Source organism: Patiria miniata, unplaced genomic scaffold, assembly GCF_015706575.1.
Source record: "Patiria miniata isolate m_02_andy unplaced genomic scaffold, ASM1570657v1 HiC_scaffold_12, whole genome shotgun sequence".
Classification (NCBI taxonomy): Eukaryota; Metazoa; Echinodermata; class Asteroidea; order Valvatida; family Asterinidae; genus Patiria; species Patiria miniata.
The window spans coordinates 1,850,822-2,066,991 of NW_024037050.1; the positions used below are offsets into that span (position 1 = coordinate 1,850,822).

At 40.6% G+C, this 216,170-nt stretch overlaps 5 protein-coding genes across 12 annotated transcripts; 2 read left to right on the forward strand and 3 right to left on the reverse strand.

The window, feature by feature from the left end:
* Window positions 1-5,851: 5,851 nt before the first annotated feature.
* On the forward strand, window positions 5,852-30,950 carry LOC119744942. Of its 2 annotated transcripts, XM_038221168.1 has the most exons (5): window positions 5,852-6,194; window positions 26,661-26,756; window positions 27,664-27,759; window positions 29,359-29,619; window positions 30,341-30,950. In XM_038221168.1, exons 1-5 carry the CDS (start codon window positions 6,086-6,088, stop codon window positions 30,634-30,636), a joined length of 858 nt encoding a protein of 285 aa, XP_038077096.1. In that variant the 5' UTR covers window positions 5,852-6,085; the 3' UTR covers window positions 30,637-30,950. The 2 variants fall into 2 exon arrangements, with proteins under 2 accessions (XP_038077096.1, XP_038077104.1); XM_038221176.1 differs by lacking the exon at window positions 27,664-27,759 and having other exon boundaries at window positions 5,853-6,194.
* A 5,329-nt stretch (window positions 30,951-36,279) lies between these two features.
* Window positions 36,280-82,821, forward strand: LOC119744977 (solute carrier family 12 member 4-like). 2 transcript variants are annotated; one of them, XM_038221204.1, is made up of 26 exons: window positions 36,280-36,541; window positions 37,769-37,822; window positions 50,390-50,463; window positions 51,960-52,076; window positions 53,071-53,220; window positions 53,327-53,512; window positions 54,556-54,791; window positions 55,648-55,850; window positions 57,169-57,300; window positions 58,327-58,425; window positions 58,730-58,787; window positions 59,699-59,992; window positions 61,276-61,362; window positions 61,925-62,056; window positions 63,156-63,260; window positions 63,940-64,028; window positions 66,114-66,193; window positions 66,570-66,658; window positions 67,736-67,842; window positions 69,348-69,467; window positions 71,242-71,331; window positions 71,812-71,903; window positions 73,117-73,224; window positions 73,966-74,225; window positions 76,014-76,147; window positions 77,947-82,821. In XM_038221204.1, the coding sequence occupies exons 1-26, from the start codon at window positions 36,418-36,420 to the stop codon at window positions 78,036-78,038; spliced, it is 3,312 nt and encodes a 1,103-aa protein (XP_038077132.1). In that variant the 5' UTR covers window positions 36,280-36,417; the 3' UTR covers window positions 78,039-82,821. The 2 variants fall into 2 exon arrangements, with proteins under 2 accessions (XP_038077132.1, XP_038077140.1); XM_038221212.1 differs by lacking the exon at window positions 37,769-37,822.
* On the reverse strand, window positions 81,481-99,686 carry LOC119744960. 2 transcript variants are annotated; one of them, XM_038221193.1, is made up of 19 exons: window positions 99,454-99,686; window positions 99,157-99,242; window positions 98,366-98,443; window positions 96,997-97,147; window positions 96,248-96,514; window positions 94,525-95,289; window positions 92,450-94,191; window positions 91,936-92,224; window positions 91,688-91,786; window positions 90,554-90,752; window positions 90,071-90,267; window positions 89,291-89,408; window positions 88,643-88,745; window positions 87,934-88,054; window positions 87,345-87,447; window positions 86,710-86,848; window positions 85,971-86,095; window positions 84,703-84,857; window positions 81,481-84,050 (listed from the first exon to the last, which is right to left on the reverse strand). In XM_038221193.1, exons 1-19 carry the CDS (start codon window positions 99,485-99,487, stop codon window positions 83,734-83,736), a joined length of 5,088 nt encoding a protein of 1,695 aa, XP_038077121.1. In that variant the 5' UTR covers window positions 99,488-99,686; the 3' UTR covers window positions 81,481-83,733. The 2 variants fall into 2 exon arrangements, with proteins under 2 accessions (XP_038077121.1, XP_038077115.1); XM_038221187.1 differs by having other exon boundaries at window positions 92,450-94,194.
* Window positions 99,687-111,080: 11,394 nt separating this feature from the next.
* Window positions 111,081-133,756, reverse strand: LOC119744995. 2 transcript variants are annotated; one of them, XM_038221223.1, is made up of 5 exons: window positions 133,411-133,756; window positions 116,548-116,643; window positions 113,950-114,045; window positions 112,148-112,408; window positions 111,081-111,488 (listed from the first exon to the last, which is right to left on the reverse strand). In XM_038221223.1, the coding sequence occupies exons 1-5, from the start codon at window positions 133,517-133,519 to the stop codon at window positions 111,193-111,195; spliced, it is 858 nt and encodes a 285-aa protein (XP_038077151.1). In that variant the 5' UTR covers window positions 133,520-133,756; the 3' UTR covers window positions 111,081-111,192. The 2 variants fall into 2 exon arrangements, with proteins under 2 accessions (XP_038077151.1, XP_038077159.1); XM_038221231.1 differs by lacking the exon at window positions 113,950-114,045.
* A 15,812-nt stretch (window positions 133,757-149,568) lies between these two features.
* LOC119745014 (neural-cadherin-like) lies at window positions 149,569-214,966 on the reverse strand. Of its 4 annotated transcripts, none has more exons than XM_038221241.1 (35): window positions 214,770-214,966; window positions 212,504-213,850; window positions 197,072-197,254; window positions 195,332-195,563; window positions 194,059-194,275; window positions 192,509-192,620; window positions 191,691-192,083; window positions 190,676-190,881; window positions 189,544-189,814; window positions 187,841-188,010; window positions 186,246-186,586; window positions 185,175-185,382; window positions 183,010-183,190; window positions 182,397-182,540; window positions 181,546-181,823; window positions 180,210-180,516; window positions 179,441-179,671; window positions 178,310-178,560; window positions 176,751-176,995; window positions 174,928-175,085; window positions 173,422-173,655; window positions 172,198-172,404; window positions 170,513-170,536; window positions 168,245-168,354; window positions 166,764-167,177; window positions 165,943-166,211; window positions 164,457-164,796; window positions 163,532-163,647; window positions 162,390-162,676; window positions 161,196-161,368; window positions 159,603-159,873; window positions 158,147-158,327; window positions 156,667-156,905; window positions 155,841-156,092; window positions 149,569-154,502 (listed from the first exon to the last, which is right to left on the reverse strand). In XM_038221241.1, exons 2-35 carry the CDS (start codon window positions 213,765-213,767, stop codon window positions 154,258-154,260), a joined length of 8,754 nt encoding a protein of 2,917 aa, XP_038077169.1. In that variant the 5' UTR covers window positions 213,768-213,850; window positions 214,770-214,966; the 3' UTR covers window positions 149,569-154,257. The 4 variants fall into 4 exon arrangements, with proteins under 4 accessions (XP_038077169.1, XP_038077176.1, XP_038077180.1 ...); XM_038221248.1 differs by having other exon boundaries at window positions 214,751-214,966; XM_038221252.1 differs by lacking the exon at window positions 170,513-170,536.
* Window positions 214,967-216,170: the final 1,204 nt, after the last annotated feature.

Consider the following 216,170-nt stretch of genomic DNA (forward strand, 5'->3'; position numbering starts at 1 on the left):
TTCAGTCATTATAAGATATTTAATTTCCTGTCGTAAAATACCAACTGTACCTTAGCTTAATCGGTAAGCACTGCGGCTGGTACTGTCCGTGAGTTCCAGGTTGGCGCCTTCGTACAGGTTCAGGGCATGTGGTCCACTCGGAGGATCAGGGCTTAGGGTGCCGCCCTGTTCCTCCCTTAGCTCTTTGCTTTTACATGGTGACTGGCCCTCCGGGGTTACATGGATGGACAGGGAAGGAAGTGTGTATTGGTCGGGGACGCCGAGACCCCGGAAGAGAACTAAGGGATTGGCTGGGGCATTGTTATGGCTCAGACCGATCCCTGAAAGCTTGACTAGCACATAACTTTTTTGATTTTTTTTAATCCTTTATTTTTTTAAACTTTGATTTAGTTTGATATTGACATCTCCTCGGCAGGTGTGGTAGTATTAAAAACGAAACAAAGGTGTATGTCATAAATCAATAAATATTTCATAACTGACTATAATCAAAACAAAGTTTCGTTCGATCACTCTGCCTATACCCTTATTAAAGGCGCAATTTCCAATTGACGTAAGAAACACCGTTTACAATATCTGCCCGATTTTGATGAAAATGCAAGGAAAACTCCTTACAATGTTGAATTTCCCAGAAAAATCGAATTTTGATGAAAATGCACGTGTAACCCCTTACTATTTTAAATTTTCCACGAAAAGTCAAATTTTGCCAAATTTTGATGAAAATGCAGGGTGAATTCCTTACAACTTTAAATTTCCCAGGAATGTCAAATATTGCCCAACTTTGATGAAAATGCAAGGTAAACCACTTACAATTCAAATTTCCCAGAAAAGTCAAATTTTTCCCAATTTTGATGAAAATGCAAGGTTAACCCCTTACAATTTTAAATTTCCAAGAAAAATCAAATTTTGCCCAATTTTGATGAAAATGCAAGGTTAACCCCATTCAATTGTAAATTTCCCAGAAAAGTCAAAATTTGCCCAATTTTGATGAAAATGCAAGGTTAACCCCTTACAATGTTAAATTTCCAAGAAAAATCAAATTTTGCCCAATTTTGATGAAAATGCAGGGTGAATTCCTTACAACTTTAAATTTCCTAGAAAAGTCAAATTTTTCCCAATTTTGATAAAAATGCAAGATAACCACTTACAATTCAAATTTCCCAGAAAAGTCGAATTGTGCCCAATTTTGATGAAAATGCAAGGTTAACCCCATACAATTTCGAAGTTGCCGGAAGAGTCAAATTTTGCCCAATTTTAAGGAAAATGCAAGATTTAGCCCTTAAAATTTTTAATTTCTCAGGAATGTCAAATATTGCCCAATTTTGATGAAAATGCAAGGTTAACCCCTTACAATTTCAAATTTCCCAGGAAAGCCAAATTTTGCCAATTTTGATGAAAATGCAAGCTTTAACCCATTCAATTTTAAATTTCCCAGAAAAGTCAAAATTTGCCCAATTTTGATGCAAATGCAAGGTTGACCCCTTGCAATGTTAAATTTCTAAAAACTCAAATTTGCCCCATTTTGATGAAATTGCAAGGATAGCCCCTTACAATTTTGAATATTCCAAGAAAAGTCAAATTTTGCCCAATTTTGATGAAAATGCAAGGTTAACCCCTTACAATTTTAAATTTCCAAGAAAAATCAAATTTTTCCCAATTTTGATGAAAATGCAAGGATAACCCCATTCAATTGTAAATTTCCCAGAAAAGTCAAAATTTGCCCAATTTTGATGAAAATGCAAGGTTAACCCCTTACAATTTTAAATTTCCAAGAAAAATAAAATTTTGCCCAATTTTGATGAAAATGCAAGGTTAACCCCATTCAATTGTAAATTTCCCAGAAAAGTCAAAATTTGCCCAATTTTGATGAAAATGCAAGGTTAACCACTAACAATTTCGAAGTTGCCGGAAAGTCAAATTTTGCCCAATATTGATGAAAATGCAAGGTTAACCCCTTACAATTTTAAATTTCCAAGAAAAATCAAATTTTTCCCAATTTTGATGAAAATGCAAGGATAACCCCATTCAATTGTAAATTTCCCAGAGAAGTCAAAATTTGCCCAATTTTGATGAAAATGCAAGGTTAACCCCTTACAATTTTAAATTTCCAAGAAAAATCAAATTTTGCCCAATTTTGATGAAAATGCAAGGTTAACCCCATTCAATTTTAAATTTCCCAGAAAAGTCAAAATTTGCCCAATTTTGATGAAAATGCAAGGTTAACCCCTTACAATATTAAATTTCCAAGAAAAATCAAATTTTTCCCAATTTTGATGAAAATGCAAGGTTAACCCCATTCAATTGTAAATTTCCCAGAAAAGTCAAAATTTGCCCAATTTTGATGAAAATGCAAGGTTAACCCCATTCAATTGTAAATTTCCCAGAAAAGTCAAAATTTGCCCAATTTTGATGAAAATGCAAGGTTAACCACTTACAATTTCGAAGTTGCCGGAAAGTCAAATTTTGCCCAATATTGATGAAAATGCAAGGCTAACCCGTTACAATTTTAAATTTCCTAGAAAAATCAAATTTTTCCCAATTTTGATGAAAATGCAAGGTTAACCCCATTCAATTGTAAATTTCCCAGAAAAGTCAAAATTTGCCCAATTTTGATGAAAATGCAAGGTTAACCCCTTACAATATTAAATTTCCTAGAAAAATCAAATTTTGCCCAATTTTGATGAAAATACAGGGTGAATTCCTTACAACTTTAAATTTCCCAGAAAAGTCAAATTTTTCCCAATTTTGATAAAAATGCCAGGATAACCACTTACAATTCAAATTTCTCAGAAAAGTCAAATTTTGCCCAATTTTGATGAAAATGCAAGGTTAACCCCATACAATTTCACAGTTGCCGGAAAAGTCAAATTTTGCCCAATTTTAAGGAAAATGCCAGATTTAGCCCTTACAATTTTAAATTTCCCAGGAATGTCAAATTCTGCCCAACTTTGATGCAAGGTGTTTCCCCATATAGTTGTGTAAAAGAAATCGCGCATTAGCAAACGGGGTTTCCAACGTTTAGGATTGTCTATCGTCTCTGGCCGAAAGCGAATCTTCAAGCAAATGAGCTTCCTATTATGCAGTCATAGGGTAATAAAACTGGCCGTTACTCCGTGGTGATCGATGAACTCATCACATCGTTAATTTTCTGACGGCCATCGATCGATCTGCAGCTTGACTATCATATGGGAAAAGAAACTGCCATCAGTTATCGCCAGTAATAAAACGCGTTCTGCATTGTGATAGCCTTGGTAACACACTACGCGTCAACCAATTTAAGAAGACCATGGGGAAATGTGCTCAACACCCAGCCCTCGCGACACTACACTGTTAATTTCGCCACGAAAACACACAGCACCACTTCCGAACTTTCGCCAGTTAAAAAAAAAATGATGAGACATTATCCAACTACAGTATATGGTTACGGACCAGTAAATAAACTTCCATAGACCCAAATGGTAAATGCTCCCACTTCAGAAATTTGGGAAAAATACTCACAACTCACAAGGTGTTCGAGACACACATCAAATTAAAGCTTATTTCATCATCTTTCATTTTCTTTTCAATTTTCGGGGGGTCAACTAATGACTTTTAGGAGAAATGTCCATCCGAAGACGATCACTCCTAAAAATAGTCCTGAAGCCCATCGCCATTTTGAAAAACGATGCCTACACTATATTGCAAAATAGAGCGCTTTAAGGGCCCAAATTTCATCCAAATTGAACGGAACTATAAGTTCACAGTCCTGTGCACGGCTTCCACCCATATTGTTTGCAAACCCTCAAGTTCATGGCCCACAGCATGCTCAAATACTGAAGATTTTGAGGGCATGCAAATCGTGATTTGGCCGGCGTGGGCAATTTCGGACCGATTTACTGGTCTGCAACCATATCGCTCACGTCACCATTTGAAAGTATAACCATACTCTTACTAAAGGCCCTACAAGGTGAGTAAAAAAAACCCCGAAACCCAAATGTCTGGACTATTGTTTTAGTGAAGTTCTGCATATAGCACTTTCAAAATCTAGGAAATGAAAACCCAAATAGGCCTAAGACGTAACGACGTCACGCTTTGTTTACATGTGTGCGCTTTGAGAGCCAGGCGATGCGCGTCCCACCTGGCGCTCATAGGAAAGCACACATGTAAACAAAGCGTGACGTCATTACGTCTTAGCACCATTCTTCATAAGCTGTCTTTTAGCAGAAGAATCAATCAAATCACGCATGTACTTTTCAAGGAAATTTAAACACAACCACCGTTTTACAGTTCTGTCCATGAATCACAAAAAGGTGTGCGTTCTTTCAGTGAAACCCAAACAATTCTTATGTGATTTGTGTTGGTTTTGCTGAAAGAACACTTATTATAGGTTTTCTCGGCCAAGTTAGCAGATTTGGAGGCCAAATTGGTGACCAATCATTCATTTTCGCACGAATTTGAATGCACGTGGAGATCAACATTTAATTACCTAAAAACACCAATCAATTTAACATTTGAAGCATGCGATTTCACATTTTAATCATGCAATTTTAACAACATGGGCATTCAAATTAAAATTGCACAAACGAGCATCCAAATTCGCCGGAGCTTCCAGCTGTGTAAGTTTGGTCATTCAAATTCACCATTAAGCAGCCATTTGTGAAAAGTAAGCAAATGAATTCGAAATAGGTTTATGTCATTCCGTTGTTTGTTAGAATTAGATGGAGCGCCTTTGTTCCAATTTGGAAGTATGGATATAAAAACCTGTCTCCAAAAAGATTCTGCCAATACTCTGATCACCGTGCACACTGTTAGCTTGAAGCACTAGAAATATCAACATGGCAGCTTATGGGCGTTATATGAGAATTTCAAATGTAGATGCTTGGCACGGCAAGAGATCGATGGCTACAGATCTGCAGGAGACAGTATCCTCATCATTCCAAAATAAAGAGAGACAAAAAGGGACTTTAAGATGATTAAGCATCTAAAAAGTTAAAGAGATATAAACAAATGTATATAACCAAGATCACAATTGAAAACAGAAGATCAAAAACCCAAAGATAAAGAATTAAGAACATATAGATTTATGTGAACACGATAAAAAGAAGGGAAAACATCACCTAAGTTTACTGTTGCCTATAGGTTTGTTGTTTCATGTATTTAGTTATGCCCCCTTTTTGTTTAATTTGTTTACATTTTTACTTTTTTAGAATAAAGAGACAGATAGTAGACACTTTGAAAAAATGAAACGGAAAAGCAGAAATGATAAAAAGGTGGAAGAAATAAAAAGACTCGCGTCGTATGCCTTCGTATTATTTTAATTTTTTTGAATGCAAAAATTGCTAAATAGAATGCACGGAAATGAAAAAAGAAATCACGAATCTCATGCAAATAACCCTCGACCAAACCGACTGCTAAATTGAATGATCACTTAAACCGAATGACATAACTTCAATTTAGGATGAGTTAAACATGAAAATGTCAGGTCTTTAAACGAATTTGAACGCCTGAAATCTAATACGAACCACGGGAATGTCAGCAGGGCGCTACTCCGCTTCAAATTGGCCACTATAAAGATGGATTCGAATGCTACTTTTGCGAAATTGGCCGGGAAAACCTATATATATTTATTGTTGTTCATAACGGGGGTAAACTTATTAAATGCACTTTTTAAGTTTCTGTACGTCTCTAACCAATGCATTAATTGTACTGGAAAAGCAGGAAGTGTCAAAATACTTTATAAATTGCAAACATTTGTAATTATAAACATGCGCCGTTAGGCGCCACAAGTTGTTGAAATCCCCCTGAGGTACAATGGACGCGTCCATTGACCCTTCGTACGTGTGGTACACAGTCATCGCCCCTCCCTCCACCTTGCGACGCCCATGAACACAAATAAATAATTTTGACGCCCTTAGTAGCTTGACTTTCTGGTCTGCTCTGGTCAATCGAGAAATGATATGTAGTTGTGTGCAGGCAATCACCGTATATAATGCGCGTATCAGTTCCAGAGCAACGATGAAGCTATCTCGTCATTTATTCTCCACGCGCTAGCGATGATGAGACGCTCATGCTCGTAGTATAATCATTATCTGATCCCAATTCGGCCACAATGTCTTGGAGGAAAATCTTTGGTTTGTGTTGGAGAACCAAAGACGCTTGGGTCCTGTCGTTAATGATTCAGGCTTGCTGCTTGCAAAATGTTCGTTGTGGTTTGCAAGGTAAGACAACATTTAAATTTCTATCAACCCCTACACTGTAAAGTGTTATAGAGTTTAAACACTTAATGTACCCCCTTTTTATTCATACGTTTATTCTAACACGCGTTTAGTATGAAGCCCGGGAAGGGACAGGGTGGAATTTTTTTTTGGCGTTTGCTAATTCGTTCGCACGAATTACTAATTCGTTCGCACGAAATCCTAATTCGTTCCCACGAAATCCTAATTCGTTCGCACGAATTATTAATTCGTTCCCACGAATTACTAATTCGTTCCCACGAATTGCTAATTCGTTCCCACGAAATCCTAATTCGTTCGCACGAATTGCTAATTCGTTCGCACGAATTACTAATTCGTTCGCACGAATTACTAATTCGTTCCCACGAATTACCAACTTGTTCCCACGAATTACTGGCACGGCACGTTCCCGGATCCATGAGATATAGATGTATGGGGGACCCCCGTGCACCCCAAGAACTTAACTTTCACCAATATTTGGGGTGCCTTTTAGGGTCCTAAAACACATTTTGGATGTTAACAGTAAAACAAATCCGATGAGAAGGAGATATCCAAGATGGCGGCCAATATGGCCGCCAAAGTTGGTAAAAACTGGGGAGAAAAAAAAGATATATATCAGCCAAATCAAGTGATAAAAGTATAAATAAAATGGTTAATTATATGTTTTAGACTCTCAAAAACTGATTTCTGGTAGTGTTTTCCTATAATGCTTCAAATTAAAGATGGCGGCCAATTTGGTAGCTAATAAGGCCGCCATATTGGTAAAAATGAAACAAAAATCAGCCTAATAATATGATAAAATCACAAGTGAAATTGTTAGTTATATGTTTTGTACCCTCCCAAATTCATTTCTGGTATCGTGTTTTTGATATCATGCTTCAAATGCATGATAGCGGCCAATATGGCCGCCAAAATGGAAAAAACAATTGAAAAAAAAAATCATATATAGGTTTTCCCTAGTTTCATTATCATTCAATTTCGCGTGAGTTTTGCACATTATGATCAAATTTCTTTTTAATTTGGGGGGCATTAGCAGCCAAGATTTGGGGGGTGCCTTTTAGACCATATTTGCGCCCATCCTGGCCGCCATCTCGAATTCGAAGCGTGAAAGCAAAAAAAAACAGGATACCCGAAATAAAATCTGTGAGAGTCAAAAACATAATAAATTAACAATTTTATTGATGCTTTTATCACACTATTTGGCTTATGTAGGTTTTCCCGGCCAACTTCACCAATTTTTCATTCAATTTAACGCCTGGCTCGTTCAGTTTGATTTGAAATTGAAAAATCACGCAGATCGTCATTCGACAATCAAAAAGAATCATTCGATTTCACTATCCAAGCAATCTATCGCCTTTCAGCTTCACTCATCCCTGTAAAAGCTGCATTAAAAGTATTGCGTTGTTCAATCAGTTTGGTCTGAACCAGTAGTAAGTGGTTGATCGGGCATTCCTTTTCATTAATGGGCAAACTTATTTCACTTTTTGTCAAGATGTTTTAAGACTTCCTGCATGTAAAATTCTGAATTATCTCGGCGTAAATCATATCTGATGTCGTCAATCCGTAAATGGACACCTCTCTTTCTTAATTAAAGGGTCCGTGAATGATTTTTTTCCTCATGAATACATTTTGTGCAACTTACTACTACTACTCTAAAATGTATGAAAGATATTTTGACATCCTTTTTTTTTGTTAGTCTTATTGCAAGTGCACGTCATTAACATTTAAAAGTTCCATGCTTTTCAGTTGCTGTGATGTGATTTCAGGAAGACACTGTTCAGTTTAGGGGGTTTCTTTCAAATTATTCACCCAAAATTTGCTAAGAAAACACTTTTGAGAAAGGATTGCTCATTGGCTTACTGCCAAGTACTGACACAACAAAGAATCACCAAAGAAAAGAAATCGTAGCAACTTTTTTTTGTGCTGAAATAGCCCAGTAACATTAATCTTCACAAAATGACATCAAAATCTTGTTGATGCGTGAATATGGAACTTTGCATCATCATAAAAAAGGAGAAAGCACCAAAAACACCCTTCAAAATGGAAAAAAAAACATTGAGAATAAGGTTAAAATGTGACACAAAGATGTGTTTTCCAGGTTTGCATTGAACAATTTCTTTGCATGGGCGCTTTAATTAAGTGTTCGGTCAGACATACGCAAGAAAACATTTAAGAAATTACCCAAGAGAAGGGTTCCTCATCGTACAACCATTGCCATATTGTAAATTTTACAGTCGCTAAGATGTTTTGGGGAAACTCAACCTCGGAGGAAAATGGAAAAATATATCACTTAAAAAAATCTTGTTAATTTGAATGACCTCATAATGAAAGTGATTGCCCATAAACGAATAAGAAACGAAAAACATGGTACATGTAATACGTTATAAGCGCACCGACGTTTGCTAATTTGAATGCGTCAACCGTCAAAAGGTTGACATTCAGTCAAAAATCTTGGCTGCTAATGCCCCCCAAATTAAAAAGAAATTTGATTATAATGTGCAAAACTCACGCGAAATTGAATGGCTGATAATGAAACTAGGGGAAACCTATATATGATTTTTTTTTCAATTTATTTTCCCATTTTGGCGGCCATATTGGCCGCTATCATGCATTGAAGCATGATATCAAAAACACGATACCAGAAATGAATTTGGGAAGGTAAAAAAAATATAACTAACAATTTCACTTGTGATTTTATCATGTTATTAGGCTGATTTTTTTTCATTTTTACCAATATGGCGGCCTTATTAGCTACCAAATTGGCCGCCATCTTTAATTTGAAGCATTGTAGGGGGAAAAATACCAGAAATGAGTCTTTGAGAGTCTAAAACATATAATTAACCATTTTATTTATGCTTTTATCACATTATTTGGCTGATATATGTCTTCCCCCCCCCCCAGTTTTTACCAACTTTGGCGGCCATATTGGCCGCCACCGTGAATATCCCCTTCTCATCGGATTTGTTTTACTATTAACATCCAAAATGTGTTTTAGGACGCTGAAAGGCACCCCAAAAATTGGTGAAAGTTAGTTCTGGGGGTGCATGGGGGTCCCCCATACATCTATATATCTCATGGATCCGGGAACGTGCCGTGCCAGTAATTCGTGGGAACAAGTTGGTAATTCGTGGGAACGAATTAGTAATTCGTGCGAACGAATTAGTAATTCGTGCGAACGAATTAGGATTTCGTGGGAACGAACTAGGATTTCGTGGGAACGAATTAGGATTTCGTGCGAACGAATAAGGATTTCGTGCGAACGAATTAGTAATTCGTGCGAACGAATTAGGATTTCGTGCGAACGAATTAGTAATTCGTGCGAACGAATTAGTAATTCGTGCGAACGAATTAGTAATTCGTGCGAACGAATTAGGATTTCGTGGGAACGAATTAGGATTTCGTGGGAACGAATTAGTAATTCGTGGGAACGAATTAGGATTTCGTGGGAACGAATTATTAATTCGTGGGAACGAATTAGGATTTCGTGGGAACGAATTAGGATTTCGTGGGAACGAATTAGTAATTCGTGGGAACGAATTAGTAATTCGTGCGAACGAATTAGGATTTCGTGGGAACGAATTAGTAATTCGTGCGAACGAATTAGCAATTCGTGCGAACGAATTAGCAATTCGTGCGAACGAAATAGTAATTCGTGCGAACGAAATAGTAATTCGTGCGAACGAATTAGCAAATGCCCAAAAAAATTTCCACCCTGTCCCTTCCCGGGCTTCATAGTTTAGAGCTTTTGCTCAGTGTGAAAACCTGTTACTGCCATCCGATTATAACAAGTTGGTAATTCGTGGGAACGAATTAGTAATTCGTGCGAACGAATTAGTAATTCGTGCGAACGAATTAGGATTTCGTGGGAACGAACTAGGATTTCGTGGGAACGAATTAGGATTTCGTGCGAACGAATAAGGATTTCGTGCGAACGAATTAGTAATTCGTGCGAACGAATTAGGATTTCGTGCGAACGAATTAGTAATTCGTGCGAACGAATTAGTAATTCGTGCGAACGAATTAGTAATTCGTGCGAACGAATTAGGATTTCGTGGGAACGAATTAGGATTTCGTGGGAACGAATTAGTAATTCGTGGGAACGAATTAGGATTTCGTGCGAACGAATTAGTAATTCGTGCGAACGAATTAGTAATTCGTGCGAACGAATTAGTAATTCGTGCGAACGAATTAGGATTTCGTGGGAACGAATTAGGATTTCGTGGGAACGAATTAGTAATTCGTGGGAACGAATTAGGATTTCGTGGGAACGAATTATTAATTCGTGGGAACGAATTAGGATTTCGTGCGAACGAATTAGGATTTCGTGGGAACGAATTAGTAATTCGTGCGAACGAATTAGCAATTCGTGCGAACGAATTAGCAATTCGTGCGAACGAAATAGTAATTCGTGCGAACGAAATAGTAATTCGTGCGAACGAATTAGCAAATGCCCAAAAAAATTTCCACCCTGTCCCTTCCCGGGCTTCATAGTTTAGAGCTTTTGCTCAGTGTGAAAACCTGTTACTGCCATCCGATTATAACTTATAAAAAAAGTCAAATTATTATTAAAGTTTGTTCTTTTGTGAGAGAGGTACGGAGACCTCTCTGATAAATCAAGAGTGATAACAGTGTGTTTTTAGCCTGTCGTTCGACTTCAAGTTATTTTTATTTACTTTTTCTTGCTGGTGCTAACAGGCTTTCGTCATGTACCTAATGCATGTTACAGTCATCCATAAATCTAAAGATGTCGAGTAGATTCAAACACGTGAAAAATGTGTGTAAATGAAGTGTTAAGTGTGTTTAAACTCTGAACACAGTGCTCTAACATTGCATGGCATACTCTTTGTGGACTTGCAACAAAAGAGGTCCACAGGGTGCAGGAAGGGTGAACGTTTTGTGGTCTTGCCCGCCGTCACGTCCATCCACACAAGGTGTCACCCTCCCTGGAAAACAGGTGAATTAGTGGCATTTTTGGATTAGGATTATCCATTGTAAAATGAATAAGACCACTTAGGGAAATCATGATATCAATTTGGGCTGAAAGAGTGTTTGAGTAAATTAGGTTTTTTTCCTCCGATTTTTCTTAACAACACGAAAACAAAGGAATGTCCACAGTAGTTGTGGAAGGTATAGGTGCACATGTGCAGGGTTCCTTAGGCCAAAAAAAAGTCTCTGGTTTCTGGTATGCGCGCGTGTCGCCGTAGCCATGCGCGTCGGCAAAATGAAAACGTTTTTTTTTCAATGAAAGATGATGTCTCAAAACCGCCAAACTCACTGGTTTGACTGGAAACCTGCTGCTGCACAATTTTAACGTGTTTTTAGATGGGGTTATGATCGAGAATAAGCTTTATGTGGTCTCTCTGGTCTCCCATAATATTTGCACTAAGTTTAGTCGGGCACCATTTGCAGTCATCAGCCGACATTTGAAGCAAAAAAAAAAAGGTAAAAAAAAAAAAGCTGCGTCGCCGCACCCCTTTTTGGACAAGCTCCATACCAGAAACCGGAGACTTTTTTTGGGCCTTATGGGCAAAAACACAATGGCACCCTATAAAGAAGGCTTTAGATATCAATGTACCCCATAAGGGAAACGCTAAGGAGTTTGATATTTCAATATAGGAACAAAGGAAAACAAAAGCAGGGAAACTAAGGTCTACTGCCCATAGGTAAAATACAAGACTAGTCATGTGTATGGGTTTGTTTTTGCATGGGATGTTGAACAATAGGGGACAAGGGCGGATCCGAAACAATTTTTTGTTGGGGGGGGGGGAGGGAGGGGCAAACCGTTTTGGTCCCCCAAAAAGTGGGTCCAAAATTATGGCGAGAGGTGCGGGGCCTGGGCCCGGAAAAAATTGGATTCTAGATGCTCTGTGGTGCGATCTGAGGTAATTTCTGACCACTTTAACCAATTTTCTTTTGAGGAAAAGATGGTGGTGTACGCAGTGCCTGCCTTTACTGCGACGTCATTTAAAACACACAAAAATGGGTTCGTTTTGGGAGGGAGAGGGGCATGGCCCCCCCTCCGGATCCGCCCTTGATAGAGGACTGTAGGGTCCACAATTCGTCACCGACACCACGAAGTAACACTACCTGTTAAACCATATTTTTTTCGATTTTCAGTTTTTTTTCACATTTTTAAACATTATTCATCAAGGCCTACCATTGCACAAAGTTTCAAAGCTTCAAGAGCTTTACTTTAATAATTACGCTAATTATCCTTGGCAACTTTTGCGCAAAAGTGACAATATTCGTTTTCACGAAGTAACACTCAAGTTCCATTTTCCATTGCAATGCATGGCGCGCACTCTGCTCAAAATAACGTGTTCACGAAGTAACACTCTCCTTGTATGAGCGCGCGCGCTGACCTGAAGTTGCACTTTCCTTTTGCACTTTCCTCGTGTTGTATACATTGAAGAGTGTTACTTCGTGAAAACGAAAATGTGCAGTTTCGCAGCTTTTTCGGTTTCACGAACTAACACTCACCATGTTTCTCTTATTTCTTGTTGATTTAATACACAAACGGGTGAAAAACAGCAGATTTCATAAATTCAATTCATCAAGTGTCCACAACGAGAAACCCAACTGAAAATACTCTGCCGTTTTGAAGCAAAGTGTTGTTTTAGAAGGCGTTTAACTTTAGATGCCGTTTTCTCCGATTGCTAGATTTTACTGGCATGTACATGGGTGTTACTTCGTGGTGTTGCTGACGAATTATTTCCGAAGGTCCACAATGACGATCGTGCATACAGGCATTGACCGGTACAAACAGTACAGTCCAATCACGCACCCTGATGCCGCGCGATACGGACCGTGTTGCCATTCGTGACTAACGTTATGACCCTCAACCTTGACTGTATACTTTTCTTGAATTGAAGCAATTTATTTATGGAGCAAGATTTGATAATTTCGGTGGAGTAAATGAAAATGTCCTCGAAATTTGCATGGGGTAATTACTGGAATCCATCATTCTGGGTTCGGCCAAGTCATCATACTAATCAGGCTAATTCATCATTCCTATGGGAAAATGCACAGTTCAATACGGCAAACGTCCGTCACTGGTTGTACACCAGCCCTGTACCTCGGAAATTCGCAGGTTTTTTAGCGGTGAAATTGCCAGGCGACGAAATTTCCATGTGCACACAATTCCGGGTGTATGGTCAAAAATCTAGATTTTAGAGCGCTACTGCGCTAGTCGTCATTCCAGTCACATTTCATAATATCTGGGACGAGGCCGACCCCAAAGAAAAAACGTTTGGGTGTTTGGGAAATTTCCACGACGAGAAAAACTTGATTCCTTGCCCTTTTTTCTTCTTCTTTTTTTTATATTTTTTTTATATTTTTTATTTATTTCCATTAATTACAATATTGCAAATAATTATTACAATGTTAGTTATTACAATGTTTAGAAAGTATACATATAACAATCATAAATGATATACACGACATTGGTTTTGATGTACTACATGTATATAATGTATGTTAGAACCATAGGTTATAATATATCTGGTGTTATCACTTTGAATATAAATATACAAGTGTGAACAGCAGTAGGCATATTAATTAAAGAAATATACAGTTAAGTCATAAAATGTTGCCAGAAGTCTTTGTTTTTCTTTTGAAACTTTGCTCTGAATAAAAGCTCTGTATTAAACACATTAAAAATATTTATCCTTTTATTTTCTATACTCATTTTGATTCTTGCTTTATGTATCGAAAACATTGCTATCGTAATTATTAAATTAACCTCAGGTCTTCTATCAAGACCTGTTAATAGGTTTGACAATGTTGGTGTAATAAAACTACTTTTTGTTTTTTCTTGGTAGTAAACCTTTAATTGATTCCAAAATTCAATTGTTTGTAAACAGGTTAAGAATGCATGTTTATAGTCGTCAATCATGTCACACATTGAGCACAACGGGCTATTCTCAATTTTCCATTTATACAATAAATCTTTCGTTGCTATTAAACGATGCACGAGTCTGTAATTGAAGTTTCTCAACTTAATTTCTTTAATGTCGACTATTTTCTTTTTCCATGTGGAAGTCCAATTAATCTTCTCACCAAGTACGTTTTCCCACCACGTTTCAATCTGAGGTGTTTTACTTCTTTCGTCTATCAATATATTATAAATATTTCTAGTTGTAATGTTTTCTATATTACCTAGACTAGGATTAACATGAAGTTTAAAATCAACACCGATCTTTTCTTTACTGTCTACTATAATTGATAACCAGTCTTTTGGTAAGGCCCTTTTCAACATAAATATTTCGACTAACCAATTCCGTTTTGTGGTCAGCTTTGTTTTAAGATAGTTTATAGAAAATTCCCCTTCTTCGTTAAACAGATCATTTACATAAATAATGTTAGATTTTATCCAATTACGGAAAAATAGTATTTTACCATTGGAAGTTATAAGTTGGTTACCCCAGAGCAGTTGTGTTTTTATTTCAGTGGGACTAAATCGTTTCTGCATATCAGGTTGTGGATGTAGTTCCTGCCAACACAGAATTAGTTCTTTGTAAAATTGTGGTAACGACTGTGTTATAGTTGACCCATATTTTCCCAAAGTTCATGTTCAAAACTGTAAGGTTGGGACTACAGGAATCTAGGAAATATTTACAAAGGTTTTTCCATTTACCGCTTGTGTTGTTTAGTAGTTTAACTATCCAGTTGCATTTTAATGCCATGTTATGGGTTTCCATGTCGATGAGGTTCAAACCGCCTTCATCAAGCCTCCGTATGATAGTTTTTCTTGCAATTCTGTCTGTGCGTCCATTCCAAATAAAAGGAAAGACAAGTTTGTTAATTTTTCTTTTCTTTTATCGCTAGGTGAATTGCTTTGTTTAAGATGTTTCTGTTCTTATAATCAATGGTGGTTGTTCACCAATACAAGGACACTGAGAGGTGACACAAATGTTTAATAATATCAGCACGATGCAATAGACATCAGCGACACCACGAAGTGCATGACCTTAACCCCGCGAAGTGGAAAACGTGTGCTTTGAGATACAAGCGATCTAAAGGGAATGTACAACATTGGCTTTTGCTGCAATTTTCAGAAATAAATGGATTTGGAGGATTAGTATGTTTTAGCAAATTAAACTGACTTGTTTCACGTTTTGGGCTTATAGTTGCTTGAAAAACCTAGAAAACCAATTATGTGCTTAAAGTCTGGTTCCCTGACCCACTTGAGATGAAATGGAGCAATTTACAGACTTTGGGGAAGTGTGCGGTCAGAGTATCAATTTGCTTGTACCCGTTCACAGTTGTGTAATCAATTGCAAAGAAAATGTGGAATAACCAAATATAAATGGACTAGTTTTTAAATATATCTAGTTTTCTCCAACGCTGGTCGGCCGACCAGTGTTGGAAAAATACAATTTTTCTTGAAAATGTCAGCACACCAGGAGTCACAATTTGACAGGATGCTTTAGACTGTAATTCTCTGACAATCCAGTAAGGTATTTCGTGATAATTGGATCATTTCCTTTTTTGATGTTTGCAAATGTTGTATCTTCCCTTTAAGTTGACGATGTTTTGAAACAGTGATCTGAACATCAATTTAGCCTCAAAATTCATATTTCTTTTTACATTGTCTGAAAGCTGGAATCTTGAATGTCACGTTAATGTATGATTTTTTATTGAAAACAAATAATATTAATGAGTTATCAAACTAAATAACCATAAGATCACTTCGTGAATCTCAAAATTCCGATCACGCTGTTTTCGAGTTTTCACGAAGTGACGCTACATGTGTATGGGTTATCGCTTCTTCGTGGAAACGCCAGAAGTGAGTCGCGCATATCACTTGACATTAACTTTGTGTCACTTCGTGAAAACGCACGTCATTTGACGCCGGTGATGTCTATTGCGTCGTGGGCCCGGCCACTGATATAATTAAACATTCGTGTCTGGACTGGAAAATCAATCGATCACCTCTCAGTGTCCTTGTACATGTATTGGTGAACAACCACCATTGATTATAACGTCGGTCGCACCCACTGATCTCTATATAAAGACTGGATAGCTAATTAATAAAGAGCCACATAATGTACGAATTTGACGCCATATTGGTGAGACCGGCTGGTGATCTACAAAGGACAATTTGCCGTCTTTATAGACAGCATGATTTCTTTTGTAATGTCGCGGTTCACCTGACTTATATTTTGACCACCACCACTGACCAACTGACCAAGGTTTACTACAATTTTTCTAACGTTGTGGTTACTTTTATAATGCCGCAAATCACGTTTTCGGCGTTTTTGAAATAACAATCACTACGGAAATGTGTCCCTTTTAGAACATCATAATAATGTGTACGTGACCAAAATGCGCGTCAACTGTTGTTACAACTCGCGCGTATTTACGCGTAGAACGTTCGTATTATGCGCGGCCATCTTCGTGAGACCGGAGGCGAATTGGTCAATATGCAAAGTCTACTGTGTGAATGTTGTATGCATATCCGCTATCCAGTCTTTATATAAAGAACAGAAACATCTTTAACAAAGCAATTCACCTAGCGATAAAAGAAAGAAGAAAAAAAGGGCAAGGGATCAAGTTATTCTCGTCGTGGAAATTTCCCAAACGCCCTTTTTTCTTTGGGGTCGGCCTCGTCCCAGATATTATGAATTGTGACTGGAATGACGACTAGCGCAGTAGCGCTCTAAAATCTAGATTTTTGACCATACACCCGAAAATGTGTGCACCCAGAAATTTCGTCGCCTGGCAATTTCACCGCTAAAAAACTGCGAATTTCTGAGGTACAGGGCTGGTGTACAGCAAAAAAAATAAAATAGAAATCGCGAAACATCGATTTTTCAATGTTAGAGTCACTTTGTGGTGACGGTGACGATAAGACATAATGACATCACACGTTTATGTGCTTTCATATGGGAGCCAGGTCTGGACGATAGACCTAATTCACGAGGAAGTCATTTTCGATCGTGATCCCTGAATCTATTTTACAAATTGTAAACTGTTTAATGGGATGGCACCAGACTATTTTAAAATTGGAGTACGCGCCAATCCTCACTTTCATTTCCTTTTATTTAAATGTAGTAGTAGGCATCCGTCCGTCAATACTGACGATGGACTGCGCCCGGGGGATTGTCGTCTTTGTTGCAGCGGCGGCTGTGGCTGAGCAGTCCAATTCTTGCATGACAGTCTCTGCCGCAATTAGCGCAGACGAGAGGAGAGGGGACTGACTCAGGGGTGGGGGCTGCTACTCGCAATTTCCTCCTCTGCCTCTTCTCCTGCAACAAGGAGGTGCGCCTCTCCTCGGCGCGGCGGATCCCTGCGGCGACTGTCCGTCTCCAAGCACTGCGATCCTGGGCGGCTTCCTCCCAGCTGTTGGGGTCTATGCCAGCCTGCCTCATGTCGCGTTTACAGACGTCCTTGAATCGTAGGTTCGGACGACCAATTGGCCTGGAGCCTGACGAAAGCTCGCCATACAGGATGGCCCTTGGAAGACGACCGGAGTCCATCCTGTGGACGTGACCGAGCCATCTGAGGCGGCGCTGGCTCAACATGGCGAACATGCTGGTGGAGTGGGCACGTTCCAAGACTTCCGTGTTGGGGACTTTGTCCTGCCATTTGATGCCAAGGATGCGGCGTAGGCAGCGCAGGTGGAAGCTGTTCAGCCGTTTTTCTTGTCTGGTGTAGGTGGTCCAGGCCTCACTGCTGTATAGCAGAGTGCTGATGACGCATGCTTGGTAGACCTGGAGTTTTGTGCACACAGTTAGGTTCTTGTTAGACCACACTCTCTTTGCCAGCCTGGCCATCACTGCGGCGGCCCTGGCAAGACGGGTGCTCAGTTCTGCGTCAAGTGACAGGTTGCTGGCGACTGTTGATCCGAGGTAAGTGAAGGTGCCCACACAGTCTAGGGTCTTGTTGTCAATAGAGATGGAGGGTGGGGTTTCGACTTCTTGGCCCATGACATGGGTCTTCTTAATGCTGATGGTAAGGGCGAACTCCTTGCATGCATAAGAGAGCCTGTCCACCAACTGCTGGAGCCCTGTCTCTGTGTGTGATGCTAGAGCTGCATCATCTGCAAATAGCATTTCCTTCAGGAGTACACTGGTCACTTTCGTCTTGGACCTAAGGCGGGCAAGGTTGAAGAGTTTGCCATCAGCTCTTGAGTGTAGGTAGACGCCTTCAGGGGATGAGCCAAATGCAAATGACAGCAGGAGAGAGAAGAAAATTCCGAAGAGGGTCGGTGCAAGAACACAGCCCTGCTTCACTCCGCTGCGGATTGGGAAGGCCTCTGAAGTTTCTCCATCACAACAGACTGAACCCTGCATGTTGTTGTGAAATGATGTCACGATGCTGAGAAGTTTTGGAGGGCTACCAATCTTTGCAAGCAGCTTGAAGAGACCATCTCTGCTAACAAGGTCGAAGGCCTTTGTGAGGTCGACGAAAGCGAGATACAAAGGTCTCCTCTGTTCACGGCATTTCTCCTGCAGAAGATCATGTCCACCGTGGATCTTGCTGCCCTGAAGCCACACTGTGTCTCAGGGTAGACGCGCTCCGCCAGAAGCTGGAGCCTGATAAGGACAACGCGTGCGAAGACCTTCCCCACAGTGCTGAGCAGAGAGATGCCGCGGTAGTTGTTACAGTCGCTGCGGTCGCCCTTGTTCTTGTACAGGGTGACGATTTTGGCGTCACGCATGTCCTGGGGGACGGCTCCTTCATTCCACCAAAGGCAGAGGAGGTCGTGAAGATGTGGCAAAAGGGTTGGTTTCCCAAGTTGGATGATGTCAGATGTTATCCCATCAGCACCTGGGGCCTTGCCGCAAGCGAGGCTGTCAATGGCTTTGCTGAGCTCCTCTTGCGTGGGGTCCTTGTCAAGTTCCTCCATCACAGGCATGTTTGCGATGCCATTCAGAGCCTCCTCTGACACTGTGTTTTCTGTGGCATATAACTCCATGTAGTGCTCAGCCCACCTTTCCATCTGTTTGCTGCTGTCGGTGATGACTTCACCGGACTTGGATTTCAGAGGCGTCGTTTTTTTGATGGAGGGACCTGTGGCTTGCTTGATCCCCTCGTACATACCCCTGATGTCACCTGTGTCGGAAGCGGCTTGCATGCGGGAGGAGAGTTTGAGCCAGTAGTTGTTTGCGCAGCGTCGTGCTGTTTGCTGGGCCTTGCCCCTAGCTTTTCTAAGAGCCTCAAGGTTCCTTGTCGATGGATTATCTTTGTACTTGAGGAAGGCGGTGCGCTTGGCCTCGATAACTGGCTCCATCTCCGCTCCATTGGCCTCAAACCAGTCTGCATTTTTCCTCACTTTCTTGCCATATGCTGCGAGGGCTTGGTCATAAATGGTGTAACGCAGGCAGTTCCACTTGTCCACAGCACTTTGCTGATTGGAGGAGGAGAGTGCTTGATCAAGTGAGGTGAGGAAGAGCTGGGTGACAGTTGGATTTATGGAGCGGCTGGCGTTGATGCGGGGACGTGCCTTCTTCTTGGCATGGTGGATCTGCCTGGGCTGTAGCTTGACCTTACTGAGGACGAGGGAGTGGTCCGTGTCACAGTCCGCGCTATGAAAAGTGCGGGTGAAGTGGACAAAGTTGAGTGTCTCTCGTCTCGTGATGATGAGGTCGAGCTGGTGCCAGCGTTTGGATCTTGGGTGTCTCCAGGAGACCCTGTGCAATGGCTTAGTCTGGAAAAAGGTGTTGGTGATGCAGAGCTGATGATAGCAGCACAACTCTAGCAGTCTCTGCCCATTCTCGTTCATACTCCCGACTCCGAAGTGTCCAAGGCAGTCTGGCCAGGATTCGTGGTCGGCGCCAACCCTAGCATTGAAGTCCCCCAGGAGGAACAGGTGCTCGTTCTTTGGGATGGTGCTGATGGCAGTGTCAAGCTCCTCGTAGAACTTGTCTTTTGACTCAGGGGGAGAGCAGAGGGTTGGGGCGTAAACGCTCAACAGATTGGCTGGTCCACTGCTGGTGGATATACGGATGGCAAGGATGCGTTCGGAGCCTCCTGTTGGTGGTACAGTTGTGGCAATTAGGGTGTTTTTCACTGCAAAGCCAACGCCATGTTCTCGGGTCTCTTCTGCGCTCTTGCCATGCCAGAAGAAAGTGTAATTTTTCTCCTTAAGGGAGCCACAGTCGACATTGAGTCGGTCGAGCTCATGGTCGATGATGGCGGTCTTGCGAGAGTCGTCAATGTGGTCAAGGCTGTCTGAGAGCCCTGTGCGCATGGTTCTAACATTCCAGCTTGATATGCGAAGAGCTGGCATCTTCGTTTTATTCTTTCCTTTTTTGTCTGGTGCGGTGTTAACGTCCGCTTGTCGTGCTTTACACTAAGCCCCAAGCACCCAATGAGGCAGACGGACGTTGGCGGGTCGACACCTTACTGGCCGGGGGCTGCCCGGCTTGAGGCGGGCGGTAGCCGACCAATGGAACGCGATGGTTCCTCCCACCGTCGCAGCTGACCCGTGGCGCCCCGTTTCCTACGCCAATTGGATGGGACTTATAACCCGTAACTGCCAGCTGCCGTGTTGTTTCCTCACTCTGGGGTGAGGCTGGAGTGGCCTCTCCAGGGCGCAAGCCTGGGCATGAAGTACGGAGATCCTGGGTTGCCCATGCGTCAGAATCCCCCTCTCGGCCTTGCTGATGGGTTCCAAAGGAATGCGAGCATGACGTTTGGCACCAGCTTGGCTGCAGGAGCTGCCGAAACGGTGTTTGCAAGGCACCATTCCGCCTTCGGGGCCCCACTCCTGATTCGGAAGGTTTACTCCTTTACACGTGGCCGTTGGGTCAGACGTTGACCTCCTCCGCCCTGGTCGTTGGCTGTCTGATGTAGCTCATCCACCCAGTGGTGCAGTGTAGACACCACCCTCTCACGTGGTTTCGCCCGCCAGCTGAAGCGGTATACCGGGGTGTGGCACTTGGAGCCAGCACGTGAGAGATTTAGGAGATGGATGAGAACCAGTGATGCCTGTCCACTCTACCAAGAGAGTGCAGCTGACAGACAGCAAAGGTACTATCTCTATCCAGAGCCCCCTACACCCCTTTATTTAAATGTGGCTTCAAACATTCAGGTATATGTTTAATCACAAATTTTTAATTATTCATCTAAGCAAACTGGTATTAGGGCCTTATTTGTAATGAACTTTTATTTGATTGCTTTCATTTCTACTCGAAAGTTCCAAAATATATTAAAGAGTTTACCTCGCTTCCGATTTAAAATGGCCGACTCGTGAATAAAGACTATTGGCTCTCGTCCCCTGGTTCTCATACAGGAAAGCGCACATGTAAACACAGCGTGACGTCATTATAGCAACAACTGTTAAGGGTTTGGAAAGGTTTCTTAATTCAGTAGAAAGAGGCAAAAAATGCCAACCACGTGTTGGCAAAGAAAGCTCTTTTTGTACATGTACAGGCCTAGACCCTAGATGGTAATAGCGAGAAGCATTTTTCATCATCGAGTTGATCATTTCGTTTTATTTATTCTCCCCATGAAGCGCAAATATGAAGCACAAAATATGGGAAGAGAACAATGGCAAACCGGGGGATTATAAGAAGCACAAAAAATGGGAAGGGAACAATGGCAAGCCGGGGGATATAAGAAGCACAAAAAATGGGAAGGGAACAATGGCAAGCCGGGGGATATAAGAAAGCCAGGGGGATATGAGCGGGGAGAAAGGGAACGGGGAAAGGGAAAGGTATTCAGTAATACCCCACTCAGTTTCTCTTTACCTGGTTATTCCCAGTTTCAAATGCTACGCGGTAAACGGTTTACGTCAGTCTCTCACAGATGGTGTCGGCCTACGCGTTACAGTTTGTATAATAATAACTTCCCTTTTTCTGCATAATAACTTATATACGCTTGAAGAATGATTATTTCTCAACACAATGCTGTTTCCCCATCTCATGTGGACACCTGCATCCCGAGATGTAGACGGTTTCTTGAAATAGATGACATGTCAATGTTGTCCAATTTGCAGCAAAGTAGATGACATGTGGGAGATTAACATGCCAGCAATATATCTGCATGTTGGCCAACATATACCTAGCCTACTGTTCTCTGCCAATCAATATTGAGTTGTAACAACCTAAACTTATGCTCCTTGTATACATAATCAATGAATCATAAGTTCCAACTAAATATTGATTGGCAAAGAACAATGAGTAAGTTGGCCAACAGAGAGATTGCTGGTATGTTAATCTCCTTTCATCCACTTTGCTGCAAATTGGACCACATTGACATAATTATCATCCCTTTCAATTAACTGTCTATATCCTAGTCCAGCGGATATGTGACAAAATATCGATGAATTGTGCACTTTTGCATAAAAGCGTAAAACTTGGCACAGATGTTTATATTCATGCGAGAAAATGTTTTAGCTGTGGAGCCATCGCAAATTTACCCTTTTAGGGGCGTGGCATCCATTTAAAAAAGGGGGGCGGGACTTGTCGTGCCCGCAGTAAAAATGGTTTTTCCCACTTGTTACAAAAGCAGGAAACTTCACAAAGACATAATTATATAGATTATTAGTGTTTTCCAGATTCGGAGCCACCACAAAAGTACCTTTTTAGGGGCGTGGCAGCCATTAAAAGAAAAGGGGGGGTTTAATTATTATGCCCACTTTGGAAAACATTGTGCACATATTTCATGAACGAATAAAAACGTCCCACAGACGTTTATATTCATGAGAAAAAAAATTCCAGATGTGGAGCCATCTCGAACACACCCTTTTAGGGGCGTGGCAACCATATAGGAAAAAAAAGGGGGGCGGGGTTTTCATTATGCCCACCCTGGAAATATTGTTCCCACACTCATAGAGAAATGGAACTTTCCACAAACATTGACATTCATGAGAAAACAAATTCCAGATGTGGAGCCATCTCGAACACACCCTTTTAGGGGCGTGGCAACCATATAAGGAAATAAAGGGGGGCTGGGTTTTCATTATGCCCACCCTGGAAATATTGTTCCCACACTCATAGAGAAATGGAACTTTCCACAAACATTGACATCCATGAGAAAACAAATTTCAGATGTGGAGCCATCTCAAACACACCCTTTTAGGGGCGTGGCAACCATATCAGAAAAAGGGGGGGGCGGGGTTTTCATTATGCCCACCCTGGAAATATTGTTCCCACATTCATAGAGAAATGGAACTTTTCACAGACATTGAGATTCATGATAAAAACAATTCCAGATGTAGAGCCATCGCGAACACACCCTTTTAGGGGCGTGGCAGCCATATTGAAAAAGGGGGGGCGGGGTTCTCATTATGCCCAACATGGGAAAAATGTGCCCACATCTCATAAACGAATGAAGCTAATTTCCACAGACATTAATACTCACGAGATAAAAATCACACGTGGAGCCATCGTAAGCACACCCTTTTAGGGGCGTGGCAGCCATAATAAAATGGGGGGGGGTAGTCATGATGCCCCTATAAAAGAAAGTTGTGCCTACCTTTCATAAATGGATTAAATTCCACTCGGACAATACATTCATAAAAATCTTCTTTTTTTTAATGTGAGGCCATCACAAACCTACCCTTTTAGAGGTGCGGCATCCATTTTTAAAGGGGGGGGGGGTACTCAATATGCACAACGTGGAAAATTTTGACCGCGTTTCATATAATAAAATCCACCCCATATAGCTGTTTAATGTGTTGGAGTAGGGCCGCCTTTATAGTTGGAATTTACTGTTGGCAAACCCTTTGTTTTCTTACACTATGCATTCTGGCCTCATCTATATTAACCCAGTTACTGGTTCTTTAGTCTGAAGAATTATTGATAACCTTTCAACTGCATCAATATCTGAATTAGGGGTATAAACTGGGGTACCTCAGTTAGTCCTGGAAAGACTAGTGTTACTTCTTCAAATACATTGTTTCCCCTGCCTTTTTTTCTGACAGACCAAAAGGCATATGCAGTGTCGCATCTATATAACGTATAATTTTTTTTAATGGATTTGGTCGGGGTAAAAAAAAAACACTCATAAGAGCTTGATATACCATTTTTAAGAGCACAGAGGGGTTGTGTGGTGGGGGTACACAGATTCATTGAATGTGAAGTCATAGTGGACGTGTCCACCACTTTGTGAGGCGAGTACATCGTGTTGTTACCCAATCTGCTGTCAATGCGGCGCAACGGGTAAGGGGTAGGGGGATTTTACACTCCCCCCGTAAAAAAAGGATTTCCATGGCCCTTTAATGTAAATGTTAGAGTTTAGGGCTGCCATTGTGTGCTGTGTATTTGTAATTATGAAATCACTCTGGAATTTAGATGTGCATGATAATATAGGTGCAAGTACACACATTGAACAATATAACACAGGTTAGCCTACCGGTACTTACCCATGCTCTTTGGGGTAAGTCATTGTATTACCAAATAATATAGGTTATGGGCCAATCCACATTATAAGAAATCAACAACAAAATATAAAAATTGCAATTGTGGGCACAGTGAGTAGGCCCCTCACACCTCTAAAAGGATGAGTTTGCTGTGGCTCTACATAAGAACTTTCTTTTATAGGGGGATCTTGACTAACCCCCCCCCCATTTTACTATGGCTGCCACGCCCCTAAAAGGGTGTGTTTACGATGGCTTCACGTGTGACTTTTTTTTTCTCTTGAATATTAATATCTGTGGGAATTAGCTTTATTCGTTTATGAGATGTGGGCACATTTTTTTCCCATGTTGGGCATAATGAGAACCCCGCCCCCTTTTTTTCAATATGGCTGCCACGCCCCTAAAAGGGTGTGGTCGCGATGGCTCCACATCTGGAATTGTTTTTATCATGAATGTCAATGTCTGTGGAAAGTTCCATTTCTCTATGAATGTGGGAACAATATTTCCAGGGTGGGCATAATGAAAACCCCGCCCCCCTTTATTTCCTTATATGGTTGTCACGCCCCTAAAAGGGTGTGTTCGAGATGGCTCCACATCTGGAATTTGTTTTCTCATGAATGTCAATGTTTGTGGAAAGTTCCATTTCTCTATGAGTGTGGGAACAATATTTCCAGGGTGGGCATAATGAAAACCCTGCCCCCCCCCTTTTTTTCCTATATGGTTGCCACGCCCCTAAAAGGGTGTGTTCGAGATGGCTCTACATCTGGAATTTTTGTTCTCATGAATATAAACGTCTGTGGGATGTTTTGTTCGTTCATGAAATGGCACAATGTTTTCCAAAGTGGGCATAATAATTATACCCCCCCTTTTCTTTTAATGGCTGCCACGCCCCTAAAAAGGTACTTTTGTGGTGGCTCCGAATCTGGAAAACACTAATAATCTATATAATTATGTCTTTGTGAAGTTTCCTGCTTTTGTAACAAGTGGGAAAAACCATTTTTACTGCGGGCACGACAAGTCCCGCCCCCCTTTTTGTAAATGGATGCCACGCCCCTAAAAGGGTAAATTTGCGATGGCTCCACATCTAAAATATTTTCTCGCACGAATATAAACATCTGTGCCAAGTTTCACGCTTTTATGCAAAAGTGCACAATTTTTTCACATATCCGCTGGACTTAATCCCTGGATGTAGGTGACAAAATGAGATAAGGAAAACAGCATTGTGTATTGAGAAATAATCATTTTTAAAGCGTATATACGTTATTATGAAACAAAATAGGAGCTAGTTATTTTAAATATTTTTTCTCTCTAAATGTATCATTTTTGTTTATACACACTGTACATGTATGTATACAACTCAGAATTAGGGCGAATTGGAAAAAAAAATCGGAAGGAGTATGCAAACTTTTCCCCCTTTTTTTCGTTTGGAAGGTCAGAGCACGAAGCTGTATTTAAGGATGGTGAAAACATTTCTCTCCCTTCAGCTAACTCAAACGTACGACATAACGTGCACGTACCACATAATATATCTCGTACGGTACGACTTATATATCGCACGTACGACTTATATCTTGCACGTACGACTTATATCTCGTACGGTACGACTTATTTCTCGCGCGTACGACTTACATCTCGCACGTACGACTTATATGTCGCACGTACGACTTATATCTGGTAGGTACGGCTTATTATCTCGTACCAACGACTTAAATCTCGTGCGTATGACTTATATGTCGTATACGTACGATATTCGTACATACGAGATATGAGTTCTACGTATGGGTTATATGTCGTAAGTACGAGTTAGCTGACGGAAGAGAGTTTTTTCACAATGTCCCTATTACAGCTTCGTACGTAGGGGAGAGTTGTAACGAAAAAAAGAAAATCCGAAACTTCCTGATGGCAGGCCACGGGGAATTCTAAGAGCAATGGGAAGCTGGACATAACTTGACGGTTGGCGATGCTATAATATGGCCCACACATTATGTTCAATAACTCTCTACATATAATAGAGACTTTTATGTCCCTAGCTTACATGTACTTTCTAAAGTTCAGTTTGCTTTATTCATAAATACCTGAGACAGTCGAAAACATAGAACTCTCGGCGATTTCAGGAATGTCCTTTTAACATTTCTTATTAGCCTTGTCAATCATCGCTAAGCCGGCATCGCAAAGCATGGGTTACTACCCAGCATCAAATGCTGTCGATGGCGTCATGTCTACATTCTCACACGGAGGTAAGACGTTCAGTACATGTTATGAAGTATAATGAATATCGAATGAAATTACCCGTAATTCAACAGTAAACGCACTGTCAAACGGGTTGCCAACACTCGGTTACGGGTTTCCTCTTTAATGATGGTGATCGTAATTTCATCACGAACGTCCCGTAAATTTAACGGTAATTTGCAGTAAAGTAGGAGCACAAAGTGGGGTGGCGTCGGGGCTGGGTGCAGGGGTGGGGAGGGGGATAGGTTCCAGTTACGACAGCTCAGAGTGGGGTATCCATACGCTCAGCCTACACGCCTCATTTTAGGTGAAATTATAAGTTGTTACATAACTTGCGTTGTAACTGACTTGTTATGTAATTTTCATTTACAACTGTTTACTGATCTCACAGAAAGCGGTCGGCCCATTGCCGGTTAACACCGCAGAATTAGTTGCTTGGCTCTCCAAATTCTGCAATATCAAAGCATTACGGCTTTGAAAGCACAATGATCAGCTATACGAAGCACAGCTTTCAAAAAGGCGGTTGTGAGAGTTTGAAAGGGGAGGGGTTTTGAAAAGTTACGAATACAAAAGCATTGTGAGTCCCAGCCTGCGTCAGGGCACGTTCTTTCTTGTGACGGTTCGAGCAAAAACGGTAATAAACCGTAAAAGTTACGGGAAATGGACAGTGTTTTTACGGGTTTTGTTAACAGTGTAGTCATCACCTTAACTCGCATAATTTGGTCCTCTTCTTTTCTTTTGTTCCCATTATCCCTTTCTTCATTGCGGGTCATACTTCCTCACCTTTCTTCTGTTCCTATGCCCGGTAATCATTAAATACATTATTGTCGTTGTTATCGTCGTTGTCACTTGTCACAATCAAGTCGAAAACACAACACTGACTTACTTAAGCGTGTCTCCTCTCCTCATACACAGCTGAGGGTGGCGACCCGCATCCTTGGTGGCGAGTTGACCTCGTGACTGAACACTGCCTGGGTGAAATCTCCGTCACTACCCGACAATCTTGTTGTGGTAATGCCCACATGTTGCTTGTGTCACAATAAACTCAAAATGTGTCATGCAGTGCGAATTCGAATCCCGGGGGGGGGGGGGGTTCAATGTCCCTACGCTGCAAAAAATGTGGTGTTAATTTAACACCATTCTGTATGTATATAGGATAACACCAGTAAAGTGTAACACCAGATGATCCTATATAGATACCAATGGTGTATATTTAACACCGCAGTTTTTGCAGTGCACTTTCCTGGGGGATCCATAGGACTTTTTCCGATTTCGCGTGTATAGTTTGGGGGCGTAGAGTGGCCTGTTAAATAGGGAAAATATGGGTTGTACAGGGTGTATATAAAAAAGGAAACCCACTGTAAATGTAAATTATAACAAATCTAATAAATATTTCCAGATAAATTAAAGATCATTTAAAACACCAATGTGCCCTCTTCCCAATGATACCTTGATTGTGTGTCTGTGGCCACGGATGACTGCGCATTCTTTGTTATTCTATCAATTGTCAAAACCTGCACGGGGCCAAGTTTGTGCAAAAGGGTAACTGGTATTCTGGGCGTGCGGAAACGGCTTAATTTAAAGAAAGAAGACACCCTTTTCTTTAAAACAAATTATGAAATGTTGACACAGTGATTTATTGTTGAAGTTAACCCCTCATTGCCAAAGCCTTCAACGTGGCCACCACCTCTTTCCACACAAAGCTCTGCACGAAGTCTAGTCCATTTTAACCTGCAATCTTAGCCAATTAAAACGTGGCCCAATACAGGTTTTGACCCTTGAGAGAAACGAATGCTCAGTCATCCGTGGTCACATACACACCCACAAGGCATCACTGGAAAGAGGACACTTTGACGTTTAACAAAAATATTTATCGGATTTTTTTATAAGTTACATTTACATGTGGGTTCCTTTTTTTCATACACCCTGTATTTCCAAGTTGGTCAGCATCAGAATGTCATATCACACGTCACACAACGGCACTATGTTGACATGCAATAACCCTTCCCTCAGCATTGCCTTACTATCCAAAGTCGTTATTCTTATCTGCTAATATACAACAACTAAGTTGAATTTCTTATCCCAAAAAATCCCAATGCTATAATTTGGTGTATGGCAGAGACCCAATCATCCCTACACTCTAAAAACAACATTGGTTAACGTCACCAATCATTGGTTGAAATAACCAAGAGTGTTGTGTCCAACCAATCGGTTGGTTGGACGCATAAAAACAATACTAACAAATTGTTGGTTATTTCAACCCATGATTGGTTATGTTAACTAATCTGCTTGTTGTATCGTTTCCAAATAAATCGACCTAAGACCAGAATACTTTATAATGCATATTGGGTTTTGCCCTTCACTGATGTATTTTTATTTATCAACACTGCATGGTTGTCCGTGGGCTTTGAGGTTCGGGTCTGATAAAGGAAAAAACCAAAACAAACTAGACATCTCACCGACGCAAATTCCATCTTATAAAAAAATATTTATCTAACAGAGAAATAGGCGTCGATGTAAACAATTTAAAAATTGTGTGCTTTCATTGTACATTTACGGTTGTGGCAAGCCTTCTCTCAGAGGTACACTGTGTTCATTCGTTCCTCAAAGGCGAGTATCGCTTCACGGGAGCGGTAGCTCGAGCGGGCCTGAGCCCAAACTACACCGAGAACCAACCGTGCGGCTCACCGGCCACAAGAGCCCAGTCCACCACCGGGGCGACGCATGTGTTCCTGTGTGATGCGCCAAGGATGGCTAGGTACGTCACCCTGGACATAGACCCGTCCAACCCCGATGTAACAGACGCGCGCCTGATGCTGGCTGAGGTGACTGTGAAAGAATACACAGCCGGAGAATGTCCAAGTCTTGATGGTAAGACGATGGTCGCTTTTGGTATCTCCCTGTGGATGCCCTCACGGTGGGGAGCTTTTATTCAAATTTCTGACGATCAAACATCAGTGTCAGTTGCGTACAAATGCGAACAAAAACCTATTCGCATTGAGGGCCTAGGGCGCCCTATGCCAGCTACCTGTCGAACAAACTCCATCTACGAAGTCTTAAGAGGGCCGTGCAATGAATTCACATTGAAACCCATTCTTTGCAATTTTGCTTTTAAAGCTTTTCTCGTTTTTGAAAGTGCATTTTCCCATATTCCTTTTGACAACTGACGCTTTGGGACATGGTGTCGACAACACTGGAGACAACAAAAATTCTGGCAACTTTTTATACTGAAGTACATGTAGTTGTAACACCCTAGCTTCTGCCAGTAAATGAATACTTTGTTTTACTTGTGAATATTGAACGTCGTGTGAATGAAAACCATAAAGGCCCGTGAACACCCTTAGAAAAAAAACCAAACCAATACATTATTATACCGCCGGATAGTGGATGAGGACTAATTCTGAAGTTAAATTGAACACCAAGGTTTGAGGAATCTATTTTTAAAAAATCCACTACATGGACATTTTAGAAATTGCCGGCTAGTCAGTGAGTCGCTACTCGACTAAATTCTTGGCCAGCGGGAGAGAGGAATAGTAGATTTAAACTGTCGTCATTTTTTTCGAAGTAGCAATTTTTGTCATTTCTTTCTCAGGTCCTACTACGACTGTGGCTCCAACAACTAGGCAAACTAGCACCGAGTTCCCCAAGACCAGAAAATCCGGTTTGCAAATGCTGTATAAAGGAGGGCTGATCGGAAACTCCGTACCCCTGTCGACCAAGAAGGCCAAATCTCTTCTGAGGTGTGCCGGCTACTGCAGCAAAGATGCCCACTGTTTCTCCTTCGACTTCGCGCCAGTCAGCGGCCAATGCCGCCTGCATAACCTAAACTCGACAGATATAGAGATGTCGCCCAACGAGGACTCCTCAGTCTATGTTAAGAATATTTAGAAGAGTTGTGAATCGAACACAGCCGACGTGTGTATCTTATTGAATAACTAAGTGTGCCTTTTATCGTTTTTAAGGTATTATATTAACCCGTTAATCTACACTCTTAATATCTTAAAATTAGCATCAAATGTAGATGATTTGGAATAATAAGGCCTTATAGCCAGTCGCTCATCAGCTATTTCTGTCTTTATTTCATTACAAAAAAATAATATATTTGAAGAAAACATTTTGTGTGTGTGAATATGTAACATTTGCATTGCCCGTCTATTGGTTGCATTATATTAAAATGCATTGTTAAAATTGTGTATACTATAGAGTTTAGAGTTTCTAAACACTTAATTTTATATCGCGTGTCTGTCAGCTGAATCACGAAGAATGTAGCGCCACCTCCAACAGCCATATGGTTGCGATGGGCGATTTCTAAAGGTTACGTAACACTTCATTTTAAATGAAACTACGTATACACAGACAAGGTCACGTTGGCGGGTGAAATCTTTGAAAATTAATTTTTCCAGTTTGGAAGACCGTATCTTTATGCAACTTTCAGGATTTATTTCCCCTATAATGATCAAAGTATGCTAAAAGTCGCTGTGATATGTTCATTACTTTTCGTTGAAATTGGAAAAATAGGCCTCGCTGCGTACAATTTTGAAAATTGTAACACTGGCGTGCACAATATCTATCAATCTTTTCAAGCCTCAGGAATATTACTGAGGTTCCTATCCATTACGGTGTGCAGTAAACAATTGGATAAAAGCCTCCTTCACGAGTTGTTAATTAACAAATATCACCCTTTTGCTGGCTTCCATTGGTCGATACCGAGACCCTCGCCATGTCACGCCGAGTGACGCTACTGCATATGCTATTATGCCCGCATCATCATCGTGTGCTGGGCCGAAATCGGTCAGCCGTAGCGCCTACGGCGCTTTGCTGAATAATGCACATGGGTTGGGTCGGCAAATCATTTTTTTTCATCCTCTTCGAAATATTCCATGGAGATGGTTCACGTTGTAACACAAGCGTTTGCAACAACAGATTAAGCTGAACTTCAGAATATTCTTAGATGATGTAAGTGTTCAACTACTCGTAAAATAACACCTGGGATAAATGCCTAGAAATTGGGATAAATACATACATTAATTGGGGAAGTTTTCGAACGATTTCTTCCAGACTTGAAGGTCAGCTTTGACAGTAACCAGTAATTAGGTTTCAGCATCGATGACGGCGATTTTTTTCACTGACATGAAGTTTAGAATTTCTTCTTCAGTTAGAATGTGACATTTCAATCATACAGAGCCTACTTTCTGAGAAACACAATGTTCAAAATGCCATTCGGGGAGTGCATGAATTTCGCTGCTCCATTATAGCGTCTATAAGTACGTAATCGGATTAGCTTTGCCTAACAACGGCGACGCTTTGCGTTTTGCACCCATATGGCTGATAAGGTCCGTTATCTAGCGTCCTTTTTTAGGGGTGGGGGTGGTGGTTGAAACTCGAAATTACACCGACGGTCCATCTTTAATGATAAACTAATAAGAACAATTCAACTGTTAATGAGAAACTATAGAATAACGGTACAGCTTACACGCATATTTGCTTCTTTTTTTTTTAATAAAACGGTGGTATATCATCCTTGCATAAAACAAAATAGCAAAATCATTTTATTTTCAACAGAACACACAAGGAACAGTTATTTCACTGTAACTACAATTATTATCTCCGCAAAGGAGGTTATGTTTTTATCGGCGTCGGTTAGTTAGTTTGTTTGTTTGTTGGTTGGTTGGTTTGTTAGCAAGATAATTCAAAAAGTTATTGACTGATCTTGATGAAATATTTTTAGGGGTGGTCCTTGGTACAAGTACAAATTCGATTAGATTTTGGAAGTGATCCGGATATGGGTCTGGATTCAGGATTTTTTAAAAAGGATTCTTCACCATTTATGCGAGTATTTCTTTTGGGTGTATTGACAATATGGCGGGGAATTCTTTAGCCTTGCCGGAGGTTTGCGCTCCTTGAGTGCTTTCTAGTTGATTATAAAAGCGTTTGGTTTTGTTCACTAAATGAAAACAAAATACTTATTTTTTAAAAATAGTTTTTAAGTTTATCGATACATTTTTTTTTAAATATAGGTTTTCCCTGCCAATTTCGCAAAAATAGCATTCGAATTCATCTTGATAGTGGCAAATTTGAAGCGACGTAGCGTTCTGCTGTCATTCCCGTGGTTCGTATTAGATTTCAGGCGTTCAAATTCGTTTTAAGACCTGACATTTTCATGTTTAACACATCCTAAATTGAAGGTATGTCATTCGGTTTAAGTGATCATTCAATTTAGCAGTCGGTTTGGTTTAGGGTTATTTGCATCAGATTCTTGTTTTCGTTTTCATTTCCGCGCATTCTATTTTTCACTTTTTGCATTCAAAATAAAAGTGAACGAAAGTAGACGATGCGAGTCTTTTCATTTCTTTTACCCTTTCAATTTTTTTTCTGTTTCAGGTCGTGGTCCATTTTTGTTTTTCTGGCCCCTCCTCTTCGCAGATTTTTCTGTCTGCGAGATCTGAGATACGTTGCTACAATTGACCTGTCAGTTAATCTGCTTATGACACGCTTGTCTGCAAGTTCAAGATAGTCTTGGGCATTGCCATCGAAAGCTTCGATCTAACGAACAGGGTCTACATTTGAATTCTCTTGTCACGCCCATTAGCCGGCATTTTGATGTTTCTAGTGCTTCAATCTAACAGTTTGCATGGTGATCAGAGTAGTCGCAGAGTCTTGTTGGAAATGTTTACATCTATATTTCCAAACATGGGCGTCCCCAGGATTTTTTTCTAGAGGGGCTAAAACATATTTCCCCCCAAAATGCCTGTATTTCCCATCATATTCTCGATTTATCAGTTTTAGAGGGGGCACGGACATTCCCCCAACCCATTAAATACAGCAATATGACTTCGCGCCTCTTTTTCTTTTCCTCCCCCCCTTTTTTAGGAGGGGGGGGGGGGGGGGCGGAGAAAGCGCCCCTGTCCCCCTCGTGACGCCCTCGAATTACTTTGCTTACTTTTCACATAATTATGCTTGCTTAATGGTGAATTCGAATGACCAAACTTACACAGCTTGAAGCTCCGGCGAATTTGGATGCTCGTTTGTGCAATTTTGATTTGAATGCCCTATTGTTGAAATGGCATGATTTAAATGTGAAATCGCATGCTTTTAATATGAAATTGATTGGTGTTTTTAGGTAATTGAATGTTGATCTCAACGTGCATTCAAAATCGTGCGAAAATGAGTGCTTGGTCACCAATTTGGCCGCCAAATCTGCTAACTTGGCCGGGAAAACCTATAATTGAATAGTGAATTTGCCGATAAAAACTATCGATTTGATTGTAACACTTAATCTGCAGAATATGTTCATAACAATAATTTTGCCATGATATTTTCAAAGTTACAAAAGTTATATTCCAATATTATCAATGTTTGTTTCAATTGAAAATCATGTTTAATCAAACCTAAAAGGCTCCGATTTTACCTTTAGAAGACATTCACCTATAGACTTGTACACAAAAAATCCTACAATGACCACTAACGCCCACTTGATATACCCTCACCAAACTTTGTTAATTTGTGTTCTTGCATCACGAGGACTAACTCGATTTATTCGCTATTTGTGACATAGGAATTGAGATGTTAGGTAGACATTCGAATGTCTCCTTATAATCTATCTTTTTTTCTGGATAAGTGCTCCTTTTTGGTGTTGCCCCCCCCCCCCCAGTTTGAAAAGACTTTCCGCCGCCCTGAACAAAAAGAAAGCATCAGAACAGTCGGCACCTGAATAATGGCTCGAAGAATTGCAAAGAATCTTTAAGTCAGCAAGTCTCGCTTTCGTGGTCTACGTTCAACCTCGATATATTATTGGATCTGTATCGTTGGTCGCGTTACTTCTGACGTGTATCCGCCCCCCCCCCCGCATTTACTGTACTAGTCGAATCGCCCTCATAAACATTGTTATCTCTTTCCATTTTGCTAATGTTCATATTAATAGTGCACTACTGCTCGTTTGACAGGTAAAAATATCACACTCAGCGAACCGAGTTGTGACGGATTCGGCTGTGTAAATTAAAAAATGTCCACTGTTTGTAACTGACACCGACATTATAGACAAATTAAGTAAAACTTAATGCATTTTATGGCTGACTGGTCTCGCTGTTAGCACAGCGTATCCCGTTAAGAAGGGCGAGCTGTGCAACGTGGCAGACAGTGCAAGATTATATAATAGCGAAGTAAATGGAAATTAAAATCACAAAAGCCGAAATTCTCAAGAAATGCAGGGTGTGGTGAAATACGGCAGTAACAATTTTGGCAGCACAGAGAGAACCGCCATTTGAAAGAAGAACAACTGCGTCACCTCCTCCACCCCTCCTTCCACACACGGCATCAAGCCTCTGGGGTTAGGAGTCCTTACAAAGAAACAAATGTAACAAGAAAAATCTCTCTCTCTCTATATATATATACAGATAGATAAAGTGAAAATAACAGGGTAAAACATTTAGTTAAAAGTTTTTGAAAAAAGAAAAGAAAAAACAAAAAACAAAACGACAACAACAACGAAGAAACAGTTGATAAATTAATACTTGAATTGAATTATTTGGTACATTGACCAAAACATAATGTTTATCAAGTTCAGGGCTAGTGGTGGCGAGATGGCCCTCCAAAACAGCCAAGAATAGGTTAAAACACAGAAGTAAATTCATAAGAGAATAGTTGACAAAAGATAAAGAAATATTACCTGTAAATAAATTACTAATTAAATTAGCTTAGTTAGTACATGGAACAAAACATAATGGCAACAAAGTTCAGAACTATAATTGAAAAGAAAAAGTGTTAGTATCCAAAGGTTGTAACAATGCAACAAAAATTAGTGATTAAAGAAAAGAGGAAATATTTTCAGAGACAACAAATATAAAAGAGATCAGATGCCAAAGATGGTAAACTTAGTAGATATGTACTATGTTAATTATCTCGTTAAGTAAGTAATATTTAACTTAATTGATTATTGTGTAAGAAAAAGAAAAAGAAAAGAAAGGACTCCTCAACCCCAAAAGGTCGAGCTATAGCTAATGATGCTTAATTGTGTGAGAGACAAGTAAAGCAATAAATAAGTTGTTATTAGACATGCATTTTCCAGGACAGTGGCAATTACATAATGCTTACAGTATTAACACAAAGGTTCCGTCTCCTTAGCTTCGCTGTGCAAGTCCCAAGACATTTTGCAGCTGCCCAATTTATACAAATTAACAATTCTCGATAGAATGATATGAAGTTTCAAAAGATGAAGTTTCAAAGTGAGTTGTCTTCTGACGATGAGGCTTGAAGCACTATAGCGATTACCTTGTCAACGTGATGCGGGACATTGATAGCTCAAAACAAAGTGTCGCACCATATAGTTCTTTTTTAGTTAGGTTAAGCCCCAATATTGAACAGAAAAATGAAAGATGATGAAATAAGCTTTAATTTGATGTGTGTCTCAAGAGTCTGTAAGTCAATATTTTTTTTATTGAATTTCGGAAGTGGGCGTATTTACACTGGGCCGGGTCTATGACAGTTTATTATTACTGCGCCATCCAGAAACTTCCGACATTAACCATCAGGAGAGGGCGCTAGTACGCGTACGGTGGCGCGCCATGGCATTTTTCGTGTGTGCGACGGTCGACAGTGCACCGTAACCACTACTTTATTTTACCATAGGATTGCTACTTTCTTTTCGAAAATTTAGTCACCTTTTCATCAACCATGTCCGCGAGATTTACGGTGTCAAAAGCACCGGATGACATAGAACTCGATGGCGCAGGGAAGACTCCGGAGGTGGAGATAATCGGCAATGAACCCGGCAAAGAACAGTCGTCAAAAAAGTACGGTAAGTTGTAAAGGCTAAAGCGAGTTACGGAAATGGCGTGTCAGGGCGACAGGAGCCGTGGGCTGTGGCTGCAGATGGCACCCCACTGACACTGCGTCAACCCACGCTGTATTGTACCTGTATGTACATGTTCTACTGAGTACTAGATAGCCCAAAAAATGTGGCCTATTTACTGGACTACCTCCATAAATAAAGGCCAGGCCACACCCACACCGGGAGGACTTGATCTAGCCGGCTACGGAGTCACGGTTGATTGCCCCATGGAGGTTTATTCCTCCATGATTGCCCTCAACATGAACAGCGCTACATACATGTACATGATGTATGTACTATGCGTTATGCTCCACTAGTCCCACTCCGTATCCTCGTAGCTGCCAACAGGGTAGTTGGTTTGGACTTAAAAATTTTCAGCAACTCCCATTCATTTTGTGTTGCTTCGTTCTCAAGGACCCCCACTCAGTATCCGCGTAGCTGGCAATGCAATGGACTTGAATTGTTTCTTTTCCAGTGATTCCAACCTCGTAGCCAGAGAATTTAGAGGTTGTATTTCCGAGTGGCGGGTATTCTGCAATTACTCCGGACTTGTGTTACCAAATTTATTTTCACATTCAGACTGCGTGCAAAGGCCTAGGCCTAGCTCAATTTATGTTTTCAAAATACACTCACCCTCCATAAATTAACAAATCAGAACTTGCTGCATTTGTCAGTTGTCCAGCTTTTGCGTAATTTCCAGCCGAATGTGGATTTTTCTTGGCATTTCTTTTACCACCTCACACCCAGCAGCAACCTAGGGGAAACACTGGTTTGTGAGTAACTCAATTGCAACCGTGTTCCAGCTGAACCAATGCCCACGCGCTAATCCTTTCTGTATAGTGCGCCCTCATGCGTATACCGTCAGCGAGCTAGCTGTACGATGTACGTACATACATGATATACTGCTGAGGCAGCGATCCCGTTCCTGTATACGGTTGGTCACAATTGATAAGTATGCCAAACACATGAAAGCGAAGAAACAGTCTTCTACTTGCAAATTGTTACAGCTGTGCCTTTGCTCTTGCAACGAGTTTAACCCAAGGTTTGTTGTAATTGCAGCATTTTGGCTGTGAAAATTGTCGGATTAGGCAACATTACTTGGTTTGAAGCCGATGTTAACTCTTCTTTGTTCCCCAATTTGTTGGTTTTGTTAACCATTGTGTAACTGCTTTCCCTCCGTGTTTACGACCACAGCTCGTTTAGTTGATGGCCGGAACGATTATTATGGCAGTGTGAACAGTAACTGGAGTAAGTGTGAATCACGTCCACAGTTCCTTTTGCAAATCTGTTGATTGTGCATGGGCGAAGCAAGGGGTCTCTTTGACAACACTTTTTTTTGGTCCTTTCCATTAAACAAACTTATCAACAGGATAACAGCCATAAAGGCACTGAGATAGTATTTCAAGTAGAAAAGTACTGAGAGAACTAACATAGTGTGATTTCCTTTGTTTTGTGTATGTCTGTGTTTTGCTTTATTGTACTTTTGCTGCATGTCTGAGTAGCCTATATACACAACTTTTGAGCTTCCAATCTTCGTGGTTTTTTGTTTGTTTGTTTTAAGGGACCACACCCGATGACTCTGTGGTCTGTAGTTCAGGCATGAGTATTAAAAACAGACTTTACATCATTATGAGAAAGGTTTGTTAACTGTAAGAACTCGTTTCGCTAAATAGTTTACGAAAAATTCTCAAAAGTGAGATAAATGGACAGTACAATTCCTTTTGAAACAAAGTGGTAAATTTAACAAACCGTATGTATAGTTCAGACGCAACATGCTTAAAGAGACCTCTTGCTTATAGTCCCGGGTGTGCTGGTAACCGTGCATTTTGTGAGTCCAGTCTCTGCTTGAGTAGATTTAGAAACCTGCAGGGAACCAGTGGTGGTCACACTGTTGATCCCATTTAACACAGCATGATGTGTCTGTTCCGTCTCTCGATGTTGAGCATTTTGAGATTCTAAAACCAACGCGAGAACTGGTGGACAGTTTCTGCTCTGTGCATGGTTTTGTTTGAAGGGTGGGGAGAACATTTCTGTGGAATGCATCTTGTTTTCAGATACAGAATCCATATTATTTATTTATTTTTTTGTGCTGCCGAGGATCCAGCCATCTATTGAGTTTTGGAAGACTGCTGCATTTAAAAACACTTTATTGAAATGTGCACTGAACCTCTGGTGACATTTTTACTTTATTTAAAACTACATCTTTTCGTTTCTCAACATCTTGGGCCTTCGATGAAGATGTAAGGTCTCAAAGATTATTATTTTTTTTTTAATTCATGTACATTGTACTTTTGCCTTTGTGCAAATGATACTTGACATTAATATAAGAAAAACAAATCCCAACGCAAAAAGACTTCTGTGAAGAAGTAAGGTACTGGTACATATATAGTATTTTTGTTTGAGGTGGGGGGGGGGGGGGGTTGGGCTGAAACAGCACTCTCAACTTATCATGTGCAGAGCAGAGCAAGTTACAGCACAGTTCGGTGAAGTACGGTATCTATGTGTATGACATACTGTAACTAACTTTTGGTTACTGTTCACAATGGCTGTATATAATGTGGTGGAATGAGTACTAACACTACTTTTAGCCTTTTCATACCGTCATAGCCGTCTTGCCTACGGTACCTTTGGTGAAATCAACATGGTTAGGTAAGATGTACCATTCATACTTGCGGTCTTTTCACACTGACGTCTCTCCTACCCATGTTAAAATCAACACGGGTACCAGTAGGTAAGGCATACCATTCATACTTGCGGTCTTTTCACACTGACGTCTCTCCTACCCATGTTAAAATCAACACGGGTACCAGTAGGTAAGGCATACCATTCACACTTGCGGTCTTTTCACACTGACGTCTCTCCTACCTGTGTTGAAATCAACACGAATCCACTGTAACTTAAGCGGAACGGGGTCCCTTTGATAACGGGTACTGGCAAGGCGTAGCGTTCACACTTACACAGGTCTGTGTTTACATGGGTCAGCCGTAGATTTTGGATTTTCTACCGTGGTAGAGCCCCTCTCAAACCCTGGTCCTAACCAGGCTTGGAGTTGACCCATGTAGAATGCCAGACCCGTGCAGAAGCAATGTTAGATTCTTGCTAGTGTGAAAGGGTGCCCTGAAATCTCAGGATGTATGACCCAGATCCAACACTTGGTGTGAATACTGAAAAGGCCTTGTGATACCATGGACTGTGTGTAGGCAGGAAGTGTTCATTGTGTACATGTAAGGTGAAGGCCTCTGAGTTTCAAATGAATGACTGGTTTTCAACCAAACAGGGAAAAATGTGGCAATGACACTTCAATAGTCCTTCCAACGAAACAAAACAAACCCTGTTTTTCAAAAGCAGTTGTTCTTTGCATTTTATCACTGAGCGTCTTTTTTTTCTCAAGTTATTAGGCCCCCTATCCTCTTTAAAAAAAAATGTAAAGTTTCTAGTTTGTTATATTTTATTTGCATATATCTGGATTGTAGGGTACCGTAGCTAGGGTGGGAAGTTAGAAAAGATAGACAGGCATGAGATTTTTTAGACTTTATTTCTGAAATCAGACCTTTTGAATCTGAGAGAAAGACATTATCAGTATCGAAAGAAATGCATCTTTCAGACCTTTCATCCAGTTTCTATACCTACAATGTATTTCACACAATCTCATCCCTGGATACGAAGAGAAAAAAAATACATTCACCCCAAAATACTGTATTGAGTACATGATGCATGTTGGATCTTGGGGCACTCTCTAGGTGGAAAAAGCAAAATAAAAGCTGTACATCACTCACTCTCTCTCACTCTTGACCAGTAACCCCCTTGCCTGCAGGCAGGCAAGCAGAAATCTCCAGCCTCTTCTGTTCTGCGTTATTCGTATATCCCTGAATCCCTGAATAATCTTGAAAGATGCTCCATAAATGCAGGAAAAGCATCTTGATTTCTCCATTCTGCTACATGTACATGTAGCTAAGCCCCTCCCCCACCCTTGAGCTTAACCTGTATCCATCCCATGTTTTTACTAGGGCTAGGAAACGATCAGTAGAAATAAGAATCAATAAGGCTGGAGACCTCTCCGGGTATATGTACAGCAAGACATCTGAGTAAACAGTGCTTCAATGTTGCACACTGTGTGTACAAGCAGCTTGCAGAATGCCTGCATTTTTAACTTTTCTATCACCCTTTCTATAGCGCCATGTTTCTGCTAACACCAGGCTCTACACAGATGAAATTGCTTGACAAGTTACAGGAAAAAAAACACCCTCTAGCACAAAACCAGTCTGAAATCGCATGGCCATATTTTGAGATATGCCCTTTACTTGTAAATTACAATGTACATCGTGCAGGCCAAAATTATCGAAATTCAGATTAAGGCATTGGAAGCTAGAATAATGAACATATTTCAATTCCAGTGAAGTTACCGGTAATTTGTATATTGCCTGAGAAGTTCGTTTGGGAAACTTTTACCACAAATTTCTCAATTTTTAAAAACCTTCCAAGGTCCAAACATTGGGAACTGAAAATAGCTAGACAACGTGTCAGATTTTGTCCGATTCCCATATGCTACAGCTTATTCATTGTCGTATTTCCAATGAGGCCAAAATTCCAGGTTTTTTTTTAGAATTGGTACACGTGACTCTCTGTGTGCTGAACGGTCATGTTACATGTACAAGTCATGTTGTGCATTTATACAGCGTGTCAAAAAAAAAAAAAAAAACCAAAAACCTCAAAAGCATCCTCTTTTTCACAGCTTTTAAAATAAATTCATCGCAAATATATATCTAAACATATAAAGAGAGTATAGTGCATTAGTTTTCAACAATGAAAAACCTTTATCAGATAAATATTTATTGAGTTACCGCCAATTCAAAATATGTGCCAATTTTTTAATCTGTCCATGGTGTCAATTGTCATTTGTTAGGAATGTAATGGGTTTGGGGTGAATGTAGTTTTGTTTTCTTTAAATGTTTTAATCTTTCTTCATGTATTTTGTTCATTGAGTGGTTGGGTACCGCTTCACGGTATGATCACAAAACCTTGTGTGAACTTGTACCATGTTACGAAGATGTTATAAATTTTGTTACGTCATCATGACGTCATCAGGTATCAAATTACAAGCGATTTAAAGGCAAATTTTGACAAAATAGTTTGCGTTATATCTTTTGAACTAAATAGAGTATTTTTTCGTGAGGTTGTAGACTATGCTGTGAGAAACATTTTGTGTTCCCAGACACAAAACCGCTTGACCTTTACTTCCGGTGTTACCAGAAGTGCAATAAAAACTGAATATAACTCAAAACCGGAATCATTTTACTACAGACACATATATTATGAAAGTGTTTAGTGAGGAATGCCAGACACAAAAACAGTGTGATGACGTCATCATCCCAAAGGGCGCCCCCTAGCGGCACATAAAATATTGTTTCTTTTCTTTACTGTTAAAACCATAGGTTCAAATTTTACCAAATCGACCCTTGATATTCTTTGATTAACCATAGATAACTTGGCAAGGTTTCAAATTCATGACGTCATCAGACCGGAAGTGTACCTTTATGAGAATTTGCCAACGATCATATTTTAAATTTAATTCTATCATTTGATCCATGTCGTATATCTTAGCCCAAATAACGATACCATTACAATGTTCACCTTTTGCTTCCAAATACTGTGACGTCATCAAACCGAAAGTTTGGTGTTATGAATGCATACACTTATATTTTCCATATTTTCATACGTTATTTAACTTCACAATGAACATCCACTCCGAACTAAATCAGTATTCACTTCCCGTTTTTGACTAATGATGTTATCAAGCCAGAAATAACTTGTATGGGTACATGGAATCCAGGAAAAGATTTAATTTCCTGATACTTTGTTCTTACATAAAAATATTCATAACTTAACTGGACAGTGTTTCATAAAATAGTTGTCTACCCGACCACTCTACATTTGTAACAACAAATGCGAACCTCTAGTTTTATTTTCAATATTCTTTTTTTGCAGCAATGGTCATTTATCCTTTTGGAAGTAATGGTAGTCCTGTAAAGAACTGTTTTGTTTAAAATCTCTCAGATCATCTTGCTGCTCTATCTCTGCCCTCTACTTGGTAGCCTTTTTAAAAAAAGAAGAAGAAGCAAGGTTCAGTCCCTGTTCTTAGTTATTGCGGCAGTCAAATATCAGTCGCCGTGGACAAAATGAAAATTCCGTACTTGTTTTCAATTGGCCATAACTCAATAAATATTTACCCGATCGGGACAATTTTGTTATTGTTGAAAAGCTAATGGACTATACTCTCTAAATATGCATAGATATTTGTGATGTATTTTATTTAAAGCTGTGAAAAAGAGGACATTCTTGAGGATTCAGGTTTTTTTTAAGACACCCTGTATGCACTGGGATCTTCAGTGTGGAGAAGGTGTTTGTGACACCTTTCTGTTAAAAGTTATCAGGGAGTATTGAGCTTTAAAAAAGTTAACGTATTGATGAAGGACAAAATCCCATATTATTATTTTTTTTTTTAAAGATCTACGTATATTAATGATATACATGTACATTGTACATGTACACCAGGTTATCATTTGTTTTTACCAATGTACTTCAAACCTTCGTTGATATGAGCCGTATATCGTGACCCAGTTCCATTCCAAACATTCTTGGCTCTGGCAGGATATTTTTACTTGGTCAAAGTTCGGTCCAGAGAATGCTGAATGGATGTTGCATTATGCACGGAGTAATGTTTGGCTTTCATTTACTAATGCAATCAGAGTTGTTTGGAAATGTATGGTTCATACATGTATGTATGTGCAATGTTACAAAGCTGCATGTTTGTTTACCTTGTGTTTGATTTACATTGTAAGTCTTTACTGTTTGTGTTGAAAAAAAAAAACCTTAGTTGAGTGCATGCGTACCGTACTGTGTGTAAGCAATGCATTATTGAAATGTGGCAGCAGTAATTTGTAGCAAATCTTATGCATGATATGGATGTGTTTGCCATGTACCTACATGTACATTGTAAAAGGTGTCCTAAATATATACGAAATGTGTCTTTTGGTTGATTGTGGTCATATGAAAGCTAAATATTTAACTTTCATCTCTCAACAGGATATTTTTGGCTTTGTTTTAAAAATATGTTCATTGGTTTCTTGAAAGTTTTCATGCCGCTCCATGCACGTGCTTGTGTACACATTAACTTAGATACATGTATAATTAACACTTTGATTTTTTCTCTTTCACAAGACAAAGTGCTACTGGACAAAGTGCATACTGGACCCTAATTTGAATGAGAACAAAACAACCACATTTAAAAAGTTAACCAAAAAAATCTTAAAAAAAAAAAAAAAAAATTGCACAGAAAATTAATGTGGTCGCCTCGCCTTAGGGCTGTCCATGCTTGACTAATTTAGTATTTGATTACTCAAAAATGGGTTGGACCGAATATTTGGATATTCGAAACTGCCAGTTGCAGCTGCGTGCTGCTCAAGTTTAAAGCTGCACGAAGAGTGTGTTGGTTAAAATTTGCGTGCAGTGATTGATATGGGGCGCTGGAGTGTTTTGCAGTAAAAGGGCTTTAATCTGCCATCTGACAATAAAGCGCCACAACTTTAAACGATAAAATAACATCACAGTCTTGTGTGTATGTGCATAGTTTTTTTGTGGGTTTTTTTGTTTTGTATTGAAACCGGCAAAAAGCAATTCGAATATTTGGTTGATGATCGAATATTTGACTACTCCGTATATTCAGGAATCAGGACAGCCCTACCCTGTTTTTAACCTCGTACATCTGTTTCTGACTGGTGTTCTAGAGTTACGCCAAACCAAAATTTCTGATGTTTTACATGTACTTTGTATGAGGAACAACTCAATTTGACCGAATAGATGTTAGTATCGGACTAGCAAATTTGTGTATTAACCCTAACTCCCTAGCATGATTTACTAGAAACCATGTACCCATCCTGGCAAATTCCAATGTGGGAAACTGCATACACATATTTCTGACTTTGATTCTGGAGTTGTGCCAACCCAATGTAAAAGACTGTCAGTACAGGGGCACTGTACCCATCCTGACAGATTCCTACAAAACATGCCGTTGGGCTTTGATGGGTTGAGTTCTGTTTAATAGGCGACCCTTGAATTCCCATTGACTGGATCCTGACTCTTTTGCTCGCAGATTTGCTGCTATTTTACCGGTACCAATCAAAGGTCAAACTTAGTGTAATTGTAGTCTTCAGAAATTTAATAATTTAGCTTGGCTTGACTCTGGGGCCCCAGTTTGAAATGGATGTTACTAACAGAACCCTTCTCACCTTTTTGATGCAGACTCGGTCTCTGAACGTGTAAAGCAGGCAGTCCACCTCCCATCCCTTCACCTGCCAAACCGTTTCAAACCCACGTTTGCGCTCGGACGTGAGATTCTCGCATGCGTTCCAAACCTTTCAAATTGCCTTTGGCATGTTGCTGTAGGCCTACTTATCATTTGTCGTGTACAGCCTCGCATTGCATGATGTGAAATGTGTTGTTGCTCCGATTTATTCTTCTTAAAGATTCAAAAAAATAATTTTCATAATTGCGTGCACATGTGCACGTGTGTTGCAGACAATTTCAATTCTGTCACATGAAAATTATTCAAAAGCAATGTCTTGAGAGTTTTCAGAAATACATGTAATATATTCACTGTCCCCTAAGTTCAGCTATGTCTGGTGGGTCTATTGCTAAAAATTGCTGCAGGGACAAGGTTACCATTCCTTTATAATGCACCTATCAATTTGGGCGATTCACAATGTACTGCGCCACCAAGAGTTTACCATGGAGAGTCCATTTTTAAAGTTTACGGTCAACAAAACATGGCCCATTTGAATGAGTGTCGGTAGACAACTTGAAACATAATGTTTAGTTTTCATAATGGCTGGTTGTAAAGAGCGCCCCTATTTTGGAAGATGGTACCAGACCACCCCCCCCCCCCCCCCGGTGAAAAAAACGTGTCAGCATTTGAGCACGGATGTGCCCCAAAAAATGGATATGCTGCTGCACCGACAGAAGATGCCTTTTACCCTTTTACTGAGCAAGTGCCCCCTTTTTGGTGATATCCCCCCCCCCCCAGTTTGAAAACCGTTCCGTTGCTGCTGAATTGACGCATCCCTGTGTCACAGCCATGATGAGAAGAACATGATACATTCTTGACACACCATGGGGGTAAAATCGACAGATGTATAGAAAGCACTTTTCTTTTCAGAGAATTTGAGATGCTTTTTGAGTAAATGATTATATGGGGTACCCGGTACATATATGTACTCAAAGACCACAGAGTTGACTATGGGGTAATTTGGGGGAACAAAGTCTGTCGATAACAAAGTCCTCTTATTTCTCATTAACTGTAAGTCGACAGGAATTTGTATAAATGTGTTCAAATTGTGTAGAAAAACAGTGTGACTCTATAAAAGTCACTTCATCTACAGTGTACAAAAGTCATTCCAAATGTACATGTAGGCCTACATGTACTTTCTGATAAAAATTGACAAATGCAATTTTTTACAAATTGATAAAAAAATTACAATATACATTTACAAATATTCAAATATTGAATTATCATGTATAGGACACGTTCAAGAAAGCCCCAGAGCCTTGACATTGATCATTTAAGCTAAGCCATTACAGACGAGACACACCTCCTTTATTTTAACTGACTTCAATAAGGAGTTCAGCGGAGTTCATATAAACAGACATGACGCAACCAAACTGAGAGAAAAGTGACTCAGTCACAGACAAGGCATTGCAGCATGTGTAGTTCTTTCCTTTATGTACATGTACAGTACCGGTACATGTACAGTACCGGTACATGTACAGTACTTCCAGAAACTTCCCTTTCTCAGTCTAGTCACAGTTAGCTTTGTAACTACGGTACCATAGGCCTGTGGCTGACATTCTAGTATGTAGAGACTCCTGTTTTAAATTATGCAGAGCGATCGTATCCAATTCCACTAGTCATAGTGGCCCACTAATCCACCGGCCGGGAGCCATGGATTGATACATGTACATGGAAAGAAATTAGTCTCGTGAACTGCAGGCTAGCATACATTATTCATACACTGTATGTGGAATTAGACTTGTTAGAGTCCTCTACTAATACAAAATTGTGACAGCATATGTCTGTCATTGAGTCATCCAAGGTGGATTATAAAGTTCCTGTCGGCACTCCCCCCCCCCATCGCCCCCCCCCCCATCGCTGCTGCCCTTCCCCCCAGTCATTTGTGGATCAACACATGCATAATTTTGCACAATATGCTTGCATTTGTACATGTATGCATGTCTAATGATGTCTTACATGCCTACATGTACAGTAAACTCCGGCTAAGACGGCACTCTCGGCACCAGAGAAGGCATTGCAGCATGCGTAGTTCTTTCCTTTATACACAGTACATGTACAGTACTTCCCAGAAACTTCCCTTTCTCAGTCTAGTCACTGTTAGCTTTGTAACTAGGCCTGTGGCTGACATTCTAGTTTACTATACCTCATACATATTCATGATCGAGAGCCGAACTCTCACTGGTCAACTCACCATCACGTGCCAGATGTTATTCTTGCTGTTTACCAAACGCGCGCGCGAGGATTCACGCACAGTGTAAATACGCATGCGTAGTAGACTGTCGCACGGGTTACCCGTGCGACAGTCTACTACGCATGCGCTTTACAGAGCAATCGAGGAACTGTCGCACGGGTGCAGTACGCACGCGCGAACATCGCCCAGGAGAGATGCATGGTTGCACGGTTCGCGTAAATGTTAATTTCCAAAGCTCAATGATGCCGTACTGGAGAAAACTTACAAAAGAAAGTTGTACACAAACAACTATATTTACAACTGTAGTAATTGTATTATATTGCAAACGAACCAAACTAGAACTAATATAAGTTGAGCAACAATATTCTTTTGGTGAGCTGTACAAGTTTCCCCGAATTTTGTTTTAGGTGCATATATAAAAAAAAAAATTCGGCAACTGAATATGTATGAAGTATAGTAAAACAAAACATAACATGGTTTATTTCGGGAGGACAGTCGATATTAGCTCCCCTTGGTATTGGAAGTTGACAAACTAGTTCCCTCGACTTCGCCTCGGGAACTAGTTTGTCAACTTCCAATACCTCGGGGAGCGAATATTGACTGTCCATCCTCAAACCATGTTATATTTGTATAATGTAGAGACTCCTGTTTTACATTATGCAGAGCGATCATATCCAATTCCACTAGTCATACTCATAGTGGCCCACTAATCCCCCGGCCGGGAGCCATGGATTGATACATGTGCATGGAAAGAAATTAGTCTTGTGAACTACGGGCTAGCATACATTATTCACACACTTTATGTGGAATTAGACTTGTGAGAGTCCTCTACTAATACAAAATTGTGACAGCATATGTCTGTCATTGAGTCATCCAAGGTGGATTTATAAATTTCCTGTCGGCACCTCCCCCCCCCCCCCGGCCCCTAATCGCCCCGTCTTCCCCTCCCCTACCCCAGTCATTTCGTGGATCAACACATGCATAATTTTGAACAATATGCTTGCATTAGATGTATGTCTAATGATGTCTTACTTATGTTTGCTTGTTGACACTGTGCAACATCAGTTGTTCTTCCTGTAACAAACATAAACTCACAGCAAGCTTCTGCTGGCATTGAAAACATAAATGTTAATGACTTGTCCACGAAATACGAGATATGGTGCAGCTCATACGCTAACAATGAGAGTCTGCAAAAAAAAAAGCTCTGTTATAAAGTACAGAAAGTATTTTGTAAATAAAACTAGAAGAACAAAGAATTAATTTCAATAAATTACAGAACAACACTCTTACCAAACTGTTTTACTAAGTAAAAAATAGACTTCATTTTGGTGGCTTCGTAGATGTACATTGTGGTGTTTTTTTTTAAAGAGGGATTAGCTTCATGTGCTAGGCATTTGTCATGTTTGTATGTTTCAACGTCCAACTTAAGTAAAAGAATATTTGATCCTGAAAAAAATTGTCACGTTTATCTTCAAATTTTAAATTATGAAGGGTTCTAGTCTACCAAATCACCTGTACTTACTTTGTGCACTGAAATGTATGCCAGATCTGACATTGTATGGATATTTTTTTGTTTGTTTTGTTGGTATGCTTTTTTATGTGAATTTGCTTTCTGACTCTGTACCACAGAACTGCTTTTATTATTTTCTATTTATCCTTAACTTCTTCTTCTTAACTCTCCTTTCTTTTCAGATGGCTAGTTTTAACAGTAGTGTGTATGTGTGTAATTACTAATTGATGCTCCTTTTTCTCATCTCAACAGTGGTAGAAATAAACTGGTGTTTTTCGTCTGTGAATTGTCCTAGTGACTGTGACTAAACCTAACACTTTGTCACTATGCAATGCACATAGTGTTGTTTTTGCCTACATCTATTGAATAATACTGTGACTACAGATAGATGGCTTGCACGGCAGCCATCTTGGAGGTGTGCGCTTTCGTTCAACAGGAAAACGCATGAGTAGACCTCTTGTGCGTTCATTGTTACTAAATTATAACAAAACACACCTCAAACATGGCCTCTGAATGTAAAGGGCCTGTCACATTATATGCGCTCTCATAGGAGACCTTACGGCGACCATTTTTTTTCTCCATAAATTTAACAATTGCAGCGAGGACGCAATAAAACTTACGCTCATACTTACGATGCGTTCAACTCGCTCTCTATGCGCCCCTGTCAAGCCCAATTACTCGATCTAGTCGCTGCCGCTGTGCTGTCACTGCGCCCACACTACGCTCTGCTCGCTGTTGATACGTCCTAGTAGCATGCGTCGCGCTCTCTATTCGACCAAAATACGCTTATGTGACGTCACTTGCACTTTATAAATACCACGACAAAACGGTCAATACAAAGTCCAGTTTCAAAAAATTATTCTACAAGTTCATCGCAGTCGAGTTACTTTGTCATGAAGACTACGTCGACTGCCTTGCGCCTAAGCTGCCTCAATGAAATTTCAATGTCGCACGATTCACGCTCGCACAGCGCCCGAGTTGCGTCATTACAGCGCCCTGGCCAGAGCGCAGAGGTGTTGCGATTGTTTTGAGCATGTTCAAAGACCTTTGCGCTCATCGGAGACCATTAAGACCCTCTGGCACCCATCTGGCGACCCATGTAGTTGTCCCTGCGATCTAGTAGTTGTTGTTGCGCCTCAGCTATTTTTCAAGGACGCAGTGAGAGCGCATATAAGATCGCAGACAGTGTGACAGGGCCTTAACTGGTCTATAAGAAGCCAACACTGAGGTCCTATACATGTACAGGCAATATCAGTGCTCCCTCAACCATTAGAGTGTTCACAACCTGCCAAAATGCACTGGTGCCTCAAATTTGAGATCATGCATTTGACATGTCGGCATGCTACCACCTCAGTTAATGCAACTACAGTACTGGTAATTGTGGTCACTGTAACTCCTTATTTTGAGACACTTCTAATGGTTTGGTAATTCAAAAAAATTCAAAATAGCAGTTCTAGGAAAGATGCGTTCCCTACTTGCTTTTCAAATAAACAACCTTCTAATGGCAAGTGGTGCTTTGCAGATTGGCCACAAAACAACTTGGTTCAGAAGACCAAATTTCTGACCTACATTATGACAGATGTAATGTTGACAATCGAAGCTATGCCCAAAACAGTTTATTCAAAGAGGTACATCTCATCTCTGTCAAAACTTAAGCAATGAACAACAAATTTTGGCGTGGCCTTAAATGACGTGGCCTTATAACTGTACTACCATAATAATTGTAGAAACGCTTACCCTTATTTTTTCCCCTAACTTTTTTTTTTCAAGGTGATGGCAGCAAAGCAGAAATGTCACCGTTCATGGACCAGGAGAAGGGGCTTCAAGACTTGGCTCTGTACGAGGTGAGATGGCGTTGATTGGTGTCACTACTACCCCTTGATCAGAAGACTATGAATAGGAGCAAACCACAATACTGTATTCACTGTCAATGTGTTACGGGAAAACAGTCAACAAAATCAGAGTTGTAACAAGTCACTGATTTCTGTGACTCGAGTCGAGTCGAGTCATTTTAAAGAAGTGACTCGAGTCGAGTCATTAGGTCCAAAGGTCGAGTCGAGTCGAGTCGAGTCAAATATTTAGCTCAAGTCAATTCGAGTCACGAATATTTGAATACTATATACCAACATTTATAAAAGGAGGCCATAAGTTTAGCCAGCGTTCGAATCCAGGAGCTTTATAAGAAATCGCCTAAAGCCAATGATGAAACAGCGAATTAGAAAATGTGTTTAAAAATCTGATTCCTGGATAGTATTTTGTGCGTTCTAGAACCATGAGGTGGGAGTCTGTGACACGTTGTATATTTATACATGACTGCTATTCGCAAAGCGAAGTGAGCATAAAGTTTGCACCGTAAGTCATTGCAAATACTTTTCGCAAAGTTGTGCTTTTATTTTTGGGACTCGAGCCTTATTAGCCTTCGCTCAAGTCACGTCGAGTCTTTTGATGAGGGACTCGAGTCGAGTCGAGTCATTTGCTCGCAGTGACTCGAGTCGAGTCGAGTCATTTACCCTTAGGGACTCGAGTTGAGTCAAGTCACCAAAAATTGTGACTCGAGTCGGACTCAAGTCGAGTCGTTGACTCGAGTCATTACAACTCTGCAACAAATGCACAACACAATATTTCTTTTGAACAAAGGGCAAGGCATTTTTTTTTTTTGTGGGGGGGGGGGGGGAACGTGTGACTTTGTGACTCTAGTTGACATTTTTGGTATGAATAAGAATGACTTTGATTATGGGGCTTCAAAATCTTTTTGGGGGGGGGTTGTGGTATCGCAGTTATCAATGATGCATGGATGATTGACTGCAGGGTAGTAGTAGAAGAAGGTTGACTGTCAATATAGAAAGTTGCCTTTCTGAAGCAAAAACTCTGTCTTGTATGTGAAACACTCCAATTACAGGATGAGATGAAGGTCGGACATCAAACGCTTCACCGACCATTTGCCGTGTTTGTCCGAACAAATGTTGCACTGTAGGGGTATTCTAAATGCTTTTTTGGTTCACCGGTGCACACATTATGCACATAGGTATTGATGGATTCGGAATGATGGGTTTGGGGGGGGGGGGGAAGTGGGCTCCTCAGATACAGTCACATTTATATATAGCTGATGCTAAGAAGAAAAGTTTGGATTCCCCCGGTAAGCTGAATTCTTTGGCTGTGGCTAGCAGTAAGACATGTGTCTATGGGAAACAGCTTAGCCCCTTCCGTGGTACATTACATGTCAAGCTGCATGCCGTAGCCAAGTAATTCAAGAGAGGCCTTACTATCTACATGTATTGCATGAGGAGCCTGCATGACAATGTACAACGGTACGTGCCTTACCTCTTGTTGTTGTTTGCAGGAGGAGATTGAGAACAGGCCCAAGATTGCATCTCTCCTTAACACCCTGGCCAACTACAAGTCCCTACCAGAGCACACGGAGATGCCAGGAGATAGGAAATCGGACCGACCCACCGTGGTAAGTTGGAACTGGTAAACTGACCCTGTGCAGTGGTTAAAATTGCAAATTGCTGCACTGTGAATGTAGGGCACTGGGCACCATTGCCACTGTAAAGCAACCCATTCAGCCTGCATGTACCGGTATACTGTGAAGGGACCGATCCAGTAAGCACCGCCCCATGGTGTTCTGACCAATCACAGCCGTGGTTTATGTCCGACGTGCGTGCACTAAAGTCCGACATGCGTGCACGCGGGTATGATGCGCGCGGAAGGAATATGCAGCGTGGCATTGGAGAGGAGCACGTGTTAATTTGCCCAGTGCGCAGTGGGCGGAGCTTACTGGATCAGTCCAGTGCGAATGCAAAGCACCTCAGAACACACCCACTCTCTTTGTTTTTGCAAGTGTAGATGAAATGTATTTGTTTCTTATGATTATTATCATGTAGGCCTATTTGACAGAAAGGAGCCCAGATGGGCACACTGATGGGCGTACATGCACCCGCTCCATCTCATGATAACTGTTATTTACATTAGAGAAAGAAACCCAGATGGGCGTATACATGCACCCGCTTCGTTTAATGATTATTATTTACAGTGCAGAAAGGAGCCTAGATGGGTATCCTGATGGGTATATACATGAACCCACTCTTGTTTAGATCGCAGAAAAAGGCCCAAATGGGTAAACTGATGGGGATGTACCTGTACCCACTGTCTGATGATTATAACAGAAAGGGGCCCAGGTGGGTACCCTGATGGGCGTATGCACCCACTATTATTGATATATTGCATTGAAGGGCCCAGGTGGCTACCCTGATGGGCGTATACATGCATCCAGTATCTGTCTATAATGATACTTGTTTACTTTTACAGAAAGGAGCCCAGATGGATACCCTGATGGGCGCAAGTACAGTACCCACTCCAATTTACAATGCATAGAAGGGCCCAGATGGGTACCCTAACGGGTGTATGCATGCATCCAGCATCTGTCTAATGATTCTTGTTTACTTTTACAGAAAGGAGCCCAGATGGGTACCCTGATGGGTGTATACCTACCCTGTCTGCAGAACATCTTGGGCGTCATTCTCTTCATTCGTCTGTCTTGGATCGTGGGCACTGCCGGGGCCCTAGAGAGTTTCTTCATTGTCCTCATATCCTGCTGCACAGTAAGTCTTCCTTACATTTTTTTCGTAAAACAACATTGTTTGAAAATTGTTTTCAAAATGTGGAACAATCTTGTACAACCTTCTTTTGCTATGCATTTTGTTCTAGACCTTACTGACTGCCATCTCCATGAGCGCTATCGCAACCAATGGGGTGGTTCCAGGAGGCGGGGCCTACTTCATGATCTCCAGAGCCCTTGGGCCGGAGTGGGGCGGGGCAGTAGGCATCCTGTTCTACCTAGGGACGACCTTTGCCTCGGCCATGTACATCCTTGGTGCTATTGAAATCCTTCTGGTAAGTGTACATCCATGGGCGTGGCCAGTCCAATTTGAAATGGGTTTTGGGTTAAAACAAACCTGGTGACTGACTATTCCAATGTTTCCCAGGTCATCCAGCTACTACAAAATTGAAAGGGGGGGGGGGAGCTGGATACCATCTGACCGTTGGGACACTGTTCAAAGGGGGACATGACTGAACACTATCGGACAATAGGTGGTGCTATTCTTGGTGGCACATATGCCAACAATCAAAATTTTGCTGACAAATAAAATGATTTTTCTGAAGAAATAAAAATCTGGTGGGGGGGGGGGGGGGTTGAAACACCCCTATACCCGCTTTTAGGTTCACCCCTGTGTATATCATGACTGTAAACCCGTTTTGATGTTTCGGGATTTCTTAAGAATTTGCAGATATTTGTTTGGAAAGATTTCCATATACGAAGTTCACTAATTTTCCTCTGTATTGACTAACAAGCCCCCAGATAGCAATTTCATGTCATCAAAGTCAATTTGAGCAGTGAGAAAATACAAGCATTTTCTTAGAAAACACTTAGAATTTTTCAGTCCAATCTCATAGGGTTTGTACTCAGGGTGTTGAGTGAACTTCGTATATGGAAATCTTTCCATTTGTTTTAAGCCTCTTTTACAATGTGTTCCCCATGCTATTTTAGAAGTTGACCTCAAAAAATAGATGCCTTTTTCAATGGCTATTTTCCTAGCAATATTAAAGTTTTTCTCTTTTGAATGAGACATTTGATGAAAAAATCCACCAACATTTAGTAATTGAATAATTTCTTCACAAAAATTGAATTATTAGCTGCTAGACTATATTTCGACTCTTGCTTGGCGGGTTCATTTGTGCACAAAATGAAAGCTCCTTTTCAGAGTAAAGTAGTTTTTAAAAAATTTGTTGATTATTAAATGAATTTGGTGTTGGAAAATCCCAGGATTGTTGTCTCAGAAGTTGTGCTTCAAGCAGGTTATTTAAACTTGCTGTGTACCACAATTCTCCTACCAGTTAATCCAACTAATCATGGTCATCATTTGCTTCACTTTCAGATCTACATCGCCCCGGTTATATCGCTCTTCGGCGACATCACAGAGCTGGGCGCCAGCCAAAGCTCGGCCATGCTGAACAACATGCGGGTGTACGGGACCGGTATCCTGCTAGTCCTATCCCTGCTTGTGTTCGTGGGTGTTAAGTACGTCAACAAGTGCGCCTTCCTCTTTCTCATGTGCGTGCTGTTGACCATTCTCAGCATGTACGTCGGCTACTTCACTCCCCACGAGCTCAAGTGAGTGCATTTCTCTTATTTTATCACAGTTGAAAAAATTCCAGTCCGGCAGTAGGCTCTTTGTTGATTTTGTTGTATTTTTGATTTAAAATGCTCTATATCTGAAGAAATAATCCACCAAGTTTTGAAAGTGCTGATTCTAACTTCACGTGAAAGTGAAATGCCAATTTCATGACTTAAACACTTGAAGTTTCATTGTGCCGTAACCCAAACAAATTCACTTTACACTGGAATTAGCTTGAAGAATAAACCAGGCCTAACCCCGATGCCCTTTTTGCTAGCAACCATCCACAATCCTCCAAAATCCTCCAGAATTTTGCACTTATGTTCAAATGAAGGATGCCCAGCACCTCAATCCTTCAAAAGCGTCAGACAGTCCTGCCTCTCAAAATGCATTCACCAAAAAAATCCTTCTCTTCAAACACCATTCATCATCAATCCTCCAAAATCAACAGGTACCGAATGTGCACTTTTCCTCAATCCTCCACAATCCTCCAAAATTGTATGTTGCATCCATCCTCGATCCTCTGAAATCCTCCAAAACTGCACCAAGTTTTCACATTTCACAAGTCATCCAGATTGAAGTCTGTCACAAGCTATTAAAACAAACCGTGACCGAGGAATTCCATTTCCGTTGTTACTTGTGACTTTACTTGTTCATTTGTGCACAAATTGGAAGCCCCTTTTCAGAGGGTAGCAGACAGCAAAACTTGGCGGGAAAGAGTTTTGTCCCCTTTAAAACAAAACATACAAATGGAAAATTTGTTAGGGGAAAAAAGTTCTAAATGAATTGAGGCTCGCCATACCCAAAGAGTTAAAAACTATTGTTCCTCTTTCACTCCGTCCACCTTCCCAGGTTCTGCGACATGAACGACGACATAGCCCTCCAGTTTGACAGCAGCAGTGACAGCAACTGCGCCTTCTTTGAGAACGGCACTCTGACGGAGCTCGGGGAGATGTACTGCCCGAACAACACCGAGATCTGTCAAGAGTTCTTCAAGGAGAACAGCGTCCAGTGGAAGAACGGGATTCCTGGGCTCGGAACGGGACAGATATCACGTGAGTCACTGGGTCCTGTGCGCAACCAACAGAGGGCGCCAAAACATCCAAGAGAATTAAAACGACCATGATATTTAGCCAAATTTTGATTTAAATCACAACGATTCAAGTGGAACAATTGATTTTGTGTGCAACGGAACAGCTATTAATTGAGTCAGTGGATTCTGTGTGCAACCAACAGAGGGCAAAAAGTAACATGGAATTTACATTAGCCCTATGCAAATTCCATCTTATGAATAGTTTCATTGCGGTACCCGCTGCTTCATCAGATTAGAACCAGCCAGCCGATCCAGGCAAGGTCGGTGGTCGACTGGTTAGACGTTTGCACTTAAAAAACAGGAGGTCATGGGTCAAGTGATTTTTTTCACTTTCACTTCGGGGGTAACACACTGAAGACGGTCAGAGCATAATGACCGGAACGTCGAGTTTACACCTCTGGTTCTTTTCAGAACCATTCTCTTAGTTCAGACATTATTCCCGCATGGTATTTCTGCAAATCTTTCACTCATTGGCAACACAGTGAGTATACAGTGTTATGTACGTTGATGAAGGGCAAAATAATATTGAAAACGACTATAATTACAATACAATAATTGGCCAAATTGTGATTAAATCACAGCAATACAGGTGAGACAATACATCTTGTGCGCAACAGATAGAGGGCGCCAAAACCAAGAAAATTAAAACAAAAAAAACCAATGTTATAGTACAATATTGGCGAAAGTGTGATTTAAACTAACATTGGAAGGTTTGCATGTTAAAAGTAGCAATAAGATCAAGGTTTAAGGTAGCACCATGTGACAAATCTCTTTTGTGAGTTTGTCAGGTTCTGGAAAGAACCGGGGGGGGGGGGGGAAACTCAACGTTTCCGATACAAAGGGCAGAGCATACTGTCTCACCTGTTGAGTTCTCCTCAGTTCTTTTCAGAATCTCACAAACTCACTAAAGAGATTTGTCACATGGTGCTACTGTAAATCTTTATCTTAGCGATTGAACAAAACGTTTACTTCCTCACTCTGTTTCAGAGATCAGAATTTTTTCAGAACTTGTAGATTTGGATGGGATTCTTATCCTGTTCCGTCTGGCTCTATAGTGCAGGCTAAGCTGCTTCCAAGTTAACGTGGCTGTGGCTTCTGCTGCTCCCATAAGAGCATGTGTAATTGCGAGCCGTAGCCAAGTAATTTGGATGGAGCCCGAAGCCAAAGCTGGAGGCAAACCCAGATTTCAGCGATGGCCAAGAACACCAACAAGTGCAGGATTTTTGATGGAAAACATTTGTTGCTATATTCTTCTCCTTATTTCTTGTTCTTCATCGTAGGCAACACGTTTAATCTGTACCGCGAGGCAGGGGACGTGTTACCCAGAGAGAAGGGAACCAACAATCAAGTGGTAGCCGATATCACCACAAGCTTCTACATTCTACTGGCTATCTTCTTCCCGTCTGTCACTGGTGAGACTTTTTAAAATTTGTTTTTCTCTTACGATTTAATTGTTTCAAAGTAACAGGAGCGTTGTTGTTGAGTCCTGTTAACGTCAGATCAGGGACTAATATCTCAGAGGTGCTAAGCAAAATATACTGCTTATTGGCAGAGTACCAGTCAACAGCAATAACATGACATGAGATTTGGGCCTGGTAACCTGTTTTTGCTATTAAGCAAATATTTTCTGTGCTGTTAAGCAGAATTCTGCGTTTAGCAGCTGTATTGTGATTTACATTGTTGACATTTACTATTTAATGTGGTCAAAGTAATATGAGACAGATGCTTAGGAGTTTTAATTATATATATATATAGTTATGGAAATTGAACAATGAAATTGACCTGAGCAAGTTTGAATATCCCCGCTTCAGCTAATTTCTTTGTTGTACAGTCCATCATTTGCAGCTATCCAAAAAGTAACTGACATAATTATTGTTGAAAAGCATAATTGGTTTAAAGATAGTAAGGGGACTAAACTCCCTGTGAAATCATTCTTTCTGGCAAGCTGTCATTTTGACAAAAATCAATGAAAGAAGGCCTTTTCAACAATGCGTCTAAAGACGCATCGTTGGAAATTTCAGTTAGTAGTTCGTTTTTTTTATTCAACGAAGCACGCGCAAGTGTTGACACGACGCACACACGCGCATGGTCGCTATATTTCGTCGGTTCAGTGCGCAACATTGCGTAGGGGCAATCAGCTCATTGAGAATGTGTGATTCAGCAACTTTTGATTTGAAGTCGAGATCCTAGAATATTGTTTTCTCGGAATATACAGCATTCACTGAGATGAAATTTCATCGGGTTAGTTGTTAGCACCCTTCTTTAGATTTTGAGCACTTTTGTTGCTTCAAACGAACATAATACACAAATTACAAATGATAGATGCTACCTTTGATTATTTTAATAAAAAAATTTGAAATATATAATTCCATATTACTGTCTTTTCATTTTTCAGTTTTTAAAAAGAGTATTTTTCATATGACCTTTGACCTTTTCAGGTATCATGGCCGGCAGCAATAGGTCTGGTGACCTGAAGGATGCCCAGTTTTCTATACCAAGGGGAACCATTGGCGCCATACTTACCACCAGCATCATCTGTATCCTTACATATTTTGTAATAATTTTTGTTTTGTTGTCAGTGCTGTTGCAGTGATTCCCCAAATTCAAAAATATTGATAGTACTTTTAAGATGTTTTATACACAAATTTACGTAGCTATTTGGGGAAATATACTTGTTGAAAATGTCTCTTAAGTATGTGTTTAAAGCCGGCAATTTTAGAAATAGTGCAAATGCAAGATACATGTATTGAAGATTACAGAAAAAAGTCATACCAATTCATGTGTTTTTCGCCATCAATTGTTTTTTAGCAGAATCTATGTTTTCTTGACCAATTTCTTCAGATCTGACCTCGGTTCTATTCTTTGCTGGAACTGTCAAGGGAGAGGTTCTCAGAGACAAGTACGTCATTTGTCTTAGTTTTAACATAAATTCCATTTTATTTATTTCTTTTTCTGTTGGTAGAATTGACATCAACAATAATAATGTATGGTGCTTATAAAGTGCTTTCTACCCACGGGACTCAAAGTGTTTCACAGTTATTACCCCTGATCATCAGGCCATGAGACTATTTTCGGTCTGGCCTGGATTCTCATGGGTATTCATTCATTCATTCATACTCATGGGTGGAGAGAGGTAATTGTAGCAAAGCATCCTGCCCAAGATGATCCCCATGATCCCCTTCAGGGTTGAAAACCGCCGAACCATGGCGCATGAGTTAAATACGGAAACCATTGAACCACGACACTCCTCGAAAGAATTCCAGCAATTTCTACTATTTCTACAGTGTGCACAGAGCATGCAGTGTCTTTAACCCTAACCGCCCTGAATCCTCCAAAATCCTTTTTGCAAATTGGAGGAATTTGCAGGATTGAGGTTACATGGCCAATGTGCGTTGCTGATTTCGGAGTACGCACTGTGTCAAGGTCTTAGGCCGGACCTTGTGTTGTTTATGCTCAGCCGTGCATAAATTTAGTCCTTGATTATACTTGACATCCTCCGCACTGCTCCAGGATGTCACTGCCTCTGCCTCAGCATATTGACAGTCATAGCCGGAGGATTTTGCAGGATTCAGGCAGTGGTCACCCCTCCATGGACCATATTCAAGAAACAACGGAGGAATTTGCAGGATTGAGGCTATATGCTATTTTTCCATGAGGCCAAGTGGAGCATTTTGCAGGATTGAGGCTACATCCTAGCAAAAAGGCCAAGGGAGTTAGGGTTAACGTCTCCTTATATGGATATCATATCATTTCCATTTATAAAATAATGGCAATAAATATAATATGATGTAATTTGTTCCCATTTTACAGATATGGTGAAAGCGTAGGTGGGGATTTGGTGGCGGCGGCCATCTGCTTCCCATCCAAATGGGTGGTGCTGATAGGTGCCTTCCTGTCCACCGTAGGGGCGGGGCTACAGAGCCTGACGGGGGCACCTCGGCTCTTGCAGGCCATAGCCAAGGACAACATCATCCCGTTCCTGGCCGTGTTCGGCCGAGGCTCGAAGACCGGGGAGCCGACCTGGGCTCTCTTGCTTACAGCCGGCATCTCGGAGATCGGAATCATCATTGCTAGTTTGGATAGCGTGGCCCCAATCATCACCATGTAAGATTTAAGTCTAAAAGGGCTTGGGGACCCATATATATATATGGCTCTCACCGACCCATGTGCAAGCATTATTAATTAAGGTAAAAGTACTACTGTTTTAATAACTGAATGAATTTGAAGTTTGTCAACAACGAAGTTTGGCAACACTGCACGGTTAGGTAGCATGAGAAAAGTCGGGGGAAACGTCGAAGTGCGCCACTTTAGGGAACACCACTTTACTCAATTCGGCCTGTAGCAAGTGCCCTTTGTTTTTCAACGGCTTGAGCTGCTGGTTGCTCAAAAAAACGCTCAAGACAGGGAAATGATAATGCCCTTTAATGGATCAACAAAAACATATTCTTCTGTCCTACTGCAATATTTGTTGACAGTAAATTTGTCGGTCACATCACAGACAGATGCATTGTGATCAGAAAAATTCCATAGACAATCCATTACTTCATGTTTCTGCAAACTCTCGAATGTGGGCAATTCCACACTAATGGGCCCAAAAGTGTGACATTTGAGAAGACCTTTAGGTTTTGATGATAAAACTAGGATCTTGGTCTCTCAATTTTTGCTGTAAACATTGCAAGCTTGAAACACATATCCTCACCAGCAAATTATATAACTGGTTTTGTATTTTAGAAAATATAGTGGATGTTGTATTAAAAAGTGTTACGAAGGACAGACATTTTAGATAAAGTCACAAAGTAAGCATAAAATTTAATGATCCCCTAATATTGACTTATTTAAGATGTACCCTAGAGGAATGCTTATCAGTCAAAACCTAGAAAACTCAGAGTCAGTGTGAAGAATTATTTGATATTTTATAATCAGGATATATATGTACGAACAGACTGGACATTTGTCACAAAATGTCTGTCCCTGTTTGTATGTAACCCTACATACATCATAAATTCGACGCCAGTGTGAAAGCTGTTATATTTTTGTTTGATAACAATGTAAAATGGCTTAATAATGTCACTGGAAGTGCCTATTAGAAACTGAATTTGTCCTAAGCACCCTTTTCCTTGCAGTGTGTCTGTCCACGTTACATACGTATCACGCAGAAAAGATGCCTGTTATTTTCTCAAATAAAAAAGATATCATCTCTTGTATTTTCCTAGTCACTTTCAACTTAGCAAGGTGTAGGAAAAAACTGAAGAAAATACTAGCTTATTTTTTACCCTTTATATGCAACATCCATAAACTTATCTAATTGGTTCATTAATGTGGAATTGCCCATTTGTCTCTTCATGGTGGACCTCACATTATTGAGATTTCTTTTTTTTACGTCACAGGTTTTTCTTGATGTGCTACATGTTTGTGAATCTGGCCTGCGCCCTTCAGACCCTCCTGAAGACGCCCAACTGGAGACCGAGATTCCAGTAAATTAATTTTTAAAAACCTTCAACTTTCAGACTTCCAAAACAAATTGTTTTTGTGTATAATGCCAAGGCCTGGTTGTATAAAACCTGATTGTACATGTGTTTGATAATTCCATTTCTTTGCTGACTTTCTTGGAGGGCCTTTATACTTTTATCCATCGTTTTTAAGTGGGGTTTCCCCCCTCTAATCTTGTTAAACTTCACCTTTACGTTTTTTGTAACACATGTTCTTTTGAAATGAGTATATAGTGATACCCACAATGAAAAGAGTTTTTGAAGTCGCACTGCCAACTCAAAAGTTTTGAATTTTTATCCTCAGCATTTTCCTCTGAATTGTGAATTAAATTACCTGTTGGTTTAATGGTAAGGCCTCAGCACTAACGGTGCGTCATATTCCCAAGCAACTACGCTTGTGGACATTTTCTAAATGCTCATTTCATGGATAGGTCACATGTTTAAAAATCAACTGCACAGTGATTGAGTAGATTCTCATTGAATTGATATTTTAAAGGAAAAAACAAATTTCATATCGATGGTTTCTCTTTTTTTTTTTATCATGAAGATATTACCATTGGAGCTTGTCCTTCCTAGGAGTGATCATGTGTCTGGCTCTCATGTTCATCTCCAGCTGGTACTATGCGCTGGGCGCCATAGCCCTAGCATTCTGCATCTACAAGTACATCGAGTACCAGGGGTAAGGAGGCCGGACAGTGCGTTTTGTAGGCGATGTTAGTTTTGCGTCATGTGACGTTATATTTAAACAACCGCGAGACTCATACAGTTAATGCAGTGGTGTGTATTTGAGTTTAGCTGGGGGGTAATGTAGTCCACTAATCCGGATTTCCTGGCGTTAATACACAAACTTTTATCATTGGGTCAGTGTAGCTGTGTATAAACATCAGGAGTCCGTTTCATCTGAAACAATGGAAATTAAGGATTTCATTTTGAGTCTCAATTTGGATGGTATTTATAAAGCGCCATTGCCAAAGGATACAAAGCCCTAATTATTACCCTTGTTCGTTAGGCCATTTTCTGCAGCAGCTTGAGGTCAGCATGTTACAACTGATAATGTAGTTACCGACGGATAATGTCACACAAATTGACCGATTTTGTATCACTAACCAATAGTGTCACACAAATTGACCGATAGTGAAGTAAAGGACATTTTTGTTACATTATTGGTCTTAACGTATAATGTAACAAAACTTGACCGATAGTGTAGTAACATTGACTGCACCATCAGTCAATTTCTGTTACATTACCGGTTTGTGATACAATATTGGTCAATTTGTGTGACATTATAGGTTGGTGATACATTATATGTTGGTTACTACATTATCAGTTGTAACACAGCGCAGTCTGGGCAAAGAATGTTGCATCATGACGCCACTTTTTTCATCACATTATTATCTCAACAATTGTCAGTCATTGTAAAAATGTTGAAAAGACATGAATCTGGAACTGAGAAACATTCCGAATTTTGTTAAAAAATACTTTGCAAATGCACTCGACTCTCTCGCCAAGAAGTAACGTCTGGATGCTGCATTCTTTCCCAATCTGGTCTCGGTACCCATATATACTCTTGGGTGGTGAGAGGCAAATGTAGTAAAGTGTCTTGCCCAAGAACACAAGTACCATGTTTTCCGTCCAGGTTCAGACCCACATATCATGGCACATGGGTCGAACACCATCACTATTGGAGTACATCATGTTTGTTAATGAGTACATCATGCTTTTTAGTCATTCTTGCCTTTCGTTTGTATCAATGCCTTTGTTTTTTCAATGCTGTGCAGAGCTGAGAAGGAATGGGGTGACGGTCTGAGTGGTTTGTCGCTGACGGCAGCCCGCTACAGCTTGATGAGACTTGAGGACCGGCCGCCGCACACCAAGAACTGGAGGTATGGCTAGAAATAATGGCAGTCTGAGTGGCCACACAGCTACCTGACTTTTCATTGGGTTTGATGGGGCCATGTATTAACTAAGTCTGCATTAGCCAAAAGTAGTTTTTTACTATTACATGTACATCAGATATGAACCAAATGTCATACTCTACTTAAATGTACGCAAAGAATCTCCCATTACTGAAATTATTATTTATATCAAGCTTCTAGTGGTAACTATAAATCAGTATATTGTATGCTTTCGTAAAAAATACCTGGATGAATGCAAAATTATGCCAGTAAACGTACCCGGATGATTTCAATACAACTTTTTTTTATATTGTCTCCATCCGGGCATTTAAACAAATTTTGCTGAAATTCACAGTTGTCAACCTGTCAAAAGAGCATAGCGCGCGGTACCGTCGCGCCCACACGTGGACGCAGCGCTCAACTGGGTATAAACGCATTCTTGTCAACAACCACTATGGCAGCTTTGAGCGAAACGAAATTTGCCTCGGTCAGCGAAGAATATTCGACAAAATTTGAGAAATAAAGACAGTGCCCTGAAATATATTTCTTGTGGATCAAGTCAGCCTGATATAAATAATAACAACAATATTGGATGGCTTTTTTTTTTTGAGGATGCAGGAATATATTGCACTCGCTATGCACTCGTCTTGATTTTTGTCTGATATAGACCGCAGATTCTGGTCCTGTGCAAGCTGAATGAGGATCTCGTACCCAAGTACAGACGAATTCTGACATTCGCTAGTCAACTCAAAGCAGGTAACTTTTCTATTTTAAAGGCACTTAGGATCATTTGCCATTACCCAGAACAGTACCTACCAATTTTAAAGGGGCCATGCGATGTAATTTTTTTAAAGGGAATATACAACATTTGCAAACATCAAAAACAAACCTACCAATTTTTTACAAAATACCTTACTAGGATGTTGGTAAATGAGAGTCTAAAGCATCCTGTAAAATTATGGCACCATGTGTGAAGTCATTTTCAAGAAAAGTGGTATTTTGTATAAATTTCCAACGGTGGAAAAACCTAACTATTTTTTAACTACTGCTCCAAATTTACCAATTTTTTTTCAGTCCAAATTTTGTTTGCTATTGGTTACATGTTCATGAACGGGTGCAGGCCAGCTAGACTGGTTCCATTACCTTACAATTTTCCGGCATCTATAAATTGGTGCATTTCATCTTTAGTGAAGTCAGGGAACCAGACTACTTGAACTTTTTTTTTTTTTGGGGGTTTTTCCAGGTTTTTTGAACACAAAACTTCAAACATGTCAGTGTAACAATATTTGATCTGTTATACTAACCCCTCAAAATAATTCATTTCTGGAAATTACAGCAAAAGCCAATGATGTACATTCCCTTTAATGCAGTCCTTGAAAATGCACCTTGGTATCCCATTTAACCTTATTTTCAATTTTCGTTTTGCTAGTTTCAAGGGTATGTTGGTGCCTTTTTAATTTATGCTAATGCCAATGTCCATATTCATGAGCACAACTGTGATGCCATTCCGGGCAGAAACCTCAATGTTACAACTATTCCAGCACAACAAGTACCAAGTAGTACAACCCACGGCGGCCAGGTAGCAGCGAGGTAACGTGTGAAGACGGCTATATGGCACCGTCCATGCACCCGGGCCGTACCGGTACATCAAGAGAGTTCAGAAAACGAAAAAGGAATGGGGCGTGATCTGATATGCAAAAAGTATGCAAATTAGACGCATGCGCAACAGAGTTTGCAAAACTGGTCTTCGAATGCAAAGCTGTAATGCTTGCAAAGCTGTAATACTTGAGTTATATGAATACAATATATGGCCGAGTAAAGTGTCCACCAACCAACCAACCAAACAACCCACCAACCAACCAACATAAGCAGCTCAAGCCCACAGTTGTGTTTTACACCGCCGTGGGAAAAAGTTGTTAGAATTGTGGATAATTTGCTGTCATCATTTTCTTTTCTGTGGCGATTCGTTGTTGTGTCCGTACATGGCAGTTAAACGATGAGCAAACCTTTCCCACAAGTGTTTTCAATAAACAAATTTTGGGTTCAAAATTCGAACAGGAAACACCTAAATGACATCACAGCAACAGTGCGATCAGTTGTCCAGAAAAGCATGAAAAATTGTAAATGTTTGAAGAAGTGCGCTTCTCAATAAAAATTAGCCGAAAAGAGATATCAAATAGTTTTCATACATGAGGAGTACAAAGTTGAACAAAATATGTTCCTTAGAAAAATTTATCGCATGGACCATTTTATATTGACAAAATCGTTGCTCAAAGTGAAAATAGGACTAATGTCAAGTACCCTGTGAAATTATTGCACCAGAAGTTTTTGGTAGAAATAACTTTCTTATTCAAGTAAGGCTGTGCCTGGATTACTGTACTTCGGCCGGTATAAGCACACATGTCTGTGGGAAGTGGCTTCAACTGCTTCTGCAGTATCCGCTCCGTTCACAAGTACCCCCTCGCCGGCAAAGAAGGAACAGTTGGGGGTGACCGACCGACACCATCTTGCCTGACTGCAGTTTTGCCGCGACGCGCGGCCGTACCACTGCGTGTACTTAATACAAATCCCCTGGTGTACATGCGTCACACACAAGGAACGGGGCGCGCAAACCAGCTAAATGTCCCGCCCATGGGATGTCGTTGCTAGGTAAAAGGGCGCCCTCTTTCGTTGGCGCACGGAGCCCATAGACGTGTGTGATTGTAGGCCGTAACCACATTATACAGATGCGGCTAATATTGACGTGTGCTGCTACGACTCTGCATCATGGATTCCAGACACATCACGTCATTTCTCGTTGAATTGTGTTTCCACATTTATAACAATTTCTTCTGACTGCAGGGCGTGGTTTGAGCTTGGTGTCATCTATCCTGGAGGGCGATTTCTTGACCAGATACAGTGAGAGTCAGGCTGCTGAACGGGTATGATAGGGGCCTGGTTTTCAAAAGCCTACGTACAAATAGCGACCCTACCAAAAATGCATTTCAAAAGTTTGTCCAGTAATTCCATGCAGTAGGAGAAAAAAATTCATTCCCTCTTTTTAATTCGATTTTTGTTTGCCAATTTCCCCAGAAGTTTATTTTGTGATAGTTAATGTAAAATATGTGAGGTGTTTTGACGAAACGAGTGTAATATCCACTGAGCTGAAAGTTCCACAGATTAGGTTTTGAACATTCTTCCTTAGATTTTGACTGGTGTTATTATTGGAAATGAACAAATGCATGGATAGCAAATGATCCGACAGTTGCCTGTGATTGTGTTTGTCAAGTTTTCCCCTGTTTTCATATGTTCCAATAGGAGCTGCGTAACATGATGAATGAGGAAAAGGTCAAAGGTTTCCCGTCGGTTCTCGTTGCCAAAGATGTCACGGAAGGACTCGCTGCATGGTATGATACAGATTTATACAACCTTGTTTCATTGTGACTGTTAATGTAACTTGATAGAGCTGTGACGAACAGTTAGTTGCTTTTGTCTGTTGATGGAATTTGACTAGTCACAGTGTCGACATGAAATATGATCTGACTGTTGGTGACTAGGCTATGTGTATGTTATTTGAGGGGAAGTGGATTGAATTTCTGACTCTCTGTGACTGATCAAATAGTAGGAGGGTTAGTATTTGTACAAAGCAATTTAAAGGGGCACTAGGTCCTGAAATCCCCGAAAATTTCATGTTTTGGATTGTTTACTTATCCTATTTCAAACATCTGGTTGAAAGGAAACCAAGCTAATGTCTTACCATTCCCGAGAAAAGACAAAAAAAACCCACCCAGTTGTTTACATTGGACAGGACAGAGCACGAATACGTTTTTCCTGTCATTCCCTGTTTGTACGATATACACATTGTGTGTCTCAGGAACAGCGGTGACCAATCACCAATGCACAAAATATATTTTCTTCGACGTCCGCAAAAACCGAACACTTTACGGATGAAATCACAACTAGCACCCAAACAGCTCGACTTTTTGGGGTCGCAGTGGACCCCAATATTCGTTTTCACACACATAATACAAGAATAACACAAAAAGCCCAGTTTTCAAAGGATAGTTGTGTGGATGTTTATATCCTACTTTTAAATGTTCTTTCCGATAAACATCATTTCGTTCAAAGCGCGTTTTGTAGCCCAATTGGGCTGTTCCAGGACCCAGTGTCCATTTAACATCAAAATACAAGGTTCAAATGCTGTCACTGTTTTAACATAAATGCAGCTGTCATTATAAAACACGCTTTGCAACTTGGGTCAGAACATTTTCCGATTTCATGAAGCCAACAAGTAGAAAACTTGCATACAGGTCCTGAGTCAAGTTCAGCTGAAAACTAGTCCCAACCTGTGTACGTCCCATGGCATACTGGCTAGTAGAGCAAAACATTTCAGCACTTGGCAAATGCTCATGCTCAACAGTTCCTTGAAAGTTCCTCCATTTCAGAAATACTTTATGATCCTAGAGCTGTGTTTGTTGTTCCAGCGTGCAGATGAGTGGTTTGGGAGGCCTGAAGCATAACACGGTGGTCCTAGGCTGGCCGTACGGATGGAGACAGTCAGTCGACGACAAAGCCTGGAAAGTCTTCCTTGGTAAGTACAACCAAACTTCCTGTGAAAGGGTGGGTACTTGTTAGTGCTGGCCGAGTATCTCAAGTACTCGTGAGTGGTGTTTGCTACTCGCTGCTGTTCTACTCTTGGTTCATTTACTCAAGTACTCGTCCTGGCACGAGTATAAGTAGGTACTCGTGAGTAGCAATTTTTTTTATCACAAATGCTGACTTAGAAAAACGTAACCACTTTGCGGTTTCTGCACCAAACTTGTCTTTTGTCTTTATACGTCCCCCGCCATGAACGAATCACTACTCCATCTGTTTCCGTGGGATTCCACTAGCTCTCTCAACAAATAAATTGTCAAGTTAAATGAGCCCACAATTAATATTAAGGATCTCTCAGTGCTGAAGAATGTGGCGCATCTTTCATGCTGTTTATTCGTAGTAACTTCCTTCTTAGGCCAAAAAAAAAAAAGTCTCCGGTTTCTGGTATGTGCGCGCGTCGCCGTAGCCATGCGCGTCGGCAAAATGAAAAAGTTTTTTTTTCAATAAAAGATGATGTCTCAAAACCGCCAAACTCACTGGTTTGACTGGAATCCTGCTGCAGCACAATTTTAACGTGTTTTTAGATGGGGGTATGATCGAGAATAAGCTTTATGTGGCCTCTCTGGACTCTCGTACATTTTGCACTAAGTTTAGTCGGGCACCATTTGCAGTCATCAGCCGACATTTGAAGCAAAAAAGTCAGGGGGAAAAAAAAAAAAGCCGCGTCGCCGCACCACTTTTTGGGCAAGCTCCATACCAGAAACCGGAGACTTTTTTTTTTTTTGCCTTAGTAATGTTTATGCCATCTTTTCTGTTTTTATGGGAATGGAGTAAACTACACGCGAGTACTCGACTACAGGGTGAGTAGAAAAAAACGAAACCCAAATGTCGGGACCATTGTTTTAGTGAAGTTCTGCATGTACCACTTTCAAAATCTAGCATATGAAAGCCCAATTTATAAGCTTTCTTTTAGTACAAGAATCATTTAAATCACTCATGTACTTTTCAAGTTACGGCGTTTTTAACACAACCACCGCTTTAAAGTTCTGTCCATGGATCACAAAAAAGGTGTGCGTTCTTTCAGCCAAACGAAAACAATTCACACACATCCCTATGTGATTTGTTTTTGTTTTGCTGAAAGAACACTGAATTTTTCTGTGATCCGTGGACAGAACCTTAAAACGGGGGTTGTGTTTAAAACTCTGTGACTTGAAAAGTACATGAGTGATTTGAATGATTCTTGTACTAAAAGAAAGTTTATGAATTGGGCTTTCATATCCTAGATTTTAAAAGTGCTACATGCAGAACTTTACTAAATCAATGGTCCCAACATTTGGGTGGTTTTTTTTTTACTCACCCTGTACTCCCGAGTAACTACTGTGGGAGTACTCGAGTAGGAAAATACACTTCTCGCCCAGGCCTGGTACTTGTGCACGGAGTCCATAGTTACTGAACCGGAATTGTAGAATAATCTGTTACTTCTGACTTGTGTCTGTGTAGATACGGTGCGGGCCATCTCTGCAAGCCACAATGCATTACTAGTACCCAAGAACATCAGCAACTACCCCAGCAACAAGGACAAGTTTGAGGGTGGCACCATTGACGTGTGGTGGATTGTCCGTATCCTTGCCTTATACAAATTTGATTTAAATGTAAAAAAAATAAAATACAAAAACTTCAATATTAAAATGGAAAACAAAACACCATCCTTTTAGGTGATTAAATAAGGGAATAAATGAAGCTCCGGAGGTTTTTATCACTCTGTTTAAGACCGCTCAGCACCCAGACTCTAAGCGGTCTTAAACAGAGTGATAAATACCGACTGAGCACATATTCATTCCCATTCATAAATACCTTTTCGGTAAAAAGAAATCAAATAATTCGTTCAAAAAATCCCGATTTTGTTCAACAAGTTCACTTCATGCTTTTTGAAACATCCCTCTAGCAAAATAATGGAGTGTTCAGCTGGCGAGTAAGATGTAAACATACCTTTTATGGAGATTGACGTGCGCGTAGCATGTTCTGCGAGATGTCGCGCAGAACGCACCTGGGGCGTTGCATTTTGAATTTAGAACTATAAAATTCTGACTCGCTGGTAGTGTTGCGCATGCCTACGTGAGGATTGTGAACGTTCAACCAATAAAACGGTAAGAGGCACTGGATTTTTAGGAGTCCACATTTTATTGTGACACTGGAAAAGTGTTTAAGACCAGCTAGCCATGTCTTTATCATCCGTTTAAGACCGGTCACGTGACGGGCTCTCGACCAATAGGAATAGCTAAACTGTCTAAGGTATTTATGAATATTGATTTAAAGTGAGCATAATAAAGTTATCAAAAAAAGCATGCTCCAGTCAATTTATTTGTTCAACTTTAAAATTACTACAATTTACAATCCACCTAGTAAGTTTCCCTTTGTCGTTTATTTGAAACATTGTAATAAAAAACCTATCCTATCTGAGAGATCCCTGTTTGCTATTTCCCAGGTTTGCAGCATTGCTTATGTTGCTAGCAATGGTACTTTGGGCGTGATCCCTGGCTACATGGCATGCAGGTTTATGACTTCTGACTAACGCCCCTTGAACAAAGACATTGACAAAATGGGGAACCGGCAACGAAGAGCTGGATAGCTCAGTTGGTAGAGCACCGGAACGGCAATCCGGAGGTTGCAGGCTCAAACCCCACTCCAGTCAATGCTTTGTGCGACTTTAACATAAGGAAAAAAAATTCAGTGTTTACATGTCAGTGTCAACCTAATGGAATTTCTACCCTTTTTGAATGACTGCTTTATTAGGATACAACTTTTGACCAATATACCAAGATCAAGTATCAATGTGGAGAAATAAGAAATACATGTAATATGTGACCTGTTCTGTCAAAATCAAACTTTTCTGGGCATAAGGTCGAAAATGATATTTTTGCATATTGTTAACATATGTCTTTTTTCCTTTTAATAGGTGGTTTAATTTTTGAAACCAGTCATTCCTGGGCAGAGTTATGCTATTTTGAAGTTTATTGTGTCGAAAAGTAGAAAACGGAGAAAATGGCCACGAACGTCACAAAACAGTTATTTCTTTAACTGATATACCTTATCAAAATCATCAAAAATAGTATATGTAGAGTTCAAATTAGGGTTTCAAATTTTTATAATATATTTTAGACATGTTCAGGATTACAAATATGCAAAAGTTTGAAATCGATAAAAATCACCCCACAGCATTTTTTGGCCCTATCTCAATTTCAACCTCTGCCCAGAAGCGTCTGCTTTTGACAGAACAGGTCACATATGACTGCAGCCAGCAAGCCCTTTTTCAGTCTATCAGATGATTTTTACATAAATATTTGTCTGTCGTCCTTGTGAGCTTCACATTTTCCTTAACAGCGGCCCTCTATAGATGACGGCGGGATGTTGGTCCTTCTACCTTTCTTGCTCCGACAGCACAAAGTCTGGAAAAACTGTCAACTTAGGATTTTCACTGTCGCACGTATCCTTTTTTGTGTTCTGACACATTATTTTTTCTCGTTTTTAAGGATTATTGCGAATCAATTTGGGATGAAGAGGGTAAACCTTGGGAAAATGGGAGGGAGGGGCCTGAGAGACCTCTTAGGGGGAGGGGTAAGTTTATGTGAGTATGTACACACCGGCAATCGTGGACCTAGGACAAAAGGGTTAGGGCACAAACAATACGTCCACGATTGACCGAAAGTCCACAATTGAAATTTGTGTACAAAACCAATGAGAGCTGATATCGGTGTTTACAAAGATGTGTGGGTGTGTGAGTGCATCCGAAAGGTTTTGATGTCTCATCCAGAACAAGTTCGCATGGTCCATTCATTATTAGGCACCAGACTATATTAGTCTGAATCCCCACTCGGACTTTTCATTGTGTGCGTGGGGAGCTATCAAGAAGATGGGGTGCCAAGAAGACTTTGGGTCTGTAACCTTGACTGCCCCTTTTGTTCAGAGTTGGAAGACAACAGCGAGAAGATGATCAAGGATCTGAAGACGTTCCTCTACCACCTCAGAATTGAGGCTGAAGTTGAAGTTGTAGAGATGGTAACCCCATGCATTCTCAACCATTTTTAATAATAACAGCATATATGTACCCTTCTTAAGCAAAATTTTGAAGCCAGTTTTTTTGGGAAAAAAAAATCTAGACTGGCAAGCAGGTCCAGAAGAGCATGTCTCATCTTATATTTTTCTCCTCCTGCTTGATACTGAGCAAATTATTCCGTTCAAACTAAAGCCAACAACTAGAAACAGTGCACAAAGTGGTTTGCCTTTCAAATGCAAGCAGTGCTTTCAACCATGAATGGGCCTCATGAATAACTATGTCCTCAGCAGCCAAATTGCAAAATTGTTAAGTGTTAAAGAAAGACAGTAAAGCATCACTTTTGTCCAATGTGGTGCTGGTTAGCATGTATTTGCCGTAAAGTCTGAAGTCCTCTGCGATACGGAAAACGGACGGAATTTCACGGAAACTAAGGACAACACGGAATTCATGGAATTCTATATTAACTGCCAAAAAGATACATGAAAAGTTGAAAAAGAACCTAATAAACAGTTTTCGTACTGTTGTTTTCAATTCGTTCTTACCAAATATGCACATCGTAACGGTACTGAAGTGATTGCATGGCCAAACACGCGCTGCGCCATCAGCATCACTGGTAACATGGCAGTACTGCGCGGATTTGTACATGTATTTGGGAACCAGCTGAGTTCGTGTCACATCGCCCGCATTATATCACAACTGCTAAATGACCTACTCAGCTCTCACCGCCTGCACAGTGGTCCCGGATTGGTGCACAGGCAAGCCGTCCGTCATGAATTATGCATCACAGAACGACATTGCATTGTATGCCATGGATAATATATGTAGGTGTATGTATTTATGCACGATTTTCTGTATGCCCCGCGGCCAACAGGCTACCTCGTGCGTTCATACTGCATGCGGTGACATCTAGAGCGAAACTTCAAGTGTTGTGTGTGATCGTGGTGTTTGATTTTTTAAGAAACCCGAAGAAAACGTAATTTCCAATTTTAAGAAAATGGAATTTTGATTTCAGAAAAAGGCAAAATTCAGACTTTAATTTACCGTTTCCCAATGCCAAATTCAGGTGATTCACCCCAGAAGAAGAAACAAATTTTGAAAATGCCTTAGAGAGTTTCGTTGCGTTTAGAATTCCTTAGGGTTGTTTGAGTGATTCCCAAATGCATTCCGGCCATCCATTGATCTAAATGTCTTGATTCTCCTGGTCTATTTCTCTAGCCATCGGGTACTATCGCAGCCTACACCTTTGAGAGAACCATGATGATGGAGCAACGATCCCAGCTGCTGCGTCAGATGAAACTCAGCAAGAAGGAAAGTCGCATGGTGGTAAGTCAGAACTCTATACAAAATGTCACAGAGTTGTCAAGCACAAATTTAAGGCTGGTTCATAATGCAAATGCAACTGAAATTTGACGTAAGGAAACATTCGCAAAATGTGTTCGACTTTTGAGAATTGGCAGCACAAATTCCTTCCAAATTCGTGTTCACTTTGTTTTCACACCGAGTATGAACTTTTACTAAAATTTGCCAAGCAAATCTTGGAATTTCAAATGACGTGTGCAAAAAGAGAGCATAAACAAATTGAAGAAGTTGGGATACAATTCTAAAATACATGACCAAATCTTTGAAATCATGATTCATGACATTTTGTTCATTAATTTGTTTTCAAACGAAGTAGAAAGGGCATAGTCTGGTTTCAATTTGATACATCACTCATTGGGACATCTTAATATTCGCAGACATTTTGGTGTAAAAGTTGACTATTTTTATTGACTTCCATTGTGCAAGGCTTGAAACCAAAAGGCTTATTATTTATTAGCCCGACTGTGGTCGACTGAGTAGTAGTAGTAGTATTAAAAAAAAGCTATGGGGATCTGTGACTCGTTTTGTTCGGTTGGTTCAAATTTTGTGATTTTATTGAAATTGGGGTTTTTGATATCTGAGCCGTAAAGGTTTAACCATGCAGAGAACTAATTAGTCTCTTCTCAAGGCCATTATCACACCCTAAGTGAAACCAACTGAACTCTCTCTCTGAAGTCTCTTCCTCTATCTTTGAACCTCCGGTAGGCCCAGACGTTAGTGGACGAGTCGCACGTCAGCATCGCGCCCAAAAAGAGCAACTCAGACAAGAAGGTGACGTTCTCATCCGAGGAGCCCTCCTCCTCCCCGTTTGACTCGCCGGGAATCCTCGACGACGATGGAGAGGAGGATTTGATCTACGAGGCGCCCAGCGAAGACTCCGTGGGTGACAACAAGGAGTCGGCCCAGGCTGAGCCGCAGCAGGCCAAGGATATGACGGACGTCAAGCTGAATTTCCAGAATCATCCGTGAGTTTTGGGACCACAACTTCTCAATTTTTCTGTTTCTGCCAGTGCATGCCTTGCTTTGAACACTTACAGCATGTTGTGAAATTTCAATCACACATTTTAGGTCATTCGATAAAATTTAGGGTCAACTTTTTCCTGTCCCTGTTGCATCTGACGTCTGATTTTTATGCCCCGCGGCGAAGCCGAAGGGGCATACTGTTTCCGCCTTTTTTAAGTCTGGATTCGCCCCTTAAACCCTAATCCCCTTGAGTGATCAACTAGGAACCTTTCTCATGCCTGCAAATTCCAACACCATGGTAAACTCTACACCCAAACTGTTGGACTCTGATTATGGTGGTATGCCTGACCCCATGTAAAGCATAGTCAGTTTACTAGAGCAGTACTTAGGCCAACAGATTCCAACAAACCCTGGTGTTGGAGTTTGACTGGCTGGGGATTGATAGGGTTAATGAATTCATCCATCAAAAGTGATTATGAATAGCAAACTACCTGCCCAACAAATCAAAAATGTTTTGAAGTCATTCTGAATGATACTTGAATGGCAAAGTTCTGAGGTAAAGGGGGCAGGGAAAATGTATCATTTTGTACCTAAATTTATTGACCCATTTATGCCTGGTCCATTTGGTCCCAGATTAAGACTGAAATGGGAAAATATACTATTAACCCTAACTCCATAGGCATTTTTGCTAGGATGCAACTTCAATCCTGCAAAATCCTCCAATTGCCTCCATGTAAAAATTGCATACAGTCTCAAATCTTCAGTTATTTCTTGAATGTGGTCCTTGGAGGGATGACCACTGCCTCAATTCTGCAAAATCCTCCTGCAATCACTTGTCAATATGTTGAGGCAGAGCCAGTGACATCCTGGAGCAGTGCGGAGGATTTAGAAGTATAATCTAGGCCTAAATTTATGCACGGCTGAGCATGAACAACACAAGGTCTGGCCCAAGACCTTGACACAGTGCATCCTCCAAAATCAGCCACACATTTTTCCCATATATCAATCCTGCAAAATCCCCCATTTTGCAAAGAGCATTCTGGAGGATTTGGGAAGGTTAGGGTATTACAAAGAGGACGGAACAACTGATTTTGAAGTTTTATTCACTGTTTGACAAGGCTTCTAGAAAGTTTGTACGACTGGTTAAAATTAGAAATTAGTTGAGAGGATCCACAAAAACTCTTCAAATCCTGGGTCTATGTTTCTTTTTATAACTTGAGGAAGTTTTTGACAAGTTTTAAGCCAGTTCATCATCAGGTTGTTGATTTTAATTTTAACATTTGCTTCGATCAAAATTTAAAACAAGCTTTTATATTTCTGCTTTGTTTTGCTGTGGGTTGTATCTTGCTTTGGGTGTATTTTCATGTTTTGGACATAATCGTTGCATGCCGGTCAAGCCAAACCATCTCAAAAAATACGCCACAAATCTAGACAATTTCTCCAGAATTTTAAAGTTTGTGTACTGCTTTAAAACTTGAAGTACCCCCACAGCTTGACCTTTAAGGCCTGAAAGTGTCCAGAGCCCATTTTCGAGGAGATAATAAACACAACATATTGCTTAGAATTTGCTCAGCAAAAAAATTCATCTGGGAACCAGCTACTGGCAATACAAAACACATGATATTTGGCTGGTAACCTTTTTTTTGCCAAGTAGTTTTATTAATTTTTTTTTCCAAAAATCTGTTTTCTTTCAAATTGGCTTAGGTGTGCAACCAACCTCTCCTAGGTTTAATGGCACAGCCATCGTTCAACTATTGTAACATATTTTTTCTCTGAACAATTATATTCAGTTCGGTGAGCAACGTGGAGCGAATGAACAACGCTGTGCGATTGAACGAAGTCATTGTGGACCGATCCCATCAGGCGAACCTCGTCATTCTCAATCTGCCGGGACCACCCAAGAAGAAGTACCGAGAACAATACTGTATCCTTTTTGTGGTCAAAAATACTGGAATGTTTTTCATGGGGATCGAATTGGGCTAGCAGTGCTTTCCTCGCCTTCCACCAGGCATGCAACTTTTCCTCGGATCTACTGATTTCCTCGTTTTTTACTTCTCATGAATGCCATTACATATTGAAGAACACTGTACAAAGTCTGGTGTGGCTTGGAATTTCCTCATTTTTTCCGAAATTTCCAGTTGCATGCCTGCTACCACTCATGACCCTAGAGTCTCGCTTGGATTGGGTTTTTTAGTCCCTACCTTATTCCAAACGTTCACCCTGAAATGGCATTTTTGCGGGTTTTCCTCCCAATTCTAAACTTTGTTCTTTCCTCTTCTTCTATTTCCTTCCTCTTGTTGTACCAAGGAACCCCACTGGAAATAGCAAAAGACTATTGAACGTGCTCTATCCCAGCTGTAGGGGAGTGTTGTCTAGTGGTTAGGGTTCGTGACTCATGATCAGAGGGCCAGGAGTTCGAATCCAGCTGCTGGCCACACATTGTGTCCTTGGGCAAACCACCTCATCCCCACTTGCCCTTCTCCACCCAGGAGTATAAATGGTTACCGGCACTAGCTGGGGAGTAACCTGTGATGGACTGGCATCCCATCCAGGGGGAGTAGAAATATTCTCAGTTGTTTCATGCTACTGAAACCGGAGATAAACGCTGGCTCGTGACAGACTTTACTTTTACATCCCGGCTGAAGTCCAATGATAAATATGCAGGTTAACTGAAGATTGTTTTTGAATATATGTTGTACTTTGGAGGCTCTTAACCCTATCCCTTCTATTTCCTACAAACTCCCATCGGTTAGCTTGGGGGGATTTGTAGGATTGAGGATGGTACAGTCCAGCCACTATCACTTTGTATCTATCTTGATTCCCCTTTTTGAAGTCCACTGGATTTCAACACAGTGCATGATCTGGGAAGGTTCCTGTATAAAATGCCTCCAAATTTAGGGTCAAAATCATTCCCTTAGACCCTTCATAAATTTACTTGGTTTTTTTTCTGAGGATTTTATGATATACCTTTGTAGTAAAGTACATTTTGAGACAACAGAGAAAACAGATGCAGAATTTTTGGGGTCTCGTAACTGGATTCCATTGCATTTTTAAAAAAGTGCTCGCAAGCCCCCTTTAAAAAAAAAAAAACTTCCTTCAATTTTAGTTTTCTTCCAAACGTTAGAGTTTCAGTTGGAATCATTTCACAGGATAATTGGTACCAGTGACTTTAGGCATTTAATCGTAAGGTACTCTGCTGGGTAATTGGGGCGATTCACAATGCAGTGCGCCACCAAGAGTTTGCCATGGAGAGTCCATTTTTCAAGTTTACGGTCAACAAAACATGGCCCATTTGGATGAGTGTCGATAGACAACTTGAGCCAATATGTCATAGATTGGGGCATAGTGTTCTGCCGCCTTACAAAAAAACACCATATTGATAACAAGAAAAGAAATGGGCAAACAGATCCTCGAATCATATGCTTATGAAACCACTGACCGGAAGAACTAACAATTTCAAATGTTCCGCGCTGCGAATTTGTCGACCATCTCCCACAATGCACTGGGAAAAATGAACTCTCCATGGCAAACTCTTGGTGGCGCACTGCATTGTGAATCGCCCTAATTAGAAAGGATTCTTTGTGGCTTTATAAGATAAAGTACAAAATTGGAGGATCGCTGAAGATTGAGTAAGGTTTCTGTCGCAGGAATGGAATGAGGGTTAATGACGCAAAGAGCGTGTCATGAATAGAGCATTTCTCCTTGACTCCGACTCTCTCTCAGACATGGAGTATCTGGAGGTGCTGACGGAGGGCCTAGAGAGGGTCCTGATGGTGCGAGGAGGCGGTAGAGAAGTCATCACCATCTACTCATAAAAGAAACCGGGGGTGAAGGTCGTCCCTGAACAGCACGTCATCTGTCACTCTTTGGTGATCCCATCTCGCTCCCTGCATCTTCTCATGGATTCAAATGCAGCCTAATTAATGCATGTTGTATTAAAATTGTTACGTCAGCAAGCATGAGCCCGTTGTTTTTAAAGGATATGTTTTCTCTTAAGTCACTTTAAGGTCGAATGAAGATAATGGTGAATTTCAAAGGTTGGCAGCTTCACAAATCTAACCAGTCACCAGGAAATGAGTATAAGGACGTACAGTGGGGCAAAGCCAATATTTGATGAGGTGGTTGATTTTTTTGTTTTCAGGTGAACCTCTGTCTGTCCTGTTCTATCTTTTCCCATTTTTTTTTGTTCCATCAATTGTTTTTAAATCCTATTTTCATCCTGTTGTATTAGTTGGCTGTTTGTTCACAGTAATTCAACAGTAGGATTTTTAAACGCCCTTTTCTCAACAATTAGTTTAACCACTTCAATTTATTGGTAGTGTATATTTCTGTAATTGAGCTCAGTACCCCCAAATGTTATATACCGTTAGAAAGCTCTTGTTCTGCAGGCTCCAGAAATAAAAACATCTCAATTATTAAAAAGCCTGCCTTTATGGGCATTTTGTGGTGAAGGGCCACATATGTCACGGTGGGTAAGTCTGTTAAAAGGAGAGTCAAAGAAGTGAAGTATTGATATTGTTATTCTCAGTTGGATGGAGAGTAAGCCTCTGGACTGATAACGTCACATTTTGTTTACTTGCGCGCTTTTCTATTGGGCTACGAAACCGTCGTTCCCACCTGGCTCCCATAAGGAAGCACACGTGGAAACAAAGTGTGACGTCATCATTTACAGAGGCTTATTGTGTTTCATTGGATGAATGAAGAAAACACTGCAGCTACCTCAAAATAGCAAACTCTCTATATTCAGTGCTGCTCTTGCAAAGTTAATTTCGAGTTTTAGTAACGTAGTTTGCAGTGTAGGTGATTGTATAGTAGTTTTTAGTATGGAAAACTGTTTGTGTTGGTATTTCATGAAGTTGGTTATTAGCTCGTTCCCGTAAAGCGAAACTCTTTCAGACAAAGATGTAGTTGACGGGTGCCAATTGTTTTTTATTGTGAGTGTTAAGATGTATAGATGGGAGTTTCTAGGGGCCAGTTTCGGCAAGATGCTATTTTTGAAATCAGTTTGTTTTGTACAAATCTGTAAATTGATATAAAGATTTGAAGAGATCACATGATATTTGAAAGATTTTTGAAGGGGACTAGATTGTAGATAGTTTTGATGATTGTATTTGCATATGTAGCATTTTTAACATGTCAGTAACCATCAGTGAGACAATCCTGGTTAAGATTACTACTCTTCATTTTTTTTTTTATTAAGTTGGCTGGTTAGCCAGCTTATAACCTTGGCCAAACCTTGGTTGTAACTTGCTAAACCCTTTTGAACTGAAGATTCAACCTGGTTTGGTCGATCAGCTTAGTTTAATTTCCGTCTTCAGCATCTTTCAGGTTCAACGTTGCTTTTAACAAGGCTGACATGGTATTTTGGACTAAGTTAGTGTTGTTAAACCATGGTTTAACCATGGTCAAACTTTTGTGAAATCTTCAACCAAAAAAATAACATAGAGTACGTTTTAATCCAGGTTTAAGCAAATTTAAACCAGTTTAAGGTCATTCCATTAGTGTGGAGTGTGTGTTTTTTTAGTCTACTTACAATAACAAGGTGCTATGATTTAGTTTTTGGCTTCACGAGACACTTTAAAACACAGCTGATATTTTTGTGAAGCACGTAAAAGTTTGATAATAAACGAAAGAATTCTTTATCAACTTGAAACTGATATTTTTGTCGAGATTTTGAAAGCACTACCCGTAGCTGTGCCTTGTTGTAATATCTGCAACAGTCTTCCAAGTTTTTGGTGGTTTTGTTTTGTTGTTTTTTTGTTGGGGGGGGGGGCAGGAGGCTGAGGGCAGAGATTAATTTTGCATTCGGAGTCAAGCTTGGTTTTGCAGGTAGATGTCAAATACACCTGCCTGTAAAACGGACACGGTGTAACCAAATCTATCTTACCTTGACTAATGTTTAATTCAACAAACCATATATAATCATAAAATGTTGATGAGTATTTTGTAGAATTGCTAAAACGACGTTTTCCAGTTAGATATCCATTGGATAACGATTCGCTCAAACACTGTTGATGTAGTTCCACAAAGGTGTTCTACAAAAAAAAATAAGCATGTGCGCCCAGCCAAATCTAATATTCTCGAGTCGACCACTAAGAATGCACATGCAGCATATTTTTAAGTGTATGTAGAAGTTTGTACGTGTATATATATCAATCTTTGTTGAGTTTATGAAGAATTAACTAAAGAATCAGAAAAATTAGCGATGATGAATGTACAGTCATTAACATACATTTAACAATGTTTACATGCGTTGTTTTATTGATGGTGCTTATAATGAGACAATTTCTGCTGCGATACCAGAGATATTTGAGACGGTGATTATTCAAAACCGTTTATTCAGATGTTTGTACTGTTACATTTCGCACAGCTGTTTCACGTGTTTCAGGTATTGCCACTCGCATGTTGGATAGCTGTCATGTTTTCTCCGTGTCAAATGAAAAGATTTGTGATTAGGAAACAAACAAAACATTGTTAGAAAGTTTTGTGAAACATCGAAAGACTTTTGCAACGAGGAATGTGAACAGCATAATTAACGAGTTGACATACTCTCAGTTTGCATGGATCGAAAACTGTCATATTTCAGGCATGTACAGAATTTAGGTAACACTTATGCAAAGTTTGTCATTCTTCAACCCAGAAGTTTCTTGTTTAAGTTAAATATAAAAAAAGCACAAATTAATGAAAAGGCAGCGATGCGCGGAGTTGTGAATTGTTCAGTGAACATGCATGTGCCCATACAATGATATGTAATCAAAAAAGTTCAATCTAAATTGTACCATTATATCTTTTTAGTAAAATGAGATACAAATTCCAACTGTGTATGTTTTGGAGAAAAAGTTGTCATTGTAGTTATGTATTTAATTTATTAATCATATTAATTTGCATGTAACAATTGAAAATGTGTAAAACTTTAATTTTATTAACATACCATCCAGGCTGCTGAGTTTGGGCGTTTTTTTTTTTGTCTTCATTTTTTTCCTTTTTTTTTGGTAGTGTTTTTTTCTTTCCTTTTCAGTTGAGTCTTGCATAATCTTTATAGGCGTCAATCAATGTACAATGCATTTTCAGTGTATAGAGCTATGCTACCATAAATAATAATTTATTGATGCAATTAGTTTTTTACGTCATCCTTTTAAAAAAATTGTATAATTGGTGCAGAGAGTGTGTGTAATACTAGTAGTAATCAATTTTATTTTCTGTGAAAGTTCATTTTTATAAAATTGTTATGCATTGCTTTGAGCAAATTTGTTTTTGTTTTTTGTAGAATATTTGGTTGCTTGTAATTAAAGACAAATGCAGGTTTTCGCAATTGTGTGTTAAAAGAGCATTCCCCATGCTAGTTCATTCCGAAAAGTAGAATCCTTTTCTAAATAGCTATTTTTTTCTAGCAAATCCAAACTTATTCAATTTTGAATGAGATATCGACTGAAAAAAATTTGGCCCGTCTGTAGTTATTGAATTTTTACTGCAATTTTTTTCAATTACTGCCTGCCAGACAATAATTCGATTCTCATTGGGAAGGCTGGTTCCCGCCCCATAATCAGTATCGATAATGTATGGACCGGGAGCCAGTCTGCTGTCCAAAATACAACACTTTTTTTTCCAAGGGGTTGTAGATGGCCAAATATGAAAAACAAGGGGTTGTTTTTATTGGTCGGAATAGAACATACAAATTGAAAATTTATTAAGAGAAAAAACCCGAAATTGTTGAAAAGCATGGGGAAAGGAACCTTAAACTTAATTTTCTGTGGTACTTAACTTTGGCTTTGAAACTTATTTCTGTTGCTTTTTACGTTTGTACATCTCATATTCATCTCATGCAACTCTTCTTGTGCTGTTCTGTACTGTTTAACTTCAATTCGTGAAAAAATATTTTTGGTTTCTCATTGGTTTTCATTGCCCCTTATTATTTTGTCTTATTTTCTTAATTCCTGCATTTCTTAGTTCTCCAGCAATTGGTTCGATAGTTTTTAATTACTAATACAGGTTAATTCTCCCAACGATAATTGAGCAGTTTTGACACTTAATTTGAATGCAATTGAAATGCGAGTGAAATGCAAGTCTTTATGATGATCTCAATTTAGTTTTCATATTGTGTAACACCAAATGCTATGCAGTTACTAAAAAAGTGTAGTTCCTTCTTTGAGTGTAGAGTGAGAATATAAAATGTTGTGCTGAGTTCTTGATTTCTGTTGTAATTGACAGTTTTGGGGCCATGTACATTGGTGATTTCCAGAATTGATCATCAGTTTTTTTCTATAATTGTTAACTTGCTGTCATTGGTTCCAAATCTATGTTGATAGAGTAGCTCAGGTTTTGGAGAAACTTATGAATACATGTATGTTGATAAACTCTGTCATAGAGAATCATATTTTGTATCAGAGTTATCAAGTATGAAATCCTGAAATAAAGTCTTGACAGTATAGCCAGTACAGTTTTCTTATTTTCTCACAAATAAGCACATATATTATGACATTCTAACCTGCTTGGTTCATATTCCAAGCTTTTTGTCACCCTTGTCTTGGCCTCAATTCTGTCAATTTTGAAATGGCATGTGTATTTACTGTTTCTCTGAAATAAATCATCTGTACCGTATCCAATTAATTTGTCCGATTTGTTTATATCTAATATATCTTCGTTCCTTTGGTTTTTTTTTTTTTTTGGGGGGGGGAGGATATTTATTTAAAAATATTGAAATAAATATGGATGCCCTTTCCTCCTCCACAGTAACACACTCAATGCATACCCTGTGCCTTATGAAAATGAATCTTTGCTACTACCACAAATCATATATTATTCTCTTCGAAAATGATATTTTATTTCAAATTGTTTTGTTATGTTTATTTATGTATATACCATGGATTATCTTAGAATAAAATTACAAACTTTAGCTTGTTTTTCAACTATCCTGTTTTCAAAGTCAAAACGTTTCAATGTTTCCCAACTTTTTAAGTTAATGTTTCAGTTATCAACATTGTTATAATGTGTATTTTGTTAGTAAAATCTTCTAGGAAAGTTAAAGCATTCTTAAACAGGTCATAAGACTCAATTTTGTCAAGTTTATTGAGCCCATGAACGCACATATATTTGAATACATCAGACAAAAATACCATTTGGAACTATAATTGTTGAATTTTCTAAAGGTGAATACTCAAAAGTTTCAGAATGACTTGCTCTCGATTCCGGTAGCTGTTTTGGAAAAGGAGTGGTGAATTATGCACAACCAAGCCATGATATTTATCACCAAGGGCCCAACTTCCTGGAGATGCTAAGCATGCGAAATTTTGGCTCAGCAAAAATGGGTTACCAGTCAAACTGATGTAATGTACATTGATTGTGGCTGGTCCCCACCTGATATCTGCTCAGCAAGAACAAATGCTAAGCTATGCCTGCTGCCGAGCAACTTCATGAAATTGATCCCTTGTGGCTGTTATTTGCTAGTCGAATTTCATGTCCTTATCGCCCCACCCCCCTTCCCAAATTTTCGGTTAGTTCTACAGACTTGTATCAATAGCTACCATGCCCGCCTGGCATGAGGTTTCTGGCAGCCATTTGCAGGTGCTGTCCGATAGATCGACTGAGTCGTCGCTGCGCGTAGCTCCCCTGCCCAGGCTGTTGCTGTTGCGCTTGCAGCTGCTGTGCCACCTGGTACAGCTGCAGTAGTTTGTTGTCGTCGCTGTGGGCAGAGTCGGCTTGGCCGCCCTCCGGGTATAACTGACGGATCATGGCGCGGAGCCGCTCATGATCGTAGCTCGGGGGCTTGGGAGGCAGGATCAGCTGGATGCCTGTCTGGAGGCTGAACTGCATCTTGGGATGGTCGTCAACTATCAGCAAAAAAAAAAAAAAATCAAATGTTTGAGTCGTAGCTGACGTCTTGGAACTTCAGTCCAGAGGTTCCAGGCTCGAACCCACCATCAGTCATACTTTCATCCCCTGTTACTTGTGAACTGATTAATGATTTGAGTGATGTGATTGTCTTGTGATTTATTTGATTACAACCCTGACAATTGTTTTGAAAAAGAAATTTTAAAACTGCAGTTCAGAGAATGTGGGATCCATCTTTTTCTTAGCTTCGGAGCCATTTAAAGTTTATAGGGCCTACTTGTTTCAATAAGACTGTAAAAAGTTCTTCCATGTGTAAAATGTATTGATGGCCATTCATGAGCATGTCTGAAATTCTTTGTTTGTGTGAATTTCATACAAAAAAGGGAATTTTTTTAAGGACTATAAGCTAGCTCCCACAAATATTAAAAAAGCATGTGAAAAACATAATGCATATTAATGCATATTCACTGGCACGTCTTAAATTCACGTCTTAAATTCCACAAACCACGTGTTAATTTCAGACAGTTTAACCTAAAAAGGGGGAAATTGTAGACTTGTGGGTGGAAGGGGGGGGGGGGGGTCTATAGCATTACTGCGATACCATGATAGATATCTTAACATGTATTTCAAGATGTGGCTCATTCGTCATACCTGATGTGCCCGTGATGGTCTTGATCTTGACACCAGCTACACGTGGCGTGGAAGGGTGACGTTTCCTCTTTCGTTTCCTCTTCTTGGGTGGTTCAGTGGACATGGCAGCCCGGCTGGACTTCTTGCTGGGAGGAGCAAACCTCTCACGACAAAACCTTGGAGTAAAAAAGATTTTAAAACAAATTTTTTTTTTAATGTGAATAATCATAAACATCAATGATTAAGTTTGAGTTTTTGAATTTTTTTTTAAGAATAACTCAAGAAAGAATGTATAACTCCTTATGAAAAGGATCCCAAAACGAAAAAAAAAGAAAACAAAAAACAATTTAAGAATCTTGGGGAAAAATTATCAATCAAACAAATTGTTCATGCCAAGTTAGTTGGTATGTACAGAGTGAGCCAAAAAAGTGCAACATTCAGAAAACATATAATTAAAACTGTTTAATGTTTTTTCTTCAATGAAATTATAATATTACATTACAGCCTGACTATTTTCTCAATCCACTCATCCACATAATCCACATAATTTCATTGAAGAAAAAAAAATATTGAACAGGTTTATTTATTTCTTTCCTGAAAGTTGCACCTTTTTTGCTGGCCATACAACATTGTATGCTGTGGATATAGTGTGATGACAACAGAATTAAAGGGAACTTGATACAACATTTGCAAACATCAAAAAACGAAATGATCAAATTATCACGAAATACCTTACTGGATTGTTAGGAAATGACAGTCTAAAACATCCTGTAAAATTGTGGCTCCTGGTGTGCTGACATTTTCAAGAAAAAAAATTATTTTTGCAACGCTTGTCCGCGGCCAACCAGCGTTGAAGAAAACTGGCTTATTTTAAAAAACTGCACCTAATTTTTCATAGTTATTCCGCATTTTCTTTGCAATTGATTACACATCTGTGAAGAGGTACAAGCCTGCCAGACTGATTCTCTGACCTTACAATTCCCCAAAGTCCACAAATTGCTCTGTTTCAACTTAAGTGGGGTCAGGGAACCAGACTACAAGAACATGATTGTTTTTCTTGGTTTTTTCAGCATCTATAAGTCCAAAACGTGAAACAAGTCATTTTAACAATATTGCCACAACGTTCTAATCCTTCAAATCCATTTATATCTGAAAATTGCAGCACTAAGCAAATGTTGTACATTCCCTTTAAAGCTGAAATGTCTCAGCATTATAGCTGAGCCAATCACAAGTCAAGTCACTTGCCAGATTAAAGAAAAAACACGGCGTGTCTTATATTAGGAACCTACTTTTTCCAGCAGTAGAGCAGGACACTGAAGATGGAGACAGCGGCGTCGTGGAAGAGGCCTCGCTCTATCAGACCGTTCTGGAAGGTACCTAAGATCTCATCCGCTATCTCCTGGGGAATGTTGATCTGATGATCCACATTAAAAAAAAATTCAAATCAGTAAAAGAAATAATTTCTCAGATGAATCAAATAACGACAGTTGCCAAGTAATTGGGATGCATCCTAGATTTTTGGAAAGACCTACTACACTTTATCCGAAAAATTCTATTCCAGATTTTCGATCCATGATCCATTTAAATTACTCGACTCACCAGTCATTTTCTACTATCTTGGGATATGTTTTGATGTTCTAGGTTTTTTTTTTCATTCCATAAAATTCCCATTTTGTTTTCATTACCGTATTTGAACTCCAAGTCATTAATTCCCAATGCCGACTGATTCCCTACTTTTTGGGTTGTGGAAACCCCCTCAGAGGCAAGACGTATATCAAGCCAGGGGTGTGGCTATGAAGTTTTATACATTATCTGCTCGAAAGTGACAAAGACTTTTGTTGGTAACCTTTGTTCTTCCAAAACCCCTTTTTGGTTTTCGCTTGACTTACTGATGACTGCACCATGTCAACATGTGCAGCCTGCTGACAGAAGTGCTGACAGAATCCAAAATACAGCGGCTATTGCACAGAAAGGTCTTTACGACTCTGATCAGCACAAACTCCAACAGCCTATTTCCCAGACTTGTACCTGTAGTTTTGGAGGCACCTGTGAGTCTATGTAGCAATCGATGAGCGCCTTGGCTTTCTTCTGGACATACTCTTCATCATCCAGTGTGTAGGTGCCCATGGCTGCAGCACGGGCTGCAGAATCAGCTAGCTCCTTGAATCTGCAATCCATCCAAATATCCATCAATCTCAAGTTATATATGAAACTCTCTGATCATTTTTTAACGAATAATTACTTTTAAAAAGTGCATCATCAATAACTGGGAAAAAATCAACAAACCGAACAACCCTCAAAATACGAAAATCCACGAACATCGCTATAGAACACCATCCGACCAACTTATCAATTTCTAACCGTTTTAACCAACCAACCAACCAACCAACCAACCAACCAACCAACCAACCAACCAACCAACCAACCAACCAACCAACCAACCAACCAACCAACCAACCAACCAACCAACCAACCAACCAACCAACCAACCAACCAACAAACAAACAAACAAACACCCCCACACCCCAACAAACTCACCAAAAAAACCCACAAACTAACAAAGCCACATAAAAAAACCCACAAACTTACTAACAAACCACGATGTCTTACCGCTGAAAACCACTCCGCGACAAACTTTAAAACTATTAAATTCTGAGTCTGACCTTTCAACTTCTGCCCAGAAGCTGAGGTCATTCTTGAGTCTTTCCACGATGATGACTTTGTTACTGATCATGCGCCTGATCTGCACTCCCGTCTGCTTCTGTTCTGTCTCAGTCAAACAATAATGACGAGGGAAACAAATAAACAACTGACAGTGAACTATTTTACCTTACACCACGAAAACAAATTGAATTGCTTTTGAATTAGACATCGAACGAAACAATGCACCCACGTTCATTTATGAAATAACTTTTTAATTAACACATTTCGAATTAATTGCCGCCCGAGAACAATTCAGGTGGATCTTTTTAGAGGAGCGAGAGCAACCACAAATCCCTTATTTTTGTTCATAGGTTTGCAGATGCCAAAACAGAAGGAGAAAAAAATGTTTATTAATTCAAATACATTATTACAATTTTAACCCCAAAATGAATTTTCTGACGAGCATGCGGAGACTATTTTAAGGCAGAATTCCCGGTCGATATGTACGGGTTTTGGGGGCTTCTGATTCAAATGCACAGAGATGAAAGGCTAAGATCAATTTGAATTTGGAAAATAATAGTTTGAGCTGAAACCGCCAGCACTTCTTACTTTCCATCTCTCGCTGGACCTCTTTCGCGAAGTAGGCTTTGAAGGCAGCCATCGTGGCCTGGTTCATCAATCCGCGACGGAATGATGTCACGTTGTTGATAAACATTGCCCATAATGCTTTCTGCAAATTATAGAAGTCAAATTGGCGAAAAAAAGATATGACATTATAAATGGATGCACCAAAGTCATGGAAACTGCCAATCATAAACGCTCACACTTTATACGGATGTGTTTCGTAGTAGACTACACCCAGGTAAGACGGCTGATAACTTCTCATCAGTAAGGCCTAAGAAGATTTTTTTTTGAAGGATTGAGTTGATGGTACTGGCATTACACAGTGACATAATTGCGGAAGGTTGTCTCAAAGATTGGAACTTACTTATTCTATCCGACATCTTCATGATTTTTTAAAGAATGGTTTTAATTAAGTGAAATGGAAGGAATTTTCAATTGAAATATATTTTGCGCAAGTGTACATTCTGATGAAATAGAGTCAATAGATTGAATGGAATGTTGATGTGTAATATGCACGCTTGTGTGAGATGTTTTTGGATCCCGAGCAATGCAAAAAAAACACACCCAAGTGCAGGGTTGATCTTGTTTTTGTTTATGTTTTAAGCAGAAAGTTTTTACTGTTTTTATTTGTTGATCTTTTTGTTTGCGAGTTTCTGGGTTTTTTTTCAATTCCTGCTATCTACAAGTCTCTCACGTTCTTATCACGTGGGCCCAGTCTTTCCTCCTCCGTGGTGCTGCCCTCTTCACTTTCTTCGTCTGATGCCTCATCCGGGAATGTGTCTTGATACAGCCCAAACCTACGCTCAACACCACAATTAAAGCAAGGTTATGATGTGAGCAAGATAAATGCCGTAGTCAAATAGAGAAGAAATGAGAAGCAGGAGCTTTAATAAAGAAAGCAGTGCAGGGATGAATTAGAACGTTCAAAATAACAGGCTTTGCATTCTTTCAAAGCTACGGTAATTTCTGACGAAAAGTAAAAGTAAAATTTGACGAGGCATTTAGGATCAAATGCGTGTAACTGAAAATTATGTCGTAGTCGGCATTTATCACTGAAAGATTACCGTGGTCATCAGGATTCTAGGCGAAAGTTTAAACAAAAGCAATTAGTTTCCGTAGCGACAACCGAGCTAGGTAAAAAAAAACCACGACTAGATAAAAGTCATTGTTTTGCAAGACAGAAAACTGCAGCACACGGGAGAGAAACGAGTCTTTACAGTAAAAAGTCAAAGTGAAGATAACATTTTGAGATTGTCTACTGCCCATGTATCAATTAAGATGTTTGTGAAAACGTTAATCGAGTTTGTTGTTGAGTTTTTATCGGATTTATCCGAAATCTGACCAGTTTTCCTCCATGCTCCTAGCCACGCAGGCTTGGGCAGACATCAGCATCTGAGGCGTCACCTTCTCTAGGTGGGGGATTTCTTGGATTATCTCAGCGTCGCACTGTAGGGCGTTGCCTGGTGAAAGAAAAGAAAGGAAACATACACATTTAATATATGAGACTACTTACGATATGAGGCTGAAATGGTTGAGAGACTGATTTACCCAGTCTTTTTCTGAAAATCAGCTGTTTGTGTAAAGGTTTCATATTAATGCGATTTTCAAGATTTGATTTGAGAGACTTCAGAGCAGCTTATGGAAACAGAGAACCAGTCGGCTGTCGTCTTTAAACTGAGAAAAATTGATGTTCGACATTTTTTTTTTTTTTGGGGGGGGGGGGGGCCTTTTTATTATTTTTTAATTCACAATTCACTCGCCAGCCTCGTAAATTTATCGGATTGAATATTTATGCGTGTGACTGTCTGTTTAAAACTACTTGCCTTCAGGCAGATTAAATCCTTAAGTGACCTGAACTATTGTAAAGAACTCGATCCTAATTTCAAAAAGAATTCTATTGCAGCCGATGCCCTAATCGACTTTTATCTGAAATATTTGACTTAAGTTCCCCGGGGTTATTTTGTTGCTTGATTCGGAGAGAATATTTTTTTTTTTACCTAGATTAAACCAGACAAAGAGTGAAGACCACTTTAGTTTTAATTCAAGCTGTATTTTATTTTCCTCAACGAATTCATGAAATATTGATGCAAACGTAGTGTCAACTGCCTATTTGCCGATTTACCGAAGTCATTAGCCTTGCTGAAGAACTTGCGTACAATCATGATGGTCTTGGACTGTCTACTTTTAGCGTCTCTACAGGACGTCTTCATCCCCTCCACGGCTTGCCAGAACTGCAGCGGCAGGTCGGACTTACGCTGGGCCAGGAATCTCTTCAGAAATTCCTGATGGCTGGCATCGCGGAGAACCTCTTGAAAGACTCTTTCAAATCAAAACAGGAGGAAAAGATTGAAGATGACGAATGGGGAGCAGGTCGGCGCAGTGGTACGTTTTCTTTTGTCCTTCCCCTTTATGAGGTCCATATTGGAAACCCGCCTGCTGTCATAAAAGTCCCGGGACTTTTTCCAAGGTTTCGGGGCAAAATGACTCGGAAAAGGTCTAGAGAAATGTATTTTCGACCCAGAAAAGTGTCATTTCTTTTTGGTTGGTCATTAGTAATTAGTCCGTGCACAAATGCATTAGTTTTTAACAGAAACTCTTCACATACTTTGGCCTTGGTGGTCTGTGTATGGTTTTGCCGTCTTTCCTGATAGCTCGGCACACCGCTTTGCCCATAGCCGTTGCCTCATCGTCCGGTGCGTGCTTACTAGCCCGGGCTTGGATGGTCCGCTGTATGCCCAAGGAACGCTGGCTTGAGGGACCGAACGAAGGTCTAGGACCTACCTCTTTCACCGGCTTTGGTTTGCCTTCAAATTGAAATTGTAAGTAAAGAAGGAAATGTCGCTTAAACTGGGGTAAATTTGGCATTTTTATTCTTTGTTTCACTGTAACATGAAGAATGCTTCTTTCTTTCTTATCTTTAAAATCTACATGTATATAATCTCTTATAGAAGTTGTGGCATTATGGAAATATATGTTGATTGATTGAATTGAATTGAATGCTTATGACAAAAATGTTGGTCAATGTTACTGTTCCCGACAATGGTATGAAAGGTATTTGTACTAACTTTGAGCAAAGTTTTTACTAAAGTGTAGGGAAGACTTTACCCAAAAGTGTTGGCTCTTGATATTTTGACCAATGTTGAACGAGAGCTTGAGCACCACTCTGCCCCGATTTGGGGTGTGGGCCAGCATGTGCAAGCCAGAAAGCTGCACGTATTTTTCACCTTTGTATTTCAAAACAATTTGGCCTCAGCTGTCACCTTATAAAACAAAGAGTTTTCTTGAATGGCATGGGATTTAGATGCCTCCTGCGCTGTCAATGCAAATCCATGTATTGAGGCAACTTTGGCAGGTTATCGTAATTAAGTGAATCCATAAAAACTGCTATAATTCAGAACGGTAGATATAAGTGTCAACCAACGTTTAATACCAAAAGCTGCATGTCTCTTTACGCCAGTTTAAAGTAAAGGTTTAAATATGGTCTAGAGAAACTGTCCTAAAATTTTGTTTCTTGTTCATTCTTTCTTATTGTCTTATGTTGACTTGATCCATTAGCTTAATTCTGTAACCAAAAAATAGCCCCCAAAATTGAGTTCTCCTTATTTTTTTATATCAGAAATCGTATGTATGTTAATTTGCCAAACTTCAATGAGGTTAACTTGTTGGGAAGGCTTCCATATGTTTTTGAAATTTTCTTTTGGATTTAGTTTTTGTTTTAATACGTTTCATTAAATCTTACGTTTACGGTAGACGGTGGTAAGTTTTCGCCTAAGGCTACCCTCGTCTTCGCTGTCGCTATCTGGGTCGCTTGGATCACTTACAACTACTGGTTCAGTAACTTCGTTGGAAAAAAAAGAGATTGGTGATAATTGTAAGGTTTTGTTGGATTTTGTAACAATTAGAAAGATAGGACACAGCCGTTTCTTGGTTTGAAGTCACTTGAAAGTTACAAGTACGAAGAATGCATGCAATCATCCCCAATCTCACCGGCCCTTGTTGCACTTTCCGCGAGTTGCAGCGCTCTCCACATTCGATACGGGGCCAGCGCGCTGACGGTCCCCGCTCCCAGGACCTTCACACTTCGCTTCTCGTCCTCCTCCGCTGCTGCGCTCTCGCGGGCCGTCTTCATCAACTGGTTGATGGCGTGGCTCGAGGTCTCAATGGACGGTAGCAGGTCCGCCCCTGCGCCCTTCTGTGATGGCAGTTGGTCCGGGAAGCCCGTTGGGCGAGTTTTTAGTCGGGAGTAGGCGTCCAACTGGAAATTCTTCCGAGATGTCTTATGAAAGAACCAAGAAAATAATGACCAAGAAAACGATGCAACCTTTATTGCTTTACATTGTTGTCTCTGTTGATTTAAAATGATCATAACAGTAAGAATCGGTCCCTTGTTCCATATTAAACCATCAACAAAAGGTTATTGGACCCGTGACCTCTGAAGAAGCAAATTGTGTTTTTGCCAACTGTTCTTGCCAACTACTTTCAATACTGATGTTATAGTTACCGTTTTTGAGAGGAACTCTTCCAGATCATGTCTTTGGAAGTTGGTCAGACATTCCTGAAGGGCTTCACAGGCCAAGTTCTGAGCGTGCACTACGAGCTCATCCGCTGTGTCTTGTGGCAGCTGTCCGCACAACTCACTCGCTAAGCGATCACCGACGGAGATGTGACACTCCCCGGTTTGTGTCAGGAAGGTAGCCTTTATCTGCCTGGCAAGACGATGTCTGGACAAGCTGCCCTCGATGTCGCTGCTGTACGTCCCGGTCATCAGATATTCCTGAGCAGCCTGCCAGAACTTGAGGTAACTCAGCTCGGTTTCGAGATGGCGCGTTTGGAGGAAATTGTACAGAGGATTTCCTGCCAGTTTGTCGGATGAGATCGCGCCGATCAAGAGACGGTGCTTCTGGCGATAGTTGACCTCACCGAGACCGTAGCCCCGGTAGGAAGGCTGGCAGATGCTCATGGCTGCCGGCTGTTTGAGATGGACCTCTGAATTAATGTTGGGGAGTTTTGAACCGATAGAGAAGGTGCTGTCCTTAGTGAATTCAGCAAGCGTGCCCACGGCTTCAATGTCAGCACCGCTGGGGCCAAGCATCTGAGAGGGCGACAGCCGAGGAATCCTGGCAAGCTTGCGCGAGTCCTGTTCCAGCTTCTCCTGAAACGTCAGCTTGTTGTAATCTTTGGTCGGCTCTTGGACTCTCTCGACCTCGTCCTTCTGAAGGCCGTACTTTCCGAGGTGCTGACCGAAACCCATTTTTCTGCCTTCGCGAGTTGAGATACTCCTCCGACTGCTCAGGCTTGGTGGTTTCCACTTCCCGCGGTGCGCGGCTTCCATCAGTGCCAGATTGGCTCGGGTAAGTTGCGCGAGTTGTTTCCCAGAAGGTCTGAAGGCGTTGGAACCTCTGCGACCGCGCTGGAGGTATGCCTTCCCTGTTTTGTGTCCCTTTTTACCAAGCTTACCCCCAAGACCTGCTTGATCATCCTCGATCACAGAACCTCTTCTGCGTTGCCTCCGGCTAGCTTTCTCTGCTTTCTTGCGCTCATCTATCTCTTTCTGAGTCTGCAGGGCTTCGATGTCAGCCTCAAGTTGCGGTAGTCCGATGGAAGCGATTTTGTCAATGTCGGACACGTCACCACTGGTAGCAGCAGCACCGCCGGTAGCATCAAGAGACTTGATCATCATCGAGAAATCCGCCAACCGGAACTCCATGGACTTGGCCCTTGCTCTTTGAGGCGGCTTGGGTTTCTTGAGTGCGGCCGGAGCACTTCCTCTGGAACTAGCTAAGCTGCTAGAGGAGGGATCCAAACCTGTGTTCGACTGGAGGGACATTCTGCGTAGGGAGGGCGTGTGGATGGAATCACCTGAAACAGAGCTTCTTCCTACTGATGAGGAGCTGGAATCTCGGCTGATCTGGTAAGGCACAGCCACGCTGCTGCGTCGCATCCTTCCGGGTGGGAATCGGGACATAAGCTTGTCTGTGTCTGCGCTCGACAGACCAGTGACGTCACTACTACGACGCTTCTTTGCCGAGGTGGGCGTGATTCTTCCCTCCCCGTCCTGTGCCAAGGGAGAACCTTGCCGACTCTCGGATGGTTCTGCGAAAGGAAGTTCCTTTTGGACTTCATCTTTTTTGCCATCTGGTGACTCGATAGATACTTCTGAAATCACATCTATTTTGCCATCTGGTGACTCGATAGATACTTCTGAAATCACATCTTTTTTGCCATCTGGTGACTCGATAGATACTTCTGAAATCAAATCACATCAAGTACAACTCGCCGTTTAAAATTAAATACATATTACTTAACATGTAAGGTTGAAAATGATATACTACACGAATATCAATCTCTTCTTTGGAAACAAATGGTTATATCTGAAAGAACTCGCGTTGTCTTAATGTTTCTGTTCATTCTTCTGAGGACGGACAGATCATACTTCGCAGTTCTTTCAGAACCACGTATCCTCACAAAGGGGTTGTCATTCACATGGTGTCTTCCTCAATTTTTGTTTTTATGTTGCCTATGTTAGTTGTAATCATACACATGAAGGGGATGAATCATTGAGTATAAGAAACTTACCCAACCCCGCCCCAGTTGTTTTCATATCATCTTTACTAGGAGTCTTTTCTGGGCTCAAGCTAAAAACTGATATAGATTTCTCGGGTGACGTAGGGCAGGGTGACGGCGTAGCAAAACCAGGAGAAGAACTTGATTTCGACCTGGCAGAAGACTTCCTGCTCTCATCGCTCATGCCGCTTTCCTCCGAGATGGTGGGCAGCGGGAAGTCCTCCGTCTTCCAACCCTCTGTGTTCTCCGCAGACTGTCCCGCGTCAGGTTTTACTCCCAGCGTTTCTCCGGTGTCCTCCAGTTTCAAAATAGCCGCCAACTCGGAGCGTCGCACGCCTGGCGAGCTGAACATCGACAAGAGATTAAAGGCACTCTGCTTCTTCAACCTCGATCCAACCCGGACCAACTGCTTGGACTTGACGATACCCTCCCCCGTCAGTGCCTCGCCCTCTTCATCCACGAGGTCCGACAGACTGCGGACTTTTACCACGTAGCAGTTGGGTCTGTACACGGACACATCACCGCGGACGAACCACTTGGTCTTGCAATGGATGATGTAACGAGACACCCAGTAGTTCTGCAGAGTCTTAAGGAAGAATCCCTGGATGACGACGAAAGCGTCCGGAGCGATAAGCCACTCATGACTGTCACCGTAGATAGAGCCTCCTGGCAGGCGGGATTCTACCTCCACTCCGCTGCCAAGGAAGTGACTCTGACGTCGTTCTCGAGCACGTGATCCAGGTTCAACAAGTGGCGAACTCGATCCATCTCGGCCACCTAAACGGGAAATATTGGAGAGCGAGATTACCTCAGTATTAATAATGGGCGTCGCCAGGATTTTTTCCGGGGGCGGGCAAGGCAAATTTCCCCCAATAATTCCTTAACTTTTTCATTATAGTCCCAATTTATCATTTTCCCGAGCGTGAGCAGGGAAGCATTAGCCCTACCACCTCCCATCAAATTAACAGCAATATGGCTTCGCACCACTTTTTCTTTTCTTTCTTTTTAATGGATGATGAGAAGTTCGTTTAAACCGGAACTTTATATGACCATTTGAGAGAAAGTAAAGCAACGTCTGCAAACAAGTGCCCAGCAGTCAAATACTAAATTACAATTAAATCGAACTAAAGATTCAAACTAAATGCACGGTGAATTATTTGGCCGATGCCTCATTTGTATTGTGTGCTCCCAGAGGCGGCGGAACGGGTTTCATCTCGAGGGGGCACATTTATACTCGAGGGGGCACATTTATGTCCGCAAAAGGTTCACTTGGGTAAGTAAGGGGGAAGTGCCCCCCCCCCTGCCCCGCCCCGGTTCCGCCACCCCTGTTTTGTGGAAATCTCCGCGCGACATCAACGCCTTCGTCTGTTTGCATCGTCATTGATACAAGCAATGGAGCGTTTATGATGTCGCTTACAATCCGGTTCAAAAAGTGCGATCCGTATTTGGCACAAGACACTCGCGATTTATCGCGGACGACATATTGAATTGATAGAGACCTATTAGGAATTTGCAAAATAAAACATGTCGTCTTCGTCTCCGGCGTCGGCATTATCTCTGGCACAAGATCATTAAGAAGCCCTTAATGTCCCAGGCAAATACAAGTAGACTTACTCTTTAACATTGGCGTGATATATAGCATTTGAACAGATCGTGTACCTTGGGCCAAAAACTTGAGCTAAAACTTGAGACGAAGCTGAGGTTCGGGAAACCTCCCTCATTAAACCAAACTGACCCGGCTTGACGGAAGCAAGCCACTTCGCGTGTTCCGGTAACTCCAGCATGCCTCCGTGTTTGAAGTACTTGGCCTCGATCTGCCGGAACAGGACCCGGTGTTCCTCCATGCAGTGCGTGGTCTTCCGGAACCGTTCGGCGTCCAGCCAGAAGTTGAGCGCCTTCTCGCCCGCTGTTTGGTCCAAAAAGGAGCGGAATTTGCGCATCCCGGAGACCCGGCTGAGCCAGCGAGACATCAGGCGTCGGTCCAGCATCCTGTCCTTGGCGTCTGTAGCCGTGTCACACAAAATGAAGCATAGCAGTTTTGGTAAGTTTCTTAATATTGTGTTTCGTGAGAGTTTTCATGGCTATCTCTCACAGACAATAATTATTAGCCTAAACAATGTACGCAATCTACCTACCAATTTTGAAAATATATTTCACCGTGTGTACCTGTGGATTAGGCCTATACACTTGTTTTCACATAGAAACAAAATTGCAGCTTCTGCCTTCATCGCCCGGGCAGCTGCCTGTTCAGAATTGCAGCGTATTATACGGCTTTGTAAAAACAGAGTCCGTGAGCCGTCATATGGAAATTTCGTGCACTTTGAAGAACTAGCAAGGCAAATTAGGTTACATTGTTTTTGACGGGTGTTCTCCTGTCTCATTTGGCATATATAGTGTATGTGAAGGAAAAACAGATATTAAATAAAAAGAGGGAAGAGAATGTTAAAGTTCAGTGGGACAAATGAAATCAAACGAGAATCTCACTGGATTGATCTGTTCCATAAAGGCAGGACAGATGTAGCTGAGTCTTCTGCAGTTGTTTGCACAGTAGAAACTCCAGGTACAGGTCGGTTTTGAAGAAGAGAGGCGCCCTCTGGGTTCGAACCCATCGCATCAACTTGAGACGATCAAGACGCTGGTTACAGAGGTTAGAGGTGAGATACAGGTCAGATGTTAAATTTCGATTGACCTTCTTTAGCATTTCATAATCATTTACACTCAGGTAAGTTAAGCCTGCTATATCTATGTTGAAACGTAGGAATGACGTCATCGAGTTTATCGTCTTCATCGTCACCATGGCGACCAATCATTTCTGTTATTAAATTAGGCCTAAGTTCTGAACATTTAACCTTGTTTCAGATAAAAAAAACCCATTGTCGCAGCCATAAAGACATGAACACTGGTATATCAGCAAATCGAAGGAATACTGTGTGACGGTTATAAAAAGGCACCCCGTTATTTTTTGGTTCAACCTTATTTACATGTAATTAACCTAGCGCCCCCAACGTCTGATATCGGGCGCTAGCTCATTCGTTATTTCCTGAAGACCTGAAGTAACATCACTTCATGTCAATCTTGTCTTCACATATACAGGTAATTATTACTATCTATTTATTTTTGTTCTTAATCTTTACATCAATAACCTTAGATGACAACACAATTCCTCGACTACCCATTTCTGTTTGTATTTCCTTATTCTTGTATTTAATGGTATTTCTAACTAAGTTTTATTCTTGAAACGTTGAAATTCAAGATGGCCGACCCCGAGAAAGTTTCGGCGGGAAAACGTTCTATTGTTTAATCATTTGAATGAATTATTATTATTTCATGAACTGAAAGTAATTCGAATTCATCTTGCTTTAATCTTACTGATCAATTGTAGCCATTTTGTAAATATATTTTGATTATTCGTTATTTCCTGAAGACCTGAAGTAACATCACTTCATGTAAATGTTGTCTTCACATACGGAATAAATTCGCTGCTGCATATACCACAACTCAAGAGCTTCCGATCCCTAATTTCAAGAGTGTCACGACTGAATGAGATTGAGAAAAAAGACGGTGAGAGACTGGTTGTAATAAGCCTAATCATTTAATGACTGAAACATAAATCATTTCAATGAAGCGGTAAATCAAAAAAGCAGTCAATGAAAGTTAATGCCGATATGCAAGTAACAACTGTAGGCCTATTAGATACTTATTATGTAAGATACTAAATTTAAGATCAAAGAATCAAACAGATACACTATTATATTACTTAGAAAAGACATAATAGCCCACATGATTATCATGATCATAACAATCAACAAAATCTTTTCAACATTGACTGTCTGCTTTATACATGTATACTTACATACTGAGTCCGTTTGATAGGTGGATCCAATTCAAAGTTCTGCTCAGTGAAACGATACAGCAAACGCTGGGAGAATACCTAAAACAACACACAAATATGCATTGATGTCGTAAGAGATGACACAATTTTTTTTTAATATTGTTGATGTACCCTAACGTGGCGCGTCCCTAATAGTGGCGCACTTACATTTTTCGCCTGTAGCGCCTTGCTAGAGCCAAAACTTTACCTGAAATTTCACAGGAAGTGAAATTTCATCAAGTTCTAAACATTCCTGTTCATAAATCGTGAGTTCATCTACCCGTTACAAAGTTAGCACAGAAATGTATTTTGGCGTGACTTACCGATTTGCACAGTAAACCCTTTGAAAATGCGTCTAAAAATAAGAAAATAATTTTCTGACAAACTTCTAGTTGGGTATGTAAAGTACAGAAAAGAGAAGGTTTATCAGAATTAATCAACTTCAAAGAAATTCTGAAATGTTAACTTGGGATTTTCCGAGATTGTTCAAGTGTGCCACGTTTAGGGAACACTCAGCCGATATGTGCCCAATTTCCGGACGCCACCGTTTTTTAAGTTTGGACTAAATTTCAAGACACCGTGTTCACAACGGTTTGACAGCAAGCATTATTAAGGTCAAATTTAGGTCAACAAAGATGTTTGGCAATATTGCATGAAAATCGGGGAAACGTCGAAGTGAGCTACGTCAGGGAACACCACGATATATTGATTTTAGGGCACTTAATTTTGTTGTTGTTATGTTTTGTGTGCGGCTTGATTTTACATCCACTTACCGGGAGTGAAAGGAACGTGTTGAAGTAATCGACAAACGTCTTGTCGCAGAGCAACCGTGCAAATTCTGCCTCGGTCGGAACTTCCCCTTTTTAAATTTCAAAATGACAAAAAAAAAATATTGACGATGACCTATACCGCCACATAAGAAAGATAAACCAGCCTATCAGATCAATCTTTCGACTTAATAACGTCAGTCTGGTGCTCGACTAAGAAAGTGGTGCAGCACTCGAATGTTTAGGCGATAAAATGAACCCGTAGCCAATAAAGTTTCAATATTATCGATATCGCCTCATTACCTTTGGGAACTGTTTCCGAGTTGTCGCTGTCCATATCAGTCGTTCTTTTTGAAACTTTTTGTTGGGGAATCCTTTACTAACATTCTTACTTCGTGAGTCTTGACTGTGTCAACACATGATTTCAAACAGATCATTTCAGCGCGGGATGTCGAGATACGGCAAATACTAAAAATCACCCGTGCGTGTTGCATGCAGTGGACGGACCCTGATACCAGCGAGACAAACCACGTGTTGCCAACAACATAAACATCTGCGTGTACAAAGCACTTAGAGAACCGCGCGTTAAGAACATCCATGTGACGTCATAATGCGGTCACAAGCGTCAGGTTCGTAAGTGACTGCGTCAGTCACGCGCACGCTACTCCTAAAATTCCGGTGTCATAGGAAAATCCGACTCCTATGAAAATCGGACTCCTTTTTCATATTATTGGTTAATCCCTCGCACGTGACAGGTCACTCTCCCGTATTATATCCTTTAAAAAAGCATATTATCGGACTTACGTATGCGCAATGCTGCCAATGAGTCCATATTTCATGCATTTTTATCAAAATTGGAAAAAAATGTGACTTTTCTGGGAAATTTAAAGTTGTAAAGAATTCAGCTAGCATTTTCATCAAAATTTGGCAAAATTCGATTTTTCGGGGAAATTCAACATTGTAAGGGGTTTTCCTTGCATTTTCATCAAAATCGGGCAGATATTGTAAACGGTGTTTCTTACGTCAATTGGAAATTGCGCCATTAATAATGGTATAGGCAGAGTGATCGAACGAAACTTTGTTTTGATTAAAGTCAGTTATGAAATATTTATTGATTTATGACATACACCTTTGTTTCGTTTTTAATACTACCACACCTGCCGAGGAGATGTCAATATCAAACTTAATCAAAGTTAAAAAAAAAATAAAGGATTAAAAAAAATCAAAAAGTTATGTGCTAGTCAAGCTTTCAGGGATCGGTCTGAGCCATAACAATGCCCCAGCCAATCCCTTAGTTCTCTTCCGGGGTCTCGGCGTCCCCGACCAATACACACTTCCTTCCCTGTCCATCCATGTAACCCCGGAGGGCCAGTCACCATGTAAAAGCAAAGAGCTAAGGGAGGAACAGGGCGGCACCCTAAGCCCTGATCCTCCGAGTGGACCACATGCCCTGAACCTGTACGAAGGCGCCAACCTGGAACTCACGGACAGTACCAGCCGCAGTGCTTACCGATTAAGCTAAGGTACAGTTGGTATTTTACGACAGGAAATTAAACATCTTATAATGACTGAATAGAATGCGTGCGTTGAAAAGCAAAAAGACACCTACGGGATTCGATCCCGGGCTCCGCGATTCGTGGACGACGAATCTTACCACTCGGCCATCAGGCTTCCTTAGAATTCTCCTCAAAAACAATTTGTCTTTATAATAGGCGGAGTCCGCGGAGAAACGTGGAACATTGCTGTGTGCATCTGTTTTGGCTCCATATAGATGAACAGAAGTCGATATTTCGGGCAGTTTTGTTTGGAAAACGGTAGCCTCGTTATTCGTAGGGCTATAAACGTGTGCTAAACATACTTGTCGTTACGCAACAATGAACACTATTATTATGTAGGCTTTTTTGAAACAGGCATCAGGTGTGTTTAGGGGCGGATGCAGGAATTTTGGCGGGGTGGGGGGATCAGGCTCGTTAGATGTTTATTTCCGATCTTATCACTATTATAACTGTTAGCCTATACGTTTTGTGTGTGTCAGAGCGGGGAGGGGGGGGGGGGGAGGAGAGAGGGGCTTTTGACCCGCTGCATCCGCGCCTGGCTTTTACTCTTTGTATTTGGACAGTTACAGATTCTCGACTCCGTCAATACCATTTCAACATTGTACGGACGTCTTTACAAAAAAAGGAAACGATGATTGTTTTTACGAAATTGTTTGGTAATACTGTAAATCAGGCCTATATTCCGTTCGCTGTTCCCAACAGTCCTTCATCTGCCTGTTATTAAACATTATTTTTTTGTGAAAAATGAGCCGAACAGCAAGTTTTCATCCTTAATTTAAAAAAAAAAACCAATATTAAAATGCAGATGAAAAATAGAATTACACCAGGACATCACATTACACTAGGGGCGCTGTCACGATACCGATGTGCATCCTTTACGATAGCGCTTCGCTCGTGATTGTAACCCGCCATGCAAACAGGGCCTGGGCTCTGGGCCGGGAAGGGCTGATAACTTTCACAGAATCTTGTGAAGGAAGTGGGGATGGCATTCTGGGTAACTTAATCATGGCCTATTGACATTGAGCCCCGGAGTGAATACGTCACGCGCACAAAGCGTTACATAGAACTAAAAAATTAACTTAACTTAAATGTAATTGTAAGAGGTTAACGTTGCATTTTTATTAAAATTTGGCAAATTTGACTTTTCTGGGAAAGTTACAGTTGTAAGGGGTTAACCTTGCATTTTCATCAAAATTGGGCAATATTTGACATTTCTAGGAAATGTTCAATTGTAAGGGCTTAACCTTGCGTTATCATCAAAATTGGTCACTGAAAATTTGACTCTTCGGGGAAATTTTAAGTTGCAAGCCGGTAATCTTGCGTTTTTTCAAAATTGAGAAAAATTGACTTTTTTGGCAACTTCGAAATTGTAAGGGGTTAACCTTGGATTTTCAGCAAAGTTGGGCAAAATTTGACTTTTCTTGAAATATTCAAAATTGTAAGTGGTTCACCTTGCATTTTCATCAAATTGGGCAAAATTTGACCTTTCTTGGAAAATTTAAACTGTAAGGGGTTAACCTTGCATTTTTTTTTCTCCAAAAGTGGGAAAAATTTGACTTTTCCGGCAACTTTGAAATGGTAAGGGGTTAACCTTGCATTTTCTGCAAAATTGGGCAAAATTGGACTTTTCTTGGAATATTCAAAATTGTAAGGTTTAACCTTGCATTTTCCTCAAAATTGAGCTCTGAAAATTTGACTTTTCTGGGAAACTAAAAGTTGCAAGGGGGTAAGTAGTCTTGTGTTTTCCTTAAAATTGGGAAAAAAATTGACTTTTCCGGCAACTTCGAAATTGTAAGGGGTTAACCTTGCATTTTCATAACAATTAAGCAAAATTTGACTTTGCTTGGAATTTTAAAAATATTATTGCAAAGTGGTTAACCTCGCATTTTCATCACAATTGGGCAAAATTTGACTCTTCTGGGAAATTTGAAATTGTAAGGGTTAACTTTGCATTTTCATCAAAATTGGGCAAGTTTTTACTTTTCTGGGAGATTTAAAATTGAATGGGGTTAAGCTTGCATTTTCATCAAAATTGGGCAAAATTTGGCTTTTCTTGGAAATTTGAAATTGTAAGGGGTTTACCTTGCATTTTCATCAAAGTTGGGCAATATTTGACATTCCTGGAAAATTTAAAATTTTAATTAAGGGCTTAACATTGCATTTTCCTTAAAACTGGGTAACATTTGACTTTTCCGTCAACTTCGAAATTGTAAGTGGTTAACCTTGCTTTTTCATCAAAATTGGGCAAAATTTGACTTTTCTGGGAAATTTAAATTGTAAGTGGCTATCCTTGCATTTTTATCAAAATTGGGAAACATTTGACTTCTCTGGGAAATTAAAAGTTGTAAGGGGTTAACCTTGCATTTTCATCAAAATTGGGCAAATTTTGACTTTTCTGGGAAATCTAAAATTGAATGGGGTTAACCTTGCATTTTCTTTAAAATTTGGCAAATTTTGACTTTTCTGGGATATTTGAAATTGTAAGGGGTTAACCTTGCATTTTCATCAAAATTGGGCAAAATTTGACTTTTCTGGGAAATTTGAATTGTAAGTGGCTATCCTTGCATTTTTATCAAAATTGGGCAAAATGTGACTTTTCTGGGAAATTTCAAGTTGTAAGGAATTCACCTTGCATTTTCATCAAAATTGGGCAAAATTTGACTTTTCTTGGAAAATTTAAAATAGTAAGGGGTTTAACGTGCATTTTCATCAAAATTGGGCAAAATTCGATTTTTCTGGGAAATTCAACATTGTAAGGGGTTAAGCTTGCATTTTCATCAAAATTGGGCAAAATTTGACTTTTCTGGGAAATTTAAAATTGAATGGGGTTAAGCTTGCATTTTCATCAAAATTGGGCAATATTTGACATTCCTGGGAAATTTAAAATTTTAAGGGTTTAACCTTGCATTTTCCTTAAAATTGGGCAAAATTTGACTTTTCCGGCAACTTCGAAATTGGGCAAAATGTGACTTTTCTGGGAAATTTAGATTGTAAGTGGCTATCCTTGCATTTTTATCAAAATTGGGAAACATTTGACTTTTCTGGGAAATTAAAAGTTGTAAGGGGTTAACCTTGCATTTTCATCAAAATTGGGCAAATTTTGACTTTTCTGGGAAATCTAAAATTGAATGGGGTTAACCTTGCATTTTCTTCAAAATTTGGCAAATTTTGACTTTTCTGGGATATTTGAAATTGTAAGGGGTTAACCTTGCATTTTCATCAAAATTGGGCAAAATTTGACTTTTCTGGGAAATTTGAATTGTAAGTGGCTATCCTTGCATTTTTATCAAAATTGGGCAAAATGTGACTTTTCTGGGAAATTTCAAGTTGTAAGGAATTCACCTTGCATTTTCATCGAAATTGGGCAAAATTTGACTTTTCTTGGAAAATTTAAAATAGTAAGGGGTTTAACGTGCATTTTCATCAAAATTGGGCAAAATTCGATTTTTCTGGGAAATTCAACATTGTAAGGGGTTTTCCTTGCATTTTCATCAAAATCGGGCATATATTGTAAACGGTATTTCTTACGTCAATTGGAAATTGCGCCATTAATAATGGTATAGGCAGAGTGATCGAACGAAACTTTGTTTTGATTTTAGTCAGTTATGAAATATTTATTGATTTATGACATACACCTTTGTTTCGTTTTTAATAATACCACACCTGCCGAGGAGATGTCAATATCAAACTTAATTAAAGTTTAAAAAAAAATTAAAGGATTAAAAAAAATCAAAAAGTTATGTGCTAGTCAAGCTTTCAGGGATCGGTCTGAGCCATAACAATGCCCCAGCCAATCCCTTAGTTCTCTTCCGGGGTCTCGGCGTCCCCGACCAATACACACTTCCTTCCCTGTCCATCCATGTAACCCCGGAGGGCCAGTCACCATGTAAAAGCAAAGAGCTAAGGGAGGAACAGGGCGGCACCCTAAGCCCTGATCCTCCGAGTGGACCACATGCCCTGAACCTGTACGAAGGCGCCAACCTGGAACTCACGGACAGTACCAGCCGCAGTGCTTACCGATTAAGCTAAGGTACAGTTGGTATTTTACGACAGGAAATTAAACATCTTATAATGACTGAATAGAATGCGTGCGTTGAAAAGCAAAAAAGACACCGACGGGATTTGATCCCGGACTCCGCGATTCGTGGACGACGAATCTAACCACTCGGCCATCAGGCTTCCTTAGAATTCTCCTCAAAAACAATTTGTCTTAATAATAGGCGGAGTCCGCGGAGAAACGTGGAACATTGCTGTGTGCATCTGTTTTGGCTCTATAGATGAACAGAAGTCGATATTTCGGGCAATTTTGTTTGGAAAACGGTAGCCTCGTTATTCATAGGCCTATATACGTGTGCTAAACATACTTGTCGTTACGCAACAATGAACACTATTATTATGTAGGCTTTTTTGAAACAGGCATCAGGTGTGTTTAGGGGCGGATCCAGGAATTTTGGCGGGGTGGGGTGATCAGGCTCGTTAGATGTTTATTTCCGATCTTATCACTATTATAACTGTTAGCCTATACGTTTTGTGTGTGTCAGAGCGGGGAGAGGGAGGGGGGGGGGAGAGGGGGTTTCGACTGGCTTTTACTCTTTGTATTTGGACAGTTACAGATTCTCGACTACGTCAATACTATTTCAACATTGTACGGACGTCTTTAAAAAAAGGAAACGATGATTGTTTTTACGAAATTGTTTGGTACAATGTAATACTGTAAATCAGGCGTATATTCCGTTCGCTGTTCCCAACAGTCCTTCATCAACCTGTTATTAAACATTATTTTTTGTGAAAAATGAGGTGAACAGCTATTTTTCATCCTTAATTTAAAAAAAACCCCGAACATTAAAATGCAGACGAAAAACAACATTACACCAGGACATCACATTACACTAGGGGCGCTGTCACGATACCGATGTGCATCCTTTACGATAGCGCTTCGCTCGTGATTGTAACCCGCCATGCAAACAGGGCCTGGGCTCTGGGCCGGGAAGGGCTGATAACTTTCACAGAATCTTGTGAAGGAAGTGGGGATGGCATTCTGGGTAACTTAATCATGGCCTATTGACATTGAGCCCCGGAGTGAATACGTCACGCGCACAATTTTTTTTTAACTTGACTTAAAATTTAATTGTAAGGGGTTAACCTTGCATTTTTATTAAAATTGGGCAAGTTTGACTTTTCTGGGAAATTTACAGTTGTAAGGGGTTAACCTTGCATTTTCATCAAAAATTGGGCAATATTAATTTTGACATTTCTGGGAAATGTTCAATTGTAAGGGCTTAACCTTGCGTTATCATCAAAATTGGTCACTGAAAATTTGACTATTCGGGTAAATTTTAAGTTGTAAGCGGGTAATCTTGCGTTTTCTCAAAATTGAGAAAATTTGAAATTTGAAAATTTGCAACTTCGAAATTGTAAGGGGTTAACCTTGCTTTTTCAGCCAAATTGGGAAAAATTTGACTTTTCTTGGAATATTTTAAATTGTAAGTGGTTAATCTTGCATTTTCATCAAATTGGGCAAAAGTTGACTTTTCTTGGAAAATTTGAACTGTAAGGGGTTAACCTTTCATTTTTTTTCCAAAATTGGGCAAAATTGGACTTTTCCGGCAACTTCGAAATGGTAAGGGGTTAACCTTGCATTTTCAGCAAAATTGGGCAAAATTTCATTTATTACCCCATGCGACAAGACAGCTGGTAAAGAAATCAGGCTTCGACAAGTACTTTGTTTACGTTCGGCCAGAGCAGTTTATTGCCAGATCGATTATCAGCAAAAGTTTTCCGGTCGCTGCGATCCGCGAAAACTTGTTCATTTGTTAAGCAAAATATCAAATTGTTTCCAATTATTTGCGATCATAAGAATTGATAAACATTAAAGCAAATATTAACAATGATTTTCCGGTCGTAGCGATCCCCGCGAAAATCTATAGCCCAATGTCATGTTCCCGGTCGTAGCGATCCCCGCGAAACCCAATAACAGAGCTAAACAATAACTGTACAAGTATTATTTCCGGTCGTTGCGATCCCCGCGAAATAATCACGTATATCCAATATTCCAATTTGTTTCCGGTCGTAGCGATCCCCGCGAAACAGAAAACAAAGCAATACATAACTGTACAAGTATATTTCCGGTCGTTGCGATTCCCGCGAAATAATAACGTATAAACCAATAATCCCATTTGTTTCCGGTCGTAGCGATCCCCGAGAAACACGTTAACGAAACAATCACATTAACTGTACTATAAGTTTTCCCGGCCAAGTTAGCAGATTTGGCGGCCAAATTGGCGACCAATCACCCATTTTCGCACGAATTTGTATGCACGTTGAGATCAACATTCAATTACCTAAAAACACCAATCAATTTCATATTAAAAGCATGCGATTTCACATTTAAATCATGCAATTTCAACAATAGGGCATTCAAATTAAAATTGCACAAACGAGCATCCAAATTCGCCGGAGCTTCAAGCTGTGTAAGTTTGGTCATTCGAATTCACCATTAAGCAAGCATGTGTGTAAAGTAAGCAAAGTAATTCGAGGGCGTCACGAGGGGGGCAGGGGCACTTTCTCCGCCCCCCCCCCCTAAAAAAGAGGGGGGAGGGAAAAAGGAAAAGAAAAAGAGGCGCAAAGTCATATTGCTGTATTTAATGGGTTGGGGGAATGTCCGTGCCCCCTCTAAAACTGATAAATCGAGAATATGATGGGAAATACAGGCATTTTTGGGGGAAATATGTTTTACCCCCTCAAAAAAAAAAATTCCTGGGGACGCCCATGTTTGGAAATATAGATGTAAAAACTTCCAACAAGACTCTGCGACTACTCTGATCACCATGCAAACTGTTAGATTGAAGCACTAGAAACATCAAAATGCCGGCTAATGGGCGTTACATGAGAATGTAGACCCTGGTCGTTTGATCAAAGCTTTCGATGGCAAAGCCCAAGACAAGCTTGCCATAAGCAGATCTACTTTAATACAGGTCAATTAGCAACGTATCTCAGATCTGGCAGACAGAAAAATCTGCCAAGAGGAGGGGCCAGAAAAACAAAAATGGACCACGACCTGAAACAGAAAAAACAATTGAAAGGGTAAAAGAAATGAAAAGACTCGCATCGTCTACTTTCGTTCACTTTTATTTTGAATTCAAAAAGTGCTAAATAGAATGTGCGGAAATGAAAACGACAACAAGAATCTGATGCAAATAACCCTAAACCAACCCTAAACCAAACCGAATGCTAAACTGAATGATCACTTAAACCGAATGACATACCTTCAATTTAGGATGTGTTAAACATGAAAATGTCAGGTCTTAAAACGAATTTGAACGCCTGAAATCTAATAAGAATCACGGGAATGACAGCAGAACGCTACGTCGCTTCAAATTTGCAACTATCAAGATGAATTCGAATGCTATTTTTGCGAAATTGGCCGGGAAAACCTATATTAAAAAAAAAATGTATCGATAAACTTAAAAACTATTTTAAAAAAATAAGTATTTTATTTTCATTTAGTGAACAAAACCAAACGCTTTTATAATCAACTAGAAAGCACTCAGGGAGCGCAAACCTCCGGCAAGGCTAAAGAATTCCCCGCAATATTGTCAATACACCCAAAAGAAATACTCGCATAAATGGTGAAGAATCCTTTTTAAAAATATCCTGAATCCAGACCCATATCCGGATCACTTCCAAAATCTAATCGAATTTGTACTTGTACCAAGGACCACCCCTAAAAAAAATTCATCAAGATCAGTCAATAACTTTTTGAATTATCTTGCTAACAAACCAACCAACCATCAAACAAACAAACTAACTAAGGCGAGCCCTCAAATAAGAATCCCTCCCCGGACCGTTCGGGGTTGAGCCCGCCCAGTATGTTGAAGGGATTGGGACCTTGCATGGAACCGATCGGCCTGGATTAACTCCACCAGGCTTCTGCACCATGGCTCTGGCTCATCACAAAGGAACCAATTTGTGACGCACTAATCCTCCAGTAGGCAACAATGACTGTGATGAGCTTCAAAGAAGTTACCGCTGGTAATCCCAGCTGGCCGAATAATCCTCCAACAATGGCTAGACTTCAATTTATGTTGCCTATTGTGAAACCCTTAATCACCAGTTTGGACCGCTTGGGCGTCACGCTTCAGTGACCGGGTGGCTTCTGGCTTCATACCGATTGGGGTGAAAGAAATTAGCATACCGGACCCGGTACCCGAACGGTCTGTTATCTGATGGCTCGCCTAACCGACGCCGATAAAAACATAACCTCCTTTGCGGAGATAATAATTTTAGTTACAGTGAAATAACTGTTCATTTTGTGTTCTGTTGAAAATAAAATGATTTTGCTATTTTGTTTTATGCAAGGATGATATACCACCGTTTTATTAAAAAACAAAAGAAGCAAATATGCATGTAAGCTGTACCGTTATTCTATAGTTTCTCATTAACAGTTGAATTGTTCTTATTAATTTATTATTAAAGATGGACCGTCGGTGTAATTTCGAGTTTCAACCACCACCCCCACCCCTAAAAAAGGACGCTGGTTAACGGACCTTATCAGCCATATGGTTGCAAAACGCAAGGCGTCGCCGTTGTTAGGCAAAGCTAATCCGATTACGTACTTAGACGCTATAACGGAACAGTGAAATTCATTCACTCCCCAAATGGCATTTTGAACGTTGTGTTTCTCAGAAAGTATGATCTGTATGATTGAAATGTCACATTCTAACTGAAGAAAAAACTCTAAACTTCATGTCAGTGAAAAAATCGCCGTCATCGATGCTGAAACCTAATTACTGGTTACTGTCAAAGCTGACCTTCAAGTCTGGAAGAAATCGTTCGAAAACTTCCCCAATTAATGTATGTATTTATCCCAATTCCTAGGCATTTATCCCAGTTGTTATTTCACGAGTAGTTGAACACTTATATCATCTAAGTATACTCCGAATTTCAGCTTAATCTGTGGTTGCAAACGCTTGTGTTACAACGTGAACCATCTCCGTGTACAATTTCGAAGAGGATCAAAAAACTGATTTGCCTACCCAACCCAAGTGTAGGCGCTATACGGCTGACCGATTTCGGCCCAGCACACAATGATGACGGGCATATTAGCATATTCAGTAGCGTCACTCGGCGTGACATGGCGTGGGTCTCGGTATCGACCAATGGAGCCGGCAAAAAGGGTGATATTTGTTAATTAACAACTCGTGAAGGAGGCTTTTAACCAATTGTTTACTGAACACAGTAATGGATAGAAACCTCATTAACATTCCTGAGGCTTGCAGAGATTGATAGATATTGTGCACGCCAGTGTTACAATTTTCAAAATTGTACGCAGCGAGGCCTATTTTTCCAATTTCAACGAAAAGTAATGAACATAATTATCACAGCGACTTTTAGCATACTTTGATCATTATAGGGGAAATAAATCCTGAAAGTTGCATAAAGATACGGTCTTCCAAACTGGAGAAATTAATTTTCAAAGATTTCACCCGCCAACGTGACCTTGTATGTGTATACGTAGTTTCATTTAAAATAAAGTGTTACGTAACCTTTAGAAATCGCCCATCGCAACCATATGGCTGTTGGAGGTGGCGCTACATTCTTCGTGATTCAGCTGACAGACACGCGATATAAAATTATAGCCCGAGTCCATCATTTGCAGCTAACCAAAAAAGTAACCGGCGTAATTATTGTTGAAAAACATACTGGTTGAAAGATAGTAAGGGGACTAAACTCCCTGTGAAATTATCCTTTCTGGCAAGCTCTCATTTTGAAGAAATCAACGAAAAAAGGCATTTCCAACGGTGCTTCTTAAGAAGCACCGTAGAAAAATTTAAATAAGTTGTTCGTTTTGTTATTCGGCGCAGCGCGCACAAGCATAGGAACGACGCACAGGCGCGCGCGGTTGCTATAATTCGTTGGATCAGTGCGCAACATCGCGTAAAGCTGCAATTCAAAACAATTAGAAACATGATTTAGCAACTTTTGATTTTAAATTGAGATCCTAGAATGCTGTTTTTCTCGGAATATGAAGCTGAAGCTGAGCTGAAACTTCATCAAGTAAGTTGTTCAGTATCCTTCATTAGATTTTGAACACTTTTGTTGCTTCAAACGAACAAAATGAACTAATTACAAATGATGGACTATAGCTTTAAGTGTTTAGAAACTCTAAACTCTATAGTATACACAATTTTAACAATGCATTTTAATATAATGCAGCCAATCGACGGGCAATGCAGATGTTACATATTCACACACAAAAAATGTTTTCTTCAAATACATTATTTTTTTGTAATGAAATAAAGACAGAAATAGCTGATGAGCGACTGGCCATAAGGCCTTATTATTCAAAATCATCTACATTTGATGCTAATTTTAAGATATTAAGAGTGTAGATAAACGGGTTAATATAATACCTTAAAAACGATAAAAGGCACACTTAGTTATTCAGTAAGATACACACGTCGGCTGGGTTCGATTCACAACTCTTCTAAATATTCCTAACATAGACTGAGAAGTCCTCGTTGGGCGACATCTCTATATCTGTCGAGTTGAGGTTATGCAGGCGACATTGGCCGCTGACTGGCGCGAAGTCGAAGGAGAAACAGTGGGCATCTTTGCTGCAGTAGCCGGCACACCTCAGAAGAGATTTGGCCTTCTTGGTCGACAGGGGTACGGAGTTTCCGATCAGCCCTCCTTTATACAGCATCTGCAAACCGGAGTTTCTGGTCTTGGGGAACTCGGCGCTAGTTTGCTTAGTCGTTGGAGCCACAGTCGTAGTAGGACCTGAGAAAGAAATGACAAAAATTGCTACTTCGAAAAAAATGACGACAATTTAAATCTACTATTGCTCTCTCCCGCTGGCCAAGAATCTAGTCGAGTAGCGACTCACTGACTAGCCGGCAATTTCTAAAATGTCCATGCAGTGGATTTTTAAAAAATAGATTCCTCAAACCTTGGTGTTCAATTTGACTTCAGAATTAGTCCTCATCCACTATCCGGCGGGATCATTATGTATTGGTTTTTTTTTCTAAGGGTGTTCATGGGCCTTTATGGTTTTCATTCACACGATTTAAAATATTCACAAGTAAAACAAAGTATTCATTGACGGCAGAAGCTAGAGTGTTACAACTACATGTACTTCAGTATCAAAAGTCTCCAGTGTTGTCGACACCATGTCCCAAAGCGTCAGTGCACTTCCAAAAACGAGAAAAGCTTTAAAAACAAAACTGCACAGAGTGGGCTTCAATGTGAGTTTATTGCCTCTTGAGACTTCGTAGATGGAATAGGAGCTGGCGTAGGGCGCCCTAGGCCCTCAATGCAAATAGGTTTTTGTTCGCATTTGTACGCAACTGACACTGCTGTTTGATCGTCAGAAATTTGAATAAAAGCTCCCCACCGTGAGGGCATTCACAGGGAGATATCAAAAGCGACCATCGTCTTACCATCAAGACTTGGACATTCTCCGGCTGTGTATTCTTTCACAGTCACCTCAGCCAGCATCAGGACCGCGTCTGTTACATCGGGGTTGGTCTTGTCTATGTCCAGGGTGACGTACCTAGCCATCCTTGGCGCATCACACAGGAACACATGCGTCGCTCCGTTGGTGGACTGGGTTCTTGTGGCCGGTGAGCCGCACGGTTGGTTCTCGGTGTAGTTTGGGCCCAGGCCCGCTCGAGCTACCGCTCCCGTGAAGCGATACTCGCCTTTGAATAACGAATGAACACAGTGTACCTCAGAGAGAAGGCTTGCCACAACCGTAAATTTTATTAAAACACATTTTTTTTTTTTTTTTTTTACATTGACACCTATTTTCTATTAGATACATATTTTTATAACTGGAATTTGCATCGGGGAGATGTCTATTTTGCATTTTTCCCTTTATCATACTCGAACCTTAAGGCCCACGATTTATTTAAAAAAAATACGTCGGTGAAGGGCGAAACCCAATATGCGTTAAAAAACAATATTAAATAACTACTTTATTCTGATTTAAGATCGACTTATTTGAAAAAAAAGTTTAAAACGATAGCGCAAGCCCACGGAGCATTGGTCTCCGCCATAAACTAAATATAGCATTTAATTGTAAATTGTTTTGGGGTTTTTTTTTGGTGAAACGAAACCCATCAGCAGAAATCCAACCTGGATATTATATTATCGCAGATGAGAATAACGACTTTTGAAAGTAAGGCAATGAAGGGTTATTGCATGTCAACATAGTACCGTTGTGTGACGTGTGCTATGGCATTCTGATGCTGACCAACTCGGAACTACAGGGTGTATGAAAAAAAGGAACCCACATGTGAATGTAACTTACATAAAAATCCGATAAATATTTTCAAATAAATTGAATTAAGATAATGTTAAACGTCAAAGTGTCCTCTTTCCAATGATGCCTTCTGGGTGTGTCTGTGACCACGGATGACTGAGTATTCGTTTCTGTCAAGGGTCAAAACCTGTATTGGGCCACGTTTTAATTGGCTAAGATTGCAGATTGAAATGGACTAGCCTTCGTGCAGAGCTTTGTGTGGAAAGAGGTGGTGGCCATGTTGAAGGCATTGGGCAATGAGGGGTTAACTTCAACAATAAATCACTGTGTCAGCATTTCATAATTTGTTTTAAAGAAAAGGATATCTTCTTTCTTTAAATTAAGACGTTCGGCACGCCCAGAATGCCAGTTACCCTTTTGCACAAACTTGGCCCAGTGCAGGTTTTAACACTTCAAGTTGACAGATTGACAACGAATGTTCAGTCATCCGTGGCCACAGATACACAATCAAGGTATCATTGGTGTTTTAAATGATCTTTAATTTATCTGAAAATATTTATTAGATTTGTTATAATTTACATTTACATGTGGGTTTCCTTTTTTTTAAACACCCTGTACAACCCATATTTCCCCCATTCTTAAGCAGGCCACTCTACGCCCCCAAACAAACTGTACATCAAGCGGAATCGGAAAAAAAAGGACTCTGCAAGGGATAATCCTACCTACGGATCTCCCAGGAAAGTACACTGCAAAAACTGCGGTGTTAAATATACACTATTGGTATCTATATAGGACCATCTGGTGTTACACTTTACTGGTGTTATCCTATATAGATACCGAATGGTGTTAAATTAACACCACAGTTTTTGCAGTGTAGGAACATTGAACCCCCCCCCCCCCGTTAAAAAAGGGGATTCGAATTCGCACTGTATGACAAATTTTGAGTTTATTGTGACACAAGCAACATGTGGGCATTACCACAACAATATTGTCGGGTAGTGACGGTGATTTCACCCAGGCAGTGTTCAGTCACAAGGTCAACTCGCCACCAAGGATGCGGGTCGCCAGCATCAGCTGTGTATGAGGAGAGGAGACACCCTTAGGTAAGTCAGTGTTGTGTTTTCGACTTGATTGTGACAAGTGACAACGACGATAACAACGACAATAATGTATTTAATGATTACCGGGCATAGGAACAGAAGAAATGTGAGGAAGTATGTCCCGCAATGAAGAAAGGGATAATGGGAACAAAAGAAAAGAAGAGGAGCAAATTATGTGAGTTAAGCTGACTACACACTGTAAACAAAACCCGTAAAACACTGTCCATTCCGCGTAACTTTTACGGTTTATTAAGTTGCTCGAACCGTCACAAGAAAGAACTCGCTACGTGAATTTTCCGTAAAAGTTAGTGCCCTGACGCAGTGGGACTCACAATGCTTTTGTGTACGAAACCTTTCAAAACCCCTCCCCTTTCAAACTCTCACAACCGCCTTTTGAAAGCTGTGATTCGTATAGGTGATCATTGTGCTTTCAAAGCCAATGCTTTGACATTGCAGAATTTGGAGAACCAATTCTGCGGTGTTAACCGGTGTGACAGATAATTCTGTCGTCCCCCCCCCCCGGTAAATGTGTCCCCCCGGACACATTTACCGGCTCGTGACCCGGTAAATGTGTCCCGGGGACATTTTTACCTAGGTAGATTTGTCCCCCTCCAGGTAAAAATTTCCCCTGCCTAACGGTGAAAGTGTACCCCTGGTTAATGTGTTCCCATGCAGTATGTACTGAGAGCAGCAGCGTGTCGCGCGCGCCAGTACATGCTGCAAGATAATTATGTGGCAGTGATTATCACATGTGTACATACATGTATGCGTCTCCCTCTACAATAGAAATTCATCCAATAGAAAATTTCGTTACGCGCTATGATGGGAACACAGACCAATCCAAGTAGGCGTTGTATCAATGAGACGAGGGCCATCGCTATGCATCGCCGCTGTATTGACCTATCGCGGTAGAATCGCGATAGATTTCACCGTACTCCAAATCGAAACATTGTGTTCACGTATCATCTAAAAGGCCAAATTAAATATTTTAATATTTAGGAAGGGCAGACTAAAAGTCCAAAATGTATACCTTGTAGAGTGAATTCATAAAAACAATAAAGAGAACTGGCCTTCTGTCGCAAGACAACACAAAAATTACTATTATGATGCTATGAATTCCAACCCCGTATATAAAACTGGTGTAAATAGTTAAGTTGATTTCAGTTATAAATTTCAGTTAATGTTAATTTCAATACGTAATTCCTTGGTTGAAATTTGTGTTAATTTTAGCGGTCCGATCAGGCGTTTGTCTCGACTGACCGTTTTCAACGAGCTTTCCTCCATGCCCGACTAGGTTTGATTACCGCAACCCCAATGGGGACTTAAAAGTTTAACCAAGTTACTTTTGTCGTGTTTGAATGTATTAGCATAAGTTAAAGGTGGGCTCTAGAATAAATTAAATCGAAGAATGTAAAACTGGCTTCCCCGGGTATAAAAGTGCGATGCAAATTTTAGAGGATCGAGTTTTGCGCTGCGGGTACCGGGAGTTGAGTTAGTCTCCGGGGGATGATGTCCAGCGGACTAGGCCATCAGCGCCGAGGCTGGTGATGTTTTACAGATCGTCAATTTGGCTTAGAAGCGCCAGGCGATTTTGGGTACCCTTTGCGGGGAGTGGTTCGCAGAAAACGGACGTAGAAGGCCCGCCGATCCACGGGCTCGCAGCATGATTCTCCGGGGAATGCCAGACCATAGGGAACATAGGAGGAAAACCTAAGGCTCTGTGAGTAACTTTAATTATAAAGATAAAACTGTACTTTTATCGTTTTTGTGTAAAACCTATCGATTGTGTTTTCCATGATCAAACCGAGTGAGACAAAATGATAATCAAGTGGAATTTTTAATATGTTTCTCTCAGGAAAACCAATGTGTAAGCTGAGGGTTTTGATGTTTGTGTCAGGAACTGAATTGACAAATATTAGGGTCGAGTTTTTGTTAAAACAATCGAATGTTAATTCATATTTTCAGGGGATTCCTGTATCCAGTTTTACGGGGTGTGGAGTTCAAGATTCAAACTCAGATTTGGGGCCGTCTTTCAATGGGGATTGCTCTTCAATTCAACCCAGGGTTCAACCAACTGAGGGGCCGGTTCATGCAGTCATCGACTCGGCATTCATTCTACAGCGCCAGCTTGTTAGTTAATTTATTGTATTAAATTCTTGATTTGTTGTATATTTTTATTTTGATTATTTGTTATTAAATTATGTTTGCTTTCTCTATGGTAAAATCTGAGTTGTGGTCGTTTGGTTTACGTGTTCGAGTTGTCCATTGTAGTCAGTCTAAGTAGGGCGGCGCTAGGGTCTGCCTTGCGACACCTTCCGGGTTTCAAAAGAGGGGGACAAAAAAACCTGGGGGGACAGAAGTACCTGGAGGGGACAGAATTAACGGGCCGGGGAGGACACTTTTACCTAGGTAATTGGTAATAGTGGAATTTCATTCGATATTCATTATACTTCATAACATGTACTGAACGTCTTACCTCCGTGTGAGAATGTAGACATGACGCCATCGACAGCTTTTGATGCTGGGTAGTAACCCATGCTTTGCGATGCCGGCTTAGCGATGATTGACAAGGCTGATAAAAAAAATGTTAAAAGGACATTCCTGAAATCGCCGAGAGTTCTATGTTTTCGACTGTCTCAGGTATTTATGAATAAAGCAAACTGAACTTTAGAAAGTACATGTAAGCTAGGGACATTAAAGTCTCTATTCTGTAGAGAGTTATTGAACATAATGTGCGGGCCATATTATAGCAGCGCCAACCGTCAAGTTATGTCCAGCTTCCCATTGCTCTTAGAATTCCCCGCGGCCTGCCATCAGGAAGTTTCGGATTTTCTTTTTTTCGTAACGACTCGCCCCTACGTACGAAGCTGTAATAGGGACATGGTGAAAAAAACTCTCTCCCGTCAGCTAGCTCGTACTTACGACATATAACCCGTACGTAGGACTCATATCTCGTGTGTACGAATATCGTACGTATACGACATATAAGTCATACGACATCTAAGTCGTACGTACGAGATATAAATCGTACGTGCGAGATATCAGTCGTGCGTGCGAGATAGAAGTTGTACGCGCGAGAAATAAGTCGTACCGTACGAAATATAATTCGTACGTGCGAGATGTAAGTCGAACGTGCGATATTTAAACGTACCGTACGAGATGGTACGTGCAGGTTATGTCGTACGTTTGAGTTAGCTGAAGGGAGAGAAATGTTTTCACCATCCTTAATACAGCTTCGTGCTCTGACCTTCCAAATGAAAAAAAAAGAAAACAAATTTGCATAATCCTTCCGATTTTTTTTCAATTCGCCCAAATTCTGAGTTGTATACATCCATGTACAGTGTGTTTAAACAAAAATGATACATTTAGAGAGAAAAAATATTTAAAATAACTAGCTCCTATTTTGTTTAATAATAACGTATATGCGCTTTAAAAATGATTATTTCTCAATACACAACACTCTAAAAATAACTTTTTGAAAATTGACTAGGAACTTAGTTAAACATGCAAAGTTTCATACTATGACTAGAAAAAGTTGTTGGGTTCGACTCCAAATTCAATTATTGGCATAACTATTTTTCCCAAGTCTATAATACTGACTGGAAAAATCTAGTCAGATTGACTGATTTTCAGTTGTACCCAGCTGACCCTGAATAGCTAGTCAAATTTAACTGGTTTCTAGTCAAATCTGACTAATGCTTTTTTAGAGTGAATGCTGTTTTCCTTTTTCCTTATCTCATTTTGTCACCTTCATCCAGGGATATAGACAGTTAATTGAAAGGGATGATAATTATGTCAATGTGGTCCAATTTGCAGCAAAGTGGATGAAAGGAGATTAACGTACCAGCAATCTCTCTGTTGGCCAACTTACTAATTGTTCTTTGCCAATCAATATTTAGTTGGAACTTATGATTCATTGATTATGTATACAAGGAGCATAAGTTTAGGTTGTTACAACTCAATATTGATTGGCAGAGAACGGTAGGCTAGCATGGGCGTCGCCAGGATTTTTTCTAGAGGGGGGCAAAAAAAAAATTTGCCAAAAAATGCTTGTATTTCTCAACACATTCTCGATTTATCAGTTTTAGAGGGGGGCAGGGACATCCCCCCCCCAACTCATTAAATTTACACCACTTTGTCTTCGCGCCTCTTTTTCTTTTCTTTTCTTTTCTTTTTTTTCTTCCTTTTTTTTTTTTTTTTTTTGGCTTTTCCAGGGGGGGGGGGGGCAAGTGCCCCCCCTTGCCCCCCCTCGCGACGCCCATGTAGGCTAGGTATATGTTGGCCAACATGCAGATTATTGCTGGCATGTTAATCTCCCACATGTCATCTACTTTGCTGCAAATTGGACAACATTGACATATCATCTCTTTAAAAAAAAACCGTCTATGTCTCGGGATGTAGGTGTCCACATGAGATGGGGAAACAGCATTGTGTTGAGAAATAATCATTCTTCAAGCGTATATAAGTTATTATGCAGAAAAAGGGAAGTTATTATTATACAAACTGTAACGCGTAGGCCGACACCATCTGTGAGAGACTGACGTAAACTGTTTACCGCGTTGGATTTGAAACTGGGAATAACCAGCAGTGCAAGGGCGGATCCAGGGGGGGGGGGGGAAAGGGGGCCATGGCCCCCCCCCCCCAAACGAAACCATTTTTTTTTTTTTATGTGACATCGCAATAAAGGCTGGCAATGAGTACACCAACATCTTTTCCTCAAAAAAAACATTGGTTAAAGTGGTCAGAAATTGCCTCAGATCGCACCACAGAGCATCTAGAATCCAAAAAAATTGGTCTCGAGTCGAGACCAGCCAAAAAGTGAGGTGGGTGGATTCCGCCCCCGGCCCTTTTAGGGTTAAGTAAAGAATCAGTTTAGGGCAAATGTGACTGCAGTGTGATGCTAATTAATGGACATGTCTCTCTTCACTTTCTAGTGAGTGAGGCATAGTCCAATAACCATTGCTCCTCTTCTTAAATTTCTCGTTTTTATTGTGGGATGATCTGTTGAAACAAGCACTTTATAGCCATCCTCATTGATTCCAAATACAACTGAGATTTAAATCTTATGAATCGAGACTGAAACATTATTTTTACCGTCAGATTTTGTATTTTGAATATGGGGAACAATTCAACTCTTTTTCCCTAGAAATATTGGTGATTTTTTTTCTATTTTCCTTTTCAATTTTTCCTTTATTCGTGGAGGCGGGAAAACGTTTTTTTTTTTCATTATATTTATTAATGGACATTCATCAATTCGTAGACCGTTAAATTGGTATTAGTGGTGGACAGCTGAATTTTGTGATATCTTTATTAAAATAGTCACGACTTGGGAATAGAGTATGCAAATTACGTGAAATGTTCACAGTTACTACTCAATAACATGTTCTTTATCCCATTTATATTTTTTACAAATGGAGCGTGCCAATTTGTTTTATCATACGTTCACTTTCTTTTTGACTCGCCATGTATTCATCTTTTCATCTGGATAAACACAAATTGAGCTACTGCCATGGTCACACAAAAATAGAGTCTAATTGCCTGCCTCGTCTCCTTCCTAAATGTCAATTGCATTTGCATGAGTCGAGAAGAATAATGTGTTCCAATGATCGCTATATGCTGTTCACGGCGATCACAATAAACTATTTATAAATTGGCAACATAGCGTACTTGTTAATCACTAAAATATTAAAGTAAATTGCCCAGCAAAGTAGCTGATGCGGGCGATACGATGGCACGGTATAAAACACAGAGAGGCGCGCGTGGGCACTGAGCCATGAATCCTAAAAGTACATCTCACCCACCACATTCAGTTTGTGACAGCGCCCTTCTATTGTGTCGGCCATATTCTCAAATAGGCTAATGACGATGATGACGGCGGGCAGAAGATAGATCAGGCAAATATGGTTCATCAATCTTCTATAGTATATGTAACGTTATTGACATTAAACAAAAATAAAGTGGCATTACATTTCAGCCTTAGCCAGGCCTTCTTCAGAGGTAAATGACAGAGGAACAAGAAACAAACATGTAGGGGACACACAAACATGCAGGGTTGGAAGGAGAATCACAAAGAGGGAGGGGGGGGCAGACCAATCCATATCTGGCTACCATCTCTCAATTTTTTGGTCTACATGTACAAATCTATATTCCATGACCGAAATTTAAAAAAATAAATCAATATTTTCTTGCTCCTAATTTTTTTCGAATCAGGTTTACAAGGAGGTCCATTAGTGGTCATTGCTGAAACCAAGGGGTGGCTGTGGAGTTTAGGGTCCGAGTTCCTATAACGGATGAAACATCCACCTTTAACTTTTTACTTTTGTCAAGTTTCAACATGTTCAAGTTTTGTAAAAACTAGTATAAATTGTCGTAATCCTAAGTTAGAGTTTCTTCATCAGATTTACACTTTATAGTAGTCAAACAATATTAAAAAAAAAAAAATATTTTTAAAAAATTTGCAAAAATATATGGAGTTCATCAAATAAGGTTTTCCCCTTCTTTAAATTAGGTTGTTTTCAATTTTTTTTAATTGATTGTGACAATAACAAATTTTGTTGCCATGTTGTAATTTATGGCATGAAGCAAACACGAAGAGCACTCGCATGACACAATTAAGCAGGTACTAGTGATTCCTAACTTTCAATCACTTCCTTCACATCCCCATGAACATCAACATCTCAAGGACAGACTGTTCAGCTGTAATTAGTGTCTTGTTGTTTATTTAGATTATTGTTATTTATTATCCGCGGTCTCGGTCTCGGACCATTTCGGTCCCGGTCCGCCTTGAAGGGGCTGGTCTCGGTCTCGCAACTTCAGGTCTCGGTCTTGGTCTCGGTCTCGGACTATCCGGTCTCGACTACAACACTGATAACCAGGAAAGGAGAAACTGAGTGGGGTATTACTGAATACCTTTCCCTTTCCCTGTTTCCTTTCTCCCCGCTCATATCCCCCTGGCTTTCTTACATCCCCCCGGCTTGCCATTGTTCCCTTCCCATTGTTTGCGCTTCTTATATCCCCCCGGCTTGCCATTGTTCCCTCCCATTTTTTTGTGCTTCTTATATCCCCCGGCTTGCCATTGTTCCCTTCCCATTTTTTGTGCTTCTTATATCCCCCGGCTTGCCATTGTTCCCTTCCCATTTTTTGTGCTTCTTATATCCCCCGGCTTGCCATTGTTCCCTGCCCATTTTTTGTGCTTCTTATATCCCCCGGCTTGCCATTGTTCCCTTCCCATTTTTTGTGCTTCTTATATCCCCCGGCTTGCCATTGTTCCCTTCCCATTTTTTGTGCTTCTTATATCTTCCGGCTTGCCATTGTTCCCTTCCCATTTTTTGTGCTTCTTATATCCCCCGGCTTGCCATTGTTCCCTTCCCATTTTTTGTGCTTCTTGTATCCCCCAGCTTGCCATTGGGCCGAATTCATAAAAACTAGTAATTGCTATTAAGCAGAGGCACCGAGCAAAAGTTCATCAAGCAGAAGCTGAAGCAAAAGCAATTGCTTAAAAACGTATAAATAACCTTTTGCTTTGACTAATTGCTTTTTCTCAAGCTAGCCCAGCAATTGCTTGCAGGTCCTTAATAAAGCGCTATTCATGTGCGATGAGGCATGCGTAAATGTGAAGCTTTTTTTTTTATAGAAGCAGGTTTGCTTTTCCCCACACAATTTCTAAAATTGGTGCACAGAGTGATGATCAAACTGCTGTCAAAATAATGTGATCAACAAGTGAGTGCAGTTTTGGTCAAAATCATCCAAAAACACCATGTGCTATAAGACAAATTGCAACTACCAAGTAGCAAGGAATAGAAATAGAGGGCACTTCAGGATGCCAAAGCAACAATTGCTACAAACACCGGGAAAAACATGGATGACAAACAAATATTGAAGAAGGTTGCCAACTATGGCATGAAAGCACAGGTCAAGAAGAAAACGGACCCAAATGAAACGGGTAAATCGTATGATCAATCTGTGTTCCTGTCTTCGACGCACTGAAAGGGCAAGAAAACCCTACCATAAACAAAATGGCTTCCGCATTTTCAGCGGGAGTTTGTTTCTCCAGTTGCGCTTCTGCCGCTACCCGCTTTAGGATTTGATTTTTTTTTCTAAAGTTCTTCTTCTTTTTTACTGTAATTTTACATTCGTTAGAAATGATTTGATCAAGTACTGTTGCTTTTACCATTCTATCTTACTGAATATTAAAGTCCTACCCAACATTTGTAGCTTAATTCCGCAGAAATAAAGAGCAGTTGCATCACTTTATTCATCAACTTTTTGTGTTCACTTAACACTACTTTAATCATGACAAATCTGTCCAAAATGAAACATACACGTACATATAAGACAAAGACATCTTTGAACATTTCTCTTATATGCGATTTTGAATTTTCAACACCGTACGCGATCTACATTATATATACAGTTCTAAAGTATGTTTAGGCAACAAAACTATTTAAATCATAAGGGGCTTAAACATGAAGAAATCTTCTCTGATGTCTGTATATCACTAACAAGCGAGAGGTCAAGCTACCATGTGGGGATCTTGTAACACTACAAGCAATTGCTGAATAACACAATCAAAAGGTAGTTGTTATGTATACGTTTTTAGGCAATTGCTAAATCCAGGTGGCATTTGCTTGCAAGAAACAAGCTTTTGCTTTTGCTTAAAACTAGAAACTTTTGCTTGCTAGCAACTGCTTATATTTATGTATGAAGATGTAAGCAAAAGCCTAGAAAAAGCAATTGCTAGTTTTTATGAATTCGGCCCAATGATTGTTCCCTTCCCATTCTTTGTGCAACAGGCTTTTTGTCATTATACATAAAGCTTTATCAATCCACATAATTTATTTATTTATTTAATTAGGCTAAATTTTTTGTTCTATTTCTGGTTACGTGTACTCGTGTTAGTTTTTTTCATGTTGTTTCGTCTATTTGTACATATATATGTTTTTATGGTTTTAATGTTAAGTTTTAATGTGTATACGACTATATGTGTGCAGATATATGGGCGCTGTTCAATGGCGACCGGTCGTGTTGATTGAGAGCTCCATTAATTTTGTTTGTTTTTACTGATTGTGGTATTCATAGTGCAATTTGTTCACGTCATCATGTTTGTGAAGCTGTCAAGTATCCTGTGGATTATGGTTGTGACTATTCTACTGGTATTAGTGCCAGTGCAACAGGGTTTTGAAACCCCGGGAACACCCCCCCCCCCCCGGCCATTGCAGATCTCGTATGATCGCCATTTTCTACACGCCCTATCCAATGCTGCAGCATCGAGGACAAAGCCGGTCGGCCTACCTGACTATACGCCATTGAATGATCATGAGAATCATAGTCCTCGTCCACGGAAAAGGGGTAAGCGGGGTGGTGTTAAACAACGAATTCGTAGGAGAGGTCATCGACTCCCTTTGCCGTCATTAACTTTGGGAAATGTCCGCTCAATCTCCAACAAAATTGACGAAATTAGAGCTCTAACCAAGTACAGCTTCGAGTACAAAAACACGAGTCTTTTGTGCTTAACTGAGACATGGCTTAACCAAGACATTCCAAGTGACACAATAGATATTGATGGCTTTCATTTAGTACGCCATGACCGGTCTGCAATTGAGACTGGGAAACAGAGAGGCGGAGGTGTCTGCATGTATATCAACCGTCTGTGGTGCAACAACTTTCAAGTTAAAACTACGATTTCTAGCCCAAATTTAGAACTTCTGTGCTTGGCATGTAGACCATTCTATCTGCCCAGAGAGTTCAACCAAGTGCATATTTTCCTCGTATATATTGCTCCTGGCTCAAACGGAGATGAGGCAGCTCGTCTACTTTACAACGCAGTACAAGCAGTTGAGACTTCAACTCCAGACTCCCCCAAGATCATTCTGGGTGATTTCAATCACTGCAACTTGGAACATGTACTACCTCATTATTCGCAATGTGTCGACAGTGCAACAAGGGGCAGAAATATTCTGGATCGCTGCTACTGCTCCGTTAAAAATGCTTACAAGGCACTCATCCGCCCGGGGGTCGGGGACTCTGATCACAACATGGTAACCCTGCTGCCCAAATACCGTCAGAAACTTAAAACTGAAAAACCTGTAAAGAGATCTGTCAAAGTATGGAACAGTGATGTCATTGATACCATGAAGACTTGTTTTGACATCACAGATTGGAACACATTGCTCACTTCAGCCGATAATATTGACGAAGCAACTGATGTTATCAACAGTTACATATCCTTCTGTGAAGATCTCCATGTGCCGACTAAAGAAGTGAAAGTTTACCCGAACAGTAAGCCGTGGTTAACAAAGTCCTTAAAATCACTGCTTGAACAGAAACGACAGGCATTCAAGGATCAAGACCATGACAAACTTAACAGGCTGAAATCCAAACTCTCTTCTGAAATCAAGAAGGCCAAGAAAGAATACAAGGAGAAGTTACACAGCCGTTTTCGCACTAATAACTCAAGAGATGCCTGGCGTTGTATTCAAAATATGACAGGGTTCTCCAAAAAGGGAAAGGATGTCAGTTGTCTCAGCTCGGATCACCATACAGCAGCCTCTGAACTGAACACTTTTTTTGGGCGCTTTGATACTCAGGATCAAAGGGAACAGATAACTGAGCAACTATCCCTACTGCCCTACACCCAAGCGCAGCCAATCAATCCTTGGGAGGTGGTTAAGCTTTTTAAAAAACTTAACCCACGTAAAGCCGCAGGACCGGATGGGATCTGCGGAAGAATCCTTAGAGAATGTGCACATCAATTAGCAGTTCCCTTCACAACTTTGTTCCAGAAATCGTTTGACTCTCATACAGTTCCATCCTGTTGGAAGTCGGCCATCATTGTCCCCGTATCGAAGAAACCACATCCCAAACAGTTAAATGATTTTCGACCTGTCGCACTAACTGCTGTTGCCATGAAATGTTTTGAGAAGATCATAATGAAACATATTCTTGAGCCAGCTTCAAAGTACATTGACAAATACCAGTTTGCATATCAACAAAACAAATCTGTTCATGACGCAGTCTTAACTCTGGTGAATGGTATTCAACAACACACTGACAGGATTGGCTGCTACGCACGAGCAACTTTCATTGACTTTTCATCGGCATTCAATACAATTCGTACGCATTGCCTCATTCCAAAGCTTCAGAACCTAGGGGTTGGGTCATCTTTGATTTCATGGATTGTTAACTTTCTGCAGGATCGTGTACAGCAAGTTAAAGTCAAGAACTGTATCTCTGAACGTTTGATCATTAACACTGGCACCCCACAAGGCTGTGTCCTTTCACCGTTACTGTTCATTCTATATACCAATGATTGTATATCTAACCAAGATAATGTCAACATTCTGAAATATGCAGATGATACAGTGATCGTTGGATTTCTCAGAGGTAATGATGAAGTTAATTACAGAGAATGTATTAGACACTTCGATTCATGGTGTGATAAAAACTACTTGCATCTCAATGCTACTAAAACAAAAGAACTTATTTTTGACTTCAGGAGGAAAAATGGTCAACAACCTGTTATTCCTGTAAATGTTGGAAATTCTGATGTTGAAATTGTTCAATCCTATAAATACCTGGGCACCATCATTGATAACAAATTAACTTGGACTGAACAGTGTAGAGCACTTGTTTCAAAAGGCCATCAACGCATGTACTTCTTAAGGAAGCTCAGAACTTTCAATGTGGACAAAACAATTATGAAGCTGTTTTACACTTCTGTGATTGAAAGTGTCATTCTCTACGGATGTTTTGCGTGGTTCCAAAGTCTAAAGAAAGCAGACATGAACAAACTACAAAGGATAGCAAACCAAGCTGGTAAAATTTCGGTGAGAAAATAGACCTATCTGAAAAACATCTCAGGTGTGTTTTAACTAAGGCCGGTGAAATAATGAAAAATAAGGACCATCCCTTGCACCATTATTATTATTTCATGAGGTCAGGGAAAAGACTCCGAAGCATCCAATGTAGGACCACACGCTATCTTAATTCATTTGTGCCTTTGTCAGTAAGAGTCTGTAATGATTCTTAATGTGTCTTTACTGATTATTTTTATCCTGCGGCTTGTGGGGGCGGGGTGGCTTGGGCAGTTTTGGCGAATGTGGTGTTTTTGATTGGTTCTGAATGTGTGTTTAACTTATCTTTCATCAGTCTCTATACAGTTTAAAATGCTGTAAGATAATTTTGTGTTCTATTCATTGGAAAGGGGGTCAATGCAGCGATAGGGGCGGGGGTGATCTGTTGGTTACTCGGTTTTAATTTCTTTGTTGGTTTGGTTACACTTGAATGGTTTTAAGGTTTTAAGGCCTTTTATCTATTTTTGACGGTTTATCTTAACATTTTTAATACTTTTTTTTTTTTTTTTTTTTTTTCGCTGTAAAATTGTATGTGTAAATCTAGTTTAATCATTATAACTGTATTTTTAAGTGTTCTGTTTTGGAGCTTTCATCAATGTTTAGACATGTAAATTTTCCATTTTTATCTTTTAAATGGACAATAAATGAATTGAATTGAAGAACGAGGACACAAGTTTCATGTTTTTACATGATGAGAATAAATGAATTGAATTGAATTGAATTAAATAGCGAAATGATCAACTCGATGATGAAAAATGCTTCTCGCTATTACCATCTAGGGTCAAGGCCTGTACATGTACAAAAGAGCTTTCTTTGCCAACACGTGGTTGTCATTTTTTGCCTCTTTCTACTGAATTAAAGAAACCTTCCTAACCCTTAACAGTTGTTGCTATAATGGCGTCACGCTTTGTTTACATGTGCGCTTTCCTGTATGAGAACCAGGGGACGAGAGCCAATAGTCTTTATTCACGAGTCGGCCATTTTAAATCGGAAGCGAGGTAAACTCTTTAATATATTTTGGAACTTTCGAGTAGAAATGAAAGCAATCAAATAAAAGTTCATTACAAATTAGGCCCTAATACCAGTCTGCTTAGATGAATAATTAAAAATTTGTTATTAAACAAATACCCTAATGTTTGAAGCCACATTAAAAAAAAAAAGAAACAAAAGGTGGGGATTGGCGCGTACTCCAATTTTAAAATAGTTTGGTGCCATCCCATTAAACAGTTTACAATTTGTAAAATAGATTCAGGGATCACGATCGAAAATGCCTTCCTCGTGAATTATGTCTATCGTTCAGACCTGGCTCCCATATGAAAGCGCACATGTAAATAAACGTGTGAAGTCATCATGATTATGTCTTATCGTCACCGTCACCACGAACTGACTCTAACATCGAAAAATCGATATTTTGCGATTTCTTTTTTTTTTTTTTTTTTTTACTGTACACCAGCCCTGCACCTTGGAAATTTGCAGGTTTTTTAGCGGTGAAATTGCCAGTCGACGAAATTTCCGGGTGCACACATTTCCTGGTGTATGGTCAAAAATCTAGATTTTAGAGCGCTACTGCGCTAGTCGTCATTCCAGTCACAATTCATAATATCTGGGACGAGGCCGACCCCAAAGAAAAAAGGCGTTTTGGAAATTTCCACGACGAGAAAAACTTGATTCCTTGCCCTTTTTTACTTCGTTTCTTTTATCGCTGGGTGAATTGCTTTGTTAAAGATGTTTCTGTTCTTATAATCAATGGTGGTTGTTCACCAATAGATGTACAAGGACACTGAGAGGTGATCGATTTATTTTCCAGTTCAGACACGAATGTTTAATTATATCAGTGGCCGGGCCCACGATGCAATAGACATCACTGGCGTCAAAAAAAACGTGCGTTTTCACGGAGTGACACAAATGTCACGTGATATGCGCGACTCACTTCTGGCGTTTCCACGAAGTAGCACTAACCCATACACATGGTTAGCATCACTTTGTGAAAACTCGAAAACAGCGTAATCGGAATTTTGAGTTTTCACGAAGTGATCTTATGGTTAATTAGTTTGATAACTCATTAATATTATTTGTTTTCAATACAAATCATACATTAACGTGACATTCAAGATTCCAGCTTTCAGACAATGTAAAAAGAAATATGAACCTTGAGGCTAAAACGATGTTCAGATCACCGTTTCAAAACATCGTAAACTTAAATCGCTTGTATCTCAAAACACACATTTTCCACTTCGCGGGGGTTAAGGCCACTTCGTGGTGTCGGTGACGACATAGTTAATTAGTTTTGTCAAAACATTTATTAACATTAATGAATGTTTGCAACTTAATGGGTCGAAACCGAAATATGCGTTTTCACAAAGTGTACTATACCATTCTTTCGCGTGTAAAGTGCCTGCACACTGGCGTCAAAAAACGTGTTTTGCGTTTTCACGAAGTGACACAAATGTCACGTGATATGCGTGACTCACTTCTGGCGTTTCCACGTAGTAGCGCTAAACCATACACATGGTTAGCGTCACTTTGTGAAAACTCGAAAACAGCGTAATCTGAATTTTGAGTTTTCACGAAGTGATCTTATGGTTAATTAGTTTAAAAAACTCATTAATATTTTTTTCAATAAAAATCATACATTAACGTGACATTCAAGATTCCAGCTTTCAGACAATGTAAAAAGAAATATGAATTTTGAGGCTAAAACGATGTTCAGATCACCGTTTCAAAACATCGTCAACTTAAATCGCTCGTGGTAGCAGACCAGTAAATAAACTTCCATAGACCCCAATGGTAAATGCTCACACTTCAGAAATTCGGGAAAAATACTCACATCTCTCCAAGGTGTTCGAGACACACATCAAATTAAAGCTTATTTCATCATCTTTCATTTTCTTTTCAATTTTTGGGGGGTTAACTGATGACTTTTAGGAGAAATTTCCATCCGAAGATGATCACCCCTGAAAATAGTCCTGAAGCCCATCGCCATGTTGAAAAACGATGCCTACACTACATTGCAAAATAGAGCGCTTTAAGGGCCCCAATTTCATCCAAATTGAACGGAACTACAAGCTCACAGTCCTGTGCACGGCTTCCACCCATATTTTTTTACAAACCCTCAAGTTCATGGCTCACAGCATGCTTAAATACTGAAGATTTTAAGGGCATGCAAATCGTGATTTGGCCGGCGTAGGCAATTTCGGACCAATTTACTGGTCTGCAACCTTGTATCTCAAAGCACACGTTTTCCACTTCGCGGGGTTAAGGTCATGCACTTCGTGGTGTCGCTGATGTCTATTGCATCGTGAGCCCGGCCACTGATATAATTAAACTTTCGTGTCTGAACTGGAAAATAAATCGATCACCTCTCAGTGTTCTTGTATTGGTGAACAACCACCATTGATTGTAAGAACAGAAACATCTTTAACAAAGTGACGCTAACCATGTGTATGGGTTAGCGCTACTTCTTGGAAACGCCAGAAGTGAGTACTAGCGCATATCACGTGACATTTGTGTCACTTCGTGAAAATGCAAAGCACGTTTTTGACGCCAGTGATGTCTATTGCATCGTGGGCCCGGCCACTGATATAATTAAACATTTTTCGTCTGAACTGGAAAATAAATCGATCACCTCTCAGAGTCCTTGTACATGTATTGGTGAACAACCACCATTGATTATAAGAACAGAAACATCTTTAACAAAGCAATTCACCTAGTCACAATTCTGGGACGACGCCGACCCTAAAGAAAAAAAAGGCGTTTGGGAAATGTCCACGACGAAAAAAACTTGATTCCTTGCCCTTTTTTTTCTTCTTTTCTTTTATCGCTAGGTGAATTGCTTTGTTAAAGATGTTTCTGTTCTTACAATCAATGGTGGTTGTTCACCAATTCAAGGACACTGAGAGGTGATCGATTTATTTTCCAGTTCAGACACGAATGTTTAATTATATCAGTGGCCGGGCCCACGATGTAATAGATTATGTCAGCGACACCACGAAGTGCATGACCTTAATCCCCGCGAAGTGGAAAACGTGTGCTTTGAGACACAAGCGATTTAAGTTGACGATGTTTTGAAACGGTGATCTGAACATCGTTTTAGCCTCAAAATTCATATTTCTTTTTACATTGTCTGAAAGCTGGAATCTTGAATGTCACGTTAATGTATGATTTTTATTGAAAACAAATAATATTTATGAGTTATCAAACTAAATAACCATAAGATCACTTCGTGAAAACTCAAAATTCCGATTACGCTGTTTTCGAGTTTTCACAAAGTGATGCTAACCATGTGTATGGGTTAGCGCTACTTCTTGGAAACGCCAGAAGTGAGTCGCGCATATCACGTGACATTTGTGTCACTTCGTGAAAATGCAAAACACATTTTTTTGACGCCAGTGATGTCTATTGCATCGTGGGCCCCGCGGCCACTGATATAATTAAACATTCGTGTCTGAACTGGAAAATAAATCGATCACCTCTCAGTGTCCTTGTACATGTATTGGTGAACAACCACCATTGATTATAAGAACAGAAACATCTTTAACAAAGCAATTCACCTAGCGATAAAAGAAAAGAAGAAAAAAAGGGCAAGGAATCAAGTTTTTCTCGTCGTGGAAATGTCCCAAACGCCTTTTTTTCTTTAGGGTCGGCCTCGTCCCATATATTACGAATTGTGACTAAAATTACGACTAGCGCAGTAGTGTCTTACATCTAGATTTTTGACCATACACCCGAAAATGTGTGCACCCGGAAATTTCGTCGCCTGGCAATTTCACCGCTAAAAAACCTGCGGATTTCCGAGGTACAGGGCTGGTGTACAGTCGGTGACGGACGTTTGCGGTATTGAACTGTGCAGTTTCCTATAGGAATGATGAATTAGCCTGATTAGTATGATGACTTGGCCGAACCCAGAATGATGGATTCCAGTAATTACCCCATGCAAATTTCGAGGACATTTTCATTTACTCCTCCGAAACTATCAAATCTTGCTCCATAAAATAAATTGCTTCAATTAAAGGTAATTATACAGTCAAGGGTGAGGGTCATAACGTTAGTCACGAATGGCAACACGGTCCGTATCGCGCGGCATCAGGGTGCGTGATTGGACTGTACTGTTTGTACCGGTCAATGCCTGTATGCACGATCGTCAATTGTGGCCTTCGGAAATAAATCGTCAGCAACACCACGAAGTAACACCCATGTACATACCAGTAAAAACTAGCAATCGGAGAAAACGGCATCTAAAGTTGAACGCCTTCTAAAACAACACTTTGCGTCAAAACGGCATAGTATTTTCAGTTGGGTTTCTCGTTGTGGACACCTGATGAATTGAATTTATTAAATCTGCTGTTTTTCACCCGCTTGTGTATTAAATCAACAAGAAATAAGAGAAAAATGGTGAGTGTTAGTTCGTGAAACCGAAAAAGCTGCGAAACTGTACATTTTCGTTTTCACGAAGTAACACTCCTCAATGTATACAACACGAAGGAAAGTGCAACTTCAGGTCAGTGCGCGCGCTTATACAAGGAGAGTGTTACTTCATGAAAACGTTTTTCCTCACATTATTTTGAGCAGAGTGCGCGCCATGCATTGCAATGGTAAATGGAACTTGAGTGTTACTTCGTGAAAACGAAAATTGTCACTTTTGCGCAAAAGTTGCCAAGGATAATTAGCGTAATTATTAAAGTAAAGCTCTTGAAGCTTTGAAAGTTTGTGCAATGGTAGGCCTTGATGAATAATGTTTAAAAATGTAAAAAACTGAAAATCGAAAAAATATGGTTTAACAGGAAGTGTTACTTCGTGGTGTCGGTGACGAATTGTGGACCCCACAGTCCTCTATCAAGGGCAGATCCGGGGGGACGGGGGCCATGCCCCTCTCCCTCCCAAAACGAACCCCGTTTTTTTTTTTAAAATGACGTCGCAGTAAAGGCAGGCCCTGTGGTACACCACCATCTTTTCCTCAAAAGAAAATTGGTTAAAGTGGTCAGAAATGACCTCAGATCGCACCACAGAGCATCTAGAATCCATTTTTTTCCAGGCCCGGGCCCCGCACCTCTCGCCGTAATTTTGGACCCACTTTTTTGGGGGACCAAAACGTTTTGCCCCTCCCTCCCCCCCCCAACAAAAAAATGTTTCGGATCCGCCCTTGTCGTCTATTGTTCAACATCCCATGCAAAAACAAACCCATAGCATATGGGCAGTAGACCTTAGTTTCACTGCTTTTGTTTTCCTTTGTTCCTATATTGAAATATCAAACTCCTTAGCGTTTGCCTTATGGGGAACATTGATATCTAAAGCCTCGGGTGCCATTGTGTTTCTGCCAATAAGGAACCCTGTACATGTGCACCCATACCTTCCACACCTACTGTGGACATTCCTTTGTTTTCGTGTTGTTAAGAAAAAAAGGAGGAAAAAAAAAACCCTATTTTACTCAACACTCTTTCAGCACAAATTGATATCTTGATTTCCTTAACCCTAAAGGGGCCGGGGGCGGAATCCACCCCCCTCAACATTTTCCGCGATAGCCTTTTAAAAAAAATTGATTCGCGACCCGAGCTGTTATGACTTTTTAGCCTCGAGCTTTGCGCATCTTTTGATACCAAAAACATAAAAATCGGACAACGGGTTGCCGCGTAGCGAAATATTTTCCAGCGCTATGCGCCGTGAAAATTGAAATTTCGCATATATGTCGTGTACACAGAGCAGAATTGCCATTCGTACATATGAATCATTACTTAGCCATAATTCCAAAACCCTTTGACCTATAGTCATGAAATAATTTCTTGGGTATGTTTAGGAAGAGTTGCTCTATGCATGTGCTGAGTTTCAAAATTTTCCGTCACTCGATGGCCGAGATCTGAGAGATGGTCAAAATAACCCGGCTCATTTAGGGTTAAGTGGTCTTATTCATTTTACAACGGATAATCCTAATCTAAAAATGCCTCTAATTCACCTGTTTCCCAGGGAGGGTGACACCTTGTGTGGATGGACGTGGCGGCGGGCAAGACCACAAAACGTTCACCCTTCCTGCACCCTGTAGACCTCTTTTGTTGCAAGTCCACAAAGAGTATGCAATGTTAGAGCAATGTGTTCAGAGTTAAAACACACTTAACGCTTCATTTACACACATTTTTCACGTGTTTGAATCTACTCGACATCTTTAGATTTATGGATGTCAGTGACATGTTTAGGTACATGACGAAAGCCTGTTAGCACCAGCAAGAAAAAGTAAATAAAAATAACTTGAAGTCGAATCACCCTTGATTTATCAGAGAGGTCTCCGTACCTCTCTCACAAAAGAACGAACTTTAAAAATAATTTGACTTTTTTTATAAGTTATAATCGGATGGCAGTAACAGGTTTTCACACTGAGCAAAAGCTTTAAACGCGTGTTAGAATAAACGTATGAATAAAAGGGGGTATATTAAGTGTTTAAACTCTATAACACCACTTTACAGTGTAGGGGTTGGTAGAAAATTTAAATGCTGTCTTACCTTGCAAACCACAACGAACATTTTGCAAGCAGCAAGCCTGAATCATTAACGACAGGACCCAGGCGTCTTTGGTTCTCCAACACAAACCAAAGATTTTCCTCCAAGACATTGTGGCCGAATTGTGATCAGATAATAATTATATTACAAGCATGAGCGTCTCATCATCGTTAGCGCGTGGAGAATAAATGACGAGATAGCTTCATCGTTGCACTGGCACTGATACGCGCATTATATACGGTGATTGCCGCGCCTGCACACAACTACATATCATTTCTCGATTGACGAGGGCAGACCAGAAAGTCAAGCTACTAACGGCGCCAAAATTATTTGTTTGTGCTCATGGGCGTCGCAAGGTGGAGGGAGGGGCGATGACTGTGTACCACACGTACGAAGGGTCAATGGACGCGTCCATTGTATCTCAGGGGGATTTCAACAACTTGTGGCGCCTAACGGCGCATGTTTATAATTACAAATGTTTGCATTTTATAAAGTATTTTGACACTTCCTGCTTTTCCAGTACAATTAATGCATTGGTTAGAGACGTACAGAAACTAAAAAAGTGCATTTAATAGGTTAACACCCGTTATGAACAACAATAAATAATAAGTGTTCTTTCAGCAAAACCAACACAAATCACATAAGAATTGTTTGGGTTTCACTGAAAGAACGCACACCTTTCTGTGATCCATGAACAGAACTTTAAAACGGTGGTTGTGTTTAAATTTCCTTGAAAAGTGCATGAGTGATTTGATTGATTCTTCTGCTAAAAGACAGCTTATGAAGAATAGTGCTAAGACGTATTGACGTCACGCTTTGTTTACGTGTGTGCTTTCCTATGAACGCCAGGTGGGACGCGCATCGCCTGGCTCTCATAGGAAAGCGCACACCATGGTAAACAAAGCGTGACGTCATTACGTCTTGGGCCTATCAAGGGCGGATCCAGGGGGGGGGGCAAAGGGGGCCATGGCCCCCCCTCCAAAAAAAAACGAAACCAATTTTTTTTTTATGTGACATCGCAATAAAGGCAGGCAATGAGTACACCACCATCTTTTCCTCCAAAACATTGGTTAAAGTGGTCAGAAATTGCCACAGATCGCACCACAGAGCATCTAGAATCCAAAAAAAAGTCGGGGACCTTAAGCGGGCCCCGAACCCCACGCCGTAATTTTATTGACCCACTTTTTGGGGGGACCAAATTTTTTTGGCCCCCCCCCAAAAAAATTGTGCTCTGGATCCGCCCTTGGGGCCTATTTGGGTTTTCATTTCCTAGATTTTGAAAGTGCTATATTAACTTCACTAAAACAATAGTCCCGACATTTGGGTTTCGGGTTTTTTTACTCACCTTGTAGGGCCTTTAGTAAGAGTATGGTTATACTTTCAAATGGTGACGTGAGCGATATGGTTGCAGACCAGTAAATCGGTCCGAAATTGCCTACGCCGGCCAAATCACGATTTGCATGCCCTTAAAATCTTCAGTATTTGAGCATGCTGTGGGCCATGATCTTGCGCTCTATTTTGCAACGGTAGTGTAGGCATCGTTTTTTCAACATGGCGATGAGCTTCAGGACTTTTTTCAGGGGTGATCATCTTCGGATGGACATTTCTCCTAAAACTCATCAGTTGACCCCCAAAAAATTGAAAAGAAAATGAAAGATGATGAAATAAGCTTTAACTTGATGTGTGTCTCGAACACCTTGGAGAGTTGTGAGTATTTTTCCCGAATTTCTGAAGTGGGAGCATTTACCATTTGGGTCTATGGAAGTTTATTTACTGGTGTGTAACCATATGGATAATGTCTCATCATTTTTTTTTTTAACTGGCGAAAGTTCGGAAATGGTGGTGCGTGTTTTCGTGGCGAATTAAACAGTGTAGTGTCGCGAGGGCTGGGTGTTGAGCACATTTCCCCATGGTCTTCTTAAATTGGTTGACGCGTAGTACGTTACCAAGGCTATCACAATGCAGAACGCGTTTTATTACTGGCGATAACTGATGGCAGTTTCTTTTTCCCAGATGAGAGTTAAGCTGCAGATCGATGGATGGCCGTCAGAAAACTAACGATGTGATGAGTTCAATTGATCACCACGGAGTAACGGCCAGTTTTATGACCCTACTGCATAATAGGAAGCTCACATTTGCTTGAAGATTCGCTTTCGGCCAGAGACGATAGACAATCCTAAACGTTTGCAACCCCGTTTGCTAATGCGCGATTTCTTTTACACAACAATATGGGGATACACCTTGCATTTTCATAAAAATTGGGCAAAATTTGACTTTTTTGGGAAATTTGAATTGTAAGTGGTTTATATCCTTGCATTTTTATCAAAATTGGGAAAAATTAGACTTTTCTGGGAAATTTAAAGTTGTAAGGAATTCACCCTGCTTTATCATCAAAATTGGGCAAATTTTGACTTTTCTGGGAAATTTAAAATTAAATGGGGTTAACCTTGCATTTTCATCAAAATTGGGCAAAATTTGGCTTTCCTGGGATATTTGAAATTGTAAGGGGTTTACCTTGCATTTTCATCAAAGTTGGGCAATATTTGACATTCCTGGGAAATTAAAAATTTTAAGGGCTAAATCTTGCATTTTCCTTAAAATTGGCCAAAATTTGACTTTTCCGGCAACTTCGAAATAGTATGGGGTTAACCTTGCATTTTTATCAAAATTGGGCAAAACTTGACTTTTCTGGGAAATTTAAAGTTGTAAGGAATTCACATTGCATTTTCATCAAAATTGGGCAAAATTTGACTTTTCGTGGAAAATTTAAAATAGTAAGGGGTTAAACGTGCATTTTCATCAAAATTGGGCAAAATTCGATTTTTCTGGGAAAGTCAACATTGTAAGGGGTTTTCCTTGCGTTTTCATCAAAATCGGGCAGATATTGTAAACGGTGTTTCTTACGTCGATTGGAAATTGCGCCATTAATAAGGGTATAGGTAGAGTGATCGAACGAAACTTTGTTTTGATTATAGTCAGTTATGAAATATTTATTGATTTATGACATACACCTTTGTTTCGTTTTTAATACTACCACACCTGCCGAGGAGATGTCAATATCAAACTAAATCAAAGTTTAAAAAAATATAGGATTAAAAAAAATCAAAAAGTTATGTGCTAGTCAAGCTTTCAGGGATCGGTCTGAGCCATAACAATGCCCCAGCCAATCCCTTAGTTCTCTTCCGGGGTCTCGGCGTCCCCGACCAATACACACTTCCTTCCCTGTCCATCCATGTGTAGAGTGTGCGTATGATATGCACGTAGTGTTTACATGTAGTTAAGCCACGCCCCTTATTATGTACGTGACCTGTGCCTTGCGTAACCCTTGACCGGCACCTCACTGCCGAATTCTCATACAGGTACGTTGTCAACTTTTGAAGCTCGTTTTTGAATTGAAATATCATTTGTTTGCAAACTGCAAACTACCCAATATTGCATTAGGATTTGTCCGCTAGTGTTCATAGATAATACTGGAGGCATTAAAGTAAAGTTTTGATAAGATATAAATGTAGGTTTTGGGCTCCAAAGTGTGAGCTCGTTGTGGAGAGTTTAGCGAACATTGTGCGTGTAGTATAGGCATACACGCGTTCACGTGCAAAATGTGACAGCATGGTGCGCGCACACGTGATATTCCCATGTAATTGTGTACATGTATAACGTTACGTGCGTATTTATGTTCATGTATAATTTAACATGGGTCTTATTGCGCATTGTCAGATTCCAGTACATGTACTATGATTATCTAAGGTTTACATTTAGGGAATAATAACCCACAAATAATGGCTCTTCCTGTTCATTGAGGACTGGTGTGTATGAAAGTGGTTGATAGTGTGTATGAGTGTGCCTGGCCAGCATGTGTAAATGTGAGCCTGCTCCTTTATGTTCAGCATTGCCTGAGGTAATTCTTATTTCATGCGAAGATTGTTTATTTAATTTGGGGAAATAGATCTACATGTACACGTTTATTGTAATTTTATACCTGTATAACACTGACATGTGCGTGCTTTTTGGTAATTTGTATTTTTTGTATTTTGACCTCACTGCCGAATTCTCATACAGTGAGAATTGGCAGCTGGGCTGGCAGGTTGGCAAGAATAAATGGCAGTCATTGAGCCTGAGGCAAGGAAACTAACTTCTCAAGCGTCACCTGTTCACTAGGACCTGCGTGCCCGTGTTGCCCTCCCAATCACCCATTTAGCCAGACCCAGAGCTCTTCACCAGTCAGTCATACAACCACACTACTACGCCTTATCACCCAACCCCACCCCGTCCCTAGGATACTCTACACATGTAACCCCGGAGGGCCAGTCACCATGTAAAAGCAAAGAGCTAAGGGAGGAACAGGGCGGCACCCTAAGCCCTGATCCTCCGAGTGGACCACATGCCCTGAACCTGTACGAAGGCGCCAACCTGGAACTCACGGACAGTACCAGCCGCAGTGCTTACCGATTAAGCTAAGGTACAGTTGGTATTTTACGACAGGAAATTAAACATCTTATAATGACTGAATAGAATGCGTGCGTTGAAAAGCAAAAAGACACCGACGGGATTCGATCCCGGGCTCCGCGATTCGTGTGGACGACGAATCTTACCACTCGGCCATCAGGCTTCCTTAGAATTCTCCTCACAAACAATTTGTCTTAATTATTGACGGAGCCCGCGGAGAAACGTGGAGCATTGCTGTGTGCATCTGTTTTGGCTCCATAGATGAACAGAAGTCGATATTTTGGGCAGTTTTGTTTGGAAAACGGTAGCCTCGTTATTCGTAGGCCTATATACGTGTACTAAACATACTTGTCGTTACGCAACAATGAACACTATTATTATGTAGGCTTTTTTGAAACAGGCATCAGGTGTGTTCAGGGGCGGATCCAGGAATGTTGGCGGGGTGGGGGGGATCAGGCTCGTTAGATGTTTATATCCGATCTTATCACTATTATAACTGTTAGCCTATACGTTTTTGTGTGTGATTGTTTTTACGAAATTGTTTGGTAATACTGTAAATCAGGCGTATATTCCGTTCGCTGTTCCCAATAGTCCTTCATCAACCTGTTATTAAACATTATTGTTTTTGAAAAATGAGGTGAACAGCAATTTTTCATCCTTAATTTTCATAAAAACCCGAACATTAAAATGCAGACGAAAAACAATATTACACCAGGACATCACATTACACTATAGGGGCGCTGTCACGATACCGATGTGCATCCTTTACGATAGCGCTTCGCTCGTGATTGTAACCCGCCATGCAACTGACAGGGCCTGGGCTCTGGGCCGGGAAGGGCTGATAACTTTCACAGAATCTTGTGAAGGAAGTGGGGATGGCATTCTGGGTAACTTAATCATTGCCTATTGACATTGAGCCCCGGAGTGAATACGTCACGCGCACAAAATGTTACATAGAACTAAAAAATTTGACTTTTCTGGGAAATTTACAGTTGTAAGGGCTTAACCTTGCGTTATCATCAAAATTGGTCACTGAAAATTGGACTATTCGGGGAAATTTTAAGTTGTAAGCGAGTAATCTTGCGTTTTCTCAAAATTGAGAAAAATTTGACTTTTTTGGCAACTTCGAAATTGTAAGGGGTTAACCTTGCTTTTTCAGCCGAATTGGGAAAAATTTGACTTTTCTTGGAATATTTTTAATTGTAAGTGGTTAACCTAACATTTTCAGCAAAATTGGGCAAAATTTGACTTTTCTTGGAGTATTCATAATTGTAAGGGGTTCACCTTGCATTTTCATCAAATTGGGCAAAATTTGACTTTTCTTGGAAAATTTAAACTGTAAGGGGTTAACCTTGCATTTTTTCTCCAAAATTGGGCAAAATTTGACTTTTCCGGCGACTTCGAAATGGTAAGGGGTTAATCTTGCATTTTTATCAAAATTGGGCAAAATTTGACTTTTCTTGGAATATTCAAAATTGCAAATGGTAAACCTTGCAATTTCATCAAAATTGGGCAAAATGTGAGGTTTGTTTGGAAATTTACCATTGTGAGGGGTTAACCTCGCATTTTTTTATCAAAATTGGGCGAAATTTCATTTTACTGGGAAAAATTAAATTGTAAGGGGTTAACCTTGCGTTTTCCTTAAAAATGGAAAAAATTAGTCTTTTCTTGGAAAATTAAAAATTGTAAGGGGTTAACCTTGCATTTTATCAAAATTGGGCAAAATTTGACTTTTCTAGGAACTATAAAGTTGTAAGAGGTGTAAACCTTGCATTCGCATCTAAATTGGGCAAACTTTGCCATTTTGGGAAAATTTAAAACTGTAAGGGTGTGAACCTTGCATTTGCATCAAAATTGGGCAATATTTGACATTCCTGGGAAAAGAAATAATTGTAAGGCTTAAACTTGCATTTTCCTTAAAAGTGGGCAAAATTGGCTTTTCCGGCAACTTCGAAATGGTAAGGGGTTAACCTTGCATTTTCATCAAAATTGGGCAAAATTTGATTTTTCTTGGAAATTTAAAATTGTAAGGGGATAACCTTGCATTTTCATCAATATTGGGCAAAAATTGACTTTTCTGGTGTGACAGGTAATTCTGTCCCCCTGGTAAATGTGTCCCCCCGGACACATTTACCGGCTCGTGACCCGGTAAATGTGTCTGGGGGACACTTTTACCTAGGTAGATTTGTCCCCCTCCAGGTAAAATTGTCCCCCTGCCCAACGGTGAAAGTGTCCCCCTGGTAAATGTGTCCCTCTAGTACAATGGAAATTCATCCAATAGGAAATGTCGTTACGCGCTATGATGGAAACACAGACCAATCCAAGTAGGCGTTGTATCAATGAGACGAGGGCCATCGCCATGCATCGCCGCTGTATTGACCTATCGCGGTAGAATCGTGATAGATTTCACCGTACTCCAAATCGAAACGTTGTGTTCACATATCATCTATTAGACCAAATTAAATATTTTTATATTCATGAAGGGCAGACTAAAAGTCCAAAATATATACCTTGTAGAGAGTATTCATAAAAACAATAAAGAGAACTGGCCTTCCGGGTTGAAAAGAGGGGGACAAAAAAACCCTGGGGGACAGAATTACCTGGAGGGGGACAGAATTAACGGACCGGGGAGGACACCTTTACCTAGGTAATTCTGTACCCCGGAAAGTTTTAACGGGGGACAGAATTACCTTCCACACCCCCCCCCCCCCTCACTAATTTTTTAGTGGGCCACTAAAAAATTCCTGGCTACGCCACTGAATACACGTTATATTAAAATGAATTTTCGTACACTCATTTGTCACGATGTTTGACATCAAAAGATTTCATTTCATAATAAAAACGTCAAATTATCAAACAATTATGAACGTAACAATACAGGATTTTATTTGCAACAAATACAATCCTAATGTAAGTCAACATGGATTTTTAACGTTTAAAACACTAGATTGTTACGATCATATTGTATTTATAGCTCCACGGTTTCTCACGCCAATCAAACTACTTATGCTACACATCGTGAAAACTAATTGCACGAATTTTCAATTTAATCCATTTTGTATTTCTTGAGTAGTTCATCGGAAACGAGGTTGTTCTTTTTCTTCACTTGTTCAGCATCCGTGTTGATGCGTTGTTGAGACCACTATTTATGTGGCGCGCCCTCTATTATAGTGGTCTCGATCTCGACCACCAAACCCGATTTCGGGCCAACAACTCAAGAAATACACATTACATTAAAATGAATTTTCGTACACTCATTTGTCATGATGTTTGGCATCAAAAGATTTAATATCATAAAAAACGTCAATTAATCAAGCTATCATGACCGTAACAAAACAGGATTTTATTTGCAACAAATACAATCCTAATGGAAGTTTACACGAATTTTTCACGTTTAAAACACTAGATTGTTACGATCATATTATATATGTAGCTCCACGGTTTCTCACGCCATTCAAACTACTCAGGCGTGGGGGGCGATAGCCCCCCCCCCCCACATGAAATCTTGTTCCTCCCCAGTCGCCCCCCCCCCCCACCTGAGATTTTGAGTTTCTAAAAAACAATATCATTGATCTACATGACACCCCCCCCCCCATGAAATGTGCCAGCCCCCCCCCCCCCCCCCACTGAAAAATTCCTCGCCACGCCACTGAATACACGTTATATTAGAATGAATTTTCGTACACTCATTTTTCACGATGTTTGACATCAAAATATTTCATTTCAAAATAAAAACGTCAAATTACCCAGCTATTATGACCGTAAAAATACAGGATTTTAATTGCCACAAATACAATCCTAATGTAAGTCAACATGGATTTTTAACGTTTAAAACACTAGATTGTTACAATCATATTGTATTTATAGCTCCACGGTTTCTCATGCCATTCAAACTACTTATGCTACACATCGTGAAAACTAATGGCACGAAATTTCAATTTAATCCATTATGTATTTCTTGAGTAGTTCATCGGAAACGAGCTTGTTCTTTTTGTTGACTTGTGCAGCATCCGTATTGATGCGTTGTTGAGACCACTATTTATATGGCGCGCCCTCTATTATAGTGGTCTCGATCTCCACCACCAAACCCGATTTCGGGCCAACAACTCAAGAAATACACGTTACATTAAAATGAATTTTTGTACACTCATTTGTCATGATGTTTGGCATCAAAAGATTTAATTTCAGAAAAAAACGTCAAATAAACAAGCTATTATTAAAGTAACAATACAGGATTTTATTTGCAACAAATACAATCCTAATGTAAGTCAACATGGATTTTTAACGTTTAAAACACTAGATTGTTACAATCATATTGTACTTATAGCTCCACGGTTTCTCATGCCATTCAAACTACTTATGCTACACATCGTGAAAACTAATTGCACGAAGTTTCAATTTAATTCATTATGTATTTCTTGAGTAGTTCATCGGAAACGAGGTTGTTCTTTTTCTTCACTTGTGCAGCATCCGTATTGATGCGTTGTTGAAACCACTATTTATGTAGCGCGCCCTCTATTATAGTGGTCTCGATCTCGACCACCTAACCCGATTTCGGGCCAACAACTCAAGAAATACACGTTACATTAAAATGAATTTTCGTACACTCATTTGTCATGATGTTTGGCATCAAAAGATTTAATTTCATAAAAAAGTCAATTAATCAAGCTATCATGACCGTAAAAATACAGGATTATAATTGCCACAAATACAATCCTAATGGAAGTCAACATGGATTTTTAACGTTTAAAACACTAGATTGTTACAATCATATTGTATTTATAGCTCCACGGTTTTTCATGCCATTCAAACTACTTATGCTACACATCGTGAAAACTAATTGCACGAAGTTTCAATTTAATTCATTATGTATTTCTTGAGTAGTTCATCGGAAACGAGGTTGTTCTTTTTCTTCACTTGTGCAGCATCCGTATTGATGCGTTGTTGAGACCACTATTTATGTAGCGCGCCCTCTATTATAGTGGTCTCGATCTCGACCACCTAACCCGATTTCGGGCCAACAACTCAAGAAATACACGTTACATTAAAATGAATTTTTGTACACTCATTTGTCATGATGTTTGGCATCAAAAGATTTAATTTCAGAAAAAAAACGTCAAATAATCAAGCTATTATTAAAGTAACAATACAGGATTTTATTTGCAACAAATACAATCCTAATGTAAGTCTACATGGATTTTTAACGTTTAAAACACTAGATTGTTACAATCATATTGTATTTATAGCTCCACGGTTTCTCATGCCATTCAAACTACTTATGCTACACATCGTGAAAACTAATTGCACGAAGTTTCAATTTAATTCATTATGTATTTCTTGAGTAGTTCATCGGAAACGAGGTTGTTCTTTTTCTTCACTTGTGCAGCATCCGTATTGATGCGTTGTTGAGACCACTATTTATGTAGCGCGCCCTCTATTATAGTGGTCTCGATCTCGACCACCTAACCCGATTTCGGGCCAACAACTCAAGAAATACACGTTACATTAAAATGAATTTTCGTACACTCATTTGTCATGATGTTTGGCATCAAAAGATTTAATTTCATAAAAAAGTCAATTAATCAAGCTATCATGACCGTAAAAATACAGGATTTTAATTGCCACAAATACAATCCTAATGTAAGTCAACATGGATTTTTAACGTTTAAAACACTAGATTGTTACAATCATATTGTATTTATAGCTCCACGGTTTTTCATGCCATTCAAACTACTTATGCTACACATCGTGAAAACTAATTGCACGAAGTTTCAATTTAATTCATTATGTATTTCTTGAGTAGTTCATCGGAAACGAGGTTGTTCTTTTTGTTCACTTGTGCAGCATCCGTATTGATGCGTTGTTGAGACCACTATTTATGTAGCGCGCCCTCTATTATAGTGGTCTCGATCTCGACCACCTAACCCGATTTCGGGCCAACAACTCAAGAAATACACGTTACATTAAAATGAATTTTTGTACACTCATTTGTCATGATGTTTGGCATCAAAAGATTTAATTTCAGAAAAAAAACGTCAAATAATCAAGCTATTATTAAAGTAACAATACAGGATTTTATTTGCAACAAAAACAATCCTAATGTAAGTCTACATGGATTTTTAACGTTTAAAACACTAGATTGTTACAATCATATTGTATTTATAGCTCCACGGTTTCTCATGCCATTCAAACTACTTATGCTACACATCGTGAAAACTAATTGCACGAAGTTTCAATTTAATTCATTATGTATTTCTTGAGTAGTTCATCGGAAACGAGGTTGTTCTTTTTCTTCACTTGTGCAGCATCCGTATTGATGCGTTGTTGAGACCACTATTTATTTGGCGCGCCCTCTATTATAGTGGTCTCGATCTCCACCACCTAACCCGATTTCGGGCCAACAACTCAAGAAATACACGTTACATCAAAATGAATTTTCGTACACTCATTTTTCATGATGTTTGGCATCAAAAGATTTAATTTCAGAAAAAAATGTCAAATAATCAAGCTATAATGAAATTAACAATACACGATTTTATTTGCAACAAATACAATCCTAATCTAATTCAACATGGATTTTTAACGTTTAAAACACGTAGATTATTACGATCATATTGTAATTATAGCTCCACGGTTTCTCACGCCATTCAAACTACTTATGCAACACATCGTGAAAACTAATTGCACGAAATTTCAATTAAATCCATTTTGTATTTCTTGAGTAGTTCATCGGAAACAAGCTTGTTCTTTTTGTTCACTTGTGCAGCATCCGTATTGATGCGTTGTTGAGACCACTGTTTATGTGGCGCGCCCTCTATTATAGTGGTCTCGATCTCCACCACCAAACCCGATTTCGGGCCAACAACTCAGGTAAATACATTTTCACGATGTTTGGCATCAAAAATTTTAATTTTGGCCAAAAAATGAATTTTCTCCAAATAACGCAGAAATGCTGAAGGATGCTATGGGACCATCATTTAATATTCAGACCAGCAAAATTTGCTAAATTTGGCGAAAATTGTGACATTATTGGGTAAAAATTCATCTATTTGACCTCAAATTTCGACGTAATATTTCCTTTTTAAAGGCCTATCTGTCCAATGTAGGAGTGGAAACGTGTTCTAGGGACCCTGAGGCATCTTCCTAGCAAGTTTCAAGAAATTTCATTTTTCAGCCAAATTTGAAAAAAATGTGAGGGGTTAGTAAGCCTTCCTTTTTTTTTGATTTTGGCCAAAAAATGAATTTTCTCCAAATTACTCAGAAATGCTTAAGGATGCTTTGGGAGCATGATTTAATATTCAGACCGGCAAAATTTGCTAAATTTTGGCCAAATTGTGACAATATTGGGAAAAATTCATATTTTGGACCTATTTCACCTCAAATTGACGACGTAATATTTCCTTTTTAAATGCCTATCTGTCCAATGTAGGAGTGGAAACGTGTTCTAGGGACCCTGGGGCATCTTCCTAGCAAGTTTCAAGAAATATCATTTTTTGGCCAAATTGAAAAAATTGTAAGGGGTTAGCCTTACTTTTTTTCGATTTGAGCCAAAAAATGAATTGTCTCCAAATTACTCAGAAATGCTGAAGGATGCTATGGGACCATGATATTCAGACCAGCAAAATTTGCTCAATTTTGGCCAAAATTGTGACATTACTGAGTAAGAATTCATATTTTTTAACCTATTTCACCTCAAATTGACGACGTAATATTTCCTTTTTAAAGGCCTATCTGTCCAATGTAGGAGTGGAAACGTGTTCTAGGGACCCTGAGGCATCTTCCATGAAGTTTCAAATTTTTTTCATTTTTTGGCCAAATAGAAAAATATGTAAGGGGTTAGCCTTACTTTTTTTCGATTTTACCAAAAAATGAATTTTCTCCAAATTACTCAAAAATGCTTAAGGATGCTTTGGGAGCATGATTTAATATTCAGACCAGAAAATTTGTTAAATTTTGGCCCAAATTGTGACATTATTGGGTAAAAATTCATATATTTGATCTATTTCACCTCAAATTGTCGACGCAATATTTCCTTTTTAAAGGCCTATCTGTCCAATGTAGGAGTGGAAACGTTTTCTAGGGGCCCTGAGGCATCTTCCGAGCAAGTTTCAAGAAATTTCATTTTTCAGCCAAATTTGAAAAAAATGTAAGGGGTTAGCCTTACTTTTTTTTCGATTTTGGCCAAAAAATGAATTTTCTCCAAATTACTCAGCAATGCTGAAGGATGCTATGGGACCATGATTTAATATTCAGACCAGCAAAATTTGCTAAATTTTTGCCCAAATTGTGACATTATTGGGCAAAATTCATATATTTGACCTATTTCACCTCAAATTGTCGACGCAATATTTCCTTTTTAAAGGCCTATCTGTCCAATGTAGGAGTGGAAACGTTTTCTAGGGACCCTGAGGCATCTTCCTAGCAAGTTTCAAGAAATTTCATTTTTCAGCCAAATTTGAAAAAAATGTAAGGGGTTAGCCTTACTTTTTTTTCGATTTTTGCCAAAAATGAATTTTCTCCAAATTACTCAGCAATGCTGAAGGATGCTATGGGACCATGATTTAATATTCAGACCAGCAAAATTTGTTAAATTTTGGCCAAAATTGTGACATTACTGGGTAAAAATTCATATTTTTTACCTATTGCACCTCAAATTGACGACGTAATATTTCCTCTTTAAAGGCCTATCTGTCCAATGTAGGAGTGGAAACGTTTTCTAGGGACCCTGTGGCATCTTCCTAGCAAGTTTAAAGAAATATCATTTTTCAGCCAAATTTGAAAAAAAAATGTAAGGGGTTAGCCTTACTTTTTTTTCGATTTTGGCAAAAAAATGAATTTTCTCCAAATTACTCAGAAATGCTTAAGGATGATTTGGGAGCATGATTTAATATTAAGACCGGCAAAATTTGCTAAATTTTTGCCCAAATTGTGACATTATTGGGAAAAATTCATAAATTTGACCTATTTCACCTCAAATTGTCGACGCAATATTTCCTTTTTAAAGGCCTATCTGTCCAATGTAGGAGTGGAAACGTTTTCTAGGGACCCTGAGGCATCTTCCTAGCAAGTTTCAAGAAATATCATTTTTCAGCCAAATTTGAAAAAAAATGTAAGGGGTTGGCCTTACTTTTTTTCGATTTTTGCCAAAAAATGAATTTTCTCCAAATTACTCAAAAATGCTGAAGGATGCTATGGGACCATGATTTAATATTCATACCAGCAAAATTTGCTCAATTTGGCCAAAATTGTGACATTACTGGGTAAAAATTCATATTTTTAACCTATTTCACCTCAAATTGACGACGTAATATTTCCTTTTTAAAGGCCTATCTGTCCAATGTAGGAGTGGAAACGTGTTCTAGGGACCCTGTGGCATCTTCCTAGCAAGTTTCAAGAAATTAAATTTTTTGGCCAAATTTGAAAAAAATGTAAGGGGTTTAAAGAGTAAAAAATGTATACCTTGTAGAATGAATTCATGAAAACAATATAGAGAACTGGCCTTCTGCGTTGCAAAACTAGGGGGACAAAAAAACCTGGAGGGGACAGAATTACCTGAAGGGGGACAGAATTAACGGGCCGGGAGGACACTTTTACCTAGGTAATTCTGTCCCCCCGGACACTTTAATTTAAAATTGAATGGGGTTAACCTTGCATTTGCATCAAAATTTGGCAAAATTTGACTTTTCTGGGAAATTTGAATTGTAAGTGGCTATCCTTGCATTTTTATCAAAATTGGGCAAAATTTGACTTTCCTGGGAAAATTTAAAATAGTAAGGGGTTAAACGTGCATTTTCATCAAAATTGGGCAAAATTCGATTTTTCTGGGAAATTCAACATTGTAAGGGGTTTTCCTTACATTTTCATCAAAATCGGGCAGATATTGTAAACGGTGTTTCTGACGTCAATTGGAAATTGCACCATTAATAATGGTATAGGCAGAGTGATCGAACGAAACTTTGTTTTGATTTTAGTCAGTTATGAAATATTTATTGATTTATGACATACACCTTTGTTTCGTTTTTAATACTACCACACCTGCCGAGGAGATGTCAATATCAAACTAAATCAAAGTTAAAAAAAATAAAGGATTAAAAAAAATCAAAAAGTTATGTGCTAGTCAAGCTTTCAGGGATCGGTCTGAGCCATAACAATGCCCCAGCCAACCCCTTAGTTCTCTTCCGGGGTCTCGGCGTCCCCGACCAATACACACTTCCTTCCCTGTCCATCCATGTAACCCCGGAGGGCCAGTCACCATGTAAAAGCAAAGAGCTAAGGGAGGAACAGGGCGGCACCCTAAGCCCTGATCCTCCGAGTGGACCACATGCCCTGAACCTGTACGAAGGCGCCAACCTGGAACTCACGGACAGTACCAGCCGCAGTGCTTACCGATTAAGCTAAGGTACAGTTGGTATTTTACGACAGGAAATTAAACATCTTATAATGACTGAATAGAATGCGTGCGTTGAAAAGCAAAAAGACACCGACGGGATTCGATCCCGGGCTCCGCGATTCGTGGACGACGAATCTTACCACTCGGCCATCAGGCTTCCTTAGAATTCTCCTCAAAAACAATTTGTCTTAATTGTTGACGGAGTCCGCGGAGAAACGTGGAGCATTGCTGTGTGCATCTGTTTTGGCTCCATGGACGGACGGACGAAAGTCGATAATTCGGGCAATAGTGAGTCGAGCTGTTTTCATTAGTTTGGATAATTGAATACGGCAGGCAGCCTAGTTAGTCGTTAATTTTGTATTTCCAGGTTTAAGGGTTAGGGGCTTTGTTTCTTTCGTTTTTCCTATTTTGCGAATTACTATATTTATTGGGGACGTTCACAATTAAAGAAACGTTGTTTGAAAGATGTAATAGATATATTACATCTTGATTTTTTTTCTGGTATAATATTATTTATGTCGTTTCTTACAATAGGTATTGCTCCCTTACTATGAAAGGCAATGGGGTTTTCACCCATTCCAATGGGATGGGATTTACACAGTTAACTTAATTAACATCAGAGTGAAAAGGCCCATGACAATCTGATGCACTGATATCACAACCTGTGTAAATCCCATTGGAATGGGTGAAAACCCCATAGCCTTTTACAATCTGTTAGATCTCAGGTTTGCATGAACGAATTTCCATTACATTTTCACTGATTATACACAAGATTATAATTACTATGCTCCATCAAGATGTTAAGTAATTTGTGAAAAATTTAAGGACATCTGCCTATACAAGTTTTTTTGGTCACCCTGTAATTTTAAGTCAGTAGTGAGTCAGCGTGAGAGATGGGCCTAATTCACGTGTTGGCCATTTTTGTCGAGTTCCCTAAATGTATTTCATTAATTGTCAACTGATGAATGGGATGGCGCCAGACCATTTATGCAGGCATAATGCAGCTATATTTTACTGTCATCTTTTTTGTTATATTAAATCTGGCTTTAAACATTAAGGAACGTTTAATTACAAATTTGGAATTATTCATTTGAAGCAGAGTGGAATCAAGTGGTACTTAACTTACTTTCATTTCTCTACACATATTCCAAAATTCAAGATTTTTTCTCACTCAGTCCAATATGGCCGACTCGTGAATATAAGGCCCATAGGTAACAGGTCCAATCCACAAGTGACAATCAGTCAGCAGTCGGGGAGTCAGTCGGTCGGAGAGTCAGTCGGGCAGTCATCAAGGCACAGAGACAAAACAAAGACACACCGTGGGCTAACTATTCCAGTGGAATCTTTTATTTTCATAATAATTCAAACCAGCGTGGCGATTTTTTAAAAAGGGACTACATCTTGCGTGTTACTGTACTGGAGTAATAAAACAACTTGATTTAATAGTAGCCCTAAAATGCTGCGTTTCGCTTTTTCTCTCTCTTTACTAATCAATTACAAAATAACGCTTTGGCATCAAGATATTTAATTTCTACCATAAACTGAGCAGCAAACAACGCAAATTTTAAAACTGAAAAGAGATTTTATTTTGAAAATTGTGTTTACTTTGAATTAATTGTGTACTTGCTCAAATGAGAATTTTATGTGAATATGATGAATGAACCGTATTTAAAATTACTTTGTCTGGTTAAATCAATTTTAATCCTCTAAACATTAAAAGCCTTATACACTTTACAGCTTAAAAAAGTACTTTTCATTCGGTAAACTATTTTTATGTAATTTCTTGATCTAACTAGAGACCTTATCTTTTGGAGAACGACACCTAACGACATTTTAAAAAAATCTTTATAGTGCAACGCTTGGATATAACACACAAACTTCTTTTAAAAAATCCAGACCTAACTGAAAACTGCTTTCAAACTATCTTTCGATGGATGCACCATACTTCTAATTTTTTATACAGCATTTTAAACTTCCATCACTCAATTTTAAACGGATGGAGCATACGAGGCCAAAATCATCTAACAAAATAATTATGAATACTACAATGTTCCATGAACACAGACAAATATTTCAAACATAAAACAACAAAAAATACACTAAGGCCAAGTAAAAAAACAAAACACCAGTTGATCGTCCGGGGTTCTTTTTCAAAAAGAGGAGGACGAGGCCCTTTTTAATTTTTTTATTGAAAAGTAGGCTAAAAAAGCCATATTTAGCTTACATGATATGTGCCTGAAAAAGGAGGAGGCCCTTTTTATTTGATAGTTCTGGGTAGTTGTCTGCTAGTTGATAGCCACAACACCTTCTTAAAGTGCTTATTGAACATTAGTAAAGCTATTAGTAGAATCTGAACTTCTGAAACATCTTTAAAAAAGGTAATGCCTGAAATTTTAAAAAAAATGATGGAGCCTCAAAAAAGAAAGCGGGCAGGGACGATCAACTGGCATTTTTTTAATTGGCCAAATACCACATCACACTTAATCTGTTCTACGTTCAGTTTTGCTTGCATAATAATCAATTATAATACAACTTAAAACTTCAAGTGACTAGCGACTAACTTTTCAATTGCAGGTGCTATGTAATTAAAGTAAGTTAAATATTGCAAATTAGGTCTACTATATAAACAACTGCTGACAATGGACAATGAATATCGCAGAATTTTTAAGAAAATTTTTTAAAAGCGTTTTTTTTTATAACAAACACAACATTTTGATCTTTTCCATGAATTTCCATCTTTGATTGATGAGCATAACAAGCGTTTTAAGACATCGCATTTGTACATGAAATTTCCTTGGAAGAACTGTTTCCTTACTATACATGACTTCTTGCAGAAAAACAAATTCCATAAAACCTTCTAGAGAAAGGTACAAATGTACCGAGGGGAAATCAAAGGCGAAAGTGGTGTGATGTGAAGTCAAGGTCCAAATGAAATTCTTAATAATTTTGCCTTGAAGAAAGTTTCTGCCAGAATCTTAGTGTCTGTACCTTTGAATGTTTGCACTGAGCATGTGCAATACACTCAAATTGGCCTTTTTTGACCAAGTCCAAAATTTCATGATACACCCACACTTCAGGCCAAATGTGGTTTTGGTCCATTGAAGAAAGCATTTTTTGTTTTGGCATTTATTTTTGAACGGCATCTAAAAGTACATGAATAACTGTTAAATAATTATTTACTGGATGGAACCTAAAGCAAGAATGATAAGCTCAACATAAGCAATATATTTACACCGAAAATAAATCTACAAAATAGCTTAAGTGTATGCTAAGAAAAGAGTTATATAACATTACAGGGCAAGCTTAAATTTACATGTGCAAAACATTTGTGACAATCTTTCTATTAAAAAAAGAATAATTTAAAAAGGCCCTTTTCTAATTTTGGTAAGACGTAAGCCACATGGGTTTATTGGTGTCTTCAGCCATGTCCGTATTACTTGGCTACGGCTTGAAATTACACACGAGTCTATGGGAAGCGGCTGCAGCCGCTACCGTAGACTACATGTAGTGTTTAATTTCAAGCCATAGTCAAGTACATGTAATTCGGGAATTATATGGCTACGGCTTGATTTTACACTTGTGTCTATGGTAGCGGCTGCAGCCACTTCCCATAGACTCGTGTGTAATTTTAAGCCATAGCCAAGTTATTCTGACATTCGGTCTTAGTAAACCACGAACATTTGTAATGATCTTTAGTCTGGCACCCAATCTCCCCATACAAGTATTTTCAACACGTTTCAGAACCTGTAACAACAGACTCTGGGCCCAGCCTTGTGACATCTTATGTACTAAGTCTCCTTGTAATCTTTGACCTACATTTTTCACAAATTAATCTTCTGTAGAAAGCATGCTTACGATAGCCTACAAATGTACTACGAACGAAAACCAAAAAAACGAACCTCGATTCTAATGAGTGAAGGCACAATTAAAAAAAGCACCACTATTCACATATTTTTCTGCAACTGTTAACAAATCAGTCCGATCCTCTGACACTGTGCAAGTAATCGTACAAAACAGTACTAACTAATTACAAGTACTTTCAAGTTTTTTTAAATGTAGATTGCGGAACTGACAAAACAAACCAAATGAATTTAAAAAACACATTACAATATCATTTCAAAGAATGTCTAAACCTACTTGTCGCACTTTTTCTGTTTGTTAAACTATTGAACATATTCACACAATTGTACAACCCTGCTGTATCATCCTTAACATTAGAAACGACCAACGTAAAGACACGATCACGCTTGGGTAAAAGTAAGCCGGCAGTATTATCACGGCTTTTTCATGGACTCTGCGCGGAAGTACCCCTAAATGATGAAAATGCTGACGAGCACCGATATCGATCAACGCTCGAGCAGAAATGTCCGCTGTGCGTCCACACTCAGTCGAGATCGTCTAATGGAGCAGGCTAGGGTTTATTCCTGTCAGATGGAAATTAGTAGTGACCACACTTTATATGTGTTCTTAACTCGCTCTCATGAGTGGGCTGCATAGCGCCCTCTATTGTTCCGCGAGGCGCCCATTGAACATACCTTAATATTTGTGCCTTCAAGTCGGCAAACTGTATCTAAGATGCATCACACTGCCATCTGGTCGCATTGCATTACCGGTCATTCTATAAATTTGGGGGTCCACTTTTTTTTTCTGTCCCTGTTACATCTGACATCTATGATTTTGTAATTTTGATGCCCTTCCTTAACCCTAACGATCCCCATCCAGTCAAACTCCAACAGAAGGGTTTGTTGGAATCTGTTAGGAGGAGTACTGCACTGGTAAATTGATTATGCTTTACATGGGGTTTGGCATACCAAAGTCCAACTGTTTATGTGTACAGTTTACCACATGGTGTTGGGATTTGCAAGGATGAGGAAGGTTTTTTAGTAAATCACCCTAGGGGGTTAGGGTTAATGCAGTCATCCTTCATAAGCGATTATAAATAGCAAACTACCTACCCAGCAAATAAAACAATCGCTTGAAGACATTCTTGATGATACTTGAAGGGCAAATTACAAAAATCAGAGGTAGCAGGGACAAGAAAAATGTCACACTTTGACTCTTAACTTGATAGAATGCCTCTTATGGACAACAGCAAGAGTAGTACTGATATCAAACAGGCCAGCGTATTTACACAGCAATGGGTGGGTCTAGTACTAATGAAAATATAAAAATTACCGGAGCAAGAAAGCTCTTTTTTGTTCTTTCATACTTCAAGAAAGCAAAAAATATGACTTAAAAGTGACTGTTTCTGTAGTCTACAGCTGGCACACAGGGCACACAGGTTTAGCCTAATCCTGATACAATTTTAGAAACTGGCTAAACTTATTTTCAAACATTTTTTAAAAATTGACCATAAACAATTAACTGCGATGAAAAATACTCCTACAAAATGATCAAATGTGCCAAATTTACATACGGAGCTTAAAAACCCACAAACTCCACCCAGTGGATGAGCAACAAATCTTATTTAAATCCTCAGGTGGATTTAGAGTCCAGTCTAAAAATCTACTACCAACCATTTTAAGCATTTAGTACAAAAATCAACAGCTTTTATACAACATCTTTCTGCAAATGAATCTTAAACTACATTAACTTTCATAATTAATGCAACAGTCTTTTCTTTAAACAATCACAACCACAACTGCAATACAAAAATGTTGTCACTTTTTTTTCTATTTTCCTCTTTCGTAAAGAATCACAACAAAGTGATTTCGTCAGCAAATATCTATTTTACATCACGAGAAGCCTGGACTTAACTTTCTGAGTACGGTGTTTTTTTTGAGTAATTTTTTTTTTGGCCTTAATAGACAGAAGTAAATCAATACACTACGATGTTCAAGCCGATTATATTCTCTGTCTCCAATGGCTCTATTTGAAGTTGATATAACTTGCTGTACGGAAGGAGTTAAACCCATATGTAATCATATCTTTCATTAACTGTTCAGTTTATTTTGACTACAAGGAAGCTCTGATTTGATCATCTCAGTAAGCCAGTGATTGTACCTGTCGTTTGTCTAATCGTCTTCACCGCCTCCGTACATATCGGCCAGCTTCTTGAAGGGTGGTCCCCAGTCGTTGAGGTAGTCGTAGTTCTGATCGCCGTCTGTACTGCTACTGTTGAGAGAGCTGAGGCTGCCGGCCGACGAGCCCTCGCCCTCGTAGTCAAACTCCTTGAGGGAATCGTTGGGGTAGGCATCCGGGTCGTCGTTGGCATCTTTGAGACGATCGTTGATGAAGTCACCAACGTTGGGGTCATCACCTACGGGAGATGAGAGCATTGGGAGATGAGTGAGTGGGATGTGTGAGCCAAAAACAAGGTAAAAGTCCTGTGCATACAGCATGAAAGCACTAACCCTAACCTTCCCAAATCCTCCAAAATCCTTTTTTGCAAAATGGAGGATTTTGCAGGATTTAAAACATATGGCAAAAACGTGCGGCTGATTTTGAAGGATGCACTGTGTCAAGGTCTTGGGCCGGACCTTGTGCTGTTAATGCTCAGCCGTGCATAAATTTAGGCCTAGATTATACTTGAAATCCTCCGCACTGCTCCAGGATGTCACTGGCTCTGCGTCAACATATTGACAGTGATTGCTGTAGGATTTTTCAGGATTGAGGCAGTGGTCACCCCTCCAACTCCAAGGACCACGTTCAACAAAAACCGATGATGTTGGAGGATTTATGCTGTATGCGATTTTTACATGGAGGCAGTTGGAGGATTTTGCAGGATTGAGATCCTAGCAAAAATGCCGAGCGACTTAGGGTTAAAGAAGACACAGTGCGTGCACACACTGGTTCATGTTTGTATGGCAGGGAGTTATATTGAGTTATATACATGGTTGGAAAGCCCACAATGTAAGCTTTCATTTGATATATAATAGAGCTCCATAGCCCCCTGGAGATATGACATATTTGCATATTAATTACTTCCTTGGAGTTCGAATTGTATAACTGAGAAAACAGGCTTTGAAATAGCTGACTGCGTCGTAGAACAACAGAACGATGCAAACAAAATGGTCGTTTTTTTTCTCCACTTTATTCATCAAAATCAACATTTCTGTGAATGAAAGCTGAAACTGTAGGTATTAAAGATGTCATTCATGACAAAAAAAAATGAAATCACATTTTGACAAGATTTTCACCCTCTCAACGTTGAGCAGGCCATTACACAATAATGAACAGCGCGACTTAATACCCTTTTTTGTGGAGCCGGTCACATATTTCAAGAGATAGACGTGTAGTGCAGAAACAAAAACACAGTTAGTGGCAGGTTGGCATCACATGACATCCAACTCTGTAAACAGGGCAAGCATAAGCACAGCAAGAGGCGCGCTTACTTCAGAGGGACAATTTGCTTAACTTAGTGACATAACAATAGAAATCTCCATGCACGCGCGACCGTTAGCACGTCCACACCGTGAAATAGTGTTTAAGGTTAGCAAATTGTTCTGCTATGCTAAGCACAACTTTTCTGCTAACTGTTAAGCAGCACCGTGAAATTGGGCCCAGGTTTGACACGGTCTATAGCTAGAGTAAATTCAAAGCTTCACCAAGAACTTGGTGCCTGGACTCCTGCAACACAAAGCCTGCCTATCCTTACCGGTAGGTCTAGGAGCATGGCTGAGCGGCACCACGGTAGTCGGCGGCTTGATGTAATCATCCATGGGCTGCACCGGCTGCACGGGTTTCCTCAAGGTGCTGACATCGTAGGCATCCTGGTCCTCCTCCCCGCCTCCTTCCTCGTCGTAGTTGATGAAGTTCTCTCGGATGTCGTCGTCGGGATCGATGGCGAAGGCCAAGGCCTGTTTGCGGTCTTGGTTGCGCTTGTAGAAGACGAAAGCCAGCAGCATCACTGAGGAGGGGAAACAAGAGGAGGGCACATCAATTTAGGAATTATCCACGGGCAAGGGGGTTGAGGGGGGTGTGTGACACCCCCCCCCCCTTAAAATAATTCTTATCAGCAAAATCATGTATCCTTCGGCAAATGCGCCAGGATGAAGAGCGCATCTATTGTCCAAACGTGCCTACGATCGTCCACATTGACCAGCACACCTAAAAGAAATATGGTCCCCAGTAAGAATTCAGTAAGAACACCCAGAGATGTGTTGGTGATGTTGAAGTAGCCCTATTTTGGCCTGTATCTCCAAATAAAAATTCCCAACAAACAACTCATGTAGCTAGCTTGATCGCATCACATGTTTGTACTCGGCTAACTCACTAAAGTGGCCCCCCCCCCCCAAGCTTTCTCTTTGAAGAATACAACCTTTGGATACTTCTGAAACACAAGAAATTTCATATTCCTATAACTGCTTCCGTATGTTGGTCTTTTCCCTCTGTAAATCTTCTGGCATTCACATGCCTTCAGAGCCTCGTGCGGCCTTTTTCCTACTATAAATGTTGAGTTGCGATGTTGACTGTCTACTTACATATGATGATCAGTATGCAGAGAATCATGGCCAGGATGGCTCCAATACTGAGGTTCAGCGGCTCGCCTACCCGCGGGACCACCTTCACATCGCATATGTCGCCTCTGTAGCCGTCCGGGCATTCGCAGTCAAAGCCACTCTCGCGGTCGGTGCATATACCACCGTTCAGGCAGGGGTTAGGATCACAGTCATCGATGGCTACACACGTGTTGCCCAATTCCTCAAAGCCTGGCTTGCAACTAATCGATACAAAAAAGAAAAGAGTCAGAAACCAAATTGCCAGGATTGAAAGAGCCTTTGAATATTTAAGGTTCGAGCTTTATATAGACCCGTGACTCAAAGACATTCCACATAGAGTTGAAACTTCAGCAGTTTTGAATCCTAAAACCATACTCATATTCTGCAGTTACTGAAGCTATACAGTACAATTCACAGTCTTGTAATTTCATAAATTCAACATTTTGAAATAATAATAAAAAAATTAAATTAAACATTGCTGCTACAGCCAGCTTTGGGTACAACTTTGCGACATCGCAGAAGGTATTTATGTTGTAAATGTGCAAACGAGTTACCGAATATTTACTTTATTAATTTTTGTTACGATCAAGTTCGCATATGCATTTGCATTCACAGGAAAAGTGAAGCAGCCATTTCAGTATTTCTTTTGAATGCATAAGCTCCTTGTCCATGACTTACAACAGAGTTGTGACTGACTTGTGAGTGACTTACAATGAACTGTGATTAAATTGTCATTAACTTGGTACTAAGTTGTGATTGACTTGTGACTGACTTGTGATGGCGTTTGATGAATCATGATGACCTGTGAAGACTTGTGAGTGACTTGTGAGTGATTTGTGAGTGACTTACTACGGCCATGTGACTGACTTATGATTGACTTGTGAATGACTTGTGAGTGACTTACAACTGGTAAATGGCTACCTTGTGATTGATTTGTGAGTGACTTACTACGGCCATGTGACTGACTTGTGATTCTCTTGTGAATGACTTGTGAGTGACTTACAACTGGTAAATGGCTACCTTGTGATTGATTTGTGAGTGACTTACTACGGCCATGTGACTGACTTGTGATTGACTTGTGAATGACTAGTGTGTGACTCACAACTGCCAACTGGCTGACTTGTGATTGACTTGTGAATGACCCACTACTGCCATGTGACTGATAATGATTGACTTGTGACTGACTTAAAGTTACGATGGGATTCACTTGTGAGTGGCTTACAACTGCCATGTGACTGACTTACGACTGACCTGTGACTGGGTTGTGATTAACTTGTGACTAAGTTGTGATGGACTTGTGACTGACTTGCGATGACTTGTGATGAACCATGATTGACTTGTGATTGACTTGTGACGACTTAATTACAATCTCACTGGTACAATTTGGGACAATGTCACATTGTATGAATAACACAATACAAAATGTTACTACTACAGAATCGATAGGAGGTTGACTACTTACATGCAGATGTACTTCCTCCACACGTCCTTGCATATGAACGGCACTGGGCAAGGGTTACTGGCACAAGGATCGTAGCTGGGGCAGCCCTCGGTCACCGAGGCGGTAGGCTGAGGGATCGCGTAGTCAGACTCTGTCTCAAAGCCCAGGTAGAAGTTGTTGATCCGGGGATCGTTCATGCAGCCTGGTGAAATCAATGACAATTGGTTTCAGTTCTTGTTACAGGGAGTTGCACGCAGACTCAGACACGGCGTGAATTGATTCATGGCGATTTAGATCATTATTTGCAAAGTTCAACATTCAGAATGCGAGGAAGTTCCGCTGGGAACCAGGGCTAGCTTGCATGTCAGAATATGCCTACTTGGAACGGCCTACAAACTTTATGTCCTTGAATTCTTACAGAGGGAGTAATAGACCTAAGACGTAATGACACCACGCTTTGTTAACATGTATGCTGGCTCCCGTAGGAAAGCGCAAATGTAAACAAAGCATGATGTCATTCAGGCATGTAACTGGGAACTTTGAAAAAACGAGGAAACTCCAAACCACACAAGACTTTGTACAGTGTGTTTCAATTTGTAAAGGCATTCATAAGAAGTAAAAAACAAGGAAAGCAGCGGATCCGAGGAAAAGTTGCAGGCCTGGTCATTACGTTCTAGGTCTATTGACAAAGGAACACTCCAGTTTTTCAAAAGACTGTGAAAAAAATCCCCAAGATTTTACCACTAAATTAACAAGAGCATAGGATAATTTCAGCTAAGCTGATGAGCACACAGACATGTACTAAGCACATAAACGATTTGACTGGTTAATGGAAGAAACACAATGTGATGCACACTGGTACTGACTGGTTCTCCACTAAGCATAAAAAAATTTGCTGATCGACAGTTTCTGACAAGCAGCACTGTGAACTTGGGACCATATATCACAATTTGAGTTCCCAAAGCAATGTGAATGATTCTGATTTGCATCGCCCCCAACAGACCCCTCTCATAAACAGCCATCTTCATAGGAAAACTACAAAGATCTATGTATTAACGCCACCAGGTATGTGTGCGCGCGCACATACATGCAGTGCGCAAAATGTTCCCAAAAAAACATGCATGTTGCTCGAAATTTCTTCGAATGCGGGACAGCTGATGCGCGTCACAAATTTCTTGACTACGGCTTACAATTACACAAGCACCTGTGAAGGTGCCTGAATCCTCTTCCCATAAACACCTGTGTTACTGCCAGCCGTAGCCATGTAAGCAGGCTGCGGCTATACTTTCTCTGAAGCAAAATTCACAGCTAAGCAAATTTTGTGTTCTAAGCGAAAATTGGACGAGTACCAGTCAACAGTAATATACATGACATGAAATTTTGGCTGGTAATCTGTTTTCGCTGAGCACATCTCTTATGCTCTGAGCAGAATTCTGCGCTGAACCGGCTCCATGACATGGGCCCCTGAAGGACTCACCTTGGAAGTCCTGGGAGATGTCCACCACATGCACCACAAAGGCCCCCAGCAGCAAGCTGTTGGGGTCAACCTCCAAGGTGCTGAAGGTGCTCTCCCTGCTCTCCATCTGACGCACCCCGCCGCCCCCGTCGATCCGGACCGTGATGTAGAAGTCAAAGCGCTCCAGGTGGACCATGTGCCAATCCCCGTCGTTCACCGCGTACTGGTCCAGGTACATGGAGTGTTCCCCGTCACCCAGATTCCAACGGCTCCGGATATACCCATTGATCAACTGTAGAGGGGGGGGGGGGGGGGGGGGGATTTAACAAGATTAGAGATGACTATATCACCTGATCCTCCCAATCTACCAGGTTTCGGAGGATTGTGTACGGGGTTTAGCTGCCCTGCCACTATTGACCTATCGCCGTTTGCATATTAGCCACGCCCCTTAGACAACCTTATGGAATTTGTGTACGCTAAGTTTAGTTTGTCTCAGATGTTGAGCATTGCGCTTCCATTTGTATATCTGGTAATTGGACAATATTTCACAAGCTGCGTTGACGCGATTCAAACGCGATTCTACCGTGATCGGACAATTACATTACATGGGACAGAACGCCCCTTGTTAATGTCTGCATGTGCCATAGGGGTTCCTGTACAATGCCAACGGAAGCTGTCTATAGACCAAAAACATAGACTTCATACATTGTTTCTCAATATTTATTGGCATAAGTCTGAAGTGAAAAACGAGGAAATCAGCTCATCTGAGGAAAAGTTGCATGCCTGTCATCTCAGATATTGGACTGTTAATGTGCAGTGGCCAGTGCACTATGGCTCTATGGACTATGTGCATGAATAATAAATGGTGCTCCATCAGCATTTGTGAGAGCTCTTTGGGTCGGGACATATTGTGTGTCCTGTGTTGCACACAAATTACTTGAGACAACTTTAAAGGTATAGTCCATCATTTGTAATTTGTGCATTTTGTTCGTTTGAAGCAACAAACGTGCTCAAAATCTAAAGAAGGGTGCTGAACAACTAACCTAATGAAGATTCAGCTCAGCTTCAGCTATATTTTTCAAGAATAACAAAATTCTAGGATCATGATTTCAAATCAAAACATGATTCACATGTTTTGAACTTCTCACTGAGAAGATTGCAACTACGCGATGTCGCGCACTGATCCGACAAATTATAGCAACTGCGCGCGCGTGTGCGTCGTGTCAACGCTTGCGCGCGCTTCGCTGAATAAAAAAAGCGCGAACTACTAGCGAAAATTTCCAACCATGCATCGTTGGAAAGGCCTTCTTTTGTTGATTTCTTCAAAATGACAGCATGCCAGAAAGAATAATTTCACAGGGAGTTTAGTCCCCTTACTATCTTTCAACCAAGTATGTTTTTCAACAATTATTACGTCAGTTACTTTTTGGATAGCTGCAAATGATGGACTATAGCTGTAAGTACGCACAAAACACAAAATCTTTGCCCGAGTGCCTGCCATGGGGCAGCAATGCAACCATGAATCTGCCTAACTCTTGGTCACCACTTAGAGGGTACTTTTGCACAAGAGTCTATATGAGTGGCTCAGATGTGTAGCTCCCTCTATAGTCTCACCTCAAGCGTTGTAAACTCCAGGCCGTTCAGGTTTGTGATGGTCCAAAGCAGTCCCTCGTCTTCGCGGGTGCGGAATGACACCTGATAGTTGCCCTCCCGGCTGTCGATCACGATTGTGGGCTTCAGCTGGTACCGGACATAGCTCTCAGTTGCAAAGTCGTAGGCTGGGGTTGCTGCAAACCACACAGAGATCGAATGTGAATGATTTAACATCCTGAACACGTTGTAGATTCGATGCATAATTGTTTTAGCTATCGATGTAAACTTCATTAATTCATTTCACTCAATGAAGTCGAATCTCTACGAAATTTCCCATTAGTTTTCTTTGGTTTGTTTGGTTTTTGTGCTCTGACATTGCATACTCTTTGTGGACCTGTGAACAAAAGAGGTCCACAGGATACAGGAAGCGGGAATGTTTTGTGGACTTGCCTACGTCAACAAGACTTTTCCCCCTCTCTGTAAAACAGTTTTAGAGGTATTTTAGGGTTAGGGTTATCTATTGCAAAATGAAGATGAACAGTCAAGGAAACCATGTTGAAAATTCGGGTTGAAAGAGTGTTAACAGTGCGGGGAAAATGAGCTTTTTCCTCCCATTTACGAAAACAAAGGAATGTCCACAGTACTTATGTAATGTTAGTCTGTGTGTACATGTATGGCTTTACGATAGAGGACTGACAAACAAAAGGAGAACAAAAGATCCTTTCAGTCCTCGAGCGTTGGGTCTTTTGTTGAAAACAGTCCTCGATCGTACGGTTATGTGCTTAGTCTATGGGAGAGTGTTATATTACAGGGACAAAGGGAAACAAAGCATTGTCCCCGGGCGTATAGAAATTCACGACTGGGTGAGTGCGCGTGTGTGTTTGAACAAACAGTAATAGAATCAGGTAATATGCACGCACTCCACGCTCCTTGGACCAACAGGGTTACCAAAATACACAAGCGGCATGAGCGCGGACGTGATTCCATTTGTAAAATGGCTTCTAATTTTGTTCACCGGAATTAGTCTATAAGCAAATAAATTTCCTTCCCCCCGAGTCATTCCAAATAAACACTGTTTTGCTCTGTACTATGAAACAGTCAGAAAAAAAACAACACATCCTTGTGGTAATGGTTTGGCTTTTGAGCAACCATTTTAATCGGGCCATGACCCCCCCCCCCCCCCCCCCCCCCCCCCCCCGAAGTAGCAATACTTACTCTGATCACACTTCTCGCCTGTATAGCCCGGGTCGCACAGGCACGTATAGGTGCTGAAGTCCCCTTCACAGGTCCCGTTGTTACACTCCCCGCAGACCAGTTTGGAGCAGCCCGCCTCGCTGCCTGCTGCTTTTCCTGGTGTCTCCAGGTCGTACAAGGTGCTGTCCTGCTCCAAGTTCTTCATGCAGCCATCGTAGCTAGCGGCAAACGTGATGTCAACGGGGTATGTGAAGCCCGGGCTCTCGTCGATACCGCCGAGCTGTAGAGGAGTGTTGACGTTCAGGAACCTGTGCAATGAAAAAATAAAATAAAAATTTTTAGAAGAGAACAGCTAAGCTTTTTACAAAAATTGGGAGTCCCAAATGAGATTTGATTCATTGTATCATGCTTGACCTTGATATATAAAGTTTACGGTTGCACCTTGTAAGAAATCTCTTTTTGTGAAGCTTGTGAAACTCAATGTTTCAGACAGTATGCTCTGCCTGTCATCAGGAGACTGTTTATCTCCACAAGGAGCTGAGACAGAGAGGGTCCTTGGAGTGTCCTCATTAGCCCATCTCAAAAGGGATAGTAATGTTGATGTAATGCGCTGTGAGGTGGATATTGCACTATAAAATTACAGTACTATCCTCTTTAACCAATCAAGCTGGGATTATTTTGACAGTGAAGGGACCCAGGCACGGGGTTATTTTTTCACGAACCTCAATGCCAGACGGGTTCAGGCCGTCATCTGCGGGTAGCACACCCTGAAATTTCCGGCCTCGGTCGCTGCGAGCGGGTCGCTGACAGATATTTCCAGCCTCGCTCAATGCGTGTTATCTGTCATCCGTTCCGAATACCGCAAAACTTTTGCGTGCATACACGTCATCCGACGCGAACTGCTTAAAGACCAGTTCTTCAGAACTTTTATTTTCTGGTTCTGGTTCATTTATAAAACTCTGGGAAAAAAGCTGCGCACCCTCTCAAGTTAGACATTGTTTGCATGCTCTTGTTTGGTAGAGTCTGTTGATATAACATTTTCCGTCTTGAACATTTTGCAAACTTAGAAATGGTGCTGCAAGCCGATTGCCGCCTTAGGAGTGGACCCCATATCGGAAAGCTTGGGTCCAACCCTAAGCCAGCTCTAAAGCAAACCAACTCACTTGTTGTCTCCAGGCGCCTGGCCGGTTATCTTGCATTGGTCTGTCTGCCGGCTGCTGGAAGTGGAGGCTTCAGCCACCGCCGCATCCTTGCAACGGTCCAGCATGAATTCTACATCCTGAGCACAAACAATAAATCAATTTTGTGAAATAAGAGAGGAAAAGAAAGAGACTACTAAGTTGGAAACAGAAGCAAATTGACATAATTACAAGGAAACTGAAAAAAAGACATCTTTTTCAATGCATGGATGTATCTGGACTCTTGATTTTTTGCATGAAATCTGAGGTATACACGACAAGTATACACACATGTATTGTGTTATTTAGAATTTGAAAAAGTCTAAACTTAGGCAACTGCAAAGACATCCATGTCAATGTGTTTATTCTTGTGAACCCACCCCTCATATTGAAAAACATGTTTATGGTTTGCATAAAACTAACCTGTATACATTTCAAAATGAACATCAGGAAAATATCACACAACACACTTTATTGCAAACCAAACGTCATCAAAACCATGAGGCTACGAAACCAGGTTGATTTAAGGTTGTGATAAAGATTCTGTGGCGATTAAAATGTCAGACTTTTCTGACTTTTCATCAAAGTATTATGTCAGTGGAGCAAAAGCTATTGCAAAAAAGCTAACTAGTCTAAAACAGAAGTATCTGCAAACTTCAACTTCCCCAACGTGTTATGACCTGCTGTGCGTAGCCTTTTACCACATTTAGGATGAAATAAATGGCAAAAACGAGCCAAAATTTCACAGATTCGCCAAAGTTGAAATGTGTTCAATTTGAGCAAATTTATGGGGCAAACAGTTGCTGTGACTTATCATATTCTCAATCACGTCCAATTTTGTGCCAAGAATACACTAGCCGTTGTTTCACTCTGGTTTTTAATCGAATCACACTCCTAAGATGATCAGTACCTTTCCATTCCGGTAAACGTCTAAGCGATGCCACTTGCCGTCGCCAAGGTTGGTAGTAGCTGGTAGGCTGAGGGACAACGTCCCGGAACCCAAGTTGATCTCGAGCTTTGGCTGCCCTCCAAGCAGCTGAATCAGCATGAAATCCTCGGGCATGTCGCCGGTCACCGGGATCATGGGGCCGTTGTAGAGCAGCACCCCCTCGGCAGCGGTGGTGATAAACTCCAAGGAGGTGTGGGTCTCCTCGCACTGCTGGAGGGTGCCGAAGTGAGCAAAGCCGTCTTTGAACTCACGGGTGGTCTGCTGGCAGTCCGGACCGTCGTAGCCAGTCGGGCATTGGCACCTGTGGTGACAAGGACCAGTTAGGGACAGCTAAAAACAAAATCAGCGGGTCTTAGATATATTTAGCTGTCCATCATGTCATCACAAGACCCACAGCAAGTCCAGTCTCAAGTAAAGAGCTATTTAAAGAAGTGTAACAGAGGCATTCCTCTGACACTGTTCACCCTCTAGTACTTGAGACCCGACTTATTTCACTTGCGAATCGACTCTCAATTTGATGACAAGCAATTAACCTGATACAACTCAGTCGTCTCTTTGATTACGTCTGCCTATCCTCCATGGGCTGACCCGGTAGTTACAACTTGAAATGTTTCCTGCAATCATCCGGACTTTACTAAGGCCCCGTCTCAATTCATATCGGGACGAGTTCCGGACAAGTTGCGGGTAGAATCATTCATTTTGTTCTCCAGGAGCTCTGCATTTGTCCCGGACACGTTCCAGGGAAATGTTCATCAACAAACTGCTTGACTCGCCTATACTACCAACTTCATTGTGGGAAGATTGCGGGGAATTTGTTTAGAATCCTGCAACTTATGCCTTTCGACAGGGCGGGGGACTACGTCACACCTACATGGCACAAATCATTGACGACCTAAATGCCATCGGCCTCAGTCATGGTCAGGCTGTTCGAGCTGCCCAGGATCGGGCTGGATGGCAAAGACGACTTTCGAGGATTGGAAAAGCCACCGGTCACAACGCCTCGACCCGACTTCGACTCCAGTAGCGTCAGCTCAAAAAAAACTTATACCAAATACAATGTCCTCAACTTGTCTGGAACTCGTCCCGTATATGAATTGAGGCGGGCCCTAAATAGAACATTTTGCATATATGAACTTCTTAGTTCTCGATCAAGCAAAGATTGGTACTAAACTGGGGCCAATTTCACGGCACTGCTAAGCACAAAAATTTGCTTAGCACAAAAAAAGTCTGGCTTCTAAAAGCAGGTTACCAGCCAAAACTCCATGTGAAGTATATTGCTCATGATAAGTATTCAGCTGTTGTTTGCTAAGCATGAAAATCACATGGAGTTTTGGCTGGTAACCTGCTTTTATAAGGCAGACTTTTTTGTGCTAATCAAATTTTTGTGCTTAGCAGTGCCATGAAATTGGGCCCTGCAATGCATGTCGGTTTATAGCCAAACACTTACGTGTGTCCACCGCCTTGTGTTTCAGTGCACGTTCCGCCGTTGAGGCACGCGTCAAAGTCGCACAGTCCCGGCTGCTGGGTGTTGGCCCCACACACGCACTTGGCCACGGTGCTCGTAGTGACCGCCGTGAAGGAGGCAGAGGGCGTGTTGATGAGGGTGGGCTGGGGATCTATCTCCAGTACGTTGGTACAAGCCGACTCGCAGGCCGACTCCAACAGGCACATGTCGATCTTGATCATGCCGATGGTCACTCCCAAGGCTTGCGCAATCTACACAGATCAAAGACCATCAAATAATAAAAAACTGAGGGTGATATAACAGTCAGACGCAGAACATTTTCTGACTTTTATTGTAGTTTTTTTTTAGTTAAAACATCCTTGTTTGATCAAGAGAAGAATTTGACGCCTTACGCAGGAATTCCCCGCTTAGCAGGAATCACTGGCACTAGCAAGTAAAGACTGGCAAACCTCCTGGTGGTAACTACCTGTTACTAGCTGTGTAGAGTTGTTGTAATCATGCCGACCCAGTGGTTTTTTCCCACAGTTTCTGCCATCCATCACAGATTTGAAGGCTTGCCTGCTACGTACCGCATGCGGCACCATACAATCTTTGCCTACTTTGCCTACATCCTTTCAGGTACAAGGATGTAGGCTGTTTCTATTGTTCAGTGAGAGAGCCCTAAATGCTGCAAATGCACAGCACACGCCCACATGTCATCCAAAAATGCACAATCCAACATGGGATCATACAAATTAAGCCATCACTAGTGCTCTTGTCGAGTGCAGACACCGTGATTGAGTCAACGACGCAGCTAAACTCACCCCGTCTCTGTTTGCAAGTGCGGCCCCGTCCATTTGCTCTGGCGGGTAGTAAGGTGAGCCGTGGGCCGAGTACCGGACGTCAACCGTGTTGGGTTGGTTGGGAACGTTGATCACGCTGAAGATGTCGACGTTTTCCGGTTTGGCGGGGATGATTTCGGCCAGGATGTTCTTCAGAATGTCCAGTTTGGTCTCCCCGCCGCCCGACGGTACGGTGATTAGTTCCTCAGCCGTCACCCCTTCGAAGCGGAAGGACCCCGAGCTGCGTACGGCTTCTTCCGGGATGTCCCTGACGTCCACGATGACGGTGGATGTCTGGTCATCATACTTGCCATCATCAGCGACACGCACGTCAAAGTTGTAGGTACCCGCTGGCGTGCCAGCTAAGATGGTAACCTGACCCGTGTCTTCGTCAACCTAAGGAAAGCGTCAAATAAAAACGTTGTTAACGCACATCCAGAGAGCTTAACAGATAAAAAGTCGCCTGGAGTTCCGCTGGGCTCAACCTCAGTCTTTTGACACACGACAACTAGATATTTATTTATTCAATGAAAGCTACAACAGTTATCCGCCACTTACAGGTATCATATATATTAAATATATATAATCGCACCTATATATATGTGATGCGATCGAGCTGTAAATGAGTCGTTTGTCGACCCTGGTCAATTTCTTTTTTTTTACAGACTTGAAAAGAGCACAATCTTAGCATTACTGCTGTAGAAACGGCATGCTGGTATCATCTTTAGTTAAAAAAGTCGGAACACCAAAAAATGTGATGAAGTGGTCTTATTTTGGCCTGAATCTTTAAATGAAAATTCCCAACAAACGACTCATGTAGCCTGATCGCATCACATATAATCCCACCTATTGTTAATTAACTTCTACTCAGTTACTTGATCTAACTGCCATTCAGTGCCTTCCTCTTTACCTTGTCACCTCACAGAAGCTCTCAGCCACACTGTGGACACTACACCTCTTCCACATTAAACCAAATGTATGTACAATTTTATTCCATTTTTGGATTATTAGTATTATTATGCTATAATTCATTTAATGCATTTAAACCTTGATTTCCCGTTAATATGTACAGATTTCACAATTGATCACTCTCTTAAATGTTTCCGTTTCATCGTTCCTCTCCTTTTTACAGTGCCTGATGAAGAACGGCTATGTCCGTTTGAAACGTTGACTTGTATTAAATCTCCTCAGAACAGCAATGACTTTGTTGGGTGTCTTTATCTTATTCTTAAATATATTTGTTATACATAGAATATAAAAATTTTAAAATCCTTACAGTTAATAATTCATAAAAAAACAAACAAAACAATAACACAAAAATGCAATTGTCGGAAATATAATACATGAAAATACATATTCATAAAAACAACAAAAACAAAAACAGACAATCAAACACCCCAACAGACAGATAGACTGATAGTACAGCAAACAGACAGACAGGCTAACACGATCTGCAAACCTACCCGGAAGTATTGCTTGTACACGTCACTTAGGTCAGGGAAGTAGGTCTTATCTTCTAAAGTGTCCTTGTCACTCACTCCAACAAAACCGATCGGGGAATCAGGAATGTTACCTACAAGTTGGTTTTGAACCAAACAAAGGGAAAGTATTAGTCAAATTAATACATTCCGCAGGTTTTTGTTAGAATTCTGAGAGTGTACAGTTGCACCTAGTGCCCGTACAGCTTTATCTATGAAATTCTATCAATTTATTATCAGGTTTTTTTTTTGCTGTACGCTTTAGTCCTTTCCAAGGGATTGCAAGAAAAACTTCACCAGTTTCCTCGATAAGGACTTACACCCATTCAAAACTAACGACCTCCTTCTTACTAGTGCAGACATCTTGCCATCTGACCATTGAGCTTGCCGATAGCAGATTGTGCCGCAACTGATCATGAGTTGGGATGATCAGTTTTTTTTTTTTTTTTGCATTGGCACCATTATGACGGAGGTCACAGGTTTAAATCCCAGTAAGCCAGTGAATTTTTTTTCTTGCAAGCCCTCTAAAAGCATTGAATATACTATGCTTATCACTAGTGATGGCAAAACCTAATATTGAAGTTACATTTCATTCAAAAGAGAAATTCTGTCAAGTTTTTACATAACGGTATAGCCCAATAAGATCCACAATAATGGTGTTGGTAAGGTGATGGTGATAGCTGAAAACCTGACAAAAGACTCAAGATTGTCAAATTGTTTTAATAAAAAGGAACATCTGCATGCCAATGAAGACTGTATGCCAGACTGAAACAAGAGAGGCCATCTTCTTCAAAGTGTCTTCAATATGTGGCCAGCAAACTTACACCCCCATAGCACGCTGCAATGCACCTTTTCTAGGTTTACGAACACTGTGAACTATGTAACGTGTCCGAGTCTTAAAACACATTTGTTATTTTCCAATGGCAGTCAAATGGACATGATGCGATTCTTTTTTCGTCCATACACCATGCTGAATACCAGAACGTGTTGTTGCATTACACAGGTGAAGAATAACGTAAAAAGAAAAGTTGATCCACATTGGATGATGCCGCAACATACTCTGAACTTTTCATGCTCTGTGGAAAATGAAGGAATTACTACAGCTAATCAAAACGACAGTAATGCAGTTAAACAACACTTACACACTTGCTAGCACTAACACAAGCTTTATTAATCAGAAACAAAACACTCTATGTAAAATGTGTTGTTAGTTGTCAAACTCAACAAAATGTATGGTTGGTTAATTATGGCGCATGCAAGATGAACATTCAGGATTTGCACAATAAAATGGGCATTTTTTTTTAACCAGTCCGCAAAAGTTTTGCGGTATTCGGAACGGATGACAGATAAGCACGCAGGGAGTAAGGCCGGAAATATCTGTCAGCGACCCGCTTGCAGCGAGCGAGGCCAGAAATATGAGTGTGCTGCCCGAGGGTGATGGCTTCAACCCGCCTGGCATGAGGTCGAGTGAAAAGTAATCCCGCGCCTCGTTTCGTTCTTGTCAAAATAGTCCCGGCATGAACTGGTTAATTGTATGTATACTGTGTATGTGTGAAGAGTGAAACGCAAAGAAGGATTTTCATGCAACCTCTCCATCAAAGATGACATATGTACAATTATAACACCTCACCTACAGATTCTGTGTCTTGATTGGCCGAGAGCGAGTCACATGGTACTTTCTATTTTTGCTATCTTTCAGTGCACGGCCGAAAGTATTATGCCCGTAGCAACCAAAGTACTATACCATTAGCAACCAAAGCACTATACCCATGGCGCGGTATTTGTGTGCAAATGCATGCTGGTGTGCGCATTGAGCATTGCGCGTATTGTTCCCAAGAGAGCGCGCCACAGAGTTAGGTTCAAACATTTCGTGAAGGGGTGGTTTGGAAGAGAGAAACACATTTCCCAACAATTTTGTTTTGAAATTGAAGTTTATTTTAACTGTGTCCAGATTTAAATCATTTAAAATATTGAAACCAAGCAGAATCTGTGGGTGAAGTGTTATAAAACATATATTGAATGCTTTATCGCGTGGTGAAGTAAAACTAGCCTCCCTTGGTGATCCACGGAGCATGGTCCACCTTGGGAGGCTAGTTTTACTACACCACTCGAAACATTCAATATTTGTATACTATGGTGCCTCATCGGGACATGCTTACATCGAATGTACTTGTCATGATATGGCAACACAAGAAACAATACAAAACAAAACAAGCAAGCAGGGAACGCTATCTGGGTAGAGCTAGAACATACCAATCCTGGTTTCAGGGATGTCACCTGTTGCGAGGAAATCATGCAAAATTTGCGAAGGGCAGGAGGAAGGGAGGATCAAAAAGAAGCAAGGTTAGGGTAAGGGGAGCAGCGGGTAAAGCTATGGACACAAAAAGCACTACATATGGATAAAGAAATCAGAGCCATATACAGAGAGCATATGAGGGGTATCAATTTCGAGGGGAATTTTTGGTCCAACAATGGGGAAAACTTTCTGTCATGAGATTCTGGGGCAATTTTACAGGTAATTGTCGACATTAGTGACAGAAAATTAGAGAAATTGGTGAGTGTGCACAAAAGTCTCATGGTGTTACGGACACCGCGCGAGATGAGTTGGACCTAAAATGGCGTCCAAATTGATAATTGTCCCAACTCTATATACGGCTCCGAAAAAAAAAGCAATTGCTACATTTTCTACGGCTGATGTACAACAGACTTTAGCTACCTAAACGTTAACTGTTGAATAAACCATTCTAGGGGGTTAGGGTTAATGTTTGTATTCTACAGCAAATGGATGAGTCTTCTGCACATTTGCTAGTTATCAGTCAACGGTCATCACAAACTAAAAGTACAGGCAAGCTGATTTCAGCATAAACATGACGCTGATGTCTGCAATGACTATAATGTTGCAAAGCTTTTCTTCTTACATTTTTTTATGCTAAGCAATGATACTAGATCCCAATGCAAAGCAAAGCATTTTTTTCATACATGCATAGATGTGAAGCCGAGCAACCGAGGATTCACCATTCTACCTAACACTAAAAGTTGTGTTAAATGGTCAATAGGCTCATAATATAAAAACAAAGGTACCAGCCATAGTGATCCTTAAGTGTTTTTTGCATTTTTTACCACTGAGAAAATTATAATCTCTACAGCCGATATTACGAAACAGTACGTAATTTACGTCATGCATACGACTTATGCAACAAATTTGTTACGATCGATTTCACAAAACTTTGAGTAGCTGCGAAACGTTTTAGATTATTTAAGCATCTTGGACGAGGATTATAGCAGCATTTACGACGGTTGTTTGTGTTTGATTTTGTTTGTTCATGAAACAGTGGTTGAATCAGCTCTGTCCGCCACTTTGAAAAAAAATGTTGTCCGACTTTCTTTGAAAAACTGACTTTCTTCGGAAAACCAACTTTCTTTGGAAAACTAAAAACAAACTTCACTTCAGTTTACTACAAACACAAAGCTGTGAGTGTCTTGTGTCAACCTTAAAACGCTGTGCTCCACGACGATCACGATTTGCTGGTAAAATAGGCCGCTTTCAGTCGAGGTCATTTTCAATGATTGCGCAAGTTATGCCATAATTACGCACAGTGAAACTTTCATGAAATTGTCATAAATGAAATGTTGTAAGGCACGAGATGCTGCGCAACTTATGCAACAAATTGTGGCGCAATTGGTCTTACGCAAATGCGTAGTATTTCGTGACATCGGCGGCTGGGCAGGCAACTCAGTTTTAAGGAATGCTTTAATGGCCTGACAAGCAGGGGTAATAATGTTGCCGCACCTAGATTATTACATACATGCCATGTTGATGAAAAGTTTCATTATCATCATGATCTCAAATTAATCATTTAATAGGCAAAAAAAAAAAAGAAGAAAACATTGTGTTTAAAAGCGTACAAAACTGAATTCCTAAAGCAAGGATAGCTCACCCTCAAAACTGTAGACCAGCATTTCCTTGGTGGTGCCGTAATGTTGATTGTCATTTTCGTCCTCAATCTCCACGATCAGGTTTTGGACGCCGCTGTTGCCGTTGGGTGCCTTGTCTGTGATTCGGATCGGGATGGAGTAAGTAGCCTGCGCTTCTCTGTCAAAGCTGATAGCCTTGGAGGAAATGCTGAGATTGTTCCCTGTGAGACCTGGACAATGACAACAAAAGTAAGAAGGTCAACAGATGACTGCTACACCAGACTGCTTAGGTCAGCACTCAACATCAGCTGGAAGAGTCACACCACCAATCAAGAGCTCTACGGACAACTACCGTAAGTAACAACTACTGTCGAGAGGAGACGGCTCCAGTTTGCAGGGCATTACAGAAGATCCAGTAACCAACCAGTGGCCAGCTTGATTCTCTGGCAGCCAACCCAAGGGAAGCGAAACGTGGGAAGACCAATGACCACTGTGCCAAGACACCCAGCTACAACCAAGGGAAATTCATAGTTGCATGATAGAAAGACAATGCTGGAGAGCCAACACTAATGTCCGACGAAAGTCCCCAGAGTAAGAGAGTAAGAGGAAGAGTTTTAACCCCCCCCCCCAAAAAAAGTGTGTGTTGACACTATTTATTACATTAATATAAACACCGCCAAAAAAATAAAGTCCACACTCATTGGCGGGGTCACAATTTTGCATCTGATCGTCTTGTGATGACACCATTACTGTCCGTTTGGGAATTTTGTTAGCTACATTTTGATAACCTGTCTGCCACCAAAGTCTGTAAAACGTCCAAGATTGACAACAGTTTCTAAAAAATGATGCAATTTGTAAAGTTCAAAAGTTAAAGATGACGTGAGGAGAAGTTGCTAGGCACACAACACACATGCCTGTAATTGGCTCCTTTTGACTTGAAAGTGCCCAAACAAAGACCAGGTAATTCATAAAAGCACTGTGCAGACAAGCACTGTGTGATCGATATTCCCTGCTGTTCGTAACATTGCAGTTGTAACAATGCCACGCAGTAATTTCCACTCCCTTACTCAAAAATGAAATTTTGATTTCGGATCTTAAATGCTGGCTTGGAAGTTAAACATGCCTTTGGCCTACAAACTGGAGTGCTTAGAAACTCCCCTACACCGGTTCTTGGACCCAAACTAAATTGTTCTCACTTTGAAACTGTTGACCTGAAATGAAACTGTGATTTTTAACTGGGCCCTTACCGTCAACATCAAACCATGTAAAACTGTTGGTGTCCGTGTTTGGCTCTACTACCAGAGTGAACGGTGGTCCGCCTGTGGGGTCTTCGTCCTTCGCACTGATGTACCCTACAAACTGAACTACGGCCAGGTTCTCTTTGATCGTGGGCCGGTAATCCGTGGCAAACGTCGGCGGAGTGTCGTTGACATCGTCCAGGGTCAGGTTGAGGGTCGCGTAGCCAGTCAATGGTGGCACACCTGGGATTAGGTGAAGCAAAAAAAATGCATTGAAAAATCTTCAAATTGTGTTTTTTCCCCTTCGACACTATTTTATAAGCAATGAATAATCAGTGATGTCAGAAAAGAGATTTCACATGCTTAGTGGGGATGGACTCCAACCCAAGACTTCCTGTTTACTATTTTAAACAAAAAAGTTAACTGTCCCTCAGGGTAGTTCAGAGGTCACAGCAGGTATGCTTCAACAAAACTCTAAACTCTGGATGTAAGGATCAGGCAATAAAACTATTTTCATTCAGATAGAGTCAGTGGAAATACAACATGGTGTTCTACTGACGTCTGATGCAAATTGAGCATTAAAAGGCAGTGTTTTCCACGTGCAGCCACACTTGAAAACAAAGCCGGTCAAACTACAATCAAACTAGAATCCTCACAATGTGTGGCAACCAATACAAATTCAGACGTGATGTCCACAACTACAATGAGGAGGTCATGTTACCAGTCCAAAATTTCCTCTACCTCTCCTGGGGCCGATTTCACGAAACGCTAAGAGGCGTCTTAGGAAGGGTTTACTCGTCTTAATTCGTGACTTGTCCTAGGATCAATTTCACCAAATTATTAGAACGCTTTCAACATGTCCTAACTTCCTTAGCAACGCAGCTGAACTCGTCTTAACTTAAGATCGGTCTGAGGGTCGTCTAATCTCATTAACACGTGCGTTAATTGTTACATCGTCAGGGAATCATTGCAATGTCTTCTCCTTTAAGACGAGTGTTGGTCTAGAGTTATAGTTTTGAGGAAGAAAACCGCTGTAGAAACAGATTTGAAAACATTTCTGATATGTGGGCAGTTTTAATAAACATAGCTTATTTACAAAATTTAATTAAAGATCAACAACTAGTTGACTTTTTAAAATAGAGTGATGAAACGGGAAGCAAGAACGACTCTATCGTATCTGGCATAGAACTACCTTGCGTGTGAAATTGATTGAGCAGAGTAATTTTTCAGGCGAAAGTTCGTGTTCTTTATATGCACGCTTGCAGGAACTTGCTTCTGCACATTTCTTTTCAACTACTGTTTCATCAAGCGGTAAAAACAAACAAAACAGCCATGAAATTGGTAGTTTTGATGCGTATTGCTTCAGATGGGTTTAGTGAAATCGGTCTTGGCACGCATCTTAGCTAAGATCGATCTTAGAGCGGGGACTCGTCTTAAGTCCTAAGACGCGTCTCAAGATAAGACGAGTTTCGTGAACTCGGCCCCTGATATGGTTAGGTCAAAGGTCAAGCTTACCCAGGTCAGTGGCCCTGAGGGTCAAGACGTGTGTCTCTACTTTCTCCCTGTCCAAAGGCTTTGCCGTTTGCACATCCGCTCTTTTTACGGCCCCTACGGGGAGTATTTCTTCGATGCTGAACAGACCATCGGGATCTGAGGCCGGATCAATTGAGAACCTGAAACAATCCACACAACAAGGAATTTTCAAGAGTGAAAAGTGAAAAATGATTGATACAAATCAAGAGGTGTCACAACTTTTGAAGGTTGTTGATGAGGTTGATGCAAAGGGACTGGTCTAAAAAAACACCCCAGACTTCGGGAAAGTTGAACACGCAAAGATCCTAAGGGTCTTTCTATAAATGCTGGGTCCAAATTGCGACATTTTCCCGTCCTTACCTATGGTACTTTGCAATTTGAATTCAAGTATCATTAAGAAAGACTTCAGATGATTTTTTATTTTGTTGGGTAGGTAGGTACATATGGTTTGCCGTTCATAATCACTCATGGAGTAATAGGCAGGGCGGTTTCGGCTGCTGTAGAGAATAAAAGTTTGATGAGGGCATCAAAATAATAAAATAACTCATGTTAATAGTTGTAACAGGGATAGAAAAGAAAGAGGACTTTATATTCATGGATTGACCTACAAGGGAGAGGAAAAAAGTTCAACCAGAATTAGGAGTGGCAGTGCCAGGGTACCTGTACATGTACATCAACCTCAAGCAGAAAAGGGAAAACCCTCCGAAAAATACTTCAAAATCTTCCCAGACATTTGGGAAGAGTGGGACCCAAACCACCATTACTTCACATGGGATGTGATGCCACTTATCAGGTTAAGTACAATGAATGTACACCGTGGTGGGAGGGGGGGGGGACAGAGGGAAGATTTGGGCGTTGTTTTTTTTTTTCGTTTGAAGTAACAAAAGTGCTCAAAGTCTAAAGAAGGGTGCTTAGCAACCAACCTGATGTGGTTTTAGCTCAGTGAATGCTGTACATTCTGAAAAGGCAATATTCTAGGATCTCAATTTTCAATTCAAAGATTGCCAAGTCTGTTTTGAATCTCAATTTTCAATTCAAAAGTTTCCGAGTCTGTTTTGAAGTGTGCCCGAAATCAGCGTCCGGGATGCGTTCTCATTCAGGCGATTGCAGCTATGCGACGTCACGCACTGAACTGACAAATTGTAGCAACCGAGCGCACGTGCGAGTGTGCATTGCGTCAACACTTCCACGCACCAGTCACTGAATTAAAAAACTCAAGGAGCTTTCCAAAAATTTGTCTTTAGACGCATCGTTGGAAATGCCCTTCTTTTACTGTTTTCTTCAAAATGATAGCATGCCAGAATGAGTAATTTCACCGGGAGTTTAGTGCCTTAACTAACTTTAAACCAAGTAAGCTTTTCAACAATGGTTTTGTTTGGATAGCTACAAATGATGTACTCTACCTTTAACTGGGCAATTCCAAGGTTACTCACGTTACACTTTTGATGTACTTTTGAGTTTCCTTGGGCTGTAATTGACTGACTGAAAAGGTTTAATAACTGTTATCCCCATGGTAGATACAGTAGACCTAGACCGACCTAAGCACCAACGATGACATCCAGAAAAATGTGTTATGTATGATAAACAAAACGCACAAAATCGGTTACTCACGTTACGAAAATGTAACGTCAGTAAACGTGGAATTGCCCAACTGCTACAACTGACAGAGATGATGGGAGAATGGGAAATTATACAGGAGATAACTTGAAGTTACCTCGAGGTTCTATGAAGTTTGACAGGGTTTTACCGGGTGCCTCGGGGTTCACCCTCCAGTAACCAGTTAAATTTTGCACGGTCTTACTTACGTGAACTGGCCAAACAAGCCTGCCTCAGGGTCCGAGGCGCTGACTGTGCCAATGTAGGTGCCTACAGCCACACTTTCTAGGACGTTAGCAGAGACGTATTCAGCGGGATTGAAGGTTGGCGCTATGTCGTTCACGTCAAGGACGTCAATCGTGATCGTAGTCTGGCTCTGGGAATCCGGGCCGGAGTTATCATCGACGGTGAGGGTCAGCGTGTACAGTTTATTTGGGGACTCGTAATCCAATTGCTGTTGGACGGGAAAATTTAAACACAAAAAAAAAAAAAAGGGGGCATTTAATTCAGTTTTTAATCATTCCATTTCTTTACCAAAGATATCACCCAAACATTTAAAAACAGGTTTCCATTGGGGCCCAGCATACATTACAAAATAGTAAATAATGTTAAATGAAGTTAAACTCATAAGGAAAAGTACATTGGTGAAACATACGGCAAACAAAAATATTTACAAATACAAGTATCTCAGAAATATAGCGATATATAAACATTCAACTATTAGGCATGAATTCCTGATTACGGGATAGGTGAAAACACCACAAAAACCCTTTGGGGAAAAAAAAACACGGGAAAATTCCCGATCCGGCTCCAAATTAATACCATGGTAACCAAGTGTAACTCCGTAGATCAGAGCATTTTGAATTAAATATCACCAACTGATGGCTTTGCGTAGTTCTGATTTGAATGTTCACTGTACCTAAGGAATCTAAAGTTCTGAGTTGTTCATGCAAATTATTCCATATAGTCGCACCACTCACAGCGAAACTTTTGGCATAATGCATTCCTTTTTGGCTAAAAGGACTTTCAATGCATGTTAATTGATCGTCTTGTTTCACGAATCTGTGTAAATAGTGTAAAAAGTTTTGTCATGTACAAAGGAGCCATTTTTTAATAGCCTTTTTGTACTGAACTCTTTTTATACTTCAAGCTACAGTCCATCATTTGCAGCTAAACAAAAAGAAACTGGCGTAATTCTTGTTGAAAAACATACTTGGTTGAATGATAATAAGGGGACTAAACTCCCTGTGAAATTATTCTCTCTGGAAAGCTGTCATTTAGAAGAAATCAATAAAAGAAGGCCTTTCCAACGGTGCTTCTTAAGACGCACCGTAGGAAATTTAAATTAGTAGTTCGTTTTGTTTTGCGACGAAGCGCGCGCAAGCATTGGCAGGACGCACGACGCACACATGATTTCATATGAGTCCAAATTTCACATGACAACGGGAAAGTGTTTAAAACCAGCCAGCAGGTGTTTTATCAACCATTTCAAACCACCCATAAGACAGGCTCTTGACCAATAGGAATGGGTAAACTGTCTTCGGTATTTATGAATTATCAATAATGAGAATATGGGCTAAGTGTGGGGCTGTACTGGAAACAAGTAATGGTTCAATAAATGGACAATTCTCATTCTGCATCATATTCACATTTGGAGGTCTGCACACCTTTCCCCTGGGCTAAAACCGATAGAACAGGCAAAGTTCTTTGGAACAAAAACAAAAACAGGGAGGAAGGATTTATGAATGGTTTGCTTGAAGTCACTCACTCTGGCAATCCTGATGATTCCGATGAGCGTCAACGGGTCGGCAACGATCTCAAAGCTGCCCCCGACGTTGCCACCAATGATGTTAAACTGGACCTCTTCGTTGAAATCGACGTCGGCATCGGTGACCGAGACTTCCCAGACCGTGGCTCCGACGGGCTGCGTCTCCTCCACGGACGTCGCGTAGGGGCCTCCCACAAACTCAGGTGCATTGTCGTTTACATCCAGAATTTGAATTATGGCATCGGTCAAAGCTAATAATGAAAATGATAATAATAATAATAATAATTACCTGGATTGGACATTTGGGAGACATCCCCATAGACTTGTGCAAAAAAAATTTCAAACTTAAATGTGCTCTAACCCAATATTCCCTTGTCCTTTTCCCACAAATTTCGGTATGTTTACTAATTAGACCATGAGCAACAAATATAACCTACGGTAATAGCGACATTAGGGAGACATGAAAATGTCTCCCTAAGGACCGATGTCTCCCATCGTGCGAAGAAATTACGATAACGTGTCTCCTTAATGATACCTTTACACGTATAAGTATAATAATAATAATGGGTATTTATAAAGCACACGTGGTCTGTAGAGTAACCCTGGAGGTCATGACCTGTTGCCTGAGTCTAATCACTTTACCAGATACCATGAGCAATAACCACAAAACAAGTTTGGTGGAGATTGATGACTTAATTCACACACACAGTGAACCTCACCGAAATGGAACACACACACATACACCCATCTTTGTAAACATCGGCAATGGTGGACCCCCATTGTCCCTAATCCTCATTCCTTTGTTTGTACTAACTTTTTTAGTAACAGCTCTCATTGGTTTTGTACTGAATTTCAATCGTGCACTATCGGTCAATCGTGGACCTTTTGTTTGTGCCCAAATCCTTTTGTCCCTTGTCCACAATTGTCGGTGTTTAAATACCCACAGACACACAGAAGGAATATGCAATGGCAATATCCCCCTCCAGCTTACAGCCAGGGGGATAAAAACACATGCAGTCTAGTGAAAAGGCCCACGAACTAGTTGAGAGTCGGTTTCACTAGTCCAGCTGACTAGTGAAAAAAAAAAGGTTAAGGGCGAACCCTGGTTTTGACTTTTTGCATCAAACCTACCCTCGCTATTGGGAACATCTGAAGCCCGGATCCTGAGCGTGTAGGTGTCGTTTTTCTCCCGGTCCAGTACGGCCCCACTCTTGACTGTGACCCAGCCCGTGGATCCGTCAATCTGGAAGAGACCCGATCCGTCGTTGGGAATCTCTGAACTGCTGATGGTGGAGTAGGTGATGCGGCCAAATCCGTTGGGATCGTCATAATCTATGGCCGTGACCTGCATGACACGGGTTCCTGTGAGGAGGGGTGGGGGGGGGGGGGGGGGTGGGGGTGGGGGTTGAAAAAAAGCCCAATTTTCAACATGCCGAAGAGCAGAATGTGACCTAAGAAACATGTTATCATAAGAAAGATTTACTTATAAAGTCTCTAATCTGACAAGCTATGTCTCATCATAAAGCTGTGCTTCAAATAGCATTTTGGACAATTAAATTTCTATGAAAATAAGAAGCAAAACAATTGCAAACATATGTGAATGTGCATGGACAAACGCAGTTTTATTCCCTCTGATAAAAGAAGAATCTGATGTTGAAATAGCTTTTTGAAAAAAAAAAAATGATTTCCCTTTTTCACACATTGACTCAATTGCTAATCACACAAAAAAAGCAAGGACAGTTTGAGCCTACACTTAGGTAAAACTTGTTAAGATTTTGATTCTCACACACCACTTTCAGAGGAGAAAGCACATCAAGCGTCCTTCAAAATCAGTACTATATCTCACTGGGGGCGCTGTGCACAGTTTCCACCAACAGATGTTCCACAAGGCAATACTTACCGCCGGGGGAGTTCTCAGGGACAGACCCCCTATACTCCAGCTCAGGAAAGAACGGACTGTTATCGTTTTCGTCCAACACCGTCACTTCCAAATCGGCGTATCCCGTCAGGGATGTGCCCGTGCTCCCCCCGTCCGTGGCCTTCACCAAGAGCTTCCAGATACTGACGGATTCTCGGTCCAGCATCTCAGTCAGCGTGATCTGGCCGGTGACGGCGTCGATGGTGAAGGTGGTACCGGCTCCTGTGCCTTCCAGGGAGTAGCGTATGTCCGCTTGGTTAGCATCTGCATCGCCATCTACAGCCTTGACCTGTACATTCAAGAATAAATGAGTCTTATAGAGAGAGTACCGAAGTGTACCTCCTACTCTTGTTCACACACCCAGCTTAACCCGTTCCTTACCATGGTTAACTTTTGTCGACAGGGAAGTACCCCCCTGCTGCTCACCATAGGCGACTTTAGACTTTAGGGAACCACACGCAGACCACCCTCAACACAGATTTATTCACTGCTTTTCAGCAAGCTGGCATGTTGGTATGTTTGGCCACCCATACATCAACCATATACCAGCTGAAAGAGTGTTTTCGGATCATTCTAGTGGTGTAGTTTATTAGTAGTGTTACCATTACAAAAAAATTATGAAAAGTGCGTCAGAAGTATCCAAACACAATTTGAGGTATGGAGTGCCATTTGGTCATGTGGTGAAATGGCTTGCAGTTTTATAACTGGGGCCATATCAACAAACAGGCCCAACTTTCTCAGTTGTGCACATATGGCCTTGATTTTTACAGCACATAAAAGAGTAAAGTTCAAGGAACAAACGTTACACACAACACCTTTGATTTTAATCACTCCTTGGCAGTGAAAATCTGGGTTGAAAAAAAGAAGAAGTTTTCAACTTGCGGTCCATTTTTCACGCTTTAGTGATTTCTGCATGACTGAGCAAACAATTTGGTGGTAAGGAAAGGAATAAGTGTGTGAAGACACAATCAGCACACGAATTAGTGCGTAAATCTTGTTGATTAATACTGGGTGTTATCACACCATCAGCAGTACAAATGATAGAAATTTCGAGTGTTATTGCTGCCATGTACCCGCACAGAGATGCACTTGTCTCACACAAAGATACGATTCTGTACACACGGGTAGTTATGGGGAACAACTCTTGTAGACTGCCCCCTCCCTACTTTTGTTCTCCTTTGTTTATATTGAAATATCAAACACCACAGCATTTAACTTAAAAGATACAGAGATTTCTAAAGACCAACTTGCAGGGTTTCATCGTCTCTATTGTTGCTCTTTATTTCCGGTAGCCCTCATGAACCAACACATGACCAACCTGTAGTAATTGGCGAGGGACGTTCGGGTCGTTTTCGCTCACTTCCGCCGTGTAGACCGGGGCTTCAAATTCAGGTTTTTCGTCGTTCACATTCTCGAGCTGAATGCGGATGACGGTGCTGGCCACGTTCAGACCGTCGTTGGCCGTGTACATCAGCCAGTATTCCCGCTGGGTTTCGTAATCCAGGGGAGAGGCGATGGAAATGGCTCCAGTAGCTGGGTCTACCTCAAAGGCACCGCCTGTGTTGTTTGCTGTAATCAGGTACCTCGGTATGCTGTCTGTTTAGGCAGGGGTAGGAAAAAGAAACAGTTTTGTCTTTCTGAACTTTTTTTGGGGGGGAGTATAAGTTCTTTGGGTGTAAGTCAGGCAGATTGGTGGACAATATGATGGAATTGTTCATTTGATAATAAAGTATGGAATTTGATACAGTCAGAATTTATACAGCGCAAGTGGCGTCGCGTGGGCGTATTTTGGTCAGATAGAGAACACGACGTGAGCTACTAGGACGTAGCAACAGCAAGCAGAGCGTAGTGTGAGTGCAGTGGCAGCGCAGCGGCAGCGACTAGGTCGAGTTATTGGGCTTGACAGGGACACACAGAGAGCGAGTTGAGCGCATCGTAAGCGCGGGATAAGCACAGAATGAGCGTAGCTTGAGCTACTTTCTGGCCACTTGAGACAGAAAATTGCTATTATCTTGCGTCCTTGCTGCAATAGTTCAATTTATTAAATAGTTTTGGTTGCCATAAGGTCCCCTATGAGGGCGCATATAATGTGACAGGCCCTTTGCTTAGACGGCACAAATTTCAAGATGTTTAGGGAGAGACGTGAAGTTCATGAGACCATCAAATTACCTGGATCCACATCAGTTGCAGTCACTTGGATGACTTCAGACCCGACTGGCTCATCCTCTCTGATTGTCCGGATGTACATGGGTGCGTCAAAGACGGGGGGGTTGTCATTTTTGTCCACCACGTTGATCACCACACGCAGATAACCTGGCGGTAGAAAAAAGAAAATTCAGTATTGGCTTTTGCCCTTCGCCGACAGGGTGAAGTACCGGTAGAGAAGGATAAATTGGATGGAGTGCAGTGGCGTCATGGATGAGCACTGAATTCGGGGTCTGCGGGTAATTCTGTAGGTTGTGGGTTTGAGTCCAGCCTGGGGTTGTGGTGCATCTACCCTTGGGCAAGGCACTTTGTCACTCATTGCTTCTCCCCGCACCATCTTCACAATCAGTAGCCGAAGCAGTTAACAAATCTTTTTCGGGGGAATGGCACATTTTGATGAATATGATCTCTTATGAATGGTCACACAACACTGTAAACAAACCCTGCACGGAGACCTAAAACAGACATGTTCAAAGCCAAAAAAACATAAATAGTGGGACATCTTGAAAACTGAATCCCAACGAGATTAAAAGGTGTGGGGTAGGGATGAGGTGGGGGGGGGGGGGAAACAACCTACCTTTATTAGGACCGCCAGCACTAGGTAGGCTAGAGGGAGCACCGTCTGTCGCAACGACCTGAACAGAGTAACTATCCTCAGACTCACGATCAAACTTGATAAGGCTGGTGAGAGCACCAGTTGTTGGGTTGATGCTGAAATATGGGGCATCCGAAAAACTTGGGTCCAGAGAGTATGTTATCTACAAAACGGAAAAGACATGTTTAAGCTGCGTAACAAATCCCCTTGTACATATTGTGTGAATGGAATTCTCCTTGTTATTTGTTGTTGTCAATATAATATGAAAATCCCCCCCCCCCCAACAACAAACATGGTGATGTTATCATGACATCACTTAAAGGTTTGTTTTAACTAAACATCGTCTTTGTATGCACCAAGTTTTAGTTCAATGGAAACTATAATTCTGGATGTCACAGGACACATCATAACCTCACAAATGTTTACAGGATTACCATTGGAAGATTACACACACAAAAAGCATGAATCCAATATTTTATTGCATATTAGGTAAGTAATAAAAAACACTGAAGAAACCAGCTGACATGACTGATCCGACCAAAAAAAGTCTTTTGAGCAAGTTTGATTAAAATGTGACACGATTTGGAAAAGACCACGCACAAAAAAACGTAAAATCTGATACAAAACAAGTCAGGTGTGTTTACAAACACAAATGCCCCGCAACCGTGACTGTTCCCATGACATAACACCACTCTAACATCAACTTACATGTACCTTGGTCACATGGAACGTTCATTGACAGCATTAGTGTCTTCTGTAGGTTTTATATGAATTAATCCCTAATCCCTATGATCTCAAAAGAGATTTCTATTGTTTTAGCCACTGTGAACTTGACCCTTGACCTTTTGGCCCCAAATGCAATAGGCTTCTTAGGATTGCCAAGAACAATCCACAAACCAAATTTGAAGTTCACATGTAAAGTATTTCTCAAGTTATCGCGCTGACAAGATTTCTATTGTTTTAGCTACTGTGAACTTGACCCTTGACCTTTTGGCCCCAAATGCAATAGGCTTGTTAGGATTGCCAAGAACAATCCACAAACCAAATTTGAAGTTCACATGTAAAGTATTTCTCAAGTTATCGCGCTGACAAGATTTCTATTGTTTTAGCCACTGTGAACTTGACCCTTGACCTTTTGGCCCGAAATGCAATAGGCTTCTTAGGATTAACAAGAACAATCCACAAACCAAATTTGAAGTTCATATGTTAAGCATTTCTCAAGTTATCGCGCTGACAAGATTTATCCGGACACACACACCCACCCACCCACCCACACAGACTTGTTTCACATACCTAGTGTGGACTTTCCTTTCTTTTCGTGTAGTTAAGGAACACCAGTGGAAAAACTCATTTTTCTCAAACTGTGAAAACTCTTACAACCCAATTTTTTTTCAATGATTCCCTTTAGTGTTTCTCTTCATTCTGCTACAGATAAACCTAACCCAAAAATGCCTCTAAACCTGTTTTCCAGAAATGGGGAAACACTGTGTGGACGTGGGCAAGTCCACACTTCGTCGCTGCTACCTACATTATGTGGACGTCTTTTGTTCGGAAGTCCACACTGCGTATGTAAGACAAGCACACCCACACCCACACACACACACACACAAATACTTGTTTCACATGACTAGTGTGGACTTTCCATTGCTTTCGTGTAGTTAAGAAAAACCAGTGAAAAAACTCATTTTTCTCAAACTGTGAAAACTCTTTCAACCCAATTTTTTTTCTATGATTCCCTTTAGTGTTTCTCTTCATTCTGCTACAGATAAACCTAACCCAAAAATGCCTCTAAACCTGTTTTCAAGAAATGGGGAAACACTGTGTGGACGTGGGGTAAGTCCACACAACGTCGGTGCTACCTACATTATGTGGACGTCTTTTGTTCGGAAGTCCACATTGCGTATGTAAGACAAACTCACACACACACACACACACACACACACACACACACACACACACACACACACACACACACACACACACACACTCACACCCACCCACCCACCCACCCACCCACCCACCCACCCACACACCCACGGAAGGACAAGGCGGAAACAGTATGCCCCTTCGGCTTCGCCGCGGGGCATAAAAAATAGAGTCTTTCATAGACTTTTTGCGAAAAAAGCCAAAAGCCAAAACCAAATTACTGTTTTGAAAGCTGGTTCTGTGTCAGCATCCTCAGCCTGCACTTGGGTGACCAAGAATGGTGGATCCACATCCTCTGGGTAGGCCACAAAGAAGTTTGTAACGGGGAATTGTGGAGTTTCGTCATTCACGTCCTGAACATTCACTGTCTGGGTTCCAAGGATGGACAACCTGTTGCCGTCATCATAAGCCTCCATCTGCAATTTGTAACTGTAGGCAAACAAAATCAGACAGAAGCAGGGGATGCAAAAATAAATTAGATTCCAACCTACAGGGTAAGTAAAAAAAAAAAACGAAACCCAAATGTCGGGACTATTATTTTAGTGAAGTTCTGTATGTAACACTTTCAAAATCTAGGACATGAAAGCCCAATTCATCAGCTTTCTTTTAGTACAAGAATCATTCAAATCACTCATGTACTTTTCAAGTTACAGAATTTTAAACACAACCACCGTTTTAAGGTTCTGTCAACGGCTCACAAAAAAGGTGTGCATTCTTTCAGCAGAACGAAAACAATTCACACAGGGATGTGTGTGAATTGTTTTGCTGAGAGAACGCACACCTTTTTGTGATCCGTGCACAGAACTTTAAAACAGTGGTTGAGTTTAAAAACTCCGTAACTTGACAAGTAGAGGAGTGATTTGAATAAATCTTGTACTAAAAGAAAGCTTATTGATTGGGCTTTCATATGCTACATTTTGAAAGTGCTACATGCAGAAATTTATTAAGAAATGGTCTTGCTATTTTTTTTTTTTAATATTTGACTCACCCTGTATATTAAAAACTTAACCACATTCAGTGGAAGAATTCAGAAATGGGGGGGGGGGGTTACGTAATGCTTAATTACTATTTCAAACTTCAAAATGATGGGCAGTTGTTGAATTACATTTTGGGGGGGTTATGTGGCAAGCAAAAATCTGGCCTGACATCTTTTTAGACATCATTTTCTGCGCCTTCACCTTCAGCTCTATCTTGGCTAGTAAGCACTGGCTGTGTTACAATAAAGACATTCATTTGTTATTTTTTAATCCGTGACCGCTGTTTACTTTGAATAGGACATTTTATATACGTACAACTTAGTCGTTTCATAATCCAGTGGAGCGCTGATGTACAAGTTGGCTATCATGCTGTCACCGACGTTTTGAACGGCAAACTGGCCCTCAGAGTTTGTTTGCGGAATCTGGCCTTGTACAACCCTGTAGCCCACTCCGTTGCCACTCTGGGACCGCGCCTCCAGAGTTCCTATAACATCATTGATGGAGATGTTTTCCATTACAGTGATATCTGGAAATGTGCTGACCCATACAGGGGGCTGATCAACACCAGTAGCCAGAACTTTGACCTGAACGTTGCTTTTGGCCTTATTGGGGCCATCTTCGGCTTCGACCTTGAAGTTAAAGGTATTGTCATCATACTGCGGAGAGGCAAAAAAATTGATTTAGCAGAAAATCATCAAGACAATTCATCAGAGAGTTTATAACACTGTATATCCTATACATGGTGCCCAGCTCCAGGTATTAATAAGGGAATAAATGTGTGTTCGCGAGGTATTATAACTCTGTTTAAGACCGGTCGGAGTCTCCCACCAGTCTTAAACAGAGTGTTTAAAGGGAAAATACAACATTTGCAAACATCAAAAAATAAAACTACCAAATCATTTTGAAATACCTTGCTGGACTGTTAGTGAATGACAGTGTAAAGCATCCTGTAAAATCATGGCACCATGTATACTGTCATTTTCAAGAAAAGTGGTATTTTTGTATCAATTTCCAACGCTGGTCGGCAGTATTTTTTTCAAATACTGGCCCCAATTGACCATCGCACTTGTTTGCAATCGATTACACACCTATGAACGGGTACAAGCCAGCTAGACTGGTTCCCTGACCTTACAATTCCCCAATGTATGTAAACTGCTCTGTTTCTTCTTATATGGAGTCAGGGAACCAGACTACAGGAAAATGATTGTTTTTCTTGGTTTTTATAGCATTTTCAAACCCAAAACCTCAAAAAAGTCAGTGTAACTATATTTGCTATATATTTCCAACCCTCCAAAAGCAAATGATGTATATTCCCTTTAACACCGGCCGAGCACATATTGATTCCCATTCATAAATACCTGTTCGGTCAAAAACACAAATCTTTTCGGTCCAAAAATCAAATTTAGTCAAAAACAAGACATTACCAACCATTTCGTTCAACAATTTTACTTCATGTTTTACGAAACACCCCTCCGACTATAGTATGGAATGCCCTTCCACAACTCGTTACCTTATAAGGAAATTGGCTTAATGGAAGGCGATAATCCAGGGGGACAATAGCCGCATGCATGCCGCAAAGCAGCTCTCAAGATCTCATTCATAGACAATGGCCATACACATTACACGCAAAGCGCAACACACATTCGTTGGCGGCACGCAGCTTCTGAGATCATATCGAGCTTGTTCCAAAAAGATTGAATTTTGGACCTTTAAAAATGACTATCGTTTCCGTCTGAAATGTACACGCGAGGTGTTCCAACCACATAATGCTTACTAAGGAAGCTGCACAAATTAATTTCGAATTCGACATTGAATACCACACACACAACAGGCAAGACGAAAATTTGTCTTGAGATAGAAAATGTACAGAAAAAGTAGATTCACAGATTGCTCACTAAAAAGGTACTTACACCGCTCAGATCTGCTACAGGAGAGATTTCTCCATCCTGATCAATTTCAAACAGCACTGGATTTTGCCCTGTTAGGCCATATGTAAAACCGGCTGGTGTGGGAAGGTCTGCATCCTCAACTTGAACCGTCAGAATCGTAGTGAATGGTTGTACTGTGTTGCTGATAATTACTGTGCCGGGTAAAACACAAATGGTACAAGGATTCATTCACTTAACACACAGGAAAACGCTTGATGTAAAAAATAAAGTCAAGTCTGTCACGAGCCAATGTGGCTCATCAAAATTTCCTACAGACCAGCCACGTGCATCAGCATTTTGAGTGTCAACTTGCATAACGTGCATCAGCTGCGTCGTGTTTCAAACAGAAACAGAAAAAGAAAGCGTGCGTGTTTGGAACATTTTCAACACTGCCCAATACGTGCTTAATTGCGTAAAATACGCAGTTGCAGTTCTCCTACAGAGCTTACGGCTGTCTTTGAGAGAGACCTATTTCTGGTTTCAGTACCATGAAACGACTGAGAATTTTTCTATTCCCCTCGATGGGATGCTAGTCCATCACAGTTTACTCCCCAGCTACAGCCTGTGCCCAGTTAAGCTCCTGGGTGGAGAGAGGCACATGAGGGTAAAGTGGCTTGCCCAAGGACACAACATATGACCCGCAGCTGGATTCAAGCCCCAGACACTCTGATCATGAGTCACGAACCCTAACCACTAGGCCACACTCCCCAATGTTTGAAGTGATTGGGCTCAATACATCAAATACAAAAGCGTTGACCAGTTGACGAAGTTCCAAATTTCAGAATCATTTACCGAAAGTGCTTAACAACAGCCCTACTGTGTGTATCATCTTCAGTACTCGCGTGCAGGGAATGCACCAAGAATGTTAAAACGTGGTGCATCAGTTAACTCTACACTTCACGCGGAGTAAATTTGATGTCATGAAACATGTACGGCAAAATATGCCAGGGTCGGGGGAATGTCGGGGTCCACTTTTGCGACCCCAAAAGTCAGCTTTTCATGCTAGTTGGGATTCCTGCCATAAAGTGTTCGCCTTTTGCGGACAAGTAAGAAACCGCATTTGTGCATTGGTGCTGTGTGTAATTTTATGTGACATACACAACGTGTATCGTAAATTAACTGAAACGACAGGAAAAACGTATGCGTACTCCTTCGTGTCTAGTGTAAACAACCAGGGTTTTTTTCGTCTTTTCTCTGGAACGGTAAACATTGGTTGGTTTCCTTTCAACCAGATGTTTGAAATAGGGTAAGTAAACACTTCAAAACATGAAAATTCTGTGGATTTCAGGACGTAGTGCCCCTTTAACCCTAACCTTCCAGGGATTTTTGGCTAGAAACTCTGCCAAACGCAGCTCCATGCAATGCTTGCCTAAGTGACGAGCCTGCCCAGTGTAGCAAGATCCATCAGGTCAAAAGTCTCAATTTAAAAAAGAAAGTCTGTGGTCAACGAATGCGGCAGGATACAACTGCAGCATTGTTCTATGAGACTAGCTCTCATTGTCTAAGAAGTGGCAGTTGATGCACTGGTGTTGGCAGCTGAATGCATCAAAGTGCACCAGACTTTTTCCACCTGATGCACTGTGTTGCGTCTCGCAGGGTAAGGGTTAATTGTTTCTTCAAACTTTGTTAACAATGCTTAATTGTTACCAAACAATGTTGCAAAAACTTCACCCAGTAGTACTAACCGACATAATCCTCCAGTGGGAAGGTTGGTCGGTTGTCATTGACGTCTGTGATGGTCACCGTGATAAAACAAAAGCCCTGGTTGCTGAAGATGCTTCCGGGATTGTCCTGTGCCGTGACGACAATGTCGATGGTGGGCGTGGTCTCACGATCCAGGGGATCCTGGGTAGAGATATCACCGGTGACTGCATCTATCGTGAAGGGGTTGTTGGATCCAGCAATGTCGTATGCGATTTCCGCATTGACGCCTTTGTCGGCATCAGTGGCTTGCACCTGTGGAGACAAGACACACAAAGTGTCAGAAATAGATGAGGCAAACTGCCTGCTTGGAATCGCCGAATGCGAGTCGCGTGTTGTCCTCTCCGCGGGAACTTTGTGGGCAATCAACTTGTGAACAAACACACACACACATACAGACACACAGTCGTGAATTTCTACATGCTCAACGACAATGCTGTTTCCCTTCGTTCCTGTAATATAACACTCTCCCTTAAACTATGTACATAACCATACGATCGAGGACCGTTTTTAACAAAAGACTCTTGAGGGCTGGCAGAATCTTTTCTTCTCCCTTTGTGTGTCAATCCTCTATCGTAAAGCCATGCAAGAGCATAGATTCTTGTTTCGTAGTTGTGGGGACATACACTCATCTCTACGAGGTACTTGTGGGGACCGAAAACGCTGTGGGGACAGCAAAAAGTCCCCACAACTTCATGCTAATTACCCTGACAATGAAAAACTTCCCCATAACGCAGTGCAGGCCAAGGCATCCAGCCTACCTACTGAGGACATTCCTTTGTATTTGTGTATTTGAGGGAAAAAAACGGGGAAAAAAAACCCACTTTCTTTGACCCCAATTGTCCCTCTTTTGTTTATACACTAACTTTTTAAGGAGACCTCCGATATGTTTCGCACACATCACCAAATTGGGGACCTTCAGGAATTGGGGACCCTATTGTCCTCTATTGTTCAACGTCCCCTATTGAATGCAGAAAAAAACTCACATGCACACATACACCTTTTGGGCATAATAGGAAAGTAATGACAGCGGTGATGTTTGCTGTCATTCTTGTTAGTTGATGAGCTGTTCCCCATGACAAATAATGGAAGACACTGTATTTACTACCAACACACCTTGATGAGGAATGTACCAATCCCTGCACTTTCGGATATGGATGGGGTATAGGTACTGCAATCAGGAAAGACCGGAGTGTTGTCGTTAATATCGTTGACTTGAATCTCAACTTCAGCATCGCTGGTATACTTTCCGTCGGTGGCAGTGACGTTGAAGCGGTAACTGGCTTCCGGTAAGTTGCCGGTGCCTATGCGGGAAATCACACCTGTGGGGAGGGGGGGGGGGGGGGGAGGAAGAACTTTTAAAAACTAAATGGACTGTCGTATGACATTGATAACCAAGTTCACTACAAATAATACAGGATTATGCACGTGAGACGGTCTGGACATTTTTGCAAGAAATTTAGGGTAGACAAAAAAATGAACATGGTCTTGTTTTGCAAAGAATGCTGATCTGAGTTTTTAGAAAAGCCTACAATTGCCAGATGACTTACAACCCGTATTGCTAGAATAACTAAAAGCAAACCAAATAACTCATATAAAACTGATATTTCAAAAGCATGCTATCAAATGACTAGATACATGTTTAAACATGTATCCACAGAATACCAATATTTGAAATGTGGTAACTCTCATCACACTGACACCAACATATTGGCATATTTTAGGTTGTGTAGAGTTGCTGTTACTAACATGGGGTCTGATGCTTCTTGAAGAATATCTATAGAATCCAGTGAAGTTTAAGTCTGTCACCAGCCAACACGGCCCATTAAATCAGCGTTTATCTCCGGTTTCGACTGAGAATATTTTCTACTCCCCCACTGGGCAGAAAAGCCAGTCCATCTCCTGGGTTGAGAGAGGCAAGTAGGGGTGGAGTGCATTTCCCAAGCACACAACATATGGCCAGCAGCTGAATTCGGACCCCTGACCTTCCGGTCATGAGTCGCAAACCCTAACCACTAGGCTTCACTCCCCCTAGAATACAGAATTTAGAACTAAGGCTAGAAGAATTTAGAATGAAGCCCAACAGAATACAAAAGGTTAATGCCTTTATGAAGCCAACTATTAAACTTACCAGTTTGGGGATCAATCTGGAAGGTACTGGAGCCTTGAATCCCAAATGTGATGGTGTCGGTCTTATCAGCATCGCTGGCATAGACAGTGCCAATGATGTAGCCAGCTGGCGCGTCCTCATCAATGTAATACACCGAGCCATCCGTGTTCAAGAAGACCGGAGGTTCGTCGTTCACATCCGTCAGGTAGACCCAGACTTTGGCAGTGTCTGCACCCCCGGCCTGGTCCTGGACTTGAGCCTCCAGCTCGTAGGAGCCGTCACCAACGTCGTAGTCCAGCCCAGTGGCTGCGTAGAGCACCCCCTGAGAGTCTAGCCTGAACTTGTCGGCCTGGGCCCCGATCAGGCTGTAGGTCAAGATGTTGTTGGGGTCGGCGTCGCAATCGGTGGCCGCAACTGGCGAAAAACCAAATATCAAAGAGAGAAGGAATGTAAGTCATCAATGCAAATCAGGTTAGTCTGTGGCTAACCCACTGACGCTTTACTGTGTACAGCCATGGCACACAGAACCATAGCTCATTTCAGACACAGCTCAAATCGACGAAATTGTATTTGTAGATTGCTTAAGATGAGATTAACCAAACTTGTTGTGAGAACAAAGCCACCAGTCCATCTGCCATTAGCTCAGGTAGGTGCAGCCCATCCACATTACCAGGGATGGGATTTACCATGAAAGTTAGCATTCAAAAGAACTTTCTATTGGCATCTCACACTGTGATGGATATTTGAGGCCACAGAACAAGTCCTTGGGAAACCTGGACTAATGTGAATCCCACACAAATATGCAATACAGAAAGGGGGCACTGGAGGAGTAGCGTTACCTGTTCCGATGGGTGTAGTTGTGTCAATTGTCTCAATGACGTTTCTGAACGAGTATGTTTCACGTTCAAACTTGGGAACACAGTCATTGATGTCAGTCACTTCAACATTCACCTGCAATATTCAAAATGAATTACGATTAAAACAAAAGGAAATGATAACAGATTTTTGGTTCAGTAGGGAGGAAAAACTTCATCAACTACAGATACCCATGTACTCATTGTACATACAAAAAGGTGGAGTCCAACCCAAACAAAAGTGTTTCCAATAAAGATGCATCTTTCTTCAACTAAAAACACATCCAAACAGAAAAACCTCGAGTCCTAATAGAAATGCCTGATTTGAACGTCAACTATCCAAATAGGTTAGCTGCCACTGGCAGCTTAAAAGAAAAATCAATAAGAGCCGTGGAGCACTGTGGTCCAATGGTTACAGAGTGCAACTCATGTTGGTACGTGAGCCTAACCCTGCGGAGGACATGGTGCTTGAGTTCTTGGGCAAGACAGTTTACCATCATTGCCCTTATCTACTCCGGACTATTCGTGGGTACTTGCAGGGGTAGAGACCCAATTGCTCTGATCTCCAGCTGCTGCAAAAAAACAGGACTCATAGCATGATAAACTTGGGTAATAAATGCGAAGCGCTTTGAAACTTTGGTATACAGTGCTGATAATAATAATAATTTATATTGCGCAAATTCCATATGAAAATGATCAAATGCGCATCACAATTATTATCCCTATTCATCAGGAATGAGGCAATTTTTTCTGCAGCAGCTCGAGATCACAGGTCTGTACCTTCACAGGTCTGTACCTTCACAGGTCTGTACCTTCACAGGCCTCTACCTTCACAGGCCTCTACCTTCACAGGTCTGTACCTTCACAGGCCTCTACCTTCACAGGCCTCTACCTTCACAGGCCTCTACCTTCACAGGTCTCTACCTTCACAGGTCTCTACCTCTACAGGTCTCTACCTTCACAGGCCTCTACCTTCACAGGCCTCTACCTTCACAGGTCTCTACCTCACAGGTCTCTACCTTCACAGGTCGCTACCTTCACAGCTACCTTCACAGGTCTCTACCTTCACAGGTCTCTACCTTCACAGGCCTCTACCTTCACATGTCTCTACCTTCACAGGCCTCTACCTTCACAGGCCTCTACCTTCACAGCTACCTTCACAGGTCTCTACCTTCACAGGTCTCTACCTTCACAGGTCTGTACCTTCACAGGCCTCTACCTTCACAGGCCTCTACGTTCACAGGCCTCTACGTTCACAGGTCTCTACCTTCACAGGTCTCTACCTTCACAGGTCTCTACCTTCACAGGTCTCTATCTTCACAGGTACCCATTTGTACTCCTGGGTGCAGAGAGGCAATCGTAGTTAAGTGCCTTGCCCAAATGCGCAAGCACCATGTTCCCTGTCAAGGTTCGAGCCTATGTACCACAGCACACAAGTCGAACACCGCAACCATTGGACCACAACCTTATAAGCACCGTACCAATATTACTGTTATATTATTACAATAATTCTGTTTGTTGGACTCGGAGCGTACCCGGACAGTAGTGGACAAGCCATCTTGGACGTCTTCAGTCGCTTGCACTTCCAAGAAGTACGAGTCTAGCACCTCCCGGTCCACATTTTCCAGCAGTTTGATCAGGCCAGAGGAAGGGTCAATGGAGTGACGTGGAATCGGCTGGTTGGTCTCGCTGTTCAGGAGCGCGAAGGTGACAGCTACGTTGCTGAAGGAGAATGCGTCGATGTCTATCACGCTGGAGTAGGGAAAAACAGAGAGAGCAAGGTCAATGACTGTTTGGGCTGTAGCTAGCATTTGAAAATTTGAAAAATAATGCATCCCTGTCAAAGGTCCATGCTTTGAAGTTAATGTATTATAAAGCCTACAAGGTGTCAAAGAGACGCTGGGACAACCCTGTGTATGGCTCAAATATTGCATTCATGTTCCAGTAAGGCTATCATTTCAACACAGGGTTCGACATTAACTTTTTTCTTTTCACTCGCCAGCCGGGCTACTGAAACAGATTCTTAACTAGCCCGTGGGCATTTCCACTAGCCCGCATGTTTTTGTTTTATAAGAGTGTCTCTTAAACAACAATGTGCTTACATGTAGAATGTGTATTCTGAGGCAACCTTGTCAGTGTTTTTAATCAAGAGATCTAATAATTTAACCCTAACCAGTTAATAAAATGAGACACAAATTGATACAGGTTTGCTTTCTGAATTTAATGATTTATTTCTTCCCGTCCTTTCATCTTTGCCGTGGCCCAATAATTTTTGACTCGCAAGCCGGGCTTCTTAAGGAATGTTCGACTAGCCCACCGCTGTTTTGACTAGCATTTGGCTAGCGGGCTACCGATAGAGTCAACGGTAAAACTAAAATTCTCATTTTATTAGACAACCTTGTGTATCCCACAAAGCATCCAATAGCCAATAATAATATAAAACCGGAGTCTTAAAGCACACGTATCTACCAATATTAGGTCCTCAAGGCAATGGTAATTATGTCTACTTTTTAAAGGCAGATAAATGAAGTTTATGAAAAATATGAGACCTATTATGCAGCACAAGGTGCTGCGGCGCATATTACAGCCACTGCCAGAAACAACGGGGGAAACCCTTCTCTTAGCGATGTGTACTGGGTTCTTCAATGTGCATTACAAAACACACGACACCTACGGCTTAATGTCCCATCCAAAGGATGAAGCAATAATGGTAAAATGCCTTGCTCAAGAGCACAAGGACCATGTTCCCTGTCAGTAACAATTGGACCACAGCTCCCCCCCCCCCCAGACCACAGCATATCTACTCACTTTTGCTCCCCAATCTTTTCTTCTTCCACTGCTACGTTGTACACCTCCTGGGTGAACTGCGGCGGATGGCTGCCACCAAAGATGTTGACCTCGGCGGGTATGCTGCTTCCGTTCTCGTCCTGGGCGTAGACACTCAGAATGTACTTCCGGCCTTGCTCGTAGGTCTGGCCCTCCAACAGGCTAGTCCTGATCGAGCCACTTTCCTCGTCGACGGTGAACAAGCCGCTCCCACCTTCAAAAAGAAAAAAAAAAGAAAAGCACAATGCCATCATAGAGCATTGCATGGGACTATTGAGCAAGAAAAACATTAAATGCATCAGTTTCCATTTCAGGAGTGAGATTAGTCTGAGTATCACCCGTTATCCACGGAGCAAGTCTCTTATATAACGTCTGATATGTCTAGATATACATGTACATAAACAAGCGGCACACCAGCCAATCGGAGTCGACTTTACTAAATCGTGACACCATTTCATTCCTAAATAAGGACTAAATGGTTTGATTGGTCAATTCAAATGCAGAGTTTTGTAATACAACAACAGCCGGGCGCGATATCGCATAACATGATACAGAGCGCATGACAGATTTGTTTAATCCATTGTCTATGATGCGCAATGGGTGAATGACCGAAAACCCGATATAGAAAGCGCCTGCTGATTGGTCAAAATCTAGGAGGTCAAGAGACGGGGTCTTGCCTAATTAATCAGGGAATCTGTTCATGCGTTATAGACCACGGCATTCGTCATGGTCTACTACAAAGACTAGAGTGAGATTGGGAGAAAATGAAAATCCCCAAATTATCGGCAGTGGATGATGGTGGGGTTGCCATGAACCTCAGAGCAATGTAGGGTCTGAGGTATATATATTTGATTCCTCAAGGCAGCCCTTAAGATATAAAGCATTATAGGTAGAAACATCTTTACAGCAAAACCTCTGAAATTCCTCTGATTTCATAAGTGATTATTTTAAAATCCTGATATCAGTTAAAAGCCAGGCAAAAAAAATTCTGAAATCAGGACAAAATCTGGACCAAATTTTTTTTGAAATCCTGACAAAAAATCCTGAAATCAGGACAATTTGTTTTAAAAGACGGGCCTTTAAAAGGACTTTGTTTAATATTTTGATTTTTTAAAGTGAGTGTTTAACGCTGGTGATGTTTGAAGACGATTGTGACGATTCTTGAAATCGCATTTCTGGAAATAGATTATAGGGTAATTGCGTTTAAATGGTGATATACTTTGAACGGATTGAGCAATTTCAGTAATTTTTTTCATCTTAAAAAGTAGTTTTTAAAATTGGCTTTCCAGTCGTTATTTTTGGTGCTACATATTTTTTAACTATGAAATATATTGTTTTGGGTTTTGTTTTTGCTTTTTTTTTAACTCACCCTGCACATACATGTAAAAAAAACCAACGGAACGGCATACTTATTAAAATTTGGTAGTTAAATTTCATGGGAACTTGCGGGAGCCCTTGTTTTTGGTCAATTTTCCAAGGACAGACATACCGGGATGCAAAATAGATGCGCATGCGCATCGATCGAGACAAAGCCAGTGTTCCAAGAAAAAAAAACGTTCATCAAGAGTGCATTTACTGACAACAGCATGGCAATTAGTCAATTATTTTTGGTCAAATATTGTTGGTCAATTTTTTGGGACAGACCGACCGACCGACCACCAAGTGGCATGTAGAAGCTCCTGCCAGAGCTTAATAATCATGCCAAGATTTTGTAAGACTTACCAGAGTTGAGATAGAAGCGCACATCGGAGCCCTCAGGGTCAGAGGCTCTGAGACGATAGATTGAGGCACCGGTGGAGGCATCCACAGGTACCACCGCGATGTAGGGGTACACCACGATCTCCCACTGTGGGGGCTCATTAACGTTCTGTACCTCAATGATGATGCGCTGGGTGTCACGCTTGTCTGGAGTAAAGGAAAAGAAATTTGGAGAAGTGAGAAACATGACTGGCCTTTAATAAATTGATCTAACAAACCCATAGGGTGATATTTAAAAAACTAGAGAGCCCACTCGCTGCGAGCACTCGTTCCGACATGGACGCGCAGTACCCATACTTCAGGTGGAGCAATGGAACCACTTTTGAATTAATTTCTGATAATGATAAATGACCACTCCCGATTGATCGGGATTGGTCCTAAGTCCCGCCAACCTCAGTCCATTGTTCCAATTTAAGTATGGCGCTGCATGTCCATGTCGCGCATGTGCGTTGTATACGGAGTGCGCTCTCTAGTTTTTAAAAAATATACCGGTAACTCTATGATTAAACCCCACCCACTGCTTTCCAATGCCGCACCGCGTGTTTGAGTCACGTGCATCATTCGCACGTGGAGGCTTGTCTAACTTTTGTGAACGCACGTCGAAAAAAATGATCACGGATGTGATTGGTCAAGCATCATGGGGCAAGCTTTATGATTGGTCTTTAACAGTGGCGGCTGAAAGGGCAGTCCAAGGGGAGTTTTTTTTTAATTAGACATTTATCCTAAATCCTAACAAATATTATGCACTTTTCGCCCTGAGTTTTGCATTTGAGAAGTTTAAACTATTCTGCACAGACACCATGATGTCAATACAATGGTTGATCAGATGTTACAAGTACCGGTATTTGCCTATGCCATATACCGGTAGAAATACATGCCTATTCAGCATGTACATGTACATGCTTTTCTTCATTTTTCCTAACCCTCCTATATGCAAACATACATGTACATTCTGTGCAAAGATGTCCTTTCAGTCAAAATCAATCAAGTGACTGTTTTTCAACAGTTAAGAGCTCCCAGCCTACATACATGTAAAGCAGGATTGACTGGCGGTGACTGTTTATGTAACTTGGTACAGCTACATGTATGCTTTGACTGTAGGTGAATGATAAGCCTCTGTGCCAACCACTTGCCTGCTTTTGTCAGTTGACTGAATCCTACTAGTAACAGTGCTTGCTTGAAATACATGTACGGTGTGATCTGACTGTTGATGACTAGCCTGTGTAAAAGGCATGGCAGGGGAAGATGACTGAATTTTTTTGACTGTCTGTGACTGTTCAGACAGCAGGAGAACTAATTCTTAAAAAGAGGGTTTTACATCATTAACATTTTTATAACGTTTACATACATGTACACTACACACTTGCAACTATGAGAAAATTAATTAAATAGTTTAATATTACAAAGGTCAACAAATATTTTGTTTAGTCATTCCTAATATTCCATTTTGTAAAGAAAACTGACAATTATTTTACACAATGTACATCAAGGGTACCAGTACATGAATGTATTATACACGAATCATGAGTCATAGGATCGGCATCTGCCTTCTACCAATACTGTACTAGATTCTATTGTACATTATGTTCACACACCCTCAACAATGCAGACTGCGCCTTTGATATATGAGGCGGTTGCTAGGCGCTGTAAACCACATGGGGTGCCAAAGCATTAAAGGGGCAATTCAATTGGAATTTAGATCGTGGAACAACCGCTGGAGTTCGAGGCTATAATTGGTTAGTTAACAGCATAACCATATTGTTTTAGACCAAGGAAAGCCAATGTGGTGACTCATTTGTACGCAGGGTACCGATGACTGGGTACCGATAATAACACCTGTGATAATGATTGTGGTTTTTGTGGACAGCATAACCCTTTAAAGTAAAAGGTCAAACAGGTTGTGTCAACATGGCCATCACACTTGCATTTTGGATTAATCATTTAACTTGAAGTACTAGTGAATACCAATGTGCAGAAAGCAGGTCTAAGTAAATTCTAGGACCACAATAGGCCACAGCATGATGGTGGAGTGTTCAAACTATTGGGGTTGAAAAGTAAATCACAAACAACCCTTCGTCAAGAGGGGTTTAGTTACAGCGATGCATAAGTGACATTCTAAAAATGTCCCAATGTTGACCATAGTCAGATATCAAAAAAGTTAATGTTTAACTTGTTTTGCCAGACACAACCTGGTAGACTGGTCATACATTAACATGTACGGTAGGGACCATTTCAAACATTACACAATCACAGGAAGGTACTTTCCAAAACAAAAAATAAGCCCAAGCTTCCAGGAAATGTTGTTTCTGTCATTAATAATCATTTCATATTTAATGTATGTCAAAGGGGAAGAACTTAAAAAACAAATGTCCCCCAAACAGCTGACTTAGGATAGGGTTTTGCCGTACCGAATAAATCAAGCACAAAACAAATTGATCATTCAACAGAATGTTTTTCCGATCTGAATATTCCACAAATTTGAGTGGTTAGGAGAAGATGAAGATGAATGCCCATCGGGTCATTTTTCATCGTTAAAGTTTGCATCTTTAACCCTAACTCCCTAGGCCTTTTTGCTAGGATGTACATGTAGCCTCAATCCTGCAAAATCCTCCGATTGGCCTTATGGAAAAATACATGTAGAAATAATAGACTCAATCCTGCAAATTCCTCCATTATTTCTTAAATATGGTCCGTGGAGGCATGGAGGAAGGAACTTCTTCCATGGTGGAGGGAGGGGTGACCACTGCCTGAATCCTACAAAATCATGTCAAACTGTCAAACTTGAGGCTTGGCCAGTGACATCCTGGAGCAGTACGGAGGATTTCCAGCATAATCCAGGCCTATATTTATGCATGGCTAAGCAAAAACAACACAAGGTCCGGCCAAGACCTTGACAAAGTGCATCCGACGAAATCAGTAACGCACTTTTGCCGTAACCTCAATCCTCCAACAAATTCCTCCACTTTGGCAATGAGGATTTTGAAGGATTCAGGGCGGTGAGGGTTAAATCAAGTACCAGCTAGTAAGTCAGCTACATGTACATCAACTACAACAAATTATACATTTAATTCCTGATCGATGCACACAAATTTTAACTACGCCATGCTGTGCACATGCACTTTCAGACTGGTACTTCGTTTAGGCTGGCACACATAAAACTTTTCTGGTGTATTTTGAATATCTGATTGAATGCAAGTTTAAATAATCGTATGACGGAATTTTTTTCACGGATCTCTTTTTCTTTTTTGATCTCCACTCTTGGTTCACTCTGGCAGCCCCCACTTCCATGAAACACAATACATTAGTAACGCTGATTCATCACACCTGAATAGCGCTTTTTTGGTTAGCCTCTGACACAAAGCGCTACGGCACGGTCCACAACACACTGTGAATGGGCCTATTCTGTCATTGGTTGATGTGAACTCAAGGATATTTAGCAGTTTGCCTGGTACAGTACTGCAAGCTACAATGCAACTACAATGTTTATCTAAGTGTAGAATGTTTTTCAACACAAACAGCATTGAGGGTACAAAAAGTCTGCTGTGTACATGTATGTAGTAACATGTACATGTACATGTACATGTATGGACTGAGCAATAAACGAACACAAAAGGTTAGAAACAAACCGCATCATGTGATGTACATTTTGTATGCGAATAATTACATGGATGTTCATGGTCTGAAAAGTGACATGTGAAAAGTGCTACAGGTCATGTACAATACATGTAGTATGCGTATAACATGGGGAATGCCACAATACATAGGAATCATAAAAGGTCAAGGCATGTAGTCAATCATACATGGCCCAGACATGTTTGACAGTTTGTATGACAGGTTCCAGCATATGTACTGCTTAGAAATGCAGCAACACTGTAAACCACAGCATGTCATGTACACGATTCACAAGTAACTCAAACTGAAGATTGAATGACAAACAAGTACCAGTACAATGTACAATGTACATTCAGTCAACATCACATAAATTAAACTAAACAAAATGACACCACAATCTGTCTTACGCCCAAGTAAAAATAAAATAAATAAATAACCAGTTTCTCGTCCCAGCCCACTTCTTTTTTTTACACTCTTTTATGGAACATAAATTGCAATATATTTTGTCTTTTTATTTAGAGGGAATATACAACATTTGCAAACATAAAAAAAAAAACTACCAAATTATTATGAAATACTTTACCAGACTGTTAGTGAATGACAGTTGCATCCTGTAAAATCATAGCACCTCGTGTGCTGTCATTTTCAAGAAAAGTGGAATTTTTTTTTTTTAACTGGCTTTTTTTTCAAATAGTGCCTCCATTTACCACAATTTAGTGAGTCCGCATTATGTTAACGATCGATTACACACCTATGAATGGATACAAGCCAGCTGGACTGGTTTTTCAACACGATCTACGAACGCAAAACTTCAAACAAGACAGTGTAACCATATTTGCTATAAAATACTGACCCCCAAAATACATCCATAAATTACAGCAAAAACATATGTTCCCTTAATTAAGGGGTATCGATATATAAGTTGAGAAAACGGCAGAATCCATCCGCCATTTTGGAAAATCGGTGTTCTGGAGGGGGGGGGGGGGGGGTTCTTTTTCCTTTTTCAAAAGGCTGTACGGATGAACAGGTCCTTGCTCTATGGTTGCCGTAGTCCTTTTTCCTTCTACAAAAATCTTACCAGAAATAATTTGACAGATGTTTTTCACACAGCAGTGGACTTACAATGTATCTATAATTTGCAAGCACACTTCACTGCAACTTCTCCAGTCAGAAGGACACTTGTTATTGTTTAAATGCCTAGAAATAATCTCACATGTCCTTCCGATGGTCTTACAGCTGTATGCAAATGCTTCTCATAATACATGAATGCTGTGAGCCTTGTACATATACATGTACATGTACCTCAATTGGAGTACATGTTCCACAAGAGCTTGTACCAGTACATGTAGTTTGTCCTTGTTGGGCCATGGAGTAAAATGGACCCTTTTCATGATTATGTACACACACTTCTTGGCCGTGCTCCAACCACACAAGGGCTTATATTCAAAACATTGATCCTTCTGCCTCAAGAGCTTTATGGAAAAACCCAGACTGGAAATAACCTTCCTCCATGAAATAACAAACCTGCTATTGTCCAAAGGTACACTGTACAAAAACACACTGCACCATTATTTACAACGAACCCTTTATACATACATGTACATGTACACCCTACTGGGACACACGCACGTACATGCATACATGTACATGTACATGGTCTCCATATGTGTGAAATGGATTTATTTCAACGCCTGTAATTCCTGCAGTTAATTAAGCTCTGGCCTGGATTGATTGGAGCGGGTTTACTGTTTCCCATGTGGCACTAATCAAAATCGATGGGGGAGGGGGGTGCTCATGTTACAAACATTGCCGGTGTAATTGTCCATACCTATTTATAGAACCAACGGAAGATTTGGTCATTTTTACACATGAAATAGTTTACTGAGGTTTCTCTGATTACTTTTTTGATCTGAAATTATGTTCTTTGAAACTTTACCAAACCTCCTACTGTTTGATCAGTCACAGACAGTCAGAAATTCAATCTAATTCCCCTCCATTAACTTACAGAATAGTCAACAACAGTCAGATCACAATATTCCTTATTACTTGGCACTGTGACTAGTCAAATTCCATCAACAGACAAAAGCAGCTAACTGGTAGGTAGGCCTACAGCTGGTCTCCTACAAATTCAAAAGCATTAGGCCCTATACATGTAGGCCCTATAAAGTCACAGCTACCGGTAGTAAATTCTGCTTTATGTAGGCAGGGAGCACTCAACTGTTAAAAACAGTCACTTTTTTATTTTGACATCTGGGATGGCTTTGTTGAATTGCCAGCCAAAAAAGAGGGACGGTTAAGAGGAAATCCATAATATTATTCTTTAATTTCCAAGTTGTTTATCGTACAGGAAATGACAAAACCATGTCTACAAATAGAATTTTTTTTAAACATCCGGCATGTCCGGTGCAATTCAGTTTTCACTTCAAATGGGTTTTCTCAATTAAACTTGCCAGGCTCATAATGTGCCGGTACATGTACATGTACATTTATGGTCTGAGTATCATACATTCACATTGCAGAGCCACACTTCAAACGTCTTATTTATGTGAACAACTGAACATGCAAATTTAATGTGATCCCGTACGCCAGCCAATCGGAGTTGACTTAAGAAATTGTGACCTCGTTTCTATCAGAAATCTGGCCTTAGCTGTTGATTGGTCAATTGGCCGCCATGTTTTTGTAATGCAACAACTGGTTACCGAAGACTCGATAGAAGGCGCCTGCTGAATGGTCAGAATATGGAGGTCAAGACGCAGTCTTGTTTTGCCTGACCCTAACCCTCTAGGCCATTTTGCTAGGAACCATCCTCAATCCTCCAAAATTTTACAACTCCGCCTAAATTCTTCAAATTTTTCACACAGTCCTACCTCAAAATGCATTCATCCTCAATCCTCCAAAATCCTCCTCATCCAAAAATGTTGCAATTATGTTCAAATGAAGGGTACCCACTACCCAGCCCTTCAATCCTTCAAAATCGACAGACAGTCCTGCCTCAAAATACAATTCGGCCTCAATCCTCCAAAATCCTTTTCTGAAAAAAATACCATTCAGCTTCAATCCTCCAAAATCCTCCAAAACCACAAGGAGCATTGAGGAGGGTTAGGGATAATTAATCGCTGAATCTGCACAAATATCATAGACGCTTGTGTGGCTATTCCACAGACTGCAGTTGTAGTGTACAAGTCTGTCAGGAATTTCATAAGTTTTCACGCCTTTTAGAGGAAGTACTTTTCATGTAGGCAAATCCTGTATAACTTCCTGTAGTACATTGCAAATTGGAAAGAGAACAATTCCAGGGAAGCTTACTATTGGTTTCATCTGTTCCTTGCTCTATGGTTTCATCATGCATATTGTGTAAATATTAGGAGTCCACTTTTGCAAACGGGAATTTTTGTATTTTCCAATTCAATTCTACCAGAGTGATTTTATTTCCTGATGAAAATTTTCTTTCCCAAACTTGGTGTTGTTTTTAGTATGTTGCAAAGTATATTACATGTAAAATTTTACTTTAAAAACTAAGGTCAGGCATGCAACTGGAAATTTAGAAGAAAAAAAAGAGGAAACTCCAAACCACACAAAGTTTTGAACAGTATTTTTAGATTTGTAATGGCATTCATGAGAAGTAAAGAAACGAGGAAATTAGCTGATCCGAGGAAAAGTTGCATGCCTGTAAGGTAGAGTACAAAAAATGTCATTTGCAGCTATCTAAAAAGTAACTGACAAAATTATTGTAACAAAGCTTACTTCGTAGGTTTAAAGATGGCACTAAAGTTTCTGTAAAATTGTTCTTTCTGCCATGCTGTCATTTTGAAGAAAACAATAAAAGAAGGCCATTTCCATACATATATGATTTTTGGAAATTTCCGTGTATGGGTGCACGAAACCGTTGACACGATGCACACACGGTTGCTATTATTTGTCAGTTCGGTGGGTGACATTGCGTAGATGCAATCGGCTGAATGAGAATGTATCCCAGACGCTGAGTTTTGGTGCAATTCAAACATCATGCTGCAACTTTCGAATTTAAACCGAGGTCTTAGAATACTGTTTTCTCAGAATGTACAGCATTCACAGAGCTAAAGTTTCATCAGGTTAGTTGTTAATGTTAAGTACCCGTCTTTAGATTTTTAGCACTTTTGTTGCTTCAAGCGAAAAAACAAACACACATAACAAATGATGTACCCAACCTCTAATGGACAACGTTTGAAAAGAAAGTGAACACAGAGGTGAAGGCAATAATTAAATCTTTCCTCATGCGGAACAACAAAAAAATGACAAGCTGACACACGGACAGCTTATTCACGTCTGACTGATTCAAGATTAGATCAAAATTGATACTGGCTACTCACCAAAAACTGCACATCTATACTACAATCACGAAAATGATTCGGGGGCGCTGCCATTTTCCCGACCGGTCTCCGACCGGTCTCCCGTCCCCATCGCGCCTGTTGGCTGCGGGGGATGCGGAACGGGGCCCGGCTATTTTCGCCCCATATTTCCCAGAATTCCTTTCCCCATTGAGCCGGCCGCCATCTTGCGTACGGGCCGGTGTCACGTGAAAATTCGACTCCTATGAAAATCGGACCCCTATTTCCCTATTATTGGTTGATCCCTCGCACGTACGTGACAGGTCACTCTCCCAAAATGATCCTAAAAATAGCACAGTATCGTACTCACGCGTGCGCAGGACTACCAATGAGTCCACATTTCATGGAGTCGGATATTCACGCTACACCTGTCGTGCCACGTATACGTATACGTTCGTATAGAGGAGCATGCGCTGCAGCGCATGCAACGGTATTCCATGCAACATGCAATTGCAAAGCTGAAGGCATGCTTGCCCCACATTTTCTCAGCACTACTAGCTTCGTTTGATGGTCGTTTGATGCATTGATTATGCTACAATTTTCTCTTTCAATGGTAAGTCCGGTTTGTGCTATGACACATTATAGATTATAGTTAGTAGTAATTCTTTCGAACACCTCTGGCAAAGGATTATAAGTATTCTTTCGAACACCACTGCTGGCAATGACTATGTGACCCAATCGCGTGGGCCTCGGACATGGCGATCGTGTAGTATTTAGTAGAAGGGCCCGGTTCCTATAGGGAACAAAATCCACTTTAAAAAAGCCCGACCAAAATAGTTGGAGACATTCTCAATAAACAGGTATGTTTATGTTGATAGAGGGCCGGGTTTTGATTTTTTTTTTAGAGAAATTTGGGGGGGGGGGGGGGAAATTACGATGACAGCACAGCGAAAACACGCAACCCGAAAATAAAGATGGCGATTTCTGCGCGATGTGCTGTGAGCACGAATGTCGGACACTTCGCCCCATTTCCACGTCGCCCCATGTCACTTCGCCCCTAACCACTTCGCCCCATCCCCACTTCGCCCCATCCCCACATCGCCCCATCCCCACATCGCCCCATCCCCACATCGCCCCATCCCCACTTCGCCCCATCCCCACTTCGCCCCATCCCCACTTCGCCCCAGCCGTTACATGTAAAAAAAAATATCTCATCTATTTTTTTGGCTTAAAAAAAAACTATTTCAATAGATTCACTAATTGCTAACCAACGGAAAGAATTAGCCCATCACCAAATGAACAATTCATAACCAACCTCTCAAGCTAGGCTCTCCCCTACCGAGAAAAAAGCTTGAAGTAAAAGATCCAACTTTGTTCCCAACCCGGCTATACCAACCCGTCTCCCACTTATCTGAGAACGACAATACCTTTGACATCCTAATTTCACTCTTGGAGGAACCAATCTCATCAATGAAGTTGTAAGTCTCACATATCAGACAAATTTTGACGGAACATTTTCCTCAAGGCAGTGAGTTCCTTTGAACTCACTGACCCATACCTACGGGATTCTTTTGAATCCAGCGGCTGATGATTTTATTTAAGCCATCATTTCTCTCATCTGTGTCTCGAGCACCTCATCAGAGAGTTTGTATTTTTCCTGAGTTTCTAGAATTGGGAGCATTTATTATCTGGGGTCTTTGGCAGTTTATTTGGTCTGCACCCCTAGCCTTCCCTTTTTTATACTACATGGGGCGAAGTGGGGATGGGGCGAAGTGGGGATGGGGCGAAGCGGGGATGGGGCAAAGTGGGGATGGGGCGAAGCGGAGATGGGGCGATGTGGGGATGGGGCAAAGTGGGGATGGGGCGAAGTGGTTAGGGGCGAAGTGACATGGGGCGACGTGGAAATGGGGCGAAGCGTCCGACACCCGTGAGCACGCACGGCGCGCAGAATCGTAAGGCACAAACCGCGCAGGAACAATTTATTTGTAGCTATTGTTAGCCGATGTATTTTTTTACAAGTTTTCTTTGTTACTCCTTTACACAGGACTCCCGATGACACCCACATCACATGACCAGCTCCAACCATGCTCCAAGCATGCTCCAGTGCATGCTTCAACCAGTTCCCAAAGCAAGAATCTCGACTCAAGACGAAGACGTGACGTGCTTTTTCTCTTTACCCATTCAAAACACATTTTTCTTCTAGCCATAATTTTATTATTTAGAAGTCATGAAAATGAAATAGTGCAAAAATAATCACTCTTTTCTGCTGTTTTATGTCCATCCTTTTTTTAAAGTTATATCCTTGGCTTAGTTGTATCCATTTAGTTGTAATCATTCCATAATTATGGAATGATTACCCGTCTCGCTTGAAAGTCTTTCATGGAATGTTTTTGCCTATGCTAAACAAGCCTGGACCGACGTCCCTTACGAAAATCGCTCCGAAAATTTGCTACAATTATATCCCCTGAGTTTTGTCAAAGTACTACCCTGTATTGAATGCAAATACATTATTACTAAAAAATTTGTGTGTGCATTGTACCTGATTTCATTTTCACAGTTTTGTAATAAATACATTTAACATGTGGTGCTTGACATAATTATGAAGTGCTCCAATATGTCCTTTCTTATAGTTTTACTCTCTTCTGCAAATAAACGTGTTACAATACTTTGCTCTACAACCCCATCACCATAATAAAAACACGAACTGTTATAATGACATTAACTACTACTTAATACATAAAAAACACCCCCTTCACCATAACGAATATAAATTGTTGCCCACTTCCCCGGAAATATAAGTGACCATTCACAGGTGTAACATAAGTAGGCATGGGCGTCGCAAGGGGGGGGGGGGGCAAGGGGGGCACTTGCCCCCCCCCCCCCCCCCCCCCCCCCCCGAAAGCAAAAAAAAAAGAAAAAAGAAGGGGAAAAAATGAGTTCAATTTTAAATTTAATGAGTTGGGGGGCTAAATGTCCCTGCCCTTCTCTAAAACTGATAAATGGAGAATGTGTTGAGAAAAACAGGCATTTTTTTGGCAAAAATATGTTTTGCCCCCTCTAGAAAACAAATCCTGGCGACGCCCATGTAAATAGGCCACACAATATCCAACCCCCATCCCCACTGGCTTCCCCCTCCTCTCCTCTGTAGTGAGAACTATGAATACGACGTTGTAAAGGTCAAGATCAAACCGCATTTCATCTAAACTACCTAATTGTACAGTTGGTGTATACGTCCTTTATGGTTTGGCACCTTGAAAAATCAATGTTCAATTTGACTGGACAATATTCCAGCACAACATTAGTTATGAGCTTTATATACATGTAATGAGACATTGCATGAGACAATCGGTCGGCAATAAATACTTAATTTCATTCAACTGTTGACAGCAAGACCTTCCTAATCGGTGCGCAATTTAAAACAACATTTAAACGGTATGAATCCCAACACAAACATAAACCTCCACAATATCAGCGATTTCAATATCACCATCTCCCCTCTATAACAAAAACCATTTCTCCCCGTCCCTGGAAATATTTCTCCCCATCCCCGGAAATATTTGTGACATGGTTGACGGGTTGTACGGAAATTGGGCGTTCCGACTAGCACCTTTCACCCTAACTAGCCCCTCCCCTATATTGACAATATGTCCTGGACCCTCGCACAATCTCCACAGGAAATGTTATATGCACGCACGTTGCTAAACGCAAATACAACTTAGGTGAGACTGATGGCGAGCCCAAATAGGCTCGCGTGCAGCAGAGCGTCTGATTCTTTATTTGACTTAACAGTTGTTTGGAGTTATTGGAGTTATTATCGAGATTTCACTGGATACAGTAATTATTACGAAACAGTCAACTCCACCCATCTAGCGGGTGCCGCGCGAAGCGCGGCATCCCGCTAGTTGTTAATTAACATTCAAAACGGCCATCTTGAATGAAACCCTGCACATTTCTGAACACGCAGCAATTGCAGTAAGACATGCACACATTTTCTTTTGAAGACATTTGTGATGCGATCAAGCTAAATGAGTCATTTGTCGGGAATTTTCATTTGAAGATACAGGACAAAATAGGACCACTTCATCACATTTCTTGGTGTTCCAACTTCCATAATTTTTTAACTGAAGATGGTATCAGCATGAGCAGTAATGCCGAGATTGTGCTCTTAAGTTTTCAAATCTGTTATAAAAAATATTTTGACCAGGGTCGACAAACGACTCAGGTAGCTTGATCGCATCACATTTGTAGAATAGAATACACCTTTGTTTCCAGCACTCTTCCAAAAGAGTTCAAGAGATCTTGACACTTGACTGTGCCACTGCGGTTGTTGTGTCTTGCTTAATCGAAATCTGAAATGTTTACTGCACATGCAATCAAGCATGCCCAACGGTACTCTCGCAATGCGCTTTCTGATCTCAGCAGAAGATTTTTCACGCAGTCTGTTCCGGATTATGGCCATATGACTGCACAAATCCTGGCTGGCTCAATTCAATTTAGACCAATTACATCTAATTCCCTTCAAATGACATTTCCATTAAGTTAAATGGTGTACGCTATTATGACTTTTTTTTTTCTTAGGAAGGATACGATACATGTATATTGGACAGTATCCACATCACACAAACATGTAAAGATGCATTTTTTTTATGCTAATTTTGAAAAATATATTATTCCTTTTCTAAAATGCTATATTTTCAGCAATTGATACAGAAGTTACATGTATTGTATTCACTTCACATCGACCAAAAAAAAATAGGCCCATGTTTAGTGAATGAAATTACTTTACAATTTTGAGTTATTGGCTGCCAGACAATAATTACGTTATTGCGGGGTAGGCTGGTTACCACCCAACAATCAGTATCGCTAGTAATGTACGGACCAGGAGGCAGGAGCCAGTTTACCGTACTTGCACGGCGGATCTGTTTGAACCCAAAACAGAAACCTTATCCTGGAGTGAGGGATGTAGACGTCAAAAAAAGGACAAAAGGAGGTTTTTTGGTTGAAATAAAGCCTACTAAGTTCAAATTGTTTTTAATAGGAAACACATTGAATTTGTTGAAGAGTACGGGCAATACTACCGGTACTTCAACTGAAGGTTGTTGATGTAAATTTATGTTTTTGTGTTTTTTTTTAATAAAAACTGAACCCTAAAAATCGAGTGGAAATTACGAAGTACCAACTTTACATGATCATGTATTCAGGAAAGGCTACACTGTAATTATTGTCACAAGCATGTACCGTCAGACCATGGATCTGAATCACAAGTTAAAAATTCAAAAACAACATTTATTAAAGCTATAGTCCATCATTTGCAGCCATCCGAAAAGTAACTGGCGTAATTATTGTTGAAAAACATACTTGGTTGAAAGATAGTAAGGGGATAAACTCCCTGTGAAATTATTCTTTCTGGCAAGCTGTCATTTTGAAGTAATCAACGAAAGAAGGCCTTTCCAACGGTGCGTCTTAAGTTTAAGACGCATCGTAGGAAAATTTAAATTAGTACTTCGTTTTGTTATTCGGCGAAGCGTGAGCAAGCATTGGCATGACGCACACGTGGTTGCTATAATTCGTCGGATCAGTGCGCGACATCGCGTATAGCTGCAATCGGCTCAGTGAAAACGCGACTCGGACGCTGAATTCAGGCCCAATTCAAAACGTGATTCAGCAACTTTTGATTTGAAATTGAGATCCTAGAATGCTGTTTTTCTCAGAATATACAGCTGAAGCTGAGCTGAAACTTCATCAGGTTAGTTGTTCAGTATCCTTCATTAGATTTTGAACACTTTTGTTGCTTCAAACAAACAAAATGCACAAATTACAAATGACTATATCTTTAAGAATGAAATTGAACTTGAATTTGAGGAGCTTGTGTGCATTACTCTCATTCCTCAACTAATACAAATCTGAAGTCCTGAACTGAATTAATATTTCACAAGAATATACATTTTTTTGTATTTCCTGGTCTCCATTAAAATGATCATTTGAACCACAACTAAGGATCCAGCTAAAGCACAATACCTAAAGTTTCTAAGTGGTTTGTGGTTGGTATACTATGTGGTTACAAATCATTGTTCACTTTATGGAGTAAAACCACAAAGGTCTCCTTTAATAATAGGGTCTTTGTTCAACTGTTGGTCCAGACTAAACTCTGACTAATGGCTTAAGTATTTTGAAAATCAAAAATTGATGCATGTCAAAGTAAAAGAATGTATTTCCTGTTGTTTTTAATGGACACAGTGACGTTGGTCGTTTCCACACATTTGAAGGTGCAATTTTTAAAGGGAATATACATCATTTGCTTTTGCTGTAATTTTCAGAAATGGATGGAATTGGGGTTTGGAAATATAAAGCAAATATAGCTACACTGAATTTTTGGAGGTTTTGGGTTCGAAAATGCTATAAAAACCAAGAAAAACGATCATTTTCCTGTAGTCTGGTTCCCTGACTCCATATAAGAAGAAACAGAGCAGTTTACATACATTGGGGAATTGTAAGGTCAGGGAACCAGTCTAGCTGGCTCGTACCCGTTCATAGGTTTGTAATCGATTGCAAACAAGTGCAATGGTAAATTGGGGCCAGTATTTGAAAAAAAAAGCCAGTTGTTTCCAACGCTGATCGGCCGATCAGCGTTGGAAATTGATACAAAAATAACACTTTTCTTGAAAATGACAGTATACCAGGTGCCATAATTTTACAGGATGCTTTAGACTGTCATTTACCAACATCCTATTAAGGTATTTCGCAAAAACTTGGTAGCTTTATTTTTCGATGTTTGCAAATGTTGTATATTCCCTTTAAAAAGTATCCTGGTTTTTTAACCTCAAATAAAAAGGTTAAACCTCCGCCCCCCCCCCCCCCCAAAAAAAATTAATTCAAATTGTTAAACCTACATGTACACAAGACTTAATTGGGAAAAACTTTTTGGGTGAATTTTTGTGTAACTTACTGTTCATAGACTCATTATCGGAAAAAAAAAATTTCTGTAATCAGCATTTTTACCAGGATTTTCAATCAGGATTAGGGGAAATTTGAAATGGTTGCTGTAAATCGACAATTTGATGTGGATGATGGAATGTACTACTCGTACATTAACCTTAACTCCCCAGCATAATTTACTAGGAACCGTAGGGCCTACCCATTTTGGCAAATTCCAACACCCACATTGGAAATTGTACACACACACTGTTGGGCTTAGTTTCTGGAGGTATGCCAAACCCAGTGTCAAAGACCACCAGTTTAGGGGTACTGTACCTATCCCCACAGATTTCGCCAAACCTGCTGTTGGGCTTTGATGGGTTGAGTTCGGTAAGGTTTAAACTTAAACTATTTTCATGTGCGCCACATTTTCAGCGTTAAACCTGAGAAATTCTCAATTGTTCCAGTCGGTGTAGGGTGAAGCTGTTGCCCGTAACATAATTTATATTCAAATGGATTTTCAAACTGGATATTTTTTTCTTTCTAAAATTGGAGTACTTACCAGTATTTTCAACATTAGTGATCTCCACTTCAAACTCGTGCACTGTTGCCTGTTCAAAGTTGAGTTGGCCAAGGAGCGTAACTTCGCCCGTGGTCTCGTTCAGGCCAAACAGAGGATTGGGCGTACCGACGTATGCAAACCTATCAGTGTCATTTAGGCTTGATACAGTGAATATAACTGTGTCGATGGCTGTATCCTCGTTAACGGGTACTCTCTCTTCCGGGAGAACTTCTCGTCTAAATCTCTTGCTGGGTTTGTAGTCGGGAGCGAACATCATGTCGTTTCCGTACGGGATCATGTTGGACGAGGAAGAAATCACGCTGATCTGCAGGGGAACCGGAGCCGACTCTTGAAAGGGGGTGCCAGCATCCCGGGCAACGACTTGCATTTTGTACTCGCCAATGGGGGTTGTTTCTGTGACCGTCACCAGTCCGCTCTCCTGCCCGACCGTGAAATACCGGTTGGGTTTTAAGAGATGGTAGGTAACGTGACCGTTCTCTCCCATGTCCTCGTCTGTCGCAAACACCGTACCAGCGATTGTGCCCACGGGGGAGTTTTCGGCGATACTGTAGATGAATGATGAGAAGGCAAAGACGGGAGGGTGCAAACCAAGTACCCAGATCTGGACTTCTGTCATGGCAACCTCATCGTTCACTACAGCTTCCAAGGTCAGCTTGTAAAACTCTTTTTCGGCCACCTGCAACGGTGCGTCGGCGTACACGCCGACAGTGGAATCATCTTCTGAAACTTCCAGGTGAAACTTGTCGCTGCCTTGGCCGAGCAACTCATACTGGACGGGCATGCCTTGGGCGTAGATGGGCACAACTACTCGCAAGTCCGACAGTCCCCGAACTTTCTCCCCCAAAGGATTGTTTTCAGTGATGACACCCTGGTATCTGCTGTCGGCAAAGTGCAGCTTTGAGTCCCTTCCGGTGTTGACGATTCTGACATTGATCTGCTCGTTCCAGGAATGGTCACCAATCCGGTGCCGGATACCGACGGTCAAGCTGCTCCCCAGCAAATCTACCAGGGGTCTGTTGGTGACGAGCTTACCGCTGTCTGTGACGCCAAAGTACTTACTACTGGTGGGGTCCAATTCGAAGCTCTGTCCCTGGTTCTGCAACTCTGTGAGAATTGTCCCTGGTCTGGTATTAAAGTGTACGTTGATGCTTGGCAAGGCAAAGCCAGAAACTAATATTAAAATTAGGACGAGTATGATTGAAATGTTGAGCAGAGTGGCAAACAATCTGACGGCTGCCGCCATGGTTAGGCTAAGGTTAAATCCCGCGATGGAGTTGCACAAGAATTGTTGCTTTTAAGTGTCCAGCACTTCCTTCGAAAACAATCCTGAAAGAAAAACAAAAATAGTTGCACTCTAATGTAGATACATTCATTAAAGGTTTTTTTCTTTAATGTACATGTATCTATACAATCATTAAAGTATTTCTTAACAAAATTGGAAATGTTTCTCAGTCCCAGATTCATATCTTATCATTTTTGCAATGAATGACCTTCATTGAGATGATATGTGAAGAAAAAAGCAGCGTCAGGTTGCAACATTCTTTCCAAAACTTCAATATTTTCCCAGCTAAATTTGACGTTTTAGGGACACATCACTTTTTTAATTACTACTAGCTGACTAGCACGAGTGATTGGTCACTGAAGAGAAAAAATAGTGATGGCCAGATATGGGAAACTTTCCCCTTCTTCTCCCAAATCATTTATGCGTATCTGTTAACTATTTGTGAGGCTGGAGACGTTAGACATATAAATTGATAAAATTGCAGAAAGAATGTGATGTTCCCTATTCAGACGTTGTGATAGTCAAATGGTGAAAATCATCGTGTTAAGTAAGTGTAAAAATATTGAGTAGGCTAGGCCTTATATAATACTACTTACTACTAGTTAAATCAAAGTTGACCATAATTTTTGGGGGGATAAACACGATAAAGCCTTTTCAAACAAATTTAGAAATTTCGGATTTCATTTACAAGTTAACTAAGGTAACTGAAACCTGAAAGCATACAAAATTATCACGTAAAATCATGACATTATTATTATTATAATAAAAAGTTGTACATGGTGAAATGTAAAAGGAAAAAAGATCATACATTTGTTTGGCAACAGATTTTTAAACCCATCAAACATGTCAAAATGAATCCAAAATGCACACGCAATGCAGTTCAGTGCAATGCCATCAGCAAAACTGCATGACTGCGAATCGCAAAAAGGCATTTAGATGCTTACCGATTGTAATTTAACTCACCAAATTCGAGACACAGGTTCGTCAAAAATAGGCTTGTGTTTTAGTCTCTTATTTTCTCCACGAAGTACACTACAAAAATATCAAAATAAAATGGATTTTCGAATGCGACATTGACACTAGATGAACATTGATGACTGTTGCATGAAAAATGGCGCAACGGTTAGCGTTGCGAGAATCGTACCCGCCGGAAGCAAAGCGATACGAATGTGATAAGGAGGGAGGAGTCTCGCATACCGGAACAGCTATTGCGGCAAGGTGTGTGCTGTTTTTACGCTGTCGGTCATCAAAGAGAACCCGGTGACGTCATTATTTGCATGATAAAAGGAATTATTTGTGTTACAATGAACTGGCTACCCGGAAATTCCCAAGGGGGCGGAGTATGGAATAATCTGTCCCAAATAAGGGCATCATTTACATGCGCATATGAAAGTCCAATGTTCAAACAAATAGCAATGAGCTATTGTTCAAAATAACTTATGAATCATTATTCGCCGTAAACACTTGAACAAACGTGCAGAAATAATTAGTAGGCGATATGATGGAATTTAGGAAAGTAAAAGATAACAATAACAATAACTATTATTTGGAAGAAAAAATTCAATGTGAAATTCACATCTCAATATGCTATAACATAATTTACCTTTTAAAGGACGCATTTTTTTCTCATTTGCAAATCTTTTGTCAGCTATTTTATCTTCAATATTTAACTAAGGCAGGAATCTTACTCAAGAAATGTTACAAAATAAATATATAGGTCTTCCTACGTATAACTGACGAGTGCAAACACACTTTTTCCTATAAATACTTATCGATAATCCTCGTTCTTTATTAGAGATGATACCCCGTGCTTTAAACGAAATATATTTTTATGTTTTGTTTCAACGTAAAAAAAATTAAATATTCCGTGTTGGGTTTTTTACCCTCTGGAAGTGGGTTTTCACGAATACATTAATAGACCCGCCCAGGCGCACTTGCGAAATCGAAACTATTGTCCGGCAGCAAGTAATTTGGGAAATTGGGAAGAAACAATTATTCTTTAGGCCTATGGATATTTGTTTGTTCGTTGTCTCATTCAAAAGTGCATAAGTTTTACAATGGAGGTAAGAATATATGCCATATGAAATTAGCAATTTAAAACAAAATTTATTTTGTTATTGCAGGCCAAGGCATACATAAAACGGTACTTCATCAATCGTCATCACCTTCGCTTGCTATTAATCTTAATTTAAATAATTATATTCAAAGCGTTACTTTTTCTGGTGGTAATTACCTTCATATATGTATTCGTTTATTTAAATAAGCACTGTATTATACTTATATTATCCAACTTTGTTTTGGTTTATTGGAGAGTGCTAAATAAATGTCAACTGAATTAAATTGAATTGAATCGTAAGTGGAACA

What these genes read in the sequence shown, in the direction of transcription:
- LOC119744995 (XM_038221223.1), bottom strand. Translation starts at nt 133,519, where the DNA reads ATGTCTTGGAGGAAAATCTTTGGTTTGTGTTGGAGAACCAAAGACGCC. An exon ending in TGTTCGTTGTGGTTTGCAAG is followed by an intron (nt 116,644 to 133,410) that starts GTAAGACAGCAT and finishes TTTTTTTATCAG; the next exon opens with CCTTGTCAATCATCGCTAAG. An exon ending in AGAATGTCCAAGTCTTGATG is followed by an intron (nt 111,489 to 112,147) that starts GTAAGACGATGG and finishes TTTCTTTCTCAG; the next exon opens with GTCCTACTACGACTGTGGCT.
- LOC119744960 (XM_038221187.1), bottom strand. Translation starts at nt 99,487, where the DNA reads ATGGACAGCGACAACTCGGAAACAGTTCCCAAAG. An exon ending in TTCTGGGCAGAAGTTGAAAG is followed by an intron (nt 86,849 to 87,344) that starts GTCAGACTCAGA and finishes GATGGATTGCAG; the next exon opens with ATTCAAGGAGCTAGCTGATT. An exon ending in CTGCTCTACTGCTGGAAAAA is followed by an intron (nt 84,858 to 85,970) that starts GTAGGTTCCTAA and finishes TTTTACTCCAAG; the next exon opens with GTTTTGTCGTGAGAGGTTTG.
- LOC119744977 (XM_038221204.1), top strand. Translation starts at nt 36,418, where the DNA reads ATGTCCGCGAGATTTACGGTGTCAAAAGCACCGGATGACATAGAACTC. An exon ending in TCCTCATATCCTGCTGCACA is followed by an intron (nt 53,221 to 53,326) that starts GTAAGTCTTCCT and finishes ATTTTGTTCTAG; the next exon opens with ACCTTACTGACTGCCATCTC. An exon ending in GGAGAGGTTCTCAGAGACAA is followed by an intron (nt 58,788 to 59,698) that starts GTACGTCATTTG and finishes CCCATTTTACAG; the next exon opens with ATATGGTGAAAGCGTAGGTG.
- LOC119745014 (XM_038221241.1), bottom strand. Translation starts at nt 213,767, where the DNA reads ATGGCGGCAGCCGTCAGATTGTTTGCCACTCTGCTCAACATTTCAATC. An exon ending in GAATCATCAGGATTGCCAGA is followed by an intron (nt 176,996 to 178,309) that starts GTGAGTGACTTC and finishes CCCGTCCAACAG; the next exon opens with CAATTGGATTACGAGTCCCC. An exon ending in ACACAAGGCGGTGGACACAC is followed by an intron (nt 164,797 to 165,942) that starts GTAAGTGTTTGG and finishes TTGTCACCACAG; the next exon opens with GTGCCAATGCCCGACTGGCT.
- LOC119744942 (XM_038221168.1), top strand. Translation starts at nt 6,086, where the DNA reads ATGTCTTGGAGGAAAATCTTTGGTTTGTGTTGGAGAACCAAAGACGCT. An exon ending in TACCCGACAATCTTGTTGTG is followed by an intron (nt 27,760 to 29,358) that starts GTAATGCCCACA and finishes CGTTCCTCAAAG; the next exon opens with GCGAGTATCGCTTCACGGGA. An exon ending in AGAATGTCCAAGTCTTGATG is followed by an intron (nt 29,620 to 30,340) that starts GTAAGACGATGG and finishes TTTCTTTCTCAG; the next exon opens with GTCCTACTACGACTGTGGCT.